General features: G+C 43.6%; 3 protein-coding genes and 2 long non-coding RNA genes across 5 annotated transcripts; 4 read left to right on the top strand and 1 right to left on the bottom strand.

Moving 5' to 3' along the window:
- Positions 1 to 6,110: 6,110 nt before the first annotated feature.
- On the top strand, positions 6,111 to 9,800 carry LOC309373313. Its single transcript, XR_014169970.1, has 2 exons — positions 6,111 to 6,278; positions 9,614 to 9,800. It is a non-coding gene; the product is annotated as an uncharacterized lncRNA (long non-coding RNA).
- Positions 9,801 to 21,247: 11,447 nt separating this feature from the next.
- Positions 21,248 to 51,614, bottom strand: ATP6V1G3 (ATPase H+ transporting V1 subunit G3). The gene is made up of 4 exons (XM_081914972.1): positions 51,565 to 51,614; positions 38,690 to 38,806; positions 23,096 to 23,196; positions 21,248 to 21,889 (listed from the first exon to the last, which is right to left on the bottom strand). The coding sequence occupies exons 2-4, from the start codon at positions 38,769 to 38,771 to the stop codon at positions 21,716 to 21,718; spliced, it is 357 nt and encodes a 118-aa protein (XP_081771098.1). The 5' UTR covers positions 38,772 to 38,806; positions 51,565 to 51,614; the 3' UTR covers positions 21,248 to 21,715.
- A 15,251-nt stretch (positions 51,615 to 66,865) lies between these two features.
- Positions 66,866 to 69,811, top strand: LOC309371898. Its single transcript, XR_014169326.1, has 4 exons — positions 66,866 to 67,134; positions 68,023 to 68,118; positions 68,469 to 68,574; positions 69,519 to 69,811. It is a non-coding gene; the product is annotated as an uncharacterized lncRNA (long non-coding RNA).
- A 2,947-nt stretch (positions 69,812 to 72,758) lies between these two features.
- Positions 72,759 to 83,021, top strand: LOC309371854 (receptor-type tyrosine-protein phosphatase C-like). Its single transcript, XM_081914941.1, has 9 exons — positions 72,759 to 72,988; positions 73,895 to 74,020; positions 74,640 to 74,786; positions 78,834 to 79,042; positions 80,947 to 81,010; positions 81,184 to 81,301; positions 81,551 to 81,585; positions 82,521 to 82,659; positions 82,777 to 83,021. The coding sequence occupies exons 1-9, from the start codon at positions 72,826 to 72,828 to the stop codon at positions 82,787 to 82,789; spliced, it is 1,014 nt and encodes a 337-aa protein (XP_081771067.1). The 5' UTR covers positions 72,759 to 72,825; the 3' UTR covers positions 82,790 to 83,021.
- Positions 83,022 to 92,461: 9,440 nt separating this feature from the next.
- On the top strand, positions 92,462 to 178,397 carry PTPRC (protein tyrosine phosphatase receptor type C; the record flags this gene model as incomplete). The annotated part of the gene is made up of 30 exons (XM_081914975.1): positions 92,462 to 92,525; positions 135,210 to 135,242; positions 139,810 to 139,938; positions 142,549 to 142,650; positions 146,316 to 146,333; positions 149,358 to 149,588; positions 150,012 to 150,137; positions 150,939 to 151,085; positions 152,208 to 152,345; positions 153,489 to 153,647; positions 155,382 to 155,581; positions 155,928 to 155,991; positions 156,167 to 156,275; positions 157,940 to 157,980; positions 158,810 to 158,919; positions 159,324 to 159,414; positions 159,540 to 159,616; positions 159,738 to 159,774; positions 160,889 to 160,986; positions 162,851 to 162,976; positions 164,029 to 164,186; positions 165,203 to 165,338; positions 167,322 to 167,471; positions 167,660 to 167,750; positions 167,878 to 168,014; positions 168,922 to 169,056; positions 172,006 to 172,128; positions 175,110 to 175,291; positions 176,624 to 176,759; positions 177,550 to 178,397. 30 exons carry the CDS (start codon positions 92,462 to 92,464, stop codon positions 177,820 to 177,822), a joined length of 3,621 nt encoding a protein of 1,206 aa, XP_081771101.1. The 3' UTR covers positions 177,823 to 178,397.
- Between the last annotated feature and the right edge of the window lie 28,648 nt (positions 178,398 to 207,045).

The raw sequence follows: 207,045 nt of genomic DNA, 5'->3' as shown, positions 1-207,045 counted from the left end.
AAAAGACAGGTGCAAATTCTCTGGTCATATGGGACTTTTTAAAAGGATCCTTCCAAGATCGGCAAGGGCAGAGCCGAGCTTCTGGCAAGTGTAAAAACCCTTCTTGCATTTTTGGATACAAGGAAAAAGATATATGCTGCTGGTGCAGCTATATATCTCCCGGTTTCTACAATTTTGTAGTTAGGGCACCTTAAGCAGTCCTGTTGTCTTTCGGTGTCTTTAATTCTTTGCAGCTAGTGGAGTCTGTAACCTGAAGCATCTGTAACCTGAAGTGTCTGTAACCCGAGGTACCACTGTATATGAAAAGCTTCCTATGGGCAGAGGTTTTCAACCTTTTTGAGTCCATGACTCCCTTGACTAACTACCTTCTTTCTGCGGCAGCCCTGTGGGACTCAGGAGCCCAGTTATGTCGCCCCTTGCTTGCAGAGCTAGTAGTCTCTTACCTGTTTTTGGCCACCCTCCCTTGTGGAGTGTTCCCTCAGCCTCCTCTCTTATCCCTGCTCCTTGGGCAGCCACTGCCGCCGCTCCTGGTCTCTGAGCTGCCCCCCACTCCACCCCAAAGAGAGGTGCCTCCTCACACTGCCCCACAGGGGTCTGGGACTTCTTTGTCCATTCCCAACAGCAAGGGCTGGTGGACTAGCTGGCTGGGCTCCCTCGCCCACTTGCCTCAGCTCCTGGCAACCAGAACCCAGAGGCACCATTCGCCTGTGGAGTTTGTAGCCAGAGCCACTGCAACAAACAGCTGTGCAAGCCTTGGGGAGGCAGTGATACATCAGAGGAGGGAGAGAAGGAAAGAGGGACACAGGCCAGTGTTGCTTGCGGAACCCCTGACCATCCTTCAAGGCACCCCAGGGTGCCACGGCACACTGGTTGAAAACCTCTACTATAGGGAATGGTGGAGAAATCACTGGAAATGAAAGAAGCGCTAAACATTTTACGATCATAGCTGCATAATCATGCAAAAGTGGGGATTCAGAACTCTCCGCTCCCCCTCCCACACTTATTGCTCTAATAAAGTGAATTATTTGCTGCTTTTGTGCATGAAAATTCAAACAGCCCAGCTTCAGTAAAAGACAGAAGTCCATGGAATGCATACTCTGCGTGGTTCCAAGTCACAGGCATGCGATTGTCCTCTAGTCGCTTCTCGTACAACAGTCCGTCTCTTAATATGTCATATCGACAGGTTAAAATGTACGTCTCGGGGAGCTGTCGAACCACGACATCTTCATCTAGAATCGGCGTCAGCAGTGCCTCATCATACAGCGAGGCTTTTTAAACCAATTGTTTTGGAAATGGAACAGGTGATACAAGTTCATAGCCTCTGACTTCAAATTCTTCCGGGATGAGACCAGCACTAACCCTTCCCTCAATTTTCAGGGCCATGTCCTCAGGAACATGAGGGTTTCTCAGAAAATCCTCTACGTCTTCAATTTCCTCATTTGCAAATTTTATCCAACTGCTCTATTCTCCTTGCTCAACTGGATTTCCTCCTGCATCCTCAATCTGCTCTGGTTTTTCTTCCCAGAAAGCTTCCAGCCACACTCTGCTGTCTCGACCAGCATTCCTGAGTTACTCCCACTAATTTCTGTTCTATTGGCTTCTGTGCTATAATGCAGGGATGTCCAACCAGTAGATCCACCAGTAGATCCCTGGCTGATCCTAGGGATCTTCCCCCAAACCTCAACAACTATGAGCAATCCACCCACCCCATGCATGTTCCTCCTCCCTCCAATGACAATGGGTAGATCATTGTCAGTGTTTTTTTAATATACTGGGAGTAGATCACAGTCTCTCGGGAGTTGGACATGCCTGCTATAACAATTTAATTTCTGACTTATTTATAGTGGGGTTTCCCCCCCTGTGTGTAGACCCACCCCAGGAATCAGAAGCTTCCTGCCTCCGGTACTGGAGGTAGTAAGAGCTTCGTCTTCCAGAGACAATGCTCCAAACTTTGAGCATGTTTTACACATGTTTGCTAGGATTTTGGGAAATGATATATAATGAGTTGAAAAAAATGTTTAAAATAACCTTTGTTAAAATGCCTGAAGCTTTCCTTTTAGGAATTCTAGGTGCTGAAACCCCAAGGAAGTAGAAAAGATGATTTATGTATGCGACCACGGCTGCATGGATGCTACTGGCTCAGAGATGGAAAGAAGATAAAGTTCCTACCAGAGAAGAATGGCAAATGAAGTTAATGGACTGGAAGAGTCAGAAATCAGGAAGACCAAAATTTTATCAAGGAATGGGGAAAATTTATAACTCATCTTAAAGGCCATTGAGAACTGTAAAAATCATTAGTAGGATTGGAATATCACTTGTCGTTTAAGGGTGAATTTTGGACACAATGGAGAGGTAACAGATTTGGATCGTCATAAAATATGCGGGAGGAAATGATGAATTTAGGACCCACAAAGGGGAGGATGGAAGTCCATATGATTCATTGAAACCTTGTTTTTACGATTTATGTTTGATATATTTCTGTAAAATTTTAATTTGAAAAACCAAATAAATAAATTTAGAAGAGGGAGGCTTGGTGAAGCAGCAAAAGCATGGCTTCCACAAGGGTAATTCATGTCTCACTAACTTTGGGAGTTCTTTGAGTGTTACCTGATCTGGTTTGTGGCTTTGCATATGTCGGCAGCTCACTGTACAGAATATTGCTTCACCAGCACTGCTTTTGATTGCATTGGGACCCATCTGTGCCTGGACCCCATATACACAGTGAGAATTCCTCTCATCCTAAAGGTTTTGCAATGTTAGCTACTCCAGTCCCAGACTAGCAGACTGAGGTAAAGCATCCCTCTACTTTTTGCCATGTACTCAACGTTTTTTACTCCCTCTCTTTTCTCACTCCTCAAGTTGCCGAATAACACTTGAGTACATGCTGCCTCCCTCTGGCTCCCAGTTCTAGGAAGGCCACTTGCAAAAGATCCCTGGAGGGAAAGGAATTGCTTCGGAAGGCAAGGCAATCTCCCACAATGCTCTCTGTGGGTCTCATTCCGTCGTGCAGACATTCTGACTTGACACTTGGAAGAAAAGGGCTCACACACCTAGCAAAGAATGAAGAAAAAGAGGACTGGTTTTTCTGACTTTAACACCTCTATGAAAAAGAGCATAATGTCCCGCATGAGTACTGTCTGGGAGTGTCGCTTTCAAATTTCAGAGGCAGAAGTATGACTTTTAGCAAGAGTTAAAAGGTTTGTGTGTATCTACATACAAGATAAATTAGTATTTTGTTGTGAATCCTTTTTATAACCTCATATAGACATATGAATAACAGTGAAACAATCGCCTTGGGTTGTTGGCATGCAAAGGTACATGTTGGCAGGTAAAGGTAAAGGGACCCCTGACCATTACGTCCAGTCGCGGACAACTCTGGGGTTGCGGCTCTCTCACTTTATTGGCCAAGGGAGCCAGCGTACAGCTTCTGGGTCATGTGGCCAGCATGACTAAGCTGCTTCTGGCCAACCAAAGCAGTGCACGGAAACACCGTTTACCTTCCTGCTGGAGTGGTACCTATTTATCTACTTGCACTTGATGTGCTTTCGAACTGCTAGGTGGGCAGGAGCAGGGACTGAGCAACGGGAGCTCACCCCGTCACGAGGATGCGAAGTGCTGACCTTCTGATCGGAGAGCCCTAGGGTCTGTGGTTTAACCCACAGCACCACCCGCGTCCCTAATCCTAGTATAGTTCACCCCATATCATGGAAAGCATGCTAAGGGCAGTATCCAGCTTGCAGAAGTGAGCTTTCCCTTCCTCTCCTATCTCCTGCATCCTCCAGGCACTCTCAGAATTACCTCTGGGGGTTTGGGGGACCCTTTGGAGCTGAGTTGGGTGGGGCAAGGATGGGAGCAAGAGGAGGGTTAAAGTGGTGTTCCTCTCATGGAGAATTGGATATAGCCCTAAATATTTCAACAAGACTAACAGCTTATGATCTCTTAAGGCTGCCAAAAGATGGCAACGGAAAAGCATCTTACTCAAAACGCTCAGCTTGGAGTTTTGTTAGTCAAAATTTGAATCGGTCTTCAGTCGTCCACTTTGATTTTTAATAAAGGTAAAGGTAAAGGTAAAGGGTTCCCTGACAGTTAAGTCCAGTCGTGAATGTCTCTGGGGTTGCGGTGCTCATCTCGCTTTACTGGCTGAGGGAGCCGGCGCTTGTTCCACAGACAGTTTTTCTGGGTCATGTGGCCAGCATGACTAAGCCACTTCTGCCAAACCAGAGCAGTGCACGGAAACACCGTTTACCTTCCCGCTGGAGTGGTACCTATTTATCTACTTGCACTTTGATGTGCTTTCAAACTGCTACGTTGGCAGGAGCAGGGACTGAGCAACGGAAGCTCACACCACCGTGGGGATTCGAACCACTGACCTTCTGATCAGCAAGTCCTAGGCTCTGTGCTTTAACTCACAGCACCACCCACGTCCCATTTATTTGTAATAGAACCCCTATAACTTTGTTCTCAGAGTGGTTTAAAAGATGTGCAATTACAGTTCGGACTCTTACACAAGAAAAGCACTAAAACCAAGTATAAAGGTTGCAGCACCAAGAATAATCTCTAAAACATAAGCTTAGCAGCTACAGCAACTGCAAAGCAATATGAAACCAGCTAGGTGGTCTTCTCTTGGCAGAAGAATGAACATGGACTAACAGCTCCCTTTCCAACCAAGAGCGTTAGGATCTAACCTGGCATAACATTTAATGTTGGGGGTTTTGTTTTTAATTTTTTTTTAAAGATAGTGCATATAGTATCCACTGGTGGGGCTGATAATTACTGGGGTAATCAATGGCGCCCACAGGGCTTTCCTCACATTGCAAATAGCAGCTTCAGAAGAGGGATTATCCTGAAGACTAAAAAGGTAAAGGGACCCCTGACCATTAGGTCCAGTCGTGGCCGACTCTGGGGTTGCAGCGCTCATCTCGCTTTATTGGCCGAGGGAGCTGGCGTTCAGCTTCCGGGTCATGTGGCCAGCATGACTAAGCCGCTTCTGGCGAACCAGAGCAGCGCACGGAAACGCCGTTTACCTTCCCGCTGGAGCGGTACCTATTTATCTACTTGCACTTTGATGTGCTTTTGAACTGCTAGGTTGGCAGGAGCAGGGACCGAGCAACAGGAGCTCACAGCAAGCTAAATTTGTCCTCCACATCAAATAATTATTAGCCTCCTGTGCCCTTCCTCTGCCATTCCTGAGTCATTCATATATATATGACTGGGGAAACCCAGCCAGATGGGCAGGGTATAAATAATAAAATTTATATAGCATTTGTTGTCACAGCCAGGTGATTCTTTGATTCAGTAACCGGATACTTAACTCTTGCTCATTGCATTTGAAAAGAGTTTTTAACTTTTACAGTACTCAGTCAAACCCACAATACGTGGGTTTCTTTTTCATCCACAACACGGCTTCCTTTTGTAGTCCGCTAGAGTGAAATTCTATATACTGAACGCTTGGCTTGCCCTTACCTATTTAGGCAAGTTCTGCACCCAGTTCTGAGCTTTTTTTGTTTACCAAATGTCCTCCATGCCACATTAAAGCGGCTGTAATAGTCTGCGACGTGCAAATTATGATGCATCATCTTTAGTTTATAAAAACTAAAGCCGGCAACTGGTGTCCCAGCCAGCTTCCCTTGTGAGCCATTGCACTCCTGGACTGATTTACAGTGGTACCTCGGGTTACATACGCTTCAGGTTACACACTCCGCTAACCCAGAAATAGTGCTTCAGGTTAAGAACTTTGCTTCAGGATAAGAACAGAAATTGTGCTCTGGCGGCGCAGCGGCAGCAGGAGGCCCCATTAGCTAAAGTGGTGCTTCAGGTTAAGAACAGTTTCAGGTTAAGTACGGACCTCCGGAACGAATTAAGTACTTAACCCGAGGTACCACTATATTATTTTATTTGAATGAATGAATGAATACATACATACATACATACATACATACATACCTACCTACCCCCCATCAGTGTTACATTGTTGTTATGGCGACGTATTTCTGGTATAATGCACTTCTTTCTTGCGCATGGACCTTCTCCCTGGCATGCGCTTCCGTTACTATGGTGACGGTTGGGCATTCCTTTCGCCCCTCCTTTCAATGGTAGAGCACCTTCTGGTGTCTTGAGCATCTGTGTGTGGCGACAGTAGATGGCTGCGGGCACCGGGAAATAATAGTAGTGACAGAAACTTGCAAGCAGCTCCAACCTGCCAGCTCATCCATCTATGGAGCCAAGTCCGTGTTGTGTGGTACGGGCGGCTCGATCAGGCTTGAGATGTCTTGCAGAAAGTAAGTCGGTCCAATTTGGGAAATGTCTGTGAAATGCAGTGCATGTCTATGCAATGCTAGGAGATCACAAATTCAGAGATCAGATTCTGAATGAGATGTGGAGGGGGGAGGGAGTTGGAGAGAGAAATTCAGAACAGGCACATTTAACTAATTTACACTTTCGGAGGTGGACACGCAAACTGAAGCACGGCGATTGTCTGGGATTGGCGCTTCTCTGAATTTTTCAAGGCAGCTCTCTGGCTAAGTAACGTGGGCAGAAATGCACAGAAAGCGTGCACAGAAATGCCCGTAACATACAAAAATGTGTTGCATTATGGGAAATTGCTCTGAGGAAGTCTGTACATCAGGTAGATTGGATACAGAAGTGTGTATCTATGGAGAATTTTTCCGTAAAATGCCAATGAATTTTTGTGACTATTTTTTTTAAATGGAACATGTGAACTGATTTAGAAATATGTAGAGCTGAAGAATAGGACACGGGTGGTGCTGTGGGTTAAACCACAGAACGTAGGGGTTGCCGATCAGAAGGTCAGCGGTTCGAATCCCCGCGACGGGGTGAGCTCCCGTTGCTCGGTCCCTGCTCCTGCCAACCTAGCAGTTTGAAAGCATGTCAAAGTGCAAATAGATAAATAGGTACCGCTCCAGCGGGAAGGTAAACGGCATTTCCGTGCGCTGCTCTGGTTTGCCAGAAGTGGCTTAGTCATGCTGGCCACATGACCCGGAAGCTATATGCCAGCTCCCTCGGCCAATAAAGCGAGATGAGTGCCACAACCCCAGAGTCAGTCACGACTGGACCTAATGGACAGGGGTCCCTTTACCTTTACTTTTAGAGCTGAAGAATGGAAAATGAGAAACTGAAATTAACAAATGACCCACCCACCCAGTTCCTTGCTCAATACAGTGTGGAGAACAGGCCTGGCTCTCAACATAGCATAGGAACCATAGAGGCTGAGGTCTTTTGGCACCCGCCAATAAAATATTTGAGGGGGCTGGGCCCCTCAAAATCGATGGGCATTGCCATTCAAATGGTGTGCGTGTACTGCGTCATGTGATTGATTATGTGGAATGGGGTTTACTCGGGCCTCTCCAATATCTTATTCAAGTTGGCACCCCAACGCCATAGGATTTTGTTTGACTGATGTAGCCAAGTGAACAGGCATTAAGTCACCATCTCAGAAGCTGTACTTTCTTCTGAGTTAAAATTGGAGGCACGATTCATTTGTTTACCCCCCAAAAGCTGACTTCTTGAGTGTCTACGAGGAAGAATTTACTAGTCCCAGAGGGGTAACTTACTCTCTCACATACACTGGGGTGACTGTCAGGGAGGAGTGAGGCACCGTGTCAGTACAGCAATGTGGCTAATGGGAGGTCAGGTGTCCAGTGGCACCTCTTTTCATTGGCTGGCTCTTCATTCTGCTTGGTTGTAGCGGCAGTAGCCTTAGGTGGAAAGGGGAAGGTCTAAAACAGTTTTTCTCAAACTTGGGTCTCCAGTTGTTTTGGATCACAACTCCCACCATCTCCGACTACTGGTCCTTCTAGCTAGTATGACCTGGGCAAGAGACCCAAGGGCCAGACAGAGAGTGTTAAGTTGTGGGTGAACATATTAGACGACACAGCGATTCTTTAAACAGCTCTTGTTTATTCACAGGCCAGAACAGAACTGAACTGAAGGGTTCAGCCAGCCTGCTTATATAGAGCTCCACTAGAACGCAACAGTAACCATTTTCTGTAACTATCCAATCACTGAACGTCACTTTCGATCCCTTATTTGCATATGTGGACCTGAACTATCTACAGTATCCCCCTGCTGGCCCAGGGTGAGAACTTCAGTACATAGCAGAGAGGACATTTGGCCCCTTGAGGGTTTGCTATTCCTGACCTAGGGCATAAACCCTGGCAATGCAAACTAGTTTTGCGTGACCAAAGATATACAGCAAAATTAAATCTCAGAGTGCTTGGGGAAACATTAACGGAACAAGTCACCACTGTGAACATAAATTTCACAAGCTTCTGCAGCCGCATCTCACACCGCAAAACAGATTGCCCCTTACCTTGCAACTTTGCTATTATTAAAAACGACGCAGTTACTCTCGAAATCAACAGACGGAGTTCTTGATACTCTCTTGTTGAACCATTGCGTTCAAAATATATAGATGCTTTCTTTGATGGCATCTCTCTCTCTCTCTCTCAAATCTCAAAAACCAATTTGCAGCCTCCCCACCCCCCTCGAGCTGTCACCCTGCTCGGTGGCACATGGGACGGCGTGTCGCGGAAAGATGACCACCCCCAACCTGGGGCTCCCCAAAAGGAACAGCAATAAAACACTTTTTAAGGAATGCACTTCACAGCTTATTCTTTGTGAGAATTGCTTCTTTCGCCACAAACCTCCAAGCTGCTAGGTGAAGCAGAGCAGGGGCAGTTTCCCTGGAAAGCTTTCCTTTGTTGGAATGAAGGAGGGTCTTCCGTAATAGAGAGAAAGTCCGGCTTGTTACATGAACTCCTTCGAAAGTGAAAATGGAGTTCTAATAAGGATGGCTGGCCTGTGACTTCTTTCAGAACAGAACAACGAAGGCACCCTACTCTTGTTGAACATCATCTCGCCATAAGCATCTGGTGATGTGTTACACACGCCATCTTCTTTTAACACACCTGGTGAAACCCCAGTGGGTTTTTTTCCTTCCTTTCTTTCCTGGTGCCAAACGGCAGCCCCATCACATGATTACGCAGCAGCAGTGTTCAACGGGGCCAGATTTGTGTGGAGATGATATAGGATGCTGTGGCTGATGTTTCTTTCCTTGTTCCAGTTGGTATAAGCCAATTGCTGGCTACTCAGCTTACTCTTCGTTTGCGATTTCCCCTTTCTTCCATTTCTTATGCATTCTCTTCTTAAATCTCAGCTCATCTGTCAGCTCCTTATGCAATGCTCCCTCAGGCACCCTGCCCACTGCTGGGGTTGTGTCGCTGTGGCAGGTTCTGATGAGATCTCGTGAGATCTCATGGAAGTCTCGTGAGATTTCGCCAGAAGCCGCTGCATAACCCCAGTAAGCGAGGCTTTGGTGGGGGGTGTTGCTACAATTAAAACAAAACAAAGTATGATTTCACCTTGGCTGATCAGATCCAGCCAACCGATTTTGAGTTGATGCCTTGTGGTTGGATGGACTCCTGCTCCTCTGAGACCATGGGCTGACCTTTATTTTATTTTATTTTTTCAGGTGGAAAGGGTTGCCCGGGAAAAATATTCAATAGTATGCATGGCCTCATTAGGGCACAGACAGTCCCTCATGAGACAATTTGTAAAGAGAATTTGTTTACTGCATTCCTCGCTTTCATTACAGATTCCGTCTTTGGCAATCTCAGACGTCAGGCTTATCATCACTTCGTTTCCTGGAGGTAATGAACGAAAACTCAAAGAAGATCCTGATACAATCGGAAGAGGTTAACACTTTGCATATTGTACGGCTTTCAACTATATCTACCTCTTCAAGCCTTGCGTGGGGAAATTAAATGCCTCGTGTAGATGTCTATAGGGTTAAGGCTATAATGATGCAACACAACGCAGCTAGTTATTACAATTATGTGATGTCACAAAAATCCTGGGATGCAAAGGGATCCAGTTAACCTATAAATGTCAGTGTTGGGATACGAGACTCTGGTGAAGGCTTAAGGAAAATTTCTAGAGGCGGAGAGGAGGGCAGGAAGCCTCAAAGTAACAGATGGGCAGAAAAGAGTCACACACCTACATGATGTATGAGAAAAGTGCAAAGCTTATATCTTTGAAGACAGCACAGTCTGATGGTGGGCGAGCTCATCTTGTGTATAGTTTGGCACCCATGGAAGATATGCATCTCCTCTTACACTCAGCATCAGTGGGTGGTGTGTGTGTGTGTGTGTGTGTGTGTGTTTCTGGAGGAAGGGAGGCTGAGGGCAACTAGGTAGGCAGAGAGACGGGAGTCATTTTGCCAGCATCGTTCAGCCTGCCCCTTGGGTACCCAAGCTCAGAGTAATTGAATTGAATGAGGTCCCCAAGAAGACCAAAGGAACATAAAACCATGGCTGCATACACACGGCACGGATTTACAGCACATGACTCCCCCCAAAGAGCCCTGGGAGCAGTAGCTTGCCCCCAAACTACAATTCCCAGCACCCTTCACAAACGACAGTTCCCAAAATTCTTTAAAGTGCTTTAAATGTAAGGTGAGCATTCAGGCCATTAGGTAGTTTATTTGGCCAGTAGTTCAGTAAATCTTTTAAGTGTCAGACCTCTGTATCTCAAAGACAACTGCCGATAAGAAGGTTTTACTCCTTCCTAGCGATCTTTTTTTGCACATTAGCCTGCTCGACATCGATGCTTTTTGAGCTATATAGAGCAGCTAAACCACACAGAGGATAACTAAGGCTGCAGTCCTGTATATTATTACTATTATTATTATTTATTGAATATATATATCCCTGAGAGTAAGTATGACTGAACTTAGTGAGGCTTACTTCTGAGTAGACATGCCTAGGATGGTGCTGTTTGACTTCTAGTGGGGTAGGAGAGCTGGGGGGGGGGATTCAAATATGACAACCAATGCAGCCCTTTGGTTTCAGATAGTACATGGGTAAGGTAAAGGGTAAAGGGACCCCTGACCATTAGGTCCAGTCGTGACCGACTCTGGGGTTGCGGTGCTCATCTCGCTTTATTGGCCGAGGGAGCCAGCGTACAGCTTCCGGGTCATGTGGCCAGCATGACTAAGCCACATCTGGCGAACCAGAGCAGTGCACAGAAACGCCGTTTACCTTCCCGCCGGAGCGGTACCTATTTATCTACTTGCACTTTGACGTGCCTTCAAACTGCTAGGTTGGCAGGAGCAGGGACCGAGCAACGGGAGCTCACCCCGTCCCGGGGATTCACCGCTGACCTTCTGATCGGCAAGTCCTAGGCTCTGTGGTTTAACCCACAGCGCCACCCGTGTCTCAGTACATGGGTAGACGAGTCTAAAAAACCCTGGAAATGAATTTTCAATAAGGAAATCAGTAAGGAAATCCTAACCCCCAACAACCAGTGCAGACATCACTGTTTACACTGGTCCTTCAATTCTCCTTAGTGCTCCAAGCATTTCATATACACTATGTCAGTAATCCTTTGGTTGCTACCTCCAACCTCATTCCACAAACCAGGTGGTGGTAGGCCAGGCAGCTGAAACATGGGTGCAGTGGCCTAAAGGCAAGGCTGGGATTTGAAGAAGGGACATTCTGACTACAGATGGGGGAGAGATTCAATTCAGTCAGGGCTGGCCCAGGACATTTTGGGTCAGACGGGGTAAGTGAGGGTGTTCATCAGGAACAAGGGTGGTGGTGGAGGAAATAAAAATCAACACTGGGATCTGCTGCCTCTGCAGATCCTGCCACCTGAGGTGGTTGCTTCACCATGCCTCATGCGTGGGCCGGCCCTGAATTCAGTTCACATTTAAATGTGACTGTACCCAGTTCACACTGTCCAGAACAAGAACTGAAACATGGCCATCCTTCAAAATTCTCCAGTTCTGTAAAGCAGTTCTCCAGCCATGTTCTTGGGCATAACAATGCATATACTGAGGTAAATGTGGCATAAAAATGCATATTTGAGTGACAATCACATTAAAAAATGCATTATGTTAGAGGAAATTGCTCCCCAGAAATGTTTATATTCCATATGAACACAAATATTGGAAGAGATTTGTGTTAAAATGCTGATGAACTTTCATGATTTATTACACTGGTCAACAACAAATTTGTTGTCTGCATTTTTTCAGATGATTTAGGACGAATCTGATGTGCTGAATCCAAAAATCACATTGGTTTTGCTCAATCAGGTCAAGTTTTTGAGCTATGGCCACATGTCGTTTTTTTACGTTTTTGTTCACATGTACGCTTGTGTGGAGCATTTTAGAAGAAGCTGGTGGGGGTAAAATGCCATGTCGAATAATTGTTTTGATTGCTCATTCTTGTATCCTGCAGTCCTATACACACTTCCCTATGCCTCCCTAAACTCATTGGGACTTACTCCTGAAGAGATATAGATAGGATTGCGTTGTTAATAATTATGCTATAGCAGAGCAATTCTAATTACAACCTGGGGTCCAAACGAGTCTCGAAACATCTGCTTTAATTCTCCACATCCTTAAGGTTACCTCAGGAGCCCCACAATTATTTCCAGGATTCAATTGCCAGATTACAACAGCAACCACAAGGTTGTTTCCTGGCATCGTTGGGCTGAGAAGCATGCATGCAACTGGGCAAAATGGCCTAGCTGTCACAAAGGGGCTAAATCTGTATCCTGGCTATTCTACATCTGATCATCTGCCTGAATACTTACATACAAGAGGAAAAAACCCTGCACCTGGAAAGTTAGATATCAGGTTTTTAGCCTAGCCATACCCCATTCTGTTAATTTTCCATGTGAGGGGAGTTAGAACAGCCTACACACAAGTTTATCACTGCAGTGGAAACTAGGAAATGGTAAATGGTAAAGGACCAGTGAATAGTTAAGTCCTGTCAAAGGCGACAATGGGGTTGCGGCACTCATCTCGCTTTTCAGGCTGAGGGAGTTGGCGTTTGTCAACAGACAGCTTTCTGGGTCATGTGTCCAGTATGACTAAATCGCTTCTGGCACAACGGAACACTGTGACGGAAACCTGAGCACACGGAAACGCTGTTTACCTTCCTGCCACAGCGGTATCTATTTATCTACTTGCACTGGCGTGCTTTCGAATTGCTAGGTTGGCAGGAGCTGGGACAGAGCAACGGGAGCTCACCCCGCTGTGGGGATTTGAACCGCCATCCTTCTGTGGGGTGAGCTCCGGTTGCTCTGTCCCAGCTCCTGCCAACCTAGCAACTCGAAAGCACGCCAGTGGCAGGAAGGTAAACGGCATTTTCGTGCACTCTGGTTTCCGTCACGGTGTTTCATTGCGCCAGAAGCAGTTCAGTCATGCCACCCGTTTCCCTAAAGGGCGCCTCCTCTGGGGCTAGTAAGCATGTCTCCACATTCTGCAAGAAAACATGTGCACGTTAGCTGGAAGCACGCATGCAAATGCATGTATTTGTGAAATGTGTTGCAGAAACATGCAAAACTGCATACAAAATGTGTATATGAGGGGAAATGTGTCTAAAAATTACCACTCTGGGCTCCTTTGCGAGGATGGGTGAGATATGAATTGGGGGAAAACATGCACAAAAGAATCAATAAAATTCTGGATGGTTTTTGTGTAGGCTTTAGAAAAATCACAAACTGCTGTGGAAATAGAATTAATTGAATTTAAGATTGGAGTAGAGGGGGGCTGAGAGAAATGGCAATTGACAGAATTGATGAGCCCAAATCAAGAGACTGTGAGAATGAGGAAGCAAATGCCGAATGGCTACCACTTTTCTGTGGTCTACAGGCTTACTTATCGTATCTTAATTCCTTTGCTATTCCATTCCAAGGCATGGGAGCTCTTCTGAGACACATCTAACCAAGAGGAAAGGGAAAGACCAAGAAACTAAAGGTGAGAAAACGAAAGAGGTCCCCAAGAATGTAGTCAGTGGCCTTTTTGGTATAGCAGTTGTGAACCTCACTGCTAAAGATCCACCACACACTGGCTATTTTATAAGAGAAAGAGGGAGAGGGAGGGAGGCAGAAGAAAGCTGGCACCACAGAGATTCATTTCATAATTTATACATGTCAAAATATGTCAAATCAGTGTATAATTTCTAAAATATCCTCTTGTTTCTTTGGGTGAAATGGACACAAGTGAGGAGATTAGGACTTTGCTAAATCCGCAGCGCCATCTAATGGTAAACTGCAATATTTACTTCTGTTTCCTCTTTATCTGTGGGATAAAAAACAACAACCCAGAAAAGCAGTTCATCTACAGGTAATGGTGTGTACATATATTATGGGAGAATTAAGGGCAGAAGAACAAAGAGATGAACAGAGTAGATATTTTAGTTTCTCTGTATTTCTCATTGGAGGCAACTGATGTCTGAACAAGAGCTTTAAATACATACAGTAAAGCAAGGCAACCACAGTTGGAAGGTACCTCCAGGAAGGCAGCAGAGACAGGAAACTCAACCATGAATGAGAAGGAAGAGAAGGAGGAATAATATTTTCCAGGAGAAAAAAATAGTTCTGCTTCATTTCAAAAACAGAAGGCATTGGCCACCATCTTTGTTATGTACTGAGTTGAATAGGATCCAAAATGCAGCAGTCTGATTGGTCCTAGAACAATAGGATCCAAAATGCAGCAGTCTGATTGGTCCTAGAACAATAATATTCAGAATGCCGCAGTCTGATTGGTCCTAGAACAATGCAGCAGTATGATTGGTCTGCAGGAGCCACCCAATCCGGCTCCAGATTGAAGTGAATCCACAACCTGATTGGCCTACAGGAGAATTCCTGAATTAGCCAATCACGTGCAGCCCATTGTGTAAATAATGTATATAAAGCAGATACTTTGAGGGGACATCCATTCCTCCTCACCACTAGGGGCTGAATAAAGAGCATGAAATCCACTCTCGACTCAAGAGTATATTTCAATTTTAAATACAGCTCCTCTTCACAGTGACTCAGCATCTCATACCCTCCGATGAAAACAGAGATATCCTATTTCATAATGATAATAATTTTATTATTTATACCATGCCCATCTGACTGGGTTGCTCCAGCCACTCTGGGCAGCTTCCAACAGATATAAAAACATAATATAAACATTAAACATTTTTTAAAAAAAATTCCCTATGCATGGCTGCCTTCAGATGTCTTCTATTTTCACTGATGAAAATAGGGACGTCCTAAGGAAAAGCAGGACATTCTGGGATCAAATCAGAAACTGGGATTGTTTCTGTAAATCTGGGACTCTCCTTGGAAAATAGGTACACTTAGAGGGTCTGTCATCTTATTTTTTTGCTGGATTTTATTTTTTTCTTTAATTCTCACTCACCCTGGGCCTTGCCTTGACATGTTCTTTGGCGCTGCCTTCAGTGCTCCACACAAGGTGGGATGCCATCACACACCTCAGGCAGAAATGATGGAGTCTGGCCCAAGCACCCCTCTTTCCTTTTCTCCCACTCTGGAAGCCTTGTGCAGAAGATCGCCATCTCCAGCAGATCTGGGGAAGTGACCCAGGTCTGAAAACCTAAAAAGCTGATGCCAGTCCATGTCAAGAGCGAGGAGATAAATAGACCAATGGGCTGAGTAAGTATAAGGTCACTTCCTATGTTCCTATCCCACTTTAATGGTCCTGAATAAATAATTTATTAATAAATACTTCTATATCAGTGTGAGATAGATAGATAGATAGATAGATAGATAGATAGATGTAAAGGTAAAGGGACCCCTGACCATTAGGTCCAGTCATGGACGACTCTGGGGTTGCGGTGCTCATCTCGCTTTATTGGCCGAGGGAGCTGGCGTACAGCTTCCGGGTCATGTGGCCAGCATGACTAAGCCGCCTCTGGCGAACCAGAGCAGCGCACGGAAATGCCGTTTACCTCCCCGCCGGAGCGGTACCTATTTATCTACTTGCACTTTGATGGGCTTTCGAATTGCTAGGTTGGCAGGAGCAGGGACCGAGCAACGGGAGCTCACCCCGTTGCGGGGATTTGAACCGCCGACCTTCTGATCAGCAAGCCCTAGGCTATGTGGTTTAACCCACAGCACCACCTGCGTCCCTAGATAGGTAGATAGATAAGCTGAAAACCACTGACCAGTTTTCTTTTGGGGGAGTGGAAATTCTCAGTGATATATTTTTTTTGTTCTGGAAAAGCAAAATTATATTTAAAAGAAAGAAAAGGCTTCTTCCCTCAGTTCTGTTAAAGCCCTGAAAAGTCCCTGGGAAAGTTTGCCCTCTGAAGAAACGGCTACTCCAGATTTGGCACATGAGAATAGCATGGAAGAACAGAGTGGCCATTTGAACGTGCCGCTGCTACCTTTTTCTATGGGAGGAAAAGATAGTGCCTCTTCTGTAAGCGAATTTGCTTTAGATTCCGGATTATCGGTTTCTGCTTCACCAGCCTCCCAGTGGTTGAAAATGGAACACGATGCTAGAAACAGAAGATGTCTTTTGCAAGTTATTCACACAGCATTAATCACATTAACCAAGAATGTTCCTTCCCATTGAGCTCCGCGGTGGGAAAGGCAATCTTCTCCCAAGTTAGAATGTTATAGAAGCTTGAGGAACAGCCCTACCATTAGGCAAAATTGGCAGATGTTGGGAGTAAGGCGGCAGCAATAGCATTGTCTCTGCCACCACCATATTGGCAGTTGGAGGACAAATCTGCATATGCTACATAGCTTGTCCTGGGACCCTAAAATTGCCTTCAGGAGCAGTGGAAGATGTTGCGATGCAAAGACTCATTTATGCCAACCTGCCACTTCAAGATTTTATTCTCTATTCCCCCCAAAAAGGGAACAGGTCCCATCTCCCCCTGTATGCACAAACTATAGAATATTTTCTGCCTGGCAGGGAGAGGGTAGAATCCAGCAGTAGTTAACACTGAAGTAGCCCACCTCCCAACTTCCAAAAGGCATCAAGTCATAGCTCAGTTGGTTAGAGTGTGGTGCTGATAACACCAAGGTCGCAGGTTTGATCCCCGTATAGGACAACTGCATATTCCTGCATTGCAGAGGTTTGGAAGGGAGCCTTGCAGAAACCTGCCATGGGGCAAGCCCATTCAGTCTTTGTGCATTGTTGTCAGTACAGTGGTACCTCGGGTTACATACGCTTCAGGTTACATACGCTTCAGGTTACAGACTCTGCTAACCCAGAAATAGTGCTTCAGGTTAAGAACTTTGCTTCAGGATGAGAACAGAAATCGGGCTCCGGCGGCGCGGCGGCAGCAGGAGGCCCCATTAGCTAAAGTGGTACTTCAGGTTAAGAACAGTTTCAGGTTAAGTATAGACCTCTAGAATGAATTAAGTACTTAACCCGAGGTACCACTGTACAAGTGAATGGTGCACCTAAGAGATGATAATAGCAAGACAGGACAAAACTCTTTATGCATGCCCACAATTTGTTTTTGAATGATACTCCCAGTCCTGGTATTCAAAGCATTTTGCAAGAGTTGTGTATTCACAACAAATGATTATGTGCCTCACAGCGCAGTGGTTTGAAGCATTTGCTATCTCAAAATAAAGGACACTGCACTGTAAACATGGGCGAGCCACTCCGTTAATGGCCAGAAAACAACATTGCATCAGAGGCCACTGATAGCTATAAATATAGATAGCACAGAATTGAAGTGATCTTGAAACCATGGCTAGGTGCAGATCTGTTTGCAATGTCCTATAAACCTATATAGATTTGTTTTGCCGTGTATATACAAAACAGAGCATGCCAGCCTCTTTGCTGCTTAATGAGAGGAAGCAAACGCCACACGCAGTGATTTGTAGAACCTCAGCATGTTTATATTTCTCTTGATCTTCCAGATTCTTTCACTGTGTTTAAACAGGTTTGAGCAGTTCATGTTTTCCCCACACTGATTGTTGTAAGGTTGCAAAGCTAGGCATACTATGCACCTGAATTGATAGTAGGGCTTATTTTATTTGCAAGGGAGATCTTCCTGCTTTCCCTTATTTATGGCCTGTGTGTGTTACAGCTTTCATTTACCAGCAGCACTAACACCAGTCCTTTGTCTCCTTGGAAACACCGAGATCAGGAGTCCAAAGATGCTCTCTCTCAGAATCTCTTGGTGTACCTGCATGGAACTCTGCACATGTTTTGAAACCTCTTGTGCACAGTTGCACCCTTTCCCCTCCACTGCCCCCTTTCCCTAATAAACCTCTCTTGGATATTTGGCTTCATTGGAGACGACTTTCTCACTAAAATCTTCCCCGCGTGCAAAAGCTGCACAATTAAGCGGCAAATATTTCTGAAGATTTCATTAGTTTTGCATCCACTGGGCTTTGGGGAAACAATTCCACAATGTCTAAAATTTTTCATAGAGCTTGGGCTCAAGCGAGGAACCATTGGTTCAACTAGCAGGATGAGGGTAGGTTTTCCAGGTATGTTTAGTTTGTGGTGGCAACATATTTCAATTATTTGGAGGTCAGATAGGGGCTAATACACATCAGTAAAATACAACCTCTTTCCCTTGCCCTGATCCCATTAGGGTGTTCCTCAGTGGCTAAATTTGTAATAATTATTTCCCTAGTACGATTTCCAGAACTTTCTGTGGAAGGTGATTAAGGGGCTCTGAGCTTAGAGTGATTTTGAGGGGATTGGGTACATACTCTCTCTCTCTGTCTCTCTCTCTCTCTCTACACACACACACACACACACACACACACACACACAGAATCTGTTATCCAATATCTGCTGAGGGATGATATTGTTTCAGGATACTTGGTTGAGATCTTTTAAAGTCAAATTTAAAACTTATTAATCTTACCTAATGATGGCTACTGAGTCTTTTAGATGTTTTATGTGTTTAATATGTCTGGGCTATTAATGTTTTGTGGACGGGGTTTTTTATTGTCTACATTATGCCAATAAAGTCTAAATGAATGAATGAATGAATGAATGAATGAATGAATGAATGAAAAAGGTGCATTCACAGAAGGTAAATCTGTTGGTGGCAATTAGCCGTGATGGAACCGGAACATCAGTTCCCACTGGAGAGGAAGGCTGTTGTTGTCTTTGTGCCTTGTTTATGGGGTTCCCAGAAGCATCTTTCTGGCTGTTGAAAAGAGAGTACTGGGCAACATGGACTTTTGGTGTGATACACTTGGGCACCTCTTCTCTTCTTCCTCGGGAAGAAGTCTCTTGAACTCTCCTTCCTTCTGGCAATTTCCCCTGCCCTTTTCTAACCTAAGCCACTCCCAGTGCAAACCTCATGATCACCCTCATACAGGACTTCTTTTTCTGTGTCTTGTCACGGCAGGGTTTGGGGGAAGAATGAGCAATAGGGACCCCAAATCCAGGTGGGCAAGCTCACCCCAAGTCATCTGATTTGCCATTCTGCCTAGCAGGTGACCACACCAACCCACTTCATTTGACATTAGCTCCCAATCTCTTCCCTCCAGCTCTTCTCGGAGAGCCACACAGATTCTCCACATTGTGAGGAGATGGATCCATAAGGCACAGCCAGGGCAAATTCCTTTCATAGAAACATGGAGCTGCAGAGTTGGAAGAGGTCTAGTCCAACCCCTTGCAATGCAGGAATCTCAATGAAGCCATCCATGACAGATGACCATCGAACCTCTGCTTAAAAACACCCAAAGAAGGAGAGGCCACCACTTCTTGTGTGAGTCTGTTCCATGGTAGAACAGCTCTGTCAAAAAGCTCTTCCTGGTGTTTAGTCAGAATCTCATTTCTTGTAACTTGAATTCATTGGTACGGATCCTACCCTCTGGAGCAGGAGAAAACGTACTCCATGTGCAAGTCCTTTATCTGTTTGAAGAGGGCTATCATATCTCCTCTGAGTCTTTCCTTTTCCAGGCTAAGCATACCCAACTTCCTCATAAGGTTTGGTTTCCAGACCCTTGATCATATTGGTTGCCCTCTCCTCCACATCATCTAGCGTCTCAAAACCCTTTTAAAATTGTGGTGCCCAGAACTGGACACAGTAATCCAGATGTGGTCTGACTAAGATAGAACAGAGTGGGATTTTGACTTCCCTTGAGTGGGACACTTGACTTCTTTTGAGCTTTTTTTGGCTGCTGCATCATCCAGTAGCCCCCCCCCCGCATGTCCATTCCTCCCCCTTTTTACTGGGATCTTTTATCAAAGGTGACTTGCATCATCATGCCTTGGGTCTTGGGACTAAGCTGTTCTCCTTCTGATATCAGCAAAAAATAACATTGTGAAAATAATAATGATCTCTTTGTTGGTGTTTCTTAGACGAATGTAATCCACTACTATTAACTTTGTGTTGCACGAGTGGTTCTGAGAGATGGCTGCTCCTTTTTAGAATAGCAAGTGACATATTAGATTATGTAGTCTGCAAGAGATTATCAGCATCAACACCATAATCTCTGCTCTTTTGGCAGCACCAATCTTGCCCTCCCTCAAAACCTTTCCCAACTGACCCCTTTTTCTTCTTCCTTGTCTTGCCAATGTAAAAATCTTACTTTTAGCAGCAGGAGTAGCCAACGTAATATAAATCTGGGACTACAAATCCCATCAGCCCAACTAGCATGGTCAAAAGCAAGGGATGATGGGAGCTGTAGTCCAACATCTGGTGGGCCCCACATTGGCTACTCATGCATAGACACTGTTTTAGGCAGCTTATGAAAAGCACAAAATAATGACTAAATATGGAAAGCCCAGCTGTTATGCATCGTAGTGCAGGAGAACAAAGCCTGCTTTGATCAATAACATGGATAATCCATAACTGCTGCAGAAGACTCCCTTTAAAGGAGCAATGGGGGTGCAAAATCAGAAAACCTATACCCAGATATTCAACATTATATTTATTTCAGAACATAAAACTGGATGGCTCGCTGGCCTTGCTGGAATGCTTCCTGTTTCAGAACAAAGTTTTAAAGCTGCACCCAGCAAGGCCTAAACTAGCTTGCTGACCAGCCTGGCCAATTCTCACATTCAGCTGGGAACCAAATTGGAGCGGGATGATCCATCTATCCCTAGTATGAAGCCTACCAATGTTGGGTCTTATGAGATTCCTGTCTTAGAACAATAAAAGGGGAAGGGGCAATTACTCTAACTACCAATAAATCCACAAACACGACTTCCTTGTCCTACATCATTTCTAGACAATTTTGTCTGGTCTGTAAGGCTACCTAGTGTAGATGATTGTTGCCTCTCCATATGCACCACAGCCACACTTGAAACAAATGTTTTAATTTTAAAACTAATTATATATCTATAATATTGATGGCACACTCAGTTATTTTAAACCCTCCACATATTGTGACAAACAGATTTCCTGCAACAGGCCAAGTCATGCAAAGCAAACACGTTTTAAGTAGTGGGGAACATAAGTACAGAAGTAAAATACACCCACTGAAAAGCTGCTGGTGTCAAACAATTCTTTATTCTGCCATTGCCCATATTTAAGTGACACATTCTTTGCTACCAAAAAAAGGGTATGTGTGGATGGGTGGTGGATGAGAAGGTGGGGGAGAATCCATCCGACCAAATGTTTGCGTGAAACCTTGCAGGAACTGGTCACATCACATGTCTTAGAAACATCTACATGCTTTGGGCTTTTGTGTATATCGCATGCACAATGGAAAACAGAAAACAATAAAGGCAGGGAAATTATGCTTTCTGATCAAAGGCAGCTCCAGACAGCTGTGGTGTCAGAGGCAGAAAATCCAAATGGCTCCTGCCCAATTCTCACCAGTGCTTAAAATGTAATGATTGACAGCACACTGCCCTGTAACAGTACCCGCAAATCTGCCACCTGAATTGGAAATATTCACTCTGCCAAATAGTAGGGATGGCATTGCTCCTTTGGAAACTTTTCCATGGAAGGATTTAAATGGTGTATGCATAATTTGCGTGGAGTTCAGGGTCGATGTGATACACCTCGTTCAAGAGGCGTCCAATCACACTCTCCATGTTCTTATGATAGTTACTAGTGAGGTCCCGGATCTTTGCTGTGGTTTCTTCATCTATTTTTGTTGATAGGTTCCCTTGAGAGCCCATGATCTACAAAGGCAAAACAAGACATATCCCATGAACGACACAGGAACACATGAACAAGCTTGTGCCACCTTCTCCAAAGCCAGGCCCAAAACAATAGAAACCTCTCCCTTAGTCTTCTGCACATACACTCAACATGGAGGAAGCAAGGTGCAGATATCTTCTCTCCTTGCAAACCAAGCTATGGAAAGAAGCATAACAAATCTCTCCCAGTGCTTCCCCTTTCCGTAACACGTGTTGCACAGTGATGTATGACGTTGCTTCTGCAAAGCCCAGCATGAAAGTGAGACCCCATGGGTGGAATTCAAGGTTGTGCTAGTTGGACATTCCACCATTGAAACATTTCTGCTTGCCAGAAGAAATGGTCTCCCCTCTCGCATCCCTTCAGGCTGTTCTGGGGCTTCTTCCAACCAGAGAAAATTTGGGGTAGGTGCAGAGGGAAGAGAGGTGGAAGCCCTGCTGCTCTAGTGGGAGTACTAGCGCACTGTGTTAGTTGAGTTTGGTCCCTTATCTCAGCCTACCAAGGTATCACACATGAAAAGAATTGGAGGAGGGGAGGAATTGCTGGTAGACTACAAATAATGACTGGAATTCCATCCATGGGCTCTCACTTTCATGCAGAAGGAATGTCAGACATCAGGCACCCCTGTATTGAAACACCCACAATGGTTTGATGTGCATGGAAGATGTATTTAGAGTTATTACTCTAGTTCAGGGGTCAGCAAACTTTTTCAGCAGGGGGCCGGTCCACTGTCTCTCAGACCTTGTGGGGGGCCGGACTATATTTTGAAAAAATAATAATAATGAACGAATTCCTATGCCACACAAATAACCCAGAGACGCATTTTAAATAAAAGGACACATTCTACTCATGTAAAAACATGCTGAATCCCAGACCATCTGCGGGCCGGATTTAGAAGGCGATTGGGTCAGATCCGCCCCTTGGGCCTTAGTTTTCCTACCCATGCTCTAGCTTATGTAGTGTGTCTGGAAACAAATGGAAAGTATCTTTAGCTGCAAGCATGTGAGTTGGGCCTTTAAACGGGAAGTACTGGACCTATGCATCTAAGCATCTGGGATGCATGTAACCATTCACGCACAGAGGTGAAATACACATGCTCATTGACATTCCACAGAGAGACTACCCTCAGCCAAGTAAGTGTGAGAAGCAACCCTTAACTTATCCAATCTTCCCTTGGTACTCTTACGCACATTGGACTGCTTATGTCTGAAATCCTTTTCCCTTTGTAGCCTGTAGTGGTCAATCTCTGCTGTAGCTTCTTCTTTGGCTTGCTTCAGTCTCTTTCCCTTTCCTGGGAAAACAAAAAGGAGAGGTGATTCAGCTGGCATTACAGTACAGTACAAGTTAATATTATTTCTACATAGCCTTTCTTTCATGCCTGGAAATCTCAAGCCTGCGGCTTAGAAAAGGGCGCAGAGAGCACCATCCTTGTATTCAAACACAGCGAACTCACTGCCCGCCACCCCCTTAAGCTGAGCATTGGCCTCCCCTTGGACTAGACGAAACTGCTGCGGGCGTGCATTCAGTGTTTACAGCCCTGCAAATAAACCTGTTAGGTTACCAACCACCCTGTGGAGAATGGATACAATGGCCAGAGTTCAACACAACATTTCTCCTACAAGTTATCTTTGCTCCCAGTGTAGAGATAAGGAATGAGATTCCCCACCCGTGTTAGTTTATCAGGGCTGTTTCACAGAGACTCCTGGTGTTTCATATCTGCATGACGTGGGAGCAAGTCTCAAGCTCTCCTGTTCCTCTGCCTGGTGTCAGAGAACACGTCGACAGCCCGGGGTTGCTAACTTTTGATTTCAAAAACACTGTTCCTCTTGGTGAAACTGGGATGGATATAGGACAGGAGAGGAGTCTGAGCCGCAGTAGAATCTCTGGCAGATTAGGCAAGGTGTCATGGACTGGTTGGACAACAGAGGAGCGGTGGGAGGAACCAACTGGGGAACTAGGAAGGGAAGAAGGCTCAGAACCCAGGGAGCAGTGGTAGGGCAATGGCGAGCGGTTGCAGGGAGAAGACTGGGAAGAGAGGTATTGGATGGTGTCAGGGAACTGCCATCGGAGCCAGAGGGAGAGGGAAGGCTCCAGAGGGGTTCCGGAGAGCGTCCCGGGAGGGAGAGAAGCAGCCCATCTTCTGGGGAAGGAAATCAGCGTAACACCAGTGGAGAAGGGGGGCAGATGGGGGAATCGGCGAGGTGGCTCCATGACTCCTCGCCGGAGACCAGCCGGGAGAGCACGGGTCCTCCGCTGCCCACACCCTCCCTGCGCAGAAGGCTTCCGCGCAGGGAGAGTAGGCGGAGACTAGGCGTCAAAGAGCTTCTTTGCTGGAAGACGTTCAAGAAACGCCCACTGACGGATTCTGCCAGCGATTGAGACAGCCACGGGTGAGTGGCTGCCCGGACAGAAAGAGTCCACCCAGGTAACCCAGCCAGGTGTGGCGCCGATTTACGCACGAGCAACCCCTAGAACCATTACAGATGCTGATGGGATAACTTGGCTTAGTGAGCGGGGAGAGTCTGTGGCAGAGAGAAGTCAAGAATCGGAGGCAGAAGCTGGTGAGTGAGAGTAAGGGGGCCAAGAGGTAGAGATGAGTTAGGCTGGTCAACAGTCATGGGTGTGTCCTCCCTCCTGCTATGGCAGGCTCCCCTCCCCCTGACTCCCAAAACCAGGCAAAGCATGAAACAGAAGGCACAAAAACAGGCTGCACACAGCTAGTAAAAGCTTCAAAACACAGCTCCGTAAAAGCGAATCTTAAGTGAAGCTGGCTGGAGATTTGACAGGTAACTGGCTCTAAAATGGACCATTTTTAGAAGGGGGAACCAAGGAGAGCATTTAGAGAATTTGATCGCTTGCAGATCACATAGTGATTCTGTCCAGTGGCACCAATCCCTTAATTGGCGTTTGTCTGTGGATATAATCTCTAGTTTATGTAAATAATAAGAGTTCCAAAAAGGCTGGGTGAAATAGCGATAAAAGAAAGGTACTTCTACAACACTTTCTGTCCATTGTTAGTACTACCATTCTTTATACGATTTAATATAAACACTCTGAGGAAATTTCTGGCTGTGATAAAAATGACAGTTTCCGTGCTATTCTGCTAAGTGGTATTCCCCCCCCCCCATGTTTCCTTTCCAGGCCCAACCTTCCTCTTTTGTCACTCAAAAAGTCCAAAATGGCTTCTCGTCAATTAATTTAACGCGTCTCCAGATTGTATTACACCTGATCCTGTGACTCCAGGGATGATGGGATTTGTAGTCCAATAATGTCTGGAGGAGCACTGCTTCTCAGACCTGTTTAAATTTGTTGAACTGTGTGAATTTTTCATCTTGAGATCAGCTATTGAGGCAGCCCATAGTATCTTATTTCTTTTATTTATTTAAAGGGAGGATATTATTATTATTATTATTAGAGTCTGCCTTTTTAACAATGTACATAAACTTCTGAGAGGAAGCACAATTGCCTCCATTGTCACTGAGCCTGTCTTCTTCCTCTGTTCCCCACCTGCTGCCTACAGGAAGGAAAATGGAGTTTACTGGGCATTTTGATTATGCGCTGACTCCATGATCAGGACCATTTTATTTACAATCTCACATCAGCAACTCAAATGTTCCCAGGCTCCCTAACCGAAAAGGCACTGGGCACTGTCACAATGCGTTCCTTGGTGCCACCATTGATGACTCCCGATCATGCTTTCAGCCTTAAATCAAACATTTCTTCTCTCCCCCCCCCACGCACAATTTCCAACAGCCACAGCCAGAGAACAGATTTTAGTTGTCGCTGATGAGAAAAGACATTATTCTGCAAGATTTGCCATATTGATTTGCAGCCAGGAGCCTTTCAGTCAACACCAACTGGATTCTATTTAATGCTGGCAGATTTCCAAGGCACTACAAAGATATAGTTCAGCCACTCGCTGAGTTGCAACATTTACATTTTATGGGGTTCCCCCCTCCCTTTCCTCAACACTTGCTAAATGCAAAGGTGGGTGGGAACATCAAAGGAGGTTTCTAGCACAAATATGCCGCCGACATGAAAGCGAAGGTAAAGTCTAGAATGGGCGGAACAAATCACGAAATGAAGGAGGGGAAAGTGACGATATTAGAGGTAATCTTTAGGGAACACTAAAAACAAGGCCGCAATCCCATGCCCACTTACCTGGGAACAAATTCCATTGAACTCAGTAGGACTTACTTCTAAAAAGGATTGCACTGTAAATTTTGCAAAGACCCGGGTTACTACAGGACCGGCCCTACCGTTAGGCAAAATGAGGCAGCTGCTTCAGGCAGCAGATGCTGGTGATGCAGTAGCAGCATTCCCAGGCCACCATTCTTCCTGGCCTCACCAGACATTTCACTCTGCTGCCACATGGCCTCTCCTGAGCCCCCTAATCTGGTTTGATGCCTCAGGTGTAGTGGAAGATGCTATTCCTCCCCTGGTGTCGATGTAAGGTTCAACTGCTTCTGTGTGCCAAATTGGGGTGGGGGAGACCATCGTGTCCTTCATCTGAGGCAGCAAACTATCATGGGTCAGCTTCAGGTAAGTGCCTACATTCCTGAGTGAATTGCATTTGTTTACTTGGATCTGTAGGTTGAAATCTTAAAAATAAATCCTATGACTTTTTTGGAACCTGAAAGCATAGCGTTCAGGGATTCCTTTCATATTTTACTGGGGTTTTATAATTTGTTGGAAGCCACCCAGAATAGCTGGGCCAACCCAGTCAGATGCACGGCTATCTATCTATCTATCTATCTATCTATCTATCTATCTATCTATCTATCTATCTTCTATCTTCTATCATCTATCATCTATCATCTATCTATCTATCTATCTATCTATCTATCTATCTATCATCTATCTATCTATCTATCTATCTATCTATCTATCTATCTATCATCTATCTATCATCTATCTATCTATCTATCTATCTATCTATCTATCTATCTATCATCTATCTATCTATCTATCTATCTATCTATCTATCTATCTATCTATCTATCTATCATCTATATCTATCTATCTATCTATCTATCTATCTATCTATCTATCTATCTATCTATCATCTATCTATCTATCTATCATCTATCTATATCTATCTATCATCTATCTATCTATCTATCTATCATCTATCATCTATCTATCTATCATCTATCTATCTATCATCTAGTGAATGGACCTCTGGCTCCCTGCTGAGAGTTAACCATTCTCATGGCCTCTTCAGCAAAGGAGGGAAGTCTGTGTTATGGAAAAATATGTCCATTTCAGTTTCTCATTTTTTTCAGTCTGAAATTCAGTTCTCCACATTTCTACACTAGTTGCGATTTTTTGTTTATTTAAAAAAGTCTCCATGATTTATTTATTTTTGTGTAAAGCGATTTTCACCAGTATAATGTGTTGATATATGCTACTCTTTGCTAATACACACAATTATACGCACACTTTACCCCAGTATATGCAATTTTGTACACATTACTTGACTGGAGACCTGCACGGCAAACTTCAGAGCAGTGTGAATTTCAAAGGATAGCTGTGTTTCTGTTTGCATATTATTTCTGATACTGCAAATCTGGTAAGTTCAACTTCGAATGAGGACTGAATCGAATTTCTTCCCACATCCCTAGTGGAGAGTTGGGTGCTCCATCTCAGTGGGTAAGATCCCTTTAATAAAAGCTATACTGAAAGCAGGGAGGGGAGAACCCATCCATTTGCGAAAGGCAGAGACATGCCCAGGACAGGACATAATAGCCAGGAGGGGAAACTGGATTGTTTACTAATATGAAGTTTGCTTCTGTGGGCTAAAAGTGATTGACAATTCATGGCAGCCTCTTGCATTCCTCTTAACATTAAGAGTAGCACAGATTGGGATTGGCAAGAGACAGAACATGTTCTACAAATCAGCCTTTCGGTGACTTGCTGAGTTTATGACTCCCAATAATTTAGTAATATGAAGTAAAATTGTTTGGTGTTTGTGGATTGGTTTCTTCCCTTCAGTTTTTAGAATTCTGTGTTCAAAACCCTTGCAGAATTCTACACATGCATGCAGAATATTCCAGTGTTTGGTTTATGACACAAATAGCCAATGGGCTGATCTTCCAGGGTTGTTGGACTCCAACTCCCATCAGCCCCAGCCAACACAGCCAATAGTCAGTGACGATAACTGTAGTCCAACAACAACAACTAGAAGGCACCACATTGGCTATTCCTGGCTTATAGGCTGCTGTAGATGATTGGTTCCACCCTCACAGCCACCATTTTGTACCTGGTTGGTGGATCTTGGAGTTTAAGCAAAAGCACAAAATTGATCCCATAAGTCAGTCCACTCATGGCACAGTCCTGCAGTTCATAAAAGAGGCGCAACACAACAGCAGCTAAGAGCTGTAGCAAGGTGGTTCCCACTTGCGTGGAGAGGCAAGCAAGCGAGTTCAAACCACACAGCTCGCTTCACACAGGATGTGATGTTAAGGTGCAGTGCTGCACACATATCAGCTTAGAGGAGCAAGTCGCAGGTGGATGCTGAGAGCTGTTGTTGTGGCTGAAGACTGTGAGCTATGAAGTCACCAGTTTGAATCTCACCTCAGCCCAAAGGATGTAAAGAAAGCCACTATTTTCTCAGTCACAGCTCACAGGGCTACTCTAAGGATTGCTCAGATAGTGTATCTTTTCTTTGAAAATGTGACATGTGTCACTGAAAGTCTACTCAATGTTGATGCAGAGTAGAACTCAAATGTATAGTTAGCAGAATAAAAACTTAAACATGTTGCAGGATTCCCCCCCAAAATAGACCAGAGGCAATTAATATTTCTTCCAGCAGAGCTTTACTGCTGCTGAAGGCAAGTGAACATAATGGCCACAAATCCAATACATTCAGGATTGGCACTGTCCACAAGAAATCCAGTTTCAAGCTGACTTAACTTAAACTTACAATAACTTATAATAAGTCTAAAACTTATTTTAGACTTGCAACTTGTAAATCTTGTCATGCTGTAAGCTGCCTTAAGCATTGTTTTTAACTGTGGAAAGGCGGCATACAAATAAAAAATGAAATGAAATGAAATGAAACTTAACACTATATACAGAACACCACACCAGAAGGAAAAGAGATAGGAAGATAAAATGAAACCCAGGCTCCTTCTGGCCTTATTTTTATAGTAAGCATGATCTTGACGGAAAGAGATAACAGAACCAGTTTAAACCAGCTGTACTCAGCTTCTCTGAAGGAATAACCCAAACATCACAAACCTTCTGCTTGTTTCCTTCACAGAGAGAAGCTTCTAGAAGCTTCCAGAACTCTCTTGAATCAATTAGAACAGGAAAGATCTCTACACATCAGATCAATACTTTCTGCACTAAGAAATGGAAAATGATGACATGAATTAAGTAGTGCATAATTAAAATGAGGCCCATGTGCACCCATTCACATTCATCCCTTGTTTCCTGCAACTTTTATTTGCCTCCTCCTGTCGGAATTCAGGCTGTAAGCTCCTTAGGGTTTAGGGTGGCCAGTTGCATATCACTTGCAACAGGGATGCCAACTTGAATAAAATATGGGGGGGGGCAGGTAAGCCCCATCCCTAATGATCACATAATGTGATGCACATACACCATTTGAATGGCAATGCCCATCAACTTAGAAGGGATGGTCCCCTCAAATATTTTAGGGGGTGGGTGGGCAAAGGGACCTTGGCTCCTAGGAGTTACACATTGCATTTCATTCCTCTGGAAAGTAGGAGACATGGCCATCCTGTCAGGGGGAAGGAGGGCCTTCATTTTCTTGGTGCTATTTTTGAACAACAAAATGCCCGTCAAATGCAAAGGAAGAAACAAAAATAGCACCACAGAAAGAGCAAAAAGAAGAAATAGAAAGCAAAACTTACTGGTGCGGGCGCATCTGTGCATGCACGGGTTGCATTTTGCCGCTTCTGCGCATGCGCATGACGTCATTTTGAGAGTCTGTGCATGTGGGAGCAGCGAAACCCGGAAGTAATGCGCTCCGTTACTTCTGGGTTGCAGCGGAGCGCAACCCGAAAGCACTCAACCTGAGGCACATTCAACCCGAGGTATGACTGTACTGTATTTTGATATTTTGTTGGAAGCCGCCCAGAGTGGCTGGGGAAGCCCAGCCAGATGGGTGGGGTATAAATAATAAATTGTTATTATTAAATTATTATTCGAACCCACCCAGGGACAGTTGTGGGCAGGATTCCTGCATTGTAGGGGGTTGGATTACATGACCCTCAGGGACCCTTCCAACTCTACAATTCTATGATAGTAAAGGTAAAGGGACCCCTGACCATTAGGTCCAGTTGTGACCAACACTGGGGTTGCGGCACTCATCTCGCTTTATTGGCCTCGGGAGCTGGTGTACAGTTTCCGGGTCATGTGGCCAGCATGACTAAGCCGCTTCTGGCGAACCAGAGCAGTGCACAGAAGCGCTGTTTACCTTCCCGCTGGAGTGGTACCTATTTATCTACTTGCACTTTGACGTGCTTTCGAACTGCTAGGTTGGCAGGAGCAGGGACCAAGCAACAGGAGCTCACCCCGTCACAGGGATTCGAACCGCCAACCTTCTGATCGGCAAGTCCTAGGCTCTGTGGTTTAACCCACAGCACCACCCGGTGCTCCTTAAGATATTCCGTTCCCAAGCTGTTTTAGCAGAGATCAGTTCCTGATCAAATGGAGAAAGTATACATGCATACGGTTTATATAAACAGCAGATTTAGGATCAATGCTCGGAGGCTGGCACAATTGCCTCCTGCCCATGTCAACTCTATGTACAACTGATGTTTAAAAACCATCTAATATGACATGGGAACGCAAAGGAGGCGCAAGAAGAGCAGCACAGACCCAAATCCCCTAATGAGAGCACACTCTTATGCGTTTTGGTTCGCCGATCAGCTCGCTGTGGATGCTGTGATCTTGGTGAACTCGTAAATGGGAAAGCACAATCTCTCGGCAGCATATATTGATTGCAAGACAGCCTTTGATTCTCGGCAGCCTTCTTGGCTGCTTCAAATACTTAGAGGGTACAAAGTGAATCCTGCTAGTACAATAGTCCTGCTATTGATAAAATGGAGTTTAAATATTGCCACAGGATTGCTACCAGATTACTGGGGGTGAAACTGTTGCCGCTGCAGTTTCAAGGTAATACGTGACCAGAGTCTGGGGCTTGACAAAGGAATCTTCACGGTGCTCAGAATTTTTGGAAGGAAGGAATATGCTTTGAATATGCTGTACAGTGGTAGCTCAGGTTACATACGCTTCAGGTTACACACTCCGCTAACCCAGAAATAGTGCTTCAGGTTAAGAACTTTGCTTCAGGATGAGAACATAAATCGTGTTTTGGCGGCCTGGCAGCAGCAGGAAGCCCCACTAGCTAAAGTGGTGCTTCAGGTTAAGAACAATTTCAGGTTAAGAACAGACCTCCGGGACGAATTAAGTACTTAACCCGAGGTACCACTGTAAATGTGTTTTCAGCCCAGCAGTAGGCAGAGCCAGCTAATTCTGGTTTTGTCCCCATATTACCGTATTTTTCGCTCTATAAGATGCACCAGACCACAAGACGCACTTAGTTTTTGGAGGAGGAAAACAAGAAAAAAAATATTCTGAATCTCAGAAGCCAGAACAGCAAGAGGGATCTCTGCGCAGTGAAAGCAGCAATCCCTCTTGCTGTTCTGGCTTCTGGGATAGCTGCGCAGCCTGCATTCACTCCATAAGACGCACACACATTTCCCCTTATTTTTTAGGAGGGAAAAAGTGAGTCTTATAGAGCAAAGAAATATGGTACTTTCGGTTGAGTTCTACAAAGGCAACAGAGACACTAAGGAGGAGGGAGCTGACAGCCAGGCCAATTTCTCTGGACCAGATGTAAATAAAAAGAGAGGCAGGTGGTGCTGGCTGAGTTGAGACTGAAGTTAGCAGGATACTGCCCCATCTGCCAAAACAGATCACCTTCCTTTTTATGTGTGCATGTATGCATGTGGATATATGTGCATTAAAAAGTTATTTTGTATCATTATTCCACAATTGCTCCTATGCACCTATCTCAATATTATTACCAATACTTGTTGCCCAATGTATCATTGAAGATTTCACTTGTTCATTTTTTCTTTCCCATTCTAATAGCATCTTATATATATTTTCGACAACACATTAACATTGCCTTCTAGCAGATTTATTTCTTATTGGGAGGTTTGACTCCCAAAGCCCATTTTTAAAATCTATTTTAAAGACTTCATCCACTTAGCCAGGGGTAAGCAAACTTTTTCAGCAGGGGGCCACTGTCCCTCAGACCTTGTGGGGGCCCCGACTATATTTTTTGGGGGGGAAATGAACGAATTCCTATGCCCCACAAATAATCCAGAGATGCATTTTAAATAAAAGGACACATTCTACTCATGTAAAAACATACTGATAATCCTGATAATGACTGTTCGTGGGCCGGATTTAGAAGGCTATTGGGCCGGATCCGGCCCCTGGGCCTCAATTTCCCTACCCATGCTCTTAGCCTCCCAATGATGAAAATATGCATACCCTTTAACATTTAGCTGATGAAAATAGTGACATCCTATTCTATTTAATTATTATTATTATTATTATTATTATTATTATTATTATTATTATTATTACTATACTATTATATTATGATACTATTTATACCCCGCCCAACTGACTGGGTTGCCCCAGCCACTCTGGGCAGCTTCCAAAATAAAAATAATCTTCAAACATTAAACATTATAAAACTTCCCTATACAGGGTTGCCTTCAGATGTCTTCTAAAGGTTGTATAGTTAGTTACTTACCTCCTTGGCTCGGGAGTTGCATATCTCCATACCCTCCAACATTACTCCAATGAAAACAGGGACATCCTAAGGAAAAGTGGGGCATTCCGGGATCAAACCAGAAACCAAGATGGCTTCTGTAAACCTGGGACTGTCCCTGGAAAACAGGGACACTTGGAGGGTCTGAAATATGTAAGAGCTGGAGCACAGCTTCTCCTCCTTCCAGCCGCACTCAATCATCCTGCCTCTTGATATTGGAATTCTCCCCTGTATCCAGAGGAAAGCCATCCTGTTAATAGAGCCCAGCTCACTGAAATCACCTCACACACAATGCTGTTTCCTGTCTACAACCATCTTACGAGAAATGGGGGCCTTTCATTTCTGTATCTGTTCCACTGGTGTAACTCTGGGGGTTTCTGGGCGAATATCAGGAGGGTGGAAGCACTGTAAGAAGGATCCGACTCAGACCCTAACAAAGCCACATTTGATGAATGCTTAGTTGTTAGACTCGAGGCAATTGCTCACCCCCACCCTGTTTTTCCCTGGCTTGCCACACCACGTTGGATTGCATGAGGTTGCCGCGCACATGTGATGCTGTATCGGAAGTGACACGTAGCAATGTAAGTCCTCTGGGCATGGCACAGCGATGAAGATGACGCTTGGAAAAACTAGTCTTGTCCGTGCTTCTGCGACTTGAGACGACTCTGGATGGAACTGACTGATCCAGCGGTAAATTATCCGCTCGGTGGGCAGCGCAGTCCCATGTCAGTACCTGCCTCTCTGTGAGTAGATTTAAGCTGCGGGGAGCACCAAACGAAAGGAAAACCTTTGGAGGCCTTGAGTCGATTTACGGGCATTTGTCTTGCTGACTCTGCTTATTGCAGGATTCAAAGAGAGATCAAGTGTGATTATACACAGCCTCGCCAGTGCAGAAACAATCTGGTGAGGAACCACATGGATTTATTGAATATCGTTTCAACTTCTGGGATGCGCATACTTCTGCCTACCCCATGTTATTTAATTGCAGTTGCCAGACTCTATATGTTAGGGTGATGTCTCGGATTATGTACAGATGGGCACAAACTATTTTAAAGAGTTATTCTGCCCTTCCCCCCTTCTGCAAAGAGCCTGAAGTGCATGTTTTCCCAGGGTTAACATTCATTGAATATGACTGAGCTTCTATGTGCTCAGCAACTGTGCCGAAGCCTCCAGCAGCCGCTGGCCTGGAAGTTGGGCTGACTCACTGCAAATGCTTCATGATGCCTGAAATCAAATATTTTGATTCAGGCTCATGCTATCAATATGAGGGCGGTGCGTTCCTATTGGACATAGACGTTTTGCTACGTGGTAATGCGGCATAACACAAGCTGGCTGCTGTGGGGCCATGGCAAGCTGTAGAATCGGAGAGAATATGCTATCCTTTCCCTTGAGATGTAAAAGCTTATGGTTTCAGAGAAGGAAGTAAGATAACCAGAGTCACACCAAGGAATGGGAACAGAAGGTGGTGGATGTGAACATTATCACGACATAAAGCTATTCATCATTCATACAATCAGTGGAAACACGCCTCAGGAGACAAATTTTCAGAGTGCATTTCATGGGCCTAGAAGAGACACTATTATGGGCAATGGCATAGCATGCATTGGGAGCCCCCGGGGCAAGGCAAGGATTGCATTCCCTAACCTCCTTGTGGTCATTTGCTGTGCCCCTGTGGTGGTTGCTCCTCACGGAGGTCACCTGCTGGTTGCCGCATTTGCCCACTCAGCTTGGTGAACTCCCAGTGAAAGCAGCACCTGGCACTCCTTAGCTGGCCTGGTGGCATCCCAGCAGTGCCGGAGCCACAGCAGGCCTAGGATGAGTCCTGGCTCTGCTTGGTGGGCATCCTTTCTCTGTGAGGAGAAGAAGGCGTTGCCACAGCCCCAAAGGCCTGGCCCAGGAGCAACTCACATCTTTGGAAGGTGGCCGTCACGTGGCCTCGGTGAGGGAATCCATCATGGGGGCACTGGGTTGCGCCCCCTCAGCATTCTGCCCCGGGGCCACGGCACCCCTTCCCCCACGCTACACCACTGATTATGGGAAATGCCTTTTGCACATGGTGCAAAGATTCATGGTTTGCCGAAAGAGACAAGTGCTTTATATGCTATAACATCACATCTAATCTAGGCCTTAAGTCTTTGACCATTTCAATGGGGCCTCGAAATGTGACCTCGTAAAACACCTCAAAAATATTAAGAGAAATAAGTCATTTCGACATTGTCTAATAAACTACTGAAGCAGCGCTGGGCACTCTCAGCTGTAGTCTCATGACATTGCTTCCGTTTTTAACCCTGCAAAATCAAAAAAGGTGTGCTTGATGCACGGTGTGTATATTACGAAGTTCTGGATGTCATGCTAGCACGGCAGCCTCTAAGTTTTCCCACACGGCCATTGGTCCAGTCACACCAGCGACCTGCTGTTTCTTATTTCACTGAATTTGGACACTGTGAGTAAATTGGCAGCGGCACTGCAGCGTTGTGGATGGATTCAACCACTGTCTCTCTCTGGCTTGGGCTGTGTTACACCTGATTGCGTCTCATGACAGGACCTAGATCTAAACCTGCTGTTTTACACAAGGCAAAGCGAAAATTAATGAAAGGTTTGGATCACATTAACCTTTTCTTTTACGCACTAAGCGGCACAAACAAGGGCCTGTTGTTTGGTCACTCAAGGACACAGCTGACATCAAGGGTCGGGATACAGCAGACGTTTGATTCATACCAGATGTGTAGATCTCATCACACAAGAGGTGGTGGCAGAGATATGAATTTAGGTTCAGTGCCTTCTGAGCTTTAATATGGCAATAGGTGAAAGTGAGTAGGCTGAATGCCGGATGATGATTGCTCTATATATTACAATCATGCAAAAAATAATAATCATGTAATCAATACATTTCTAACAACAGAATAGTTTTCTTCCAGGGTTCCTCCCCCTTTTCCTTATCTAGGTGCACACAGAGGGTAGAATATTTTGCCCCACAGGAATAAGTTCACACGCGTACTCCGATCACTAGTGTCAGGGTAAAAGTAAAGGTAAAGGAAACCCTGACCATTAGGTCCAGTCACGGACGAATCGGGCGTTGCAGTGCTCATCTTGCTTTACTGTGGCTGAGGGAGCTGACATTTGTCCGCAGAGCATTTTTCCAGGTCATGTGGCCAGCATGAGTAAGCCGCTTCTGGCGAACCAGAGCAGCACACAGAAATGCTGTTTACCTTCCCGCTGCAGCAGTACCTATTTATCTACTTGCACTGGTATGCTTTTGAACTGCTAGGTTGGCAGGAGCAGAGACTGAGCAATGGGACCTCACCCCATTGTGGGGATTTGAACCACCGACCTTCTGATCAGCAAGGCCTAGGCTCTGTGGTTTAACCCACAGCGCCACCTGCATCCCCTAGTGTCAGGGTAGAAACCCAATGGGCAGGATACAAATAATAAGTTGTTATTCTTACTATGACTTGGCCATCCTGGCCTGTTAGTATTACATGTTTAGAATGGTGTTCATATCCCAATTTTCCTCCAATCTACTAGCGCTTAGCTGAACAGCAAGATCATAAGCCTTTAAAAGAGGCTTCAGAAATACCTTTTCTTGCCTCCTTCCCCAGAACAGAAAAGCAGCAATCGGTGAAGCATGTAAAAACTCAACACACAACAATCTCTTTGCAAGAAAACGAAGGTCATGTTTTCCAGTTTAACATGTCAGGCCCTTCTCTGTTCAGAAAGGGCAAGCTCAATGTTTTGCTTGACAACTGAATCCAGCACCGACAAGGGCGGACTGCAACTGGCTGGAACAGATTGCCTCGGAACTGGTGCTTTCTGAAGGAAGGGCTTATGGAGGTGGGTGCCACCGGTCTGCAGGTTACTAATTAAAAGCCCAGTACACAAAGAGGAAGCAATTCTGGATTGCACACACTCCGCAGGCCACAATGCAACATAAAACCTCTGGGGCTGTATAAGCAGTTCGCAAACCATCTCGCCCGTTCGGGTGAGTGGTCTGCAGCTAATCTGGTTAATCCAACTGAGTCAACTGTGCCAACTGCAGTGGAGATGGCCAACCTGTGTGACACTGTTCTGAACTGCAGGTCCAAAGGAGGTCTTGTGGGAGTGGCTGGGTGCAGAGATACCAAAGAAGGAGGTCAAAAACACCAGAGTGATCAGTTCTAGTGCCTTATGAAGGAAAGGTGTAGACTTACAGCAAATCAGCCTGCCAGGTCTATCAGGATTTACTGACATAGGATGGATGCAGCAGAAGAAGATGGCTTATCTGCACCCAAGCAAACATTCATGCATTCGTTATACACAAAGCAGCATACGCCACTTTGGTCTGGATTTCCCATCTCTCCGCCTGACCAGGTGAGGGCATAGGTGGCAAATACCCAAATCTTACAGATAGTTCCCCTTTATGGACTCAGAGCTCAGCACCCCAAGCCCCCATATAAGGATAGTATCAAAGCCAGCTAATTATCAAAACAAGTGAATATAAATATACACAAGCTCGTTGCTATAACAGCTATCAATTAATTGTGGGGTTTTCTGGACTACCAAGATGGCGTCCGCAGTGCTTCCAGAAGAGTTTGCCTTTAAATCAATGCAGACACCCAGCCCTGTGTTGTTGGACTACAGCTCCCATCATCGCTGACCATGCTGGTTGAGGAAGATGGGACTTGGGAATCCAACCAAGGCCGCAAGTGGGTTACAGTCAACTACAGTAGTACTTAATGGAAGTGAATGAAGGGAGCAGGAACATAGGTCTGAATGGGTTAAAAAAGCCACACCACACACAAAAAACACTGCAAGCAAAACTCTCATTTCATGGACTTAAAGCCAATTTCATTGGTTGAAAGCCCAGCTTCAGATATGTCCCAAGACAGGAAGGAGAAAGAGTTTAAGAGAGAAATGGAAGCAGAAGCTAAAATGTTGAGTAAAGATAAACTAGCGCCAGAATTCCTATGTTTATTCTACAGATGTTGCTGCAAAACAATAAGGCATATGACTTTATATTTTTGACTTCATACTACTCATAAGTAAAGAAAAATGTACTAGCTGCTGTAATCCGGAGAAAGAAGCAAGATGTCAAGATTTTAACCACATTTGGGTGGGAATGTAAAGTAGCAAAGCAATTCTGGATTAATGTGATCAGCGCAACTGAGGGCAATTGGAAAAGCCCACAGTTTTGTTCTTGGGTGGATTGGAATAACAGCAGCAACAACAACAACATTTTTATGCCACTCATGTGACTGGGTTATCCCAGTCACTCTGGGCGGCTTCCAACAAATTAAGACACAATATGGGTTAATTTTGGGTTAATATTGATCCAATATAAAAATAAACATGGGAAATATGATAGTTACAGTGCAAATATTAGTGGCCATTAGTTGTAACAAAAATAAATCATTTGAGGACTAGAATACACACACACACAAACACACATATATACATGCACACATATATACCGTACATATATATACATTTATATATAAATACAGTATGTATATGTATATATGTCTCTCTCTCTCTCTCTCTGTGTGTGTGTATATATATATATATATATATATATATATATATATATATATATATAAAATGGACTAATACACATATGACAAACTATTATAAGAAATGACCGGAAGAATATGTGAGAAAAAATAAAAATCTGTGGACTGTTGGTATAAGTGTATTTGCTACTGGAATGAGAAAACAAATGACCAGAATGATATAAAATACGTGTTGGAAGTAATCTACAGGAATAATATGACGAGGAGATAACTTTACTTATAACAATACTACAAATTTAGTTACTCACTCGGTATAATTTATGTTAAACAGATAGATTTGTTATGCCTTTCTGTCTATGCCTCTTTATGTGTAAATGACTTATTTAAAGCTAAAAAATTACATTAAATAAAAATTCCTGTACTTTTTCCATTGACATTCATCAAAGAATTGCAGTCAGCCCAGGGGCTGCACAACTTACTTTTTTTGGCTTCCTCAAGCTTGTCCTTGGCACGCTTTTCAGCCTGCAAAAGCTGTTGGATTCCCTGAGACTGGCTTGTCATTCTGGCTCCTTGATTTCAGAGGTGCTGTGCGGTGACTGGGAAAGAGGAAGGGGACTTTATGCTGTGTCTTGTTGTGTCAACATTAAGAGGATTCACCTTGCCCTGCCCAAGCCTGCTGAAGCGAGATTCATGCTCTGGGAGGTGGCTGTAAGGGAGGCGCACAGACCAGTTCTCTTTTCCTCTGGTTTATACAGGATCACTGAAATGTTTTGAAAATCTGATGCCTGTGTTTGTCCATAATATTTGTGGACCTTTTTTTTTTTTTAAGAGCAAAAGTAATTAGAGTACCAGCAGATCTCAGGACACTTCCAGACCGTTGCTATTTTCGAGTGGGAAATTAACACACCAGCAAATTCTGGTAAAGCGTGTTCTCCCTGAAATGAGAGCACGGGTTGCGGTGGGGGCCGCTGGGCCAGCCCTCTGTTGCCAGGCAGGTTAATGGTTAGTGCCTGGCGCAATGATTGGCTGACTGGGTTGCTGGGGCAAATTGCATGTAGCAAATTGTGTGTGTGGGACCATAGGTTTTAAATATTGGGGCTCACTGCTTCTACTTTCTCTTTCGCAGAGTGCATCGGATCACCTGCCGCCCGCCCTGTGTTCCGGTTGACCTTGCTATGCCTGTCATGGGGTCGTCTGCCTTGGGGCAGGGGCCTAGTAGGAATTTTGCCATTTGGCTGATTGGCTGGTGCCACTTGGTTTTTGCCTGCTACTTAGCAATTCGTCACAACTTGTAAGGTTGCGGTTAGGCATTGGTTATAAAAAACTGGTGGTGGAGGGGTCAGGATAGGCTGTGCCTGCCCCTCCAATGGTGCTGGAAGGGAATTCTGTTAAAGGAATCCTGGGGCTTGCCACGATTTTGTCCAATCCCTGAAATGGGACCAGGGCCGGCAAGCCTTGAGGAGCTGGTTGGGTGAGCGGTGAGGGACTGATGCTCAGCTCAACTGATCCCCAACATTGTCTTTCCCTTCACTGGCTTCCAATGGAGTTCAGAATGTCACTTCCGTCCCAGGTGGGGGACAGATAGTCATAACCGATGTCTAAGCAACCACTCACAGATTTTGTATTTTAATAAAGTTGTGGCCAAAATAGTGCCAAAAACCTAAAACTAAAATTACGGGTGAATTGTGAATTATTTCAAGGGGTGGCTTGGGGACCTCCACACGCAATACAATTACAGCCGGTTCCTTGATTGTGCAATGAACCCGCTTCCCCAAGAGATCAGAGTTTTTTAATTTTTTTTTGCAATAAGGTGAAACCACTGGAAAACACAGGATGACATTAACATGACACAATATCACACAAGCTCTGCACAAACGTATCAGGATGAATGCTCAGGAAACACTGATGGTCTAGAAGCACCTTTAGATTTTAAACAAATTCAACCCCCATCAGCGTTATCCTGTATTTGCCGCATGTGTCGAATCTACCTTTCTGTGCCAGAACCAGTGGCAACATGCCAAGCACTGCTACTATCTAGACTTCGTGCCATCCAGATGTTGTGCTGGCAGGGGCAGATGATGGGACTTGTAGCGCAAAACATCTGAAGAGCACCACACTGAGGAAGGCTGACCGAAACCCTGCCTAAAGTAGAATTTATGTGAAGGATGTGAAATGCCAACACCTACAAAGTGATTTCTGGGATGTGGGGGTTACAAAATGTGCCCTGTGGTGGCATAATTGCCCGTCACATATTTCAGGCTATTCCCACAGTCACATTTTCCTTCCTGAGGTTCAGAGACAACAAATAAATGAAAATATATATACTCGGGACAAGGGGGTGTGAATCGACTCTCTCCTGCCAGGCCAAGCCACAGAAAAAGGGTGTGAAACATGGTCTGTGAAAGAGCATTGTGGCTGAGGTGGGAGCATGGCTTGGGGAGCCGGGGGGGGGGGAGAGCAAGGCCTGGACTCAATACCTGAGGTTCTTCACCTGTGAATTAGGTAAAGGTAAAGGGATCCCTGACCATTAGGTGCAGTCGTGACTGACTCTGGGGTTGCGGTGCTCATCTCGCTTTATTGGCCGAGGGAGCCGGCGTACAGCTTCCGGGTCATGTGGCCAGCATGACTAAGCTGCTTCTGGTGAACCAGAGCAGCGCACAGAAACACTGTTTACCTTCCCGCCAGAGCAATACCTATTTATCTACTTGCACTTTGACATGCTTTCAAACTGCTTGGTTGGCAGGAACAGGGACCGAGCAAAGGGAGCTCGCCCCGTCGTGGGGATTCAAACCGCCGACCTTCTGATCAGCAAGTCCTCGGCTCTGTGGTTTAACCCACAGCGCCACCCACGTCCCTTACCCGTGAAGTACAGTGGTACCTTGGGTTACATACGCTTCAGGTTACAGACTCCGCTAACCCAGAAATAGTGCTTCAGGTTAAGAACTTTGCTTTAGGATGAGACCAGAAATCGTGCTCCGGTGGTGCAGCAGCAGCAGGAAGCCCCATTTGCTAAAGTGGTGCTTCAGGTTAAGAACAGTTTCAGGTTAAGTACGGACCTCCGGAACAAATTAAGTATTTAACCCGAGGTACCACTGTATACAGGGACGCAGGTGGCGCTGTGGGTTAAAGCCTCAGCGCCTAGGACTTGCCGATCGAAAGGTCGGCGGTTCGAATCCCTGCGGCGGGGTGCGCTCCCGCTGCTCGGTCCCAGCGCCTGCCAACCTAGCAGTTCGAAAGCACCTCCGGGTGCAAGTAGATAAATAGGGACCGCTTACCAGCGGGAAGGTAAACGGCGTTTCCGTGTGCAGCTCTGGCTCGCCAGAGCAGCGATGTCACGCTGGCCACGTGACCCGGAAGTGTCTCCGGACAGCGCTGGCCCCTGGCCTCTTAAGTGAGATGGGCGCACAACCCCAGAGTCTGTCAAGACTGGCCCGTACGGGCAGGGGTACCTTTACCTTTACCTTTACCACTGTATACAATTATAAAACTCTGTAAGAGAAGAAGGACAAGTCGGACACTTAACATCACCTCATGGGTAAGCCACGCATGTGGTGCCTCTAGGTGAGAACACATGCACCTCAGCAGCGAGACCTTTTGCCAAGAGACCAAGAACACCACTGCAAAGCTGTCAAGCAAGGCCGGAGCCTCCCTCAGTGGTCTGGATCCTGTGACTCTCACAGACGTGAGAGAGCACCCAGCAGCCTCTATTTTTGGAGGAGTTACTGTCACATTTCTTTTTTAAGAAATAAAAAAAATATGACTGCATTTTATGATACAAAAAGGGGAAGTGCAGGCCAGCTGGAGAAAATGGTTTATACAGCAGAATGCGGCCCTCCTAGTTACCTCCCTTGGGGATAAAAATGTAAAAGAGAAAATGAAAGCCTAAAACAGGAGAATAAAACCACTTTGCATATTTTCCCAGTTAATTGCTGACCAGTACTGCCCAGGGGTTTGGCCTGCCCCCCCTCAAGGAATTCCCATGTAACCAGAACTCCAGATCACAAGGGCAGGTTCCTCCTATTATGCACCACAGCCATTTCCTGACCACACACAAGTGAAGCACCAAGAGCTCTTTAACTAATTCCCATCCGGCATGTCTGAAAAGTGGCAGATACTTTACCAGGGCTTATGCACCTCACATCCAGAAACAGGCAGGCAAATGGAAGTGAGCCTTCCACTCTGAAATCACCACAGCCTTATTGGGTCTTAAGTAATTTGCAGGTGTGCTGCATTAGCAAGTTCATAAATTGGCAGTCGTTAGTAGAGGCAGCCTTTGTTCCAAATACAGATGCAACGCTTCAGACTTCATACAACGATGAAAGGGTCAAAACAGCAGGATGCCAAAGAGCCTAGCTGTTTGTATGTGCTTTCTTTTTGTTTTGAGTGCAAGTTATCAAAGCCCAAAGAAAAAGTTTGTGCAAACACCTGCATGTGTGTGTGTGTGTGTTTAATGCTATCAAAACGAGGCCAACCATCGCTATTGTTTTAACCAAGAGAACTTCTTCAAACAGATAAAGGTATGGACCTCAGAAATGCAAAAGTCTCGAAGTTTCACATCGACTAAGGCTGCTTTTCTGCAACACCGGACTCCTACTGCGTCCTGTTTCTCCTCCTATTCGCAGAGGCTTTTTCTCACTTTAACTTCTAACCACATCCTGTTTGATTCTTGGAACAAAAAATTCTTTTGTGTTTCTTAGCATGGGGCTGAGCGCCACTGAGGCCTTTATAGTCTGTTCTCTCACAGCATCTGGGTGGTGGAAGGGAAACATAGAGACCGTAGATTGCGGCGACCACAAGGGAGCAACACGCTACTCCACCCTCTCCCCTTCAGGTCAGTCCTAAGGAAGCCTGGCAGTATAACAGTGTCCTACAATGCCGCCACGGTCGCAGGAAGATTGCAGAGGGGAGGCCTGCATTCCTTGCCATTCCCACAGCAGTGGGAACATCACCGTTGATAGGAACTTGACTTTGGAGTCCTTGTGAGCTGTGAATGCCACCACCACGGCAAGAGGCCTGGGAGATTTACGGCAATAAACTGAAGAGCAGGATAGGCTATCATAAGGACATTGCCAGGCTTGGGATTTGATAGCATGCCTTGAAAAATGCCCCAGTCCCTGTGTGTTTCAAATATGAATGCACTTGCAGATCTGAACACAGTTTGTTTGTTTGTTGTTGCAAAACAGGGTTTCAGGTTTCCAGACTTCCTTCTCTAGAATGTGCAAGACATTTCCTTATCATCCTTACACTTACAGTGGTGCGATGAGATCACTTTCTTGGATGCTTGGCAAAGAATGTCAGTGGATGAAAGCCCACCTCCTAGGAAACGGGACCCTTAGAAAGCCTTGCATTTGCCTCTAGCTCTGGATTCGATCATAGCTGGAGATGAAGTGTTAGCTTTGTCACTGTCGGAGTCTCCCTATTTCCCTCTTTTACATGAGCTATACAGGGTTGTTGTGACTCTACGCCACCCTGAGCTCCATGGAATTATTCATGTAAAGGTGATTTCCAAACTCGATTATTGCAAGGTGCTGTATGTGAAGCTTCATCTGAAGAGCGTCTGAAAGCTTTAATTGGTTCAAAATATAGCAACAAGGATGCTAATGGGCATGGATTATACTGTATGCTTAGCAGGTCCAGCATCAGTACCCATAATAGTAGTACAGTGGTACCTCGGGTTACATACGCTTCAGGTTACAGACTCTGCTAACCCAGAAATAGTACTTTGGGTTAAGAACTTTGCTTCAGGATGAGAACAGAAATTGTGCTCTGGCGGGGCAGCGGCAGCGGGAGGCCCCATTAGCTAAAGTGGTGCTTCAGGTTAAGAACAGTTTCAGGTTAAGAACAGACCTCCGGAACGAATTAAGTACTTAACCCGAGGTACCACTGTAGTAGTAGTAGTAGTAGTAGTAGTAGTAGTAGTAAAAATAATAGTAATGATAATATAATATTTATACCTGCCCATCTGGCTGGGTTTCCCCAACCACTCTGGGCAGCTGCCAACAGAATATTAAAAACATGATAAAACATCAAACATCAAAAACTTCCCTAAACAGGGCTGCCTTCAGGTGTCTTCTAAAAGTCAGATAGTTGTTTATTTCCTTGACATCTGATGGGAGGGCATTCCACAGGGCGGGTGCCACTACCAAGAAGGCCCACTGCCTGGTTCCCTGTAACCTCACTTCTTTTAGCGAGGGAGCCACCAGAAGGCCCTCAGAGCTGGACCTCAGTGTCTAGGCTAAGCAATGGGGGTGGAGACATTCCTTCAGGTATACTGGGCTTAGGGCTTTAAAGGTCAGCACCAACACTGACCAGCACCATAAAAAGATATGGCATGGCTCTGAGGAGAGTTTGCTGGTGAGACTGATACCAGGATTAATGTATATCTGGTGCTGAAAGGAGAAGTGCAGACCCAGACAGCTTTAGAGAACAAAATCCCCCCCGCCCCCGCCCCAAAATAAGAGGACCCTAAACTGTTCACAACGTGGTTGGTATCTTTCAAGCTACAATAATCTCTTCCTCAGGTGTGTGGGCAGGGTGTGTGGGCATTGAAAGGGGGGAATAGATGCTTCTGCCTTACGAGGGACCTGTAAATTCCAATTATTGCCAGAAACAGACTTTGCTGATTGCTTTCATTTTGAATTTCCATTTGAGTATGATACCTTTGAGGATTTCTGGGGTCATTTGCAGAAGGGCCATTTCTAACCTAATTAGACCACAAGTGCTTCCCCCATTACCACCCTGAATCTACAAGCACGGACAGTTCTCCCTAGCTGGTAGCAGAGATACGGGTATATTTTACATTGTCGTGCTTTCCTAGACAAAACCAGCATAAGGAAAGCTGACACTCTCAGGAGGGTCCAGTTGTAATCTGGTGAACCGGGTTTGCTTCCCCGCTACTCCACATGCAGCTGCTGGGTGACCCTGGGCTAGTCACACTTCTCTGAAGTCTCTTGGCCCCACTCACCTCACAGAGTGTTTGTTGTGGGGGAGGAAGGGATAGGAGAATGTTAGCCGCTTTGAGACTCCTTCAGGGGAGTGAAAGGCGGGATATCAAGTCCAAATCCTCCTCTTCTTCTTCCACACAAGCACAATAACAGTTCAGTGCAGAACTAAGAGACATGATGCCCTCCAGATTTTGTGGGACTACAGCGCCCCTCATCCTTGGTCGTAGGCCATGCAAGCTGATAGGAGGTGGAGTCTAACAATATCTGAAGGGCACTGGATTGGCTGACCTTGGCGTTTGTGTCTCTGCCTTACAGTGCTTTATGTACACACAAAGCAGATATAATTAGATCTCTCTCTCTCTGTTTCTGCATCGCAGTGATATCAGCCTAGTTAAGGTACTTCCATAGCTTGATATGCTGAAATCAGGGGCTAAAATTGCTCTGCTCTTTTGGGTAGACTTTAGATCTGTGAGGGGCATACAATAGTTGTAAGATTGTTGAGGTGGGATTGACAGTATCCCAAATGTGAAAGGCACAATAAGGCTGGATCTGATTTTGCAGCTCCCAGCATAGGAAGAACAGCAGTTTGTGCAACGAAATTGAAATTTCAGCGCTGCCTTTTTATTCTTACTAAATGAAATTCACTTGCAGCAGGGTTCGCCCACCAGATGGTGACTTTAACAAACAACCAGCATATCATTGGCCTTGTGGGACCTTACTGCCATTTAATATAAAAGTTGATAGTTACAGTATAATAATAAAAAAAAGTTTCAATAGACAGAAAGGCTGTGCTTGGCAAAAACTGCAGAGTTTCCAAGAAAGTGTGTGTGTGTTTGTTTGTCTCTCTGTGTGTAGATGTTATTGCAAAATGACCTGTAATAAGTATTGCAAAAAGACAAATCAAACAAACAGCTGAACATTGAGGGCAGACTCCAGAACATCATAAGCGTGGGGAGTGGGGATGGGAGGTTGAAGCTACTAAAGCAGTAAGGAAGGATAGCTCAAGGGGGAAAAAATAGCACAGGAGGAGGAAAGGAAAATAAATATCATTTCCCTGTGGGCAGGGGTAAAGGTAAAGGGACCCCTGACCGTTAGGTCCAGTCGCGGACGACTCGGGGGTTGCGGTGCTCATCTCGCTTTACTGGCCGAGGGAGCCGGCATACAGCTTCCAGGTCATGTGGCCAGCATGACTAAGTCACTTCTGGCGAACCAGAGCAGCGCACGGAAATGCTGTTTTTTTCTTTTTCTTTTTTTAAATTCAAAATTATAACAAGACATATTATCCAAAAACATATCATCCTTGTTCCCCCCCCCCATTTTCCCTCCCTCCCCCACAAAACCCACCCACCCCCACCCCACCCCCGACTTCCCTCAGTTCCAGTCTTTGGTTTATCTTAGAATGCTGTTTTCTGCATGTTACAAAGTTGTATAGATCCTTAAACTATTTAGCTGATTATTATCAATAAAAAGTTTGTGAATCATTATTCAAAACCTGCCAAGGAGTCCAGTTCGCTTTGTTGCGTCTTCAGATACTTTGTAAAGGGTTCCCATTCATCCTTAAAGTCAGTTATCCTTGTCTGTAGCTTATATGTCAGTTTTGCCAGTTCTGCATAGTCCATCAATTTTTCTTTCCATGATTCTTTAGCTGGGGTTTCTTCAGTCTTCCATCCTTGTGCTACCAGAACTCTCGCGGCCGTTGTCGCATACATGAAGATGTTTTTCAACTTTTTTGGCAGCTCTTTCCCTACAATCCCCAACAAAAATGCCTCAGGTGCGGTACCTATTCATCTACTTGCACTGGCATGCTTTTGAACTGCTAGGTTGGCAGGAGCTGGGACAGAGCAACAGGAGCTCACCCCGTCGCGGGGATTTGAACCGCCGACCTTCTGATCGGCAAGCCCAAGAGGCTCTGTGGTTTAACCCACAGCGCTAAAGTGATGAGTAGGTGGAGGCTCACCCTGGAGAATCATTTGGGCAACACTTCTGCTTACCTGTATGTTCAGTGGGCAGAAGGGGAACCTCCTCACCAGCAGAGTAACGCTGGCATCACTCTGTGGGCAGAAGCCAGTGGGAGGCTGGCAGGGCTGGGCAGACAGACACCCACCCACCCAGCCTGGCATGAAGGGAGTTTGGATTGCTTGGCCTCCACTTTAGCCCCACTGAAATGTAGGGCTAATTAAAATTGTTTCTCAGAATGCATCGTTTGTGGGTGATGAAATTTGCCAAATATTCTCCAGGGAGAGGATTGACATTTTCTAACAGTTCGGGAGGAGCTCGGAAAAGAGAATTTTTGAACATTGTTTAGGAAACTATTTTTGCTTGCTTGCATACTGGATGAAACTATTTTTCAGTTCTTATTAGTGGATGAAGGAAACGTTGGGCTCAGAAAAGGAGAACTGGAAGGAGTAACGATCAATTGCATTGCTTTTTTATTAAAATAATTTTAAGGAATATTAAAACTGGATCTGCAGTTGCACCCAAAATTCACAGGTGGTGAAATGGGGGGGGGGTCCGTTTCATGGTGTTCAGTAATTACTGCAATGCATCATATATGGGACTGCCTTTGAAGATGGTTCAGAAACTGTAGCTGGTACTCATATCTTAGGAGAACTGTGTATATGACCCTTTTGTACATCCTTTCAAAATAATAATAATGATAATAATGCTGCAATCTGATAGGGAAATCTGACAAGAAGAGAACTGTAGCAGGAACATCCTGATTCTACCCAGAGTCCACCCACTCCTCTGGGTCCAGTGCCACCTAGTGACTAACTGGCTTAATGACACTATCCACCTATGTGTCACCCATGAATCTTTTGTCTGTGCTGCATAACCATTTTGGAACATCATTAGTATTTGCATTGCTCTGCCTTAGCAGTCAAAGGTAGCAGCAATCATGGATATTAAATCTTTTCTCATACAGGGCATGACAGGTGATAATGGAAGTCTCACAAAGGGAAATGGGTTGCTTTGAAAAGCTCAAAAGATTACATCTATATTTAAAGGAAGCTTTGTGCTTATGACAAAGTAATTCCTCATAAAAAAGACTGCACAATGGTAGCACTTGAAATTTCTGCAAAATTAAACGAAACCCCATTGACTCTTCTCCATGGCAAGTCTTCAAATGAAAGATCTTTCAATTACATGCATTTGCCCTGAAGGGAACCTTACTCTTTAACTTCGATGATGATATTCTTCCCTCTTCCAAGTCTCGGCTCCTAATGCAGGTGGTTGTAAACCTGCCTTAAATAATATTTTAGAATGAGCTAACAGGATAACTCGCCAATCTCAGGTTTTCTGAAGTAATTAGGGTTGTTGGAGAATTCCAATAAAAACAGAAATGGAAGCAGAAACTGCCAATGTTAGCCTATTCACCCCACGTCCAGAAGAGAAGTCAATCCAGCAAATATAAGTGGTATTCACTGTTGTTGTTGCTTTCAGTCTGCAAATGATACTTCCTTGATTAAATTCTCCCCCTGTTTGCACTGCATCTCCCTTGCATTGGAATAAATGGAGTGGAATAACACAGTGGCATTGTAATTATGTAAACTCTGTAGTACTGCCACAGTCAACAGCAAGACGAATAGCATAGTGTTTGGTAGAAGACAAACTGCAGCAGAACGGAAACAACGCTGATTGTGGAGGAAATTGGTGCCCTATTATATTCCAAGAAGCGATGCATCTGCCAATCAGTCCCGATTCTAGAAAGACTCTCTTTCACAAATGTAATGCTAAACTCCGTTTAACAATTGCTTGAAGCTACAGACTCCAGCTCTTGGAAATAACCGGGAGAATCCTGCAGCCTAGAATCATTTTCTTTCAGGACCAGCCCAAGACATTTTGTTTCCCGAGATAAAGGACAGGATTCAATGTACAGAACAGGGCCGGCCCTACAATGAGGCAGAGTAAGGCAGCTGCCTCAGGTGGCAGGTGCTGAGGGACAGGGAGAGGACAGAGCTGTGAGTGCCACATGGCCTACCCTGTACCCCCTATGCTAGTTGGCTGCCCTCAAGTGCAGTGGGAGAGACTTTCCTTTCATCGTTATCAGAGTAAGATTCAACTGGCAATCCACTTGGCTTCTTGTCCTTCGCCTCAGGCAGCAAAATGTCTTTAGCCAACCCTGGTACGGATAGCTGCAATAGCTGTCAACTGGAGCAGCTACTGAATCTGACTTCAGCACTGCCGACAGGACAGCATCCTCCACCATATGTGATAGCGAAGACTAGCTTAGTGAGAGTAGGGCCTGCCATGTGGCATATACAGCTGTTCTGCAACTTGGGAAATGCCTCCGGGCTTGAAGAGGAATGTCTACGATTGTTTCCCAATATTCCCCAACATCTGCTGCTTGAAATGGGTGCCCGATTCTGCCTAATGACAGGGACGGGCCTGTACATAGTCGTAGAAGGACTGAAGGACAGCATATGTCTAAATTTATAACTAAAAGTAAAGGGACCCCTGACCATTAGGTCCTGTTGTGACCGACTCTGGGGTTGCGTGCTCATCTTGCTCTATAGGCTGAGGGAGCTGGCGTTTGTCCACAGACAGCTTCCGGGTCATGTGGCCGGCATGACTAAGCCACTTCTGGTGAACCAGAGCAACACACGGAAGCGCTGTTTACCTTCCCGCTGGAGCGGTACCTATTTATCTACTTGCACTTTGATGTGCTTTTGAACTGCTAGGATGGCAGGAGCAGGGACTGAACAACGGGAGCTCACCCCTGTTGTGGACACACAAGGGGCCTTAGGCAAACAACTTTCACTCTCAGTCCTTGACACTCAGCTGTAATTTGAGGGATAACGTTGACTGCATTATAGAATTGCTGTATGGCAGAGCTGGCCAAACCTTTTGGGCAAAAGTGTGAGAATGTGCCATAGAGCCAGCATCCCCTTCAACATTCTTCAAATGAAAATAGGGGCATTTCTCATTCCCCCCCAACTCACCCTCCCTGACCCTTCCATTTTTTGTCATCCCCACCACAGAGCAGAAGAAAGGTGAGTGGCACCACAACCAATGGGACACAGCACACATGCCCTCCACCGTGTGGTGTGGTGGTTAAGAGCGGTAGACTTGTAATCTGGTGAACCGGGTTCGCGTCTCCGCTCCTCCACATGCAGCTGCTGGGTGACCTTGGGCCAGTCACACTTCTCTGAAGTCTCTCAGCCCCACTCACCTCACAGAGTGTTTGTTGTGGGGGAGGAAGGGAAAGGAGAATGTTAGCCACTTTGAGACTCCTTCGGGTAGTGATAAAGCGGGATATCAAATCCAAACTCCTCCTCCTCCTCCTCTTCTTCTTGTTCAGAAAACCCCTTAATCCTGATTTTATTTTCATCATTGGTAGATTTACAAAAATAAAAACACCCTAATAAATAAATTTTAGGAAGGGGCAAGATTAGACATGGATGCACAAAGCATTTTTATTTTTAATCAAGACTCCTTGTGCTGTGTTCCGCTCCCCCTTTCTTTCCATACACGTGGCATTTTGCCCTCCCCCCCCCCCGTCTAAAATTCTTGTTAAATTATTTCAAGTTGAGTATAGACCTGACTGTATGCACAACACTGCAAACCGTTCACTGGAAGACATCCCTCATCACCACCAAACAAAATTTAAAGCTGTGGCTTTAATATAAAACTTTGGATGCATTTGTTCTGACTTGTTCCCCCCCCCTCCCCACCCCAGTGAAATGTTCTTTATTCACTCCTTAGAGGCAGTTTCACACCAGGGAAGAGACCCCGGATTTGTCCGTTATAGTCAGTTTGTGAGCGCGTGTTGCTGGCGGTTGGGGTTGCTGATAGTATTCTGAGCTCCCTGCTGAGTCCTGGAACAATGACTTCAAAGCCTCTCTTCCACCTCTCCCCTGTTCTCTTTCTGAAACATCCTCAGGCCGTTCCCGCATAAAATGAGAAACATAAAAATAGCGAACAGCGCCGTCGTTCACACGTATTGTGGGATAAATAAAGATTTGGTTGCTTTAAAACAAAACAAAAAAAAAGCACACACACACACAAAAAGAATCCGAGCAAAATTGTGCATCTTTTGAAGTCGGGAGCCAAGCTCCCATTGATTTCAACAGGAACAGAATTTTGTCTGTGCAGCGATCATCTTTGTGAACTGCTTAAACGGAGCTACCTGTTCATCCGCTTCTTTTATCTCTTCCCCACCACCACCCCACTCCTCCTGGAGTTACTATTTTAAATGTGCTCAAAAAGCAGATAACAAAACACACCATGGGCAGAAGCCACAAAGAGCTAACGCCTCGCGATTGCGCCAAAAGATAGTGTGTCACTACTAGGATTGAAATCAAAAGAGCTAATCTTTGTTATTTGTTTGAATCAGCATGCTTGAAATGTCCCCCTTCTCTTTCCTCTCCTTTCTTTTATAATCGGGGAAAAAGAAATTTATGGCTACTCATGGCTGCTTGAATCAGCAGAGGTGCACACCATTCATGCTCCTTTGTCTCTGACGCAGATATGAGAGTGGCTGGTCTGTCACTGATTCGATTCCACCAGGCTTCTTCAACCTGGTGTCCTCTAGATGTTTTGGATTCCAGCTTCCATCAGTTCCAGCCAGCCAGTGCAAGACATGATGGGAGTCATAGTTCAACAACACCTGGAAGGCAACAGGTTGGGGAAAGTCAGAGTTCAGGGTGCCTTATATATGTATCTCAGGTTCAATCCCTTTCAGAGAAATTACAGGACCCAACCTGCTTAGTTTCAGCAGTGGAACTGCATCGTGGACCTGTAGGCCATTCTTTGGCTTGTTTGCACACACACTGCAACTCTCAGCTTCTATTCCAGTCCCAGAAGGCCCTCCTTCATTGCTGAAGTCTCCTGCTTCTATCAACTCCCATCTCATCCTTTCTGCTGACTGCTCTTCAGTGTTCCAAAACCAGGCTCCAGACGTCATCTTCTGAGCCCTCCTTGGGAGGCAAGTTCCCACCACTCTTCTTCATCCAGCCAGTTGAAGCAAAAACACTGTTGTAAACAAAAATTGCCCTTTTCCCTTATGGGGTATCAAGAGCCCATATAGAGTCCTTACGTAGGTTCCCTATTGGTAGGAGAAAATAACAGAGGCCAACCAGAGAATATTGAGAAGCAAAGCAGCAAGTAAGCTTGATCTTTATTGATCTGTTGCAACAGGGTGCTCCCCTTACCCGCAGGAAAGGAGGAGGAACCCAGAACCAAAGTGTCCCTGCCCCTATATAGACATTTTAAATTCCCTGCCCTGGAGCTCTAGACCACCCCTCCATACATCATACATGCATCACAGAAGGGGTGTAACCCAAGACCACCAGCCCTACATCACAGAAAAGGTGGTCTACAACAGAAATTTGAATGTTGTTTTTCTCCTGTCATTGTTTATCTCCTGTCTGGTAGGTTACTTGATTGGATTGCCTGGGAAGCCTGGCCAGTCTTTTGTAATGATAAATACTTAGTTCCTGGGCCAGGTCACAGGCTCACACCCTATTCATATCTTAAATGTGCCCTTAAGACAGGATTTGTGAGGAAAGAGACAATGGGGAGGTTTCCCACTTTGACCTTGCGGAGAAAACATTTGCTCAGCTTAGGAATCAAAATGGTTCCAGGTTGTTCTTCCTGTGCTGATCTATGTACATGCTTGGCTGGTACACTTATGAACATTTCCATATATCTAAGACCTCAAAATTCCTATCACAATGCTCAAGGAGGGAGCAAAGCGGGGCTGGTGAGGTTGTGTGGCCCAGAGAAGTTCCAAGAGAGGCCTGGAGATTCTTACTTGGCCCCTGACCTGAAGTACCCCATCCCTGATGTATTTGAAGGTGTTGGGGGATGTCATCCATGGATACAGAGTGAAGGGACTTCAGGATGGAGATGAAACGCGGCTGTAATACTTCATATGTGACGCACTTTGAAAGTCTGACATATGCTATATAACTGCTGCTTCTAAGTTACCGTATTTTTCGCTCTATAACACACACCCGACCATAACACGCAAGTAGTTTTTAGAGGAGGAAAATCCGTAGGCATGCCACCCGTAGGCATTCCCTCCATAACACGCACAGACATTTCCCCTTACTTTCTAGAAGGAAAAAAGTGAGTGTTATGGTGCAAAAAATACGGTAAATTGTATCCAGTCGGTCATAGTAGACCTGTTGATATTAATGGACATAACTATCTTAGGTCCATTCATATCAGTGGGCCTACTCTGACTAGAACTCACTTGGTTATGTCTCTTAGGGTGTAATCCTAACCCTACTTACCTGGGAATATGCTCTCGTGAATTCAGTGGGACTTACTTCTGAGTGGATATGGTTAGTTTGGGTTGTGATCTTGGGGTTGCATCCAGCATCAGTCATGCTCAGGGGAAACCCTTGAAACTCTGAGTAGAATTGAGTTGGATAGAACCCATGCTTATTAACAGGCAAATAGTTTCCTGCTCCTCTGGGCATATTTGGCTTCTTTTAACACCCTCTCACTCTTAATTAGCACTGTGTAAGACTGATATTGATATTTTGACTTGGCTTTTTTCATGGCTCTGCTGCTCTTAGATTTTTAGTTCTTACGAGTTTATTTCAGCTTTCCCTACAACTAAGTGAATCTGAGAGCCATTATTTTTAGGATTTTTTAAAAACAACAACAACAACAACACTGCCACACTGTGCTGTTTATTGTGGTATTTAGTTGTATTCTTGCCCTTTTAAAATTTTATTGAACAGTGCCCCCAAAACCATGTTATAGGGTGGTTAACAAATATAATAATAAATAAGGAACTGTTTCAGCACCTGGCAGGATTCTCAAGATTCTCATGAGGTGTTTATGAGTTTTGGAGCCAGACTTACATACAGCACCATCAATAACTTATTCTTCTTTAAAACAATATACAGGAGGACAATTCTCCTTGTCACACCTTGAGGAGCCACAGGGCAGTTACTCTGACAGGAAGGGTGTTTCTTTAACAAAAGTGCAAATTTGGCTCCATGATGTCTGACAATTTTAAACGAAGGTGTTGGTAACAAGAAGCCCTTCAATGTATCTTTTGTTTTCCCAACAGAGCGAGAGAGAAACAATTTAAGAATGGGTAATTCACAGACCTGATTTTATCGTAAATCAGTTAAGATGCAGCTCTGGTCCCAGGCACTGGTAAGGCTCTGCCAACAGTTGTTTATTCACATATTTGTTCAAGCCACTGTTTAACGGCTTGTTTGTGATTGAACCCAGTTTCCACAGACTATAATAATGCTGAACCTCCAGTTATCAAAGAGGCACTGACTTTCCTGGTCTGAGCTACTACCACACAAGTCAGGTTTCATTTGCCTCAGCCAAAAGCTGTAACGGAAGTATCAATATCAGTACCTCGTGGCTCTTTAAAGAAAACCAGAAAACACACCCGCAAGAGATGCAGGCCCTCTTCTCATGCCTTGGCCCCAGGAGCAAGAAAGACAATTGTAAACAAAAGACAAGTTTGGTAATTCTGTTTGTATGATTTCCCTTGAATGCTGCTAGGCACTGGGAAAGTTCTGTTGAGCTGCCCATAGGCTGTTGGTCCAAAAAGCTTTGGAAGGCAGCAGTAGCTATAGAAGCTTACCTATGAGATCCATGTGGTCAAAGGATAAGCAGAATTGTATGTTGCCTTCTGGGATGACTTTATTTCTAATGCCACAAATGGAATTATGCTCCAGTTTGGAAGGATTAACTGTGGACAGGGCCATAGGTCGACGTGAAGGGGGATGCTTGTAAGATCAGCATTAGCATTAAAGCTGGTGATGGACTGGAAAAGGTGTTTTCCCATTGTCTCAGTAACAAGCAAACATGCAATTATTTTGTTGTTGGACGGTTCATTGGTCTAAAACAGGGAGAGGAAACTCTACAGCAGAGGTGGTTTTACGGTAGCACAATCGGTTCGGCTGCGCTGCAGGGGGCACCATAACAACGCTATAGAACAATGCTGTGAGAGGTGTGGGCACCATATTTTAATGTCTCACAAGGCGCCGCTGAAATTTGAGAGCTCAGTGTCTGCCACTGCCCCAAGAGCTGTCTATATGGCCCTTGGAGGACACACATCCCTCCCCGTCAAACCCATCACCAACCCAGCTTTGCCCTGTCCTTGCCTGGTTGGAATGTGAACTCTAACCATGCTTCTTGCATTGTGACTCCGTACACCATCAGCTCCAAAAGGTTCCTTGAAGGAAATGCAGGGCTTGAGCTGAAACGGTTTCCCCACCCCTGGTCTAAGCTGCTTGAGGTTTTGCACTGACAAGTTTCTTAAGCAAACTGTTTTTTAAAAAGCAATACCCTATGAATATCAATATCAATATCAAAGTAATGCCATTTTTGTTGGAAGTACAACAGCAGGGATCTTTCCTATAGTAACCCAAGGCTAATTCTGTTTACAGTTGGTCAACCAACCATGAGAGAGGTGTGGGTAGATAAGTAGGTAGGTAGGTGTAGGTGTTGCCAAGCAACCAGCCAGAATTGTATAATCCTTGACTCAAGTTCTGATTGGTTGCTAGTTCTGAGGGAATTTCCCCTCTGTATGTGATGCCGAATATCTTTCTGTTATGAACAAGGCCTGAACTACTAAGACAACACCTCCCTGCGTATTATATTGTGTACTGCTTTTGTTCAGTTTACCCAGTGAAGCATTATAAGTTTCTTTTTTCTGTGGACTCCATTTGTGTGATTTAAGTGACTTTGATAACAATTTTGCTGCTGCAAAGGTTAAGGGGATTTTTGCCCCACCCTGCTTTTCTCACCCTCTTACAAGTGTTTGCCACTGCCAGTAAATATTTTCTCCCAGCTGAAGAACCAGTATTCGTACCCCAAGTAACAGAGACAGAAAATTCATGCTGTACATCTTTTGAAGTATAGCACTGCTAGACTAGTAGAAACAGGAAACATAGTAAGATATGCAAATAGTGCTTCCTGATGCTTGTGGGTAGGAACCAATGGGAATGATGATGCATCTCAGACTTAAGCAGTCATCCCTTAGCTTACTCATAAGCAGGAAGGGGTTTTGTGAGGGTTTTTTTTTGTAATAATACTCACCAGCAGGGTCAGCCCAGGATAATTTGACACTTGAGGCAAACCACAGAATGGCGCCCCACTCCCCACCAGCGAAGAAGGGTGAGTGAAGATCTACATCAGGAACAAGGGGAGGAAAAGATCTACATCAGAATCTGTTGCCCCTGCGGATCTTGCTGCCTGAGGCAGTAGCCTCAATTTCCTCATGGGTGGGCCAGCCCTGCTCACCAGTATAAAGTAGTGGCACTTATTTTTTTTATCTTATGCTCCCCATGGCAGCCATTTTGTGCTGGCACTCTTACCGATACATGAGTGCTGGCACCTCATTTTTTACCAAGAAAAGAAAAGAAAAAAGCACTGCTCTAAGTGTCCAAATTCTGAAAGAGGTCACTCAGGAGTAAAGACCAAACTAAATGCTCCCAGTGCAACCAAACTCGGCATTGCTCAGTTCCAATCCACATCAACAAAAATAACAGGGGATGTGTGTGTTGGTTGGTGGCTGGGATGATTAACTCCTTATTGCAGGAGTTTGAACTAAATGACCCTCTACAGCTCTATGATTCTTTGTGTCAAACAACCCTCCCTGAAATGTATTGCCCCACAAAGCTATTACCCCCCCCCCCAGCAGCCCCACAAGCTTGGCCACTGACTAGGGATGATGGAAGTACAGTAACATTTGGAGGGCAAAAGTTTCCCCACACCTGCTTTCAATTGACCCTGGGAACATTTTCAGGAAACCTCTCTCGAACATGGTTTCTACACTACACATAGCCCCCAGTTCCTACATTAGCATCAGTCTTTTTACCTTGCTCTAGCCAAAAAGAGCTCCCAGGGGCTTACGAGGTTCAGCAATATGACAGCCCCTGTTCTTCAGGTGATCAGTCTGAATGTCATGACACACAAGGAAAAAGGGATGGTGAAGGAGGAGGAGGAGAAAAATGAGGTGGTTGGGGAAAAACAGCTCAAGCATTAGTTGCAGTTCTTAAAACAACCACCTGGGAAGGAAAGAGTTCCTATGTTCTTAGCTAAGCGATGTCTAAACAGACTGACCACAGTTCTCCAGGATTTCAGATGAAAGTCTTTCCCAGCCCTGCCTGAAGATACTGATGATTTAATCTGCATGCAAATCACAATAATATTCTGATCATCTTTATAACTTTGCATTCAGCAAAAAAAAAAACACAAACAAAAAAACATGCTTAATTGTGTTCCTTTTCTCCCGTTTAATTGTGATCCACCCAAACTCTCCCTTGCAATTATACAGGATTCCACTGTTACGGATCTCTAAATGCATCTCTCTCAGTTTCAAAGAAATGGACTACTTTGTGCCAGAGCTCTTTGAGGATTTATTGCAGAAAAATAAATGAAATGAAATGATAGGAGAGCATAAAATCACAGCATTCAAGAAGCACAGCCTGCAGTTTCCAAGTGTTTCATTTCCCAGGTTCTGGTTTGCCTTTCCCCACTACACTTCATTTTAAATAGCCTTTTACTATCCTGGCTCTCTGCCACCACTTTGTAAAAAAACAAAACCACAACCTACACATTAGTAGCTATGTTCCTTCCTATCATATTCAATCTACATTCAGTCCAACAGACAAAAAAGAAAGATGTGTTTATGTGTGCCTTCATGATTTCTTGATGATGGCATCAGCTGTTGCCTTGTATGTGTGCATGAGCCGTGACAGATTAATAACCGCAGATATTAATTAATTAATATACTAATTACAGTCGTACTTTGGAAGTCAAACAGAATCCATTCCAGAAGTCCGTTTGACTTCCAAAACGTTAGGAAAACAAAGTGCGGCTTCTGATTGGCTGCAGGAAGCTGCGGAAGTCCCGTCGGATGTTCGGCTTCCAAAAATAGTTTGCAAACTGGAACAGTCACTTCCGGGTCTGCAGCATCCGGGAGCCAAAACGTTTGAGAACTAAGCTGTTTGAAAACCTAGGTACGACTGTATATGCAGAAATGGCCTCCAAGTGGTTTACAACTGCAAAATCAATACATGCACAACAACTATCATATCAATACACAATAACAGATCCACTGGGACTTTAAAACATCCTTAATTAAAATGAACAATAAAAGAATCGATTGAAAAGCATAACAATTTAAAAAAAGCTTAAAACGGTCAAAACAATGGAATCAGACGTTCAGTTCAGGGAAACACTTCCTCAAACAGGTGTGTTCTCAGGAGCTGGAATAATTACAATGTTGATGAGTTGACTTGTATTTCAGCAGGGACAGTGTTTCTCAACTCTGGTTTCACCAGCGGTAAAGAATTCAGAATCACAGCCCATAGGGTACTACTCTTCCTCTACGGTTTAGAGTGATATTTGTGAAACCCTGCATTTAATTCAATATCTGTTAATATTTTTGGAACCCTACACTGAATTTTGCATTTAATTAATTTTGCATTTAATTATTTTAGCATTTTATGCAAAAGAAGCACAGGGGCAGTGCCCAAGCCACTGCTTCCCTCCCGGGCCCCCTGGAGGGACACAGTGGCTCTGGTGCGCTGCAAGCCCAGCCCCACACTGCGAGTGGTGTGGGGCTCACAGGGTGCCTGGCCTGCCGCGTCCCCCTCATCCGAGAAGGATGCAGTGACCAAAGACGCCCTTACACCCCCCAGAAAAACTACACCCAGTTCTACGGCACCCCAGCACTCCCCACACTATGAATCTGGGAACAGTTAAGCTAGGATTTGCCCTGCAGAGCAGGAGAGGTTGCAGAGAAATGATGCTGATGCTACTACTGTGGAATAAGCTGGTGTGTTCTGGTGCTGTGAGCCAATCCATAAGCAGCCTCAGGTTGCATTTATGTGTGGCCAATCAATGGTCAGGGAAGGTGGAAGCTGCAGTCCACCACCTTCTAGAGGGCCACAGATTCTCCATCCCAGCTATAAGGGGATTGATGCAAAGGCAGAAGCATGCTGAGTCTGCTGCCCCCGTGCCCTTCTGAATTGGCCCACAGGAGTCCCAACTGAGGCTAAACCGAAACCCTGCGGCTTTCATTTCACAAGTTTACAGCTGGTTGGCTAAAATGACTCTTAGCTTCAGCAAAAGTTTGACTGAAGAGCCACATCTTAAGTGAAGAGGAAATAAGCTGCTGATGTACCGGGGCCTTGTACGTCATCAAGTGGGTATTTTTTCCTCCCATTTCTGCTCTGTGTTCTGAAACTCATGCAATCAAACCGAGCTTATTTGAGATGGCCTGCACTACAAGGCAGGAGAACTTCGTGCAAAGCTCTGATTGCTGAAAGAGAGGAAGGAAACGAGGGCACAACACACATATCAGCCTGCATGTGGAACACTAGATAAATCAGACTTCGATACTCCAGAGCAATGCTGTGAGGGTTCTGCCACTTGAGGAAGCTTTTAAATAGACATTTTTCTTATACTTCTAAGCACACTTTTGAAAAAAAGAACAGTTTTGTCATTTTTGTGTGCCAGTTTCAAATGGCAAAACAAGAATATCATCCCTTCCCACTTCAGTACATATCGATCAGGACGTTGTAAATGCTTTGTTGAGAAAGGTGGAAATAAGTCATAACTTGACCAGCCTTCGCCAACTTCTTGCCATCCAGAAGAAGAACTACAACTCCCATCACCCCTGACTATTGGCCAGGATAGCTGGGACTGATGGGAGATGGAGCCCCAAAAGATATAGCGGTGGCACTAGGTTGAGGGTTGTGAATTCAACCACTTCTGCAGAAACTTAAGTAGCCTGGACCCAGAAGGTGTCAACAAGCAGAGGTCAGTGGCTCACATTCCCTTCCTGGCCAAAGTGATCGAGAAAGTGGTGATCAGCCATTTCCTGTCACTCTCGGATGAAACAGATAATCTAGATCCATTTCAGTTGGTTTGCAGACCTAGTTTGGAACAGAAACTGCCTTGGTTGTCCTGTGGGATGACCTTTGCTGGGAGAAAGACAGAGGGAGTTTGAGTTGTTGATTCTCTTGGCAGCTTTCAATATCATCAACTATTGTATCCTTCCAGATAGGCTTATCGGGTTGGATGTGGGAGGCACAATTTGGTCATGGTTCCCTCTTGTTTCGATGGCCAATTCCACCACATAGCACTGGGGTGGGATATTGTTTGACCCCTTGGCAGTCATGCTTTGGAGTTCTGTGGTGTTCCATTCTTTTCCTCATACTTTTTCACATCTGTCAGTGGTAAAAGGTTATCCAGAGATTTGGTCACAGGTGCTATCAGAATGCAGAAGACACCCAGATTTACATCTCCTTTTCATGATTCCTTTGGCAAATGATGCATGGCAGTGATCACCAGGGAGGGGGCGCTTTCAGAAGTGGGATCCTAGTTATGGAATAGGCTTCCCAGAGAGATTCACCTGGTGCCGTTTTCGTGACCTTTGTGGTTCCAGGTGAATACCTTTCTAGCACAGTCAAAATAAAAAAGGTAAAAGGTAAAGGTCCCCTGGATGGTTAAGTCCAGTCAAAGGTGATGTAATGGGAATTGGGGTTGCTCGTGCGTAAGTTGCCTCTACTCTTGGCAAAGTTGCCTGGTTAAACCTTTCCCTGGCTGCACAGCCCTTACTCCGCGGCTGTGTCAGTCACTGGCAGAATCGGTCAGTGGGCGTTTCCTGAACTTCTTCCAGCATAAAAGTTCTTTGACGCCAAGTCTCTGCCTAGCCTCCCTGCGCGGAAGTCTTCTGCACAGGGTGGGCGTGGGCAGCGGAGGACCTGTGCTCTCCCCGCTAGTTTCTGTGGAAGAGTCCTGGAGACATCTCTCCGAAGCCCTCCCCTGCTCCCCTTTCTTCCTGGTGTCACACTGATTTCCTTCCTCAATGGATGAGTTCCCTCTCTCCCTGCTGGGCCCTTCTCCGGCATCACTGGAGAGCCTTCCCTCCACTCCTGGCTCCGATGGCAGTTCCCTGACAGGCGACCATGGGGTTGTGGTGCTCATCAGGCCGAGGGAACTGGCGTTTGTCCACAGACAGCTTTCCGGGTCATGTCGCCAGCATGACTAAACCGCTTCTGGCACAATGGAACACCGTGACAGAAGTCAGAGCTCACGGAAACACCGTTTACCATCCTGTCGCAGCGATACCTATGTATCTGCTTGCACTGGCGTGCTTTTGAACTGCTAGGTTGGCAGAAGCTGGGACTGAGCAATGGGAGCTCATCTCATCATGCAAAAGAAAAAAGAAACCACAACAGTTTCACACCCAAAAGGGAAAAATCATTCGTTATAATTTCTATTCTTCTATGCTGTATAATTTTTATTCTTCTACGTTGTTCGGGGTGTTTTTGCTTTGTAGGCTGTCCTCCTATTATGGGACAGCTAGAAAAATGCAGCTAACAAATAAATAAACAAAAGACAAGTTATCCATCAGCATAATAAATACAGTTGTAAACATCTGGTTGAATAGCAAGAGTGCATCCTATCCAAGTTTCCTATTAGTGGGCCACTAATATTAGATATTTTCCTCCACTTGCTAATTTGATTCTTCCTTGTTTTGAAAGCTTGTCGTATGCAAGAGCTTTCTTATCCATTCTATTATCTTTTTTAAAAAGATTGTTTTCCCCCAGTGTTTAGGCAATCAGCATGTGATCAGAAACCACCAACAGCTAAATAATGATGTCACGATTGCACAATATATGGTTTACATGTACGTGGTTAAAGCCTTATTGCTTAAGTGGAGCTTTATACAATATGATGTTATACTCAGAAATCTTGGCTAGTAAGACCTGTCTACCAGATTCTTAAGGCAGATTTTAAAGAGGATTTTTCCCTTTTCTATGTTGTGGCTTTATTCTTAGATTGTACCTTTTTCATTCCCTGCTTTTATGCGAAATGAAATGTCCTCATTCTGTAACCTTGCATTAAGGGTTAACCCTTTATTACAATACTTGCCCTCCAGACAACGCCATGCTCCCCTAAGGTTCCATGCCTAAGCCAGGCATAGGCAAACTTGCCCTCCAGATGTTTTGGGACTACAACTCCCATGATCCCTAGCTAACAGGACCAGTGGTTAGGGATGATGGGAACTGTAGTCCCAAAACATCAGGAGGGCCAAGTTTGCCTAGGCCTGGCCTAAGCCAACTGCAGATGATTATTTTTCCACATACCTTTAACAGATGGTAGAACTCAAGGTAATGGTGAGGTGGTTCAAAGGGTGAGGAGTGCTTGCCGCTTACTAGTTATCAGTAATGGCAGTAATCTTCACTTATTTGATCTGAAAATAAGTCAAGCTATAGAGACCTCACCAGCAGAATGCCTTAAGGAAGAGCAGGGATTTAGAAAAGGTATGGCCTGCCATGAAAAGATGGCAGCATACAGCGAAAACATTAACTGAAGGGTGGGAGCCTCAGGCCTAAATGTGGTTTTCTGGACCTCTCCCACCCTCAGGACGGTCTCTAGGCCACAACCTCTCTCCCCAGACCACCACACTGATTTATTGCCCCCTTGGGTGCTTCTGCCCAGCTGGTCTGTGTCTTGAACTGTAATAATGCTCCTGGCTTTTGTGTATGGCTGGAACACACCCTACTGTCCAAAGAAAAGACCACATCAGTTGCTCCACCCACTTTTGCCACTCTTCTCAAACAATTTTGGCCCCTGGCCCACCCTCCACTGGCATGTGGTTCTCGGAAGATTGACCATGGTAGGGAAGACAAAAGGTTCCCCAATCCTGATTAAACTTCAGACCGCTTGCCAGTATTGTCAGATGGAGATCCTAAGGCACAAAGACAAACAAATCCTGGTTTTAGTAGGTTGTTGGTATCAGCTATTGCCCAAGAGCATGACTGTGAAACCATGACACATTGCAAGCCAGACGGAAATCTGGATGGAGCCTGATCTTGTCTGCAGGAAGGCGTCCAAGTTGATTAGTGTTCTATCAAATTATTTAAGAGTCAAGTCAAATTAAATAGTTTTATTGGCATCACAAGATAATCTGTTTCAAATCACTAGGATAATTAAAAGGACAAGGGTGAAGCTGCCAAGGGTTATAGGGTCACACTGTGGTCATGTGCACTTAGATGTTCTGCAATGCCCAATCTATTTCCTGAAGGAATGGTTCGTTGGGAGCCCCTTCGGGTAAAATTTTGGCTAAAAAGGGAACTACTAGAGCAGTGGTATCTTTGTCCCAATCTGCCAGGAGAAACCTCATTTGATTTCTTCTCAGCGTTGTGGGCCAGAGATCCAACATTTTGCTCAGCATTAGTTGCCGAGGTCTGCTATGTAAAGGAGAATGTGGTCCATTGAATCTGGTACTTCTTGGCTGAAGGCATACAAACGGATTTGATATGGAGTGTGTGAGAATCTGCCTTCAGTCACTGCAGAAGGGAAAGCATTTAATCTTGTGAGCATATCCTTTAGGTATTTGGCACAAGTTCCGTAGAGTGTTGTGATACCTAAGGCCTCTGGAGAAAAAGATCTTGGAGTGTGAGGTAACAAGCGCTGTCTTTTGTGGTTGTAGAGCCACTGCTTGATTAATTGGAATATAGTGGTACCTCGGACTAAGAACTTAATTTGTTTTGGAGGTCCGTTCTTAACCTGCAACTATTCTTAACCTGAGGTATCACACTTTAGCTAATGGGGCCTCCCGCTGCTACCGCACCGCCGTTGCGTAATTTCTGTTTTCATCCTGAAGCAAGGTTCTTAACCCAAGGTACTATTACTGGGTTAGTGGAGTCTGTAACCTGAAGTGTATATAACCTGAAGCGTCTGTAACCCGAGATACCACTGTATGTGATTTTCATCACATGCTTCAAGACTCTCAAGAAAAATGCCCAAACTACGGATTTTGTCTTGAATTGCTCTATACCATTTGGATGAGATGTGGTCTTCAAGCATAGAGGTTAAGAAGGAGTTAGATGTTGTTCTAAAGTGGACTTTCAGCCAGGCCTTGATTGTAGAGAGCCATGCTTTGGTTTCCATCAGCTGTTGGCCGGTTTCAGCACATAAGGTTAAATAACTTATGCATTTAGGAGTCTTTTCAGCCAAGGAATATAATTTTCAGGAGGCTTGAATTAAATGATGGGATGACCACAGTGAAAGAAACAATGCAGTTTCTTAGCTGATCCATGCATTAATTGCTTGTTCTAAACTTCATAACGAAGGAATGGGGAACCAACTCTGAACCAACCCTCGGTGTCATTTGACTTACTTCCTCCTCTCTAGGAGCAAAGCAGACCCAATCGGTGAACTCTAATAAGGCTACAATAACTGGCAGCTGAATCCATTTAAAAACAACATATTTGCGGTTATATGGCATTGAATGTGTGGTGTTCACATGTGCAGGTTTTCACCTGATACAGTATGTTTTTAGTAACAAATATGAGTTTCTGAACTAGCCATTAGAATGCTTTTCTTACGAAAGCACTGCAGCCTTATAATTTCAGTTTCCCTGGATTCAGATCCAGACAAGCTCCTGGGCAACCTCTGCGTTGTCATCCCTTAACTAATGATGCATCTTTGACAAAGCACTGAGCGAGAAGTAATGCCTCCCCCATGCCCATCTTCACTGACATCTGTCTAACTCAAATGGATATCCCCAGAGAGAATGATCATGTCAACAGAAGAAGGGATCTCACATGCCAGCCAGGAAGTATCACTGCAAGCTGATCGTCCATGTAAATGCTGGGATTTATGCTTACGAGTACAGTTGCTAAAAGGCATTTTCTGCCTCCATTCTGTAATGCCTGGAAACTGCCATGGGGAACACATTCCTGTCCACAGGTTACAGTCCACATGAATAAGGAGTTTCCATAAACCCAAATGAAATCATGCTGCGGGTGTGTGTCTGTGTGTGTGTAGTTTTCAGATATAGCGAGATCAGTCATATGGCAGATTGGAAAGTACCTGGAAAACTAGGGCGAAAATAAATGCTATCTGACAGTAAATCCAGCATTGGGAACATTGCAAATTTTGGTGGAGAGAGGGAGCGGAAGTTTGATTCAGTTCATGCTGCACGACAATAAGCGAACTGAAACAGACATTTTTTGAAATTTGCAGTTCTCTGATTTTTGCAGTGCAGCTCTCCAGCCAATGCAAATTTCTCCCAATATACACATTTTTGTATGCGATTTTGCCTAATATGCACATTTTCCAAAGCAATTTACTCTATCACAATGCGTTTTTGTATATTATTTGCAGTTATATATGCATTTTCAAGCACACTTTACCCTAGTAAAGATGATTTTTTGGTAAACATTTCTTGGTTGCAAAATTCAGAGAAGTGCAACTTTGTGTTCTGGTTTGCGTATTGTGTTTAGGTTTTGGGAAGTGCATAGTAGGTAAGTTGCCTAGAATGGTAGGGCAGGTTTCTCATCTCTCTGTGCCTCCTTTTTCCTCTGTTTTTAATCTTCAGCTTCTGTTGTATTCCTGCCTATTTCATAAAGACAGATTTTGTCAAGTGAAATCTTTCTTTCCCCACTCTTTCAGGACACAGAGTTTCTTTGTCCCTCAAAATATCACCTGCAATGATCTTTGTTCTCTTAGTCCTCTTAAGTTTTATGGGGGGCATTATTAGGGAGGCAATATACAAGTTGTAATGCATTTTCATTTGTATAAAGTGTTCCTTTGGCAACAACTGGGAGCCAAAATCTGTCTAACGTGACAGCAAAGAGTACATGAACTTGGCATCTTCTATTTCCCCACTGTTCAAGGCACTGTTCAACTCCTTTTGCAAAATGCACCAGAGATATATTCCTTCCCCCAATTGAAATCCAAAGGGAAATGGCTGAAATTTTATTACAGAAAAGATTTCTGCAGAAAGGATATGGCACGTGTAGCACTGTTTGAATACTGCCTAAATATGCACTTGAACAAGTGTTGGGACAGCTAGTGGAGGTAAAGAAAAAAAGACTATTACAGTGCGTGAGCACTGTATGTCAAGGAATGTTACTGCAGATGATGTTTCTTTCTTCACCCATCCATCTCCTCTCATTGTGTTCTCTTCTTTTTCAACATATTTCCCCATCTTCCATAAAATCTTCAACAGGTGCCTTTTTGCTCTGTCTTAGATAGAGGATTCATGATGGAACATAGGAACCTGCCTTATATTAAGTCAGAACATTGGTCCATCCAGGTCAGGTTTTTTTACACTGCCTGGCAGTGGATTTCCAAGTTTTTGAAGAAAGGATATTCCTAGCCCTACTAGAAGATGCAAGTGTTCTACCCCTTTGCTATGATCCTCCTCCACTGGAAGGACAGAAAGCTGCTTTACATCTAAGAACTGATGGATCGCTTGAACCAAAATGGAACCAGACTGTTGGCTGCAAGGTGATAGCGGAGCAGCCGAAAAACTGATCAAGGGGGAAAATTCAACAGTTGTTGAGGAAATTCAGGTTTGGGATAAATCATCACTCAGGGATGAGGATGAACATATTAATGATTATCCAGATGGTAGAGAACCCAGGATGCCCCAGGGCAAAACACAGATTCTAGAGCCATTCGGAGGGAGAGCCCATGCAAAGCTGTTTGTACGTGCATCCTATAACATTTTCTGAACATTATCCTGCTTTATTGTTGGAGTGAGGTTTCCTCCACAGCCGTGAGCGCTTCAACTATTTCAGCTATGGAAAGAGAAACCCTTCACAGTTCCTAGACTTTTCAACTAGAAAGTCACAAGAATTGCAAAAAACAAAACAACTTTTTGTGAATTCATGGAAACTAAAGATAGAAGAGAGAAAGAGTGCCTTTAGAGAAGTTGGTAAAAATTATACGTGACAGCCCTTAACTGTGCAGGGTATCTGTGTGGTTAGTTTCTGGGTATGAGAGGAAGCTGATTCTTGAATGATAAGGACAGATTGCATTATATATGTGCACAGCCTATTCTACATTTGATTTGGACCTTGGTGAGGCATGTGCACAGGGCAATAACCATTATTTTGCTTTCCAGAGACTGACACACACATGCTGTTTTGAGGGACACACACCCCTAGATGTAACCATGTTTTTGTGGATGGAACTCTTGGTGTTTGGCTTTGCCCTGATTGTGGATGCACAGGACACAGGTGGGTGGCAGCTAATTATTTGTTGAATTTGCATATCTTGGAATCTTCTTTAAAAGAACTATCCAAACTCATTTTGAAAAGATCTAAGGGTTGGGTCTGAAATCTTAGGTCTGAGGTGTGTCAAAATCTTAGTGAGTGTTTTTCTGAAAAGAAGAGCACCAGTAATTCTTTAAAGGATGACATATTCATCATTACCAGCGGCTCGGAAACAATTCCTGGACCATATTCAGTTGGGGTGGAATACTTGAGATAAGGCCTTTAGGTCTGGCCAGCACTCTTTTAATTGAGAGGACCAATAGATGGGACCACAGAGTCCTCCACCTTCCCGAACAAATACATGTGGAAAGAGTTTGTTGGGAATTGGATGTTTGAAAACCTCTGTATAGCTCAGTTGGTTAGGGCATGATGTTGATAACCAGGGGTTGACTTAGCAATTGGTCAGGTTGGCCCAGGGGGGGGTGTGCAAAAATTGTGTGAGTTCCCTAGACTGTTCTGGGTGGCCAGGCAAGGCATGCTAGCCAGTGTGGTGTAGTGGTTAAGAGCGGTAGTCTCGTAATCTGGGGAGCCGGGTTCGCTTCCCCGCTCCTCCACATGCAGCTGCTGGGTGACCTTGGGCCAGTCACACTTCTTTGAAGTCTCTCAGCCCCACTCACCTCACAGAGTGTTTGTTGTGGGGGAGGAAGGGAAAGGAGAATGTTAGCCGCTTTGAGACTCCTTAAAGGGAGTGAAAGGCGGGATATCAAATCCAAACTCCTCTTCTTCTTCTTCTTTGGACTTCTCAGCAGAGGATTGCAGCTGCTAGCTACATTACTTTAAATGAAGTCAAATCTTCATGGCATGATAAGCTGCATCCAAGGGTACTAAAGGATCTTGTGGATGTAATTTCAGATCCTTTTTTAATTATCTTTGGGAATTCTTCAAGAGAAGGTGGGGTTCCCATGGACTGGAACCAGACAAATGTTGACTCCAACTTTGAAGACTCAGGTAAGTACCAGCCAGTGACCTTTAAGGCTTTCTGTCATGCTTGGTGAGGGTAGGGCACCATTCAATGTGCCATCTCCAGAAGGAGACGGATGGTTGTGCCAGGTGGGGGGGGTGGGTTTCCGGCTATACACAATTTTAGCTTCATACACAATCTGTGAACCTGACCCCCCCCCCCAAGTTATGTCAACAGTATTCAATGCAATGTATAGTAAGCTGTGTTAATGTTCAAATACCATGAAAAAGAATCAATCAACCATAGAACAAAAGGTCTGATGTTATATATGTATTTTAATTATGGATGGTTATATTTTAATGAGATTGTTATAATGCTGTACTGCAATTCCCTACAGACTGGGTCCAGACAAATCTTGACCCTGACTTGGAAGACCCAGGTAAGTACCAGCCAGTGACCTTGACATCAATACCAGGGAAGGTCCTAGAACAGATAATTCGACAGTCAGTCATGAGCATTTAGAAAAGGGAGAGGATTTGCTGAATTAATAATTAGAAACTGGAATACAGAAAGGGGGGGTATGAGGAGGTCGGGGAAATAAGTTATAAGAAAATAAGGGATTGAAATTATACTTGTTTTTGTTTGTGTTTTGTTTGTATTATTGTTTTGTTTTTATATAATTTTTGAAACTTTAATAAATATCTTTAAAAAAAGAAAGAAAAGGATGCTGTGATTTCTAAGACCCAGCATGGGTCTCTCAAAAATAAGTCCAGGAACACCCAAACCATCCTTCACTTCCAGCAATCAAACAGGAGTTGGGATCCTTTGGAGACCCAATGGTGCCATGAGTTAACTAAGTGGTGTGGACTTTTACCTCTGCCAGGTGAAGCTTGGAACACTGATTTTAGGGATTTTTATCTGGTGAACACACACTCTGGAAAAATCCAAACAGGCTTGCCCATGATGGTAGTAGCCTTTGAAAAATGTCACCAGCTTTAAGGCTTTCTGCCATGCTTGGTGAGGGTAGGGCACCACTCAACATGCCGTCTCCAGAAGGATACGGATGGTTGCGCCAGGCACGAGTGTTTCCAGAATTCTTCCAGATATACACGATTTCAGCTTTATGCACAATCTCTGAATCTGACCCCCCCATACACAACAAGTTCTGAGTCAACAGTATTCGATGCAGTGTATAGTAAGCTGTGTTTATGTTCAGATACCATGATAAAGAATCAATCAACCATAGAACAAAAGGTCTGATGTTATATATGTATTCTAATTATGGATGGTTATATTTTAATGAGATTGTTGTATTGCTGTACTGTAATTCCCTACAGATTTCTTGCCCCAGACAAATGTTGACACCGACTTCGAATACGCAGGTAAGTACCAGACAGTGACCTTGACATCAGTACTAGGGGAGGTCCTAGAACAAATAATTCAGCAGTCAGTCTGTGAGCATTTAGAAAAGGATGCTGTGATTACTAAGACCCAGCATGGGTTTCTCAAAAATAAGTCCTGCCAGACCAATCTGATTTCTTTTTTTGATGGAATTACAAACTTGGTGGATCAGAGAAATGCTGATTTCTGTAAGGCTTTTAGCAAAGTCCCGCATGATATTCTCTCAAGGAAGCTGGTAAAGTGTGGGTTGAACAAGGTAACGGTTATATGGATTTGTAGCTGGTTGACTGATTGAACCCAAAGAGTACTCATTAATGGTTCCTTTGCCATCCTGGAAAAAAGTGACAAGTGGGGTGCCGCAGGGTTAAGACATGGCCCGTTGTTGTTCAACGTCTTTATAAATGACTTGGTTGAAGGAATTGAGGGAATGGTCATGAAATTTGTCGTTGAAACAAAACTGGGAGGGGTAGCTAATACAACATAAGGCAGAATCAAAATTCAAAATGACTAGGGAATTGGGCACAAGCTAACAAAATGAATTTCTATAGGAACCATAGGGAATTTTAACTAGGTTTTAATAGATTAATGAGATTGCTGTATATTTATATCTTTATGAGTTTCTGATTGGTTTTTATATTTTGTAAAACACTTTGCAGCCTATATTGGCATTAAGCAGTATATAAATTGTGTGTGTGTAACATTGAATGATGATTTTCTCTTCAATACTTTTTATAACAAATCAGATTATAAAATGGTGTCCTTTTTCTTACAGCACCCAAATCACTTTGAAAATATCTTAGGGTTGGGTCTGAAATCTTAGGTCTGAGGTGTGTCAAAATCTTAGTGAAGGTTTTTCTGAAAAGAAGAGCACCAGTAATTCTTTTAAGGGTAAAATATTCATCGTTACCAGTGGGTGGGAAACAATTTCTGGACTGTATTCAGCTGGGGTGGAATAATTTAGATAAGGCCTTCAGGTCTGACCAGCACTCTTTTAGATTGAGAGCACCAATAGACGGGACCACAGAATTCTCTGCCTTCCTGAACAAATACTTACATGTGGAAAGAGTTTGTTGGGAATTGGATGTTTGAAAACCTCTGTATAGCTCAGTTGGTTAGGGCATGATGTTGATAACCAGGGGTTTAAAGGGCAGTTGGTCAGGTTGGCCCAGGGGGGCGCAAAAATTGTGTGAGTTCCATAGACCATTCTTCTGGTGGTCAGGCAAGGTACATGAGCTCCTCTGGACCCCTCAGCTGCTAGCTACTTTAAATGAATTCAAATCTTCATGGCTGCATTCAAGGGCACTAAAGGATGTTGCGGATGTAATTTCAGGGCCATCTTTGCCTCCGATGCTTGAGTATTTTTGGCGTGATTCTAGGACAAAAGGTGGGGGCTTCGATCTTCCCATGGACTGCAGTAAGTTTATTGTTTCCTTGAAGATGGAATGTGACTCTAATTTTATTAATTTTATTAAGTTTCTCCCCTGGTTACTCAGGAGCTGTGTTGATCCACATATCCACATATTTACATATATCACCAAAAAAGCAGTGGGACATGACACAATCAATATGCCGAGGGCCTTCTGGTGGTTCCCTCATTGCGAGAAGCAAAGTTACAGGGAACCAGGCAGAGGGCCTTCTCAGTAGTAGCACCCGCCCTGTGGAACACCCTCCCATCAGATGTCAAGGACATAAACAACTATCAGACTTTTAGAAGACATCTGAAGGCAGCCCTGTTTAGCGAAGCTTTTACTATTTGAAGAATCATTGTATTTTAATATTCTGCTGGAAGCTGCTCAGAGCGGCTGGGGAAACCCAGCCAGATAGGCGGGGTATAAATAATAATAATAATAATAATAATAATAATAATAATAATAATAATAATAAATATTTTAGGAGCAGCTGACAGCGATAGCATAGGAGTTTTCAGCTAAGTCATACTCAGCATAGGAGTACTCAGCTAAGTCATACTCAGAAGTATACCCACTGAAATTAACAAACCTAGCATTATTTGCTATTATTTGTTATTAAAGTTCATACTGCCCTTAATTACAGGGCAGCTTACAATATATAAACACCAAAATACCATCCATAGTAACAAACAAAAGCAATAGCGAGCTGCAATTCTCACCTCACTTACCTGGGAGTATGTGCCATTGAATTCAGTAGGACTTTTGTCTCAATAGACACAGTTAGGACTCATAGCTGTCAACATTTTCCTTTTTTTAAGGAAAATTCCCTTATTCTGAATAGGATTCCTCGCAAGAAAAGGGAAAAGTTGACAGCTATGTTAGGATTGCACTGTTACTCATATCTATTCATTTCAATGGATCTGCTATTAATAGAATACATCCAACTTGTGAAATACAATGAACTTAAACAAGATCTTCATCCAGCTGAAATGCAGCTTTTGGCTTCTGATTAGAAATGCAAACCAACCTTGTCCTGCCTGGACTACTGCAATGCACTCTATGTGGGGCTACCTTTGAAGGTGACTTGGAAACTGCAATTAATCCAGAATGCGGCAGCTAGACTGGTGACTGGGGGTGGCCACCGAGACCATATAACACCGGTCCTGAAAGATCTTCATTGGTTCCCAGTACATTTCCGAGCACAATTCAAAGTGTTGGTGCTGACCTTTAAAGCCCTAAACGGCCTCAGTCCTGTATACCTGTATACCACGCCCATCATCCAGCCCGGACACTGAGGTCCAGCACCAAGGGCCTTCTGGCGGTTCCCTTGCTGAGAGGGCCTTCTCGGTAGTGGCGCCTGCCCTGTGGAATGCCCTTCCAGCAGATGTCAAGGCAATAAACAACAGCAGAAGCGCTAAATCACGTGCAGAAGTGCCGAATTGCAACCCGCGTGTGCACACACGCAGCGCTGTGGGTTGTGAACGCTGCGGGTTGCGAATGTGCTTCCCGCATGGATCACGTTCGCAACCTGAGCCTCCACTGTAAGCTCCGCCCAATCACATTCCACCACCACCACCCCAGCCTCATGCCAAGGTGTTCTGATGGGCCACTACATATATTGCTGATGAGCTGCGCTTGGCTTGGTGAGTCAGGTTGGACAGATCTGGTTAATGAACTGAAATATTACCAGTATGAACTGAAGGAAAACAGGCAGCTGCAAATCTAAGTGATCAGCAGAAGGACAATTTGTCTCAGCTGTAGTGCACATACTGTGCCTCTCTTTAAACTGTTAATGCACATTAAACATTGTTTGTGGTTTGCTTGTTTTTAAAATGTTCCAGAGCAACAAACCTTTTAACATTGATTTGTTACTTAGATCGTAGAACCATTTCAGTGGTTCGTTATAAATACAATTCAGAAGGCGTCACTGCAGAACTTAAAGCTATGAAAAGGTCAGAGCTGCAACATGTTAGCTGTGAAAATGCCCACTGTACTTGGGACAAGGACCAAAACACACTTGCTGGACTTCAAGAATGTGACGAATACAAGATAGTAGCATCTTTTAATGGATGTGATGATTTATCATTCCCAGTTTATGTCCCCCCTGGTAAGATCAGATACTTCTCATTTATTTAAGCAAAATCTGCCTTATTGTTTTTCAGCCACTCTGATGAGATGTCCTCCCCCCAGTGCTAAGCTATTGGGAGAACGTAACCTGGGGGTATGTCAGCGGGCTAGAGAGCGTGCGGGAAGTCAGTTTTAATTTGTTTGGTGTCAACTAATATACTGGTTTTCTGTTTTTTTTATGGTTTCCAACCACTGTTAATCGCATAGTAACTCTGATGGCTTCTCTATGTTATTTAGAATAAAAGAATGTGCAACTAATAATCGGAAATGCCGTTGTCATGCTCCACCAAAATCAAAGAGTTATTTCAAGTTATTGTGTTCAGATTTGTATTGATTTTATATTGAAAACAGCAAGCAGTTGTGCCCTTGAGTCATGAGCAATGCCAACAAAGTGAATGCATGAAGTTGGCGAGAGGTGAAGGACTGTAGTGATTCTAGAATGATGCTGCAATGATTAGAATTACCGTAAGTGCTGGACAAATAATCCATAAGCACCACTAAATCCCATATATCAAAGAGGGAAATTTTAAACCTTTGAAATCTATTGGGATTTTAAAATGCTCGACTGTGGCTGATTTGTGCCCAGTGCTCTTGATTCAAGTCTAGATGATTGATAATTCACTAGATTTCTCTCAATAGCAGGCTTTTAAAGCTAAGCAATGTTTTTATTTCTCCTTCCATCGTATCTCATAGTCATGTAACACATAAAAGTATGCTAATTAAAAATGAATAGATGAACACTGAAAACTGAGTTAGATACTCATTTGGGGGGTGAAATGATGCAACCCACTAAGCAATATATTATCCAACATGCTTTTAAAACTGAAAAAGAAATATTGAACAGAATGTCATTGTGATATTTTTCTCCTTTTTCTTTATTTGGAAGAAACCGATAAGTGGAAACTGGAAGAACCCAAAAAAAGTAACACCAGTGTGACTTTATCTTGGAACAATCGTGGCTATGATAAGCAGCGTTGCCATTTAAGATATTCCTGTTACTGTCTTCCTCGTGGTAGGAGATTTTGGAAGTTTTTACATTTCTGTCTTTATTGGCTGGAGAATCTCTCTCTCTCTCTCTCTCTCTCTCTCTCTCTCTCTCTCTCATCTCTATCATCTCTCTCTCTCTCCTTAATGAAATAGTAAGAAGAAATACCTCCTTCAATAGGGAATTTGAAATCCAGAAGGATCTTACTCTACACGAGTGGCTGCAAGTCCCTAAAAAACCCACAAGTTGTTGATAACTACTCCAGATTTAATTACTGTAGATAACAAGGGTGCAATATTTTGTGTGAAGCATTAGATATGGATGGTGCTAATGAAGTGTAGGCTAGGGGAGACCTAAAACATATAGCTACAGTCAAATAGCAGCTCACTTGGAGGTGAGGTCAGGGGAAGGAAGAGGGATCTTGTCAAAGTGGCTCACCATAGCTCCAGTTCTTATCAGCAAGACTGTGGGGTAGCATGTTCTTGATTCTTTGTCAATCAAACTAACCTACATGTCCCTCCCTATCTTCTATCTTCTTCAGCTCCCTCAAGCAGCATGGCCAATGGTAAGGAAATTCCCCATCCATGGCATAGATGCTTCTGGATGCCTGACGTACGGAGCAATGATGTTTTGCAATTTCTTATAGGTAATAATTTTCGGACCACTGAAGAACAGAATGGTTGTACAGTGACAGGTTTATCACCCAACAAGAACTACAATTGTTCATCAGAAATATGGTTTAATGGTGAAAATGTGAAAACTGGCAACAAACAGCTAACAACAGATTATGGAAGTGAGTATGACAACATGATGCTTAGTCACTTATGAACTTGCCTTCATCCCAGAAACTAAACTTTTACAACGATGAAGGGTATCTTTGTGCACATATAAATAAAAGCATACAAATAGGATTTAATGTATTACTGTGACAGATTATAATCTGGGCAGGAGTGCCTGATCCAAGTTTGGAGGCCCTTGGGTAAGATGTCCATTATGGGCCCCTTCTCCAGCTGGGTCCACCTTCTTCTCCCCACTGTTTATTTTATGGCCTTTCTGATTTGAGACAATACAAGCAGAGTCTCCTGCTCTTTCTCCTTACTCCTATCACTACACATTCACTCAGAGGATTTTCACTGGCACTTGATCATAAGTCCATCCCACCCATTTTGCATGGATTTTTCTTTGAAAGAATGCCTAAAAGGTTACCATTTAATCTACATTATGGCACATATTTCCCCAGAGTGCATATTTTTTCAAGGCTTTACAACATGGTTTCCCATGAAGCATGCCTTTTATACCTAACCACAACAATATTTCATTTCATGTGCCCTTCTTGCACTCTGGGAGTGCATTGCAAAATCGGGTGATGCGCACTGTCAGATTGGGAGTTGCATTCTGATCCGAAAGCAAGTTTGGGACCATTGAATTGGGTCACACAGCAGCAAAGAGCAGGCTGAACCAATTCCCCCTCTATCCCTAGCAAGCAGATACAACAAGAAAGAGGAGTAGCAAATCCCAGACTTCTGGAAATAATAATAATAATAATAATAATAATAATAATAATAATAATAATAATAATAATTTATCATTTATACCCTGCCCATCTGGCTGAGTTTCCCCAGCCACTCTGGGCAGCTCCCAATCAAGTGTTAAAACAGTACAGCATTAAATATTAAAAACTTCCCCAAACAGGGCTGACTTCAGATGTCTTTTAAAGATAGGATAGCTGCTTATTTCCTTCACATTTGAAGGGAGGGTGTTCCACAGGGTGGGCGCCACTACCGAGAAGGCCCTCTCTCTGGTTCCCTGTAACCTCACTTCTCCCAATGAGGGAACCGCCAGAAGGCCCTTGGCGCTGGATCTCAGTGTCTGGGCTGAACGATGGGTGTGGAGATGCTCCTTCAGATATACAGGACTGAGACCATTTCCTTGAGGTATACAGGACTGAGGAAGCTGGTAGTAACAGGCTCATGAATCAAAACATATGAAGCTAATATTGTTCTAGAAATAGAACCTAGACTGGGGGAGTTCAGAGCATGCAGCTCCCAAGAGGGTCCTGTCTCTTCCATAGCTGCCATGTTGGAGTCAAACTCAGATAGTCTCTGACTCTGCTTCCTCCATCTTGCCACTCCTAGATTCCAAAGATTTTTCTCTCACCCACTTCAGGTAAACTGTAGGCCTGTTACTAATGAAGACCAGGGCCCGGGGAGTGGCTTTGCCCCTCTGCTGCTTGGCATAGTCTTTTGTTTCATTAATCACTTATCTTCCTGCCCTTCTGTTCCCTGGATGGCTTATATTTTGAGCGATCTCTTGGGGAAGCTGGGCTGTGTTATTTTCATCCCTTGCTGCACCTGGGAAAAAGAAGGGTTTTCTTAAATCCCAGTAGCATAGCTAGGCATGGGCGGGGGTGATCTGTAGGGTGGCACGATCACTGCTAGGCATTGGGGGTGGGATTCTGAGTGGCAGAGGAGCTGGAGGGTGGCATGGCGGTTGCTGGGTATCTTAGGCGCTGCGGGCTCCCCTAAGAAAAGCTCAACAGCTTTGGTCCACTACTGTTGAACCCTAATCCTTTACTGATTCCAGAGATTTCTTTCTTTTCTTTTTTCTTTTTTTTAATTGTTACCGTTCATATTAACACACCATACAGAAAAAGAAAATAAATTCCATCACCACCAAAGAAAAAAAGAGAATTAATACATCAACTAATAACCTTCAAGACATTAAATACATAAAATAAAAGTGGTATTTTTCTATGCACCAGACTTCCCGTGTATTCCTTATTACAGATTCTGTATTAATTGTTTGCTGCCATTGCATAAAGAGTTTTGTGCCATTTCAATATCCCTTAATCCATTCATTGGTTTTACCACATTTTTAACACTGCTACTGAAATTATTTGAATGCTGCATATGACCTTAAACTACTACTATTATTTTTCAAGTATATTTTTAAAACTTCCCATTTTGAGAGTAATACCTGTTTTGGTTTATTTTTTATCTTTTCTGACATGCTATCTAATTCCCTCCAGCTCCTCTGCCACTCAGTATCCCACCCCCGATGCCTAGCAGTGATCGTGCCACCCTACAAACCCCTTTGCCGCCCTACAGGACACACACAGCCATTTTTTGAATCCATTCTAATCTTGACGGGACTTTATCACTTTTCCAATTTGCCACAATGAGAACTTTTGCTGCGACCATAGCATATAAGAAGATCTCTTTACCCTTTTTAGGAATATCCGAGTCTGTAATTCCCAAAAGGAAAGCTTCTGGTTTCCTATTAAAATATATTTTAAACATTTTTTTCCAATTCTATGTGGATACCCTCCCAAAACACCTTGATTTCTATACACTGGCACCACATATGGAATAAAGTACCTGGCTTTTCTTTACACCTCCAGCAATTATTGGGGACATTTTTGAACATCTTGGAAAATTTCCAGGGGGTTAAATACCACTGATGCTGCATTTTAAGAAAATTCTCTCTCAGAGAGTAACAGGCTGTAAAATTCCAATTTATTTTCCACAGGTTTTCCCACTGCTCCATTGTTATTGAGTACCCAAAATCTTGTGACCATTTAATCATAGCTGCTGTCACCTCCTCCTCCTTGACTGGTATACTTTAGAAAGTGTTTTAATTCTGGAGTTCACCAAATCCGATTCAAATCTGGAAGTCTCAGTGGAGAAACCCTTTTGTCTATCAATTTTGAATGTCTCAAATAATTGGTGATATTGAAACCAATCACCAATGCACTCTCTTATTTCCCCAAAGCTTTTTAATTTCAGTTGTTCCAGTTACAGATAGGTAGCCGTGTTGGTCTGCCATAGTCAAAACAAAAAAATTCCTTCCAGTAGCACCTTAAAGACCAACTAAGTCAGTTCTTGGTATGAGCTTTCGTGTGCAGGTATCTGAAGAAGTGTGCATGCACACGAAAGCTCATACCAAGAACTGACTTAGTTGGTCTTTAAGGTGCTACTGGAAGGAATTTTTTTGTTTTAATTTCAGTTGGTTATTCTCCTCCTTTAGAAGTACTTTATACGTTGGCCACAGTCCCTGGGTATTTTTTCTCTTAACTGCCTTCGCCTCTATTGGTGAGATCCACCAGGAAACCTTGGGTTTGAGCAGGTTTTTATACTTTTCCCAAAACATCATTAGGGATTTCATAATAATATGGTTTGAAAAGTTCCTGTGAACTTTTGCTTTCCCATAGGCTAAGTAAGTGTGCTATCCCTGTCGATTATCATATCCCTCCAAGTCTAAGAGGTCTGGGTCCTGAGATTTCAAAGGAGGGTTACCCACCCTCTCAAACCTATAACACAGCAAACAGGGATGAAAGATTGCACAAAGCAGTCTTTTTCAGAAGAAAATACAGTGGTGCCTCGCAAGACGAAAAGAATCCGTTCCGCGATTCTCTTCGTCTAGCGGTTCTTTCGTCTTGCGAAGCAAGCCCATTGACAGCTTAGTGGATTAGCACTATTAGCGGTCTAGCGGCTTTTAGCGATCAGCTGTTAAGTGGCTTATCAGCGAAACAGCTGATAAGCGGCTTAGTGGCTTAGGAAAGGGAGGGGAAGCAGAAAAACCCCGTGGGAACTCGCAAGATTTTTTCGTCTTGCGAAGCAACCCCATAGTGAAATTCGTTTAGCGAAGCGCCTCCAAAACGGAAAACCCTTTCGTCTAGCGGGTTTTCCGTCTTGCGAGGCGTTCGTCTTGCGGGGCACCACTGTAAAACTTAAAACCTACAGTGTTTCAGAGCCCACACTGATTTTTTTTTAATCTGTTTATGAGATCTAAAAGCTTTAGCGTGCAGACTATGGATATCAACCATTTCTCTCTTAAACAGAGCCAACACCAGTGAGAGAACTGGAAGTCGACCCATTAAACCAAGAAATCAGTGCCGTTAAGATCAAGTGCAGGGAGCCAGAAGAAATAAATGGTCCTGAAGAAAAATATTATTTGTACTTCTTAGATGAGGAGACCATGATTAAAGCTAACGAAAGCTGTTACTTTGAAGTTATAAACCTCTGTCATTCGACAACATACCAGTTTAAGGTAAATTGCTTAATTCTAACTTTTACGGTCAGCTACAGGCAATGACCTGGGACGTAGGTGGCACTGTGGATTAAACCACAGAGCCTAGGACTTGCCGATCGGAAGGTCAGCGGTTCGAATCCCCACGATGGGGTGAGCTCCTGTTGCTCGGTCCCTGCTCCTGCCAACCTAGCAGTTCGAAAGCACATCAAAGTTGCTCTGGTTCACCAGAAGCGGCTTAGTCATGCTGGCCACATGACCTGGAAGCTGTAAGCCGGCTCCCTCGGCCAACAAAGCGAGATGAGCGCCGCAACCCCAGAGTCGGTCACAACTGGACCTAATGGTCAGGGGTCCCTTTATCTTACAGGCAACGACCATTTTAGGTGTGTCCAAGTGACGTGTGATAGCTGATATGCAGGTCCTTTTGGACCTGGAAGAAGTCAGAGAGTGGACTGGAGTGGAGCAGGCTTTGTTCTGGTCCACCCCTGGACCATTAGCTGTATCTGAATGAGTATTTCATAAACAGAATGATGTGCTCTTTTTTTTTCTTTCCAGGCAGATTTTTCGGGCAACTTTTCTCTAGAGCAGCCTCTCTCATAAAGAGATTGGCTGAATGCACACAGATTTCCATCTTCTTGCTGATCTCCCCTGCAGGATGAATTGAGGGGAATAAGATTGACCTAGGGATTTACTGAATGGCCAATTGCATCTTTGGAGATTACCTCCTTTGCCTCTAAAGTCAGTAGGGCAAAAAATTGATGCACAATGTGTACCAGTTGTTCTGGAGCTGCCATATTCTTCCTGGCCTTACAAAAAGACATGGTACTTCAGTAGAACCCTTTAGGATGGCCCTAGTTTCACCAAACTCACCCACCTGAATGCCTGTTTTCTTAGATCTCATAGCCTTCTCCAACTACACATCCCGTTGTAAGAAATAAACAACTAAACAAAATGACTTTATTTCCCCTTCAACATTTTCCATTATTACCCAACCCACAAGTAGAAGCATTAGAAGCTGGTCTATTAGCACAAGTGGAGCACTGCCCCATCAACCTCAGTTTCCCCCAGTCAGCTCTTGAGTCTCAGTTTTGTCTCTTGTAGAACTCAGCAAGAAGGGACATGGAGACGAAACAAGAATTAGTTTGCTCTGCCTGCCATTCAAAGTGGCTCCACCTACTGTTGGACATTTGTGTAAAAGTACAGTAGTACCTCAGGGATGTGGGTGGCACTGTAGGTTAAACCACAGAGCCTAGGACTTGCCGATCAGAAGGTTGGCAGTTCGAATCCCCACGATGGGGTGAGCTCCCGTTGCTCGGTCCCAGCTCCTGCCAACCTAGCAGTTCGAAAGCACGTCATAGTGCAAGTAGATAAATAGGTACCACTCCAGCAGGAAGGTAAACGGCGTTTCCGTGCGCTGCTCTGGTTCGCCAGAAGCGGCTTAGTCATGCTGGCCACATGACCCAGGAGCTGTACACCGGCTCCCTCAGCCAATAAAGTGAGATGAGCACCGCAACCCCAGAGTCAGTCACTACTGGACCTAATGGTCAGGGGTCCTTTACCTTTACAGTGGTACCTCAGGTTACAAATGCTTCGGGTTACAAACACTTCAGGTTACAAACTCAACTAACCCGGAAGTAGTACCTTGGGTTGAGAACTTTGCCCCAGGATGAAAATGGAAATCATACGGTGGTGGCAGTGGGAGGCCCCATTAGTGAAAGTGCACCTCAGGTTAAGAACGGTTTCAGGTTAAGAACGGACGTCCAGAACGAATTAAGTTCGTAACCCAAGGTACCACTGTAGCTCTCTTTATGATATCACTTCTTTGGTTTAGGTGGAAAACTGTTTGGAAGGTCTGCAACATTGTTTGTGGTGATAAATTTTGGACTAATAAAAAAACAGCATTCCCTGTTCCTTCTGTTTATCAGGTTATTTTCTACAATGGGAAATATCTCTCAGACCCGGTGATCTCTGACCCAGTAAGAAGAAGACGTAAGCTAAAGTTTCAACTGCTTCTTTTAATTTGCTGATTAACCTAATTTACATGTTAAAACACAGAGTAAGAAATGACATGACATGTAGAAAGCAAAGTGAAGAGATGTGCCAGAACTAACATTTTCTAAAATCTTTTCAACATAGCTTGTTTCTCCCTCTCTTCTTTTTAGATGTTGTAAATTATTATGGAAACCTAGCGACGTGTTTGGCATTCCTCATTACTGGGAAGTCCTTGGCTTTGCTCCTTCTTCTGCATAAAATTCACATCCTTATCATAAAAAAATCAAGGTTAGGTTATTTCCCTTCCTTTCGTCTCTTAAGTATATGCAATTAGATGAGAAGGCCGCAACATTTTTTTTTTCTTAAAAGGTAAAGGGACCCCTGACCATTAGGTCCAGTCGCGGCCGACTCTGGGGTTGCGGCGCTCATCTCGCTTTACTGGCCAAGGTAGCCGGCTTCCGTACAGCTTCCGGGTCATGTGGCCAGCATGGAGCATTGCTCTCATCCTTCATAACTGTTTGTTTATGTTTCTTACAGGGATCAAGAAGTACCTATGCAGCCTCTTAACAGAGGTTGGTATTCTCCTACTTCTGGCAAGGGCAAGTATTTAATTGATATTTCCGCCTAGCTCATGACAATGCCTTGGTAGCAGTACCGAACCCTGAAGCAGGCTTCTTGGAGTCGTAAGGTAGAAACTTTCCTCATAGACCCATGCAGGCATTGGAGAATCAGGGAATTGGCCTGATGAACCTCCCATAGCTACTTCTGTGCTGCCAAGTGGCTAATATGCCACTGACTTCACTCCTAAGCTTCAGGAAGAGCTGCTCAGACTCCCCCCTCTTCACTAAGCTTTTAGAGCAACTTAAGGTTCTGTCTTCCTGATTCTATGTTTGATCACTTTTATTGTGGTATTGATTTTAGTAATTTGAATTGTTTGAATGTAATTTGAAAGATTTTGATTGGGCGGTATGCTCTTTTATGGACTTCTTTGTCAGCGTTTCACATTGACCTGTAAAACGTTATTAAATATAACGTTATATAAAGCTCACCGCTGTTTCCCATTGCCCATGGCTCACTGCTCTGCAGCACCCCCTTGTGCCACATTTTAATAACGCCTCTTTAACGTTATAAACAACGAGTGTAGGTCCGCCCATTGTTACAGATGCCATTTAATACTCGTTTTGTATTTGTATGAAATTGATTTTTCAAACCCTGCCTATTGACATTAGCAGGCACCTTAACTGGACTCTTTAGTGCCTGCTGAAAACATTTTTCTTTAGATAAGCCCACCCACATTTGCAGAGTGCTTTAATCTGTCTTTAGTTTATCATTGATTTTAATTATATGTTGAATGTTTTAAGTAGTTGTGTTTAATTGCTTTTATTCCTTTTGGAAACTGCTTTGAGATTTTATTTTTTATTTTTACAACCAAGCGGCATATACATTTTATGAAATATAAATAAATAAATAAGACTGCTCCATGCTAAGTATTTTGACTTATTTCTAGATTATGAAAACTATGGGCCACAGAACATGACAATGGATGTGGCTGAGCAGACAGAACCTCTAACAGGAAGCCAGATGTGCACATCAGTAAGAAGTCCAGGCATGAGTATTGAGCATAGAGAGGAAAATGAATTAAACATGTAAGTGAGAAATGACCACAGATGTACCCTTACCATTAAAATAAATAAATAACCACCTTTAATTGTACAGCAGTGATGAAGGTTACCAATGTTACTGAGTTTTTTCATGTGTTGCAGGGGGCTGGACTAGATGACCCTCGGGATCCCTTACAACTCTACAAGTCTATCATTCTTTGCATGAGGACAAATTGGAGCTGCACAAAGAGATAAACCACTTGAGGATGCAAGCTGGAGTTGAAGAGCAATAGTCGGTTTCAAAATCTGCTGCCATTTTATCTGCTCCCATATGATGTACTACAGCACAGCTTTAATATTTTACAAATCATTAATACTTTTCATCACCTCTTTCACATGTGTGCAACTTTTTTTTGGAATGGCACGTTAGCCATTATTATTCTCATTTTTCATCTGTGGAACATAGGAGGGTTTGTAAATGTGCATTCCGCCGTCAACCAATTTTACAATGTTTAATTTTGATTATGTTGCTTTGACTGCATGCTTTACTTTTGAGTAATGCTTTATTCTGGATTGTTTTATTGGATGCTTTAATGTCGGTTGCAAACCGTTTTGAGATCAGTTGTAGAAGCAGTAGCAAAGAGACGTGTAAAGTTCATTGGCTTCACGCCTTAGATTCCTGTTACAGCACCTTGTAAACGTTGCTATCACAGGAAATACTGCACGTTCCCCCCTCTAACAAATCCTGCTTCTGTAACTCTGTGTGAGACTTAATTTGAGAGTCAGGCGTCTGAGCCCCACATTAGGCAAAAGATTCCTACGTTGCAGAAGGTCGGATTAGAAGACCACTGTGCTCCCTTCTATGCTTCTGTTATTCTATCCCCTTGGCTCCCTTGCCCCCTTCACCTCTCCATTTGTTACTCTTCCCTCTTCCTTTCATTTCCAACGTCTCTTGTTATCCCTGATGTTCAAATTGTTATCCCCTTGGTGGGCAGGGAGATCTGTCTGTCTGTTTAAGACCTTGCCAAAGTGCTACAAACGCTTTTATAACAAAATATATTGATGATTATGACATTTAGCTTGAGGATATGCCCCAGGTCCATGTACAGCAGCTTTGTTCTGAATGAGAATTCGTTCCAGGTTGGGGGTTAATTTTCTTTGTAGGTATTCTGTTTTCTGTCTGTACCCTTTTGTAAACAAAAATTGCCCTTTTCCCTTATGGGGTATCCAAGAGCCCATATAGAGTCCTGTATATATTTGTTGGGGAGAATAACAGAGGCCAACCAGAGAATATTGAGAAGCAAAGCAGCTAGTAAGCTTGATCTTTATTGATCTGTTGCAACAGGGTGCTCCCCTCACCCGCAGGAGAGAGGAAGAACCCAGAAAAAATGCTGTGCAAGGCCTTATAAAGACTTTTGAAATTGCCACCCTGTAGATCAAGAGCACCCCCAGAAACCTCATACATACATCACAGAAGGGGTGTAACCCAAGACCAACCCTCAGATACATCATATGTACATCACAGAAAAGGTGGTCTACAACAGAAATTTGAATGCTGTATTTCTCCTGTCATTGTTTATCTCCTGTCTGGCAGGTTACTTGATTGGATTTCCTGGGTAGCCTGGCCAGTCTTTTGTAATGATAAATACTTACTTTCTGAGCCAGGTCACAGGCTCACGCCCTATTCATATCTTAAATGTGCCCTTAAGACAGGATTTGTGAGGAAAGAGACAATGGGGAGGTTTCCCACTTTGACCTTGCAGAGAAAACATTTGCTCAGTTTAGGAATCAAAATGGTTCCAGGTCGGTCTTCCTGTGCTGATCTATGTACGTGCTTGGTTAGTACATTTATGAACATTCCCATATATCTAAGACCTAAAAATTCCTATCACAACCCTTTACAGCATCCGTTCCAATCTTTGTCCAAGGATACAAACAGAGCCAGTGTCAGAAGTAAGCGCTGTATTTTTCATTTCATTTCATATCAAATTTATCACGTTGCACCCTAAAAGAAAACTTTATGAAGATGCAATTTCAATGGTACCTGACACCACTAAAATTATCTAAAATGTACAAAAATGTCTCAAGTAAATGTTGGAGGTGTGGGGAAGTGGAAGGTTTCATGCTACACATGTGGTGGAACTGCAAGAAAATCAAGGAATTCTGGAATGTTATTTATGATGAACTTTAAAAAATGACCAAAGTATCATTTCTAAAAAAACACACACGGAGGCTTTCCTCCTTGGGATTCTGGGCCCAGACATACCAAAAAAATGCAATAACTAATAATAATAAAAATTCTTGTATGTGACAGTAGCAGCAAGAATATTGATTGCAATGAATTGGAAGGGAGAGAAAGTCCCAACAAAGCTGGAGTGGCAAAGTAAGTTGTTAGAGTATGCTGAAATGGCAAAAATGACAGAAAAGCTGAGAGTTAATACTCAGCAGACCTTTATTCGAAAATGGGACATTTTCGGAAAATATCTAAAGGATTATTGCAGCAATGTAACGTCAGTAGCAGCATTCGAATGACTTCTGTGTTAGAATGAACAGAAATAAGAGAATATAACAGTGATGAATATTAATAAAAAGTGATAGAGATTAATAGTGTATCAGATAAGTAAAACGGTAAATACATGGTGGAGTGGCGGGAAGTCATAGGAATTTTAACAAGAATGTATGGTGATATGTATGAGCAAATGTCAATATTCTTTTGTATTTTCACTTGGATTTTTCATACATTTGTTTGTTATAAAAAGGTAAAGAGACCTCTACCATTAGTTCCAATCATGGACGACTCTGGGGTTGTGGCGCTCATCTCGCTTTACTGGCTGAGGGAGCCGGCGGACAGCTTCTGGGTCATGTGGCCAGCATGACTAAGCCTCTTCTGGCGAACCAGAGCAGCGCACAGAAACGCCGTTTACCTTCCCGTTGGAGCCATACCTATTTATCTCCTTGCACTTTGATGTGCTTTCGAACTGCTAGGTTGGCAGGAGCAGGGAGTGAGCAACAAGAGCTCACCCCGTTGCAGGGATTCAAACCGCCAACCTTCTGATCAACAAGCTCTAGGTTCTGTGGTTTAGACCACAGTGCCACCCGCATCATACTTTTCTTTATTTTCAATAAAGCATATAAAATGGAAAAAAGAAAGAAGTAAGCACTTTAAGACATCTGCTGAGCCCCACACTCCTACAGAGGGCCCACCACCACACTCTTTATCTCCGTCGTAGTGCAAATTTATTCCAATACACACACTGTGCGCACTTTTGCCTAATATATGTTTTTCCATATTAGCTTTCTCTAATATAATGCATTTTAAAATATTCTTTTCATTAATGTTTGCCTTTGTGTACACCTTTCCCTAATACATGCATTTTTTTGGTACACATACTTGGTTGCAAATTTGTGTACTGTTTTGAAAAGTGCATAGAAGGCAGGTTTGCCTTTAAGTGCAAACTGAACTGAATTTCGCTGCCATCCCTTGCGCAGAGTGGGAGGACAGGGAAGTAGACAGCAGGAGAGGAGGAAAGCTTGCTAAGGGTATCTTGCTAGGAGCCCCCCAAAATCTGGAACTGGTGTGTGATACCACTTCTTTTCAGCTCCCCTCTCATTAGTTCCTTGAATTGTTTCTCATTTCTGCGTGTCTCTGTTTTTGATGTTTACTTTCCATTGCACTCATGCCTCTTTCTTTAGGATGAATTTAGTCAGTCGAAAGCCTTATCTCCTCCACTCCTTCGTGGCGTCGAATTTCTTTGTCTCTTAAAATCTCACCTGCAATGACCTCTGTTGTCTTAGCCCTCTTGAGTTTTGTGTGGGAGGCATTATTAGCGAGGCGACACACAAATTTCCAGTGCATTTTCATATGTATAAAAGGGTTCCCTTGGCAACCATTAGGAGCCAAAATCTATCTAACTTGACAGCAAAGAGTGCACGAACTTGGCATCTTCCGCTTCCTCACTGTTCAAGGCAGCCGTTCCTTTTGCCGAACGCATCAGAGATCTGTTCCTTCCCCCCAAGTGAAATTCAAAGGGAAATGCAACCTCGGTGGCTGTAATTTTATTACGGGAAGGATTTCTGCAGAAAGGAAATGGCATCTGGGGCACGGATTATCCTTCCTACCCTTGCTTGTCAGCTATGCCCTTGAACAAGTGTAGGCAGTGAGGAAAGAAAGAATCTTTGAGGGTTGTTGACAAGGAGGCATGAGCACTGCATGTCAAAGAATATCTTTCCAGGCAAGAGTTCCTTACAGAATCGTTGGAAGGGACCACAAGGGCCATCTAGTCCCCTGCCATGCAGGAATCTCAGCTAAAGCATCCCTGACAGATGGCCATCTGTTTGTTGTTGTTGTTTAGTCGTTTAGTCGTGTCCAACTCTTCGTGACCCCATGGACCAGAGCACGCCAGGCACTCCTGTCTTCCACTGCCTCCCGCAGTTTGGTCAAACTCATGCTGGTAGCTTCAAGAACACTGTCCAACCATCTCGTTCTCTGTCGTCCCCTTCTCCTTGTGCCCTCCATCGTTCCCAACATCAGGGTCTTTTCCAGAGAGTCTTCTCTTCTCATGAGGTGGCCAAAGTATTGGAGCCTCAGCTTCAGGATCTGTCCTTCCAGTGAGCATTCAGGGCTGATTTCCTTCAGAATGGATAGCTTTGATCTTCTTGCAGTCCATGGGACTCACAAGAGTCTCATGGCCATCTAACCTCTACTTAAAAACCTCCAAGGAAGGAGAGTCCACAACCCCCTGAGGGAGTCCACTCCACTGTCAAACAGCTCTTACTGCCAGAAAGTTTTCCCCTGATGTTTAGTCGGAGTCTCCTTTCTTGGAAATTGAAACCATTGTTTTGGATCCTAACCTCTGGAGCAGGAGAAAACAAGCTTGCTCCATCTTTCATGTGACAGCCCTTGAGATATTTGAAGATGGCTATCATATCTCTTCTCAGTCTCCTCTTTTCCATGCTCAACATACCCAGCTCCTTCAACCATTCCTCACAAGGCTTGGTTTCCAGACCCTTATTGGCCTGCCCATCTCCTCTCCTTGCCTTCTCTTCTAAGATATCTCCCCATCTTCCATAAAATCTGCAGCTGTCTTCTCTCGATGTGTCTTAAAAGAGGATTCAGGGTGGAACATAGGAATCTGCCTCACACGAAGGCTGGATCTACACTGAACTGAAAAAATGCTTTAAGAAAACCCCACATGTAATATAGCTCTACAGCGGCCTCTGGTGTCACATTTTCATAACACATTTTTGATGTTATACCGTATTTTTTCCATTTATAAGACGCCCCTGTTTATAAGGCGCCCCCTATTTTTGGGGCCTCAAAATTTAGAAAATAAGGGGGGTGGAGCTTTTTGGGGAGGATTATTTGGGGGAAATGCCGAAAATCGCTCACCTGCCGGAACGCAGCACACAACTGCTTGCGTCGCAGCTGCTGATCGCCACCATTGGCCCTCCTGTTTGCTGCTGTGATTGGTGGCTGCTGGTGAAAATAGAAACCACCTACCAGCTCCCCAGTCGCCACTAGCGGCCACCAATCAGAAACTTATCTTACAGACCATTGTAAACAGTTAAAATTTGGACACAATGGAGAGGTAAAAAATTTGGATGATCATAAAAGATGCAGGAGGAAATGATTAATAATAGGACCCACAAAGGGGAGGAGGGAAGTCCAAGAGATTCCTTTTTATGTTGTATGTTGGATATGTGACTGTACATTTTTAATCTGAAAAACCAAATATAAAATATAAAATATAAAATAATATAAAATAATATAAAATAATATAAAATAATATAAAATAATATAAAATAATATAAAATAATATAAAATAATATAAAATAATATAAAATATAAAATAATATAAAATAATATAAAATATAAAAATATAAAATATAAATATATAAAATGTATGGTTTCTTTCCAGGCAACCACAAAGAGCATTCTGGGTGGAACAAATCAGCATGGACATATACTGTTCTTCAAGTTTCACTTGCTGGCTGAAGAAATGTGTACATGTGGAAGCTTGTAATCTTTTGTAGTGAGCTTGTTCACACACATCCACTGAAGAAATGCAGGAGATGTGTCAATTACACAATAGTTGACAGCATCAAGGAGCAATCTACTTTTTCCTGATGCACCTGACAACTGGAGGCGAGGAAGGAAGGAGTGAGGGAGGGAGGGAGACTGGGAAAGTTTTCCACCATTCCATCATTTAACTGTGTGATCCTATACATGTCTACTGACGAATACAGTTCATTGGGATTTACTGCCCAGTAAGTGTGGATAGAAATGCAGCCTTGCCCTCTCGAATGATGCTTGGAAGGTACTTCCATAAATTTGGTTTACAGAACTTTAGAGTTTGTTCAGGAGAATGTGGTCGGTTTAGGATGAACTCCAGAGAGTTTGAAGTTTCGTTTCCATCCTTCCTGAGTTACTTTCTGTGACTTTTACAAGAAGATGCTTTGAGTGCAAAAAAAGGAAAGGAAAATTCCAGATTAGAAAATCAACAACATGCTCTAAACTCATAAAGCTGCTATGCGTATACAATAACTGCCACCAAACATGCCAATGTGGACAATTTGTTGGCTGAATAAACTCGTAAAAATTCATAGGAATTGTTGAAAAGCAAACAAAAAGCGGAGTCTGGAAGTGTCTGTCGCAACCACACAGGGAAATGCGAAAGCAAGACACAAGGCTGGATGAACTGGGCCATCTTTAATTTAACACAACAGATCCTCAATAGGGAACCCTGGTGAGGGATGCACAACTAACTGTGGGTGAGCCAACTCTGTCAAGTGTGAGGGATAACTTTTCATATACAGTGCTACCTTGGGTTAAGTATTTAATTCGTTCCAGAGGTCCGGACTTAACCTGAAACTGTTCTTAACCTGAAGCACCACTTTAGCTAATGGGGCCTCCTGCTGCTGCCGTGCTGCCGCAGCACGATTTCTGTTCTCATCCTGAAGCAAAGTTCTTAACCTGAAGCACTATTTCTAGGTTAGCGGAGTCTGTAACCTGAAGCGTATGTAACCTGAAGCGTATGTAACCTGAGGTACCACTGTAGCGCTTCCCTAGCTAAGTGCCACCATTTCAAGTCAGCAGGGAGATGTTCCACTCCCTCTACAGGTCCCACAACCCCCAAGTGGGTGTTAAGGATTGCTTCAAAGGCCCAAACCATAGGGTGGAATTCAGTGTAGCTCCAAGTGGGCTATGTGCACTGGAAATGAGATTTAGGGGATGGGAGAGAGGGGAAGGAGAGAGGGCAGTCCCATGGTGGAAGTGAAGCTTGTGTCATGCAAACAACAGCTTAGTTGGATCCCATCCACAAACCACAGTTTGCAATTGCTTCGGAACCTGCAAACTACAGTTAGCACTTGCTGTCCAAATGAGGATTGCAAAGCATATACTGTCCTGGATTTGCAACCCTGGTTGTGACTCAACTCAATGCTGTGGGTGTGCTAAACACTGTAAGAATCTCATGATGTGGGGAGGTGTCTAGAAGAAAGGCGAGAAAAGTGCCGTTTGATTTGGTGACTTCTGCCACAGAGGGTAGATTTGGTGACATCTACCACAGAGGATAAGGGTAGCGCTGTGTGTTAAACCACAGAGCCTAGAACTTGCCGATCAGAAGGTCGGCGGTTCGAATCCCCACAACGGGGTGAGCTCCCGTTGCTCGGTCCCTGCTCCTGCCAACTTTGCAGTTCAAAAGCACATCAAAGTGCAAGTAGTTAAATAAGTACCACTCTGGTAAACAACGTTTCCGTGCGCTGCTCTGGTTCACAAGAAGCGGCTTAGTCGTGCTGGCCAGATGACCCGGAAGCTATATGCCGGCTCCCTCGGCCAATAAAGTGAGACGAGCGCTGCAACCTCAGAGTCGGCCACGACTGGACTTAATGGTCAGGGGTCCCCTTTACCTTTACCACAAAGGGTACCACTGAAATTCTGATTTTATATAATTTTCTGAATCAAATGGCACCTTCCTTGCCTTTCTGACAGAAATCTATCAATTTATTTACATATGTTCCTAGGATGCTTCACACACAAAAAACCCTCCTGTTTGGATTATACCTCATTTACAATACCATATGTCTGCATTTTCTTCTTGGGAAAACACTTGATTGGTTTAATGCTTTTCATTCAAATGAATCCCAAGCTGGCTTACAAGCACTAAACCTCAAATTCCTTCACCACATTTCGATGGCCTAGTGGCTAGGTTTGCTCACAGCACTAAACCAAACTGTGGCTAAGCATGGATGAGCAAGGGTTTGGGCAAGCAGGTGTGAAAATCAGTTGCTTCATTCCTCACCAGTCTGTTGCTGCCAAACTTCTCAGAGCTCAGCCACCTTTTGGGTTAGCATTATATACATGAACCTGGACTCACTGTTTGTCTCACTCCAAACAAACCAGGAACTAGTCAATATTTTTTTCTTAGGGTTAGGGCTGGCTTGTCTCTGGGTAGCTCTGGTTACACTTGCTCATTCATGTTTAGACTCGGGTGGCTCTGTGGTCTAAACCACTGAGTGTCTTGGGCTTGCCAATCAGAAGGTCAGCTGTTTGAATCCCCGCGACAGGGTGAGCTCCCATTGCTCTGCCCCAGCTCCTGCCAACCTAGTAGTACAAAAGCACGTCAGTGCAAGTAGATAAATAGGTACCACTGAGGCGGGAAGGTAAACGGTGTTTCCATGTGCTCTGATTTCTGTCACGGTGTCCCGTTGTGCCAGAAGAGGTTTAGTCATGCTGGCCAGATAACCCAGAAAGTTGTGGACAAACACCAGCTCCCTCATCCTGAAAGTGAGGTGAGCGCCGTAACCCCATAGTCACCTTTGACTGGACTTAACCATCCAGGGCTCCTTTACCTTTTTATCTTTAGCCATAGTTTGGCTTAGTGTTACATGCAGGCTGGGTCAATGGGTCATTATGGTGATGAGAGGTCTATATTTGCCTTCTCTGTGCCCCCATTCAGCCTTCCCCATTCAGGCTGGGTACACATGTTCCAAGCTTAAGGCTACAGTTCCATGCCTACCAGCCAAAATGCATATATAAGATTGCACTATAAGACACTTGTACGTAGGCAGAGGGATGGTTGTATCATGATATGGCAGATACACATGGACCTTCCCATCCCCACAGTGGCCAGTACATTGCATGGGTGTGTGTATGAGCATCATGGTGGAGGAAGTACCCTGTGATGGCCATCGCTCTGTGTGCTGGTGTTGCTCTCACACTTCAATGGATCAAACCTTAAGTGAAGCCATTTTTGGAGAAGGAGAACATTTTGCATCATCTGGGACTTCTCCAGGTCTGTTTTAAAGCAGCAAACACTTGAGATATTAGCTGTGATCAACGGTGGCCTTGTCAGTTAAGCATGCTGGCATGCAATTTTCTTAACATTATCCGGCATCATTGTAGGGGTGGGACTTTCTCCACAGCCACGAGCATTCTACCTCTTTCAGCATTTGACAGAGAAACCCGTCTCAGTTCCTCAGAAATTCTGGCGGCATCTGCTTTTTGACCAGGAAGTCGCAACAAGTGCAAGAGCTTCAGAAAAACCTCTGACTTCCTGGAAACTGAAGTCAAGAGAGAAAGAGAGAGAAGAGTGGTTTTAGAGAAGTCAGTAAAAATTGTCTGTGACATCACTTTGCTGTGAAGTGTGTGCTTAGTCTCTGGGTGTCAGAGGAAGCTGCTCCCTGAATGATAAGGACATATTGCAATGTACGTGCGCATAGCCTATTCTACATTTGATTTGGACCTTGGCAAGTCATTTTGCACAGGGTGATAACCATTATTTTGCTTTCCAGAGACTGACACACACATGCTGTTTTGTGAGGATACACATGAGCCCTGGATGTAACCATGTTTTTGTGGCTTAAACTCTTGGCGTTTGGCTTGGCCCTCATTGTGGATGGACAGGACTCAGGTAGGTGGCCGCTCCTTGTTTGTTCACTTTGCTTATCGTGGAAACTTATTTAAAAGAACTATCCTAAACCCATCTTGACAAGATCTAAGGGTTGGGTCTAATGTCTTAGGTCTGTGTATCTCATATGCTTGAGTGCCTATGATGACTGAGGTGTGTCAGAATCTTAAGAATATCAGTTACAGCAAACTAATTTATCTGAATGGTGACGTAGTCATCATTACCACTGGGTAGGAAGAAGTTTCTGGCCCACACTCAGTTGAGATGGAGTAATTGAGACAAGACCTTCAGGTCTGTCCAGCACTTATTGACAGCTCGTGTAGTAAGGCCACAGTAGTAAGGCCTCTGTAGTTACTTGGGTTAACAATTCAACACAGAAATAGTTTGTTAGGAGATAGCTATTTGAAAATGGCTGCTTTAAGATAACCTGCGCAGTGGTCATCTCAAACTGTTTGGTTTTTCATTGCCAGATTCCCCTCCATCCTGAATCTTGGGTTGTCAACCAAGTAGGAATATCAAGTGTCCCTCTTCATTTGGAGTTTGGGTTGTCTGCGTTGTGAAAATATTCGCAATGAATCAAGGCAACACTCCTTTTGAACGTGGCGAGCAAGGATTCCCCATGATGCAAATTCTGAAATGCTCCACACTTCAGAAGTCCCACTGAGTTCAATGAGATTTGCACCCAGGTGCAGCCTCAATATATAGTTTTTTATCTAAAAAAAATAAATAGATGCATTTAGCACTCTAGTCTGAAAATGTTTAGAACTGGGACAACTTTATAAAGAATGCTTAGGACTGCAGCACTAATTCACTTCTTTCAAATAATACATACCACTCAACAGGATTGCGTTCTAACGTTACATAAGGAAGCACCTTCTTTTCATTTTCTCAGACTTTCTAAAGCAATGATATTACAGCTGGGTTTATCTCTCCTCCCCTTTAAAATGGACTTCTCCATTAACTTCTGAGCCACTCCCTGATCTCAGATCCTGTATTCAGTTCCTCAAATTTCAAGCTCTACTGCATCGAAGTTTCTTTTTTAATGTGCTCAACTGATACTATCAGATTGTAGGTGTGCGATATTGGATATAATTACAGATTCCCAGAGCCAGTGGTCCAGTTAGGTAATTTCAGCCCCTGGATTTAATGTTTTAATGTCCCCCCCTTTTTAGATGACAGTGTGCTTCAAATGGTGGTAATGCAATCACGCTGCATTTGTGTGTGTGCCGGTCAGGGCGGGAGGATGAATCCTGCTTACTCTGCTGAGTGGGGCCCTGGACTTAGGACCATAGGAAGCTGCCTTATCCCAAGCCAAACCACTCATCCATCTAGCTCAGTACAGTGGTACCTCGGGTTACAGATGCTTCAGGTTACAGACGCTTCAGGTTACAGACTCCGCTAACCCAGAAATAGTACCTCGGGTTAAGAACTTTGCTTCAGGATGAGAACAGAAATCGAGCGGCCACGGCAGTGGGAGGCCCCATTAGCTAAAGTGGTACCTCAGGTTAAGAACAGTTTCAGGTTAAGAACGGACCTCCAGAACGAATTAAGTTCTTAACCCGAGTTACCACTGTACGGTGAACACTGACAGCAGCTCTCCAGTGTTCAGGAAAGCATCTTCCACAGCCCTACCTAGAGATGCTGTGGAACGAACAATGTGCTTTTTCGACTAAGCTATGACTACCTCTGTCCTGAAGTCGGGTCCTAACAGTACTGCTGCCCAGAGCTCAAGGAACCTCATTCAATCATCAGCTTCGTAGTCATTGACATGTCTTGCACACTCTTTCTCCATTTATGCCTTCTCAGTAGTGGCGCCCACCCTGTGGAACACCCTCCCTTCAGATGTGAAGGAAATAAGTAGCTATCCTATTTTTAAAAGACATCTGAAGGCAGCCCTGTTCAGGGAAGTTTTTAATATTTAATGCTGTATTGTTTTTAATACTTGATTGGGAGCCGCCCAGAGTGGCTGGGGAAACTCAGCCAGATGGGCAGCGTATAAATAAACAACAACAACAACAATAATAATAATTACCTTCCGCCTTGTGCCTTTCCAAAACAGAACCCCCATTCCCTTTATACTCCCTGTGCTGCTTATTTTCACCCTACCTCTCTCAACATTACTTGCTACCTAGTCCCTTTCCACTGCACCAAATTATTTGTAAACGCAGATCTGGAACCCAGGGCACTGCTTCTTTGCTGCAAAGCTGTTGGAGGGGCATGATTTGCAAGGTTCAAGTAACAGTCTCTTTCCCTCAATTTATTAATGGATGTTTAAGGTCTTCCATGAAAAAATACCCCAGGGTGATTCAGAAGAAGTAAATGAACATGCACTGGGGAACTTTCGCTGAGGAGATGCCTACCTGATGGATGGGCTTGCAAGAGGAAAGCAATGGGGGGGGGGGAGTTTGTATTAAGTGTCTCCCCTGGAAACAGTGCTCTGCTTTGCAGCAGAAAAATGGTAGCCCAGGTTTCCAGACCTGGGTTGTTGCTGAGTGCATACTTTAGGGTTGGCAACAGAGGCCTTGCAATATTTGGGGGTGTCAAAACTATTCTTCGCTTTCAGAAATGCCAATGGAGTTGTGATTCTTTGGGGATGCTTCAGCCTCCATAGTTGGTGAGCCAATAGCCAGTAAGGGAGACAAAATTGCTTTCTCTTCCACTCAGGGTTGTCCAGATGTTGCTGGACTACAATTTTCATCATCCCTGTATCACTGACCATGTTGGCTGGGACATCACCATCATTTGTTATTTATGTTTCCCCAGCCACTCTGGGCAGCTCACAACAGATTAAAAACAGAATAAAACATTAAAATTTCCCTAAACAGGGCTGCCTTCAGATGCCTTCTAAAAGTCAGATAGTTGCTTATTTCCTTGACATCTGCTGGGAGGGCATTCCACAGGGCAGGCGCCACCACCGAGAAGGCCCTCTGCTTGGTTCCCTGTAATCTCACTTCTCTCAGTGAGGGAACCACCAGAAGGCCCTTGGCACTGGACCTCAGAGTCTCTCAACATCTAATAGGCCACCTGCCCCCCCCCCACTAACCTGAAGGGATTGTGATATTTCTGCTGGGGCAAAAGATATCGATATTTAGGAAATACCTTCACAGTTTACCACAAAATATATGGCAGGGAAATAGTAGAGATGTATTATTATTATTATTTATTAAATTTGTTTACCGCCCTTCATCCGAAGACCTCAGGACAGTTTGCAGCATAAAAATACAAAACGAACTACATAATACAAACGAGCAAAAACAAAGCAAACCAATAGCAACCCCCCCCAAAACAATTAAAAAGACATAGAATATTAATCAGCCCAAGGCCTCGTTGAAGAGGAGCATTTTTGCCTGGTGCCTAAAGTTTTATAATGAAAGTGCCAGCTGAACTTCCCTGGGGAAAGCATTCTGCAAATGGGGAGCCAATGCAGAAAAGGCCCTTTCTCATGTTGCTACCCTCTCTGGACCTGTCTTTGAGGAGGCACATGAAGCCTCAGATGATGATCTCAGGGTCTGGTTTGCTTCATATGGGAAGAGGTATCGTGGTCCTGAGGCACCTAAGGCTTTATAGGTCAAAACCAGCAGTTTGAATTGGGTCCAGAAACTAATTCTAAGTCTGAGATTACAATGAACACTGGTGGAAATTAGTACACATGGGCCTGATTCTGCATTTTGCTAATATGATGAAACTCAAGAAGGCAACTTGTAGGGAAGTGACAGTGTGTGGGCACAGAATGCAAACAATCTGCTAGTTTTCCTGAATCTGGTTTTCCCCACCCACCCCAGTGTGGTTCACTTCCAGTTTTGAAGCTTAGCTATGTGGGGGAAGGCAGTTTTCAAGGGAGAGGAAGGGTTAAGCACGACATTTCTGCTTATTGATTCTCCCCGGTAAGTCCGTGTCTACCCTCTGCCCCCAAAGTTAACATTATGGAGAAACCACTGGCCTGGAGGCTTTGCCCAGTTCTGTCCAGCAGCTACGGCCAAACGCAGTAGAATTTAGTGTTTCATATGCATATTAAAAACATACAGACACCAAGGAGGTTCTGCCATTCGTGCTCATGACTATACAGAGCAACAGCTTTCCCTTTATCAACAAAGAAAGAATGCTTTATCTTTCCGAAGCTGTCACTCGCAGGATATTTTAGATTTTCCAGATTTTAAAATGTTGCGTCTCCGTCAAATCTTACAGCGGTCTCTGAACCAGCATCCATTTAAAACAAAGGTTCTCATTTATTTATTTACTGAAATCCCCAATAGCGTAGAGACCACATGTGAATGGGGGGGGGGGGAGGAAATGGTTTGTCACCGTTTTCATACTCGGGATTTATTCTTTTGAGCATTTATGCAAAGTGGAAGTTCAGACTTAGGATGCCCATTCTCAGTTAGGGTGCTCACTTCGATTTATGCGCATACATTTACTCCCTTTTAAAAAAATTAGAAGAGCAATAAATAGAGGCAAATGGTAGCTAACTCTTGCATATGATAAAAAAAACAACGAAGCTGCTAAAGAATAGGATTCTTTTCTTGTGAATTTTTTTGTGGCTGTTCTTCATTTTTATAACTGACTTCCTACAGTTGACTGCTGTTCTCCTTTCTTTAGAAAGAGTAGGCTAGGTTCTGTCTCGGCAACTCACCTCTTTTGTTACTTTATGCAATGTCTAACAGAGAAGGCATAGAAGGGGGCTGGAAGGGAGAGTGTGCGACAATAGTTTTCTTCAAAAGACAGATTTTCATCTCCTTTGCCTGCATGAGGTAGATGCCTGGGGCATGTGCTATTCTAACTAATTGTTGCTATAGAAATCCTAAGAGTTACCAAGATTTAGGAAACGTTGCGGCGCTGAAAGAGCATTACATTATTTCACAACTGTGAAGCAGATAAGAAGGTAACTTTCCCCCTTTGTTACCAGTCCCTTTTTGAAGGGAATATTTTTACCTAGTGTGCTTGTTCTTAAGCAGGTCAACCTGCCTTTTTTTCAGGGACTGTGTGTGTGTTTTATTCTCTAAAAATAATGCCCTTCGTACCTCTTCCCAGGCAGACAGCTTCATGTAAAAGAGGCTTGTGTGTGAAATTATAGGCACAGCAGAACCCTATGCGTGTTTACTCAGAAGTAAACACCACAGCGCTCACAAGGGCTTATTCCCAGCCCAGTGTGCATAGGATTGCAGATGCACAGCTCAATCCTAACCAGGTCTGCTCAGAGGATTGCCCTACTGAATTCTGTAGAAGCTCATCCAGAGAAACGGGGTTAGGACTGCAGGCTAAATTACTCAGCTAAATCATATATTAGTGTTGAGCTCAACCCACCCCCTACTCTGCCCTGAGAAAAATTCTGAGATTTATCTCCCTCCCCCCACTTCCCCAACTAGAAAAAAAGAAGTCAGTTTTGCAGTATTTTCTTTAGGTATTCTCTTTTTAAACTTAAAGGTTTCCAACATATAATACAATAAAAACCCAAACAAAGGTAATATCTAAAGAGAGCAAAATAATAGAAAAGAAGAGGGGGCGCGGGGAAAGAAAAAAAGAAACACACCTACACAAACACACGATTTGGTATTCTATCAACCTCCTATCTTAATCTTCAATTCACAAGATCCCCATCTTCCCAGCTTCCACCTGGGACAGGCTTCCATCTTTCTCAGCCGCATACCCTGAGAAATGCCACTCTATTTTGTCTCTCACAAAGATCTCTTCTATCAGTCTTCTCTCTGTAAGTTCATATCATGCTATTCATATCATACTTACAAGTAATATTATTGAACATTAATTAAAAATATCAAAAACTAAATAAGAAGAAAAAGCAGAAAAGCAGAAATAGAAAAAAAGAGAGACTTCTGCTCTTCTATCTGCCAGTTTTCTCTAGGTATTCTCCACCATTTGTTTTGTGGCAGCTGCCATTTCCCAGCTCACCACCCCTCACCAAGCCTCAGAGCAACGTGAGATCAGGGGCCTTGGAAAAAATGCACAATGGTAGACTAGGCCGCCCAAAATGTCGCTGCTGTTGCCAATTGAAGCAGCAGCAAAGGAAGAAGAAAGGTGTGGGGGGGAAGCTGTTGGAGAATTCCTCCTCTCCTTGGAGAGCTTTGGTGAAATGGTGCTGCCAAGAACTCCGCCAACAAATTAGGGTGGAGTATATCAAGAGGAAGTGACGCGGGTGGTGCTGTGGGTTAAACCACAGAGCTTAGGACTTGCTGATCAGAAGGTTGGCGGTTTGAATCCCCGCGACAGGGTGAGCTGCCGTTGCTCGGTCCCTGCTCCTGCCAATCTAGCAGTTCGAAAGCACGTCAAAGTGCAAGTAGATAAATAGGTACCACTCTGGCGGGAAGGTAAACAGCATTTCCATGCGCTGCTCTGGTTTGCCAGAAGCGGCTTAGTCATGCCGGCCACATGACACGGAAGCTGTACGCCGGCTCCCTCGGCCAATAAAGCGAGATGAGCACCGCAACCCCAGAGTCAGTCACGACTGGACCTCATGGTCAGGGGTCCATTTACCTTTACATCAAGAGGACGTTTGCACACACCTCACCATGTATATCATACTCTCCAGCATTTTGCCGATGAACACAGGGACCTCGTATTCCATAATAATAAAAATTTTGTTGCTTATACCTCACCCATCTGACTGGGTCACCCCAGGCACTGTGGGCAGCTTCCAACATATATCAAAACATTATAAAACATTAAACCTTAAAAAAGGCCAGATACAGGGCTGCCTTCAGATGTCTTCTAAAGGTTGTATAGTTACTTATCTCCTTGGCTCGGGGGATCGCGTGACTCCATCCCCTCTAACATTTCTCCGATGAAAATATGGACACCCTAAGGGATCAAAGGACATTCTGGGATTAAATCAGAAACTGGGATGGCTTCTGTAAATCTGGGACTGTTCCTGGAAAATAGGGACACGTGGAGGAGCTGGTATACATATAGCTATATCAGCCAGCACCTCACTTCAGACACTTTGATATGCTTCAGGTTTAGCACAATGGGACTGGCAAATGATCAGTGTGTATCTGTGTATGTGTGCAAGTGAGGCCTACAGAGGTATCTCACTTCCTCAATTAACTCATTTCCTCCATCTACACAGCACACAAGGCTCTGTGTGCTTAGGGTGGCAGAGGTGATGCAGGGGAGGGGAAGGAAGATAAAGGAGTATTGTGCCCTTCACTGAGTCATTTCACCTTGCCCAATTGCATTTCTCTCTCTCCACACTGTGTTCCAAACCCAACAAATATGGCGGAAGTGGAGAAGGCAAGCACCGCTACCTCACTTTCTCTTCCTGACAAAACCACAAGGAAAATATACAAAGGTGCTGTGGAAAATTGGTTTTATTTTTAGAAAAGGGCCTGACACAACTGTTTCCAGAGATGGAAAGTAACACCAAAAGCATGCCTACCTTCGCAAACACTTTAGTGATCCCATAAGGGATCTCCCTGATGTAGGCTGCAATCCTAAGTAGGAACCAAAGTGTGAATTTGTGGCATTCTCTTGTTTCTGTACTCTCCTTCTTCCTTTGTGCTCTCTCTCTCTCTCTCTCTCTTGGAAGGAGAAAATGAAGGCTTCCTGGCCACTGTGTGGTCTAGCATTGTAACCCTCTCCCAAAAGTGGCACAGTGGACCCAGCATGTCCCCAGCTCTAAAGCTGCATCCAGAAGGTGAGATTTGAGAAGATCAAGGGAAGTAATAGTGCCACTGTATTCTGCTCTGGTCAGACCTCACCTGGAGTACTGTGTCCAGTTCTGGGAACCACAGTTCAAGAAGGACACTGACAAACTGGAACATGTCCAGAGGAGGGCAACCAAAATGGTCAAAGGCCTGGAAACGATGCCCTATGAGGAACGGCTAAGGGAGCTGGGCATGTTTAGCCTGGAGAAGAGGAGGTTAAGGGGTGATATGATAGCCATGTTCAAATATATAAAAGGATGTCACATAGAGGAGGGAGAAAGGTTGTTTTCTGCTGCTCCAGAGAAGCGGACACGGAGCAATGGATCCAAACTACAAGAAAGAAGATTCCACCTAAACATTAGGAAGAACTTCCTGACAGTAAGAGCTGTTCGACAGTGGAATTTGCTGCCAAGGAGTGTGGTGGAGTCTCCTTCTTTGGAGGTCTTTAAGCAGAGGCTTGACAACCATATGTCAGGAGTGCTCTGATGGTGTTTCCTGCTTGGCAGGGGGTTGGACTCGATGGCCCTTGTGGTCTCTTCCAACTCTATGATTCTATGATTCTAAGATGTGCCTTGAATAGATGAAAGAGTTAGGACTATGGAGAGGTGTGTGTGTGTGGCGGGAAGAGCTGTGAGGGGGAAAGTAGCAGAAAGTTTGGGGAAGAGAGGCAGGCATCAAGCTACAATGCTAGATCATTCACAATCCTCCATGCCCATCCACCAGTTTTAGTAGCTGCTTAACTATGCACAATTAGTGATGAGCAAATCCATACTTCGTCATCCTGTGTGTAGTCTGGATTCCTTCCCGAACCTCCCAATTTGTCCAGTCCCATATATGAAAGTAAAATTGTTCCTATCCCGTCCCTGCCCTGCCCTGCTCATACATTGTTTTTGTGCTGTTCATTTCTTTAACATTTAGACATGTTCATTATATAAAGAAGGATGTTCCGCATCCTGTTTATTTAGTTAAGTAGATAACCTTTCGTTGAGTGGATCACCAATTTGTTTTGTTCAGTAGATGTCTTGTCGCAACCCTAACTGAAGGGTTGGTCAGGTACAAGTGATTTGCAGACATAATGGTCAGAGATAATGTCATCTGGAAGCAGTACTGTCAGCATATTACACAAAGAGGCTTATTTGCTGAGACCCGTTAACCCCTTAAAAAAAGAAAATGCTACACAGTTGCAGAATTTTGTAGGTGCTGCACAGATAGAGTGTTGTTATGGTTGAGGTGCACCAGTGAGGCTGTGCCTGCTCTTCACACTGTGGAGTCCAAGATGTAGCACTGACCACCAACTTTAGCTTTAAACAAGGTTTGGACAAATTCACGGACAATAAGGCTTTCAATGACTACTGGTCATGATAATGATATTCTTCTTCCACTGTCCAAAGCAGCAGGCCTCTGTCTAAGACTCTGCTGCTAAGAATCAGAAGTAGGGAAAGAGGTTCTGCCCTGAGGTCCTGCTTACTGGCTTTTCAGAAGCATCTTCTTGGCACTGTGGGAACAGGATGCTAGACCAGATGTGTCCTTGGCTTGATCCAGCAGGGCTTTTTGTATGTTCTGCTAAGACTCATGAGCCCCTCTCTCTTTCTTTTTTAATGCATCAACCAATCCCATCCACCTCTGCAAATTTATAGCTGTTAAGATTAAAGTCCCTAGAAGGGGAGGAATTTACACCATCCATGGCCAGACCAGTTTCTTTCATTATCTAAATAATGTGCCACATTCCCTTATGTAGGGAGAAAAAGGTTTCCTTTTTTCGTGGAGCCAAACACCACTCAGTAATTCACCAAGAAGATTGAAGAATACAGTTTAAGCTGGTGGAAGTCATTCTGGGCTGGACTTCAGGGTACCAGAACACCCCAAATCCATGCGTAAATGTGGATAATATCTCCAGAATCCTTGAATGAAAGTAAAACGAATTCTACATCTCCCTGGGCCTGATCAAAGATATTTCAGGTTGTGCCAGAGATTTATTGTCAATCTGCAATTCTTTTTGGAAATTAAAGTGAATCAAATGCAATCACTCTCTGAACTTATTTTGCCCTGTGTTCTTTCCTTCTATTTTGCTTTCTTGGGTGGGTTCAACAGAGCGGGTGAAAACATTTATAATAATTACTACTATAAATGAATTACTATTTTAAAAGTGGTGATTTGAAACAATGTCAGAGGCTGGAGCAGAGAATGAGCAGGGGCTGACATAGGAAGAAGCGACAATTGCCAAATACAGTGAGAGGGGAATTGGGAAAAGCCTGCATACTTGAGAACTTTTGAAGCAGCCATAGAGATCTGTGCACTGTGTAGATGGAGGAAAGGGAGTTAATTGAGGAGGTGAGATACCTCTGTATACCTCACGTACACACACTCACACTCACACACATACACCAGATACACACTGATCGTTTGCCAGTACCATTGCACCCATATCTGCTTTTCTCCTTGTTAAAACTGGTTTGTGTTTTTGTTTTTTAAAAAACAATTCCTCGGTGTCTCTCCACCCCTGCTTATCTCAAACCTTTAAGGTGTTTAAAGCCACAATTTTTGTATCCATATTACTCTCTTCTCACTTTATTCACACTTCTGTTCTTGTACAGCAAGAAAGGGGGCACACTGAAATGACTGTTTTAAACTTTTCCCTTTCATTCTTCAGCTGCCACATGTGCGAGAGATAAGACCCCTCAAATAGTCCATAGTGCCTTCTCAGAATGTATTTAATTCCTGTTACCATGTTTTGTATTCAACCCGAAGTTCTAGATTCAGTGTAGTAATTTAGAAGAGATGTTTTGTTAACAACCAAGCATGCATATGTACACATTGTACATTAATTGAACTCCACCTTCTCTAACTGAACAAGCCAACTGCCATGCTTTCTCTCAAGAGTCTATTAATCTTAAATGATGTTGCATACATCAGCATGGGTTGTGTGTGGTGTGTGTGTGTGTGTGTGTGTGTGTGTGTGTGTTCAAAGGGGGCTGAAGAATAGGAGAGCTGAAGAGGCATGGAAACCAGGTGGTCTGTGCACAAGGGGCAGCTGAAAGCAGGCGGAGGGGGAGGGAAGGAGCGAAGGTGAAAATGTGAGTGCAAAGGGGTGTGTGGAAAAGGAGGAAGCAGCAGGCACTGGGATGGGGGTTGAAGAGGGAAACCAGGGCACAAAAGGTTCTGAAGAACAGGAGGAGATGGTGGCTTGACAACTGGACAGAAGGTGAAAAGGTTGTTTAGCAGTTGCAATCTGTGAGAGGAGGAACATGTAGGTTTCCATGAGGGTGGTTTGTGTGGTAGGTGAGTCGAAGGCATGGGCACAGGCTTGAAAGCGAAAACATGGCAGGATAATAACAAAGAAGATTTAAAGAAGGGACTAGTGGACACTCAAAGCAGTAGAAATATGAGATGATTGGACCCCACTGAACTTGAAGCATGGGAACCCCCAACAAAAAAGTATAATTTGGCAAAATATTTGGACTTTATGATATATATTTGTATAATTTGGAATATTTAATGTGATTTGATTGGATTGTTAAAATGGAAAACTTAATAAAAATTATTTTTAGAAAAAGAAAGCAAAAACATGGCTGTAGAATAGACGAGAGAAGAGGCTTCGGAAATGGGGTTGGGTAGGTGAGAAGTGAGCTTAGCTGTCACACAGGGTGGGAAGGGGAAACACTTGAGGGTTAATAGGGGGAAGTTGGAGGGGGCTGGCAATGGGGGGTGAGTAGGACATGGCCTCAAATAAGAATATGGTATGAGCCTGCTGGGTTGGTCCAAGAACCCACCTAGTCTGAGAGCCAGTTCTCACAATGGCCACTCAGATGCCAATGGAAAGCCAAAAAGCAGGCTCTGAACTTTTGAACGTTTACAGTAAAAGAATGAAGAGTCCTTCGAGCCACATTGGTGGTTACCTTGGTAAGGGGGATGCAAGAGAAGTGGGTGTGAAGAAACGGAAGTCGAGCATAATTTCCTTCCCCTTTGCTGTGTTTCATGGCTTGCATACTTGAGAACTATTGAAGCAGCTATAGAGCTTGGTGCAATAATATTTATATATCATACCTAGTTTCTGTAAAGTGTGTGTGTGAGAGAGAGAGAACAAGAGAAAATAAGAGAAAAGGAGAACCAGAGAACAAGAGCTATGTCAGGGAGAAGCCGAGGCCATTTGTCCCACAGGAAATAGTGGGAGAGAAACTTCATTGTTCAGGATGCTGAGTAAAACAGACACCAGGCATAATCTGAGGGCCACAAATACAGCAAAACAGTACCTCATGATCAGAGGGCCACAAATATAGCCACTAATAGTGACCGAGAATGCAGTTCTGACAAATATTTCTAGCAGATTCCACCAAAAGAATGTATTTTTCAAAAGCAGAAGGAAGAAAGTGATCTTTCAAAATGGTGTTGGGGTGTGTAAAGTAAAGGCTAAAGGGACCCCTGACCATTAGGTCCAGTCGTGGCCGACTCTGGGGTTGTGGCACTCATCTCGCTTTATTGGCCAAGGGAGCCGGCGTACAGCTTCCGGGTCATGTGGCCAGCATGACTAAGCCGCTTCTGGTGAACCAGAGCAGCGCACGGAAACGCCGTTTACCTTCCCGCTGGAGCGGTACCTATTTATCTACTTGCACTTTGACGTGCTTTCGAACTGCTAGGTTGGCAGGAGCAGGGATCGAGCAACGGGAGCTCACCCTGTCGTGGGGATTCGAACCGCTGACCTTCTAGTCGGCAAGTCCTAGGCTCAGTGGTTTAACCCACAGAGCCACTCATGTCCCTGTCAGGGTGTGTATGGTAATGCAATTCAGCATCAGGCACTAGAGGGGAGTAGTTGTAACTAAACACACCACTGCCGCCTCTGCTCTTGGTATCTCACCTCCTGATCCATAGGTGCATCACTGAGATACCCAATACTTTGCCTCTGTAGAGCATGAAGAGAGAAAGCTGAAAATGGGAGCATTGGATTGGCTCAGCTGACATGCACTGCACTGGGCAAAGCTCCTCATAGAATAACAGAATTGTAGAGCTGGAAGAGACCCTGAGGCTCATCTAGTCCAATGCAGGAATCTCAACAAAAGCATCCATGACAGGTGGCCATCCCGCCTCTGCCTAAAAACTTCCACTGAAGGAGAGTCCATCATCTTCCTTGCCCCTCCCCTAGCCCTCTTAGTAAGCTCAAGCAACCCAGTGTTTGGAAAGCAATTGGGCTGCATCCATGCCACTTCTTGGCTGCTGCTGGCTGAGCCTGACTAACCCCTAGAGTCAATGGCCGGCTTTCAATTCCTCTAGAATTTGTGGGGCCCTGCATGATACCTGCTCTGGTCTAGGGATGTTAAAAGGTTTCCTTGGTGGTCCGGCTCCTTCCTTGGTGGCCCCCTCCTTTAACTTGGTTGTGGTGCACAGGCTGAAATGTCTGTTGCTATGCTGTGAGTTTAAGTCCCAAAATCCACGTTTAGAAAAATAAGTGTTGGGTGAGAAGGTCAAATCTTTCTGGAAACAGTGATTTATGATCAAAAAGCTCTTCCCTATGAGATTTGCTGTATTATTCTAGTTCCCTGGCATTGAAGGCAGGTCCTGGAGTGGAGACTTAGTGAGTCCTGCTGGACACCAAATACAATTTGTCTCAAATTATTATCGTTTGGCGATGCTAACACCACTCCTTATACCACTATTCTCTAGTCCTACATTGTATAGCAGGGGCTAAGGATCTAACATAGGACTTGGAAACCTAATGGCTTGCTTTGAACCCAATGGCTGAGCTGAAATTTGAACCAATACCCTTCCATCTTATGGTTAACATGTGCGTGCATACACACACATTTGACCAGAATATATACAAATAGCAAACACTGCTTAGGTTTTGCACTTCCAACACCCATTTTTTATTACAGCAGAATCCTCCACATGCCGACTCAACCAGTGAATCCCGTTCATTTCAATGGGGTTTACTCCCATGTACATGGGCACAGGATTACAGACTTAACCACCCGATGACATCACAAGGAGTAAACCAAATGCCCTTCTTATCTCCACCATTGTCAGGGTTTATGATGGTAAGAGCTGCATTACTGCATTTGCCTCTGACGTGCAGCAGAATTATTTGACTTTCAGCCATTTTGCTTCTCTTAAATAAGGGGAATAGCCTAGAGCTGGAACTTTTTCTTCTTTTTTTAATATACAAATTTCAGTGCCAAAGTCACACGCCTTTGTGCAGTGGTGCAAAACTCAGGAATAGCAAAATATGGAATTGCTAGAAGGTGCGTGTATATGTGTATATATCTATATAGATACAGATATTAAATGATGGGAAAGCCGCCCTTTCTGGCTTTAGGAATTTTATATTTGCAATTAGTGCATTTTTTCGTAAAAAACAAAAATGTTTAGGGGTACTCTAATTTTGACTCAAGAAAATACCATTTTATAGCTCAAATCGGGAACTGCGTCCCCCCAGGAAAAACCCACTGTTTGCAAATGTGGAGGAGGGCAGGTGGTGTTGGGGAGATGCAGACAGATTTCCTGTGCCTCTCGCAGATTTCCATATCATTTAAAAAAATCATCCTGTTTATTAACTTTAAAGGGGTTTTCTGAGTCCAAGAGAAAAGGCTGTCATAAGATACAAACGGGAAAGCACAGCTGGATAATAAATTTCTAGCGAGAGGTGCCGTCTGCTGAGTTCCAACTGCATATATCAATAAAACAGAACCCTTGCAAACAGGTCATGCTTGCTGGTCTTTCAAGAACTGCTAAACCATTTATCTATTTTCAGACATTTTCTCCAGTCTTTGAAATAAAAGCCAATTGCGGCCCCGGGTATCAGGATTTTTTTAAAATAAAAAAAACTAGCTGTGAGTGTTTCAGACCAGTCCACAATGTACATAATGTTACACTGAAAAAGGAGCTATTTTCTAGCTTTCCTTTTGATAATTCCCTCTTTCAGTGTTCTGTGGTTGCCATTATTCCCTCTGTGTCAACATGTCCTCGGTTGGAATGCTTGCTTGGCTTCTATTTTGTAGATTCAAAGACTTATAATCCTTTTGCTCCTCATTCACAACTCTACAGAGAAAGTTATTAGCGTCAGCCGTATCTTTTATTGTATGTAGGGGGCATGAATTCTTCTCTTTTTTTTTTTAAAAAAAAAACCTCTCACAAAAAGATAGATTCTGCAGAGCAATTTTTAAAATCGCCTTTGAAATATGCTTTATTTGACAAATGGTGGAGGGGAAAGGGGAAAAAAACCAGACTAACATCCGATGAACTGGTAGGTGAGGAGAGAAGGCCAGCAGATCAAAGCCACGTTCTGTATTACCTATAGCAACTAAAGTTCATTAAATGAACTAGATGGATCACAAAGCAAAATGTTATTAGGGAAATTTATGCTGGGAACACAATTTGCTCCTACCAAGATGGGTTTGGAAGATGAACACAGATATTAATTATGCTGTTTCTGGGTGGTTGTATTTTGATGGACATCAGTAGGGAAGTGTGTTTTGAAGTAATTAGGGGGAAGACGATTGGTTGGGTCGTCAATAAATTGAAGTGCAGAATGTCATGCTCTCTGTTCAGGGCTCTTCCAAGTTCTGATCTTTTGTAAGAAGCAAGAGCCCATTCGCAAAACCAAAATTTGAAAATTGTTCCCTTTGGTTCCAACATAGGATTAGCATGGCATGGATAATGTCCAAAGGGGCCATAGAAAGCAAGGAATAGACAGCCATTTTGGATGGAGTATGCCAGAAGAGACCAGTGACTGTCTCTTTAGATTTTCTTTTCCGCCCAGCCATATGTGGGGATATGGAGAACTAGGCCAAACTGTGTGTAAAGCTGTCTTTAGGTACCTGCATCTAGTGGATGGAAGCTAGGGATATGCCTGCAAACCTTCCCCAACAATCCTCATGTGTTTTGTCCAGGATGCTCAGTCCCTGATGTTCCCATGGGGTGTACTAATCCGTCAATTTTGGATCCCCAGATTTCACATTTTCCCAGTCATAATTTCAGTTCCTCGCATTCTGTAACAATTAGTGGGTTTAAAAAAAAAAATCCCCGTGAAAATTCACCAGCTAATTTCTCCTCATAAAAACACTTTTGTATGCAGCTATTTTCACCAATATATGCATTTTTATGCACAACCGCTTGGCTGGAGAAACACACTGCCAAATTCGGAGAAGTACAAATTTCAAGGCATGGCTGTGCTTTGGTTCACAAACTGTTTCAAAAAGCGTGGATATGGCAGATTCACCTGAATGAAATTTCCCCTCCTTCGCTAGTTCAGCAGGGCCTGAATACACCTGGTGTTACGGTGTGTGGTTGCTGCGTCTCTAACAACTTGCATGCCTGGACTCAAGGAGGGCATAATCAAATAATGTCTCATAGCCAGAAAACCCTGCACTTTGTGTGATCATTGGAGGCAATTTTGTACAGCCATCAAGTCATCAAGTGTGGTGGAGCCACCCATTACTGCAACTGCTGAGAAACTGCATTCCCTCTATACTTATCACATGATTGGTTTGGTAATCTCAGTTCCTCCAAGGGCAAGTTGCTACCAGGCAGTTAATTATAGTATCACAGGAGACTCACAGCTTCATAGCTTCCTCTGAGCTTTAGGTCTTTTAGTTTCTTCCTTTGCTTTTCTCTGCCTACTGATTGCATAGATAGCACTTGGTTGTTTCGAGCTGGTTAAGTCTTAACTGTCTGTGCACCAAGACATTTTTGAGTCCAGCTCAGCCTCCATAAGGTTAGGCCTTTGTGGTTTCAGACTTGCTGAGTGTCTGCTGAGCTCGGATGAGGTCATTCTTTGTGGGCTTCCCAGCTTCAGAGTCCTTTAATGCACTTCCTGTAAACTTCTCAGGCTATTTGAGATGAGCACCGCAGAAGGAGAAGTGTTGCTGTCCCGACAGAGAGTCATGGCACAATAGACTCCACAATGTGCCAACATTTTAAATAAGGAAATTGGATTTAGCATATATGTGCAAGGCAGTGTGTACCCCGTGTTAAACAGATCTAATGATTCTGTATTGAAATGGACAACAGGAAAGACGAAATGGCTTTGTAGGAAAAAGGAATGTTTTGGACATTCAGGTCAACCAGTCACACAGTCTAATGAGGAATGGTTCTTGTTTCGTGAACTTATACGAGGTATGTACATTGTGTTGTTTTCAAGGTACGGAAGTTGGCAGTTTTACTGAGTAATGAAAAATGGCCCAGACATCCCTTTTGAGTGCAGCAGAGGACATATCAAATCCACTGGAACTTTGCATTAGAATCAGGAAATTCATTTACATCGATACAGACAATGCTACAAGAGTCAGGAGGTCTTTATTCTTAAACAATAAAGAAAAGGAATAAAAATGCTGAAGCTCCATTTGTCTTCTTTTCATGATTAATTGTTGACTTCAAGATTGCTCTGGTAGTGATTCAGTATATGCTGTATTGTACAGTATATAATAGAATCACAGAATTGTACAGTTAGAAGAGACCCCGGGGTCATCTAGTCCATGCAAGGGAGAATCTTCATTATCTGCCCAGGTATAGATTTAATCAATCCAAAAATAAATAGATAAGTGAATAAATTTATCTATATAGTGCCAGCAAAAATTAAGCAATACAGAAAATAAAGCTTTATAATTCTATAATAAGATATTGCAGTGTTGCTTTTTATAAGCAAATATTTACAAAATCAATGTTATAATATTTGATCCTGCCTGATCTATACCATGTACAATGATCAGATGGAGAAGTGACTTGTATGAACAATACATTCACCATACATTCAAAGCACATTTAAATCACAAAATCCTGGTTCAAGTAGTTTGCCCCTCACAGTACTACAATTCCCAGCACCCGTAACAAACTACCGCTCCCATTATTCTTGTTTTGGAGGGGAGAATGTGATTTAAATGGATGGCGTGTATGCTGCCTAGAACTCCCACAGATGTACTCTCACTTCTGTTTCCATGAGCAGAGCACTTTCAGAAATGATTCTTCAAGATAACATATGTTTCTTTGACAATTGTCATATTGGCTATATTCACCCCATGCTTTCAAAGCACATCCCCACCCACTCATTTGGTAATGGTGTTGAGGATTTTAGCTTCCCAGAGAAGCATAGCCTGGAGTTCCCAGGATTCCTTGAGGGGAAATGTGCTTTCAATGACATAGTATGCATGCAGCAGCCTGCCTCCATCAGTTGTGTCTAGTCATTGATGGGGTACCAGGGTGTTATCTATCTATTTTTACAGGAGGCATGCTTAACATTTTGCATCCCATGCCTGACTGATCTTCCCAGACCCTTCACCTCAGCCACATTGAGAATGTGCAATGTGCAAGGGTGTGTAGGGCTTTACATAACAGCCCAAAGCAGTGCTGACCTTAGAAAACCACTGTATCTACACTACTTAGCTGAATGGCTTGGATTGACTCCATCTTTCTTATCATCACTATCGGTTTTAGCTTTTCAACTTTCCATACGTTTGTCAGGAAAAGAACAACTGTATTTCTGTTATCTGGCCTATGTGACAATGCTCTGTTGCCCACAACCCCTCGCTTCGTTTCCCTGACCCTAATTAGCATAGTCCCCCCCCGATATCTTCCTAGAACCCTTCTCCCTGACATCTAGTTCACACTAGGGTTTAAAGCCTAAATCAATTAAGCCCAAATATCGGAAAGACCACCTTCTTCCCTAGGTTTTATGAATGGTAGAGGGGACCCTCTTGGTAGTTCCACCTTCCTCAGGAGTTTGGGGTGGTGGTGGCCCAGGAAATGGCATCCTCTGTGGCAGCCCCTAAGTTGTGGAATTCCCTCACAGAGTTATGACTTGCATAAATCAGTTGGCACATAGTAAAGCAGGGGTTTCTTTTGGTTTTCACATGGGATAAGAGCATTGAAACAGGGACGCGGGTGGTGCTGTGGATTAAACCACAGAGCCTAGGACTTGCTGATCAGAAGGTCGGCGGTTCGAATCCCCAAGACGGGATGAGCTCCTGTTGCTTGGTCCCTGCTCCTGCCAACCTAGCAGTTCAAAAGCATGCCAGTGCAAGTAGATAAATAGGTACCACTCCGGTGGGAAGGTAAATGGCATTTCCGTGCGCTGCTCTGGTTCGCCAGAAACGGCTTAGTCATCCTGGCCACATGACCCGGAATCTGTCTGTGGACAAACGCCGGCTCCCTCGGCCCATAGAGCGAGATGAGTGCCACAACCCCAGAGTGGGTCACAACTGCACCTAATGGTTAGGGGGACCTTTACCTTTAAGAGCATTGAATGAGGTGAGTCTGACTGAACGCAACCCGAATGAGTCCCACTTACAAACTAGTGAGCTTCCTGTTCCTGCTTTAACGTCATGCTACTTCCTGTTCTTTTCCGTTCCTTCCTGTTTCTGAACGTTCCAAAGAGAAGATGGGGAAAGCCCAGTCTCTCCCATCTTCTCCTGAAATAAAACTACTGCCACTTTGCCAAAGTCTGCACTAGAACGATATCGCCAAGAGCCAAACAATGGCAGACCTTCCATAGATATTTTTGCCTAGTAACTAATTTGACAGTAGAGTGGCCCACATATTAGGGCACTCTGACTAGTGTCATTTTAAGATTTTTAAAATGCAAAAGAATGACTCATTCATGGCTGAGGGTACTACTTTGAATTTTTAAAGAAGAAATGAATTGCACTGGGTATTATGAAACCATTTTAGCGCTCACATTTCTGCTTCGTGTGCTAATGTCTCCCTTTTTGTTAGCCTGACCCCCTGTATTAAGAGATGTCCATAATTTAAAAGAACCCACCATTCCATAGAAAATGATGAACTGTCACAGCTCAACAATGTCCCCTATTTTAATATAACATGGTGACAGCCCTATGAATATCACACTTCCCTTATAGACATATATTTATCCAGTACTAAGGGCATGACATTTCTGTACTAAATCTAGGCTTTGGAAATTTTGGCAGTCCCAGAAAGTAGCCACTATCATCACATTGTGCTCCAAAGTCTCTGCCCTGCACTATTCATCTATTCCAGTGTTTCCCAACCTTGTGCCTCCAGCTGTTTTTGAACTACAACTCCCATCATCCCTGACTAGCAAGACGAGTGGCAAGGGATGATGGGAATTGTAGTCCAAAAACAGCTGGAGGCACAAGGTTGGGAAACACTGATCTATTCAAGGAGACCACGGCATACCACGCCCAAATGGATCTCCTGCCCCCATCCTACCAATGATAACCTCAGGGATACAGGGTACATAATACTGCACTAATAACTACCCAATGAAAAAAGCCCATATTTCATATTTCAATGGGTTAACTACATGTTAGGTATGCAATTAGTCACTTGCCTGGTCACCTGGAGTAAGTGGAACAATATTCCAGGTAACCAGTCATACCCAATCCTCACCATAGCTGCTAGCAAAAAACCATTCCCTTCCCCCCCAAAAAAGTGTATCCCAACCTGTAGGTCACAAGTAAACCCCAAATAGTTATTTCCTATAATCTTAAACTATGGATGAATGCCTCTTACAACTATTAGTTTTGTTGGTATATTATAAAGCTCTGTTGCCACTTGTAACCGAATCTCAGAGAGGCTTGAGCCTTAGCTTTTAAAAACCAGAGAACGTTCTCCAGTGGTTGGCAGGAGGGAAGACCTAAGGCCCAAAATTCATGCGACTAAAATCCAATGGGTCATCGCATGAAGTAAATTTGGGCTTGTGGGTCCATACCAAAAGAGTTTGAGAATCATGGCACTAAAGAAGCTTCTGGAAGCTTTCAACCAAAGGATTAGTGGGCCAACTCATATTGTTTTTCCCCTCACCGACCCCTTAGAATAGGCTCACGGTATTGTGAGTAGCATTGTATTGACAGTAGAAGCAACAACCGGCAAAATATTTCTGTATAGAATGTATATATAACATAGGTAAAGGTAAAGGTACCCCTGCCCGTACGGGCCAGTCTTGCCAGACTCTATGGTTGTGCGCCCATCTCACTCAAGAGGCCAGGGGCCAGCGCTGTCCGAAGACACTTCCGGGTCACGTGGCCAGCGTGACATCGCTGCTCTGGCGAGCCAGAGCCGCACACGGAAACGCCGTTTACCTTCCCGCTAGAAAGCGGCCCCTATTTATCTACTTGCACCCGAGGGTGCTTTCGAACTGCTAGGTTGGCAGGCGCTGGGACCGAGCAACGGGAGTGCACCCCGTCGCGGGGATTCGAACCGCGGCCTTTCGATCGGCAAGCCCTAGGCGCTGAGGCTTTTACCCACAGCGCCACCCGCGTCCCTATGCCCTGTTCCCTACCTGGGCTCCAGTCTTCAGTTTTGTAAACTTCCCTTTCTGAAGCAAACGTCTGCACCAAACGTCTGCAGTCTCTGAGTCCTATGCTCAGTTTCGTTTGGGCCCTACTTCCTCCTCAGCTTTCTGCAACATGGCTCCACCTCAGGTTCCTGATTTTGAGGGCACTGCCAACTTTGGCCCACTTGCTTTAACTGCAGTGCTCTGTGATGTTAGTGCTTTTTTGTGACAGTACAGAGTACTGCCAGCTCCATTTTTGTTGTCTGTGGCAGCCATTTTCTGCTGCTGCCCATGAAGCTTTGATCAAGTACTTGCACCAAATTTATTTTATTTTTTTTACTCAAAAAAATGTTGTTGTTTAGATTTCATACCCACCCTTAAGTATAGGATCCCAGTACAACAGTACATAAAAACACATTATTTAAAACAGTGAAAACAATTTGCAACCAGAAGAATAGGGTTGGTCCTAAAATCTCTCTTTCTCCCTCAGGTGTAAAAGCAAGGAAGGGCAAATCTGTTGATTTTTGCGTCTTTTAAGTTTCTGGGGTCCCCCCATCTTTAGTTCAGATCACATTTCCACATCCCTTTGTGATTTAAAAAAAAAAAATCCTCATGAAAATTCATCCACTGAAATTTCCAAATATACACATTTTGTACGCAACATTGCATATTTCCCCGAATATTTCTATTTTCCCTAATATAATGCAATTGTGTATATTAACTTTCACTAATACATGATTTTTAATGCACAGTTCAACTTAGCATATGCTTCCGTGTGCACATTACTTGACTGGAGATCTGCACAGCGAAATTTATAAAATTGCAAATTTCTAAGGCTGGTTCGCAGAGTGTTTCAGAAAGTATGAATTAAGTAGATTTGCCTTTACGTTTGAAGTGAAATCAAATTTCTGCCCCATCCACTGTCTTCGGCATATGACAACAGCTATACAATGTAATTGGCTTTCTTAGAAAGGAGAAAAGTATTGCACCTTGCTTTTAAAACATGTTGCTTCCCCCAAAGAATCATGGGAACTGTAGTTTCTGAAAGGTGCTAGGAATTATGTGTGAGGGGGAAACTACAATTCCCATGATTCTTTGGGGAAGTTGTGTGCCTTAAATGTGCATTAGAGATGCTTTAAATGTATGGGCTCTGTCCTAGACAGACTTGCCTTGAAAGAACCCCCATTTAACACAGTGCGAATTACTTACAAGTAGACATGCCTAGGAATGTGCTGTAACTCTAAAAACGGCTTTAAAATGTTTTCTGTGTGGTTCCTCATAGCTTTATCTGTTAAGAAAAACAAGATAATCATAGGTAACCATAAAAGCAAGCAGCAAGCAACTGTGATTTACAGTGGTACCTCAGATTACATACGCTTCAGGTTACATATGCTTCAGGTTACAGACTCCGCTAACCCAGAAATAGTGCTTCAGATTAAGAACTTTGCTTCAGGATGAGAACAGAAATCGTGCTCCAGCGGCATGGCGGCAGCAGGAGGCCCCTTTAGCTAAAGTGGTGCTTCAGGTTAAGAACAGTTTCAGGTTAAGTACAGACCTCCGGAAAGAATTAAGTATTTAACCTGAGGTACCACTGTATTGGGATGTATTTCTGTCACACAGATCAGGTGAGGGGAAAAACCTTAAAGAATCTGTATGGTTTGTTAGCATATATCTAAGACTGAACCATTGCCAAGTGATTCAAAATCAGGCTGTTTCGTATTAAATATGAAATAGCAAAACTAAAAATAAATTATTTGGTGAAAAATTCAGATTTAGGCCTAGAAAAAATCTCTAGCTCTGGTGATTCAGAGCTGAACTACACACAGTGCAGAATCTTGATCTACAGTTTTTCCTGGGTGTAATCTTTTCAGATGACAATGAGTGGGTAGGAGAAGGGAATTGCCCTTCCATGTAGCCATTATTCCCCACAAAACAAAACCTAGTATGAAGGCTGGAAAGTTCGTTTCCACTACATGCTAGTTTATTGTATGGGGACCATTCATTCATACATTATATATACATCAACCAAAATTATCTGGTTTAAGTAGTTTAAACCCAAGAAGTCATATGAATTCTGGGAAGGGAATCTGGAACTGAATATTGGAAAGGCAGAAATGGAAACATGCACAGGATCCAAGAGAAGACAATGACAGTGCATAAAAGAAGGAAATAAATACATATAAAAATCAGGCGGCAGATGTGTAAATGGGTCCCATGATTCACTTCTGTGAAGGGCCTTGTGTTTTTTTTCTCCCTCCAATACTTCTCAGACCTGGTGTTTGAGTCTGAAATGGCCTCAGGACTGCCAAATAGCAGTGACAGCTGCATCTTCATGCAGATACTTCCTTAAAGCCACATTTTCCTAGATTTGCCTTGAATGTGTGTCTAAACCAACAACAACAACTCTCAGCTTGTTTCAACAACACATTTACCTGTTTTAAAATTCAAATATTGTGATGTAAGTGGGAGAAGTGAAGGAGCTGTTGCTACAGGGCTTGCACTCCTTTCCCCTCCCCATTCCTCTTTCCTTTTGCATCGTTACCAATTTGATCTTTTACTCAGAACTGGTCCATGGCATTTTGCTTCCTGAAGCAAAAGACAAGAGGGAGCCCATTCTCAATTCCAGAACAATTTAGGTAGTATATATTTTTTTTTATAAAATTTTTATTAATTTTTCAAACACATAATAAAAAACAAACACATCACAAAACAAAAACATACACAACATTAAACATATATCGACTTCCCCTTACCTCCCTTTCGCTGCATCCTTATTCCAAAATTCTTTAGCAACCCTTTAGTCAATTTATCTAATTAACTTCCTTTTCATTAAATTTCCTTAAATTTGTTAGTTACAGCTGTAATTCTCTACTTCTTATCCCTTGACATCTTAACATTCCTCAATTTTACAACAATTTTTAAGATATATTTTGAATTTCTTCCAATCCTCTTCCACCGTCTCTTTCCCCTGGTCGCGGATTCTGCCAGTCATCTCTGCCAATCCCATAAAGTCCGTCACCTTTGTCTGCCATTCTTCCAGAGTAGGTAGTTCTTGCATCTTCCAATACTTTGCCAGAAGGATTCTTGCTGCTGTAGTTGCATACATAAAGAAAGTCCTATCCTTTTTTGGCACCATTTGGCCAACCATGCCAGGAGAAAAGCCTCAGGTTTCTTAGGAAAAGTCCATTTAAGGACTTTCTTAATTTCATTATAGATCATTTCCCAAAAGGCTTTAATCTTTGGGCAGGTCCACCAAAGGTGATAAAAAGTACCTTCAGCCTCATTACATTTCCAACATTTGTTAACAATTTAGGTAGTATAGAAGTGTGAATAATAATAACAAACTAACAAAACAACAAACATAAAAGTTTGCTCACATGACTATTTGAGTACTTTGCCATCAGAAAGTCCTCCTCTGCTTTATCAAGTCAGGTATTTTTTTGTACCTGAATGATAATGGGCTGTTGTTTTTGTCGCCTGATAGATACTGTGATAATGTCAGACAAATAAAGCTATGATTGCTTTCAAGAAAGTGTGGGTAGAACAATCCCGCATCTATGATTTTCATACAGGAAGGATGTAGGTGGCACATCTAGAAACCTTCTGAGACCTCTGCTTGGCAACTGTGCTTAACTTTTCAGCAAAATGTGCCATAGTGCTGCTGCTTCTACATGCCATACAATGCCCAAATAATCAATAATGTACTTTAATGCAGCAAACATTTGGAAGTTTCAACCTTTGTCCAACAATAGCTATTTTGGTGAAAAGGCACATTTGAAACAATGTCGTAATGCAAATCTCCACAGATGGAGCATTTCAGCAAATAAGCAGTAACTGCAATGTTTACCCACCCACCCAAACCCACCCACCATGATATGAAGGAGGGACTATAGAATGACCTCTGACCTGGAAGTTCCTCCTTTCTTATTACATCCTTCCTGCGACACATTAGAGAACTGTCAAGGGTCAGAACTCTGTGATCATCCCACGATAATGATAAAATACCTTGGTACCTTGGTTCTTGAATGTAATCTGTTCCGTTCCAGAAGTTGGTCTGACTTCCAAAACGTTCAAAAACCAAGGCGCAACTTCTGATTGGCTGCAGGATCTTCCTGCACTCAAGCGGAAGCTGTGTTGGATGTTTGGCTTCTGAAAAACGTTCAAAAACCAGAACATTTACTTCCAGGTTTTCGGCGTTCGGGAGGCAATTTGTTTGTTAACTAAGCCAAGCGAGAACTTAAATGAATGCAGTATTTTATATAATGGCTTCACAACATGAAGTATTTTATTTGTAATGCCACGTCAACCCCTCTAAGGGGGTCATATTCACAATCTGGGCTCAGGCTGAGAGAAAGCTGTCTGCCTAAGACCACCTACTTGAATTTATTTTATTTATTTCATACAATTTATGAAACCTGTGACAGAGCTTTCTGTGTACAGGGAATGGTTTGTTTGTTTTGAAATGCTGGAAGATTCAATCATGTGAGCTCCCACTTAGAAACTGAAGTGGTACCATCAAGACACAGGTTTTCCATCTTAGCTCCCATTTGTGAAAATGGGCCTATGTCACATCCTGAAGTTGTTCATGATATTATTATATAATACCCCTCACATTTTGCTTGAAATGCAGTGTAAACCAAAGTATAGGTAAAGGTAAAGGGACCTCTGACCATTAGGTACAATCGTGACCGACTCTGGGGTTGCGGCGCTCATCTCGCTTTATTTGCCGAGGGAGCTGGCATACAGCTTCCGGGTCATGTGGCCAGCATGACTAAGCTGCTTCTGGCGAACCAGAGCAGCGCACGGAAACACTGTTTATCTTCCCGCCAGAGCAATACCTATTTATCTACTTGCACTTTGACATGCTTTCAAACTGCTAGGTTGGCAGGAACAGGGACCGAGCAAAGGGAGCTCGCCCCGTCGTGGGGATTCGAACCACCGACATTCTGATCAGCAAGTCCTAGGCTCTGTGGTTTAACCCACAGCGCCACCCGCATCCCAACCATAGTATAAACTCTCCTAAATTGTAACATTTAGCTTTAACTAAACTGTCTTCTTTTCCCAATTTTCAAAAGCTTCCCGTTTAGATTTTAAAACAGTGGTAACTCTGGTTGTGAACTTAATTCGTTCCGGAGGTCCATTCTTAAGCTGAAACCGTTCTTATCCTGAGGCACACTTTCGCTAATGGAGCCTCCCACTGCACATGCAGTGCTAAGGACTGCAAGCTGACACACGCTCTTTACAACTGCGTAGGGTCTGCAAGCGGCAGATAAAATTAACATAGCCACATCCGGCAGCCCTTCGCCGTTTGAGCTGGAAGTCATGTGTCAGGAAACAAAACCAGTTCACATGCGAAGAACCACATACTCACATATGAAGCTACACTTGTTTCTTCAGTGCGGTGTTCAGTGAAAATGAAATATTCCTCCATTTGAGCTCCTCATTTCATTTTTTTAAAAAAGAATCCCACTTTATATTTTCACCCAAATATTATTTTCATTTCATATCTACAGTAATCTAAGTAAGCTGTAAGAATGTGTGTGTATCTTCTGTTGTCTAAATGATTATAGAACCCACCTGCAGGTGATATATCCCCCCCCCCCAATTGCTTTTTACCGAAATGCATAACCCTTCCCCTGTTTATTTACATCTGGGCAGTGGAGCAGGACTTCCTTGAACTGTGCTCAGGCGGGAACTATTTGCAAAAGCTGCAAAGTGGTTTGTGAACTGGTGACGTGCCAATGGAATTCTTCCTTCTCCTCCTGCAAAGCAAGGCCAGAGCTTTGCAGAGCAGACAAGTGAAAATTCAAAATATCTTCCTGAAAACTTAAAAAGTTTGAGTAATGCTCGATTGCCCTCTTTAGTAAGCTTAATCGGCAGAGGAAGAAGCTAACTTTCAAGGTGACTCATCTCAGTAGGAGCGGGGACTGGGCCCCTTTGGCAATGTTTCGGTTGTTCCTTCTCTCAATTTTGAGTCAAGAAGAAGAAGAAGAAGAAGAAGAAGAAGAAGAAGAAGAAGAAGGGGGCGATCCAACCAAAGTTAAGCACTTGTAAGGTCCACTGATTTCAAAGAAAGAAGGCATAGCCAACCCATTGAAATGAATGGGATTTAGACAAGAACATTGGCTACATTGTAGTCTATACTGCTAACCCTCTTACTTGTGGAGTTGGAAAAGGAAATATATAGGCAAGTATCCTTCGGGAAAGCGTGTTCTCCTTCATGGAGAGCATGTGTTGCGGTGGGGGCCGCCAGGACACTCCAAAGTTGGGGGCGGGCTAACTGATCATTGGCCACTGATGCGATTGGGGCTTCCCTTGTTGTTGGGAAGAAGTTAATGTTGCCATTTATTGATTGACAGCCAGAAATGCTAAAACTCCTTCCACGAGGCTAGGGCTTCCTCTTTTCGCCCGTGCATCAGATTGCCCGTCCCTCCCTCCCTAGAATAGGGTTGTTCGCTTTGACCTTGCTATGCCTGTCATGGGGTCGTCTGCTTTGGAGCGGGGGCCTGGTAGGAATTTTGTCCATCTGGCTGATTGGCTGGGGCCATTTGGTTTTTGCCTACTGCGTAGCAAATCGTCACAACTTGTAAGGTTGCGGTTAGGCATTGGTTTATGGTTTGGTTGGTTGAGGGGCATGGATTGGCTGTGCCTGCCCCTCTAATGCTGCTGCTGCAAGGGATTCCGTTAAAGGAATTGGGGGCTAACTATTGCTTGTCCACTCTGTCAAGGGGGCTCGGGCCATAGCAATGAGCTCCTGGTTGCATTTGGGGTGAGGGCAGGTTCCCTGCTCCGCGTAACCCCCAAGTGTATTCCCCCATTCTGACTTTCGCATCGTGCAGAATGTCAGTCTGTCCCCCATGGTGGGGGCAGATAGTCACAACCAATGCCTAAGCAACCACTCACAAATTTGTATTTTAATAAAGTTGTGGCCAAAATTATTGCCAAAAATCTTAAACAAAAAATTCTGTGTGATGTGTGAGTTATTGGGGTGGACCTGGGGATCTCGACATGCAAAGATACTTCAAATTGCTCTGTGCCTGGCACTGAATTGAAATATTTGTTTGATTACAGTTGTTTAACTTGAAGCCATTTGCTTGTCTGCTTTTTAATTGTTTTGCACGGACTTGCAATAGCATTCCTCATCAGCACCCAGAACACCCAGCCGAATACCAGGACCAAAATAGACAGACGAGGGAGTGGAGTGTTCTGCATAGGCGAGAAGGCCTGTGGAACTCCCTACCAATAGAGGTTCAGCAGGAACCTCTATTGTCCCTTTCTCCATACAACTTTTTGGAAAACCATATTATTCAGAAAAGGCCTTGCAACATAACTTTTCTCTTTTTAATGAACCTGTATTTATTGACGTTTTATTGATTTCTTAAAGTAAGGTTTTCTGGATACTTTTTTGCCGATTTCATCCTTCTATGTTACAGGCCACGAGGCTATATATTTTTATTTAGATTTCAAATATGTAAATGAACTAAATAAATACATAAAGTCAGCAAAGGCAAAGGTAGGCTGCATTTGGAAAATACCTTTTCCTTTACATTTCCTTACGTGATAATTTCTGCATTTTGTGCAATCTTTCACGCAACATGACAGCCGCTTCTGAAAATTTCGTGAAAGTTTAGCACTAATTTCTGCGTTCTTTCCTGGGGAGGGTGGGGAGAGGAACGTGTTTGCAACCCCATTAACTCAGAAAATTGAAGCGTTTTCATGTGATCAAATTTGGGGTGATATACTGGCACACGTTTCTTTATTGATCATAAAGCCATTGTTCCATAACACAACAGATTACTGGCAGTGGTGTGCAATCAGTGAACTATGGGAATTAGGATAGTCCCCATAATATTCCCTTGGTGCCTCCTTCCCAAAGCTCTGGAAGCTTCTGCCCAGCTTAGGGAAGGAGGTGCAATGCTCTGACATGCTCAGGTGTGCGACATCAGGGTGTCACGCACGCAACGTCCCCCTCCCCCAATTGCCCTCGCAAACTGGGATCTCTGGCCCTAACCATTCCCCTACGGGAAATTTCACTGCGCGCAGCTGGATGCTGCAGTGTACAGTGGTACCTCGGGTTACATACGCTTCAGGTTAGAGACTCCGCTAACCCAGAAATAGTAGCTCGGGTTAAGAACTTTGCTTCAGGATGAGAACAGAAATCGTGCTCCGGCGGCGCGGCAGCAGCAGGAGGCCCCATTAACTAAAGTGGTGCTTCAGGTTAAGAACAGTTTCAGGTTAAGAACGGACCTCCAGAACGAATAAAGTACAGTGGTACCTCAGGTTAAGTACTTTATTCGTTCCGGAGGTCCGTACTTAACCTGAAACTGTTCTTAACCTGAAGCACCACTTTAGCTAATGGGGCCTCCTGCTGCTGCCGTGCCACCGGAGCACGATTTCTGTTCTCATTCTGAAGCAAAGTTCTTAAACTGAAGCACTATTTCTGGGTTAGCGGAGTGTGTAACCTGAAGCATATGTAACCTGAAACGTATGTAACCTGAGGTACCACTGTAGAAGGGACATTAGGAATCAGGACAGAAGTGCTAGCATTACCATCAGCAAAAGTAACCCAATAAACTCCACCTCAGAATGCAGCCACAGTGCACCTGTATGGCCTGCTGGGTGTTTAACATCCCCGCCGCCTGGTTTTTTCCAGTGCTGAGCAAACAGGAAAAGCAAGAGTTTTATCATTTCCTGGAGGAGGCCTTGCATATAGCAGCTCACCAGCTCTGCAGGCCTGCCCTTTAAGAGCAAAGCGCTCGCTTCTTCACCGAATGTTCCCACACATTCTTACTGGGAACTAACATGAGAAAGATTTGCTTGAAGCTGTTCCCTTGAATCAGAGTTGCCTGCAGTCAAACCTCCTCAGCTTTAATGAAGATAAGCATTGCATATATATATATATATATATATATATATATATATATATGCAGGTTTTGGTGTCCTCGGGTGTCTTCCCGTGTAAAAGTTGGGGTGTCTAGGCGACGTTTCGACGAGGTCTCACTCGTCATCTTCAGGCTGGTGCTTTCGGCTTCTTGTTACTGGAACAGAGCAGGATCTCAGTGTTTGAGTTCCTATAAATACTGTTGAGGGGGTGTGGTGTATAGTCTGTTGAGGGGGTGTGGTGTATAGTCTTCTCAGAAAAACTCTTCACAAAGTTCAAGAGGTCAAGACACAAAGACTTTAGCAACTAATCCACACCTAATGACCCACCTAAGTGGTACTCAGGATATCACTCAAGAAATCACTCAAGATATCCCTCAAGTAATTAAGGAACAAAAGAAGAAAAGGCACACTAGCCTGGGAACTTCCTCTCTGCCCAGAACATTGGAGGCTATACACCACACCCCCTCAACAGTATTTATAGGAACTCAAACACTGAGATCCTGCTCTGTTCCAGTAACAAGAAGCCGAAAGCACCAGCCTGAAGATGACGAGTGAGACCTCGTCGAAACGTCGCCTAGACACCCCAACTTTTACACGGGAAGACACCCGAGGACACCAAAACCTGCATTCCTGTACCCGTGAAAATCTACGAAAGCATATATATATATATATATATATATATATATATATATATTTACCTGCTTAGGATAGTCAGGAAAGAACTTTAGTCCTCCACAGATGTTCCTCTGCTGTTTTATGGCAGCATTTTATCAGGGTTTATTTTCTTGGCAGCCTTACCGGTAGCGCTACTGCCAAACGTTTAGCTTTGTACCTACAAACCGAGGTTTGTTTTGTTGATAAAACAAATAGCACTGATGTCCTCTTCCTTGTAATAGTTTGCTCTCTTTCTCTCTCTCTCCCTGTCTCACCGGTAATAACTGAAATGCCACTGTACACCTCTGAAATAGCTTGTTGTCAAGGTCAGGAAAGATGTTTACAGGTCTGTTAAATTCCCTAGCTCATGTACCTCAATGCTGTCTCTGAGACAGGAGGGTAACTGGAGCATGTAATCACATGTTCTCCCAGCTATTGCCCGAAGGCTTTATCTGGGGCCTAAAGTATAGGCTTTTTAAAGTCCACAGCTGACTTTCAAAGACTCGGCCACTCTTACAGATTCTGTACCTAAGTGGGCTTTTAAAAAAATCAACCTTTTATTTTCCCTCGCCTGCTGCAGTCTTTCAGGCCGAAGTATGGAAATAAACAGTGCTTTTTTTCCTAAAAAAAATGTTTAGGGGTACTCTAATTTTCCTACTCATATTGAAATACTGCTCTTCAATGAGGCCAAACTTAGATTCGCAAAATGTTTAGGGGTATGCGTAGCCCTTTAGCCCCCCCCATAAAGAGATATCTATATCTCTTTATGGAACAATGTCCCATTAATTGCAATGAGAAATATTTACACACACTATTACGGACCCTCCAAGAATCCCTAGTTTCCAGGGACAGTGCCTGGAAGCTGTCCTGGTTTATGATTTGATCCCGGAGTATCTGACTTTTCCTTAGGAAAAGTATTGGTGGGTAGGAAATGTTAGAGGGTATGGTGTTAATGCGACTCCTGAGCCAAGAAGATAAGTAATTGCGTGTCAAGGTCCCCAAGACACCACAAATAAGAACACAATGACACCTGATTTTTGTTTAAGGTTTTTGGCATAATTTTGGGCACACCTTTATTAAAAATACAGCAATGTGAGTGATTGCTTAGGCATTGGTAGCGACTAACTGACCCCATACGGGGACAGCTCTGACATTCGCACCCCCCGCGAAGTCAGCAAGGGTAAGTCACCTTGGGGATAGAGACGGGACTGGGAACCATGCCTCACCTCTCTACAGAATGCTCCCAGGGGCTCTTGCGTGGCCCTAGCCCCTTGCCAGGGGGTTCGGACAAAGGCATGGCGAGCCCCTGGGTTCTTTTAACGGAAAACCCTTGCAGCAGCAGCATTTTGGAAGGGCAGGCACAGCCAAATCCATACCCTTCCACCAACCAATTCCCAAACCAATGCCTAACTGCAACCTTACAAGTTGTGACGATTTGCTACGCAGTAGGCAAAAACCAAATGGCACCAGCCAATCAGCCAAATGGACAAAATTCCTGCCAGGCCCCTGCCCCAAAGCGGACGACCCCATGACAGGCATAGCAAGGTCAAGCAAACAGCCTAACATTAGGGAGGGAGGGTGATCCGAAGCACGCAGCGAAAGAGGAAACTCGTCACTGCATGCAGTGTATTTAACAAACAGGGCTGTCAATCAATAAATGGCAACATATAAATCCCCCAGTAACAGTCTGCCCCTGCTTAAAGATAGCCAAACTCATTTGCCCAGCAACAGTGATGTGTCTTGTCAGCCCCCACCGCAACACGTGCTCTCTATGAGGGAGAACACGCTTTATACAACTGTTAGAAGAGTTCTGTTTTATTATGTTTTTCTATATGTTGGAAGCTGCCCAGAGTGGCCAGGGCGACCCAGCCACATGGGCAGGGTATAAAAAATAAAGTTGTTGTTGTTGTTGTTGTTGAATAGGATGTCCCTATTTTCATCGGAGAAATATTGGAAGGTATGCTATTATACACATGCTTACTTGTCTCACTGAAATCCATGAGTAGAAATGATTTGCTTTGACTGGTTCATGCCCATTTCATACCCTCCAACAATTCTCCAATGAAAATAGGGACATCCCATTCCATAATGATAATTTTATTATTTATTCCCCACACATCTCACGGGGTTGCCCCAGCCACACTGGGCAGCTTCCAAACATATAGAAAAACATAATAAAAGATTAAACATTAAAAAAAACCTTCCCGATATAGGATTGCCTTCAGATGGCTCGGGGGTGGGATAATTCCATACCTTCCAACATTTCTCCGATGAAAATAGGGACATCCTAAGGAAAAGCAGGACATTCCAGGATGAAATCAGAAACCAGGACGGCTTCTGTAAATCAAGGACTTTCCCTGGAAAATAGGGGCACTTGGAGGGTCTGCCATTTATGTATTTTAAGGCAAAACCCAGAAATTTGCTGCACTTGCTTTGCTGTGGCTGAGAAACCTAGGTTGTTTGCAAGAGGGTAAAATGATATCTTTCCTCCAACCCCATCACTGTGCCTTTGTATGAATGAGCAGCTGCTAGATATCTATCAGCCAGCAAAGGTTAGGTACTTTCTTCAGAAATCTGGGTCATGATAAACAGATAAGACTGGCAATGTGGTTTAGAGAGCCCAGTTTCCTGGTGACACGATGGCTGGGAATCAGATGCAGAGACGGCAAGGGCTGCTGAAGGTTCCATTAAGCTCGGAACAAGAAATGGTGGGATCCCGAGTGACAGTTTGTTGGAAAACAAAGTTCTTGTACGAGCCTTGCTGTAATGGTATCTTTATTGCGGTTGAGATCATTCCTTGGCTGCTTTGGACATTTCAGAGTCTTCAAAGGATTACAACAGGGAGAGGATTTGCATTGTAACGGTGTTGCTGTTGCAGAACAGCAATGATAAGTCTGAATTGTCTGTTCAGAATGAAGACTGCCATGTGTCCCCCATCTGACTCCTCCTCTCCACTCTTTTTTGCTTTTTTACTGCACAGACAATGATAAATTAAAGAAGCTGTACTGCCTGTTGAATCAGGGGCAGTGCATTAGCAACACAGAGACCAGTTCTGGCCCACAAAGCATTTTATCTGATTCCAAGTGGCTCTACCAAAATTTAATTAAGGTGTGCTTAAAGTTCACTCACAAAACAAAGAAAATGTTTTATAATGTGTGTGTGTGTGTGTGAGAGAGAGAGAGAGAGAGAGAGAGAGAGAGAGGGGGGGGGAGGGAGAGAGAGAGATACCATCCTGTAATATTACCACCCTTCTTTTAAGTACTAAAATATAAAAAGGTAAAGGGACCCCTGACCATTAGGTCCAGTCGTGGCCGACTCTGGGGTTGCGGTGCTCATCTCGCTTTATTGTCCGAGGGAGCCGGCGTACAGCTTCTGGGTCATGTGGCCAGCATGACTAAGTCGCTTCTGGCGAGCCAGAGCAGCGCACGGAAACACCGTTTACCTTCCCACTGGAGCAGTACCTATTTATCTACTTGCACTTGGACTGGCTTTCGAACTGCTAGGTTGGCAGGAGCAGGGACCGAGCAACGGGAGCTCACCCTGTCACGGGGATTCGAACCGCTGACCTTCTGATCAGCAAGTCCTAGGCTCCGTGGTTTAACCAACAGCGCTTAATTGCATTCTTCCTTCAAAGCGTTTAGAGGCAATGTACATAATTCTCTCACACCCTTCAATTTTAACCTCACACTAGCTGAATCTGCAACATACATTCAAAGACATAATTTAAAGAACCCCGGGAACAGTAATTTAACCCTCACAGAACTGTGATTCCCAGCACCTTAACAAACCACAGTGTCAAAAAGTCTTTCGGGGAAGCCATGTGCCTTAAATGAATGGTGTGTGTGTGCAGCCCATGTCAAGTGAAGATTGGTGACTGGCCTTAGAGCACCCAGTGTGGCTGATAGGGGATTTAAATGCTGTTCTTCCCAGTCCTAGGCCAACAGTTTAGCCCGGGGGTTGGGGAAACTTTTCTGCCTAGGATGACAGGGATTACCAAGGTTTCATTCCCAGCCCTACCTGAAGATGCTGGGGATTAGCTCTGGGACCATCTGCATGCAAGGAGATGCTCCCCCACTAAGCTACAGCTAATATTGTTAGAATTTCAACTATAGTTGAATATTGCTAAATAGTTCAACAAATTCCATCTTCTGAAGTTATATTCCAACAGAATATTAAAACAGGATGGAACATCACACGTTAAAAACATCCCTAAACAGGGCTGCCTTCAGATGTATTCTAAAAGTCAGATAGTTGCTTATTTCCTTGACATTTGATGGAAAAGCATTCCACAGGGTGGGTGCCACTACCGAGAAGGCCCTCTGCCTGGTTCCCTGTAACCTCACTTCCTGCAGTGAGGGAACCCCCAGAAGGCCCTCAGAGCTGGACCTCAGTGTCTGGGCTGGATGATGGAGCTGGAGATGCTCCTTCAGGTATACTGGGCCAAGGCCATTTAGGGCTTTAAAGGTCAGCACCAACACTTTGAATTGTGCTCAGAAATGTACTGGGAGCCAATGTAGGTCTTTCAGGACCGGTGTTTATATGGTCTCGGTGACCACTCCCAGTGACCAGTCTAGCTGCTGCATTCTGGATTGGTTGTAGTTTCTGGATCACCTTCAAAGGTAGCCCCACATAGAGCGCATTGCAGTAGTCCAAGTGGGAGATAACTAGAGCATGAACCACTCTGGTGAGACAGGAAGCATCAGGAGTCAGAAAAACGCTAATAATTGTATGTACAGTGGTACCTCGAGTTAGGAACTTAATTTATTCTGGAGGTCTGTTCTTAACCTGAAACTGTTCTTAAGCTGAAGCACCACTTTAGCTAATGGGGCCTCCTGCTGCCGCTGCGCCACGATTTCTCTTCTCATCCTGAAGCAAAGTTCTTAACCTGAGGTAATATTTCTGGGTTAGTGGAGTCTGTAACCTGAAGCGTATGTAACCTGAAGCGTATGTAACCTGAGGTACCACTGTGTTTATGAAGAACAAAACAGCAGCTATGGCTTCTAACCCCAGGCAAGACTAAAGGCCAGTTCCCATTGAGCTCTGGAGGAAACAACCAGAGAGGGGAAGAGAAGTTTCTTTTACAGGCTAGGCATGACACAACACACACACACACACAACAACAACAACAACAACAACGGCCTGTTTTAAATAAAAACCAGTATATGGATCTACTCTTATTCATCTGGGCCTGACAGGGCATTTTACTGTCATCTGAGGTACAAGCAAACGTAGGTAACATAAATGCTCTCAGTTTGTAGCACAGGGTTTGAATCAGGAAGCTCTCAACTACCCTGGAGAAGTTGTGGTTTTAGCACAGAGTGGGTCGATGCCTTTAGCATGCTGGTGCTATGGAAACCGAGTTTCGCCACAGAGAAGAACTCGCGTTCTAAACCACAGAGCGCTGCACACCCTCTTCCTTTTTTTATGCAGCCTCCCGAAGAAGAAAAACAGAAGTCGGCAAAGCGAAACCACAAATGAAGGAGGCGTTTGCAGCAATGCTATGCTAATTGCCTGATATAATGGGGGTCAGATAATGGGAAACTCTCACAATGGACACAGGGTTGCAACAGAGTGGACATATAATTTCAGTTCCTAAGAAAAGGGATGACAGCCGAATGTCCTAATGTGGAAGTTTAAATGCTTAAGGAAGACCGGAGCAACTTGTGAACCTCGAAGCCAAATACGGGCTGTCAATCATGTACAGAAGGCGGCCGCGCCCCCATTTCGCCCCGCCCCTGTTCCACCTTATTCCACCTCCTTTTCCTGCCACTTCCATAGCGATGTACATGTGCTATGGTTGTTGCCTGTGTTACATTAGAGAAAACTGCTTGGTGAAAATGTGTGCATGCAAAAATAAGTTATATTGGGATAATTTAACTCTGAAATGCCGATGAATTGTCATGAGGCCTTCTCTCTTTTTTAAAAATCAAAATCTGATGGGGAAACATGGAGACTTGAAACTAAGGTTGAAAAAAGTGAGAACCTGAGAGAAACTAAAATGGACACTGCCCATCCCTAGGGCCAGGAGAGTTTTTCTGAGGTAGACACTCCATAAAGTCCTGTCTCTGTTTATGTTCTGCACGGTAGTCCATAAGAACATAGCGTGTTCTCCTTCATGGAGAGCATGTGTTGCGGTGGGGGCCACCAGGACACTCCAAAGTTGGGGGCGGGCTAACTGATCGTTGGCCACTGATGTGATTGGGGCTTCCTTTGTTGTTGGGAAGAAATTAATGTTGCCATTTATTGATTGACAGCCAGAAATGCTAAAACTCCTTGCACGAGGCTAGGGCTTCCTCTTTTCGCCCATGCAGCGGATTGCCCGTCCCTCCCTCCCTAGAATAGGGTTGTTCGCTTTGACCTTGCTATGCCTGTCATGGGGTCGTCTGCTTTGGAGCGGGGGCCTGGTAGGAATTTTGTCCATCTGGCTGATTGGCTGGGGCCATTTGGTTTTTGCCTACTGCGTAGCAAATCGTCACAACTTGTAAGGTTGCGGTTAGGCATTGGTTTATGGTTTGGTTGGTTGAGGGGCATGGATTGGCTGTGCCTGCCCCTCTAATGCTGCTGCTGCAAGGGATTCCGTTAAAGGAATTGGGGGCTAACTATTGCTTGTCCACTCTGTCAAGGGGGCTCGGGCCATAGCAATGAGCTCCTGGTTGCATTTGGGGTGAGGGCAGGTTCCCTGCTCCGCGTAACCCCCAAGTGTATTCCCCCATTCTGACTTTCGCATTGTGCGGAATGTCAGTCTGTCCCCCATGGTGGGGGCAGATAGTCACAACCAATGCCTAAGCAACCACTCACAAATTTGTATTTTAATAAAGTTGTGGCCAAAATTATGCCAAAAACCTTAAGCAAAAATTCTGTGTGATGTGTGAGTTATTGGGGTGGACTTGAGGACCTCGACACGCAACTGTGTGCAGCAAGGATTAAGACCTTCACTGCAATTGCTCCAAGGCTGTGGATTCCACAGCATGGAACGACTTTCCTGATGAAGTTTACAACTGCTCTTGACTTGCAGCCTATCGAGACACTGCTGTTGATTCAGTGTATCTTGTTAGCTTTGTTTCTTAAAACAATTATTTGCTTTTATTGGGTTGTGTTGTTTTTTTAAAAATAATGTTGTTTTTCTGTCCAAAGCCCCTTTTGAACTTCAGAGTGGAGGGCTTCAGAATGTTCTAATAAAATAAAAAGGTGATCTGACTGAGGGGTTGTGGCCATGGTTGTGGAGGTGCTGCACTTCCAGATTTCAGGAGTGGGGATGTGTGTTTGAAGCATGAATGTCTTGTGAATGAGCACTGGGCAGCAGCTACAGTAGGTATATTGAATGTTATCTACTCTAGCAATAATCTTTTGCGCATAAAAAAATCTCATGATTGACAAAGTACAATGCTTTGTGCCAAATCACTGCTTACTCATCAAAAATTTTTAATGTGGTCATTTTCTTATTCTAATCTGAAAATATTGGTGTTGATCAATATTCCTGATTTCCATCTCTTTCCTTAATCTCAGTGAGGTGAGCTTCCTTCCGTCTCCCCCAGTACTGCTAAAAGCACAAACATTCTTTTATATATTGCATGCATTATTATACACATTATAATACATATATTATGGGATATACGTCCAGGTTTTCAAAAAGTATGAATGTAAGGCATTTTTTTGCTGAGGAAACATACTGCACCGGGTTTGACTCTTTTATATGCATCTTGCATATGATAAACCTTTTTGTATACAGTTTTGCATGTAATCAAACAGGCTTTTGTTTTAAAGATCATACATCTCAGAGGCAAGTGTGCTCTTGATGTAGGAGAAGGTCTGATGTAAGCAAAGCTCGATTCGGTTGGAACGTCATGCAATGCCTAGCACATATCCAACAGCCAAACTCTGAGTATAAACATGTTTATGAAAGGATTCCTCCTCTGTCCATAGTTGCCAGGTGTTGAGCGCCATTCAGTGCTCTGGTTTGGCTTGGCTTCTTCTCAGCATTCCCTGCTCACATCCTGGACGTTTAGCATTGAAACACCTTGTGGTGTCTTTTGTTGGGTTTCTTCCCACTCCACAAACATATCCAAATCACTACAGCTGGTTCTGTTTCCTTACAACTTCTGCAGACTGAGATTTAGAACAAGAAGGGTTTTATATATAAATAAGAAGGATCCCATTATTCATTATTTTATATTATTTATTACTTATATCCTGCTTTTCCTCCAAAAACAAGGGAAGGTTTCTTACCGTCCTTTTTTATTCAATATTTACAGAGAGAGGCTACAGAACCCAGCCTCTTGGATAATGGCATTGCCCCGAGTGAATCTCCACCCCTCTCTCTTCCACTTCCTCATTCATCACTTCTATGGGTGCTGCTACGTGCCCTGCCTTTGAGCTCTTTGCTTTCCTACTTTCAAGGCTTGCTGGGTTCTGGGAAGGATGGGGGTCTGAAAGGCTTTCCAATGACACTGTGTCTGTCAGCTGTCACCCCGCTTCCTCCTCCCCCTCCTTCCCCATTATTCTCCAACTTTCCCCCTCCTCTGCCTCTGAGCTATGATCTCCTGCAAACCACTGTTGTAAGTCTATATTGTCTTCCTCTTCCCTGGAAGGATCAGGGTAGGGAGACGGTCTCCACCATTCCTTCTCTGCCCAGTTCTTGACACTAGCATGCACCCCTCTGTTTGATTCCCCCCCTCCATGACCCTGTGAGGTAGGTTAGGCTGAGAGATAGGGTCCAGGGTAACCCAGTGAGCTTCAGAAGGATGACTGAATATTTGAACCCAGATCTCCCCAAGCCTAGTCCAATCAATACAGCATCATCCCCCTCCGCCTTTTCTTTTTAAAATGCCAGATGCAGTTGTGTGTGGAAGCTGACTTATAATAATAATAATAAATTTTATTTATACCCCTCCCTCCCTGGCCAGAGCAGGGCTCAGAGCAGCTAAAACCAATAAAATCACAGTAAAAAACATAATAGGGGAAAAGAAAAAAAGAAAAATATTAAATACAGGTTAAAATGCAATTTAAAATGCAGCCTCATTTTAAAAGTAGCTGATAAATCAAGACCATAAGGGGAGGGAAACTTAAGGGTCAGACTGAGTCCAAACCAAAGGCCAGGTGGAACAGCTCTGTCTTGCAGGCCCTGCAGAAAGATGTCAAGTCCCGCAGGGCCCTAGTCTCTTGTGAGAGAGCATTCCACCAAGTTGGGGCCAGTACTGAAAAGCCCCTGGCCCTAGTTGAGACCAATCTAACCACTTTGCGACCTGGGACCTCCAAAATGTTGTCATTTGGTCCTCCGCTAAAGGGGACCAATACCCCAACTTCAAGAAGGCCACAGCCAACCCCTTGCCATCTTATTTACAACCAGTCAGAGGGGGGGGGGCTCTGCTTGTCACTGGCTTTGCCTGTGCCATCTCCCTATCTCCCAGGCATATACCCGACGGGCACTAATCACTCCTAGTGATCATGAAGAACTGGTGCTGATTTAAGAAGGTAGCCAAGATGTGAGCTGCTGCAAAGAAGGTGCCCCACACCAAGATGATCAACAAAGTTCTCTGCAACTGTTGCCCCTACAACAAGATGCCTGCAGATTCAATGAATCAGTCCAGTTTTCCTCCTGCAGACGAGGCACACTTGTCTGCTTGTCATGCTGTTGTTTAGTCGTTTAGTCGTGCCCGACTCTTCATGACCCCATGGACCAGAGCACGCCAGGCACTTCTGCCTTCCACTCCCTCCCGCAGTTTGGTCAAATTCATGCTGGTAACTTCAAGAACACTATCCAACCATCTCGTCCTCTGTCGTCCCCTTCTCCTTGTGCCCTCCATCTTTCCCAACATCAGGGTCTTTTCCAGGGAGTCTTCTCTTCTCATGAGGTGGCCAAAGTATTGGAGCCTCAGCATCAGGATCTGTCCTTCCAGTAAGCATTCAGGGCTGATTTCCTTAAGAATGGAGACGTTTGATCTTCTTGCAGTCCATGGGACTCTCAAGAGTCTCCTCCAGCACCATAATTCAAAAGCATCAATTATTCGGCGATCAGCCTTCTTTATGGTCCAGCTCTCACTTCCATACATCACGACTGGGAAAACCATAGCTTTTACTATATGGGCCTTTGTTGGCAAGGCGATGTCTCTACTTTTTAAGATGCTCTCTAGGTTTGTCATTGCTTTTCTTGTCTGCTTGTCATATGAGGAGTTAATTTCTCAGCCTCTCCCCAATAGCACATTGCTGGTGGTGTTTCTGCTGCAATAATTTAATCTGTGCTGAAGCAGCAACCAGCAATCTGACCTCAAAGTGTTTGAACACATAAGAGAAAGCAAGAATATTCTATTTTTTTTAAATATGCAACATTTATTAGAAGGTTTTAGGCTGTGTTCATATACACACACTTGCCTGAGTATATGCTTCATCGCGCCTCTCTGACAATACTGAGCAGGGGGGAACCTAGGTTCCTATGACATTTGATTAGTGTACATATCTTCTTCACTCATCCTCCTTGTTTTTCGAGTCACGGCAGTCTGCATTGCCCTGCATGGGAGAAACCAAGTAAGACTAGGAATGTGGCTTTAAAAATCCAGATGAGCACCACTGATGAACGCAGATTAAAAAATTGCATGATGATAATATAACATAGGTGACTCTGGATTGTGGAAGTGCTGCCATTCCTTTACCATTAGTACTTTTGAAGTACTATAATGTAACCTTCTGTGGACAGGAACAGCCTAGGTTTTGTTGCCTATGCTCTGGTACCCTCTAGGCTAGGTAACTGCAATGCTGTTTCTGAAGGTGTTTCAGAAATGGTAGCAGGTACCCAAGTCCACAACCAGATTGTTGACCGATGCAAAAGGATCTGAACGTACATCATCAATTCTGACAAAGCTGCAGTGGCTTCTAAATGGTTTCCTGGCCCAGTTCAAGGTGCTGGTTTTCACCTATAAAGGCTTCTGTGACTCAAGACCTCAAGGACTACCTCTCCCCACATGAACCAACCCCAACCCTGCACTCATCACCCGAGGCCCTTCTCCATGTTCTCAGAGAACAGGCCATCTCAGCGGTGGCTCCCTGCTTGTAGAACGCTCTTCCCAGGAAGACATCCCTGACTCCATCATTACTTGTCTCCAGGTGCCAGGCAAAAATGTTCCTTTTCTGCTAGGCTTTGGCCTTCAATTATCTGTGGCTTCCTTTGTTGGTAGAGTGGGTTATTCCTTCCATATAAATATGGGTGAGTTTTAGCTTTTACTCTCTTTTAGTTTTATGTTGCTTTTAATTTATATGCTGCTTTTTGTAAGTTGCTCTGTCTTGCTTTTTGTAAAATAAAAATAAATAAATAAGTGACTACAAGGCTGAATTAATAATAATATGAATAGAAATAATAAATTAATAATAATATGAATAGAAAGGAATAGATCATAGATATACAATCAGGTGCCCTATGGTTTTTAACATCCTCTGTTCGTAAAAGGACTTCTCATCTTTTGACTTGGTGCCTCACCATTACCAGGTTACTATGGAACGGATATTTACTGCATACAGTTTGGTAGTGTTATGGTGCCATCTACAGATTTTTTTCTAAACTTTCTGTGCATTGCAGTACTGCTATACAGAGTATAATTGCTACTTCTTGGTACAGCTTTATTATGTATATGGCTAAAAACAACAACAAAACAGCAACAGAGGACGGCTTTCTATCATGAAACTCTTTGGTTAGCTTAACCCCTATGTTGCCTTCTGTACAAATGTTTGTCTGGGACTGGAAATCATGTTATTTGGATGTTTCCCTCCTCCCCCGATGTATTGCCTAAACTTCCTCTTTTGGACAAGAGTGGGATATTTTGCTTTATGTGCATAGGATGTGGTATTATGTTGCAAGAATCTAATCATTAATATATATATATATATTTTAAAAAACCTATTATACTGTACAGCATAAGGGAAGAGGTCACAAAAGGATCACAGACACTGCCTTGAAGACCTACAAATCTAAGAAAAGGCAGCTCAAAATAAATGCTCTTGCGTTTTCACCACTAAAAGCTCCTGGCCCCCCGTTTCCCGTGCTTATTCTGTTCAATTTTATTATATATAATAAATATATAATCACAACCAGTATGTTATGATTTACTTTTGCTGATAATTTATATCTCTATCATCTATCTATCTCTATTTCATCTATATCTGTACAATTTAAATACACCAAAGGATACAAAAGCCCCTTGTGGGACAAAAATCAAGAAATTGCATCTCAGATTTTTCTTTTCCCCCCTCTTCCTTTCTTTCCAGAAACAGTGGCAAAGAAACCTACTGCCCCTACTCCCCAAGGTAAGAAAATGTTGTTGTTTTTTATCACATTTATGTTAAATATTTGCTATAGATGGGTCATGATCCAGTTCTATGAGTGGGGTGGGCAGTGGGGAAGGCAATAAGTAAGCCGTGAGGGATTGGGTCAGCTCCCTCATTTGCAAGACAAACACCCAGAATATACATCACAGGCGGAATGGGTTCGGTTTCATCTTACAGAGAATGAAAATTTTGTTGGGTATTCTCTCTCCCAATTTACCTTTGACCTGCTCCTCAGTCCTGGGAACTATATTTAAGACTTTACTTGGATTAATTGTGACTTAATTGCTTTTTATCACTTTTTAGTTGTCGTGAATATAGAGCCAATATAGGGTTGGCTGTAGGCATAGTCATGGTTAGAGTAGACCTGTTGAAATTAATGAGATTTACATTGATCTCTAACCTAGGTCCTATAGACTTCTGTTCTGTTCTAAGCATGATCTGGATCTAACCCATAGTAATTAAAGAACAGATTTTCCCTCATTCATGTTTCAGACTTATTTCAGTTCAAACATCTAAGTTCAACTTCCAGAAATCTTTTTGAAAGAAAGCTGCACTAATGGGATTAATTGAGCAAATACACAGGTTGATCTTCAATGCATTTTTTCAGGGAAGTGTTCTTAATCTGGGTTAATTTTAGTAGCAAATCTAGAACCTAGCAATGGAAATGGTTCTGGATTAATTGGCAAAGAGCACAAGGACTTTTGGGTGGGCTCATGCCACTCCTTCCATCTTCCATACAGTGTCTAGCATACATTCAGCCACAAGGTACCGTATTTTTCGCTCTATAAGACGCATCAGACCATAAGAAGCACCTAGTTTTTGGAGGAGGAAAACAAGAAAAAAAAATATTCTGAATCTCAGAAGCCAGAACAGCAAAAGGGATCGCTGCGCAGCGAAAGCAGTGATCCCTCTTGCTGTTCTGGCTTCTGGGATAGCTGTGCAGCCTGCATTCGCTCCATAAGACGCACACACATTTCCCCTTACTTTTTAGGAGGGAAAAGTGGGTCTTATACAGCAAAAAATACGGTATTTGTCAGGCTTTTAAACTGCCACTTACTTACCTGACAGCCTTTGGCAAATCGGAGTTGCCAGCAGACAGCAACTCAGCTTAAGTTTGGTAAAATGGGAGATGTGGGTCTTTTTTGGTTTCACATGGGTGATCTGCCACACATCACATATGATCAAGAAGGCTAGTGACATTTTTTGAAGGCTATTGCCATCATGGGCAGCCATGTTTGATTTTTATCCAAAGGGTGTGTTCAGCAGATAAATATCCTTGAAATTGTGAGCCGCACCTGGCAAAGGTAAAAGGCCATGCTCAGTGCTGTTTTTTCTAGAAAAAAAGATGCCGGAACTCACCATGAATGTCTCACTTGTTCACTTAGAATGGCAATGGCTGCCACTGAGTTCTAGCTGAAAAACAAGCCCTGGCCTTCCATGAGGGGTGTGCTGGTCTGTGGGTTACCCGAGAGGCGAGGTCCAAGTCTGGTCCGTGGTCAAAGGTGCAACGTGGAGGCAGTCTGTAGTAGCTGAAGCAGGGTGCAGGGCAGGGAGTCGGGTGAAGTCAAGAACAGGCATGCAAGCAGGGAGCCAGGGCGGGTCAGGAGCGCTGGCAGAAAAGCAGGAGAGGGTTCAGGCAGGAACTAGCAACCAACAATGTTGCTCCCACAACTTGGGACTGGGGCTGGCCGGCTTTTATCTGCCCTGAGGCATAGGGCAGCCCCGATCCTCTGGTGACTCGCCTCTCCTGGCCTGGAGGTGAACACTCCTCCTGCGGGAACTTAGTTCCCTTAGCCTCTCTGCCCTGAACCTCTGTAGCTCAGGAGAGGCTGGAGGGTTACCAGATCCAGAGGCAACCTCAGCTTCCTCTGACGGGGCTGAGAGTGGAGCACCTGCAGGCAGTGGGTCCTCCACCAGCTCAGGAGCCAGAGCAGACTCTGCTGATTCCTGCACCTGAGGACCCAGCACAGGTGAAGACCCTTCAGGCTCAAGCCCCAGCCCCGGCTCAGCTGGTTCTGGAGGCGGGGAATCCTGTGCAGGCTGGGATCCCTCAGGTTCAGCATCCGAGTCCGAATCCCAGGCCATCACAAGGAGTTTTGCTGGGATGCACTAGCTAACCACCCCTCTGCCATATACCTCTTGCCATGGGCTGCATCCACTTAGAAAAAAGGTCTGCAGGGAGGAGCCTGTTGTACTTCTTTAGGCGTCCAATTGCAGATCTCCACCGTCACAATACCTTGAGGGAAGAAGACCAGGTGATGGGGACATGTCAGAGGAGGAGGGGCCAGAGGGTGTGGCCTTGCTCTCCCCTCCTTCATTCAGCACTGAATGTCTGATTAGAGCAGGGATGCAGAACCCGTGGCTCTCCAGATGTTGCTGGACCGCAGCTCCCATCAGCCACAGCCAGCATGGCCAGGGCTCAGGGAAGATGGGAGTTGTAGTCCAATAACATCTGGAGGGCCACAGCTTCCCCATCCCTAAAACAGGTCTCCGTACTGAGTGCCAGTTGCAGTTACACATCCCTACTGAGGCTTGCAAGGGTGGGTATTCTCCAGCCTCCAACATGGCGTACCTCGTCCGTGTCCCATGATACCTGAAGCTAGAGATTTTGTAAACTTTGAGTTGAACTACACGTGACATGGGAGTTCCTTGCTTGGAAGACAAAGGCCCAGATTTGGAAGGTTGAAATCTACCCTTTCCCCCACACCCAGTGGCGTAGCGTGGGTTGTCAGCACCCGGGGCAAGGCAAGTAATTTGCACCCCCTAACCCGTGGATTTGCGCCCCCTAACCCATGGATTTGCCCCCTAACCCTAACCCCCAAATGTTGTGCCTGTGCGGCTGCCCCCCCTGCACCCCCCACGCTACGCCACTGCCCACACCCCAAGCTGTTGTTATCCATGAAGTGTGAAATGTTTGTGAGATTTTCTCCCTGGGGTCAATAGCAACTTTGGAAAGCGATCTGGATTTGGGTTGTTGCACAAGGGCACAGGATTAGGCACTGCCCTCTTGCAACAGCATGGCTCTTTCAGTTATGGCACTTCCAACACCATAGCCTAATCCGTATTTGTAAGGATGGAATGACAGACCCTTTGATGGTGTTTCCTGCTTGGCAGGGAGTTGGACTCGATGGCCCTTGTGGTCTCTTTCAACTCTATGATTCTATGGAAGCATAATGGTCCTTGTAATTCATCCTGGTTGAACAGGCTGCTGGTGTCTTGCTATGCTGCAATGCCACTCTGTTTAAGACTCTGCTGTGTAACATAGCTGATTTGTTTATTGCCCTCCCCCCTCACGTGCTTGCCATAGGAACTCTTCTTGGCTCTTCTCCCACACTTCCACGCACCACTCCGCCCTCACCTGCAAGCACCTCTGAAGCAAAGCCTGGCTCTGCGACCAAGGAGGCAGTCACCCCCACTTACCTGGCCTCAAATGCTTCCGGAATACCTGTTAGCAAAGCAACTGCCACCCCTGCGACTGCTGTCTCTGCCAACGTCACAGGTTTGCTTGGGAGTTTTCTGATAAGAGATTGTACTGCCCCAGGAATACTGTCCTCTCTCGGGAGAGTGATGGTGGTGGTGGGGAGCCTCATCACATAACTGCTACGTGGCTGGGAACTTGAATAAGTATGTGAAGTTGCAATGCAATGGATGATGAATGGCCGACTCTACAACCATAAAATTAGAGCAGAAATTAGGAGAACAGCCATTGGGGCAGGGGGCTGAGAGGTACGCATGGATAGCTGCTGAGGACAGGAAGCATCTCTGTGTTAGCAAGACTGAAGCTGGCTTTGTGGCTCACTTCACTCATCTTTGCAGAGTTGCTCACACTGGGGAGCTGATCCCGTTATGACCCTTTTCTGCTTGGCTAGCTACATGAATGAAGGGGCATGCATGTGAACTGGGCCAATTGTACTAATGGTAGGCTGTCCCCCTTCAAAGCGTGGTTAGAATCAGGCTTAAAGAGAAAGGGAAAGTAAAGGACCCCTGCACAGTTAAGTCCCATCAAAGGAAACTATGGGGTTGCAGCTCTCATCTTGCTTTCAGGCCAAGGGAGCTGGTGTTTGTCCACAGACAGCTTTCTGGGCCATGTGGCCAGTATGACTAAACCACTTCTGGTGCAATGGGACACTGTGATGGAAGCTAGAGTGCACGAAAACACCATTTACCTTCCTGCTGCAGTGGTACCTATTTATCTACTTGCACCGGTATGCTTTTGAACTGCTTGGTTGGCAGCAGCTGGGGCAGAGCAACGGGAGCTCACCCCGTCACAGGGATTCGAACCACTGACCATCTGATCGGCAAGCCCAAGAGGCTCAGTGGTTTAGACCACAGCGCCACCCGCGTCCCATAGAACCACCTGGTCAGCCCACACAGTTGATGCACCAGGTAGCAACCACAGCATGTTTCACAATACTGCTGCTGAATTAGCTTTGCAAGAGATCGGGAATACTGCTTCCTTCTCTGAAGGGTACCCGTTAACCAGTTAATGTTTTGCTGTTGTATCGTAACAATGGTAATAAAAATTATTGCACTTTTGTTACTACAGAGATTGTTCCAACAAGCAGCTCAACCTTCCTCCCTCGCACGGACGCAAACTCTTCCAGCACTCAGGCACTCAGCAGCACTGCTGCCCCTCCTCCACTCTCTCCCTCCACCGTCACGCACGCACCACCAGGTTTGCCGTGTTGTTCTTTGCAGTGCTCTAGAGCAATGTCTTAAGTACTGGGCATGAATATTCAGTTTGTGAGATGGTTAAGCATTATCAGAATGCATATATGTTTTGCTTGAGGTTTCTAAGCTGAGGCTGGACGAGGGATACTTTAACATTGAATTCCCTGTATTGGCAGGGATGTAAATGAGGTGATTGTTGAGGTTCTTTTGAAATCCGGATGTCTTTTAGCTTTTAATTGCATTATAAACCTGGGTAGTCATTGGAGGATGCATTCCTGTGTGTCTAGTCAATGGCCAACTTAGTGCATTTTGGAGATCTAACCATGAACATTGACTCCACATGATCTCCTAAACAGTGTCATGATTTGCTTGGAAACACGCTATAAGTGCTGGTTCACACGTCATGCTAAGTCAACGCTTAGCTCAGTTGGTTAGAGTGATCTGAGCTTGGAGAAAAGAGTGAAATGACAGCTATGTTTCTTCACATGGTTTATGGCTTGCCGTGACACGTGAACACACCCAATTCGTCTTATAGAAGAATTCTCAGCAGTTATTCCTGCCCTTTGATACATTAAACCAGGCATGTACTTACCAAACAAATCAATGTACTAGGGTCCAGTGAAAAGGACCATTGGGGGACAAGTTACTTGTATGTATGTTTTTCTGGTGGCAGCGGAGGGCTTCCACATCAATGGAAAAGCCCCACCTATTTTACCATATTACGGTGGTTTCAAAGGCTCAGAATCAGGATCAGAAAGAACATTGGGAACCTTACATGAATAGCAAATTCAGGAATTACTTTTGCCAGCGTAAAATTCTTCCTGGACGTGATTCCATGTGCAGATAGTGCATTTTAAATATTAAACTTTTGAAAGGTTAACCTTAATTCCAGTTTTTAGTAAGCAAGGACATAACAAACAGGGAGCATCTCCTTTGCAAACCTGTTTTACACATCCTGTTTTATATGTCTATAATGGTACGAACTCCTTTAAATGAAATAGTTAACTAAATAAATGCCAGTGGTGCTTATGTAGAATTATGTTGAATTTCTCTGGAGCTTTATGACTCGAGAGTCTAGGCTGCTTTGAACCAAAGAAAGGTTTCACAGCTGTGAACAAATATATTATGAAGTTGCTGTTGTTTATAAGGCCCAGTGTTGTTTAAGTCAGCATTTAATACTGTGTAGTTGGGTAATAAATATTTGCTGTACTGAGGCCAAAATGTAAGAGTCACATTGCCCACACACATACACACACACACACACACGGTAACCCAAGAGATGCTGGCCATTTCAGCCATTTCTAATTAATACCACATTTGCAGGTGGCGCTGTGGGTTAAAGCCTCAGTGCCTAGGACTTGCCGATCGAAAGGTCGGCGGTTCGAATCCCTGCGGCGGGGTGCGCTCCCGCTGCTCGGTCCCAGCGCCTGCCAACCTAGCAGTTCGAAAGCACCTCCGGGTGCAAGTAGATAAATAGGGACCGCTTTCCAGCAGGAAGGTAAACGGTGTTTCCGTGTGGGGCTCTGGCTCGCCAGAGCAGCGATGTCACGCTGGCCACGTGACCCGGAAGTGTCTCCGGACAGCGCTGGCCCCTGGCCTCTTAAGTGAGATGGGCGCACAACCCCAGAGTCTGTCAAGACTGGCCCGCACGGGCAGCGGTACCTTTACCTTTACCTTTACTGATGTTACAAATTTATATATAACCGGGGCAGAGTTAATTTGTCTTCCAGTATTTTTCAATCATTTAGAATAGAAAACATTTTTCATTATTGATTTTAATTGAGTTGATAAGAACACATATAGTTTTATTTTTATATGTATAGTGAGGCAATAATGTGAAAGAAAATAAAGAAGAAGAAAACAAACAAAAGAAAAATTGAAATCGTGATACAATTGAGTATATAGGTAATGCAATTCTTCCAATAAATGTAAATTACTCTTGATAAATGGATTCCACGTATTGTTATATTTATCCAGACACAATCCGCACCCAAAAGAATACCTATAGTTTTTAAACTAACCAAAGATCTCTCCACAAAAAGGAGCCATAATCCAAATACATGCCCACCCACTGTGGCAGACTTGTAAAAATGAGGAAGGAAGGAAGGAAGGAAGGAAGGAAGGAAGGAAGGAAGGAAGGAAGGAAGGAAGGAAGGAAGGAAGGAAGGAACCTTTATATCAAAGTGAAATGTTATAGGAAGGAACCTATATATCAAAGTGAAATTTTGTAGACATCTGAATTATCACTTCTGTTCTTCATTTTGAGTAAGAAATTAAGACTGCAGTCTTGTAGATACTTATCTGGGATTAAGTCCTACTGAACTAAATGGATCTTACTTCTGAGTTGGTATGAACAAGGAAGAACTGTTGCAGCAGCATCTTATGCAAACACCCTCAGAAGTAAGACACACTCTCTTCAATGGTGCTTATCTGCGGGTCTCTGTGTGTAGGACTGTACTTTATATTCCCATTAAGAAGGCTAGTTTTCCTTTTTACAGGAGAAGGAACACATTTTCTCAGCTTGCAGTTGTGCTTCAAGGTTGTTTCCATTCATGGGGATATGGCATCAATAATTGCTGAATGTAACGCTAACGTTCTGTTTATTTCCTGGCAGATGATGGGGATAATTCCACCACGCATACCAACATTTCAGCGTCCTCTGGCACTCCAGCAAACATCCCTTCAGCTCTCTCAGAGACCACCCGTGGTCCAATAGGTGACAAACCTGCACACATTTTAGAGCATTGCTAGCACCACATGCATGCATGGCTTTGAATGGCATCCAAATTCCTTTGAGAATGAATTTTTTCCTGTGCAAACACAATTGAAATGAATTGGATTCGTGCAGAAATTATTTATGAATTCCAATCCAAGAATCTGGTTTAAGAGCCAAGACTGGCATCTGTCATATGAGAAGTGGGATACTGCTTTATCTAAATTGGCATATCTTACCCCAATTCTAGAATGCACTGCAACAAACATAAGAACTTGCAACTTGAAGCAAATTATCCATTTAATTTAGGTGGCTTTCTCAACAGGCAGCACTTTTCAATCTCTGTTACTGTGTATTGGTCATAAAATTTCATTAACAGCAGAAGACCATAGCACTTGGTCACCAGTCATACTGAAATGTATTGTACCAGTGATTGGCACTGAGGATAATATGAATATTCAAGATTTCACAATAACATCAAAATTATAATAAATTATAATTTAAAAAAAGAGTTGATCTAAAAGGTTCCTGCTACTTATTAAGGAAAGTTTTGGTAATCCTAAAAAGTGTATAGCAAGGTGACTTAACAGAAAATAAATGAAAGCAAAGCAGGAGCAAAGAATAAATAAAAATAAAAGCAGAAAATAGATGGCAACAATTATAAATGGTAAACCAACTTGGAAGCGCTGCTAAAATATAACTAAATTGTAGCCCTGGGTTTACAATGCAGCAGCTCCACTCACAGAACAGACTTCTCTGTGAACAATGGAACGTCCTCTTCCTTTCCTCTTCCCTGCAGTTTCCCACACACCCTCAAACAACTTTGGAGGACCCCCTGGAGCAGATTTTGAAGGTTGGGGGAGAGGAGAGGAAGCAGAGGTCCCATTGCGTGAACAGAACTCTGCTCACAAAACCCTGGATTTGGTCACTGCTCTGATGTAAGACCATTTAAGACTCCTAGATTTCCCACCTTGAATTCCATCGTGAAAGAAAGGTGGAGTAGGACTATCATTAAATGTTTTAAAGTCTTGGATCCCCCAGAAAGTGATACTGGGCTACACTGCTGAACTACAGCTCCCAGTTCACCCCAGCAAGCATGGCAAAAACCCTGGGATGATAAGAATTGTAGGTCACCAGAATATGCAGTGACAAAGGGTTGCTCACACCTGATATAGGTATTTAAAGGCACATTTTCTTATGGAAGCAGGACAGAACAGTCTTATGTGTATACACTTTTGAAAGTGGCAAATAGACTGATTCATCCATCCCCAAGTCAAAGAAAATGGAGGAAAATGTAAAGAAGAATAACTGCCAATGGAATGAAAGCAGCGAACCTCATAACGTCACAAGAAAGTTCAAGCCATAAGTCAAACAAACATCACAAAACAATAATGGAATTCCTTTTTTCCCCCAACAATAAATGTAGACAAACCCCACATGCATCAGGCCTGCCCCAAGATCAGAGAATAGGGAGGCAATCAAATAAATGTTTGGCTATCTGACAAGCCGTTGAATTAACCTCACACTGTATCGACGGTTGCAAGCATTTAAATAGCTTATTAGGGGAAATAATTTACACTATTTCAGAACCTGTCATCTGAGGACAGTTTAGTAGAAAATAGGAAATAGGAAACTCGGAAATAAAATCAACTTTTAAGGCTAAGATTATAAGTAGGCGGTTTCATTGTGAAATTGCTAGTTTTGCAAAACATTTTTAGCCATTTTGCAGTGACCTAAGTTGCGTGTTCAGACCTTTAAACCTCCCCCTTAAATAAATTCAGACAAGACTCAAATTTTGGTTTGGTTTTTGGCAGAATTTAAGCCACAACTTTATTGATTACAGCAAGTGAGTGGTTGCATAGGCTCTGCTTCGACTAGCTCCCTGCACCCTTGCAGGTAGTGCTGACTCAGGACACCAGCATAGGCCAGCCAAGGTAAACACCCGGATAGGCCAGGAACAGGCTATGTCCACCACCCAGATGTCCCCCTGGACTCTGGCACAGGCACAACCCCCTCACAGGGTTGACCAAACCATTGAGTCCCTGGATTCCTTTACGGAATACCCTTCACATAGGGATGGCGAGAGCGTTCTCCCATCCCTATCACATGAACCAGAGCCTATCCGCAACCTTACAAGTTGTGACAATTTGCTACATGGCAGGAGAAACCCAAATGGCACCAGCCAATCAGCCAAGTGGGAAAATTCCTGCATAGGAATTCCGGCATAGCAAGGTCAAGCGCACAGCCCTAAAAAATTAGGGAGAGGTGGGCGGGTGTTCCAATGCACACACCGAAAGAGGAAGCTCTGGGTCACGTGCATAGGTATATATAGGTCCCTTGATCCGTTTAGGCTGCATCCCATTGGCCTGATTAAACCCTGCATCAAGGGACCTACCAATTGGGTGTTGTGGCTATCCAATCATATCCACCCACAACACGGGGTTTGGTTGCCAGGTCTCACCACAACACTTTAAGGGAGGACCCAATTTGTCACGTTGTTTTGAACTAGTATGACAAGATACAGCAAGGATGCAGACATGTTTGCTGAGAGGTCCCACTAGGGAAATCGTGCATTAGATCACACTATTAGTGATATAAACTATTTGTCCATTGATATGATGTTTTAATTTACTAGACTTTAATGTAGCACAAAGAAGTCAACAGTGTGGGCCCAAGATTAGGTCTTCTGGAGAGGGTACCACCCCCAAAAAGGTTCAGATGGTAGGGGAACTCAGAGATGGGACTTAGCCAAACAGAATCTCTGTAAGGTGCAGGTGCAATATAAAGTCCAAATAACCACATTTTGAGACTTAAGCATCGGCAACACAATTCAGGTGCTCTTGCATACGGTCTAATTTCATTTCAATAACGTTTGCACAGGAAATGTTTTTTGGGGGGAAACCAATAAAAAAAGTTGTAGTTTTGTGGCTGTAAGAGTTTGCTCTGAAGATGCCACTGCACTGACATGATGTCTACCCCAAGATAAGAACATACAGGCGACAGAAACTCCCAGCAAACCCGAAGCATTTGTAGGGCTCAAGTTACCATAGCTCAGTTGTGGTGCCACCTTTACTGAGAATCCTGCAACTGACTAGGACCGCTGCAACCAGTAGCAGCCCAGTGTAACAAGGCCTTGGAGGCCGTTCAGCTGCCAAGAGACCAATTGCAGCAGAGCCACAAGTGGAGGAATACTGTCTTCTGGATGCTGTATTAGCTGTGGTTGAGGTTTGCTGGTGCCTGCATGTATTCGCTGGGCCTGGGGTGCATATCATATCAGAGCAGCAAGGTCTGTAGGCCACACCTCAAGTACTGTATACTGTATTTACCTCCATTTGAATGCTATTTCATTGGTCCCCAGTAATTATGCAGTATTTCAATTACTCAATGCAAAGTATAGTTAACTGTGTTTATGCTTAAATACCATGAAAAAGATCAAAACCATAGTATAAAAGGTACGGTGTTATATAGATATTTTAATGATGGAAGCTTATATTTTAATGTCTTAACATAATTGGTTTTTATCTTTGGTAAGACACTTAGAAGCTTATATTGGCACTAAGCAGTATATAAACACACACACATATACACACACTGTATGTGAATAATTATTTTCTCTTTGATACATTTATAATGAAGAGCCTTCTAAGATTTTATCTTCTTTCTTACAGCTACTCCCGTGGACTGCAGTAAGTTTTAATGTTTTCTTGAAGATGGGACCCAACTTGTTAGACGTCCCTTTTGTTATTCTCAAGGACACAGATAATTCTCAAGAACAATAATGAAATACAGAAAACCAGGCATTAAAAATGTGCCTGTAAATTGCAAGATTTGGGAGTCACTAGCAAATAATGGGACCATTCACATATATGACTCATGCATAAAATAAATATATTTGAATATCCATATCCTATATAAGCTAAATATGTAGCTAAAAATCGATCATTCCTTTTAATTCCCTGAACTTCATGAAGATCAACAACTGTGGCCTCCCAGGAACTCGAGGTTCTCCTGTATTTTGCAGCCCCTCTTACACAAACAGCAGTCAAAAGATCAAAGGGCTATGAAGCACAAGCAGTGGCAGATCTGAGGGCTTCAAATTTCAACCACGCCCTGTGCAATGCCAAAATTTGTCCCCCCCCACCTTTCACCTTCCATTTTGCAGCATAGTTACGTACGGTGCCCCTGAGGCTCTGCGCCCAGTGCGACTGAATCAGTCAGGCTCTCCTAAATCTTTCCCTGGCACAAGCCAAACTTGGCAGAGCTGTAGGGCATCTCCCACCAAACAGGTAGCTGCTGAATCAACAGCCTTGCTTTGTTTAGTGGCTGGGATGGCAAGACAGGAAAGGGCAGAGATTGGGGGAGAAATGTTACAAATCAGAGGTTCGTTTTTAGCTGGTTCTTTAGGAGAAGGGAACACAAGTAGACCCAGAGAGTTGCAACTCAACAAAACGTATTTATTGTATACATTAAAATTGCAGTCCCTAATACACACACACACACACACACACACACACACACACACAATCTCTTGTAAAGTTGTTATCAGTATTCCAATATACCCCCAATAGTAGCCAAATTATAATAATAATTAATTCCCAAATTATACAATTATCAAAATGCCAATCAACTTCCAATTATACATTTTAGTTAAAGTGGCTCCCCGCATGGTGGATTGAGTGCATTTCTGATCTTATATCACTGTGTTCCATAATCTTCATATCAGTTACATTTCAGTTATAAGTCACACACACACACACATTCTCAATCATACTCACCAACTTTACAGCAGTAGCTGATCAGGCTATTGGCAAGAGGACGGGTGGCAGGCATTGTAGCACTGGGAACCTGTAAAATCCCTTCTTTATATCAGACATTACATGGACCACTTACAAACATGGGCCACTTACAAACACTATCTTCAACCTCTCGAAAGATTCCATCAGCGGTGTCTCTGAAAAATCTTACACATCACTTGGGAAGACGGGTGAACTAATATCAGTGTACTGGATGAAGCAAAGATCACCAGTGTTGAAGCAATGATTCTTCAACACCAACTTCACTGGACAGGTTATGTTGTGCAGATGCCTGACTATCGTCTTCCAAAGCAACTACTCTATTCCTAACTTAAAAATGGAAAGCGTAATGCTGGTGGTCAACAAAAGAGGTTTAAAGACTGTCTCAAGGCAAATCTTTAAAAAATGTAGTTATAAACACCAGCACTGGGAAACATTGGCCTGCAAGCGCTCCAGTTGGAGAACAGCCTTTACCAAAGGTATCATGGACTTTGAGGACACTCAAACTCAGAAAGCAAGGGAGAAACGTGCTAAGAGGAAGGCACGCTTGGCAAATCCACATCGTGATGAACTCCCGCCCGGGAACCAATGTCCGCATTGTGAAAGAGCGTGTGGGTCCAGAATTGGCCTCCATAGTCACTTACAGACTCATTGCTAAAACCGTGTTTATGGAAGACAATCTTACTTGGCTACGAGTGATCGCCAAAGGAGAAGATATCAGACATTACAGCTCTGGTGATTCACTGCCATCTGTTCATCATCAAAGTTTTTCATCACGTTCCAGAGTTCATCACACCCTTGTTAGTCAATCTTGCTCAACACCCGTCCTTCATTATCAACCTGTTTGTACGTCAAGTTTCATGAGCTCATCGCCTCTTCCTCACTTCGCCTGCCAACCTTATCAGTTCCACAAGTCTTAGCGAGACTCCATTTTAGAGTGGTGTTCTTCAGCCTAAAAACAGGCCTACACTCATTCCTCCATTAATACCATAAATTTCTAATGAATATGATTATTATACTCATTACATATTGCCAATTGAGTTTGCATTTAAGGCTGAATCACTCACATCCGCTCTTTCCAAAGCAACCTGAGAACTGAAACACAGCTGTCCTTCAAAAATCGTACCTATCCGAATTTTGCAGTATAGCACTCCAACTGACTGCTGCTTACAACAACACAGATACTGGGTGTGGGTGTAATATGTGTAGATTAGTCAAAACTCCATTAAAAAATATGTATTAGGATAAACTTGCACTAAATTGTTCAAGGGTTTTTCTTTTAAAACCACAAACTGCTGAAGAAATGCAGAGAACTGAACTTAAGATTACAAAAACTAGAAATGGAGACAACCAATATTGACAAGTCCTTCCATGCCTAGGAAGGGGACAGGATCATTGTGCCAGCCTGGAGCTGCTGCACCAATTGGGTCAATGGATTCCAGGGCCTTCTGCTGGCTGCTGCTGTTGGGGACCCTGCCAGGGGCACTTTTGCCTGTCTGTAGATGTGTGTGTGGAGAAGTGCCAAACCAATAGAGTGATGCTAGCATGGCTGGCAGGAGGCCACCTAGGCTGTGCAGGGGGACAGCTCTGCCCAATCACATTCCACCACCACTCCAGCCTGATGCCAAGGTGTTCTGATGGGCCATTATATATATTGCTGATGAGCTGCGCTTGGCTTGGTGAGTCACACAGGTTGGGCAGATCTGGTTAATGAACTGAAATATTTCCAGTATGAACTGAAGGAAAACAGGCAGCTGCAAATCTAACTATTCAGCAGAAGAACAGTTTGTCTCACCTGTAGTGCACATACTGTGCCTCTCTTTAAACTGTTAATGCACATTAAACATTATCTGTGGTTTGATTGTTTTTAACATGTTTCAGTGCAACAAGCATTTAAACATATCTCTCATCTCTTAGGTCGTATAAACATTTCAGTGGCTCGTTATGAGTACAATTCACAGGGTGCCACTGCAGAACTTAAAGTTACGAAGGGGCCAGAGCTGCAACATGTTAGCTGTGGAAATGCCCACTGTACTTGGGACAAGGACCGAAACACACTTGCTGGACTTCAAGAATGTGACAAATACAATATAGTAGCATCTTTTAATGGATGTGATGATTTCACATTATCAGTTCATGTCCCCCCTGGTAAGATCAGATACTTCTCATTTATTTAAGCAAAATCTGCCTTCTTGTTTTTCAGCCACTCTGAGGGGCTGTCCTCCCCCCAGTGCTAAGCTATTGGGAGAACGTAACCTGGGGCTATGTCAGAGGGCTAGAGAGAGTGCGGGAAGTCAGTTTTTTTGTGTGTCAACTAATATACTGGTTTTCAGTTTCTCACAATAACAGGCTTTATTGCAAGCAATGTTTTTATTTCTCCTTCCATAGTCATGTAACACATAAAAATACACTAATTCAAAATGAACACTGAAAACTATGTTGGATACTCATTTGGGGTAAAATGATGCAACCCACTAAGCAATATATTATCCAGCATGCTTTTAAAACTGAAAAAGAAATACTGAACAGAATGTCATTGTGATATTTTTCTCCTTTTTCTTTATTTGGAAGAAACCGATAAGTGGAAACTGGAAGAACCCAAAAAAAGTAACACCAGTGTGACTTTATCTTGGAACAATCGTGGCTATGATAAGCATCGTTGCCATTTAACATATTCCTGTCGCTGTCATCCTCGTGGTAGGAGATTTTGGAAGTTTTTGCATTTCTGTCTTTATTGGCTGGAGAATTAAATGCACTTTATTGGGGATCTTTGTTTTTGTGTCCTATGTATGGACGTATTGGACGTATTTAGAAATAAGTGTAGAGAGGTGGCAAGGCAAGCAAGTCTGGTAAAGGCATGAGTCTCTCTCTCTCTCTCTCTCTCTCTCTCTCTCTCTCTCTCTATCTCTATCTCTATCTCTATCTCTATCTCTCTATCATCTCTATCTCTATCTCTATCTCTATCTCTATCATCTCTATCTCTCTCTCTCTCTCTCCTTAATGTAATAGCAAGAAGAAATACCTCCTGCAATAGGTAATATGAAATCCAGAAGGATCTTACTCTACACGAGTGGCTGCAAGTCCCTAAAAAACCCACAAGTTGTTGATAACTACTCCAGATTTAATTACTGTAGATAACAAGGGTGCAATATTTTGTGTGAAGCATTAGATATGGATGGTGCTAAAGAAGTGTAGGCTAGGGGAGACCTAAAACATATAGCTACAGTCAAATAGCAGCTCACTTGGAGGTGAGGTCAGGGGAAGGAAGAGGGATCTTGTCAAAGTGGCTCACCATAGCTCCAGTTCTTATCAGCAAGACAGTGGGGTAGCATGTTCTTGATTCTTTGTCAATCAAACTAACCTACATGACCCTCCATATCTTCTTGGACTCAGCTCCCTCAAGCAGCATGGCCAATGGTAAGGAAATTCCCCATCCATGGCATAGATGCTTCTGGATGCCTGACGTACGGAGCAATTATGTTTTGCAATTTCTTATAGGTAAGACTTTTTGGACCACTCAAGAGCAGAATGGTTGTACAGTGACAGGTTTATCACCCAACAAGAACTACAGTTGTTCATCAGAAATATGGTTTAATGGCGAAAATGTGACAACTGGCAACAAACAGCTAACAACAGATTATGGAAGTGAGTATGACAACATGATGCTTAGTCACTTATGAACTTGCCTTCATCCCAGAAACTAAACTTTTACAAATAGGATTTAATGTATTACTGTGACAGATTATAATCTGGGCAGGAGTGCCTGATCCAAGTTTGGAGGCCCTTGGGTAAGATGTCCATTGTGGGCCCCTTCTCCAGCTGGGTCCACCTTCTCGGCCCAGTATACCTGAAGGAGCGTCTCCACCCCCATCGTTCTGCCCGGACGCTGAGGTCCAGTGCCGAGGGCCTTCTGGCGGTTCCCTCATTGCGAGAAGCAAAGCTACAGGGAACCAGGCAGAGGGCCTTTTCGGTAGTGGCGCCCGCCCTGTGGAACGCCCTCCCAGCAGATGTCAAAACGATAAACAACTACTTGACATTCAGAAAACATCTTAAGGCAGCCCTGTTCAGGGAAGTTTTTAATGTATGATATTTTAGTGTTTCCTGGTTTCTATGGAAGCCGCCCAGAGTGGCTGGGGGGGCCCAGCCAGATGGGCGGGGTATAAATAATAAATTATTATTATTATTATTATTATTATTATTATTATTATTATTATTATTATTCTCCCCTCTGTTTATTTTCTGGCCTTCCTGTGACAAAACTGCATGGTAGTCCAAAGGGAGCCACAAGCAGAGTCTCCTGCTCTTTCTCTTTCTCCTTACTCCTGTCACTACACATTCATTCAGAGGACAGGTGAACTGATAGCAGGGATGGACAGATCAATCTTAAGTCCATCCCGTTCCATCCATCCATCCATCCATCCATCCCTGGCCCTACCTACTGCTTTTTAAACATTTTTATATCTTTAATTGCTTAATAGTTTTTGAACTGTTGAACTATTAAAAATCAGGAAGAACCTTCCACCATTAAGAACTGTTCAACAGTAAAACTTTGACTTTCTCGGAAGGTAGTGGACAATCCTTCACTGGAGGTTTTTAAGCACAGGTTGGATGGCCACGGGTCATAGATGCTTTGGTTGAGAATCCTGCATTGCAGGGGGTTGGCAGGGTCCTTCCAACTCTATGATTCTGTGATTCTATGAACTATCACTGGGTTCCTGAATAATTTTTAAAAGAATTCCCCCCCCCCCTGCTGAATTCCTACATCAGCGCCTGGGAAGCCTGAAGATATTTCATGGAATTCAAGTAATTCTACAATAGAAATCATGTGGAAGAAGCCACAATCTGAAGAAAACGGCCCTATTGATGGGTACATGGTCTGCCTCGGGGACCACTGCAGCGAAAAAGGTATGTACATTTTGCATCATTTTGTCAGAAAGCATATTAAGTCCACTTGTAGATATTAGGTGTGTGTGTGCGGAGATCTTCTGATCTGCTTTGTGGCCCTTGGGTCAGGCAGACCCATACTGTGATTCTCTGGGTGTCACCCCCACCACTCTGCCCTACATCCAGTCCTGTATCAAGGAGGTTGGGGGTTAATCTTAAATCCTAATTAAACAGGTGGGATGGAGGGGAGAGCAGTGGGGTTAGATCTTGCACGGTCTGCTTGCTTGTGAGTTCCTTCCCTGCATTGAAGCCCTTAGCGAAGATAGCAGCACCCTGGGAATCATTTTTAATGTTCTGAGGATGACATTTATTTTGAGGTGAGTATTTCTAGATCATTTTTTAAATTATGACTTTGCTGGGGGAGTGCTTTGACCCCCTTTTTTCTAAGTATTCCCCTAACACACAGGTTGCGGGAAAATTTCTCCATTGATTTATAGGGGTTCACCAGTGATCAGAGCCATTTTCTGATTGGGAGGTAAATACCATATTTTTTGCTCTATAAGACTCACTTTTTCCCTTCTAAAAAGGGGAAATGTGTTGTGCGTCTTATGGAGCGAATGCAGGCTGCACAGCTATCCCAGATGCCAGAACAGCAAGAGGGATTGCTGCTTTCACTGCACAGAGTGAAACAGCTCTTGCTGTTCTGGCTTCTGAGATTCAGAATATTATTTTTCTTGTTTTCCTCCTCCAAAAACTAGGTGCGTCTTGTGGTCTGGTGCGTCTTATAGAGTGAAAAATACGGTAGATCAGCTCATTTTTGAGAGAAATGGAAATCAAGGAGTGCTTGCACCCATCTTTGCCTTCTTGGCTCTGAAGCAGGGTCTCTTCTCATATGTTCCTCCATGTGCCTTGAGGTCTATTCCAAAGAAGGCCTATTCAATATTCTTTTTATTTGTGCAAAGAAAAGCAGCCTGGGAATGTTGGGGTGGGGCTTCTGTGCACATCCCTCACCCCACTTCCAGTTTAACTTTCCATGTGTTCAAGCAAATGCCTGAATTGTAATGTTATGTATTGTTGAAAGCTGGCTATTAACTGCATTGATGGTTTTATCTTGTTCCATTCCATGTAATTTCTAATCTTTTAAAAATGTTTTTTTTAAATTAGAAAATACAGATAATGTTTCGAAGAATACCAGTTTTATATGGAATGACTTAAAGCCCTACAAAAATTATAGTGTCTATGTTTGGGCATACACCAAAACACAGAATGATGCAGTACTGGAAGGGCAACGAAGTAGCAAGACAATTCCCACTAAAGCAGCAAGTAAGTTGTGTTCTCAAATATTGTGCTAACGCTATGACTAAAAGTCCGTCCCCCCTATTTAAAAACTTGCTACATACAATCTGCTACAATCTGCATTGCAGACTACATGTGGGCAGCTGCATCTAAATTTATCTATGTGGAAATCATTCATTTTCAACATTTAATGCATGAAGATTTATAGGAATGATTGGAATAATTTCCTGTGAAGTAAATTGTTATTTCCCCACCCCCTTGGGTAATATCCAAGCATCATCTGACTTATCAGAATGGCTCAAAGTTATTGATGATCAGAGGTCTATAACATCTACCTACACGTTCGTTCTCCGTTACGTTTGGTGGTTGTGATGGAACCAAAGGAGGCTGCGCTAAGTACTTGAGGTCATATTTTGTCCCAGACTATAGGAAAGCATTTATACTAATTTGTCTAAATGTTCTGTCATCAGCTATGTTGGAAGGAATAGTTGTGCCATGTAAAGAGGGGTGTTTGGGGTGACTTTTGGAGGAATGTTGAAAATAAGTTCATTAAAAACAAAGGAGCAAGCAAAAACAAAAAGGCCTGTATGACTTGACAGGAAAAAGACATTTCTTTTATTTTTCCTGGGTGGACTAGAGCTGTTTGTTATCATGAGACGATAATGAAATGCCTCTAAGAGTGCAAATATTCTGGTTGGAAAAATGGTCAGGCTAGTCCTTTGCTTACTAATGAAAGCTTCCTCTAACTCTAAGACATTTATTTCATACAATTTATATATGGCTTGATTGAAAGAAGAAGAAAACCCTCAAAAGCAGTTTATAAAAAACTAAACAATAGAAACAGTTAGAAACTGCTATTTAAAACATTCAAATAATAATTAAAATCAGGAATAAGCGAAAAACAGATCGAAACACATGTAAGCATTCTACATATCTGGGTAGGCTGTTTTACATTGTGCTTTGTCTGCTGTTTTACTGTTTACTAGAGTGCAAGCCACTCTAGAAGCACAGCGTATTGAAGGGCAGCGTATAGATCTTTGAAACAAATGGATAAGTCATATCTGTGGCAAGAGGTTCGCTTTCCTGCCCTCTCGCTACTTCACTGGCTGCCACTTGTGGCAGGAAAACTCTGAGTGCAATGACTTCTTCGCTAGCGATTCAAAGCCTACAACATTTCTAGGGGAGTGAAGGAGAAGATATTTTGTTATGGTGCCAATCCTTGAAATCTTTGATTCATTAAAAGCAGTTTGTCTCCAAAGGCCTATTGGACCAATAAATAGTTCACCTGCCAGTGGAAGGACAAGGAGGGAGCCAGTCTGGCTTCTCCAGGGAGAGAGTTCTGGGAGGCCTTTGGTGCTTTGCCTGCTGATGGCATTTTGTTGAATCCCACTGTATAATTTGTTCTTTTAGTGTATAGTTCATTGCTTTGGACATCTAAAGCAGTATATACAGTGGTACCTCGGGTTGCATACGCTTCAGGTTACATACGCTTCAGGTTACAGACTCTGCTCACCCAGAAATAGTGCTTCAGGTTAAGAGCTTTGCTTCAGGATGAGAACAGAAATTGTGCTCCGGTGGCGCAGCAGGAGGCCCCATTAGCTAAAGTGGTGCTTCGGGTTAAGAACAGTTTCAGGTTAAGAACGGACCTCCAGAATGAATTAAGTACTTAACCCGAGGTACCACGGTAAATGAATGGCATTATTATTATTATTATTATTATTATTATTATTATTATGCCTTAACTATTTGTCTTTCAAACAGAACCAACAGGTGTGAGAAATCTCAAAGCGGACTTATCAAACGAAGCAAACAATGCTGTTAAGATCAAATGCTCAAAGCCAGAACAAATAAATGGACCCAAAGAAGAATATATCTTGTACCTGGAGGATGAGAATAAAACGAAGAAAGATTGTTCTTTTGAAGTTAAAGACCTGGCTTATCTGACAACATATACGTTTAAGGTAAACTGCTTAATTCTGATGTTTACATTGAGATATAGGTAGATGCATTTAATTCATTACCTCCCTGGGTAATGGTGTTTTCCCTTGTGGAACACAGCAGGGTGGAAGCTGCAGACAAAACTAGAATTAGTCGGCTCTTCCTGCCACTGGCTTTGGCGCCACCTAGTGCTGGGCTCCCTGTCTTCTGCCCTACCAGTCCCAATGGGCAATAGCCATTTGTGTAAAAGTAGCTCTTTTGATTATTGCATCTTCACTTTAGATGGGAAACCATTTGGGATATTGTTAGTCTTTGGTGATACATTTTTGACAAATCGAAATAGTACCCGCTGTTCTTTCTGTTTATTAGGTTGGTTTTAGCAACGGGAATTATACCTCGGAAGCCTTGGCCTCTAATCCAGTAACAACCAGATGTAAGCTAAAGTTTCAACCACTCCTATCAATTTACTGATTAATTTACATGTTAAAACACAAGAGCAGGACTTGACATAAGGTTTAGAAAGCGAGTAATGGAACAAACTTTTGCTAGCATTTCTTAAACCTTTTCAACATAGCTTCTCTCTCCCTTTGTTCTTTTGAATTTTGCAGATAATTCTCAAGCCCTGATTATATTTTTGGCATTCCTCATTATTGTGACCTCTGTGGCTTTGCTCCTTGTTTTGTATAAAATCTACACTCTTAACAAAAAACGATCATCGTAAGTAACCCCTCTTCCTTTCTTCTCTTAAGTATATGAAATAAAATGAGAAGACTTATCGATATAATGTAGGATGGTGTGATGGGATGATGAGCTGCTTGTGCGTAAAAGCTTAGTCCCTCAGAGTTTGGCCAGGTTAGCAAACCTCTGTGTATAACGGAGCCCCTAAAAGAATGGCTCCCTCAATCGCTGACAGAATCCGACAGTGGGCATTTACGGAATCTCTTCCAACATAAGAGCTCCTTAACGGAAACGCGTCTTCTGGACTCTCGGCGCGACAGTTTCCGGCGGGGGGTGGGTGTCCCTATAGGAGGTCCTGAAACCTCCCCACTGTTTTCGCTGGAAGTGTCTCTGAGCCATCCCTCCGACTCACTTTCCCTCAGAGCTCCTTCTCTCCCCCTGCTGGTTCCCTCTTCGGCTGCTAAGTCTCTCCTAGCCTCCGTGAGCCCTTCCACCACCTGTCCTTCCGATGGCAGTTCCCTGACAGATGGCGTGAGATTTCTTTCTCCTTTATTTACCTACTGCATTGCTCCAAGGAGTTCAAGGAAGTGTACGTGGTTTAGCTCTTTCCTATCTTGCAACAACCCTACGAGAATCCTACTCCAACCACCTAACGCCTGCCTCGCAGTGGCTTCCTTTGGCCATGGTCTGTTGGTTGCATATTTCTCTGGTGATATCTATAAGGAATCACATGTCAGGAAGTGTAAAGTAAGGTAGAGAAAAGTGAAGATTTCTCACGGGGTGGTTGGACAGGAATCTACATCAAGCCACACAGGGCCTCCCATGGAAAGAAAATAAAGTCCCTACCAGAGAAGAATGGCAGATTAAATTGATGGATTATGCCAAAATGGCAAAAATGACCGGAAGAATCAGAAATCAGGAAGGCCAACATTTTAATAAGAAATGGGGGAAATTTATAATTTATCTTAAAAACCACTGTAAACAGCTAAAATCGTTAGTAGGATTGGAATAACACTTGTAGTTTAATGGTGACTTTGGGACAGAATGGAGATGTAAAAGTTTTGGATTATTATAAAAGATGCAGGAGGAAATGACTAACAGTAGGACCCACGAAAGGGAGGGAAGGGAGCCCAGGAGATTCTTTGGAACCTTGTCTTTATGTTGTATGTTGGATATGGGATTGTAAAACTTTAATCTGAAAAACCAGATAAATAAATGTATGTTTAAAAAGACACACATGCCCCCCCAATCCACGCCATCACTGTAGCTTACCAGAAAGGAGAGTGGTGGGGAGGTCAAATGCACTGCTGAAACCAGTTGGGACCACCAGCGTCTGCACCGTGATGACCTTCCTGCCACCTCACTCCTCTCCGTCTCTATAAACTACAGTGGCACTGCTGCTCAGAGGCCAGGCGAACCCTTTGCCCCTTCCTGCTGGCCACTCCTGATTCCTTCTCATGCTAAAGTACCCTCCATAGGAGTTGGGTTATCATCACATAGGAAAGAGTTATATTGTTATTCCTTGACCAGCACAGCTTTTATGACTTTTACTAATACTGGAGTGACATAGGACCAAACCAGACATGAGCCTGCGGATCTCACTTGTAAACTTTGCTGGATGTACCTTAGAATTTGGTTAACAGAAAGCTTTGTTAACATGGAGCATTGCTCTTAGGCTTCATAACCGTTTGTGTTTCTTACAGGGATCCAGATACAGGTATGCAGCCTCTTATCATAGGCAGAGGTTGGTATTCTCCAGCTTTGGGCAAGTGCAAGCATTGAATTGATATTTTTGTCTAGCTCACCATAAAGCCTTTGTAGCAGTACTGAACCCCGAAGCATGCTTCTTGGAGTCGTAATGTAGAAACTTTCTTCATGGACCTTTGTAGGCTTTATAACTATTGGGGGAACAGGATTTATTACCTTTCGGTTAACCCTTCAGTACACAGAGTATGTGGGATAACCAGCCTCATATAACCAACATGATTCAGTCTACTTAATGGATGAAGGGGTTAATGCCATAGAGTAAGCTGTCTTGCCTGGCTTAGCCTATGTCACTTACCTTCACCTTGGGAGGAAGGTAAACAAGCCTATTGTTCGCCTGAGAAGCTCAATATGTGAAAATGCAAAACCCTGTTCTCTAAACTGAGTTGCATCCAAACTTCCAACAGTAATATCAGGGAATTCTTGTGACCTGACAAATCTTCCAGACCTAACTCTGTAATGCTGTTAAATGTACATGTTTTAAGGATGGGGAACCCATGGTCTTCAGATATTGGATTCCAGTCCCCATCTGCCTCAGCCAGCATGGCCAATAGTCAGGAATTATGGGAGTTGTAATCCAACATATTTCTATGCCTGCTTTAAGAGAATGTAATACTCTTAAATAATGTGAATTATTTGGTAGTGCTTTGCCGAATGTCATTTCATTGCACTCAAGCTGTATAACTTGATTGCAAACCTATAACAAAACTATAGGAACCTAAGCATGTGTTTAAATATGGATTGCCTTTGTGTGATATGTATTAAAAGAAACAAATGTCATGACATATGTTTTTCTACGTGTTTTAAAGATGATGATAAACATCTGCTGAACATAGACCCAATTCCTGCAGAGTTGTTGTGGGAAACATATAAGAGGAAGATAGCAGATGAAGGAAGACTTTTCCTGGATGAATTTCAGGTTGGTGCCCCATTAAAAGGCATTAGCCAAGTGTAAATCAGAAATATGAGTAATGCTGGTGGCTGGCTTGTTTTTGTTATGGGGTAAGAAGTTCCCAAATTCCCTGAAGGTCTCAAGGTTGGGGGGGAGGGAGAGGGGGGGAGGTGCAGAGCACAGCTGTGTAGCCCAGAAGGCTAGAATTGCATTATAAGAGATGCGTCTTGCTGAATCCTTTGGCAGTTAGTCCTTAGTAAATGGGAATTGGCTTGCAGCCCTGAATGTGGATAAACTGGATTAAGGAGTGCAGTTGAAATGAATTATGATGTGAATAGTTTTGAAGAGCTAAATATGTCATTTATCCCTAACTGTGGTGGCAATGGTTTCACATAATTCTTTTTGCTGAGGTTGTTGTTGTCCTTTTGCAGAGCATTCCCAGAGTTTTCAGTAAATTCACAATAAAAGATGCACGCAAGTCTTACAACCAGAACAAAAACCGTTACATTGACATCCTCCCTTGTAAGTACATATTGCAAATTGGGTTCTTCGTGAGAATCCTTTATCCCTCCCCCCGAATTTATATCAAACTGAAGATAACCTTTGATAACGTCTTAACCTTTGTTTATGACTGTTTATATGAAAAGATGACTACAACCGTGTGGAGCTTTCTTCAATACTCGGGGACCCTGGATCTGACTACATAAATGCAAGCCATATTGACGTGAGTGACCACTGTTAGCAAAATACCTAATGTCAGATTGAAAACGTTATTCATAATTATTCCTAAGAATGTGCAGATATTAGTTTGTCTGGGCATAATAACAAATTACTTTGTCTTGTAGGGCTTCACAGAACCAAGAAAATACATTGCTGCCCAAGGTTGGTATTTTGGTATTTCTTCTTCTTCTTCTTCTTCTTCTTCTTCTTCTTCTTCTTCTTCTTCTTCTTCTTCTTCTTCTTCTTCTTCTTCTTCTTCTTCTTCTTCCTTCTTCTTCTTCTTCTTCTTCTTCTTCTTCTTCTTCTTCTTCTTCTTCTTCTTCTTCTTCTTTATTGAATATACCACAGAGCCTAGGGCTTGCTGATCAGAAGGTCCTAGGGCTTGCTGATCAGAAGGTCCTAGGGCTTGCTGATCAGAAGGTCGGTGGTTCGAATCCCCACAACAGGGTGAGCATTTCCGTGTGCTGCTGTGGTAAACGGCATTTCCGTGTGCTGCTGTGGTTTGCCAGAGGCGGCTTAGTCATTGTTATGTACTTTAGTTCTCAACAACCCAATAACCTTCCCCCAAAGCACACATTTTCTTTTTCCTTCCCTTCCCACCTTAAATCATTCAGGAAAGTAGTCTCTCTCTCTCTCTCTCTCTCTCTCTCTCTCTCTCTCTCTCTCTCTCTCTCTCTCTCTCTCTCTCCATGCTCATACATATGAGGGGCTGCTGCCCCAGCTTGCGTCGCTAACCAGCCCCACCTTCCACCCTTTCCAACCCTATCCCCTCCCTCACAACTTGCCCAGTGCTTTCCCATCTCCTCACAGCTCACCCCAATCCCAAGAGGACGCAGCTACTGCCAGCCACAGAGGAAGGAGGAATGAAGAGGAGACAGTCTCTTCTCTGCCCTGCCCTGACAGAAAGAACTGTGGATTGTGAAATGCACACTTCCTTCTGCAGATAGCAGCAGTGAAGGGGAGAAAGACTTTCCCCTCCATGGTGGTAGCGACAGTGGAGAGTACTTGAAGGCCTGTGTCCCCAGCTGTGTCCTCCCCTTTCTCCCAGACTACCACCCATTCATTCACCTGATCAGCTGGGCCGCTCACTTGCCCTGTTCTCAGACTTCCTTCACCCTATTGTGCATGGATTTGGCCTGACCTAGCCAAAGTTAATTGCTTTTAGGTTTCCTTGATTTCTGTGGGGCGTGCATTTAACTCTCTTTAAAAGTGCTTCTATCTTTGGCTGGGTCATGCCCATGGCAATCACGCCAACTGCTTAAATATATCTGCCTAGGTCCCAAGGAGGAGACAACGGATGATTTCTGGAGAATGATCTGGGAGCAGAAGGCAACCATCGTCGTCATGGTGACTCGCTGCGAGGAGGGAAACAGGGTGAGGGAAAGAGGCACACTCTCCTGTTGTGGCTACTGTAAAAATATGCACGACTCTGCTTACTTTATTCTTATATCAATCAGGTTAATTATGGGAAACCTCTTAGGCCACAAAATACCCAAGAGGATGTACAAAGGCTCTGTTGTGGCTCTGTGGTGGGTCATAACTTCTGCTAATGAATTTATGAGCCAACCCAAATTCTTCTGGGGAGACATTGGTAATCTGGATGCAGGAAATGGCTACTGACTTGATCATAGCTGTCAACGTTTCCATTTTTTAAAGGGAAATTCCCTTATTCTGAATAGGATTCCTCGCAAGAAAAGGGAAAAGTTGACAGCTATGGACTTGATCAGCAGCATGCATTGACTTGTCCATGCTCCGCTGCCAGTGTATGGCTACTTCCATTTCTTACGGTTTGTCTTGGCCAAGTTTTCCCAAGAAGGGCGTGCTTACCATTTGCTGGAATGGGGTGGGGTGAGGGGAAACTGTTTCTCCTCATGCTATGCACAGGGACTTCTGAGAAGCATCAGGCAGGCCATTGTGGGAAATGCGAAGATGGACCAGAAGAACATTTGGGCTGACCCAACAGAGCTCTCCTCTGTCTCTCTCTTTTAAAACAAAACAAAAAACAAAACCGTTTCTGCGGGGGTTGCATTCCAGGTCAAAGCTCATGTTGACAGAGCATGCACAAGTCCACCCCACCCCGTTATACCTCGGCAGCACCCCTGTTCAACTCCATCCCTTCCTCTTGTGGGTTAAAAATGACCCATGGCTTCAACTGGGAATGCCTAAAATGGACACCGCCTGTAAGTGTTGGTGTAGTGGTTAAGAGCGGTAGTCTCGTAATCTGGTGAACCGGGTTCGCTTCCCCGCTCCTCCACATGCAGCTGCTGGGTGACCTTGGGCTAATCACACTTCTTTGAAGTCTCTCAGCCCCACTCACCTCACAGAGTGTTTGTTGTGGGGGAGGAAGGGAAAGGAGAATGTTAGCCGCTTTGAGACTCCTTTGGGTAGTGATAAAGCAGGATATGAAATCCAAACTCTTCTACTCTTCTACGTAATTTTGTTTGTATGCTGCCTTTTCAAATGATGCTCAAGGTGGCTGACAACATGAAAGCCATACCTAACTACGGCGTACCAAACGTTGTCGTAAACAATAAATAAAACCATTTTTTTAAAAAAAATATAAACCCAAACTGAACAATTTCCAAAAGATCTAAAATAAAAATACAAAAAACCAACAGCAACAATACCCCAGCCCAAAAGTCTGCCCAGCAAACTGCAGCTTTTGTAGCTGGAGTCAGTCAGGGCCCTGCCCTCCAAGGTGAGGGGGGGAAATTCCTTCAGGGCAGGGAGCAGGTCTTCCAGGACTCGCAGCCAAGGTTACATCTGCCTGTAAAATTGTTTACATTTGTATCTCACCTTATATCCAAGGAGCTCAGTAACATTCATGGTTCTCCCCTTCCTCATTTTTTTCTCCTAACAACCCTGTGAGGTTGGCCTGGGCCGAGAGTTGATTCCTGAAGTAACCCAGTGAGGTAACCCAGGATTTGAACCCTGGTCTCCCAGGCCCTAATTTGGCACTCTTAACTACTATACCACACATTGGAGCCATTCCTACTTACAGAAGAAAGGGTTGAATTGCAATACCAGCTGGTTTATTTTATGCTATTTTTAGTTTGATAATTTAAGTTTTAACGGCTGGATCTCGGTTACTTTTATGTCTGCTTTTTTATTTGTAAGCCATTTCGAGCAACTCCAATGTGGAGGAGAAAATCAGTGTATACAATTTTTTTAAAGTAAACGAATAAATGCAAACCTATGTTAGAGCTGGCTACAGTCGATGGTCCTTGCGTTTCTACAGGTCAAATGTGCCAAATACTGGCCATCCATAGAAGAGGAGACCGCCTCTTACGGAGACATCGTTGTGAAGATAAACGAATGTAAAGTGTGCCCCGACTACAACATTCAGAAGCTGCACATCACAAACGTAAGGACAGCAAGACTTGCAGAGCTTTGCATAATCTTGCCTTTGCAATCATACTTGCAAAAGCTGTGTAAAAGGGGTAAATAAGTAAAGCAAATAGTGGTTTTCCAAGGACCACCAAGGACGTAGCGCACAGGAAGAGGAGAAGGGAAGCGGTGAGGCAGCAGGGAGGTTGGCAAGGTGCGAACATGCCACCTGGAGGAACAGACTGGCTCTGCTGGTGCATTTGTACCGTGCCAACCTCACCACCACCTTGCCCCCCCTTCCTAGTGGGACCCTAGAGGTCTCAGGCCCTAAGGAAGTTAGATTAGCTTCAACCAGAGCCAGGGCCTTTTCAACTCTGGCTCCGGCCTGGTGGAACGCTCTGCCTCATGAGACCAGGTCCCTGCAGGATCTGATTTCTTTCCGCAGGGCCTGTAAGACAGAGTTGTTCCGCCTAGTCTTTGGCTTGGAGCCAATTTAATTCCCTCCCCCTCTTTCTTTTTCCTTTCTCCTCCTGTGATGAGGCTGCTTTTTAATGTTACGATATTTTAATGTTGTATTTTCATCTTGTTTTTAAGTTGTATTCATTCAACTTGTTTTTATTATTGCTTATTAGCCGACCTGAGCCCGGCCTTGGCTGGGGAGGGCGGGGTATAAATAAAAATTATTATTATTATTATTCCGATAACCCACAGTGATGCCGTTGACAAGAGGTAAGGCAAGTACAGCAAACCATGACGGGTGGAATGTGTCTCACTTCCCGCTCTCTTAAGCACTGCACTTTGCCTGCTCTTCTACTAAGAGGTTTTTGGTTTGAAGGAGCATGGCACGTGGTGCTGTATAAATATGCCACTGGAGGAATCCTCTCATGAGGCTTAATCATAACATCCGTTGCTCAAACAGACCAGTGTAGAAGGCCATCCATGTTCTCCCTCCATTTCTGGCTAAGCCCAAAGAAGCCAGAGAGCTTTGTTCACCACTTGGAAGGTGGGCAGTCCCAGTTTTTCTTTGCTCTTTATATTTGCAATTGAAACGACAGTGGCGAATGTTTACATGCACTCCTTTTCACCCAGAGAAGGGAAAAGACCACAGGAAGAGATGTGACCCACATCCAGTTCACCAGCTGGCCAGACCATGGAGTCCCTGATAATCCCCATCTTCTTCTCAAGCTCCGACGCAGAGTTAATGCTTTCAGCAACTTTTTTAGTGGCCCAGTTGTGGTCCATTGCAGGTAAGAATTAGCTCATCCTCTCTGGTTAACTGAGGCTGGGTCTATAGGTGCAGTAGAATGAAGTGGTAGAATTCTAGACTGTGCTACCTGTATTCAGATGACAACAACAACAACCTTATTTATACCCCACCCATCTGGCTGGGTTTCCCCAGCCACTCTGGGTGGCTCCCAACAGAATATTAAAAACACAATAAAACATCAAACATTAAAAACTTCCCTATACAGGGCTGCCTTCAGGTGTCTTCTAAAAGTCAGATAGTTGCTTATTTCCTTGACATCTGATGGGAGGGCGTTCCACAGGGCGGCCGCCACTACCGAGAAGGCCCTCTGCCTGGTTCCCTGTCACCTCACTTCTCGCAATGAGGGAACCACCAGAAGGCCCTCGGAGCTGGACCTCAGTGTCTGGCCTTGGACACTTTGGGATAATATTTCTGAATGCTCCTCAAACTCCCTGTAAGTAAAGCAGAAACATACACATCAGAGAGAAGAATGCTTTAACACATTCTCCCTGGTATGCTAGTTAACTGTATGCAGGGAACTTTTTTCATATACATAGGAGAGCATTCAAAAATGTGATTCTTACTCTGAAACGATGCAAGCCACTTCTGGAATTTTACAGCCTCATTTCCATGTAGTTCTCTTCGCTATCTGAAGTTACAAAGAAAACTGAATCAGAGAACATTATCACGTGTGTACACTTCTGCGAGTACTGCTATCTAAAGAAACGCATACACACAGAGACACAGATTTTGCCCTGCCCCTCACAATTCTTACTGCTGTTAACCGTACCTATAGGAATGCACATCTGATCTTGGTCAGTGTTTGCTTATTTTCCTCAAATAGCTTTAAAAAGCGAACGTATTTTCCTTAAGTCGCATATCTTACAGCAAAATCCAACACAAGTATGCTGGGAAGAAAGCCCCATTTGTGTTCAGTGGCCCTAACTCCCACGTAAGTGTGTACAGGATTGCAGCCACAGTTATTCGCAATGGATTGTTTTCTCTCCTCCTTGTCAGTGCTGGTGTTGGGCGCACTGGAACCTATATTGCAATTGATGCGATGCTGGAGGGGCTAGAGGCTGAAGGAAGAATGGATGTCTATGGCTACATTGTCAAGTTGCGGCGGCAGAGGTGTCTTATGGTGCAGGTGGAGGTATGCTGTCAGAGCTTTGTTTGTTGACCAAATATACATACATATATGACTCATTATGGTAACCTACAGGTGATACCAAAACAAAGGATCTACTGTTTCTTGTATGTGATTACTGGAGCCTGTTGATCCGGTAGGAAGATTGATTCACTCAGAAAATATTTTGGTAGGGTAAAAAAAAGGGGGGTATGGATTCACACTGGGACAGGTGCTGGCATCTCCTTCCCCATATATTGTGGGCCTCTTTTTAAAAAAGTTATTTTCTTGTAATGGTTCTGGGGTTGCTCGTGCGTAAATCGATGCCACACCTGGCTGGGTTACCTGGGTGAACCCTTTCTGTCCGGACAGCCACTCACCCGCTCGCAGAATCCGTCAGTGGGCGTTTCTTGAACTTCTTCCAGCAAAGAAGCTCTTTGACGCCTACTCGCTGCCTACTCTCTCTGCGCGGAAGCCTTCTGCGCAGGGAGGGTGTGGGCAGCGGAGGACCCGTGCTCTCCCTGCTGGTCTCCGGCAAGGAGTCATGGAGCCACCTCGCCGATTCCCCATCTGCCCCCCTTCTCCACTGGTGCTACGCTGAATTCCTTCCCCAGAAGATGGGCTGCTTCTCTCCCTCCCGGGATGCTCTCCGGAATCCCTCTGGAGCCCTCCCTCTCCCTCTGGCTCCGATGGCAGTTCCCTGACATTTCTTAAAGCTTGAAAAACAAAGGAAAAGCAATATACAGAAATGAACATCAAATGTCAAGCATTTTTAACATAAAAACTAAAAGAAAGTAAATAAAGAAAAGAAAAAGACTTCCGTTTCTCCTTTTACCAGCCTGAAAAATGTATGCCAAACTCTTGCTCCAGAATAACATCAATCTTCTATTTCCCATAAGCCAAGCTCTTTTCAGTCTTCAAACCTAGATATCACAAGCTCATTGTCCTTTTGGTGCAAAAAATTCCATAAGAGGTTTCAATCATTAATAAATGTCAACTATGATTTTTTTTATATAATTAAGCGTGGCAACTTTGCCCTCTCAGCCAAATCCATTAATTTCAATGACCATTCTTCCATAGGAGGTAATAATAAATCCTTTCATATTTGTGCATATGACAATCTTGCCTCTTGATTAGAGCAAGTGGTCCGTTGCAGTCCCACCCCTTCTCAGTTATTCCAGCAGTAGTGCGTCTCTCTGCTTTCTGGATTTCATGTAATTAGAGTCTAGTAAGCAGCACCCTGCTTTCCATTGGTTGGTGGACAACTCAAGCAATATATTTGCTCACTGGTAGGTACTTTAAAGAGCTCACTTGAGTGGTCCATTCATCTGTATGGCATGACCACACAAGATGGCATTTCCCCAAGTGCTACAGAAACAAATGTGGAAGCATGTCTTCAAAGTAGGGATGGGGAGGAGATTTTCTCTTCCTGAGACAATAGGCTCTTCTTTGAAATTTGCACTTCTCCCAATTCCCCCAGCACCAAATTATGTATATAGTGTGCCTATATTAGTAAGGATAACAGCAGGGAAAACAGCATACAAATGTCACCTACAGCCCTGCCCTTTCCTAGATTAAAGGGGTGTGTGCATATTGTTTTTGTTTGTCATTTTGGTATGTATTTTTGTGTGTTGTTTAAATTGTAAACCACCCTGTGATCTTTGGATGAAGGGTGGTATAGAAATCTAAATAATAATAATAATAACAATAATAATAATTAGGAGAAATTCACAGTAAGCTGGTGCGGAAATGTGAACTGAATTTAAGATGAATTTAAGAATAGAGAAATGAGCAAGACTACCCCAAAGTACACACTTGGCCCTTACAGAAAGTGCAACCTTATCTAGAGCAAGTCATCCTAGCCTACAGAGGCATCAATTCAAAGAGCCTCTGTCTTGCCAGGATTCAGTCTCTATTTGCCCTGTATAATGTTGTAGTCATGGAATTATACCTACATTTCTTTTAACTGCAATTTTTCCATCCTGCATCTGGAATCCTGGGGAACATTAGTCACAGTACATCTTGATCCATCAAGCTTTGGTTGAATACATCCAGTTTGGCGAAACAGAGGTCAATATCCCAGAACTACACAACTGCCTCAATTACCTGAAGAAGCGAGATCCTGCCAGTGACCCATCTCCACTGGAAGCTGAATTCCAGGTAAATTGCTCTGAATACAACCCTCTGCCTCTCAACAGCTTATTGTGGGCCCATTTCATTTTGTTCCTCCTAGACTGAAGTTGGGAAGATGATTGCGGAGCAAAACTATGTAGCATAAAGAGAGAAGAATGCTGAGTGATTATTCAGCATTTCTACTTAATAATCTCTTCCATGTTTAATTTCTTTAGCGACTGCCTTCATACAGGAATTGGCAGACACAGAGAGCAGCTAACAGAGATGAAAATAAAAGTAAAAATCGGAGTTCCACAGTCCTTCCATGTGAGTATTTGAGGAGGCAGAAATAACTGTAGATTTCACACACTTGGTTTCTGTGACAGGGGGTTGACATTAACTCCTTGGAAACTATCTAAATGGCAGCCTTTGTTCTGGCTTTCTTGCCATGCAGATGACTATAACAGAGTTCTGTTCAAGTGTGAAGAGGAGGGCAGCCGAGAGAGTGAGCACGATTCCAACGATGAGGATTCAGATGAGGAGAGCGAATGCGAGGAGCCCAACAAATATATCAATGCTTCCTACATAACTGTATGTATGTTTGGATAACATAATCCATCTCATAGATTTTAAGTCACATTGATGTAACTATTGTCCATTGGACTAGTGTTGTGTTTTGGTCACAAGTAAAGTCATTTTAGGGATGTGGGTGGCGCTGTGGGTTAAACCACAGAGCCTAGGACTTGCCGATCAGAAGGTCGGCGGTTCGAAACCCCATGACAGGGTGAGTTCCCGTTGCTCGGTCCCAGCTCCTGCCAACCTAGCAGTTCGAAAGCACATCAAAGTGCAAGTAGATAAATAGGTACTGCTCCGGCGGGAAGGTAAACGGCATTTCTGTGCGCTGCTCTGGTTCGCTAGAAGCTGCTTAGTCATGCTGGCCACATGACCCGGAAGCTGCATGCCGGCTCCTTCGGCCAATAAAGCGAGATGAGCGCCGCAACGCCAGAGTCGGCTACAACTGGACCTAATGCTCAGGGGTCCCTTTACCTTTATCTTTTAAAGTCATTTTTAACACAGAACCAGTTTTTAAGTAGCAGCCAAGAGATGAGGTCTAGGTTTTGGTTTGCATTTTAAATGCCAGCTTTATAGCCAAGGTTCCATTTCAGCTGCACAAAATGATAAGTTATTGTCACTTACTTTTTCAAAACTAAACCACAACGTGCCATTAAAAAATAAACAAAAACTAATGGCGACTAAATGCCTGACATGCAAATGAAGGTGCAGAATAATATGTAAGTTTTTAAATGTTTTCTACTGATCTCTCCCAAGTGAACTACAGATGACTATTCAGCTGTTGCCCTGAATTTGGCTTATATCACACAATTAAAAGATTGGGTTTTCCCCTTAACTTGGTATGAAATCAATCTCTGTGTGGCGTCATGCATCCCACCACCCATTTATCTGCAACAAATTCAGGTGTCTCTCTCCTTTTTTAAAGGGCTACTGGCTTCAAAATGCAATGATAGCAACCCAAGGGCCTCTCCCAGAAACCATTGGTGACTTCTGGAACATGGTGTATCAAAGAAAAGTGAAAGTTATCGCTATGCTGACGGAGCTGAAAGATGACACACAGGTTAGTCTTTGTGAGTCTGCAATATGTGTGTCTCCTCCTGTTGTTGTTTAGTCGTTTAGTCGTGTCCGACTCTTCGTGACCACATTGACCAGAGCATGCCAGGCACTCCTGTCTTCCACTGCCTCCCGCAGTTTGGTCAGACTCATGTTTGTGGCTTCGAGAACACTGTCCAACCATCTCGTCCTCTGTTGTCCCCTTCTTCTTGTGCCCTCAATCTTTCCCCACATCAGGGTCTTTTCCAGGGAGTTTTCTGTTCTCATGAGGTGGCCAAAGTATTGGAGCCTCAGCTTCACGATCTGTCCTTCCAGTGAGCACTCAGGGCTCATTTCCTTAAGAATGGATACGTTCTTAAGGACCATAATTCAAAAGCATCAATTCTTCGGCGATCAGCCTTCTTTATGGTCCAGCTCTCACTTCCATACATCACTACTGGTAAAACCATGACTTTAACTATACGGACCTTTGTTGGCAAGGTGATGTCTCTGCTTTTTGAGATGCTGTCTAGGTTTGCCATCGCCTTACTCCCAAGGAGCAGGCGTCTTTTAATTTTGTGGCTGCTGCCACCATCTGCAGTAATCATGGAGCCCAAGAAAGTAAAATTTGACTTAGATTGTATCTTACCGGCCCAGTGGTTTTTCCTACTTTCTTCAGTTTAAGCTTGAATTTTGCTATAAGAAGCTGATGATCTGAGCCACAGTCAGCTCCAGGTCTTGTTTTTGCTGACTGTATAGAGCTTCTCCATCTTTGGCTGCAGAGAATATAATCAATCTGATTTTGATGTTGTCCATCTGGTGATGTCCATGTGTAGAGTCGTCTCTTGTGTTGTTGGAAAAGAGTGTTTGTGATGACCCGCTTGTTCTCTTGGCAGAACTCTATTAGCCTTTGCCCTGCTTCGTTTTGAACTCCAAGGCCAAACTTGCCAGTTGTTCCTTTTATCTCTTGACTCCCTACTTTAGCATTCCAATCCCCTATAATGAGAAGAACATCCTTCTTTGGTGTCATTTCTATAAGGTGTTGTAAGTCTTCATAGAATTGGTCAATTTCAGTTTCTTCAGCACCAGTGGTTGGTGCATAAACTTGGATTACTGTGATGTTAAGAGGTCTGCCTTGGATTCGTATCGAGGTCATTCTATCATTTTTGAGATTGCATCCAAGTACAGCTTTTGCTACTCTTTTGTTGACTATGAGGGCCACTCCATTTCTTTTATGGGATTCTTGCCCACAGTAGTAGATACGATGGTCGTCCAAGCTGAATTCGCCCATTCCCGTCCATTTTAGTTCACTGATGCCCAGGATGTCAATATTTATTCTTGCCATCTCATTTTTTACCACATCCAACTTACCCAGGTTCATGGTTCTTACATTCCAGGTTCCTATGCAATATTTTTCTTTACAGCATTGGACTTTCCTTTTGCTTCCAGGCATATCCACAACTGAGCGTCCTTTCGGCTTTGGCCCAGCCGCTTCATTAGCTCTGAATCTACTTGTACTTGTCCTCCACTCTTCCTCAGTAGCATGTTGGACGCCTTCTGACCTGAGGGGCTCATCTTCCAGTGTCATAACTTTTATATGCCTGTTGTCTTTGTCCATGGAGTTTTCTTGGCAGGGATACTGGAGTGGCTTGCTGGTTCCTGCTCCAGGTGGATCGCGTTTGGTCAAAACTCTCCACTATGACCTGTCCATCTTGGGTGGCCCTGCATGGCATAGCTCATAGCTTCTCTGAGTTATTCAAGCCCCTTCGCCATGGCAAGGCAGTGATCCATGAAGGGGGTCTCCTGCTAAGAAATACCAAAACTCATTTTTTTCTACTACTCTCACCAAAGGCTTTTGCTTGTCTTTTTGGGACCAACAGCAATGGAATACTGATTTGACACTCTCTTCTCTTCTTTCCAAGTGCATCCCTACATCTTCCAGCTCAACGCTACAGTGCTGGGAACCAGTGATTTTTATTTATTTTTTTTGCTTTTCTTCGTTTTCAAACTTCTTTTTATTCGTTTTCTATAACCAAACAACAGCAAAGAAAGAAAAAGAAAAATAGCCAACACATACCAAAAAAAGAAAAAAGAAAAGAAAACATCAACCAAATCAAAAAACCTAAACCAACCAAAAAACAAACATTAATTAACAATAAATAACATTTGACTTCCCTCCATCTCGGTTTTGGGTTATGTGAATTTTAAATCCATTCTGCAGTTTTTCATTTTTTAGCGTAAACACATCGCAAGGGTTATATTAAACCTACTGTGATTTTTATATCTCTAGAATTTGTTTCCATATATGTTATGAATTTAGACCAACTGTCGATAAACCTTGAACCTTTTTGCTGTCTAATGTTCTGCGTCATTTTTGCCAGATCCATATACTCAAATAATTTAATTTGCCAATCTTTAACGGTCGGGGTATTTGGGGTTTTCCAATTTTGTGCTAACAGAATCCTGGCAGCTACAGTTGCATATTGAAACATTATATAATCTTCTTTCTTAATCTCCTCTCCGATCATTCCCAGAAGGAAGGCTTTGGGCTTTTTGACAAAGGTGTATTTAAGTATTTTCTTTAGTTCGTTGTAGATGGAATCCCAACATTTTTTAACTTTTGCACATTTCCACCACATGTGGTAGAAGCTTCCCTCTTTAGATTTACACTTCTAACACCTTTTGTCGCCAGTCTTATACATTTTTTGCAATTTCACAGGGTGATGTACCAACGATACATCATCTTTTCCATATTTTCTCTGAGGGCAGTACAGGCTGTAAATTTCATTCCTTTAGTCCACAACTTCGTCCATTTTTCAAAATCCAAATTATATCCAATGTCTATTGCCCATTTTACCATAACCTCCTTAACCTCTTCGTCCTTGGTGTCCCACTCTAATAGCTGATTATACATTTTAGATAGCAGTTTAGTTTTACTTTCTATTATCTCTACCTGGAACTTTTCTTCGTTTTCTAGGAATTCTCTGTACAGTACTGGGGAGACGAAAAGAGGACCTATGATGGTATTGCGGTTGAACTGAAGGATGTCAACCATTGTTCCAGTTATACTGTCCGTACCTTTGATGTAACACACGTGAAGGTAAATTCACAAGGACTAGATTTCTTTCCAATTCCCCCTTTATGTTTCACCTTCAAAAAATTAAGAGAGAAAATGAAAAGGGCTGCAATTCACCTCCACTTTTTCCTGTGTGCTTGGCTGTTGCATTTGTAATATAATTATGCCATTCTGAACCATATTTCTAACTTTGCAATAACAAAATAGGGGCATACCTGAGCCATAGTCTCATTCCTTACACCTGCCAGGCATTTGTCTTGTGACATGGAAGCTGCTCTCTATGGTGAGATGCCACACCACATTGGCAATGCCTAAATGCAAAAGCCATCTGGGACACACAAAGCGTGTTCTCCCTCATGGAGAGCACGTGTTGCGGTGGGGTCTGCCAGGCCACCCCTCTGTTGCTAGGCAGGGTTATAAAGATGGCTTGGGGCAATGATTGGATGGTTGGGTTGCAGGGGTAGTTTCTATGTTGCCAATTTGGTCGGAGGGATCAAAGCTTTTATGTTCTGTGCACGCGGCTTTGAGCTTTCTCTTTTGCTGTGTGCACCCACCCTAATTTCAGGAGTTTTGCGCTGACCTTGCTATGCCTGTCATGGGGTCGTCTGCTTTGGGGGCAGGGGCCTGGTAGGAATTTTGTCCATCTGGCTGATTGGCTGGGCCATTTGGTTTTTGCCTACTGCGTAGCAAATCGTCACAACTTGTAAAGTTGTGGTTATCAATTGGTTGGAGGAGGGGTTAGGATTGGCTGGGCCTGCCCCTCCAATGCTGCTGCAGAAAGGGAATTCCATTAAAGGAATCCAGGGGCTTGCCGTGCTTTCATCCGAATCCCTGGAATGGGGCTAGGGCCAGCAAGCCCCGGGGAGCATACGGGGAGAGGTGAGGGCCTGTGGCTCACCTGCATGTCTCCCCAACATTGTTATCCCTTACTGGCTTTCGCTGGAATCCAGAAGTCAGTTCTGTCCCCAGGTGGAGGGACAGATATTCTTAACCAGTGCCTAAGCAACCACTCACATTTATGTATTTGAATAAAGTTGTGGCCAAAATTATGCCAAAAACCTTAAACAAAATCTGTGTGAGTTGTGAGTTATTTGGGGGGGGGGCTTGGGGACCTCAACACATAAAGGATGTGGCTGTTAAGGTCCTGCCTGTGCAGCTTCCTCTAGGTATCTGGTTGGCCACTGTGAAAACAGGAAGCTGGACCTGATGGTCCTTGGCTCGATCCCATTCAGCTGGGATTATTTTATGTCCTGATGCTCCATTGGTTCCACAAGGAAGGGAGGCAGATCAAGTTAGAAAGAGAGTTTTGAAAGTGGTAGTCAACATTTTCAGACATTCTTTTAACAGCTGTCTACAACGTGGGACCTATTCTTCAGCTTAATTATGTGAAACAGTATAAAGCAATAGAAGAAACAGAATGACGGTACTCTAGACTATCAGAAGTGAACCCACCTTCTCACTGACTTTAGATTTCTGGAGAAAGAGTCTCTCCACTTCCATGTTACCCATATACAGACAGCAATAACAACTTTAAAGCATAGCTGATTACTTTTCGGAAGCCATTTGCCCCCCAGGTAGAATTCCCAAAGAGGTTTTCTTTTTTCTTTTAGAAAAGAGAGACATTTGGTAGAGCTTTCTTCAGATATTTCCCACCGTTTTTCTTTATGTCCCAAAATGACACTATGTCTGGGACATTGTGTAGGAAGCAAAATGGGAATTAGGCTTTCTGCTGCTGCTGGCATTAGCAGCAAAAAATAAGATAAAAAGGGAATGTGTGAGAAATAAGCTTTGCAAGGACCACTGCTAATGGTGAACCCCATACCCAACAAGTGCTTGGAGAATGCTTCTTCTCTATAGAGAATTTCTTTGAAATGTTCCCCACAATTTCTCTGCCCACAAATAGGATTCAGAGGGGGCCATCTATGCATAGATAAGGAACAGCAGGGCAATTTTTTAAATGTAATAAACCTGGCCATGCAACTATGAAATTAAAAATCACCCCTTTAGATGGCTTCCCAGAATCTAACTATAACCATAGGTTTTGGGTGATCTATGAAATCTTTTGAGGCCTCTTGCTTATCAGTCTTCTTAAGGAGAGAAAGCCACTTCCGACGTAGAAAGGAGGTGGGGTTGCGGGCTTCAGCCTCCCACCATGCATGCGGGGACTGGCTCTCAGCCTCCATGCGATTGAGGGAATCCCAGATTGCGTCATCCCCTGGCCAGCCAATTGGCTGGCCTGGGGGGCGTGGCCTGCTCCATTTAATGCAGGGGCAGCCTGGGATCTCCCTCTTTGCCGCTCCCAGCTACTCCAGTTTCCCACCCTCCCGCCATTTAAGGTTTTTTCATCTTTGACCTTGCTATGAACCTCGGTTGGTCGCCGTTAAGGAGCCTGGCAGGAATATTTCCACTTGGCAAATTGGCACCAGCCACTTGGTTTTTTTGCCTAACTTGTAGCAAATCGTCACAACTTCCTTGGTATTGGCAGTTAGGCATTGGTATTGTTATTGTTATGTAGATGGAAGAGGGGAGGAAGCGCCTCCCCCGCATATTGAAGCGTAGTCCGATAAAGGATCCCAGGGGGCGTGGCCCTGTCCGAAGCCTATGGAGGGGAGTTCCTAGTTGATGTGCATCGGCAGGACTCCCCCTACTGGTGGTTAACCCTTCCCGGACTTGAAGTGAACAGGCTGAAGCCGGATAGTCGGTTAGGACCAATGCCTATGCCAATACCGCTCATCACCTGTAACCAATAAAGTTGTGGCCATATTTAGCCCATTAACCTTAAATATCTGTGTCATGTATCTTTATTTCCACTGGGGGGAGGCGAAAACTCGCCACACAATGGTGGATTAGCTCAATATCTCTGGAACAAATCCCCAGGTATCTTTCTGCACAGGAGTGTAATTAATTTCATTCTCTAAATGGTTCTCAGCCAAATAACTTCTATTCCCTCCGGGTTTGTTTTGTCATCTTTTGAAAAAAACTCCCCTTTTATCTGTTTCTTGCAGAGGAAAGAAACCCGAAAAGTGTTTCAGTACCAGTACCATAAATGGAAAACCTTTGTTCTACCAGAGAACCCCCAAAGCCTAGTCACCATGATCCAGGACCTTAAACAGAAGCTCCCACCACCAGATGTAATAGCTGAAGCAAATATGAGGAGCAGCAATGTCCCCCTTGTTGTTCACTGCTGGTAGGTGTAAACTTTGGAGATATTGCAACATGCTCTGAGACTTGATTTCCACTTTTTCATCTCAATTTATCTCAACATCCTATATATGGTATGGAATTCGGTTTGATTTGTCTGCAATAAGTCCAGAACTGTCGTCTCTTTGGTTTGGGCTGGGTCACACTGTACATTTTCATACCTTGTGATCACACCTGGAAGATTATAATTCTATGTGCCCTGCCCCCTGCATCCCTCGTAAGGTAAGAATAAGCATGGGCAGTGGGTTTATTGTGATGGTATTCACTGGCATGGAGTACCATCGCCTCTTTTTGTTTTTTCTCAAGGCAGCCATTTTGTACTGGCGCCCACGGCACTGTTATCATGATATGAGTACCAGAACCTCTTTTTTTTTTTCTTTAAAAGGACTGAGTGCAGATCTTTTAAGGCTGATCTCACTGGTTACATAAGCTAAGATAAGCAGAAATTTCTCAGAATGTATTTTGCTGAGAAAATTCCCGAGAATTTTCTTTCACCCCTCACCCTCCTTACTAGAAAAAGAAGGCCACTTTTAGCTCAGCTCACACAGAAACCTCAGTGAGGGGCTTTTTGACATCCCAAATGTCATTGGAAAATGCCAGAATCTGCTGTGCTGTGTTAGGCTACAAGGTGCAGCCAGTAAGAAGATGCGACAGTAACACTCTGTGTTGGCCATACTAGACAATTGGTTTTCATTTCTCATCTTGAAAATGTGTTTAGGTATTCCATGCTGCAAAATAAAATATATAATTTAACGTTCTTTCAATAACTGGCTATATCCTTTGATGTTCATATTTCAGGCTTTGGCCTGAAAAGAATTAATAAAATAAAATGTGATCTCATCCAGGACACAGTCCTTCCTAACTTAACCGAGTTACATTACTGACATTGTACTTTGGCTTGTAATGAATACATGTGGCAAGATGCTACAGCAAGCCTTGGGATTGTGCTTAGTCTATTCCTGCTCTGTATGAAATATCACCATTCCTTGTATTTCCAATATTCTGCCATTGAGTACCATTCCATATGTAGCCAAAAAGCATGGCCTAAGTACAAGAAGATCAATGTTTGCAGAAATATAACTATTTGTTGGGGAGATACCCCAAAACAACCTAATGACGCCTGAGCAAGCTTTGTGGCCACTAAATGCTGATTGTTGAGATGGAAATGCAGAAAATGGGTGGTTGTGGCGGTCATAGTGTCCACAATATTTGGCTACAGGTCCCACTTGTATCGTACTATTTCAGAGCATTGCTGAACTTTCTGTCATATTGCTTCTGTACACTAACACTGTTGATTTCCTGGAACATCATTTTGTAGTGATGGTGCCCAGCAAACAGGAGTATTCTGTGCTTTGCTGAATCTCTTGGAAAGTGCAGAGACTGAAGGCGTAATAGATGTTTTCCAAACCGTGAAATCTCTCCGTCGAGCCCGGCCAGCAATGATTTCCTCCTTTGTAAGTGGATCAAACTAAGTTGAGTTGTTATTTGGGAATAATACTACTGATATCACTGCAGTTCAGCCGGTGTATCGAGCTTCCCTTTCTTTCTTTCTTTCTTTCTTTCTTTCTTTCTTTCTTTCTTTCTTTCTTTCTTTCTTTCTTTCTTTCTTTCATCACTTAATTAAAATATTCATATCCTACTTTTTAAAGTATAAGATTTAAGGCGGCTAGCAAAACTTGGCTTAAAATAATAAAAATAGAATAATTAAATGCGAGTGCAGTGAAAATGCAGGCTAGCTCTGTCGGTTTAAGTAATTAAGTACTGTGCTTTAATGTTGAAACCCCATATTTTTTAATGCTATAGATCAGGCATGTCCAACTCCTAAGAGACTGCGATCTGCTGCCACTATAAAAAAACTGGCAGTGATCTCCCTATTGGATTGACCAAAGTTGTTGAGCTTTTTGAGCTTGCCTCCTGTAGATCAAACAATGCTAGATTAATGCAGGGAAGGTTGGTAGTGAAAGCCTAGCTGTCTTTCAAAGAGGCGTATCTGCCATTGTTTAAGGAACCCGTGATAAGTTTCCTAGGAACTTGGGCGCCCTGTAGTTTCATTTGATAAAACCCACTGTTTTACACCAGCAGAATTTGATGCTAAGAAGCCCAGCAACCACACTTTGCCTGTCTCCCAGCCTTCGTGCCCCTGCTCAGGGAAACCACTTGAGATAAGAAGAACAGTATAGGACACTGTTGTGCCGATAGTCATTCTGCTTTCTCTTTTCCTTCTTTGAATCCCTTCCTTTTTAGGAGGATTATCAGTTTTTGTACGATGCTATTGCCAGCGTGTACCCTGCCCAGAATGGACAACTGCAAAAAAACCAAGAACACAAAGTGAATATTCCAAATGATGTAAAGGAAGACGAAGGGGCCAACTCTGTTACCCTTGATCTCTGCCTTCCAGTCCAGACAAGTGGGAATAATGTGGAAAAGCACGAAGAATCTAAAACAAAGGATGGATCAAGAGAAGCAGAAAGTTCTTCCAATGGACCCACAAACCCAATTTTAACTGAAATAGCCTAAAAGCTTATTCTTCCCTTCAAGGCTTCTGTACGTCCCACAGATGGTTCATTCAGCAGCAAATGTTGGGGGAATGTTCTCTCTCACCACACAATCCCAAACTCTTGTTTTCTTTAGAGAAAGGTTTTTTTTTAATGAACTCCTGAAAAGATTGTTTCCCTGCAAAGGTACGCAATAGGTCACTTAAAACTTGTAGATAGCTTCAGCATACTGTGAATTGTGCATGTGTGTTTGTGTGTAGAGTCGCCATCTTTAATTGTTTGATGTTTGATGATATTTGCACTCTTTGGGGAGGGGTGTGTGGTGTTTTTTTTTTTTTTAATTGTATAGTATCAAGCTCTTTATTTTCTTTTTTACAAGTTGGTATTTTACATAGCACTGAAAGAGGAAAGGAAATCTTAACTTGTTTGTGTTTGTTTTGACAAAAGGGAAAATCGCTAGCACAGTTTAGATACGTATCACCAGTCATATGCAACTACAGATTTAAATGTACAGGCAGATAGCCAAAGCAAAGTGCAACACTTCTAGATTAAAGAGACACTTAAGACAAGGTTGGGATATGGCAGAAGAAAATGAAGATCAAAAATTACACTGGGCACCCCTAGGTACTTGTTCTTTGTTGGTGTCTGTCTGTCTTGGGAGACAACAGAGATGAATTCACCTTTGGGGGTGAAGTTAAACTATTGGAAGGTTGAAGCTGTAGAGACTGATACAGGAGAGAAATGTAACAGCTGGGGCAGGTGAAGGTGTAAATTATATGCTGTTTGGGGAATATGCCCTCCAGTGAGCAGATGGTAGCATTGGTGCATACACAGCACAATGCCCATTGTAGACATTGAGCATTTTCTGATACTGAAGTAACCGTACTGCTGCAAGATCCTATTTTTACAAGACTTGCATTTCTCCAACCCGCCTCAAGATGTCACTGTGTTCATAGATATCCAACTGACTGTTCCCCTGCAAAAAGGTTTCTTGTAAGTTATGAACACTGAATGTTTTGCAATTTGCTAGATGGACTTCAGTCAGTTTACTTGGTTTCCACATGTTATCACACCTGAAATATTACAAACACACACACAAACACACACAGAGAGTTTTCTCTGGCTTGAATGAAGCTTTTCTTAAAATAGGTTTTCTTTTTATTCTTGTATATGCTACTCTTTCTGAAATTACGCAAATTTTATATGAAAATAAGTTTTATATGTTTTATTTCTATTTCTACTTTGAAATAAAAATAATATATCAGATAAAAATAACCCCTCAGAAATTATTCTGAGGTATAGAAAAGGTTTGGCATCATTGTAGTAAACAAGGTGGGTTGTAAAACACACACACATTACAGGTCATCCTAAATTGATGTCTTCTGCAACACAAAATGTATGGTTTTCAGAGCCAAACTACATAGATGTTACAAGGTTATTAGCATTTATTAGTCACTCAAAGCAACTTACAAAAAGTTGTAGTGTGGGCTGTACAATTCGTATTTGAAAGCAAATAGTATGAGCGGCGCTCATCTTGCTTTCAGGCCAAGGGAGCTGGTATTTGTCCGTGAACAGCTTTCCGGGTCATGTGGCCAGCATGACTAAACTGCTTCTGGTGCAACAGAACACCATGACGAAAGCCAGAGCTCACGGAAATGCCGTTTACCTTCCCACTGCAGTGGTACCCATTTGTCTACTCGCACTTGCATGCTTTCGAACTTCTTGGTTGGCAGGATCTGGGACAGAGCAACGGGAGCTCACTTGGTTGCAGGGATTCAAACCACTGATCGGCAAGCCCAAGAGGTTCAGTGGTTTAGACCACAGCGCCACCTGCGCCCCTTGTATCTAAACCTAAATTACTGCAGACACAAGGTTACATTTTTCCTTTTACAGATGGTGTGCATTACTCCAGCACTTTTGCAAGTCAGATTGCTATTATGATGATGGTGATGATGATTATGCTTCCCTTAATATTATTGAAATTTGCCATGAGCAGAAAGTAAAATATGAATGTAGGTTTCTGGTATAAAGGTAAAGGTAAAGGGACCCCTGACAGTTAAGTCGAGTCATGAACGACTCTGGAGTTGCGGCGCTCATCTCGCTTTACAGGCCAAGGGAGCCAGCGTTTGTCCACTCTGCAGACAGTTTTTCCAGGTCATGAGGCCAGCATGAGTAAGTCGCTTCTGGCGCAATGGAACACCAACACCAGATCAGCACACAGAAACATCGTTTACCTTCCCGCCAGAGTGGTACCTATTAATCTACTTGCACTTTTGGGGATGCTTTCGAACTGCTAGGTTAGCAGGAGCTGGGACCAAGCAACGGGAGCTCATGAATGTAGGCCTCTTGGCGTAGGGCAGTGTATAATTTGAATAAATAAAGAATAAATAAAATAAAACTTAGGGGGAAATTGGTGTCAACTCGGGTTCCCCTACCTGGAAAACATCTTCACTAGCCCTGACCTCCATCCAGTGCTAAGAAGAGGTAGGACACCAAACATCACAGCTTGTCTAATAATTACTTTATGGTAATTTTCTGTGGGTCCATCTCAGGTAGGGATGTGTGACAGAGAATTGTCCCTGGGTATGTAGATAGTCTAAAACCTGTGAAGATAGCAAGGTATCAAATATTTTAATGGTAATTTAGCAGGAGCAGAATTAGGGTCAAGCAGTAGATGAAGGAAAGCTGGGGAATTGCTTCACAGCAGGTGGGGGGATAATAAAAAATATATATTAAGAGGGACAGCTGTCCATCTGTTTCTGGTGCCCAAAGGTATCTTACTAGGTTTCCATACAACTACATAGTTTGTCCACTAGGCTGTGCTAAAACATTTCAAATAGAAGTTCATCTTTCAAACAAAAAGTGCTTTGAGACAAATATTTAGGCAGCGGCAGTAAATGTCTGCCGAAAACTTTTATTTCTGCAAACCTACCCTAGCATAGAATTTAGCCTATGTTTGTCTTAAAAGTTTTACTGATTTTATCTGTTTCTATTATTCTCATGTCTTAACAGTGCTGTAGATTTCAGCTGTGTTTTACAGAAAATTTTATTGTGCATGCCACTTAGAGATTAAACAGTCTGTATAACATTTTTTCTAAATAAGTAAAATAATACAGCAAGAAGGATTAAACCTGTGGTTCTTAATTCACGGCCACTGGTGCAACTGACAATGAGATTGAAGTTGCACCCTAGCCCCACTTACCTGGGAGTAAATCCCATTGAATTCAATAGGACATACTTCTGAGTAGATATGGCTAGATTGCACTGTAAGCCAGGGAGGCTTTTATGGTGGCACTAAACATTTGCAGGGTCTTTGCTTCACATGGGGGTGGAGAAATTGAGGTCTTCTCCAGCTCCCATTAGCCGGCATGGCCAAAAGTCAGAGATGATGGGGTTTTTAGTCGAACAACAGCTGAATGGCCTCAGCTTCTCCATCCTTGGCTTAAAGGACAAAAATAGTTTCACCTTGTTTTCAAGCTTGGTGGGTACTATCTGGCTGAGGGACTCACATCTAACTTTAAGCTGCTAGCCCACTGTGCAGGATCACGGCTGTTGTGTGTGCTTCTGCTACTGTCTGATCAAGACCCATCTTGACTACTGTCTGGCCAAGTCCAGAAGACCTCCCTAAGACCAATTTCCCAAAAATCGAAGTATTTCCATAATGTCCAGAGCCTCCTCAATATGTATCATACTTCCTTCATGACAAAACAATACAGGTGCATCTATATGTACCGTATTTTTCGCTCTATAAGACGCACCAGAACACAAGACGCACCTAGTTTTTGGAGGAGGAAAACAAGGAAAAAAATTTTCTGAATCTCAGAAGCCAGAACAGCAAGAGGGATCGCTCCGCAGTGAAAGCAGCAGTTCCTCTTGCTGTTCTGGCTTCTGTGATAGCTGCACAGCCTGCGTTCGCTCCATAAGACGCACAGACATTTCCCCTTAATTTTTTGGAGGGAAAAAGTGAGTCTTATAGAGCAAAAAAATATGGTGCATTAAATGGAGTGTGCTGCCAGGGCCTTGAATTTCAGTTTGCGGTCACTGCTTCCTCTGACTTCATAAATGTAAGATGGAGGATAAGACGAGGAAAGCTTTTAGCTGCACCTCTGTTGAGGATGGCACCATTCTGGTGGCCACAAGAGAAGTTAACTCACTCCCCCTTCAGATATTTGCATGGGCTTCACAAAGATTTGCACAATGCTTGCCTTTGTAAGGGAATGTGCAGAACATCTATACCTAGAATCATAAAGTTGGAAGGGACCCTAAGGATCATCTAGTCCAACCCCCTGCAATGCAGGAATATGCAGGTGTCCCATACGGGATTCAAACCTGCAACCTTGGCATTACCAGCACCATGCTCTAACCAACTGAGGTCAGTATGAGGCTCTAAAATGGGTGAGAAAGCCCCTGAGAAAGAGCCCTGTGCCAAGCCTGCCCTGGCCTTGCTGCCGCTCCCTCAGTCTCCTTGCTGAATGGCCACCCAGGCAGAATGGGGGGGGTGCACCTGCCAAGTGCTACATCGGTCAGTCAGGCTCCCCACTGCATGGGCTGGCAGGGCAGCATGGCCCCGTGAATCCTCTGTGCCCTGCGCTCATCTGGCAGCAGCAGCAATAAAGCTTGGCCGATGCAGTGGGTTTTGTTTACCCTCTGTGCCCAGGGCTCCAGCAAATGACACAATGCTGCTGCCCTGTGCTGTGCTTTGATGTCCTCACAATAACAGGAATGGGTAACCTGTGACCCTTGAGATGCTTCTGGACTCCAACTCCTAGTAAAGGTAAAGGTAAAGGGACCCCTGAGCATTAGGTCCAGTCATGACCGACTCTGGGGTTGTAGCACTCATCTCGCTTTATTGGCCGAGGGAGCCAGCATACAGCTTCCGGGTCATGTGGCCAGCATGACTAAGCCACTTCTGGTGAACCAGAGCAGCGCACGGAAATGCCATTTACCTTCCTGCCAGAGCAGTACCTATTTATTTACTTGCACTTTGACGTGCTTTCAAACTGCAAGGTTGGCAGGAGCAGGGACCAAGCATCAGGAGCTCACCCCATCGCGGTGAATCAAACCGCGACCTTCTGATCGGCAAGTCCTAGACTCTGTGGTTTAACCCACAGTGCCACCCACGTCCGCCAACTCCTGGTAGCCCTAGCTAAAAAGGCTTGCAACATCTGGAGGGCCACATGTTCCCCACCACTGCCTTGCTCCTTTGGGTCTCAATTTATGGAGCCCCTCAGCCCCTGACTTAATCCCTAGCCATTCCATTGTTGTTGCCCCCCAACACCTCTTTCCTACAATGTCTTTTAGGACCCCATTGCATTTTTCTTAACATAGTGCAGATGGACATATTTGGGGTTGCAGCAGGTCACCTACAGGACAAGTACAGGCAGTAGACTGTCCCACCCTACAATTTAATCACATAGTATTTAAATGAATTTGGAGATCATTCGTGAGCAGTCCATCACTCCTGCAAAGGGTGACTTTAGGCAGCAGGACAGAGAGTGGTGATCCTTCAGTCCTTTAATCTTCTATTGAACTGCACAGTAAGGCAATTTCAGCCTCTGGAATTCTTTGAATGCACACAGGGCTGGCTCTAACTTTAGGCAGGGTGGAGTGTCTGCCTTGGTGATCAGATTGTAAGGGACAGAGAGCAGTGGTGAGGTGTTGGAAGATGGAACTGTGTGTGCGTGTGGCATGATTTGTGCCCTCTAAACTAGCCATCAGGTGTCTGGCGTGGTGGAGGATGCTGGCCAGTGCCAATTCCCAGATTCAATTGCCAGTCCAGTTGGCTTCTGTAAATGGAATGGGGTGTGTGTGGAATGTTGTTGTTGTTTAGTCGTTTAGTCATGTCCGACTCTTCGTGACCCCATGGACCAGAGCACGCCAGGCACTTCTGTCTTCCACTGCCTCCCGCAGTTTGGTCAAACTCATGCTGGTTGCTTCAAGAACACTGTCCAACCATCTCGTCCTCTGTTGTCCCCTTCTCCTTTTGCCATCCATCTTTCCCAACATCAGGGTCTTTTCCAGGGAGTCTTCTCTTCTCATGAAGTGGCCAAAGTATTGGAGCCTCAGCTTCAGGATCTGTCCTTCCAGTGAGCACTCAGGGCTGATTTCCTTCAGAATGGATAGGTTTGATCTTATTGCAGTCCATGGGACTCTCAAGAGTCTCCTCCAGCACCATAATTCAAAAGCATCAATTCTTCGGCGATCAGCCTTCTTTATGGTCCAGCTCTCACTTCCATGGATGTGGAATAGTGGGGCCTATTTCCATCTGAATAAACATGCCCAGGATTGTGCTGTACAGCCCACACCTTAAAATGTTAAGCGCAGATGCAACAAAATAGATATTTGCAAATGTACATCGCAAGTACACCCTTTGGGGAGCTGCGATCAGCGTATTTTCCATGGAAAACCTAGATTTGCCACTGTGCAATGTGTGAATCATGGGATGGGATTCGTTCTGTCAAAACAGGCACTTCTGTGCTCAAATAGAAAATCTAATGCCAACAAATCCAAGGTAAACAGCTGTAATGAACCAAAACTGAAATTAAAACCATACTCCAAAAAGGAAAGCAAACAGGAAGGTGGATATTATATATATATATATATATATATATATATATATATATATATATATATATATGTGTGTGTGTGTGTGTGTGTGTGTGTGTGTGTGTGTGTGTGTGTGTTTGAAATGTTTATTCACCCCTATTGGCAACATTCTGAAACTGAACCATAAACTACAGTGATACTGCAACGCAATACTTTTCTGCAACCCAGAAAGAAGAATAGCAACAAAGAGAAGTGCAATGATCTCAGGCTTTGAAATAATCCAGTGCAAATTAAGCTCTGTTGCAAGTGGTTTCAGGATAAAGACCACACAGGCAGGATTTATTTTTTTTAAGGAACCTGGGCTAAATAAAAACAGAAACATAAGAACAGGATATAGTTTGAGCTGGGCCAAAAAAAGAAAAAGGAAAAAGAAACTCTGTCTTTGCAGGTGTTCATCTGTTAGCCTGCTGGACGTCTTTGGGGGGAAGTGGGCATGCCAGATTAAACAACAGACACTGCTGCCAACCGTATGTTTGTACAGCCTCGTTTCAGCAGAAACTTATATAAGGTTTTGCCATCACAAGTGCAAAGCTGATAGTTTTAAGTAATGGATTTGTGCACAAAGGCTTGCTTGGACCAGTTCACATAGAGTAATTCCACTCTCTCCATTGGCATGACTTTATTTTAATTAATAAATAAGAATAATAATTTTAACCACCACAACAAACCACTGCCAGTTCTTGTTTTAAACATATAAAATTAATTCAGGCAGTCCAAATAGGTGTCTCAACAAAACTGAGCAATGATAAGTCATGCATTCATAGAAAGGGTAGTGAGATATTGAAACCCCTAAGTGAGAGAGAGTGAATGAATGCTTGCCCTTCCAACCTTACTGTTAAGTAGCAGGTAGACATATCAGACACAGCGATTCTTCAAACAGCTCTTGTTTATTCACAGGCCAGAACAGAACTGAACTGAACTGAAGGGTTCAGTCAGCCTGCTTATATAGAGCTCCAGTACAATGTAACTGTAACAATTTTTTAAAACTATCCAATCACTGAACGTCATTTTCGATCCCTTATTTGCATAACTATCTACAGTATCCCCCTGCTGGCCCAGGGTGAGAACTTCAGTACATAACACTTACAGCTTGAGCTACCATCAGGGTTTCCAGAATCCATTTTTGTTGTCCCTCTGTTAGTCTTCACACCACAGAAATATAATTTAAGAGTGTGTGAACAGCCACAAATGCAAAGGATTTCAATCAAAGTTAGCATCTGCAGTAATCTCTGACCAGAGAGAAAACACTTCAGGGCATTTCAGCACAACTTCTCCAACATTTATCTATCTAAACTAACCAATTCCTTCCCATAAAGCGCTATTAGTTTTGGCCCAGTTCTCCAGTCTGTTAAGGTCATTCTGAACCCTGATTCTGTCTTTGCCAGCACTGGCTCCCCTCCCAGTTTGGTGTCATCTTTCAAACTGGATGAGCATCCAGCCATTTGTGAGCACTCTGGGCTTGGTCAGTCAACCAGCTCCAAATCCACCTAACATGTTACCAGCTTCTCCACAAGAATACCATGCTTGAAATGTATATAGGAAGTGCAGTGTAAGCAATGGAAGTCAATCAATGAAATTTTATTATTCTTTTCCTATTGAGATATTTGTAGAATAGATTTGGGAAGAAATTCTTCCAACTTTTCTTCTTTTTCTTTTCTCTTTCTTTTCTCTTCTTTTTTCTTTTCTTCTTCTTTCTCTTTTGTTCCTTTTTATGTATATGTGCTTATTTGAAGTGTATATGCGTGTATGTATTTGCAGTGTTTTGCTTATATTGTGTAACAATTATGTTAAATAAAATTTAAATAAATAAATATCCTGCCCTAGAAAGAAAGAAAGAAGGAAAGAAAGAAAGAAAGAATACCATGTCAAAAGAATACATTGTCAAAAGCCGTACTGAAATCTAGTTGTTCACTCGCCCTCCTACACACACACACACACACACAGAGAGAGAGAGAGAGAGAGAGAGAGAGAGAGAGAGAGAGAGAGAGAGAGAGAGAGAGAAGCACATTGCAAGCAGTCTTGGCACTTTGCTTGACGCAGGGCCAGTCTTGGTAAGCCAGCCATAAGTTGCCAGTGCTCTTGACATAGAGTAGCATTGACAAAGGTGGGGTTTACATAGGCCATTTACCTTCTGTACCCAAGATTAATTTCTCAATTATATGAGTGATGAAGTGCACCTGCATTTAGCCCTCCTTTTCCACTGCCCAAAATTACAGAATTCTATTACTAAATCAAATAGACCTTGCTTTTGCATGTGTGTGCTTAAAGGCAAAGGAAAACCAAGTCAGGCTAATATTTTGGGTGCTGCGTTCATTTTATATGTGATTGCTTTAATAATAACTAGCTATGGTGTCAGTTTAATGAAACATTCCCTCTTAAGACCTGGCAGAAGCCCTGTTTGGGTGTTCAAGCAACAGCTGGGGGGGGGAAGTGTGTAAGGAGAGAAGTGTGTGTGTGTGTGTGTGTGTGTGTGTGTGTGTGTGTGCCAGCCCTCTACCCAGCAGCAGCCCACGTGTCTCTTCCAAGCCATTCTGTGATGGGCAGCAAGCTCTGAAAGGAAGCTTTTAAGTGTGTGGGAATGGGCACGCTAAGTTCTCTGAACGTTCCTGTGGGGGTTAGAACAAGGTTAGAAGTTCCCTACCTCCTCAGTGCAAGAAGCCCCGTGGTTTGGGATTGGGTCTTGCACACTGTGCCCCCTTCACACAAACACTTTGAACACTGGTGTGGGACTTCTGTTATTCTACTGGCTACATTCTGTATTGCTACCTCCAAAGGGTAGTTTTCATCACACAATCCTGTACTGCACATTATGCCATCTCGTCTATTTAGACTCAGCACTATGCATCAGCACAGCGTAAGATACTTTTTTTATGCGTAGGCTGCTTGGTGTTCAGACCACTGTTCCATTTTGTGAGGCTTCTAAGGGTCATAACAAAGCCCTTTACAGTGGTACCTCAGGTTAAGTACTTAATTCATTCCGGAGGTCTGTTCTTAACCTGAAACTGTTCTTAACCTGAAGCACCACTTTAGCTAATGGGGCCTCCTGCTGCCGCCGCACCGCCGGAGCACGATTTCTGTTCTCATCCTGAAGCAAAGTTCTTAACCTGAGGTACTATTTCTGGGTTAGCGGAGTCTGTAACCTGAAGCGTATGTAACCTGATGCGTATGTAACCCGAGGTACCACTGTACACATGAGCTGTTCCCCCCCCCAAAGGCTTGTTAAAGTTCTACCTTAACGAAACTGGAATCTGTTTGCTGTTGCCTATCAAGGAATCCTGCACAATCACTTTCCATCATCTGTTCCAATGACCTCCCCACCACCAGCACGCATACACTTTCTATATAGTGCTTCATTATAAGTCTGATACAACAGCTGTTAGTGACCATGTGACTGATATGGTTTTCCAACAGATGTACAAATGATAACCCATGTACGAGAATATCTGCTGACCTGCCCAGCTCTTCACCCTCACCCTCTCTCTCCCCAATGGCTCCTCAGGGTTCTTTAGAAACCAAAGGACTTACCTTCCAGCTCAACACTAACTTGCCAAATGGGAAGTAGCCAGGCTGCTCCTATAGGCTAGGAAAATGTGGCACTGCCTAAGGGCAGAATTATGGAGGCAGAGGCGGATAAGGCTAGACATTTCTGAATCATCAGGCATATTAGCTATGAATGTACAGGGAAAGCAGGCTGGTACTGATCTGCCTTCACTGTGGTCATGTGGCCAGCAAAGGGATGCCTGCCCCTGGTCTGGCCGATGAAGTTACGCTGGCTCGCCCTTCCCTCCATGAGGGCTTCAAACCTCCCCACACCTCGATTGTAGGGAAAGACCTGCCAAAAAAGTTGAAAAACATCTTCATGTATGCGACAACGGCCGCGAGAGTTCAGGTACTGTAGTACAAGGATGGAAGACTGAAGAAACCCCAACTAAAGAATCATGGCAAGAAAAATTGATGGACTATGCAGAACTGGCAAAACTGACACATAAGCTATGGGACAAGGATAACTGTGACTTTAAGGATGAATGGGAACCTTTCACAAAATATTTGAAGACGCAACAAAGCGAATTGGACTCCTTAGCATGGTTTTGAATAAACATTCACAATTTTTTTACTGATAATAAATAGCTAAACAGTTTGAGAATCTATACAACTCTGTAACATGCAGAAAATAGCATTATTGGAGAAACCAAAGACTGGAACTGAGGGAAGCCGGGGGGTGGGGTGGGGGGATGGGTTCTGTGGGGGGGGAGCGGGGAGGGAGGAAAAATGGGGGGGGAAATAAGGATATGTTTTTGGAAAATATGTTTTGTTATAACTTTGAATAATAATAATAATAAAGATAAAAAAGGAATAAAATAAAACCTACATACAAAAACAAACAAACAAACAAACTTCCCCACCCCTCCACCCCAGCTGCCCAGTCCAGCAGGGGGCACAATACTTGCCCCACCCCAGACACCGGCAACCCACCCTGCGCCACTCTATGTGTGCCCCCAGAACGTGCACCTTAAGTTAAATCAGAAATGATAGACTGGGCAAGAGATGTAGGACATAATATAATGTTTGAAGATTGGGGAAGAGTGTGGAAGAAAGGGGTTAAGTTCACTGCATGTACGATATTAAAAGAAAATATTATGAAAATGATGTATAGATGGTACTTAACTCCTGTAAAATTAGCAAAGATGTATCATAACAGCGATAATCTTTGTTGGAAATATAAAGAAAAAGAAGTTGCCCCAAGGTGAAAGACTTCTGGGAGAAGATTTATAATGAGCTGGAAAAAATGTTGAAATATACATTTATTAAGAAACCAGAGGCCTTTCTTCTTGGAATTGCCCAAGAAAGATGTTAAATTATTTTTGTATGCCACAACTGTTGCTAGAATTTTATTAGCCAAGAATTGGAAAACACAAGAAGTACCAACAGTGGAGGACTGGCAGATGAAGATGATGGACTTTTCGGAGCTAGCCGACCTGACTGGAAGAGTCCGCGATCAGAAGGAGGAGGAAGAATGGAGGAAATTTAAAGACTATTTAGTTACCGGTAAATATGTTAAATTAACTTAATTGGACAACTTGCAATTACCAGATAGGCCTAGGATTTAAATATTTGATGTGATGAATTAACATGTTTAAAGTTGAATTGTTTAGAAAAAAAGATGATAAGTGATTAAGTTAATCTTTTAAGAATTCAGGTGTTGGAAAACCGTTAAAATGATACACACTGAAATCCAACCAGGGGGATACGAGGAAGTCACTTAACAATGTTATGAAGTTTGATTCAACTATGGTGGAATTTTATGTTTGTTTGTTTGTTTGTTTGTTTGTTTTGGAAAAAAAAATGTGGAAAATCAATTAAAAAATTGGAAAAAAAACACACAGAATGTGCACCTTAAGGCCCCGAAGAATGCTGGTCTAAGAAGTTGCAGCCAGGTCCAGCCAGGTAGGGTCCAGGTGACTAGGCTACGAAAGCAACCAGTTGCTAGAACACTACAATCCTTAGCTCTCTGCAATCCAGCGTCTTGTTCTTACACCCTGACTGACCCCTGGGCCATTAGAGTAGATTTCCCCAATCAGCTTCTTTCCAGATGTTTTAGACTTCAACTCCCACCAGCTCTTTAGCTATGCTAAATGGGAGTTGTAGTTCAAAATATATGGAGATTAAGCAAGAGGTAGGGGAAACCAAGTGTAGGTAATAGTGAGTTAAGATGGGCATGTAACCTCACCTGCTATGAGGCTGCTTCCTGTGGTCTTGACTTCAATGGTTGTAAGATTTTTTACTTAACTCACAATCTCTAACATGGTGGATTAAAATATTTTACTACAGTGGTGCCTTAGGTTACATATGCTTCAGGTTATATACGCTTCGGGTTACAGACGCCGCTAACCCAGAAATATTACCTCGGGTTAAGAACTTTGCTTCAGGATGAGAACAGAAATCGGGCTCCGGCGGCGCGGCAGCAGCAGGAGGCCCCCATTAGCTAAAGTGGTGCTTCAGGTTAAGTACAGTTTCAGGTTAAGAACGGACCTCTGGAACAAATTAAGTACTTAACCCGAGGTACCACTGTATATCCATAATTCTTTTTTAATTAAAACATTTAATACAATGTCCACAGAAAGAACAATAAACATATAATTAAGATTATAATTTCATTTTACATCATTTTAGTTGACGGTCAATATAAGGAACTAGGTAGCAAATTTCTCCTGCCAATCTCACAAACATGTCTGTGGAGAGCCTATATGCATAACTTTTTGAATGTGTCAGCTCTGTTTTGCATTATGTGGGTCATTATGTTGTTATGACACTTGCCATGTTTGAAGTTCCTTGGGGCAGGGGAATAGGACTACAATTTCAATTATTTCCACTAATATTCCCCCCCCCCCCAGCTTGGCAGTGTTTGTGGGCTTCCACTAGCGTCCACTTTCTCTTTCCCTCTCACAAATTTCCTCATGTGAAATATTACTCGGGCGATGTTTGCCAGCAGTCTCTGGCACTTGCGTCATGAGGGAATTCGCCTGCAGCAGGGCTCTCCCCACACAATGGAAGACCAATGTTCCAAGAAGTCAGCGCCTCTCATTATGAGCTTATCTGGGGTGAGTGAAGGCAGCTGCTGAGTTTCACTGGCTTCCCTCATTAGGCGTGTGAGAGGGTTTGTCTGCAGGAGGGAAATGGGGGAGGACCTGAGGGGGAAAGCTTTGCATAATTTCATGCTTCCTTTAAGGAAGCATAGACTTCACAAGCAGGAAGGTAGGAACTGAAGGGCAGATAAAGCCAACCGCCCCTCTTTCACACACCCCCGCCCCCCAAAAAACCTGCAAAAGGAGGGAAGCGAAATACAGACAGCTGTAAGAAATACAGGGGAAAAAGATCCCTTTCTGGGGGAACAATGATATCAGTAGTGATGGTCAAAAGGGCTGGTTCAGTATTTTGAATCCCATACAGATGATACATGGTGATGATCGCTGGTTATAACTAGGAAATGGTTCATTCACAGCAGAAGAGACTTGTTGGAATAGGTTTGCTACGTGAAATTGTTTATTGAAATGAGTTTTTGATTATGGCGATGGTGAAGATTAAAAGAAATAAGCCTTTCAGTTTTCCCTCACTCACCACATCTAGTGTGTTTGTATGTGTGTGTGTATTCTGATTATTTCTGACAGAGCCGTTAGTCGATGAAAATTATAGGATTATAATCTCAGAAAGATTGTAGCCCTGGCGCATTGTTCACCGCCACAAATTTCATCACTGCCCTCGTCCATTGTTTTTTTCCATTGCAGAAGAACTGCTATGTAGTCATAGCCACATCCTCATGCAAACTGCTCAAGTCACATATCTGATTAATTTGAAATTTACAACACAGAAAAGACACACTGTAAACCAAGGGGTACATATATGCTGTGCATATTCTTTCCCCAGGTATCAGCAATAACAACCTGGCTGTTTAAAAAACACAAAAATTATTCCAAACTTGTATGTGTAATTCTTACAATAGGGGACTTATTTTTTTTGGGGGGGGGGGGGACAGACCAAAACAAAACTTGCTGACTTCTTCTTAAGTAAACATATCCCGATGGAGACACAAGACTGTTGATAGGCTTCATAGTTAAATCTCTGGTAATTTTAGACATATGTTTCTGTCTTTAATTGCATTCCTTATAAAATATATACTTTGTACAGTTATTACTAACAAGCAGGCAATTTCTGATTTACGGCCTGGAATCTATGCCTTTAATAGTATTTCATGCTGTGTTCAAGTAATTTATAAAGATACCCGGGTTGGTGTGTTAACTTAGATATTTAGAGATGAAAGTGTTGAAATAAAGCAAGCCCCCAGTCCCGCTTTGTTTTTTAGCAGTCATACTGTCTACAAATGTGCAGTGTATAAGCAGTTTTTGAGACACCCAGGCACCATTCTCGGGAGCTTGACTGCTTGCTATTTTTTGGAACAGGCAGTGAGGGAGGGTAAGTCTAGTGGAAATGTGTGAAAGATTGCTTCAAGGGCTGAGGTCTCTGGTTTCGTGATTTGAAATGCAACAACAGCAGTGCCAGATTGAATTATCGGGAGAGCTGATCCGGACATGGTAGCCACAGTTTCAGTGCAGTGCTGCAATCACTATGTGGAAGTTTTTGCCCATTTGGTGAAGTTGCAGAAGAAAGAGATCCAGGAACTTTATTACATCTTTTCAACATAACCAGGTTCCAATGCTGTTTAAACTCTGGGTGAGCGACTCAGACCTTGTGAATTGGGTGGCCAACAAATGTTCCAAATGAATAAATAAATATGTGAGTGAGCCATCATATAAATGTGGGGGGAAATATCCTCGTTAATTATACTTTTAGCTTTTCTCGAGTTCCTCAGGCCTAAGCATGAGTTTGTACATTGTAGGAAGAAAGTGACATGAGGAGTCACTTGAGAATGGACCATGAGTCTCCTTTCCTATTTCTAGAAATTTCTTCTTCTGTTTCTTATTCCTCTCACCATTTCCCTCTCTCCAGCTCACCTCTCTATTGCTGCAATCCTCCTTGAATCATCATGGCTGGCCTTACGGTTTTAGCTCTCTTGGTGACAACAAATTCTGAAGAGGCAAAAGGCTTGGAAATGTGGGTACTGCAACTCATTAAAAGCTGAATAATAACAGCTTGGGGGCCCAAAGTATCTCAAGGAAAAGTTTCCCCCTCTTTTATTTATTTACAATGTTCCATCTTTTGGGGGTAACCTGAGGTAAATAAATGGTTAAATCCCACCACCGCCATTTTTTCACAGCCTGGGATGTGCCCAGGTACACTGTTTATGTGCATGGTTCTAGATTTAGTCCCAAGAATTCCCTTTCAAAGTACTTCAGGTAGCAAGACTTCCTGAAAACTTTTGTTTTGTGTTTTGTTGCATTACGAGGAAAACGGGCAAGGATTAGCAAAAAATCGAAGTGGAGGGGTCTGCTCAGATTCCAAAATGGAGGCCTTATTTGGACTAAAGTTGAGGTCCCTTCCGACTCGTCAAGACTGCCTACCATAATACTTGAGAAGAGATTCACACTGCCTGTTGGTTACTCAGCTCTCAGCAGGATCCTCACTGCCAGAAAAGTGTGTTTGGGCAGTGCTAATTCTCTGGAAAAAGAGGTGCTGGAACTCACCATGAACACCTCCTTTATTCTCTTATAATGGCAATGGTGCCCACCTGAGAGGTGCCGGAACTGAGTTCCAATGAATTCTGGGTGAAAAAAAGCCCTGTGTTCAGGTAGCATCAAAACAGGCAAGGGCCAAGCATCCTATCTGCAACAGAAATAACACAACACCATGCAAAGCTCCAAAAAAGCACTAACATTGGATCACAGCTCTCCCTGATATACACAGGAAGTTTCCCTGCACGAACATTTGTGAAATGAATGGGTATTCTCTTGCGTAGTGTCCACTTTAGTGAAGTTCCTACATGAGGCGTTCCCACTGAACTGAACTGCTTGTTATATTCGTACCCGTAGCACCCGCCATAGTCTGAAGTGGTATATTCCACCTAATGGGTTTCATCATCTCATTCTAAGGTTTGCATAGAAAGCCAGGACTGGACCAAGCTAGAAGGGAGGTACACCCTAGTGTCGCAAACAGGTTCGCAATATGAAGCTCTGCAAAGCACAGTTGCCAAATGATTGCAGTAGCCTCTTCTTCACATATGTGAGCACATACCTAAGTAGAACTGGAGAGTTAAGTTTTTTTTCCCTTCCCCTTGTGTGTGCCCCCAATAAAAAAAGCAATAAAAACAAAACACAGCTGCTTTTCCTGATCTATGATTCGGAAAGGACTACAAAATTGATTTATTGTGTATCAGTGCTTGAAGCGCTAATGTATAGGTATCAGCACCAATATTTGTCCCAGTAGGGTTATACTTTGCATCTCCTACTGATGCCAGTAGGGACCATTAATCACACATATGCAAAATTGGCATTAATTAGGCTAACAGAATAAACATTCTGCATGAACATTTGGGATCTCAAAAAGCTTTTTCTTCTTCAGAAAAGTAAACTAGTTCCCTACAGAGAGTGATAACCACTTAAGGGAGCAGAGTATTTTTTTAAAAAAAATACTCTGATGTGCTGAACATCTCATATTAATATAAATATTTCTTTTGAAAAAACAGTTCCCACCTTTTAGCCTGCAACCTCTTGACATAGATAAAAGCAGAATAAAGAATTTTACAAGGATAGAAATAAAACACCCCAAGAGCGAAAAAACCCACAGAGCAGATAAAACAGGCATAGGCAAACTCGGCCCTCCATATGTTTTGGGACTACAGTTCCCATCATCCCTGACCATTGGTCCTGTTAGCTAGGGATGATGGGAGTTGTAGTCCCAAAACATATGGAGGGCCGAGTTTGCCTATGCCTGAGATAAAACCAAACAATTGTGGGGCAGGAGGCGGGGGTCACATCTCAAAGGTCCATAATAATAAGATAATCTTTGCCTTGCTATGGATGTTTACTTTCATTTTTTCTTTGTCTCTCTCTCTCAGTGATCTCAATGGTGGACAAGATAACAACAACAACAATCTTTTTATTTTTTATTTTTTTGATAGCTGGGGGCTGCACCTGTGTGCTGCTTTTAAAAACGGCTTGACATTTCTCTCTCTCTCTCTCTCTCTCTCTCTCTCTCTCTCTCTCTCTCTCGCCAAGTAGCGTATTAACAAAGGCAAGGTTATTGGAGCAGAAAATATCCTTCTGTGGACAACTTTTTCCTCTTTTCTGTGATCTGCACAGCTTGAAACACATAGCTGAGGTCAGGGTGTGAGGGCTTTTAAGGTTAGTATAACGACCTCTCTGTTTTCTCCTGTTTTCCTTCTCATAAGGGTACGTAATGGGAGCGGGAAACTGTACTGAATGGGACCTTTGCACTGATAGCCGCAACAGCACCTGTTGGAAGCTGGGAATGTCAGTGCGGAAAGCCTTCCCTTCCTGTGGTGCAGAAACAGACACAATATATATCTTTGTTCTGGATAGCTTTTATTAGGGCAACAAATGGCCTTGTTATATATTACCCACTGATTTCTTCAGGGCATATTCTTCATGGTGCAGAATACTTTCCGGCTATCCCACATTAGTGCTTTGCAAACTTTGCCCCTTTCCACATTGACTTCTCTGAGCCCCATGTGTTACCGGCATGGAACCCTGGCATGTTGCAGAAGATTCTGGGAAATATCCCAGGATGCAAAGTCAGTTCACTTGCAAAACGGTAATATTGCTGGTAATATCACATTTAACCCTAGCCCTCCAACATTAGACCCATATTTCTACTGTGTTTGTCTGTCCTTGCCCTTGTTTTTAACAACTGAGAGAGCAGGATCAGTGCCCCTTAATAACAGTATATTTTTAAGAGGATTTTTGCCAGGCACAGCTTGTCAGATAAGAATAATAAATGAGAATATTGTTATGTACTGAAGTTCTCACCCTGGGCCAGCAGGGGGATACTGTAGATAGTTATGCAAATGAAGGATCGAAAGTGATGTTCAGTGATTGGATAGTTTTAGAAAATTGTTACAGTTACGTTGTACTGGAGCTCTATATTAGCAGGCTGACTGAGCCCTTCAGTCCAGTTCTGTCCTGGCCTGTGAATAAACAAGAGCTGTTTGAAGAATCGCTGTGTCGTCTGATATGTTCACCCACAACCTAACAAATATGCATCTCCCAAATTCCCCCCTTATTTGCAACTCTACTGTTCTGTCTCTGTGTTGTTTTCTCCCTTTGGCTCTCTTTTATAATGCTGTTTTTTTAAAGCAATGTGGACATGCCAGTGGTGCAGCAACTGAGAGCCCTCTGCACAGTGGTGATCAGCTTTCACCCCCCCTCCTTTTTTCACACTAGCATGCCCAGACTTTTAAGGCCCACAACAAAAAAGCTTCCCCCTTGTATCTGAAATAAGTGTAGCTGCAGAGCCATATAATGCTGGAGCAGTGGAAGTAAGGAGAGCAATGCATTGCATAAAAGTCAACAGACTAGCTTATATGATGCCGGACGGGCTGCGTGGAAGACACAGCGGTGCCCTCCAACACTCCCTTGCCAGTCCCTGCTCTGCAAGATCCAGTTCATTCTGAGAATCCTCCGGAAAAACAATCTCTCAAAGGACCTGCTGATGGCATTTTACCATTACACTGTGGAGAGTGTATTAACTTATGGTCTGTGTGTGTGGTTTGGGAGCTGCACGGCCAGGGAAAAAACAATGCTGTCCAGGGTTGTAAAGACTGCAGAGAGAATAATTGGGTGCACTCTTCTCACCTTAGATCAAATCTATGCTGTCAGGTGCCATACGAAAGCTGCAGAGATAGCGCAGGATCTCTTTCAGCTTCTGCCTTCTGGAAGAAGGTATAGGGTTATAAAGGCCAGGACTAGCCGCCTGAGAAACAGTTTCTACGCAAATGCAATTCTGGTTCTAAACACAGCATAAGGAGTCTCTATGGTATATTGTATTTTAAAATGGGGTTTCAGAGTTTTTAGGGGTTTTTGAATGTTTTATGTAGTTTTTCAATTTCATTGTTCTGTATGGGACAATGACAATAAAGATATCGTATATATATCGTCTTGTATATTGTGAAGTGACCACCCTGTTCTTCCTATTGGCAGGACCAGCTGAGGTCCTTGCTAGAAATGTAAAATTTATGGTGCTTGATTTGCATAGTTAGTAAGCAACAGAGCCGTCTTTCCCGTTGGGTTTACTGGTGCGTTGCGCCAGGGTGCCGGCCTCTCAGGGACGCCCCAGCAGTGGTGGAGCTTCACGGCTTTGCCGGCGGCCTCCCCTTTCCCTCCTGCACGGCTGCCAGCTGCGTCCTGTCAACCACATGGCTGGCGGGCATGCAGCTTGTCTCCCAAGCCCCCGTGGGAGGAGAGCGATCCCTGCAGAGGCTTGGGAAAAGGTCAACAGCTCTGGGAAACGGGCGGTGGGGCGCCAGAGGGATCTTTGCACCATGGCGCTGGATATGCTTAAGATGGCCCTGGTAAGCAAATTGCATACTGCATGAATCAGTCCGCCCAAAATTATGTAAATTGTGATATAGTGACTTTAAGCTGGAATGGACCTAAATTTGAGTCTTGGAACTGACCCCGGAAGCACTGGTTCTGACATGTAGGCTAATTCTCCTGCAGGAATAACTGTGATGCTTGGATAAAATATATTACGGCCGATTTTTTTCAGTGCGCCACATATCTTTGGCTATTTTGCCTCTGCTTCAGAATGTTATTTAAATGCTTCTAGTTTAATTATCAAAATACACGAGAGGCAAGAGCTACTGACCTAGAATGTTGCCTTCCAGCTTCTGAGCTTGGCTGATCCTGGAATGATGTAAAAATGACATGAAAGCCAAAGACATAATTGCTCATTGTGGATCTCTTGTTTTTCTCTCTCATGTTAACTCTAAAAGATGAAAAAGATAGTTGTTTAATTTTGGCATCGTTTCCCTTTAGCCAAAGAAAGAAAGAAAAAGGAAAAAAATCTCACACAGTCTACCCCCCCTCCCCGACCTCGCATTTGTGGAAGTAAATTTCAATTAAATTCCTAGGGATTTTTTAAATGTCCTTGTAGAACAAAATGTAAAAATGACTTCTGCCTGAGAGCTAATTCAGAGCTTTCAGAAAGTTAGCCCATTCTGTAAAATGTTCTGTAAGTGGGGAAGCCAATTAGCCAGACAGAAAGAGAGTTTATGTTAGCCCAGTTAGCCTAAGCTAAAGGCAAAAGCTGTAGGCTTACTAGGCTAAATAAGTTTACCTACTGGTAGAGTTTTAATTGTTAATTTATATTTAAAACCACAGCAACAGTCAACCCCCAAATTGCTTTCAGGAAAACAAAGCTGTAGCTTCCAAACACTGGATGTTTTGAAGGCAATCTTCTCATCTTCTTTCTATTTAGCAAACAGTGGAGAAAAATCCTTTTTTTAAAGTTTGGAAACAGCTGGTTTGCAAAGATTTGTGTATAGGCTTCCACCAGTATGGGAGAAGGAGAAGCCCTTTGGGCAAGGCCAGGAGTGGTCCGACTACCACAGCTGACATTCTCGGCTGATCCAGCTCCTTAGGGGAGCAGCTGCTAATCTCAGCTGCAAATGCCGCCAGCTGCAGTTTGACAGGATGCTGTCCCTGGCCTCATTTCATGTGGCCTTGCCTTTAGTGTTTCTGTTCCTCGTCCACGCATCTGCATGGGCGCTATGAGGCACAGAGTTGAGCGCAACAGAGGATTACAATTAAGCAACTGGCCATGCAAATATCTCTGAAAAATCTATGGAGCGGGACCTGTTCTGCTGCAAGATTGTAGCCTACCATCTTTAGGGCAGATATACCAGAAAGAGGCAAAAAATCCTGGTATTTTGTGCATTGTCCAGTGTTTATCTTGAGTACTTAAAACAACACTTTGCATGTAAATTTGTATCAAGTACAACATGCGTGTGTTAAACCACCATGGCACCCTTCTGCAATATTCCTCAACTTGGAATCAATATATGCCGTTGGAGTGCAGGTCCAATCCACAGCCAGCTTGTCCAATGGCTGGGTATGATGGAAGTTGTAGTCTGTGGCCCAAGTTTGAAGAATACTGCTCTACTGGACTACTGGACAATTTCTGATAGACTGACGGGGACAAGGCAGAAGAAATCACACCAAGCATGTTGGAGTCAACTCTTCATTAGCAAAAACAAGATCTGCACAGGCACCCAGAGCAGCTAGCTCTGCTCTGAAGCTGCCCATCTTATCTTGTTTCAAGGGAGACAAGTAACACGTCTTACAAAGTCTGAATGGACAGTTGGACGTCTTGCTGTACATCCTTTTTAAAGAGTGTATTAAAAAGGCACTGCTCATCCCTCTACTTCTGGGATCAAGAAAATGAGCTCACGTTGACATAAAGGCATAAAGAAGCCATTTCAGAGCTTGCCACATGAAACCTGCCATTGCATGGTAAAGAAGTTTCTAGTAGCTTCTGGCCTTGTGGATGAGTCCAGTGTTATCAGCTCATTCCTTCACTAGATTTGTTATTATAGGAAGCTGTTTAGAGCAGAAATGGTGGGTTCAACTTTGTATTCAAAAGTAGCAGATAAATGCTTCCCCAGCAAGATCCCTCCAGGCAACCACAAACAGGTAAGAAAGGTGAAGTTGTGCTTCTGTTGTCTACTCTCAGCATCTGTTATTCTAGTTTACTGCTTCTCTACATGGACGCTCTGTTTTTCTTGTCTTAACAGCCACTGATAGATCTTTCCTCCATGAATTTGACTGATCCTGTATAAGCTAGTGGCCATCATCACATCTTTTGGCACTGAACCCCATAAATTGATGTTTGCATTCATAGGAATAAGCTCTGAGCCAGTGAGATTCAGTGCTCAATATTTGTCCAAATGCCTTGCCTTCCTATTACTCAGTGTGTGTATATGTGCATTCGCAAAGCCAAAACGTTCTGCCAGCTAGTTAAGAATCTGAGTTTGACTAGGCTCTGAATTCCCCTGACGCACACCTTTGCCTGCCAAACAGCTTCATCGTGTCGGCAATCGTTCTGTTGCAGAAGAAGGCAAGGCTCTGCTTTTTGTTAAGACGGGAGGAAACAGAATTTCTCACCCAGTAAAAGGAGCACAAGTTAAGCCTTTGCTACTTTCTGGTTGATCATCAGTGATCCTGAAAACCACCTGTTTAAAAGTGCCACTTTCGGCATTGCAAAAGAGCAACTCTCCCAACAGAAGTGAAGATGTTCAAAGAAGCCCTGTGAAACTAGATAGATAGATAGATGATAGATAGATAGATAGGCCTAATATAGTTTGAGGATAGTTAGATTTCCTCGGGGGGAATTGCACACTGTGCCTTTGTGCACAAAGATTTATTGCCTGTGTGAGCTATCTTGACTTATCTTCCCTGACTGAGACCTATAGCACAATTATGGAAGCCAAAAGCGTAAGTGAGTAGTTGCCTATTTTCTAAATGTCATGTTCCAAGTTTTTGTACACTCTTTGCTGATACGCCTGGAATCTTGACGCTGCATGGTTGCATCCTATATCCCTGCCAAATTGTGTAAAGCAGTGGAGGACATTAAGAATATGGTGGTGTAATTAATCTCATAATTTAAGCAGGATTCACGATTCACGGATCTGGAGATTTGTTTTAATATTGCTCGTGCAAATCCAAAAAAAACACTGAGTTGCAAGACAGGAAGAGAAAAGGAGTTGTGTACAGACCATCCTTTTATCGTAACTAATTCTCAGGGCTAGCCCAAATCTAGAAAAAATGCTGTGGTTTTTTTTAAAGCTCAGGGTCCCTGAGCTAGAAAGTAGTCCTCTGTTGACCAGTCTGGCCAATCTGAGTCTTCATACACTCAGGCGGCTGGTCGCAAGAATCAACATTATACACTCCATTCAGTTCTCTCTCCCCTCCACTTTTTGTGTGAATAATGAGGTGCCAGTACTTGATAAAAGTGCTGCGAGTGCCAGAGCAGAATGATTACCTTGGACGGGGGGGGGGGGGGAGAGGTGACAGTATCTTGTTCCATTGAAATAAATAAAAAATTGTCCAGTAGCACCTTAGAGACCAACTAAGTTTGTTCTGGGTACAGTGGTACCTTTGGTTGCAGACGCTTCAGGTTACAGATGCTTCAGGTTACAGACTCCGCTAACCCAGAAATAGTACCTTGGGTTAAGAACTTTGCTTCAGGATGAGAACAGAAATCGTGTGCCAGTGGCGCAGCGGCAGCAGGAGGCCCCATTAGCTAAAGTGGTACCTCAGGTTAAGAACGGTTTCAGGTTAAGAACGGGCATCCAGAATGAATTAAGTTTGTAACCAGAGGTACCACTGTATAAGCTTTCGTGTGCATGCACACTTATTTTGACTGTGTCAGACCAACACGGCTATCTACCTGAGTCTTGTACCATTGAGTACCACCACACATAAGAAGTACTGCTCCTATTATTATTTTTATGTCCGAAGGCAGCTCTGAGCACTGGGCCTGTACAGTTCACAACAGCTCCCTCAGCTGAGGCCTTATCTCAGGCTACCAAGTTTCTGATTCAAGCTGTGGAATCCCTAACTCAAATCCCCAGGGACATGCCAGTCCTTAAACCAGGTTATGGCTACGGTATAAGGCATTACTCCTGATCTTCAGAAGACACCAATAAATGCTTCCTCATGTGGTGAAGGGTAACTAGCTCTTATGACAATGTGAGAGCTGCCAGGGTCTAGCCCGGGTATCCAATCCATCCAGTTCTGACCAAAACAGAACATGCAAAGAAAGCAGTTCCATCAAACTAAGGGGTCTCTTTCCACCAATGGGCCAAAGAGAGAAGGTGGTGCTCCCTGACTTCTGTAAGGGCTTTCAGGTAAGCTTTGTTTTGTTGCCTGAGCAACAAAGGGATTTTGCTCTGGATGCTCTATGCTGGACTCACCTTCACCTCCACAGGAGCCATTGCCAAGTCCAGCATGTGTCAAGTGGCCCTGCTCACTGTGTAGTTTGAGGCATTCGAGATTATTTTTAAAAGCAAATTCCACAGGAGCAAGGATCTTGCTACGGTTCCTTATTTCACCACAAACGCATCAATTAGCACGGATTGTACTTGATAATTAAAATGATTTACACGTCAGATGGTGTTATTGACATTTGGGGCAACCACCTGTGCCATCTCATTGTAGTCAGAAATTAATACCAGTGGTGGCTTCTTCCCACCCCCATTTACTGTCACAAGATTGGGGATTCATGATTCAAACACATTTTCTTAGATCTTGAGGTTTCAGACTTTTTCCTATTTGGAGTGGCATATTACTTCAAGGTCATTTCCCCTCCCCCCACCCCCCAATCGACAAAGCTCTCTGTCAGTTTAGGCATTTCGTTCCTGAAGTGTTTCCATTTTGGAAGGAAAAAGGTAATACTGATATGAATATTTCTTTCTAGGCTTTATCAGCCTGTAAAACAACAATTCTGAATGCTGGCATCTGAGGAGAAGACGACTGGCTCCATCTCAGTTTTCCCCTCCCTCAGTCATGGACTCCTACAGAAAAATGTTCAAGCTTTATTATAAAAAAGAAATAGGGGGAAATGAATGGCTGCAGGCTTGTAATTTTCGACAGGACTGTTATTGTCAGTGAAAGGTTCTCTCTCTCTCTCTCTCTCTCTCTCTCTCTCTCTCTCTCTCTCTCTCTCTCGTGTTTCCTGCATTTAAACTCCAGGGTACATTTGCTTGCTGGGGGGTTGGGTCAAAAATGTCTCCCAAGCCCAGTCAACAGCACAGTCCTAATCCTGTTGACTCAAATTAAGTCCTGTTGAGTTCAAGGGGGTTTACTCCCAGGTTAAGTGGGCATAGGCTTTCAGCCTTTCAGTGCAATCCAAATCCAAGATCTGCTCGGATGAATGGAGAATGGGATAAGAAGTTCTCTGGATGACCCTGGACTAAGCTGGCTGAAGTCCTTTATCCAAGTTCAGCCAGAGATATGCTGCGGTAACTCCTCCATCCTGGCCCAGCTAGGGCTCATCTCCACAAGCCCGAAAAAGCAGCATTCGGTGTGTGTGTGTGTGTGTGTAACAAGGGTTTGGCAGGGGTGGGGAGGATAATAAATAATAATAATAATAATAATAATAATAATAATAATAATAATAATAATTTATTTATACCCCACCCATCTGGCTGAGTTTCCCCAGCCACTCTGGGTGGCTCCCAATCAAGAGTTAAAAACAATACAGTATTAAATATTAAAAACTTCCCTAAACAGGGCTGCCTTCAGATGTCTTTCAAAAATAGGATAGCTGCTTATTTCCTTGACATCTGATGGGACGGTGTTCCACAGGGCAGGTGCCACTACTGAGAAGGCCCTCTGTCTGGTTCTCTGCAGCCTCACTTCTGGCAATGAGGGAAGAAGGCCCTCAGCGCTGGATTTCAGTGTCCAGATAAGGGAGGATAGACCCCTATTCCAAATCCCTTTCAGTCATATGAGCTAGCAGAACTTACATTGACCCAAAGGATGGTGTAAGTCAAACTCGACGTTTTCCTTCTGCCAGGCCTGGGCCAGTTCAGCTAGCAGTACCCACACTTCTGAATGAAGTTTATAAAGGGGGTAATTTACACAGTGCTACAGAGCCGGTTCTGCCATAATAATAATAATAATAATTTATTATTTATACCCCACCCATCTGGCTGGGCCTCCCCAGCCACTCTGGGCAGCTTCCATAGAAACCAAAAATACACTAAAATATCACATGTTAAAAACTTCTCTGAATTAAGATGTCTTCTGAATGTCAGGTAGTTGTTTATCGCTTTGACATCTGCTGGAAGGGCATTAGGCAGGTTGAGGCAGTTGCCTCAGCAGGCAGAAGCCCCCAAGACGACAGCCCTGTGGGCATCTCACCTGCCCTGCCGCTTCTACTGCTGCCCCAAAGTGGCACCTCTATCGGTGCCAATTTTGGCCAGAATTGCATCCAAAATCATACGAGATTTGATTTGGGCAAGATCTCACCTGAAATTGGCACTGATGCCAGTAGCACTTCTCCACTAGCAGTGGAGGTGGCAGGGTAGGCAAAGAAATGACAATGGCAGTAGCAGGTATCGTGGCGGTGGCAAGGCTAGGCTAACTATGGTATTTTATTTTGCTCCAGCTGTAAGTGACCTTGGCTTCCAGTCCAAATTCTGGTTGGGGACAGATTCATCTCTACACCCTTACCTTATTCTAATTTGCGACAAGAAGATATATAGAAGCGACTGCTGATGAGCTAGGTGTGGTAAGTAGAATATTAGCATTGTAGATTCACTTCTAGACAACAAGAAGAATCTTTGTTCAAAGCTATTGAAGCTAGTTTGTACCTTACCTGTGATAGAACTTCCTCACTCCACAATCCGCCACAACTTCCAGAGAGTATTGCTACCCTGATACCTTTTTGAGCCCTCATCCACCTGAGAATGTGCATATATTGAGTTGTTTCCAGTCCATCCCCAGTAGGAAAATGTGCCCACCAGCTGTTACAAACTTCAGTGCTGGAAGGATTTCAGTATAATTTATCAGATGTAAATGTTTAAGAATGGTTTGGACTTGCTGGAACACAGCAAAGGGGAATATGTAGAAAGCTTCCTATTTTTACTTACTTTTTGCCAGTTCTGTGGGAATACTTCTGCACCTGGCTGAAGAACACCAGAGGCTATTCACCTCAGTGGGGGTGTTAAATGTGACAATTTTTTATCCTGAGAAATCTTTTACACACCATGTTGACCAAAATTTCAGAGTAGAGCGAAATGAGTGAATTGTGTGTCAAGGCCCCCAAGCCACCTGTGGGAGAATAAAGACACAAGGACACAGAATTTCGCCTGGCAAACTGACGTGGCCGGGGTCTTCCCCAGCGGGATGTGGACGCCATCTTGCCCCGATGCTGAAGGGAGTGGCTAGGCAGCCGGACCACAACCCGGCCCCACCAGGAAGTGGGCCCAATTTTTTTGAAGGCTGTTTCCAGACTGTTGTCATTTTGGAAGTGGGATTCAACTGCCTCCGGGAAAATTCGGGTGGTGCATTAAAGTGGATTTGGTTCTTTTGTCAACAAAGCTGCTCTCCTCAAACCCCAACTGGATTTTTGTGGTAAGGAAAATTATGGAACGTGTAGCATAACAATTGCTAGATGTGCCTTTATATAATCTCTGCACAAACAAATTGAAATGAGCGCTCAGTAAGCAGTAGTTGTTGTACAACCTCCTCACAAACCTTGCAGATTGAGGTTGATTTTGCAAAAAACCCCACCATATTTCAAATATATAGGACTCCACAATATGTCTCTTGGAACGCACTTTCTAATACAGACAGATGCCGGATAAATGCTCAGTAAACAGGTCATCTGGAAGCGACCTAATTCCTTGAATTTTTGCCTCTATTATGCCACTAGTAAAGGGGGGGTTGTCCAGAAATACTTGCACAATGTGTAACAATTGTAAACTGAACCATAGTAAGTGTACGATTAAAGACTTTGGTTCTGTATTTACTAATACTGCAAGAAGTGCTATCTTGCTTCAGTGTCTTGAGAGATACTCTGTCTCTACATTTTCCCAACTCCTATAACAATAGTTGTGGTTTGGGTTTCTCTCTCTCTTTTACTCTTTTCTTTGAACATGCTACTTTGAAAAGAGATAGAGAAAATACCAATGCAAATTCATTTACCATATTGCACCAAAATCTGGTACGAATTATTTTTGAAATAGCTTCATGATTGAAAAATGTTTATCATCAATTAACCTTATTTATTTAAACACACACACTCTCCCAAACCATTAATCCTGTATCCAAAATTATGTGCACAAAGTGTACAGTTAATGAGTTCAATTTTAAAAATAATACATACTTTGCTGTACTCTGTCTGGAAAGTGTGACCTCAATGTTGAAATATCTGTAACGTATCTATGTGGCATGATATTCTCATAAATTCCTGTATCTCACTAAAAATGGTCTATAAAATAAAGGCAGGGGTGGAATCCTAAGGCAAGGAGAAGGTAGACCCTTGGTAACATATGATGCACTAAGGATGGGTGAATTTGTCAATTTCCGTTTTTACCAGTTTTTTACATTTCCATCATACACATTTTTGCAAAGCAAATTCCCCTTATTAAAAACACTCTTGTACTCTCGATACATTCATTTTGGTTTCTTCAGGTTCAGTGTAATTTATTAACAGTGGCTGTAAGTGGCAAATAACAAGGATGAAACAGTGATACAAGCTGGAGATTTGATGCTGGAATAGTTGCAATTTATATATGAAAGAAAACACACACACCACACTCTCCATCCTCAAATATTACTAGAATATGGGAGCAGCCAATGAAGTTGATTGGCAACAGGTTCGGGACTGAGTGTGAACTAAACACCTACATTGGCTCCCAGTACGTTTCCGAGCACAATTCAAAGTTTTGGTGCTGACCTTTAAAGCCTTAAACGGCCTCAGTCCAGTATACCTGAAGGAGCGTCTCCACCCCCATCGTTCTGCCCAGACACTTAGGTCCAGTGCCGAGGGCCTTCTGGCAGTTCCCTCGCTGCGAGAAGCCAAGTTACAGGGAACCAGGCAGAGGGTCTTCTCGGTGGTGGCACCCGCCCTGTGGAACATCCTCCCACCAGATGTCAAAGAGAAAAACAACTACCAGACTTTTAGAAGACATCTGAAGGCAGCACTGTTTAGGGAAGATTTTAATGTTTAATAGACTGTTGTATTTTAATATTCTGTTGGAAGCCGCCCAGAGTGGCTGGGGAACACCAGCCAGATGGGCAGCGTATAAATAAATTATTATTATTATTATTATTATTATTATTATTATTATTATTATTAATGCTTCTTCACAAAGTGAACTTAGTAACTTATGGAATCCAAAGTTGTGGTGATATCTGAGCTGACTTTAAAAAAAGGATTGTGCAAATCCACAGTGGAAGATATGTTTATCAATGGTTAACTCATTATAGCTAAATGCCACTTGCATATTCAGAAGCATTGTCTTATGGAAGTGATTCTGAGGATTGTTTTCATATATGCCATGATATTGATTGAAGGAAGAGGTATAACCCCCAGGAGTTCTGGGATTTATAGTTATTGTGTATGACAGCAGATTGTTCCTTCCTTGCTTACGTAGGCCATAGGGCAACTGGTAGTTGCAGCAGACTTCTCTTTGAGAGGGGAGGAGGGAGGAAGCTGC

The sequence above is a fragment of the Podarcis melisellensis genome (assembly GCF_964234715.1).
Source record: "Podarcis melisellensis genome assembly, chromosome: 6".
Taxonomy (NCBI): Eukaryota; Metazoa; Chordata; class Lepidosauria; order Squamata; family Lacertidae; genus Podarcis; species Podarcis melisellensis.
The sequence above is the reverse complement of the archived record's forward strand: the minus strand, read 5'-3'. Positions and strand labels throughout refer to the sequence as shown.

What these genes read in the sequence shown, in the direction of transcription:
- ATP6V1G3 (XM_081914972.1), bottom strand. Translation starts at nt 38,771, where the DNA reads ATGACAAGCCAGTCTCAGGGAATCCAACAGCTTTTGCAGGCTGAAAAG. An exon ending in GCTTGAGGAAGCCAAAAAAA is followed by an intron (nt 23,197 to 38,689) that starts GTAAGTTGTGCA and finishes TTGTTTTCCCAG; the next exon opens with GAAAGGGAAAGAGACTGAAG. An exon ending in TCAGACATAAGCAGTCCAAT is followed by an intron (nt 21,890 to 23,095) that starts GTGCGTAAGAGT and finishes TTGCCTTTGTAG; the next exon opens with ATCATGGGCTCTCAAGGGAA.
- LOC309371854 (XM_081914941.1), top strand. Translation starts at nt 72,826, where the DNA reads ATGAAAAGGTCAGAGCTGCAACATGTTAGCTGTGAAAATGCCCACTGT. An exon ending in CGACAACATACCAGTTTAAG is followed by an intron (nt 79,043 to 80,946) that starts GTAAATTGCTTA and finishes TCTGTTTATCAG; the next exon opens with GTTATTTTCTACAATGGGAA. An exon ending in CTTATCATAAAAAAATCAAG is followed by an intron (nt 81,302 to 81,550) that starts GTTAGGTTATTT and finishes TGTTTCTTACAG; the next exon opens with GGATCAAGAAGTACCTATGC.